This window comes from Scaptodrosophila lebanonensis, unplaced genomic scaffold (assembly GCF_003285725.1).
Source record: "Scaptodrosophila lebanonensis strain 11010-0011.00,11010-0021.00 unplaced genomic scaffold, SlebRS2 tig00000053-arrow-pilon, whole genome shotgun sequence".
Taxonomy (NCBI): Eukaryota; Metazoa; Arthropoda; class Insecta; order Diptera; family Drosophilidae; genus Scaptodrosophila; species Scaptodrosophila lebanonensis.
Window position 1 is genome coordinate 2,322,630 of NW_022060548.1, and position 238,601 is coordinate 2,561,230.

Here is a 238,601-nt window from a genome sequence, read left to right on the forward strand (position 1 = left end):
TTATTAAATCTAAAATGAATTGGACGAATCACGCTTACTTGGTTACTCTTTTATCACTATGCTATCGATTCGGCTTTTCGTGGTGGTCGTACAAGAACTTTATTCCTATTTTTTTTTTTTTTTTTAATTTCAGTTTCAATTTTCATTCAACTATAATTTTTTAAAGAAGATAGAACACAAACACAATTCTTCATATACCTGCAAGGAGTTTAGAAAGACAAGTGTTCTCTTTCAAAATGGATGCTGCGGACAAGAAGGACAACTGTAACTTTGCAGTTTGTTTGCAGAACCCAAATGCCATCTAAATAAAGTGAATTTTCTTCCAGTACTTCAAATGCAACATCGTCACAGAAGCGTTTCATTGCAACGAAGATTTATGTTAAGCTCATGATGACAGCAAACTTCCTGGACTGTTAACTAGCTGTAAAGCATTATGATTGAAATGCAATTAAAAGATAATGAAAAAACATTACAAACGGTATTTTTAACTGAAAAAATAAAGTAGGAAAGGCCTTAGATATGGAGCATTAACTTCATTTGCTGACGATTTAATTACTTTCACAGAAACTCAAGTGTATGCGCAGATCCTTTACAAATTTAGATATGTTTATATACAAGTTTTAACATGACTCTTTCAAGTGGTGATATCATTATGTCATTTTGAACGCTCACGATGAGTTGTGTGTCGTTATTTGACGGATGCACAGATAGACGATAAAATAATACTTATATGAGTATTAGAATAATATCTGAGATTGTACAACACAACTTGTTCTAAAAAGATAATTATACAAGTATAGTATTATAAAAAAATATCCATTGGCCTTCATCCGGTAACCGAATTTTGGTACATTTCTTCAATGTGAATTAAATTTAGTTGCAATCCAATGCTACATTTTGCGATTTAAACCTAATTCTAAGTGCAGCGATACGCAATTTAAATTGATTGTTTTCAATTGAAAAAGTACATCTGTGGAAGCAGACGATTTATATAAAAGTAAACAACAATTTTGCAAACACAATAAGCGTCCACCTGTATCGCAATAAAGTGGCATAAATATTTATTTAGTAATACGTATTCACTTTAAAAATCTCACAAACTCTTTCCATTCGAATGGCGTTCATGGACTTTGTTATTCTTTCAGTTGAGGAAAGACAAAGCTCAACGCAACAAACCGCATTTCAAATCTAAAATCAAAACTAAAAGCAACATCTTGTGACAGTTGTAACTACACGCACACAAACAAACACGCAAACACACACACACACACACACACAAATGGGCTTGCATATTGTTTCCCCATTCCTTTGCCTTTGCCTTTGCGTTGTGGCCACAATTTACATTTGTTGTTGGACGCACATAAATTTGTGTAGCATAGTTATGGGCGCACTTACTCGACTGTTTATCTTAAATTCTTTTATTTATTTAACTACACGTACACACGCATTGTAGTTACATGCTGATGTACATATTGTTGTTGCTGCTGTTGCATAACTTCGTTTTTTATGGCATTACTCATGCTACATACATAGAGCTGTGCATGTCAGAGTCTACAAGGAAACAGGACTCCATTTATATGTCTCTCTACTCTAGTCTGGACGTCCTTTGGAATGTTAGTGCGAACTGAGTGTGTGTTTGTGTGTCTTTCTGTGTCTTTGTTGGTGACTCGTGCGCCTTCTGGAATGCACACAATTTGACAGCAACAATATATTTTTCTGATTTTCCACTTGCATTATCACGTCTAAAAACTGTCTAGAGCGCTAAAACATGTGTATTGTCTGGTCAGGCACGCGAATGTTGCCAAGTCATGTCTTCGGCATCACAATGCGCATAATGCATAAAAAACTGTTGGGGTGATTGAAAGCAAACCTCTGGGACTATTATGTTATTATTTAATTTTTAATTAGTTAATAATGTTTTTATATTGTCAATATAAAATTTAAAGATATTAATACACTTGCAAGTAGTTACAATAAAGTATATATTTCTGTGGAAATTTGATATTTTCTTTAAAATGTTTATCATTTAACAAAACAAGAATATTCGAACTTAGTATTAGTGGAATTTGATTCAGTACATTGTGTTAGTAACTCTGCACAGATACAAGTTTTTCCTTATTGTTTCTGGGTATTAAATATAAGCTTGGAGAGCGACTTCATAATCCGTCAGCATATAGCTTTGCTTCAAAACCGACATCTGTTAACTTTGTCAACTTCTTCAGTAAGAAAGAAGACAGTTAAAAAGAATATTATGTGAAAATGATGCCCACATTTCCTGCATCTGTCGTTTACCTTGATGCCCTTCTTCTTGGCATGTGCGGGTATCACGCAATGACATGGAAATATGTGTCTTAATATTAAATGTTTCAACTTATCAATATTTTCTTTTGTCAATACATTACAATATCTTCTCCGTATTTATAATAATTGCTATAGACTTGTTAATGTTTCAAAAACCGTTCTAAGTTTATTTTTTGAGCCAAATGGAATTCATGGAGCTACGTTTATAGTTTTTGCATATAACAAATAGCTGGCTTCCACAATATGATAAAAGAAAAACAAATAAAAATCAAGTAATAGTAATCAAAGATTAGTAATAATAAAATATTTAAATACAAAGCAAACGTTATTTTTAAACAAGGATATAATCTGATATTTGGTTATAAACGGCTTTAAATGGTTGTAAAGAAAATGTATATAAATACTTTTTTGTATTTGAATCGAATAGCAGCCAAGTCAGATGTGCTTTGTGTATAATTTAAGAATTTAAGAATTTAATCCGTTTATATGAATTGAATCCATTGCCTAAGTTGCTTCAAAGCGCTCTAATTTTTTTCACAAAATGTTAACCTCGGGCAAACGAATTAAAACTAATAAAACATAATTAACACAATTACAATTAAGCTTCTAAATCAAACAAATTAGTAATCGACTTCAAGTATAATAGAAGTTACATTATTTACTAAATGGCCAACATTTACAATAGTTGTTACACAATAAATAAAATTTTCCAAGCAGAAACTGCATCTCTTCATTAAATAAATAAATCAGGAACACACAAGATTTAGCTTACTTGTATAAGTAGAAATTAAGTAACGCATTTATATTGCTCCACTTGTGAGTTCTTTTAAAGATTTTAATTAATTTAATGCACTTAAAACGTCTGGCTAGCCCAGCTGGCTGTCAGGCTTGTACACACTTATCAATAAATCATGGCTCGACCTACTCATTAAAAATTTGCATGCCACCACGCGCAATGCACCATCAAAAAGTTAAGCGAGCGAGCGGGCAAAATTGCAACAAAATGGCGCCAAATGGTGCACACATATATACTACACAGACACACTCACATACTCGTCTATGCGTTAAAACGATGCGCACATAAAATGTATATTTATGCACTATAAACATTAATTTACTTGCCATTTAGTTAGACGCACAGTTAATTGAAAACAACAACGTTAACGACTGCGCAGATGTCGACGTCGACGTCAACGCAACGTCAACGTCAACGCCAACGCACAGAGCCAGGAAGTGGTGGCCAGGCTGTGACGGCATCGTCGACAGCACACAAAAAACAAACAGCTTTAATTATGCAGTGAGCCAAGCAAGAAGGTAGGGGAGGAGGGCGGAGAGCGGAAAAATAGAGGCAAGCCATGTTAAAATTTTTGCACAGAGCGAGAGAGAGGCAAGTGCTTGCACAAAACGGTAATAATATCAAATTTAATTGCAATTAATGTGCAACAAAGCGGAAGTGCCATAGAACCGGCAACGACAACAAACAACTACAACAACAACTGCAGCGACAACTGCTCGGCACTTCCGCTCATTTGGCTCACGACAACGCGCCAGTTCATAGAAATATATTTTGACAACACTTTTTGCCTAATTTGGCTGCAATTGCGTGCTACATGGCCTCGAAATTTAAGTTACCACGAAAGCGCGTGTCACGTGATACTGCAAATACGAGCACAGCTACCTCCGATACGTGCGTGCAATTCAATTACTCGTGCAACATAAACCGATTAACTTATATAAATATTTATATCGTTGAAATGCAGTGGAGTCGCACCAGCCATTGGCTTTATGTGCAGCCATACATGTATGCTATATATCCATGCATATATATTGACATGTGTACATATGCAAAGTTATGTGGATCAATGGTGATGGGCGCGTGATTGAAAGTCAAACTTTTAACAGGCACGTCATTTCAATGTCCATTTGCAATAAGAAACAAGTTCTTTAAAGTATAATATGTTTGTAATTGCAATTAGCTTCTATTGAAAAACTTAAAAATTTAAACTAAATAATACCATACTTGTAAATCTTTTATTGACTAAGACTTTATGCGAGACTATTAAATATCTTTAGCTGATTTTTAAAACAAAATACTTAGAACTAAGAAGCCAGACATGACACATATCGATTTTCAGTTAACTCAGATCTTGAAAGTATTAGAAAACAACAAAAATTTCAAAAATAAAAAAATTGCAGATCGTTATGAAGCAATATTTTCAAGGCCTTGTTTTCCAAATCGATAAAACAAGGAAAACATAAATGATTGAAACATATAATAATAATAATAATAAAAAAATTAGGGAGCACGCTTTTAGTGCACATATTTATTACTCTTTCGTCCTTAGAAATTCCCCAATTTCGCGTTAATAAATAAATCAAATTTATGTTTAGGTATGAACGTTTAAATTAATGAATGTCTGTCTCTGTACCTTCTTATTCGTTATCATCCTAGTCTCAGACTTAAATTTGAATTCAATCCAAACTGCTTCAAAGCATTCTCGTTTCTTTCCGCAAAAGGTAAGCTTCGGACAGGAACAAAAAAAAAGACAGACAAGAACATAAATGCAATATATCGTGACATTATCTTACATTTACCATCTCCAAAGGTGGCTGAACATCTGAGCCCCTTCCGAGCTATAAGTTGGAAAATGTTCTTTACTGGAAGCAGTTATCTGTGCATAACCAGTAGAACACCAATGCACACACCTGTCTGGCTATTTTATAAGTTTATGTATTTTACGGTTTTGTGCGGGTGCGTCCATCTCTAGCCGCAAGTACTGGACTTGCAATTGGGTTTCGTGGTGTTGACGTCTGCTTTATGCGAACGTGTGCGTTTGCATATGCAAACACTTTTGCCAATGGCCGATGGCGACGCATGTGCTGAACTGTATCTGTAAATGTAGCAGAGACTGAGCCTGTAACTCGTTTAAGCAATACCCGAAGAGTGGAGTGAAGCAGTGGTAGCGACAAGGATCCAAGTATCCCAGCCATTCAGCCATCCAGCCACCCGCAGCTGATGTCCCTTTCGCTGCACTGACAATAATTTCATTTGCATTTGTTGCCGTTTATGGTCCACTTATGTATTCCAGCGACAGGATGGGCAGGGTTAGGACCCTCTTTGTGTCTGTAGCCTTTTGTAGGGACTTAATGATTACACGCTACGTGTCATTTACAGGCTGTGCAAGTGTGCTTGAGGCAATGAGCGCCTTTCGAGCCACTTTCGAAGATAAAGATATAGACGCAGACATGGACACATATACATAATCACCACATGCGTCCCGTTCCCTCCCTCACCGACAAGCATGTAAGTGGCAAGCAACTTAAGCTGACTGTAAATTGTTGCGAAACAGAAATGTTAATGCGCCCATTAGGGCATAATCGTAGGAGTGGTCGATTTGCATGGATTGCGTTGTTAGTTAGAAGCGTAGCCTAAATTCTAATGGCCAGTGGCTGAATTACTTGTAGTTTATATGAGTATGTGTGAGCAATCAAGCATAAGAGCATGAAATTATCAGGCGATGTTACCAAATATTACGATATTTTACCTAACAAATACTTGTCTTTCTTCTGAATATTTGGGACTCCCCTTGAAAGATCCCCGTTAGAACTTGCTTCAAAAATGGAGCTGCATTATCAGGATACTTGCCAAAGCACAACTAGAGATGGAATTAAGTTGTGGAATAAAACACTAAAAGCGACAAATACATATCATAAATTCAATTTGAAAAACAAAAATGGAATTAAAACCAGGTTTCTTTCTTTTGTTCTATTGCTATGTATGATGAAAAAATACTTCCAGTTTCATTATACTTCATGTAAAGTCTTGTGGCTGCTGAACACAATCCACAATTGTTTTTGCTGTTTATACTTGTATTCTCACAATAGAAAAGAAAGCACAAGCATTTGTCCAGAAAAGAGTTACAATTGTTTTCTGCTCAACAAATAAAAATACAAAAAGGTTCAGTTTTCATACAGTAGACATTTTTATACCCTATACCCAAAGGTTAAATGTGTATACTAGTTTATTTGTGATCAGTTGATAACCAAAAAAATTGAATAGAAATTGGTTATCAAGAAATTGAAAAATACTTATAATTTTTATAAACCACTTGAAATATGTTCGGTTTAAATGATGGCGAGGAGTTAAGACATGAAATAATACTGTTTACTATCTATAGTATGTATATCCATTACTATTTATTTTCAATTTATTATTTTCTTTTATTAATTAGTTATACTATGCTAATAGAGACCGATGTTATTTTAATAATTATTTTGTTGTAAATCAGCTTGCGGTTTTGACTATTTTAGTTTTACATCAAGCCACACTTAACGAAGTTTACAATTACACCCATTGAACAACAATGGGAATACATTTAGACATAGACTTAACGCCGGTTGGCCGCTCTTAAAACGGATGATGGGACTTTCGTCTGGAAGGGTTCTGGCCAGTCTGCTGCAGTGATTTCTCAATCATCCGTTTGTACCGATGGGTGTGAATGCTGATCTGGAATTCTATGGTCTTTAGATTTAGGTCATGATGCAAGATGCATTGTGTGGCCGCGGACAAACCAGCTGTATTCCGTAACCGTATCATGGAGCGGCTGGATCCAATTGAGGTTATGTAAATAAATACTTTTACTTCTTCTATTATTTTGCAATTAAATATCAAATCGAATGAATTTAAAATCGATTGCTTTATAATTTATTTTTTTAATCAACCCAAAGCCTTTTTAAGTTGCTAACTCATTAAAATTCATTTCGAATTGATTCGAGCGCCATTCCATTCCTCACTTGTGCCATATTTGCAGCCACTTTCTGCCATATTTCAACTGCAGTAATTGCAGGCGCTGCTCCATTTCGGCTTTACCCTCATAGATACGCCTTTGATAATCCAATTGGGCCATCAGCGCGTCGTGACGTTTTCGCATCAGACGCGTTAGCTGCTCACGGATTCGTACATGGTTCATTTGCAAGTGCTGGAGCTTCAGCTGCACATCCAGTCCCACATCTGTTGAATGCGCATTCATCTGCTCTGAAAATAGGTCAGAAAGTGGAGAGAACAGCAACCAAAAAACAAAAAAGAAATAAAAGTTTTAAATGCCTGCGGAATTTGCAAGGCTAAGCTGACGAAACTTTCACTTAATGCGCGAGCAGAATCGCTTAATTTTCGCGGAAAACTTTTAAAATCACGTACGCCAGTGGGCCAGCCGGCCAGCCGGCCACCGAGCCAGGCAGCAGGCGGTGCTGCAGCAATTTTTTTCTAACTGATTGACTTAAAAATTGAAAATTTGCCAGCGCTTGCACAAGTGTGTGTGTGTTTTCCATCGTTTTTTCTTTTTTTTTAGTTTTTTGTTTAATGTCTGTTTTTTGTGTTGGTTGACTGGATATGCCTCACTGGTCGGCTCACTGGTCCCCCCTTCTGCATGGGCATGGAGCAAAATTCAGTGACGCGTTGGCTAAAAAAAATTTGCAAATCGTTTTGGCCTAGTCCCCGACCCATGCAACTTGAGGTAGCAGACAAAATTGCTTTTCGCTTTAACCCAACGAAGCATAAAAATGTCTGCTCATGCAATGGCTATGGAGATGGAGATGGCGAATGTGGCCACGCCACAGCCATGCTGCTTTACTACCAACTATCGATTGATTTTGCATTCATTTCGTTAGCTCCTAGCCACAATTTACATGCGTCGCTTCTACTTACACACTGCACTCGGAGAAAAGCTGCTTAAAAGTAAGTTAAAAGGCGCTTCAAAATTTTGCATTTCTTGCTTATTACCTTTTGTTTGCACATTTTCCAGCTTTAACAGTCCAGCGAAGGACTTCAAATGAATGCGATCAGCAAATAGGCAGATTAAATGGGTAATGGGTAATGGAATTAAGGTCAAGAGCTTTGACTGATTTGAAAATTGTTTGAAAAGAATGTCTACTTAAATAATTGGTTTAGCATGAAATTGTAAGCTGATGATGCTCTTAAATTATGTAAATTAAATGCCAATAATTTGATGAGAACTGCCTTAAATTAGAAGTGGCTCGTATTTGCAGTGTTAGGGAAATTATTTCTTAAAGAATGTAAAAAGAGTCGATCTGAAAACTGCGAATTTTTTAGATTCTTGTAGCTGGGATGGTCTTGTTTGCTCTTCCATTGAACTTGTGTTAAAAGGCAAGCTACCAAGCTCGCCTAAGCTTCAACTTAAACTTAAACTAAATAAATTATTGAACGTATATTAAACATTATGCATATACCATACTACTGTAGAACTCACCTTTAATTACTGACCGAAAGATATAAGATAGGCGAAAGTATAAAATGTTATCAATTTAAAAGCAAAGGTTTTTTTTTTCAATATAGATTTTTCACCAAATTCAATGACTTTTAAAGCTAAACAATTTTTCATTTAACTACAATTTGTAATGTTCTGTTCAAAATTCTATATTAAATAATGCAATAATTATAATGGATAACGAAGTAAGAATTTAGAATCGCAAGAAAAAGCGCTATTTCCTCTCTAAGTTTCAATCAAAAAGGATGTTTAATATTATTATTAAATGTACAATTGTATTGCATGTAGATTTAAATTTCATTGCTTTATAAAGATAAGGCTTTCTGTTCCACAACGTGCAAGACAAGATACGTATAGACAATTCAATTTCAAAGTAATGAGGAATTGTGAAAAATATAAATTAAACAAAAAAAAGGAACTATAAACAGTTTGGGGAGTAAAATAAACAAATATAGAAAGAATATTTTCGAAAATTTCTCCCTTTGGTATTAATGCGTTTTTATTTTGTTTTCTTATTGTGAGAGTATGTTTCAAATAATAATTGCATTGAACTTTATTTCGAAATGATCTATTTTAAATTGTATAAAACAAACGATAAATTTAACGAGAGCTTTTCTGAAAGTGTACTTAGAAGATATAAGCTATGCTCATCCCTTTCCCTTCTTAGTTTGTCTGTCTGTCCGATTGCCGTACTGCTGATGTGCAACTTTCATATGTCATTGCAACTTTTGGTCTTTCTTGTCTAAACTGCTCGTAATGGTAGTCAAACAGACATTTTTGCTGCTTCCCATTGTGTGTTTTGTGTGGTGCTCTTCAATTTGAAAGTCAAATTGCAAACACATATTGAGTTTTGGCCTTTTGGCAAATTCTCTCCAAGTGCCTTAAAAATGTTCGGTTTTTTTCTTTTGGGGCATTTGCGAAATGAGAACGCTCATAAAAGCTCATCACACGCATTGCACGCACTTGGTTGGAAAACTTTCTCATTTTAATAAAGACACTTCTGTGAGTGCTGTCGTCACCTATCCACTCATGCCAATCACTTTAACATAATCAAAAGACATGTCACTACGCACTGTCAACTCAAAGCGAGAGTCAAAGCCAAGTCTAATGCCAAAGCCTTATGCTGTGTCACTCGCAAAATGGCAGATAAAATTGAGTTCCTTAGCAATATGCATGGCAGACGGCAAGCCAAGGAATTTTAGTCGCATAGCTTTGCAACACGCGCACAAAACCCTACCCCTACCCCTACCCCAACCCCTTCCCTATCGCTGGAAAAAGTTGCACAAATAGCAGCAGTTTTCCCAAAAAACTTTCAATTCCAAAGGCTTGCCGTGGTCTTACACATTTCCCATGCGTATGCGTAATATTTTAAAATGTTCCATATGCTTTTGTGTGTGTGTGTGGGCTTTGCAACATGTGCAACATGCTGAATTGTTCGACATGTTGTGCACAAGTTTACTATATTTCCTCCACGAATCCCCTCCTCGCTTTACAAACTCCAGCCACAGCCATACGGTGCGTATGTGTAATGCACTAAGCAATTGTTTTTCTCACAGCATTTGCCAGTGACTTGTTGGGCTTATAACAATTTCAGCTACAGTTGATGAACAGAATTTAAAGCATAATGTGGGACGCATATTATGATTTTTAAAAAGAAATATAAGAGCAGAGAATTTTGCTGGAAAATGTTGCCTGTCAAAAATTAAATGAATAAACTGGCTTGGAATTTATTTTGTCGGCAGATTGCTTGAAATTGAAACACTTGGCAATGCATTTTCAGATTAATTTAAATGAATTTTGCGCTTTTTGTGGGAAATGAATTGAAATTGCACAAATGAATGTGTTCAAACCAGTGAAGATACATACATAGTAAGCGAAAAGTACAAGTAGTTACACTTCTGACAAATTTAAATGTATACAGCCGAAGGCATTTTATCAACTTTTTTATTGCATTTTGGAAGCAGGCGAGCCACAACTAGAAACTCTTGTGCATGGAGTAGTGATAGCAAAATTCAAGCTAAATTGAAGCTCAAAATTAAATTACTCATGATAGAGGCTCCCCATGGATAGGTTTAATGGCTCTTACAAGCTTCAGCTTATAACCTGAAGAAAAGATACACATCGAGTGATATTCTGAAGCAAAGAACAGCTTGGACTTGTTAGCTTACATAAAATTAGTTTACTTATTTTTTAGACGCTTTTCTTTTTCTCATCCATGATTAATTAGCCCTTCTATTACTTTAGAGTCATATCTTTTGTAGTACGGTTTTTTATCCAAAATATTTAAATGAAAAGAAAACTCAAGGAATAAGCTTCAGTTATCTTTATTTAAGTACGAGTATAAAGCAATTCTAGTATTGGTATTATAGAAATGTTTTTGTTCAAAGAATTAAATAAAACAAATAAAGTTTGCTCATTCGTGTGTTGTCCGCATCGCCACATCCCTGTTCGAACATGGATTATCAACTTGTAAGCCTTTTTGTTACAAAAAATAAGCTTTAATGTAATCAAAAAGTAAGGCGTTAACCCACTGAGCACCACATCTGAATTACAAGTTGAAACCTACTCTGGTAACTAAACTGCACAAACAAACACACACAAATATTTCGATCACTGGCCAAGGATGCTTGACCACTTGCTGGCCAATAATGCTCAGAAATTCAACAGCAGCTACAACAATAGCAACAAGAACGAGAGCAAAATGCAAGTGTTGTGGCACGTAGCTGCAATTGGTAAAACAAAAGTCAGGCACAAGTTTTTAAGTTGCCACAAAATCTGTCACGTCGGCCATTGGAAGGCAACCCTCTTTCAAATCATTTGCACACAATAAAAACAACAAAAAGCTGCTGCAGCAACAGCAACAGAAAACTAACGAGGCAATCAAAATTTCCTTGATGAATGCACAAGCTAAATGATTATTGCACATGAGGATAATGATTTGAACGTTTAACAAGCATCGATCATCCAGGCAGGCAATGGCAAAGGCATAACATATAAATGCAGAAATATCTCTTTATGTTATGTGTGTGTGGGTGTGTGTATGTGTGTGTGTATGCATGCACACATTAGCAAAATTAAATTATGCTTTGGAATGCTGCATTCGAGCACTTTTCCTCAACACACAAATTTCGTTGCTCCCGGCCCAGTGAGAGGCAAAATTCAAATATTGAGTTTACCGTTTTATTCAGCTTCAATATATTTACGAAATTTGTGTGAGAAAGTCTCTTAGTTAATTGGAGTTTAAATGCAAGGCCAGCTTCAACACTCTGAGCATTTTGTCAATATAAAAACAAATTGCCAACTTCTATGAATTTTCAAAATGCCACTTGATCATGTGGCATTAGAGAAAGTTACAGATGAAAGCATTAAATGGGGATTTTTCTCACTGTTTTTTTTATTACTTAAACGTGGGCATTTATCTACATTTTATTTATTTAATACAGGCATTTGTGATTATGTTGTGATTGAATAAAATGGTTGTTAAATATTTTAGCAGTCATAGTAATTCGTTATATGTATATGTAGACATTAGTTTAAAGATGCCTTTAACAGCTGCATTCCATGTATTTATAAATCTTTGTAACCTTTTAGTTGTATTTCCCAAAACCTAAAAAACTATATGTATAAAGAATAATTCTTAAATCAAAAGCTGGTATATGTTCCTTCTTAAATTTCCATTTTTGGCCCTAAGCGAAGCTTAGTTTTTGGTTACAACCAAACGGCCTTTAGTGAAACCAAGGCAGCAAGTAGGGCTGTAGATGAATGCAAAGGCACCAGCTTACACTAAGATAATTATATTGTGTGCCTATCAATAATTTTGTCTAATCTCTTTATCGATGGCGAAGTCACGACAATATTTTCAGCCTAAAAGTCGTAAATAAGTGAAATAAAGCAGACAAGACCTGCTTATCATCTGTTTAGATTAAGGAGTACAAGACGAAAGAAAACTGATAAAAATAGAGAATATGGCAACTTGTAAGCAAATGGAAACTGGGCAGCAACTCCAATTAAACAAGTAAAATTCAAATAAACAAGAAGAAAAATTAATAACAACCTCCGTACGAAAGAAAACCCATACATAGAAGAAGTTTAAAAATAGGTCAGAAACTATTTCTTTAGTCTGAAAACAAGCATGAAATTATAACAAGTATATGAGAGTAATACATTTTATGAACTCTATTTTGGTTAGTCGGCAGAACTAGTTTTTAGAAACAAACAGAAGAACGGCCAAAAGAAATACCAAACAGACACACTCGTCAGACCTTTTATGCTTTGTTTAAGCCTATGAGAAAAATAGGTTGTGGCTCCAATCAAACATTTCCCAAATTGTTTCAGATTTTAGAAGCAACTCTAACAACTTTGCCTGAAATAACATTAATTAATATATGTTAGGTATCCTGTATTTCCATCTATTCTACGTGCTTATTAGCTTTTAAATAGTATTTGTAGTATACAAACTATATGAATTATAGTTGAATATTTAAATATGATTTAAAAAAGCTGATTTCAATTCACAACATACATGTATACTATAATATCAATATCACAAACATCCTAAACATATTTTATTTCAATAATATGTATGCAAAATAAGCTTTAATTTTTAAAAGCTCTCCAATTTCCGATATTTCCCATAATCTACAAGTATTTACATGCATTTTTCTTTAACTTCTGTAGTGAAATTGTCTATGCTTTAAAAGCAGCTTAGTCCATGTTGCCTATTGCCATTTTTTGTGCCATTTCTAGCGATATGTTGCAACCCATGGTGCGGCGTTGTTAAGCCACCGCCTGCTGCTTCAGTTGGAGGCTGACGTTGTTGCCTTCTTGTTTTGTGCAAAGCCGCCAACTTGAAGCTGCCGCTGCCAACTCAACTGCCCCAGAACATTGGCAACTTAATTATTTCAGCGGCACGTCGTCTTGCTTAAGCCAAAACTCACGACAGCTGCTGGCAGGAAAAATAGAAAAAAAGTAGGCAACAATATAAAGAGAAGGAAAAAATAAGTAAATGAAAGAGTATGGCAAGCGAAATAAACAACGTTAGCTTCTGCACAAGTAGCAGTAGCAGTATCAGTTGTTGTTGTTGTTGTAGTAGTTGTTGCCACTATTGAAAATCTGCGCTGAAAGATAAAGTTGCAAAAGAAAGGATTTAACTGCAAAAAACTGCAGTTGAGGCAAAGCGGAAGAAACTGAACGCACAGACAGTTTAACTGAAAGTTGGTCAGAACAGCAAACAGAAGGGAGGCAAGAAGGGGTACATAGATAGACCAGCCATTGGCGACCGACTCCCTGCATGCACTTTAGAGTGAACCCTGATTGGCCTATTTTTGTTCAGTATTGTCGATATCAGAAAAGGTATAATTTCTTGTTGATATTTTAGAAAATATTTAAATAAATTTTGTGGTTTTTCTTTGTCTAAAATGATGTCAAATTATTTGTTTGTTGTGCGAAATATTGCTTCCGATTTCTGGCCAAATTAGAAAAATAATTCTAATTAAGAATTAATATCGAATAGTCCTTTATATTATATTCAAAATTTGGCCGCCCCTACACAAATTACCGGGTGTATTTGTAAATAAGCCTCAGCTCAGCATTTATTAATTGTACAAAATACTTTATGCATTGTTGTTTTACAAATCCCAAAGATAACTGCGAAGCCAAACATAAACAAAATAATTTGATTATTATTTCATTAAAAGCAAGCTAAGAAGCAAGTGCTGTTGGCACAATTGACGGCACTTTTACCTTTAAACTCTCTTTAAGGATGTTTTTAAGTGCCAACCTAATATACATTGTATAAATAAATATATATAGATAGTTATGTCTGTTTGAGAAAACGCTGGCTTCTGGCCATATGCTTGCCATACTGTATGCATAGGCATGATTCATGAGCGTGGCTGTCATTCTCAAGTAGCGTCATTTTTTCTTCTTACCACTCACTATGCTCAAACTACTGAGGCAAACTTTCGGTGGCCAAAAGTAATTAATTTTTGACACAGTATTCAAGTAGAGAATGCGTTGAAAAAATGAAAATAAATAAATAATTAAAAAGAAATGGCAAACGTTTTGGGGGCGGCACAATTAACGCGTGCAACTTTAATTGCATTTTAATTTGGACCGGTTAGGGGTGTACATAAAACAAACGCCAGTTGCCAGTCGAAAATTGCCGGAGCTGTCGAGTTGCCGAGTTACCGAGTTACTGAATTGGCGCCAGACAAGAGTTCCAGAGCTCTGGCCGCAAATTTTATGTCAAGCGCAGGCGAACGCAGCAAGGCAGCTCAAAAGCGTAAAAACCATTTTGCCGCGGTTGAGTAACATGACACACATGCATTTACAATCACACACACACACACTCTCATATTCACACTCACACTTGCCCCTACACAAACTTTCACTTTGATTCACACACACACATGCACACTTGTTTTTGTGGGACAACTCACAAATGTGCTTGTATTGGTTCGCAGATAGCGGGGATAAAACGCCTGCTGGCGTCAAAGCCGCTTAGCACACAAACACACACATATTCATCCAACCAATGATATATGTATACACACACACATGCATACTCGTACATACATGTACTATATAGCCGAAACACAGAGGCAAACAGACACAACGCTTCGAGGCATTTCCCAGGCTCATTTGCGCATTGTTGCTTCGAAAGCTTCGAGGATGCAACCACCAGCGTTAACCACAGTGGCTTGCACCGCTACAGTTTGGAAAATATGACAGTATTTAATACCTACATGCCAGCATGTTTTACTAACTGTGTGACACTTGGGTATGAAGTTAAATAATGTTAAATATTCCATTAAACGAATTTCCGATCAATTCAATAAAGAAGAAGGTATTCGGTATAATTATTACGAGTTTTTTTTAAATAATATTCACATCACATCTATATTAATTGTAAACTTTGGTGATAATGGTTCAAATTTTAATAAACTTTAGAGTAATTCCTCAATACGAAGTAATTAAAAAATATTATAATTAAAGTGTTAAAAGATAATGAAAGAATTAACTTTATCTTTCTTTAAGCACATGTTGAAGAAAGGGTTACAAATTGTTATAAATTAGTTTGATATTATCCCATTTATTATTTTATATTATATTATTATCTTCCCAATGCCACTACAATAAATAAACCATTATTATTATTATTAGTAGGGTGTTTTTTCCCTATAATTAAATTAATGTTTGGAATGGAAAGTGTATAATTGCTCTTTTCTTTGGTAAGGCGTTTTATTAAAAGGAAAAAATCTTCTAAAGTTTCTTCTAATCAATAAAGCTTATCGATGAATTACTGTCAAGCTTGTATCGCCAAATGCTCTCTCAAGTTGAGGCTGAGGCTCTCCTGTTCAATACACTGCAACAGACAAATATTTATAAACGAGTCATAGAATTTATTGTTGAATTAAAAGTTAACTGACGAATAAACGATTTAACAGAAAACACGATTTTAAAACTTTTCATACGGCACTTGGCGTTGTAAAATGGATCTCATTTAATAAATAAAAGCTCGGCACAATCTAAAACAATGTTGAATTCCATTTATTAGCCCACTGTGCACCAGTGTCACCAATGTCACCACAAAGGCCTACCAACTATTTAGTTGGTTGGCCATGAGCCCATTATGACTTTGGCTCGCTGCTGTCGTTGGTTGTCTTTTGTGCCGCACAGCCGTTTAAATGAGGTGATTTAAATTTTCGTGCCCCAAACTGTGACTATGACAAGTTGGTCCCTTTGAATTTGTTGCAATGACATGGCCGCTTATCGGGCAGGACGTGCAGGAAGCGCAGGACCGCGCACTTCCGCTGCTGGTGGCTTTGACTGGCGGGCGACTGCAAATCACGTAATGGCTTTGTGGGTCAAGTGGCAAGTAAGTAGCTTACACAAAAATAACACAGGAGACAAGAAGTGTCACTAAATAGAAATAAAAATAACGGAGAGACACAGAAAACACAAATGTGGCAGAATGACGTCAGTTAACTTTCGGTCAAAAGGTTCGGCATCAAAGCGAAGTGAGAGTCATAAACAGCAAATTGTTTGCTCTAGTTCTATCTCAAAAGCACTTTAAAAAGAAAATAAAAAATAAAAAACACAATGAACGAAAGCAACTAAAAGCAAACATCATTTCAAGTTTGCTTATTGACCAGCGGGTGCTGCTGTCAAGCTCTTAAAGAAAAATGGTTAAGCAAAGAAAAACGAGACAACAAAGGTGCACAGTGACAGATGAGCGGACAAAAAATTTGAGCTGCTGGAAAGTGCGCGTAATTTATGCGCCCCCCACTTAAGTGAAAGGTCCACGTCTCATATTCAAGGACATTTCATTATTGCTTTTCTCCTTGCCACATCTTCCGCGTTTTCTCCTCTCCATTTTGCTATAACTTGTCCCTTGCCAATGATAATGATGTTTTAAAAAAACACGGATGATGATGATGACGGCTGATGGGTGATGAGTTGCTCGAACTTCAAGTAATTAAAAATTGTTTTCCATTATGGCTGTAAAGAAGAGCATTAAATTGCGTGCAGCAATTTCAGTGCAGCTGAACAAAACTGACAGCGCAGCATTAACAGCTTCTATTGATTTCCTCTTCCATATCTGTATATGTGTGTGTGTGTGGGTGTGCTAACGAACGTAGCACACGTTGCGTATGAGTAATGTGGAGAGCATTTAAGAAATAAAATGTGTTAATAGCCAAAGCTGGTGAAACTTTATAAATTAGAAGATTACGTGAAGTGAAACTTTACAATTCGAGTAGCGAACGTGTGCATGTACTTTTTACCGTCAGTATGGTGCGAACAAATGATGCCCGAAAGTAGGCAACACAATTTGTATTCCATATAAAATTATACGTTTTCGCAACTTTCTAATAAAATGAGGGATGTTGTGTAAAAGTAGCTATTAAAAAAGTACATTACATTATTTTAAATTCACCAAAGAAAGCTTATTTGTAATGACTTATAATATAACAGAAAATAATTTAATAATTTATTTAATGGAAAATTGCTTACAATATTTAATAAACTTTCTGAATTATTATATTTACAATTTGAGGTACATTTGTAAAATGTGACAGCAAAATTCCAAAGACTGCAAATTCAGCATTAATATTCCGAAAAACGAAAGCTACATTCTGGAAGCTACGCGCTCAAGGCCAGGGAAAAATAACCTACTAGCCAAGTATCTGGTAGAAAGGCCGTCTAAACATGACATGACATGACATTGTAAAGTAATACGTCCAAGGAAGAATAACCTACTAGACAAGTATCTGATATAAAGGCCTAGATTGCATGACATGACATATATTGTAATGTAATGTAATTACATAGTGTACCAGTATGAAAACTTATTGTGGGTCATGGCACAACCAGGTACAAAAAAATATTTCTATACCAAAAAATATATTTTTCGGAACTTGAGAATTCAAATTAAAATTCAAAATTAATTAAGTGTTTATAAAAAATCTGCACAATAATTCTAAAATTGAATGAATGATCAAATAAATGTGATCAAATGCATGACTTGTTTTTGGATGCATCTTTTTGACCACCTTTTGTGTAAATTATGTTTAAAAAAACATATATTTTAGGAAATTTGTTTACAGAATGATCATCTTTCTTCATTATTCCGAACTTGAATTCATATTTTATTCACATTATCAAGTGTTATATATTTGTGTATAATTATGTCAAGACATCATTTACAGTATAACAGTTTCGTCTGCCTTCCTTATTCCCCACTTGAATTCATATTGATTTTATTTTTTAATGACAATCAATCCTTACACATTCCGTATACAAACACTGTTTAATCCCAGGCCGGAACAGTCTCAGCTGCGACGAACAAGCAGTTTACTACAAGTATCCATTTAATTACTACTTGATTTAATTGTTTCATTCTTTCTTTTCATCTTCACGAGTACATTGCCAATGAACGATGTTCGGAAGGCCTGCGGCAACAATTCAATTGTTGACCCGAAAATATGAAATAAAATAAAATCGAATTGTGTGCCATTCGGGTGAGCTGATAACGCACAATAATGGCAATGTCCTTCTTAAAGCCATAAATAAATGAATAAATAAGCTGCAGCGTTTAACCCTATCGCGGCAAGTGACCGTAATTAAACCTCTGGCGCCTTTTTAATTTTTGTCCGCCAAGCAATTATACTAACTGCTAATTGGGTAAGTGTATGGCTATGGGTATGCGAAATGAAAGCGAACGCAGAACAAGACTCGCATTTTCAATGCTGATGAAAACGATGATTGGCGAATTGCAAAAAGTCCATTTTGAGGCACAAGCATTTAAAATAAACTGTACAAACAACCAGACAAAAGCGGAACACGCATGAATAATAACGAAAAATAAACACTCACATTCTCTCATGCACCTGAAAGAGTGTGAATATATTGTGAAGGCACTTTTCATGTTCCACTTTGCAGCTTGGCGCACTTTTCTCTGTTTGATTTTAATTGCAATTTATTAAGTTTTTTCCCGTCTGGCGATTTTTTCTGTTGTTTTTAAGTGGAACCATAAAAACGGTGAGCACTCTGCACTTTAATTTGACAAAGCAAAACGATTGCTGAATATAGTTATTTTCACTTTAAATGTGCAGTTTAAATTATTCATAGCAATTAAAATGAGAATTTGATTTAATTTCGTGTCACATTTGCTGACACCTTTGTGCCTATCAACGCATTGCCAAACATGCGAAAATTTAAATTGTCAGTGGCGCTGTCAATGGAAATATGCACGAAATCGATGGTGGCCACATAGAAATACATGTAGATACTTTAATAATTTTTTATTCACATTATTTGTTTAAGCAATTATATATAAATATGTACAATACGCACACGCATATCATGGCCAAAAGCGACAACGACAAATTTGCCAACAAACTGTGCAGTATGCTCCCCAAAGGGTGTGACAAAAAGTAGGTAAACATATTTAACATATAGTACTATATGCAAATAAACACCAAAACATGCACATACACTCAGAGAAAATATCAGTTTCTAAAGTTATAATTTATTTATAAATAAAGCGTATATCTTGAAGCATTACAGAAATTGATGATTTGTTAATAAAAGCCATGTTAATGCAGCAAAAAAAAAATAAAACCAGTACGTGCCACAAAAACTATATTAGTTCGTTTATCTATGTCTAATGTATAAAATACTATACTCTTTTATTTTATTTTATAACTATATTAGTTCGTTTATCTATGTCTAATGTATAAACTACTATACCCTTTTATCCTTTTGGATACATATTTTTGAACACCATTTTTTTTAAACAATTATTTAGAAAGCATGCATAGGTTCCTCTTCATTCTTTAAGTCTCTATCAGTAAGTTAGTTCATAAAAACAGGAATACTTTTATTAAGTTTGATAATTAAAAAATAATAATTGTTGATGAAATGCAACAAATGTTACTTATAGATCCTTTATTAGTCTGCTTAGGCAACTGGGCAGACTATTTATTGGAGTGCATGGATGAGTGTTTGTGTGCTTTTATCTGAAATGCATTGCCGTGCCATATTCCTGGCCAATATTGTTCAACGTGGCCCATTTCGGTTCATGTGCCTGGGTAATTTATAATGCACAATTTTTAGCTGTTGTTGTTGAGTCTGCTTACAATTTATTTATGCAAATTTTTGCGGCCTGACAGCCACTGCATGAGTGTGTGTTTGTGTTTGGAAAAATGCTGGCTCACTAGGTAAACAAACATGGTCAAAATCAAAACTAGCACAATTCACATATAATTAATTGCAATTGACCCGATTTGTAATTTATTTTTATTCCCTACTATATGTAGATGTTTTTATTGTGCGCACTGGGGACAAACAATTAATTTCAATTAATTTACATGTTATACTTTAATTGCGGCTGCCATTTATGTCATTATGTTGCACGTGTATTGCGAATCGACGGTTAATTGGCGCTTAGCGTTCAGTCGGCGTTTAATGCCCGCATATTAAATCATTCACTTTTTTTCAATTTTTTAGTCATTCGAGTATTAACATGATTAAAATAACCACTCTGTCACTTGTTGGTTAATCCATTTAACTATTTAATCTTAACTGATTAGTTACTCCATTCTTATTTGGAAATTGCTTAATTAATTTTTTTGAAAATAATTGCAGTACAGATTTTTCACACCACAAATCACACAAATATAAAACATAATTCTTAAATTTTTTTAAAGTCTTTGAGATTTACCTTTACATCTTTGAGAAGCACAGCAGGATGTGAAGAATTGATATACACGAATGTAGAGTAAACTCTCTTTTGAACTTAGAGGGACACCAGAAAGTGCTGTTCTCGCCGCTCTTCAACATTAAATAATATAATCAACGTTTTGTATTATTTAAGTTATTTCTGCGCATTAATTGTTGGTATTACTCATTTGCAAAAACCACGCGGGCATTGCTCATGAAATTACGAATATTATTTAAATATAGCCTCCGTTATTTAAATTTAAATTTTATGAGGGTGCTTGTTTTGTATTTTCAGAATAGCTTTCTTAATAAAAAAAATGAAGCAGCTTAGCTGTCTTTGAAGTAAATACTTTTAAATGTCCTCATAACATACCGGTTCAGAAAAGCTGAAAAAGATCAGACCACGTATTCCATTTGAATTTATTTATTTATTTATCCCAAATAATAAAATGTACATTTAATCAGAATATTTTATGGAGTAAATATATAACATCTTGATTTTTAAAAATTCAAAGAGGCGCAAAAACTAGATATTTCTGAAGAGCAACGAACATAAAATATATATTCATCGGATCCGCCGAAAGGCGATATTTTGAATTAAATAGAAATGAGTATAATACAATATTTATTATGCAATATGAATTTAAAGTAGTGGCAAGCATTAAATATTCTGCAGATATTTAACATGCATATGGCGCTAGAGACGGAGATTGTTTAACTCCCATTGCATAAATCTTTGAGGCAAACATCGCAGTCAATTACTTTCACATCAACATTAGTATAATTGCTATTGCGTAGAGTGGTATTTTTTAAATTATCCATTAGCTAAATAAACTATCTATGTACACGTATGCTGCGCTAAACAATATTACAGCACACAAGATGTTCTTAGAATGCGGTAACATTTTAACTAAAACTTATATTCCTAACGCTTTGACGAAAACTGTGATCAATTGAAAATGTGCAGAGAGCTTTTTTATATTAAACATACCACCACATCAGTGCATTAGATTATAGAGATTAACAACAGTGGGCCCACAACATTGCCGTTCATCCAATCCTTTCTGAATCATCCTTGCATATGTCCAAATACATAAATATGTAGTAGTATATGAGTCGAGCTTGTGGTTGGCTTTGTTTATATTTAGTTTTGTTTATGCGATTTGAAAAGTCAAACGAATTCTATTTTGGTGCATTTATTTTCAAAACAACATTAATTGAAGACTTGTGATTTAGTTCATAATTATAATTTAAATTTACGATTGCTAGACTTTCAGTTCTTTAAGCCATTACGCCATTAAGCGTGTGAGGCCAATGAAAAACAAAATCGTGCCCAGAATCAGCCCCACAGACTCGCAGCCATTACATGCAGTAGTCGAGCATACCACGCAGGATTTAACCACCATTCCATTTTCTTTTTTCTTGCATAAAGGATCATTTTCGATGTCGGTAACATTTCCATAGTAACAGCCACGTTGGAACTCGGCGTATTTTCTATCTATAATTGACAGAGTATTTTATAAGCATTTATCTCGTATTGTCGTATCGAAGCTTACCTTTGCCTTCCATAACTCTCTCGATTTTATAGCAGCCGGTAGCCTGCACCTCACATACCTCCAGTTGGTTATGTCTTTTGGCAGCAATAAATTTGTTAGGGCAATTATTGCCATAGATACACTTAAAGCAGTTAATGGCTTCCAATTCTTTGCATAATGTAAATACAAATGTAAGCAGAATAAAACGTATATCTATTTGTCTTCTTACCCTGGAAAGCCACGGTGCAGATTATTCCGAGAATCAGATAGTGCCGAAGACGAATTGATAGCATTGTAAGATTCAGTCTTTAATTTGACGTTCGAATGCTACAACTGATTAAATTAAACTGAACCGATACGAGTATGGAGAGCTTCACATTTCTGCTTCGTAATATCAGGGTGTAGGCAGAAATATAAACACACTCACTCTCACTATTTTAAGAAAAACACAATAGCACTTGCTAAGGCATGACTTTGCTGGTGGGTTGATTACAAATTACAATATCTGGAATTGTTATGATGTGAGCAAAAAACCTGTGGTAATTCAACAACAAGCTGCTATCAAATGCAGCACTAAAAGCTCCTTTAAATTTCACATTCAACAGCCGCATCCTTAATCAATTTTCAAATGTATATCAAAACAGCTGCCGGTCTGCCAAAAGTAGTGCCAAGCACTTCAAATCACCCACAATAGACAATTTGCTCTGGGAATGCTGAGCTACTTGGTATATCTTCAAGAGTCAGCCCACACAAACACACTCGTTCACACACACACACACACACACACACACACACACACACAGACACACACGCCAATTCGAGACACACAGCCAAATGCTGAAGTGTGTCATAAAATGCCAAAACAAATATAAATTTTCACACAATTCAATTTATATTCCAGAAAGCTTGGCATCAACTGTTGGCCAAGGCATAGCAGAAACAACTATAAATAAAACAACAACAACAACAACAACAATAGCACGTGGAATTTGTAGGACCAGAAAGGATACAAAATCGAGCGGTAGAGATGTGCATAAAAAACCTTCACAACTTTGATCAAGTTTAACAAAAGAATACTTTTATTATTTTTTTAAATAAATAACTAAGAAATGATTGCACTAATTATAAATTGCAAAACTTTAAAAAACCAATATTAATATTATTATAATACAATTTTTGCATTTATACTTCATTTATACTAAAAGTTGATATTGCTAATTTACTGATTAGTTTTATTTTGAAGCTAGGAAAAGAGTAAACATTTTATATTTAATATGTTTCCGCTACTTCTTATTATTTCAATTTATTTACTCTGCAACTAATTAATAATTTGCTGATTTAGAATTCTAGTTGTACGCCTAGGGTCTTCGAACTAAAAGACTCTACAATAAATGTGGGTAGGCCTATTAACTCATTAGTTATTAAGCACTAGGGACTTTTTTCAGAATTTTCAAAAGCTGCTTCGTGTCATTTTAGATTTCCTTTGTAAGACTTACTTGTTGCGAGGTAATACGGTTATAATTAATAAAAATATTTATACTTACATATATTTACTACAACATTCTATTTAATAGTTATACTTTGACAATCTTTGTTGACATATATTATTATTCTTGAATTGTTTTTCGTTTTTCCACTTTTTCTTGATAAAATTTAAAATGATTTGATAAACCTCGTTAACCTTTTTTTAAAATTTAGAGTTTGATTTGTTGGTTTTTGTGTGTTTAATAAATATAAATATAGAATGCTCCAAAGGCGAGCTGTAAAGATTGTTTAAACACTGAAATATGAAACCCCTTTTCAACAACAATACCACTTGATAAAACAATAGAAGATTTGCATTTTTATTCGTTTATTGATATCTGGGATATACTACTTAGTTGCATTGAAAGGTTCATAAACTCCTTGGCCAGTCGTAAATGATGTGTGCGATTTATTTGTGGATTTGTCCTGTTGGCTGTTTACGAGTATAGTATGTTGTTATCACGTTCCCATCGCTATCAAGCAGAGGGTGTGGATGCTCGTTGCTTGGTTGAAGCCGCTTGTTCGCTGATGTGCGTTGCCATTGTCTTCTCATTTTACCACTTTATTGTGTTTACACAATATTTCAACGGCATCTAACGCATTTTATATGCGATGCTGCGATGCTACAGACAGACGATGCACGCTGCATTTTAAGTTGTTCGGCTCTGGAGCAGATTTCGACATGCAAAGCATCTAGAATAGAGCAGACATCCTCCACAAGCAAACAACTTTCGCCTATAAGGGGAGACCACATCAAAATGCAAGTGTAAAACAAAGTTGAATCAAAGCTGTTTGCTGTGGGCGAGCTGTGCGAGCTCTTCATGCCGATACTAGCCTTTGGCAGCAAATCGAATAAATAAACATGAAAAAGTGCACAACGGCAATACAAATAGCAAACTTTTTTTTATCAACTCGCAAACTGGAAAACTTTGATGGTGTCCTGACACTTGAACGTCAGTCAGTTGGCAGCTGGCAAATAAACTTGCAAATTTTAAATGTTGCAATACTTCATACATACACGAACACACACACACACAGACATAGATAGCTTGTATTTTTTCCCTATTTTCCAATTATTGTGAGTCGGCACAGTTTTTTTGTTTTTACAGTAGATATGAGCATTGGTTGTAAATTGTTGCGTCCATACGTAAAATGTGATTTATTTACATTTATATGTTTCTTTTCCCAGTAAATATGGATATATGTAGTATTACAAGGTAACACGACAAATACAGATACTCCATTAAATGTGATGAAGTGGGAGAGTGAGAGGGAAATGAGTTGGGAACACATTGGACTTTTTAGTTTTTATGCAAATTTGGTCTTCAGTTCTTTTTTGCTGCAATTGGTACTGCTACAGGGATACTTGCTTATTCTCTATTGTCCCCCTTAATTAGCAAATTCCTTATAGAATTGAGTTCCCAAACATGTTGATATAGTCCTGAGCGAGACAACTTTACAAAGGCCTATTACATTGACGGCCTATGTCGATGCCCACAATACACAATAAAATGAAATAAAATAAACAATTAAATAATAAATAGAGCAATTTTCTAAATTTACAAAACCAGCTAAAATCTAAGCCGACTAAGCTTCAGAGGCGAACCGCCTGTTGGACTGAAGCGTGAAATTAAAAAAAAATTTGTTAGTTGCGCCCTAAAACCAAGAAGCCAAGATTATATACAAGGTGCATTCTAAGCAAACCATACTTTTTGAATAGTATAGAGTAATAGTATATATATTGAATAGAATAACCGGCACTGGTAGCACATCAGCCAAAATCTGTATTGAAATTAATAGATAGATAAAACATTAATTTTTGCATTTTGACCGAACAATTAGACTTGGTCCGTGGGCTGCGAGTCACGTTGACTGATGACCGAAAATTCTTTTTATCGATAGGCACTTATGTCAGATTTTTTGATAAAAAATCGCATTTTTATTTGGCTGATTTGGCACCGTGCGCCATTTACGTTTCTGATAAAATGCATTTTCCAATGAAAGGGAAGCGTTATGTGGACATAGAAACCGTCCAAAAGGATTCTACCGACATCTTAAAAGCCATTCCGGCCAACGAACTAAGATACTCGTGATACACTGATGAAGTCCGAGAGGGACAATTATAAAACACTGTCTGTTTATTTTGGACTACTGGACTTGATCAATTTAAAGAGAATCTAATTAATTTTATAAAATTTAAAATTTAAAAAAAAACAATAATTTGACAATTTCCAATGCAAGGTTTTCTTTAAAAAGTATACACAAAAAAACGAAACATTCTCAGCAGTAGTGGTAATTAGCTTTTTTTGTAATTTAAACATTAGTGCGTTTTCACCCCCTCTCAATGTAGAATTATTCTGTTATAGGGCTGAAAATGCTTCATGCATGCTACTTTCCACAAGTCAGAAATTCCACTTTATAAGGAATTAAATCTATTTTTTACATACATTACAAATTTCAAGTTATATTAAGACAAGCTATAGCTAAAACACTGCTGTAAAATATTTAGAAATTATTCATTATTATTTATTATTACCATTTATCATGAGCGCATAACTATATATATATATGAATAATTATGAACATTATAATATTTTAAATCTATTATAAGTGTTACTAATATGCAACAAAATTATTTATAAACCTACAGACAAAATAATTTGGTAAGCTTTAAAAGGACAGTGTCTAATTTTGTTTGCCTATTGATTTCAGACTTTCTGACATTTTTAGGACTTTATTCATTTACTTCACTTCATTTCGTCAAATATGTCAAATATATAGCATTATTGAAAAACATAATTAACTGAGGAGTTTGCAAGTACTTATATTATTATTTATTTAAATTTATCTACTAGCAATTGCTTTTGTGAATTCAAGTACATCGATTGTATGCAATGAAACCCTTCGTTTGGGAATTTACATATGCCCGATATTTACTGTATTTATTTCTTTTATTGTATATTTTTCTTTCAGACAGTGCCAGAATTTATGCCCTTGCGTCGTTTGTGGTTGCAGGCATTGACCCAAATAACATCAGGCAACGGTACGTATGAGCTATGTATATTGCTTTTCCTTACAAATACGGACAGACAGTCAAACAGACAGGCAGGCAGGCAGGCAGACAGGCATGCTCGTACATATTTACATATGTATGTATATCAATAATAAAACGGAAAAGGGATGCAGCAATACAATCTTATGTAAATTGCTGTAAATTGTGTAAAAAGGAATGTGTTCGGCAGCGAGTGAATGAAAATTTAAAACAGCTGTCTGTTTCTTTTTGTGTTAATTTAATTTCATTTGCATAACATTTTCAAGCACTATCAAAAGTTATGGTGGCAATGCACCAAAGCGAAACAAAATGCAATTGGCAGTAGTAGCTGCTCAGTAGTTACCTGCCCTTTAATTTTCAACCGAGGACAGACAGGCAGGCGCCATAAAATGCAATGGCACTACGTATACGCAGCGTATTACGCGCATCGTGCGCTATTTAAACAGTTTTTTAATGATGTTGAGAGAGCAGTCAGTTGCTTTTCCCCATATGCTGCTACTGCTGCTGCTTCTTTATCTCGTTATACAATTCTGGCATTGTTGTTATTATTGTTGTTGCTGCTGCTGCTGCTGCTACTACCTTTGCGTTTTCTTTCTTCAATTTGCAACAGCTTTATATATTTTAACAGCGTGTGCTTCATTTTTAAGCGGCATCATTGTAGCTACCTTGTTGCTTTCTGAGCAATTTGATTGTTGCGTTTGTGTGTGTTTGTTTGTTTGTGTGTGTGTGTATGTGTGTGCGGCTTCATGTTCTTTATGCCATTGTTTTTGGCACGTGGCTGTCAATAAAACATGCACTTCTTCAACAATGGGGAGAACACAACTACACACTCAATTACTTGGTCGTTACTTTTTCTTATTAAACGCAATTTGAGCTTCGCTCTTGCAGGCATCACGAATGTGTAAGCTTGTCTTCTGCCACTTTCTGCAATACAATAGAGCCTTTGAATAAAATGGCACAAATAAATGCGAATTTAATATGCAACTGATGCTTCGGAACATGGGCGTAGACGGAGTTGGGGATAATAATTCGTATCCTAACTACCTTATATTTGTATTAGCGCAGATATCAAAAAACAGTTGTTGCACAAATATTAATTATTGAATTAATTGAAAATATAATATGGTGTAGAAAATGTTTTCTTATGTTCACAATAAATGTGTTAGTCTAAGGATTAACTAACCTCAAAATTAAAATAAATTAAAAAAAAAAGTGTAAAATAGACAGCTATTTTATTTCACTTTTCTTTCTTTTGTTTCACTAGAACTTTGTTAATGTTTTAAAGCGTACTAGATATATTTTCTTCAATTATGGTAAATCAAAAAAAAAAAAAAATATTAATCGTTAATTCATATAAGCTCAACAAATTTAATATTCAAATAAAAAAATCATTTTTATATTTGCTTCCGAAAGCTTAAATTCAATCATTTAATTTAATTTTGCAATCCCATTAATAAAAACAAAATAAACAAAAATGTTTAGAGCAATACATTAAGGAAATATAATTGATAAATGTTGCCTAAAAAATTGAAAAACTAAGGCAAGCATATATTTTGAAACTCTTTTGAAGTCAATTAACCGAAAAATGTCAACAAACTTTTAAACTTGAACTAATTTTTTCTCAAGACTATTCTGTTTAGTCATACAAGTTTGGCCGAGATAATAAAAACTTCCAAGTCTCCTAATCCATTAATCGACATATAAATAAATATAGACAAGTAAGAAAATAATATTTCATTGCAAATAAAAATAAAGTTTTTAGGGTGAAAAATGCTACCGAATTGCTTCAAACTCTAGTTCAAGAATGTTAAAATTAACATGAATGTAAACACACAAAATACAGTTTTATTTGGCCTTAACATGAACCGGTTAACATTAACAGTGCCATGGGAACAGACATGCGCTGCAAACGAAGCAGCTGCATGCAAACTACCCCACCAATAACATAAGAATGTTAATATTAAATGAAATTGGAGTGAAGGAATGGAATGCAACGTGAAACAGAGGACTAACTACCCCTGCTAAAATAGCGTAACGGAATGAACCATAACAGAAAGGATAGAAACAGAAGATTAAAAGAAGGTACACAAGCCTTAAAAACAATTGTCAATTAAAAAGCAAACTGTTTTTGGACGCTTTAAATAAAACGATTTAAAATAATTCAGAAAATGAGTGCAAATTTTAAAATTAAATACGAATACTTGTATATATAATAATTATAATAAAAACATTTTATATTCAAAATAAAAGCATACAAATAATGGAAATTTTTAATTGTCGAATAAAATAAGTGTCATTGCTTTGATAATCGGTCTGTTCCATCTCATGTGTCCGCTCTGACAGCGCGCGTGAAATTGAAATAATTAAAAAACAAAAAGCTTTGACATGGTGGGGAAATAAAATTTGTACCAAGCCCATGCCGCAAGAGACGGGTGGAAAAGGAACACGATACGAGGACGAAGACGATAACGTCGACGACGACGACACTAGTGACGAGGATGCTGGCGAGGACGAAACATCAGAAATCAAATGAAACTTTAAATTGGCAAAAGCTTTGGCACACTGCGAACGCTTTGTATATTTAGTTTGGCGCAATTTAGTTGAAAATTTGCATGGCTGTGGTGCGGACGCGTTGAACGCAAGAAATGCGAATGCCACCTAGCTGGTGAACAGAACTTTGAATATCGAATGTCGAAGGCGATGAAAAATGTACGAAACTTAATTCAAGTTGCAAGTGCCACACAGTGCTGAATGCAACACTGAAGGCGTTGCTGATTCAAAGTCTTTTTGTTCAAACCGATGCCGATGCCGACGATGCAAAAGTGTGCCAAATGTTCGGCGCTGAAAGCAGGAAGTGAAGTGAACAAGTGAAGTAGTACTATGTGAGTGGAGAGAGAGGTACATAAATGCGAGTGTGATTGAGTGTGTGTAGCATCGTGAATGTGTTTATGTGTGTGCGTGTAAGCCTCAACAGCTGCAACATTATTCAAAGTCTGTCATCAGTGCTAAGAAATGGCAGACAGACAGAAAGACAGACAGCACCAGATGAATTCGAAGCCGAGCGCCTTTGACTGCAGTGTGTGTGGCAAATGTGCGTTGTTTCTTTTATAAATCAACACAAATCACATTTTAAATTGGTGCGCATTTAAACGGATATTGCGAAGGAGCAAACAAAAAGCGTCAAAAGATCGAACGCAAAAGTCAAGTCGAGTGAAGTCGACTCAAAAACGCTGATTGCCTGTATCGAAAAGAAAAGTGAAAGACAAAATATTACGGCGGATTTATTTGTGCCCCCTGACGAGGCCTCGCCTACACATCTACGCATCAGCACGTGTCGTCGACGTCTTTGGCTCCCATTGTTTAGATTACAAGCATTTCAATTTTGGCTTGTACCAGGACCTATTGATGGATATACATAACTATACTATATGTGTGCGGCGTAATATATGAAAATATAATCTGATTAGAGCACAAAACATTGTCATCACCTGGCGCTTAGTAGAGCTCAGCGCAGCTCTCAAGTGTGTAATTGTGTCTAAGTTCTCTTCTTCTTTTCACTACCTTTCACCTAATTATTTTGGCTTATTCGCGTGCGTGTGTGTGTTTGTGTGTGTGTGTGTGCTCGCGCTCTTGCAACTTGAGATTGGTTATAAACTCATTAAGTGGGCTGCCGTCATTAAACAAAGGCGAAAGCTGAGCGACAAAGACATTTGGCTGCTAGCCAGCAATGAACGGGAAAGCAAGAACTTGACACATAGAAAGTATGTTCGAGCTACTTAACTGAAATTCCTGCTCAACTGAACATGTGAGATTTTTCAGGGCAATTAAAGAACATATCGAATCGATATCTTCAACAAAATTACGCCGTCGCTCTACTCAAGCAGTTAAAATGACGAAATTGTTAGGAATTTCTTAATATTTATAAGAAGAAAGGCACTTTTAGTTGCTCCCAACATCAATATGTTTTAAAATGATTATTTTTTTTATGGAAAAGGAGTTTTCGAAAGGAGTGTATTTTTTCCTATAAAAAAACTGGAATAATAGTCTCCTACTTAGCATACAGTTAGCTTGCAATTATTTCTTAATTCTGCATTTAAAAGAAGTTTTTCAGACTATTTTATCGACTATTATAAAAAGTTATCTTCGTAGAGTGTATCTGGATATGTTTCCCAATTAAATGTCGCATTATTTAGAAATCGGTAAATAAAGGGTTTGTCAGCTTTGTTGGTTTTGAACTTTAATAAAAGAATAATTGTAGTTTGATAGTAAATGCCATTTAAAAAATTAATTCTTTTGGCCATTCGCTCTTCGTTTGCCTTTTTTTTAGTACTGTGAGTAAAAATAAAAACAAAAGTAAAAAGGATAAGTACACGACCTAACAACCAATATACAGAAAATTGAGGAAAATGTATCTTTATTTATCTACAGTTGCCAGCATATTCAATACCCATTTCAATATCCTCTAAACAAGATATTAATCGCAGACCACACCTCTTCATTGCTGGAAAATCTTTTGCAAGTTGGCTAATTCTGATGAATAGCGTGCCCGATGAAACAATTCGAGCTTCAACTCATTGATTTATCACGCTACGCTAACGTATTGACAAACCAACACCTTTCTTTTCTATTTTTCTTGACTTAATCACACAAATGTTTATTGGCTTTCGTTTTGGACGATAATCAACAAAAATTGATCCAAGTGCTTCCCAAAAAAAATGACACCATGTCCTTACAGGCAGCTTTTTTGCCTTTTGTTTTGATAGTTCCAGCCTTCTACACTTGATTGAAACATACTCAGTTCGAGAAAATTATTCAGCAAGCTGCAAGTATTTTCATATACGTGTATTTGCATTTTAATATTTTAATTTCTTGTCAAATGAACTGATTAAGGAACACATTTTACAATTTAATTATGGCATATGGTGCAAAAATAAAATATATTAAACACATTTGTAAATTTCATACAATTTTTTGTTTTTTTTTTTTTTTGCTTGTAATATATTTATCTGTAAAGAGCACTTTGAATTTTAAATGCCAAGAGGAGAATAGTTTCAATAATAAAATCTGTAATGCACTTACAACCACATAGAAGACGTAAAAGTTGTTGTTATTAAATATTTAACGTACCTTAATATGCTACTCGTACTATATGTACAGACAGCTTTTTTGGAAGTAGTTTGAATAATCCAGCAACTAAGCAAAAACATCCGATACTAATGTTGTTACTTATATTTAAGTAGGGTAGTAGTTGTGTGAATCGGAGCTTAACTATTAACATTTTGCAAATTCTATAATTCTCTTCGAGAGCAAATAATAAAATGGTTTGTTGAGTTTTGTGATTGTTTCCTGAGCACTCAAACACAGCTTTTGCAAATAATATAACACAACTACAAGCATACATAAATTAGCTGACATATACTATATGTATTTATATTGCTCGAAATTAACTGAAATTTGATATTCCCAATTATTTGTGAAGCAAATTTATGTGAGTTCGACATTAATTGCCACCTTAAAATATTTTTCATTTGTTATTGAACTTAAATGGAAATCGCTAGGAATTATTTTAAAGCCATAATTAAAACAAATAATCCATAACAGTAGCCCAAATTGTTTATATTTCTATAATTTGTTATAAATCAAATAGAAATGAACGCATTTTCATGCATGTGGAATAATCCTATTTATAATTATAATTTGATTATTTTACATAGAAATACATTTGAATTCTCCTTAAATGAAAACTATAGAGCAAATAATATTATTATTTCATCAGCAAAACACGTTTCACTTTTAAATTGACTCTATTATTATAAGTTAAGCTGCAAATTGAAATTTTTGTCTTAACAAAAACACAATGCTAGCTAGGCAATTACGAGTATGGTTATTATTGTTATTATTGTTGACTTTGAAGTTCTCACCATAAAGTGCAGGAATTTTCTGGGAATTCATTCACTCTACACTAAATATGTACATAATTTGGGGCGGAATTTGAGAAGCCAGCACACGTGCTTGGCACCCACACGTACTCGTACTAATGTGTATGCCTTCTCGAGGATTTCGTCAACAACTGCTTGCAGATGAGTAAAAATTATGCAGCTACGAGTATATGGTTGAAGGATGGCAGGACAGGCTGTGAATAGCAGCCGCCCTCGCATCTGTTGGCACTTCACCAACAACCGACTGCAATTCATTAATTTATTGACTTATAATCAAGCAGCCAAACTTATGCCCACAGCCAAAGCACCGGCAGGGTATTGCCGGCTAGATACGAGTAAACATCCATATCTATTTATCACACAGTGGGGCAGGAAGCAAAGGCGGAGTCAGCCACACTCTACAATGTCTATTGACGGACGAGAACGTTGCCTGGCAATAACCGCTAGAGATGGGTGTGTGAACAATCTTGCCGAATAACTAAAAAAGCGAAATTAATGCACTGAAGAGAGGAAAATCATTCATTCATATTGCTGTCCACTTTACTTTTCACTATTATGAGCAGTAGATACTTCATACTGATCTTTAATGTTAAATCTGTTTTTACTGAAAGTCTAGGTTACTCAAAAATATTAATTGATTTTTGATGGTCTGAACTCAGGTAGTTAGAAGACTTTAGTCAGCTATTTTGCCTTTTGGAATTGCACTTCAAAGCTGCCTTCAAGCTGCATTTACATATACATCTGTTAACTGAGCTGAGACTTTAAAACATAAAAAGAAAAGTAATTCATAGAATTTTCTCATTAGGCATTAAGGCAGCCAGGCCAAGATATGTTGTCGTTGTCTGCAGACACATGCATTTACAGTAATTGCAAGTTATTTTTTAGTTGGTTAGTTAGTATACAAATGATTCGAATAGTTTTTACGATTTTAACGCTTGCTAAACAAATATTGGTAAAGTTGGTGAAGATATTTATTCCCTAAAACTAGTACCGGGGACTTGCTTAAAAGGAAAATTAACTGCCTGATCTCTCATGTGATAATGGTTTAAAATAAGAATAATATAAACCTACGATTCTGTGCCAGCTAAATTTATTTATTTATTTATTTCCATCGAAAAACAATGCAGTCGATGTACATACTATAAGAAATCAATACAATAAAAAAGAGAACTCAACTAAGTAAAACTAAAGAAATAAAAAAGCCTATAAAAATGACAAAAATATATAATAACGAATCCGACACGGTGGGGGAATTTTATTTGCCAAACGGCCAGCTATGCCCCGATTCATAGCAGAAAGTAATCAGATACGTTATTAGACCTATCAAAAAAGAAGTGGAGATGAAAAAAATAGCAATAAAAGATAGAAGAAAACAAATTATAATTAAAATACTTAAATAATAAAATATAATTAAAAATTAAAGGTGAAGAATCACTGACCCGTGGGGGGAACATTTATTAGCCAGTCCGGCTAGCTATGCCCCTACTCACAGCAGTGGTGATCAGTGATTCTGTCGGAGGTAACTGAAAATAGAAGATTTTAATTCTATATTCGAAATAATTTCTCACATTTAAACCTATCGAAGACTTTAATATTTGCCATGATAGTCTGATGGAGTGCAAAGCAACCATAAACTGAGATTTGTTTGTGTTTCAAATGAACAGTTTTAAGATGATATTTAACCGATTCTCTTGGCAATCACGCACCCATCTCTACTGCCCACTATCGCCGGAATGCTCTGTTTGTTTTGGCAGTTGTCTAACTCAGTTTTGCCTGCTGTCCTTTTTACCTTTTTTTCTTTCTCTTCATTTCGTTGAAATTTTTCGTTTTTGTGCTCGCCATTCTTTGCTCAGTTACCGAATAAAGCACACGCTTGTGGCTAAAACCCCCAGCTCAGCACCTCGTCCCAAGTGCCACGAGACCGAAACCCCAAAGAGCAACTTTACATAAAGCGCCAATGCCAGACGAAGAGTCACGTACGTGTGTCTGATTCCTGGCCACCAAACGCAGCGGAGCAGAGCAAAGACATCATAAACCAAAGCAAATAATTAAATAACAAAGTGCAAGTGCAATAAAACTAAAAAGTGGTGTATAGTACAACAAAAACCAGATACAAAAAATATGTACTATGTACGGGTATAGCTAAAAATATGTCAATGGTGTGTGGAAATTTTGCAGTTTATAGAAAACTTCGCGGGAGCAACGACGATAAAAAACACCAGACGAAACTTTAAGCAATAAAATGCGCTGCGGAGCAGTTAGAAAAGGTCCTGCAGTGGCAGCAGGACGAGCGGGAGATGCGGGGGGAGCAAGCAGAAGCAGTGGCCTCCTGCTGGCATTGCTGGCAGCTGTCAGCTATACTGTCATGCGTGCATGTAAGTGTAAACTGTTTTCTCTCCCTATATATATATACTATACGCAGACTATATAGTATGCATGTGCGTACTTACATACATACATACATACATACGAGTGTGTATCGTATTTGTGTTTGCAGTTGGGTCCCCACCCTACATTCGCCATCTTTGCTTGTTTCAGAAGATCTGCGTTGTGTTCAGTTTTGTTTTTGTTTTTCTGGCATGCATATTTAATTCAATTTCGCACATTTTGGTCTGCACACATGCGTGTACACTGAGGAAAACAAGGGTTTATCCCATACATTAAAGTAGGATTATAAATTTTTACTCAACAATTTTTAGGGATTTTTATTAAGTCAGATTGGAATCTATTATTATTGCCTCTACATTCCAATCAATAGGTTCTTAAATAAAAATAGCAAATTAATTGTTTAATATGAGTTTCAATTAGCGCCTGGCCAACACATGTTCAATATGCTAAAAAAGTTTAAATAAGTTTTTTAAATGTACACTTTGTCAACAATATAATTAAACATTAAACAAAATTCGTCCATTTTTTAAATTGAAAATCTGAACCTGACTCCACATTTCTCTATCTATACAATAAGGACATTCAAGTTTCATAACATTATGTATTGCATTATGTTTATATATTAGAATATAAAATTATGTGACGCAATCATTTTTGGAAATTCAAAAGTTGCATTTCATTAAATTTAGTTTTTAATAATATGTTCAACAATAATAGTCAAAGCTTGAGCTTGATTTTAATAAAAATTACAACATTTATTAACAATAATAAGAAAGGTTTTAACATAATTCACAAACAAAGGTCGTTTGGTAATAAAATGTTATTTATTATATCTCCTTCTTCTAAGACCATAAATAATGCTCTTTTGAAACAAACAAAATTTAAATGGAAATAAAATCTATTCTTATGAAAAGTTCAAAGCTGGTTGTCACACAAATGATTAAAATAAAACCCTTCTTGCTTTTTTTGACTGTTGGTTAATGTAGTTAACGAGCTTCATGTTTGTCAAACCTTTCTGTAATGTAAAAATAAAAATAATTATTTTATGATCAAAAAGCGAGTTATTTAGTATTGTATTCATTGTAACAAACTGTTTAATATAGTTTTGAACTTTCTATGAAGAATGAAACTACAGTGTCCAGTAAACTATCTAACAATTATCTATTAATATTTTGTTTTTTCCTGCTTTTCAATAAAAAGTTTTGAATGTCAAACTATATGTTAAATATCACTTTATTTTTAAGTGTACTTACCTATTTATAATCAAGAATGTGTTGGCATGTAGTTATCTTTGTAAGTGTGCATCTGGGTGTATCTGTGTGTGTGTGGGTGTGCACGTATGTAGGTGTCGGAAGCGTTTGCCAAATTTAATTTACATGATGAGATTTTCTGTTGTTGCCACGCACTCAACTCTCGAGGACAAACTGAAGTTAAGCCGACTCTTGTTTGCACGATTTTTATAAGCTTGTAAGAGTTAATTTAATCGGGCAGTACGAATTCTCATTTAAGAGCATAAACACGCACATGAGAACACACACAAACACAAGCAAATATAATAGCCAAGACACCTGTCACGTCACAACACGAAACATTTTCGTTTTCGACAAAAATTCATTACGCATACGCATTGTGTGCGTGCATGTACTTCCTCTTTTCATTCTTATACACCAGTATGTTCTGCACTTTTGCTTTTACCTTTTGATTTTGAGTAGTTTATGAAAATTGCTGGCATATTTTCTTTATCCATGCCTTGCTCAAATGTATACATGGCAACTGACTCTGCAGTTGATTAAATTTGTGTATTGTGTGCGATTGTGTATGTGCTTGTGTGTGTGTGTGTATGTCTTCAACAGGTCGTATACATGTTATACGTGCAAATTAGAATTCATTTTACTCTGTGTTTCTATACATAATGCTTTAATAAAGTCGCCAATTAAAATGAGAAATTTTACACAAACTGACAAAGAATTTCTATGTACTCTTTACAAATAATAAATTACACAACGTAACTTTACATTATTTGCTGCATACTTTTTATATTGCATTCGAAGTTTATTGACATGTTTTCAGCATAATTGTTTATTAGAATTTGTATACACTTTTTGACGAGCTATTGCAGATATGCTACCAGCTTTTGCCAATATTTGGAATAATTTTTGTTTCCATTTTTTCTAAGCTTGAATGTAATTTTTTGTGTCAACTAAAGGCTTAGTTTTTTGCACACTTCAATAAAGAAGTCAATTATTGGTCATTTAAACGAAGGCGTGAGGTGCACCACAAATTGAAATTGTTTTAATCAGAGAACCGAGAAGTATAATAATTTATTTACAAGCAAAATGAGGGAAAATTAGAAAAAGTAGAAAATCAAACTGTATATGTGACTATCTATGAATTTATTTTATTTGATGCGCGCACCAGTAAGTAAGTCGTCACTAAATTAAAATTGAACATTTTTTTATTCATTTTTTTTCTCTAAACGTTCACATAACCAAATGGGTAAGCAAGATTTGAGAAACAACAATAAACAGCTATATGAGTGAGAAGCATTTGTTGAATTTGTTTTTATTTACTATAATGACGCCATAATTTAGTGTCCACAAATGTATTATCTGCAGCTTACGCCAACTTACACTGTCAAACTAAGCTTAATACGATGCTTTTATTTAAGCCGTAACAAACCAATGCCATAAAATATTCAACCTCAATGCCAATCAATCTCAACTAAGCCTCGGCAAAGTCAAGGCGATATCATTAACAACACATGTGTCTGCTGCGCCTTATGATATAATTAAATACATATATATAGTATAGTGAAGAGGCCAAAAAAATATGAGTCGCCACAGACAACAAGAAGAACAATAGGCGTACGAGAAGAAAAACTCATTCAAATAACACTTAAGCCATCAATCAACGCAACTACTATGTATTTATGAAGGTCACAGGCAAAAGGGAAGCGACACATACTCCTATATTACTTATACACTGAAATGTGCAGTTAAAGTATGAGTCTGCATGTTGGTTAATTATGCGAACGGCGAATACAGAAAACATACAAACATTTATATAAATACCAGCATCCCTACATAGTACATACGCATATATTCTGGATGTACTCGTATATAAGCATTATTTAAATAAAAGCGTGCAAGACAAATGGCGGTCAAATGTCACGTTTAATTTATTTATGGTGCGAGTCCTGTTGGCTTAAATTAAATAACAGCTTGTTGCTGTGAGTTAAGTGAGTTAAGGCCAAAGAGTTGAGGCTGCCTACATCCTTCTTCTTCTTCTTGCTCTTTCCTTTGACCACGACCATCTTAAAATTGTTAATGTTCCTGAGGTCGGTTGTAAGCCAGAGCCAAAGCATTGTTAATATAGCCATTAGCGCATGCCTTTCAATTGTCAAGTCTTCATGCCGACCCCAGAGGAACGTTGTAAAATTGTGGATAGCAAGAAGACATATGGCACATGGACCCAACGTACATGACATTGTGCCGTCGTTTTGCAAAATAATCCGCGCTTAATGCCACACAGCATTGGAAAGCAAGCGAGTGCTTAATATTGCTATTGTTGTTGTTGTTGTTGGTGTTGTTGTGTTTCTGTTACTGCTGCTGATGACATGCACAACAGCAGCAGCAACACAAACAGCAACCAAAGTAAGTAACAGCAACAGCAACCTCAACCAGCAACAGAATCAACATACGCATTCCCATTGCCACATGTTTATCTCGTGTATATATACAGGCATGTATGACTATGTGTGTGTGTGTAGATATGTATGCTTGTCTGCTCAGTCATACAATCATATTTGTTTACGGTTGCGTGTGCAAATTATAAACGAAATAACATATTGAGGTAGCGTACAGAGGCAGCCCATATAAGTAGGCAATGGTTTTTAAATTTTCCGCATTTAACCCATTAAGGTTCCCTTCTGTGCTCAATGAGAAAACAACAAAAAACGCCATCGACAGAACTACAATTTTAGTTGAATCTGTAGGTATATGTAGGCTTGTTGTTGGAATATATAGGGTATGCCCCTTATTTATGCAACCAGTTTCGACTACTCACTACTTTTATTGACAATTTAAATGAATTGGATGCCTTGTTCGCATTTAAGTAATTCATCTGCTAAATTTAATTGCCAATTAGTGTTCTTCGATTGTCAATTTAAACTTCGTTAAGCAGGTAGCGACCAACCGAGGAAAAAATAATCTAACAAATAGTAATATGGCCAACAGCGATTTCTGATTGCTCGCTTTGCTTTGCTCTTTGTGCGCATTTGCAGGACAACATTTCGTGCGTTGTGTGCAGAGTTAAGTCATAAAGCTCTAAAATGTTGTCAGAAATAAAATAAGTAGTTCAAGTACATGCGAAAATTGTTTCGAAATGAAGGAGCACTGAAGCAATTTAACATGTATTTTATGATATTTTATATTATATAAAAAAATAGTTTATATAACACAAAGACGTCTCAAAGGACTCTACCTGCTTTACCATCCGTTCCGGATCTTCTAGAGTCTGCCGGACAACTTTTAATTTTAATCTTTTATTCAACCACACCAACAACTTTAATTAGAAAAAGTCTTATAACTTTGTCCTTTGGAAGATGCCAATAACTGATTAAATATTTGTCGTTTTAGATCTTAAACAAAGCAGCAATTAAAAAAAAATACATATACAAGTATTTATATTTTGTTTAAATATAAGTATTCTGAGCAAATATGTTTTTGTGAAAGGCTTTATATCATGACGAGGAATTTTTCCTTAGATATACTCGTATATTGACGAAAACCCTTGGAGCTATGATCTATCATAGAGTATTTGGGGAGCTCTGTTAGAAATGAGGCATCAATATCGATATCTCTATTTAAAATCACAATCACAATCTTTAAAAGTGCGTATAACAATGGGTTAGAGAAATCGATGCCAACTCCTCAAACTCAAATGGAGCGCACGCCTTCACTTAAGTCATGTAATTGCTGTGTGAACAGCAAAATGTCGCACAACTCGATGCCATCGATGCTGATGTTAGAAAAAAGAATACAAACAAAAGCACAAACACATCCTTACAACAAAACGTGGCAAAGAGGCTGAAACAATAAAACGTCAACATAAAAACGCCAGAAAAAGCGATGTTCGGTCGTTGATAAAATGTGTGGCATGTAGACTTTGTGGCTCAGGAGTGGAAGGAATGTGGAAGATGGAAGAAGTGAGGGTGCGGCTGAAGCTGAGGGCGATGATGTTGATGCTGATGTTGATGTAGGTCGAAGGTAGGCGCAAAGAATTTATGATTTCAGTTTTTGTAAAAGAAAACAGCTTACAGTGGTTTGTTATCAAAGAAGTTTCGGAACGTGCTTAAGAAAAACAAATTAAAGCTTTAGTGCTTTTTTAATTGCTATGTCAACTGAAAGCTATCTGCAATACTACTATTGTTTTGTAAAAAAACGAGCGTGAAATGGAGCTTATAATTACTGAACGTAACACTTTTCTGAACTTATATAAATGAAGACGCTAAATAATTTAAAAGAGAATACGAGTATTAGTAATATAAACAGTTCGCAAATTAATGCAACCACTTAAGAAATTATTTATAAGATTTTATGGAAAGTAATGCTTTTAGAATTGTTATTATAATTTATAAAGCAGTTAATAATATATTTAAATATTTAAGCGTAAATGTACGAGAAAAAACTACACTTCTTGTTGCCACAATTCCGATTAATTGATGTGCGAACTAATTATAGAACGACTTACTTACTATACAAAGAGACTTTGGAAAGTGAGTTTCTTAATTCCATTTGTATTTCCAATGCGAGCAACTTTGTATAAATAGTTTATTAAATGCTTTTATCAAATAATCAATGAACGTTCTTCCTTCAACATGCATATATATGTACATATATGTATAGTATTTAAAATATATCTCACTCCTCATTCCGACACGACTGGCAGCAACGAAGTAACTTTTGCAAACATGCAGTGCTATTTAAAGTGAAAAAGTTAGCAGATAGTTTTGTCTTGTTGTACAGGTGAGCATAATGGCAATCACGAATTAAATGAAACCACTGTGCAGCCACAGGTCTGAATGGGGAAAAGTTTGTACGCGTGTGCGTGTATGAGTGTGTGTGTGTGCGTGTGTAAGTTGTGGCAACAATGAGAAATGTTTGCTTAACAGCATCGTTGGCTTCATTGGGCATGCAATGCGTGCGTGTGACAGACATTGGAAAGAGGACTACAGTGTTCGATTATGCATGTCTGTAAGTATGTACCTAAACGTGTACTTTACATATACACTACATACATATATGTATGACTGGCAATACTTTCGTATGCATGTGTATTTGCGGCTGCGTGTTCCAGCCAATATTTGCTGTACGTTATGAACCAATAACTGATAAGTTATGCTTTGCAATTAATGTGGTTAAGCATGCACATTTCATTTGAGAGTCGGCTTAATGATCCTGTGGGCTAAGAAAACCACAAACTGTGGTCGATTGGTCGGCCACACCCAACACACATTCATATATAGGCCAACCGTTAATGGGAGTCCACACATTTTTCCCATTTATATGGTTATGGACCACATGATGTGGCGAGCATTTCATTTGTCAAGTGTCAGACCTCAAAGTGTGTGTCACCGACATTTCTGACTTTAAGTTTCACACACCACATAACAAACATAACACACACAATATACATACATACATACTATACATCCTCGTACATAAAAGGTGGCAAGGGACCCCACTATCAGGCCACAACAGTTCATATTTTTTAGCACGGCCTGCGGGTGTGCAAATAAAAAAAAAAAAAGAAAACATAAATGCTTTTTTAAATTAAAATGGCATTAGCCACATGAGCGTGAATGGCCCTGGGGCGTTTATGTTTTGGCCGTCATGGCTACAAAGTCTATTTCCCTTTATTTTTTATCGTGCCATCGGAGCAGGGGCTTGAAAAATGATTGGGCGTGCAAACAACACAAACACAAACAATACTAACTGAGAAAGGCATGAGCAAGTCAACTAATGTTGCTCGTATCTGATGTCAAAAAGGTCAAAGTGCCATGACAAGACAGCAGCAGCAGTTGTGTAATTTTTAACAATTACTGCAAAAAAAGATTGCGTATTTAAGTATTTAATGTGATAAATTGACTCTTTTGACAGTTAGCTTCAAGGTCCTATTATATCTAACTGATGCAGTTAACTGAGTTGGGTCATGGTCGAACTAGTTACTTAAATGGGCTGAAAAATTACTCAACTCTGTAGTCAGATTCAAATACAGCGAATACTATTTCACTTCTATTGAATTAGGAGGAAATTTCTTAGCTCCATGCTGCTATAAATCGGAGCAACTGCTCTAAGGTTATTCAAAAAGCGACCACTGATTTAATTCAAAACCTGTAGTTACATGGTTTTTTTGTCTTATACTTGTATAGGTATATAAAAAAAAGTACCTTATATAAATCACAAACAAATCGCTATATAAATCGGTTCATTTTTTAAGTCATTTAAAACTCTCCTCCAACCGTTACTCCATTACTATACAAAATTGAAAAAATCAATTCAAATCAGCAAACATACACATTCATATATCAACCGCTAATTATCTAGACCGGGCTCAGTTTGGCAACTCAAACAAAATTTAAGTGTTGGCTAATTATGCTTATTAGGCTGGAAACTCACTCGCATTTGCAGTGGCAGTCGCTGGTTGGTGTTAACGCCGTCATGGAAAATTTTTTAAATATATTTAAAATGAAAAACACGCGCCTAATTAAACATACGCGAAAAAAGCTGTGCACGCATTAGGCCGCCACAGATGTGGGCCAAGTTTAAACAAATATTTGTTGCTTTACTTTTAGCTGGTTTTTATTTTATTTTAGGTTTTTTGTTGTTGTCGTTGCAATTATTAATTGCGCATGATATAAACATAAATTAGCCGTTGTTTTGACAAATTTATGCGTCCTTTGATAAAAGGCCAAGGCAAATTTGCAATTCGCATTACTTTTAAATCCCAAAAAGCAGCTGCTTAAATGCGAGCCAAGGCCATAGGGACTAAGTAGGTGTGTGCTCTGTGTACATATTTATAAATACATACTATATAGTATATACATGTATTAAATGTTCACATCGCTGACTTCTGGGAATTGCAACATGCCAAGTAATTTGTTATTGAATTTAAGGCTTAAAAGCTAAAGGAACAAAAATAAAACATAATGCTAAACTTATTCAATTTCTCACATAAGTAAAGACATAAAATATGCAACAAATATGTATGTCGCTGCTTCAGCGAGTAGGAGATTATCAAAGAAAACTAAGTCAATACTTGGCACTTTGAATATTTTAATAAATAAATTATTGCTTTGATTCATAATTGACTTTGCTGCGCAAATTTTATAATAATGCCTTTCATTCGCAAGCACTCTATAAATAAATAATACACTGACTGGCATAAATGTTAATTCTGCAGTAAAATCCAGAAAATGTGGACAATGTGCTTAGATTGGCTAAATAATCCGAAATACTATATTTACAAAAAATACGAAATTTCGAGGAACAAAACAAAAATACAAAGCATTACAAATTATATATTCAACTTATTTTGCTTGATTTAGTCATTAACTAATTTGTAAAACTATTATGACAGAAACTTTTAATTTTTGTTGCTGCAGAATTATTGTTTTCCTGTTTGCAGTAAAATATTTATTTTTTCTCTAAAATATCCACGGTACTTAGATATATATTCAGATTGAATACATTTTTTATTTAACGAAAAAAATGCGGTTAGTTCTCGATATAAATTTAATGAAAATCAACAAATTTCTAAGGTTAAAAAAAAAGTTATGGATTATTTGGATTACAGAGTCTACAATGACAATGAAATGGATTTTTATTCATCGATAGGTATTGCTGTTAATTAACTAATTTTAAGGCACCCTATAGATACACACCTAATTCTGTTTTTACACGGTAGATTGGTTCCAGAAACAAACGTGTAAAAAAAGACGGTGATCATATGCAAAAATAGTTGATTGGTTCCTCATCTCTAAAGATATATATATGCAATTTTTCATTTTCAAAAACAGAATTAGGTGTACTTATACTATAAAAAAAAACTCTGCTAGCGGTTCTCAATGCTTAATTAGTGTGACCAAAGACGAGAAACTTCTTCAGTTCTTATACACTTCTCGGCCTCACAGGATTTTCTGTTGTTAATTTTATGTAGCATGCTCTAAATAAAAACAACAATTTGTTAATATTAAAGCAAAAATGTGTTAAAAGTCGCCACACCAAGAGCAAAAAAGTGTTGATCATTGATCGATTAAAATTCTTGAAAACGCTATCGGGCATACATACATATATTGTATAAAAAATCTTACAAGGCAGCTAAATTGTCAACATCATATTAGCATTATGAATATTTAAATTTTACCCACTCCTATCACTTACTTGTAAGGTGCTGAATAAAATGGCTCGTCATCCCCAAATCACCATTACACTATTCAGTAAAATGGTTGTTAGCTATGGATCTATTTTTTCTCTCATAATTATTATTAATTACTGTCTATTTAAAGCTTTTATAAATTATATTGGTTCTAATTTATACGTTTATGCTATAATATATTGCCGATAATCGATAATCGATAACCGCCCCGACTAGAGATACTTGCAGCGCACTTTTAATTCCTGTGCGCCATCTCTGATTAGCCGCTGAGCAGCTGTTGTCCGTTTGGCAAATTGCCACTACCCGGAAGGGTTAGAGTAGGATTATGATTAACGAGCTTGCCAAGCTCCATGGTCAGTGTGCCAGTCGGCAGATGAACACAGTCTTGATCGTGTCCCAGCTCCTGTACGTTTAGAAAGTCCGTATTCTGTTCACGATAGTCCGGGGACCATTTCAGGAGCTCTGATCGCAGTTCAATGCAGTTGAAGAAGCGGAGACTTAGACTAGAAACCACAGGCTGGTGGCTGCGCAGGCGCATTATTTGGCACAGCACCCTGCCACCGCCTTGAAGATTACAGTTCATAAAGTAGAGGGCCTGCAACAACACACAGTTCCCCAGATACCGATAGAGGGTGCTCACATGTGAAAATCTGCAGCCAGAGAAGCTCAGCTTCTGGACAGAGTTGGGCAAAACCGGAATACCGTAAGGGGAGGGCAACAGCTTACACTTGCTGAGAGCCAGCTCGGTGAGTGCCACGCATTGGGCGAGACCCAACGTTGAGAGATCGAATGGGAGATATATCCAGGAACCATCCAAATAAAATGTGCGCAACTCGAACCGCTTGGCCTCAATCAAAACACTCATCGACTGCATCCAATCCAGGCCGGGCCAGAGCTGCTCATAATGTAGAGAGACAAAATGCAAATGCTGAAGATTGGCGAGACTGTTGAAGGGTTCCACATGCAGCGGCAAAATCAGTTCCCGCAGACGTCCACATTTGTAAATGTTAGAGATATTCAGGTGCTGTTCCGTTATATTCGAAACATCCAGCTCACAGCCAATTCCCAACTCGCGCAACTCCGGACAGCCGTCGAAGATGCCATCCAACGCTACCTGGGAGACGCCGTGGCGTAGATGGAGAACGCGCAGTTTATTGAATGTCACATTGCCCATATAAATCAGACGAACACTCATGTTCAGCAGATCCAGCTGCGGCATCAGCTCGCTCAGCACCGACATGCTCATCAGTCCCGGACCACTGCCGGGCAGAACGAAGCAGTTTCGCACCTTCATCAGTGCGCTGATATTTAAACGCTGACAGAAGTGAAGCAAATACTCAATGGCCCAGGCTGAGAGGCAAATCATTCTGAAGCGACGACGCACCACATCCATGAATACCTCCAAATCCTTTTCCGGCAGGTGGAACAGCAGTGGCATGAAATTCCGCTTCTCGAAGGTGTTCACAAACTGAGCAAAAAGCGGCGAGTCCTGCTTCACATGCCGCATATAGATGCCCAAGACTCGCACTAATTGATCTACAGTTTGTGCTGGATCCAGAGAATTGTCCGGCACAAGCAGTGCCTGTACGCTTTCTTGCCAAAGTCTGTCTGTCGAAGAGTTCGATGAACCGAAACGAAGCGGATGTTGGACCGAATGTTTTCGACACTTACTCGGTGCACTGCTTGACATTATTGCAAATACTTTTCATAAGACCTTTCGCTCACACAAATGATATCACAATTTTTGGATAAGCTTTCGCAACCGTTTATATGCACTAACGAACTGCCAACGTATTAAAAAAAATAAAAGCAAGCGCTGCCAACTTTCTTAAATGCAAATGCACGAAAATTGTTCATTTATGCCTTTTTTAATTGCTTTTCTATTTAGGCAATTGAAATAAGTTTATTTTATGCAATACAAAGATTATGCATTTACACACATATAACAATAAAAAAAATAAAATTAAATATGAAAAAGATGCAAATTCCTCAAATAGCTATACTTAACATATATACATATACATACATACACTACATAAACATACAACTATGTTTCGAACCTTGTTGTAAGTTGTTCCCTTAAAAACCAATTTTTAAGTAAATGCATTGAAGAAGTGCAATGCTTGGACTATGCATAGCAGAATAAAACTGATATTCACTAACTATTGCAAATTATTATAAAATTATAGTTTTTTTTGTTTTAAATTGGTTTTATTTAAAATTGGATGGTTCCTTGCATGTCAGCTTCCGTTTTCAAGAGGTTCGCGTCCAGCCAAGAGAGAGGAAGAGGACATTAAGGGAGTTTTCACTGTATATAAATTGCAGAAGGAAGCATCCTGGACCACAGTACAAATTTAAATCAGCATGACGAGACAAAACGATTTACTTATGTTCATACGACAGGCTGAATGAACGCCTACACTGATTAACCTTGATATGTAGGCTCTCCCACTTCTTAGACAATACAATTTCATAAATCCTTAACTGCAGATATTGTTTCGTTCTTCTTCTTTTCTTTCTTGTTTTTGAACATAAAACAGTGGTGGCAGAACGACTACAAAAAAAGAAAGTTAAAAAACCTAAAACATAAAGTTTCATAAAGAAAACTCCATTATAGTTAATACTTGGTTAAAATATTTGAGCAGAAGATGTATTTATGTAAGCACTTCTTTTTATCTCATTCCGTCTCTTCATTAACAAGAAACGCGAGGTATTTTTTCAGCATTCACTTAATATTGAATTTGCTTGCAGCAGTTTTTCTGGCCACGCTCAATAAAGTCAACTTAAGACAGTAGCTTTTCAACTGTCCGCAATTTTAGTAATTTTGTATGTACGAGTATTTGCCTCAGCAATTTAGTCCAACAATTTGCAGTTGCTTTAGAACAACTTTCTTATCATCTTGCTCACTTATTCTCCATCTTTCTTACATTTTTCCGCATGCCAAGCAATCAACAGAATCAGACCTAGACACAACATGGGGCGTCTCTCCTTGTTTTGGCTCAGAAAAAACCACCCACGAATTTCCAAATTGCAATGGCCGTCGCCTGGTCAGGATTGAAACGCCTTCCTCATTGTATAGCAGCCTGAGGCATTTCGTATTACACTCACACACACGCACACACAGTCACCCACTTATACACACACAGCTGGACTACATAAACATTACCATTACACTTTGTCTGGGCCCGTTTTAGCCAAGCTGTCGTACAATTTCAACAGCTTTTGGCTCACAATGCGCCTCAAGTTACAAATTTACGCGCAACATAACAAATAACAACTAAGTATTTATTATCTAAATAATGCTTTGGCAAATGCCCACACGAACACACACATACACATATTTACGCAGACACACTCGCACAAATTCAACTCCCACACGAGTTTTCAATTCAAGATTCAATTTGTTAAGCTTGCGCCTTTCCGTCGAAAGAGAAGTTCGAATGAGTTCGTCAAACACGTCGTTTGAAATAAAAAGCTTAAAATGAGGAATTAGTTTTTGAAATATATTAAAACAATAGTAAGTTTTTAGGAGCCATATAATGCGTCAGGATTAACCAAACTTTAAACTCGAATATTAGTAGTATCTTTTAAAATTCCGTAAGAAACTGCTTTTTCCAATTATTTGATAATTTATTGTTTAAATTTGATAAATTTGTGGAACTAATAATTTAGTGTTTTTGGAGAAGAACAGAGCCAGAAAAAGGGCGACATCACACCTTCTATTTAGAGGGGAGAAAACCAGCTATTTGGTTACAGGGTATATTAAAAGCAACGCATTAACGATAATAGATTAAATTTTCTTCATATGAATGTATGTTCCTAAAACTTATATAAAAAATTAAGAGTACTGCACCAAAAAAAAAAAAAAACGAAAATTGAATATGAAATATATGAGGAAAAATAAACGTAAATTAACAAAACCATCTAAAACGACCCCACATCAAATATTTATGCTTCATCTTTGAGCTCAAAAAGTTGACCGGTGTGCGGAATCGAAAATAATGTGAACAAGATTTATTAATAATTCTATATTCATTTGAAATCAGTAAAATTATGTTTCTTCCTTCATTATCATTCATCTCATGTTTATTGAACAATATTTTGTTATTAATTCTATAAACCATTTAAAATCAGTAAATTTAAGTTTCTTCCTTCATTCAATATAAAAGCATACTTGAAAAGTAAAGAAAGTAATTATATTCTTTTATTTTTGTTATTTACACAAACTATTATTATCGGTACGAATATTTTCCCAATTAGCAAACGAGTATTGTAATTTAAGCTCATTTCATTCCAAATTGAAATAAACTTATAACGTGTCTTTACTCGATATACATACCAGTACATACATATCTTCAAATTATCGCAATTTGTTCGAGCGTGGACTTTCTGTCCCTTTGGCTGATTTGAAGTGAAACCAATTTTGCTGGAAGGCTGCCTGAAGTTGCACAACTGCTAAGTGCAAGCTGCTGTCATTATTATTATTGTTAATCCTACAACATTTTGCTGCACATAGTGGTATAAAGTTTCAAATTTAGTTTGGGAGTCGTGTTTACAATGGCAGTACGAGTACAGTTGTTGCAAAATAAAACTCATGCATGGCCATTTGGAATTTAATCATTAAAGTGGTAGACCCTAGAGGCATTATAAAACAACAATTGTAACATTTCTGGCCACGCGTGTGGTTTTTGCGACTTTACATAGTTGTTGTTGCATGCTATTAAAAGCTGTTGGTACAACAGTTTTACAGGAAATATTCATCAAAATGAGCAAAACCAAAATATTTGAAAAATTAAAAACCACAAAACTGCTGGCGCTGCTCTTATAAGTGTAACTGTTATTTAAAGCTAGATGAAGTAATTTAATTTTTTTGTTGCCTTCCATTCAGCTGTACTAGCATTAATAATAATAATAACGTTGACTATATTTCATGATAGCCAAAAAATAAAAAACGGCGTAATTAAGTCATGAAAAAGTATATAATATGAGAGTAATCCACGTTTCTACTTGTATCGCTCTGATTTCAATGATAATCTAAAATAATCTAAAATTTTGTGAGGCATTTTTAAATTATTTAAAAATATCAAAGGCCAAAAAGGACATCTTACTGAATTTCATTTTGTAAATTATGCAAATTATTTTAAATTTGATTGTGACATCAAAATATCAACATTTCAATGCAACTAAAAAATCTTGAACTTTTTATGTTCTGATACAAATTTAAAATAAATAAGGGGAACCCGAATTAAAAAGAGTAAAACATATCATTCTTACTATTGTTTCTTATTTATCCCAATAAAATCAAGTTTTCGAAAAAGTAAAGCCAAATCTTGATTATGGGAACAATGCTCAACTCTAATGAATCAGACACAGCTCAACTTTTTAAACTTGTGGAATCTAAATATTAAACTTATTTATTTTAGTATTATGTTCATTGTCTATCCTATTCCTATTCCTTCTATCCTATTATATAAATTTCGACTAATCTCTCACCCTTCGAGTATAGAGTACAATAAGCTTTAAATACATTGACACACACTTTCCCTTCGTGTGTAGATGTTAGACATTTTTCAAAAACAACTTAAAATTGATGTTCTTGATGTTGTTGTTGTTGTTATTGTTCCTGATACAACTACTATTGCGCTATAAATTAAAAATTCTTTCACAATCACTGAGCAATGATTAGTGAAAACTTTGGCTGCCGCACATTTTCAACATTAGGCGCGTTAAATTTTCAATGTGGAACAACAACATAAATACAACAACTACAACAACGACAACATCAAAACAATAATTCAGTTTAGCTGCTGGCCGGATTGCACGATAGAGAGGGCAGAAGGCAGCCAGATAGTGGGACCCATAACTCGGGGTGTCAGACTGAAAAGGCAATGCGCGTGAATTTGAAATTCATTGGAGTGCAAAGTTGAAAAAGGCCAAAAGCATTCGCAGAACTGTGGGAGAGCTATGAATAAAGTTTATTAATGGTATGGGCATGGGACTTTATGAATTAGAGGAACCGTGGAGATACATACTATATTTTCCAAAAATGGGGAAATGCCAACCGCCCCATGAGAACTGCGAATAGTTGGATGGGAAATACTTTATGTAAGATACACCACCAACCACGCATTAAATTTAACAGCTAAATCCTTTAAACTCCCTAAACCTATTAATAGAAGGAAAGACAGTTGGACTTAATGGGAGCGAGTGGGAATCAATTAAACCGCTACACACCGCTACTAAAATGGGCTTTTAGAATATTTTGTGTTTCATAATTTTCCCTTAAAGCGGAATCGGGCGAAAATAATATTGGGGCTTTATGGTGACAATGATAATCTGGATGAAAACATTTAACTTTAAGCCTTATTTATATTTAATTTCAAGTAATTTTTAGATTTAGCTGAATATGTGGTTTTCTTTTCGCATGTTTTTGTTTACAAAGGAACTATATAGTTGAAAAACCTAATTGTTTTCAAATATAAACAAAAAGAGTCTATCAAACTCCATATGATAATTTGAATATTCAGAAAATTACGTTTTTTAGAAAACATTCCCTCTGTGAATACAATTATGCAAATCAATAGAACCATATACTTCCTTACTTACATCTTATAAAGTTTAAAGAGCAAAACAAAGAATATAGTATATTGGTGTGCTTTGAGAATTTTTTTCTTACTAAACAATCATAACGTGGGTGAAAACTAACTAAACTTTCTATGCTATATACATATACAGGGGCGATACAGAAATCCCATTCAATCCATCACTTAATTTAATTTTTTCAATGATTCAAAAACCAACTATTTCGTTAAAAGCAATTTGTAAGTGAAAACCATTAAGAATAAGAAATGTTACTTGTTGCCTGAATAGTTTAGATTATTGAACAAATCGAAGATTTTCTTTATCGAAGTATGAAATTAAATATGTATTTAACAAAATATTCAGTAAAATAATGGAACAAACTTATTATCAATTAAGACATACTAACATTTTCAAACACACATTGTACAATTTTGGAATTGCAACTTTTTGGAAAGTTCCAGATTAAATTAATCTGATTGTTGCGGAAGTAGTCCACCAATGAAACCTTCCGGAATTAACCGACGGGTTTTTATGGTGATGTGAGATCCAACGAAAGCAACCCCAGGCTATAAATTTCAAAAACGTGCATGTAAAATGAATATTTTTGTACAAAATTTTGAAGTCTTACCATACTTGATTAACTCAGCAGATGTATCGTTACCAAGATAGATTCTTCAATTTCAATATTTTGAGATATTCAATAAAAACATCAAGAAATAGTCAAATGTAAGCAAGACTTTTATTATTTCCATATACAGTTTTAAAGAAAGTGAGAGACGAGAGGGCTTACCACTGCTTTTTATATTGCTCAACGGAAACACGGCCAGGTCCGAGAACGACGACCAACAACAGACCACCGATGACAGAGAGGGTGTGAAAGCAATTGTATTTGAGAATATCTCGCTTTGGGTCCTCCACAAACCACCAGGCATTCATATAAACATTCCACAGACTTAGTACCAGGGCCAAGGACAAGGCAGCTAGTCGCGTCCGGTAGCCAAACACAATGAGCATCATGAGCATGGCACCCAAGGCATTGTGCGTCAAGGCCAATAGGCCCATTTCAAAGTGCAGGAGTGTGAAGTACATGACAGCCAGCAGTATGCGACCAGTCAGCTGCATATATTCCTGCGAGCCCGTATTAATAAGCAACGGAACTCCGGCGCCTGTACAGTAAACATCGGTCGCCACATTCCTCGACTCAACGTGCAGCAACAAAAGACCGCCGAGAAGAGCGAAATTTCTGAGCAGCACTTGCAAATTCCAGGATACGGCATATATGTGAACCTGCAGCAGCACAATGGCAGCCAAAAGCGTGACCGCCACATTGACGTAGATCCGGAGAAGGACCAATGCACAGCCAAGCAACTGAACTACCAGATTTGTGGCCACAACGAGCCAAGCGAGTGTGGGCGAGCAGTCCAGTTGGAGCTGCAAATAGGCTCGTTGGTCGTACCACTGAAACCACATACGCAGGCCGTCCTCAAAGAAGGTGGCGGTCAGACAGAAGCGAGCGACCGTCGGCAACAAACGGCGTGAGCGGCGCGTGACCAACTCAGTCCAATCCTCCGCCCGTGACAGCAGACGCAGCCACAAGGCATCCACTTCCATAACTCAATTGTCTGCGACGCCTGACGCCGTTTGTGTTGTGGGCTTAAATGCTTAAATTTTGACAAAGGAGCTAGCTGCTTTAACTTTTCAAGAAAAATGCAGAGCCTCAGATAAATGTTAGATATCCTTTTGTTTTGACTGCCTGTCACCCGACTGTCAGTTTTGGTGCTAGTTGTGTCAGCCGAGAGGGCAAAGTCTTGGCACACTTTGCGGTTTTCGTTTTCATTTGGTTTTATTTACTCTTTCCATCACACAGTGCCCCGGAGAGCAACTTGAACAATTTCACTACACTGGTACTTAGTTACTTTTCAAAACTTACGACAACTTTCAAGTGCTTTTTTGTGGAAAGACTTGTCGCAACAGCAGCTTACTACACTCGTATCTGCCTCTTTGAGCCATAATATCAATTCTGAAATCTAAGCAAACTCTTAAGGCCACTGGGCAATTAGCTTAGGCTATGTGCAACAAAATAAAGTTCGAGCACTACTTAAATTACTTAAAGAAAGCAAACAGAGCAATTGCTTGAAAAGCCTTGAATGGAATGGCTTCCCATTGAGAAGCAAGCAAATATTTTACAAATAAATCGTCCTTCGGTTGCTTAATAAGATCGAAGCAGGGAGGTTCGAAATTGGCAATTAAGAGATATCAAAAGGGCAATTTTCCAGATTTGGAAAAGAAACGTAAAATAGTTCTGAATAATACTTCTACACAGTAATATTAGTTTCAATATTAAAAAACAAAAACAACACAAAATTGAGAAAAATTTTTACAACTCAAAATACTGCTGAATACTGCTACTGAATTCACGTAGTAATTGGAACGATATTTCCATTAATTTGTTTGGTTCGTCATTTACTCCTAATTTTCATTTTCCAAAAAATAATTATTCTTGCATTAAAGCAGCTGCTTGATATTAAATGATTATTTCTATATATTTAAATTAGTTCATGAGGATATATATTTATTGATACATACATACTATATAGTTTACAAATATTTATTGACTTCCAATTATAGAGTCCATTAATAAATGAACATTTTTCAAATGTCCTAATTGCGTACATTTTTTATATTCTATTGTCGTAATTTTATATTCAACAAAACTATTTAATTTAAAAAAGAGGCCTCTTCAAGGTGGACTCGATTCGAGTAATAATTAATATGAACTGCCACACTATACTTACTAACATTTATTTATTTATTTTTAGTTGCACCACATCTTGGCCAATTGTGTTCGCTTGCTAAACATTAAAAAAATTCGAAATAATCTTAAAAAAGCAAGCAAATAGAATATATTTTTATGAAATATGTAACATTTACATTAAATTTTCAAAGTATTTTTAGTAAACAGCATTATTTTGGAAATTCCAAAGTTTATTAGCATAGCTGTCTTTAAATTTTAACAGCGCCATTGAACAATTCATTGGCTTATACTATATTTATTTTGTGAGCAAAAGAAATGAAATTAAAAAAAAGAAACCCACTCCTATAAGCCTTTCTAATGCCACTCAAAATGGGGGCTCGAATTCAAAACCCACAATTCATTGCTTCTCAACAGAAATGTTGTCCAATTTTCAACAAAATTGTTTAGCACTTCAACGAATACAAACACACTCTCTCCCACACACAGACACACACACATTGAATATATACGCTTCAGCGCCCAACTATTTTACAGCTCTTGACCCAAATATACAAATGTCCGATGGCCATTGAATATGTTAAGGCTCGAAACAAAAATATTGTATTTGTTCTAATTTGCATGATGAGTTTTGACAAACAAAAACAAAAATAGCAGCAACAACAACAATTTAAAATAAATAAAACCAACAGCCATGCGAATTTTCTAATATATTTTTCTAATTTATCAATTAATCTCTATGTGCGTAAAAATGTATCAAACATACATGTACATGTATAAATAGATATCTGTTTGTGTATCTGAAAGCACGTCTGACGTCATTAAATTAAACTAAATTATGGCAAATGCATGACAGGCGTCCAATTTGTGGGATTACAATAAACACATTTGCATAATGCTTTGTCGGAAAAACCCAAATGGTTTTTCAATAGACCCGAAATAGGAATACAATCGATACGAATCGACACATTGCGCAATGAATTGTTCAGCAAACATTTAGATTTGTTCTTCATTTGCAGCCTGCGCCAATGGAGAGCTAATTACGCGATCTATCCCCACATCCACACCCACAACAGGAACAACAATAATCCTAGAAATGCACAGCAATCAAGAATCCATAGAACAAACATCAATGCTGCAACAAGAAACGGACAATGCTGCGATACCTAATGATGATGATGAGGATGACGACGATGATGTTTGGAGCGAGCGACCCGATACAGCAACACTAACAAAAGGCTTTTCAATTCCCACGTATTTGCCTCCGTTTCCGGACTTTATAGCCGCAGATTTACCGCCGCCACAACTGACAGCGCCCGGCCAAACTATGGCCGCAGCCTCATCCCAATCATCATCATCATCATCGTCATCGGCATCGGCGGCGTCCGTCTCATCGACATGGCATCCGCAATCTAATGAGGAGCAGCAACAATCGCCGGCGACACAGAAACCACACATGCGATTGCACGCCTACGATAGCGAACAAAAGGAAATGCAACTGAGGCGTGAGAAGCAGCTGCAAAGAGAAAGAGAACAACTGCCAAAGCGGCAGCTTAGCCTTCCTGCTCTCAATGTGACTGTGCAGGCCGGCCAGCACGCCTATTTGCCATGCCAGGTGAGTAGTGAGTAGTGTGGGCTGACGGGTGAGGGGGATGGGGGAGGCAAGTGCCAGCCAGAGTTGCATTGTCGTTGATAGCCGTAATTGAAAGCCTCCGTTTGGGGCGCACACCTCCTTCGCTCACTTGGAGAAAACTTTTTTGTCTACGCTACTGTTTTTTTCATATTGACATTTCCATGATGCATAATATTTAATTTACATATACCTGAAAAGTAAAGTAGAAGCGAGTTTTCCTTTTTGCAACAAAATATATTTACCTGTTGTAAAAAAATTTATTTATTTATATTCGGCTCGAAAGACCTTTCGTTCTAGCGAGTTTCAAAGTTCAGCTCCACTTCCAAAACAGAACGTCTTTAAAAACAAAATACCAACAAAAAACAATGTTGATAAAATAATTAAATATTTAACAAGTAAAAAAGCTAAAGTCGGGTGTCCCGACTTTGAAATACTCTGTACATACATATGTTTAAAATAATAAAAAAAAAAAATTAGGAAAATAAAAAAAAAATTTGATAAATTTTACCTCTTTTGGTATTCGAACTCACGTAGAGAGTGTATAATTGCATATTTACATAGCAATTGCGTCTGTGTGAGTGTATGTATGCCTATGCGCATCAATTCGTGTCTGTGTAAACATATGTGCAGTCAACCAAAGCACCGGCATCAACAACAGCCGCGGGCAGCGCTTGGGCAGCGCTCGAGCAGCGCTGTAGCAGCAAATATATTTATGGCTATAACTTCTTGTGAAATCGGTCTATCATAGTGAAACTGTGGCATACGGAAACATAACAACTAACTGGGGGTATTTCCAAAATTTTAGTTCGAAATTCCAAGAATTACGGGAGTTAGAAAAAATTGCGATTTGCGGGGGTGAGGGGGGAGGGAGGGAAACTCCAAAATATACATTTTCTGCGTATTCACACAAGGCATATTGGACTAAAATTTGGTGTTCCTAGGTCTTATAGTCTTCGAGATATAGGTGATTATACGAATGGAAAATCGGGAAAATCCCCATAGGAGGGAAGTGGGGGGGAAAATCAAAAAATAAAACAAACTCGTATAGCGTACACACATAAGGCATCTTTGTGCAAAATTTGGTGTCTCTAGCTCTTATAGTCTCTGAGATCTAGGTGATCATACGGACGGACGGACAGACAGACAGACAGGGCTAGATCGACTCGTCTCGTCATGCTGATCAAGAATATATATATACTTTGTGGGGTCTGCCACGCCTCCTGTTCTGCCTGTTACATTTTTCAGCTATTAGAGAAATTATGCATTATAATTCCTAACTTCATGGCGTTACTCAAAGACTGTCAACTTAATATCTTAACAATAAAAAACGAGCAATTTAATTTATAACAAAATACTAAAGAATTCGTTTTCATAACAATTTTTCTGCACAGTCAGTCCAAAGCCTTATATTTGTACAGCTCTTTTCCAATGTATTTAAACTGTTAAATGGAAAATCAACAAGCCAAGTCCAATTCTTGCAAAGAGTTGTATAAAAGGGAGAAAGCCAAACTGATTTAAATGAATTTTAAAATAATAAAATTAAGCAGTAGCCATGGGTTTTTAATATAGCCTACTGGACGTGATTCAGAATGTTTCATTTCTGCAAGTGCAACTCAAAGGATATTGAAACGTTTGTGTCCCTTTGCTTTTATTGCAGTTGCATCAGCACTCGAACAAGCCACTCTCCTGGGTGCGTTTGCGAGACGAACATATCATAGCTGTGGATTATACGACATTTATCAATGATGCACGTTTTGCTACCCTACTGCAGACCCCTCCCGCAAATTCAAGCAGCAATACCAGCAATACCAGAAATACCAGCATTGCCACTGGCACCAACAACAACAACAACAGCAGCAGCAACAGCAACAGCAACACAAGCTGGACGTTGCAAATCAAATATGTCACTCTCGAGGATGGCGGATGGTACGAATGCCAGCTGGCAACCGAGCCAAAAATGAGCGCAAAGGTGCAACTGTGTGTGATAAGTGAGTAGATGTCGCCTTCGAGCGCTATTTCGTGCTTTTCAAACCAGCAACTAGCAAATTGTGTAGCTTTGGTTTCGTAATCTACAATTTGGATGTAATTGGGATTCCACGAACCAAGAAGTTGCCTATCTCTTCCTATCTTCATAGAACCCACAAAGAATATTTTTAATATTTTCCATAATTTAATTGAACACAAATCAAAACACTTCAATGAACATCACACTTGGCTTCAATAATCCTCATAATTTGCATAGTTTAATAATCATATTTTATTCAAATTTTCATAAAACCCACAAAAACCTCTTTATTTTTGAGCTTTAATAATCCTCATAATTTTTATAGTTTAATCATCATATTCTATTCAAATTTGCATGTCTTATCATTTACAAGTATTGTATTGTATTTATTTATTTATTTCTGACCAAGAACTGTCAATTTAAAAACATGAAAACATATAAAAATAAATATTCACTTAATTGAAATAAAGCAAGACAAACAAATTTATTAAAAATGAGTAGATGTTTTAAAGTGCTACAATTAAAATATTTTAAATAGCATAGCTCTCTAGGCCAAAGAGATGACTAAATTGATTGTAATGGTTACAAACAACCCAAAACAAATTGTGCAAAGCATAATTGGTGGTAAAGCGATTTAATCTTTCTACAATATCTTCATAGAATCCACAAAGAATTTGTTTAATATTCTCCATCTTTTAACTGAAGAAAAATCATTACCTCTCCTCTGCCACAGCACCAAAAACCGAGCTTATTGGCGATCAACAGCGTTTTGTCAAGGCAGGCAGCAAAGTAGAGCTGCATTGCATTGTACGGGGAACTTTGGAAGCGCCCAAATATATATTCTGGTATCGTGGTGAGAAACAAGTCACTGCCGATAACGAAGCCTCACAACAGAATGGTTGGTACACTCAGATCGATCGCAATATATTTGGCAGCACCGAGCACAGTCGCAATACCGTAAGTTGAAACTATTTACGAGGTACAGTTTAAACAAAATATGCTTGCAGATTGGCACACTGATTATTCCGTTGGTACGTAAAACCCACTCCGGCAATTATACATGCGAGCCGGAGAATAGCGCAGCTGTTTCCATGCAATTGCACGTACTAAGTGGTAAGTGGGATCATTACCAAAAAAAAATTCTTATAAGTGTGGAACCCAAAATTTATGGAACTGATCTTTCAGGTGAATATTCCGCTTCGGCAATTATGTCCACTGCCGCTCATAGACAAGGTCATGGCTATAGCAGCCTACATCAGTGGCTAATCTTTTTGTTGGTGGCTTTGAATAAGACATGATTTTAATTGGAACCATTTGTTGTAACTCTTAAGTCCCGTCTAAGACATTAGTTAAGCTAATTGACTTAAATTTTAACATTTAAAGCACACAAACGAGAAAATGTCAAAACGCCCTACATGCATAAGAGTAAGTCAGAAGTCTCCACTAACTATTAAGCACATGTTTTTATACCAAATCTAAATAATAAATACATATGATGTTCTACTTGCTAGGCTAACTTGTAACAGTACGATTATTATAGACTTTAAGTAATCTAATTTGCAGTTAGTAACACGAAATAAAGCCAGAGGCGTATTAAGCAAAATCTATTTTCAATTTAACTTAAATTTCCAAACAAAATGTAGCATGCTCTGAGGATTGATAAGAGTCGGCTGAAATGTTCCCAGACGTTCAAAAAATTGAAGAAATAATAGGAATTACTGTGACCCATCCATAAGACTACTTAACGATAAGTAGCGTTTCAATAATTATTGAATTGCTTACTTCTTCTTGTATATAGTTTCATTTAATTAGTTTGAATTCAATTCGTGTTAAAACTTCGCGCATCAATAGAGGTCACCTGGACTTCCCAGGCGTATCGCCTTAGCTTATATTAAACAAAAGTTTTAACAATATCTACCGATGAGTTGCTGTACTACCCATTCTCACAATGTAGATGAAAGGGAATTTTAAATTTCAATGTAACATGTTTTTAAATCGATCCAAATTCATATCTCGTTGAACCCCCTTTTGAGTAATATTTTCCTTAAAAGACTTTACAATACCTCAACCGATAGGCGGTATCCCAATACATCGATTAAATGATTAGAAATCGTATTTAAAATTATTAAGGAAATAACAATAGTAGTTATATTTTTTACTTTTCATTTTTGAATTTTTATACAAGTGTTTGGTCTGTTGTTGGAATTGTGTTTTGCAATATAAAACCGCTTTTAATTATTTAATAACCTTTACGCTTTATAGCAGAGATACAAAATGCAAAATCCGCCTCTAATTGTTTACCTTAGCTCATTAGCTGCAGCACGGACACTAAAGGAGCAACTGCTGCTTGTTCTTCGGCTCAAGTTTTTCCATCAAATTAAGCCATTTTACCAGACCACAAGCATAATTCAAAAGAAAAACCCCAACCGTGAGCGTTGAAAAACCGCAAGAAAAACTTTTTTCATTGTGGCAACATTTAAACCGTCTTTTGTCGTCGTGTGCGCTTTGTTTTGTCTCGTTTGTCATGTTTGCCTTTCGGTTTTCCTTTCTCTTCATATATTTTTTTTGTTGTTTTATGACACGCCAACTATAATTTTCCACGATTTTCTTGATTGCCCGCGCGCTTTACGGCGCTCAACGTTCGCTCATTTATCATCACGCTGACCAAACCGAGTCATGGCCGTAAGTTTATAGGCAACTTTGAATTTCTTTCAACTTCATGCCTGGCCACAGGAGTCACTTCTAGAGATGTGCTTAAAGGTAACATAAAATTGATAGTGAAGGAATCGAACACGTGTAAATTGCAACAAAAAGGGTACAGCGGAAATAATAATTAATAATTAATATTCATATTATAATTTTCTAGATTGTGAATAGCACGAAAATTTTAGGAATTTTGTCCTGCACGTACTATACATATAAATATGTTCAATATTTCTTCTTCATAATTCTAGTATTTTGATTTTCTAGATTTTTCAAATTAAAACTAATTCAGGTGCAATCTAGCGTGCTTGATGACATGCAACATTTCTGTACCACAAAATGGCTGCCTGATCCTTACAGCGCATTCGCAAATGTAAACAAAACACATTTCAAATGTAAGCAAAAACTAGCTGGGTACATAGTCCTAACGGCACGTTCTAAATTGTAAACTAGCTGTACTTCTCAATTACACATGTAAATAAATAAATACAATACAAGTACAAGCACAGAAAAGTGTGAAAAACCCAGGAGTCTGCTCGGACTTCTATTAAATATATTAATTTAGAGAGAAGGAGTCTCTATCTGTACTATCTGAACTTTACAAATGGGTACAAATGGCTAGATGTATATTATTCTTTAAAATGAAAGATGTACATAAAAGTATATCACCTCCTTGCATCGAATAAGTTGTACAGATCCTATCCTTCCTTTCTATAGTACTTATAGCTTTCAACTGCACTTACACATTTTGAAAAATATACAAATAGTTCAGATAAATAGATAGATAGATAGCTAAAAAAAACTTGTTACCAATTTATGGAGTATTGCTCCATGCATACAAAAGAAACAATTTTGTACATATGCATACTAATACATGCATTCTAATACTAATAACACCACAATTATTTTATTACTATATGTCTTTAATATTCATTTGTGATCACGCACACATCTCTAGTTGCTTCATTTTCTACACACACACACCTTGGCAATACGCTTTTCATTTCTCCGCCAGCCACTCAACAGACAATTTACAGTTGCATCGTAGGCTGCTGGTTGCTGGCTGCTGCCAGTCCTGAAAGTCGTCCTGCATGTCGTCCTGCAAGTTTTCCTCGCGCCGCCTAATCACTTTTTGATTTATTTGCGCTTCCACCATGTCGTCGAAAGTTTTTGCGAGCTGCCTTTTGTTGCTTGCTGTGCTGCCCAGCTTTATATTGACTGGCAAGGCGGGCAACCTTGGAGAGTTGAAGAGCGAGTTGAGAACATGGCTTTGGGCAGATTAGTTATGAGACTTTGTTGCCCTTTTTGAGCTCTGAGTTGGGCTGAAAAGATTGAAAAAAGAAATGCATAAACGCCTATTCGATGCTTAAAGAATTTTCTACTCGTATCGCTCACTTTTCATTCACATGGTTCTGAGTTCTGAGTGGCAAACAAAAGAAACTTTTCAAATAGACGACCCCTATCCACTATCTGTCTATCTATCTTACTATATTCGTGCAGTTTTTTGACAATTTTTGGCGTTTTCCAGGTACGATGGTGGTCAGCCACAGGCATTTTCTTGTTTCAAAAATAAACAATGTTGCCGCTTTCTTGCCATTTGGCCAACAATTTTTAATGGGTGGCCAACAATGCCAAGCATTCCCATTCACTTTAAAAGCGATCCCAACCAACTTTTGCCATAGTTGTTGTTGTTGTTACTGCTGCTGTTGTAATCAACAGGCAATTTGCGTTGTTGGCACTAAACAAGCGGCGACTGGCAACCGGGAAAGTGGACGCTGTACTACCCAACGTTTAAAGTTTTCCGCTTCACTTTTTAAATTGCATTGTGGGTGAGATGGTGTGTGGATGTGCGGGTGTGTGTGTGTGTGGAAAAAAAGCAACTTGGTCTGTAACTTTTTCCCCGTTCAAATGAAAGGAACTGCGCATGAAGTGTGCCCTTCTATAGGGCGCATAAATTAACAACAACAACTTTTAAGTGCATGTAAAGTTGTTGACTTATTAAATCTGTTTATAATACTAATAATAATAGGCATACGCGTTTTTTACAGGAAACGAAAGCATTTATTCTGTATTTATATGAAGTTCGCATTTTCACTGCTATCATTAAGTTATTAACTCTATCGGCGCTCTCCCATCTTGGCCGCCTTTAGCATGCAGCTTTGTGGATTACACAATGTTGCCTTTCGCATGACTGCCTCTTACCTGCCTCATAAAATATTCATTTAGGTAGGTCGCTTTATGCACCTGTTGCTCCATGGGAACAGTTCACAAAGCGTCCACCCGACACCCCTTCGAAATGCACATGGCAACTGCGCATGACTGTTCCTAGGAATTTCAAATTTTGTTGGCGCCAATCTGCACAACTGTTCTCAGCAAACAGCTGAGCTACTCGTCGTTAACTATCTGGCGAGTACAGGCAACTAAAACATACGCAAACAGTTTGAGAGATTCTGAAAACGGAATTTTTTAAACAATTTGGTTTTGTTTATTCATTTCTACATATTTATATTAAAAGTAGAGTTATATGAAAACTTTTGGAAAATAAAAATATAGTAATTTTTTTTTTTTAATTTAATTTGTGTTAATATTTTTGATTTCTTCATCTATAATACGTTTTTATTAAATCTTATGACGTCTCTGATTAAGCATTTAAATGTATTTTTATCTTAAATTGTTTTATTATTTTATATTAATTTAATTTCTGTTAATATTTTTGATTTCTTCATCTATATTTCGTTTTTTATTAGGTTTTATAACGTCTCTGATTACTCTATGATATGAATCAGGGCACACCTTACCGAATCAGATTCGTTATTAAATATTATTCTAATTTTTATAGTCATTTTATACCCTGTTTACTCTTTAAATTAATTTAATTTTTTAATAGATTCAAATATTTTGATTACATTTGATTTTTGTTAAAATAAGTATCAAATTGAAATTCACCAAAGAAACCAAAAATATAAAAAAAAAAAATTAAAATAAATATAATAATGTCGTAATATGTGTATACACTTAGGATGAGTAAGAAATATTAGCAACAAATATTTTTAAAGTCTGTTTTATTACTCAAAGACAATATGTGACCAATTGTTTGAAGTATCTTTATTCAGTCTTATAAGTACAGACCCCGTCATTAATGTTGCTAATATGTTATTAATAAAAAATAATATAATATAATATAAAACTAATTTTGAGTCTTTAAATATTTGAACAAGCAATTCAATTCTTGTTGAATAGTCATTCAAATTTAAACTCAGCCAGCAGTCCTAAAATGTGATTTTCAATAAGTTCTAAATAAAGTATAATTTTAGAAAATTTCCTGCCGTAAATATTTTCTACCATTTCGATTGCAATTCGCACTTAAAAAATATTATGATTGCTTTAATTAAAAAAACTTACCACAGGCTTTCACCCGCCCACTTCATTAAAATTCAATTCTTTACATAATTAACTTTTTATTTTGCATAAATATGCACAATTTGTTGTTGTATTTTTGCTTGATATATTAATTGTAATAAATTTAAAACTAAACGCACGTTAACTTTAACTAAAAAGCATATCTTATTATTGAATTTTAAACAGTTAATCATAATGTTTGCTTTCTTCTGCTTCTTTCGAACGCGTGCTCATAATTTCAATTTTTATACACAATTTCCATATTTTTTATAGTTTTAATTGTTAGTAAATTATTAAAAATAGGTATTTGTTTATTATGCACTGATTGTTTAGAAAATATATGTGATTTATATAACTATCATATGTGTTATTCGTTTTTGCAATTATTATAAAAAATTGCAATATTTGAAATACTTGGAATGCACAAAAAATAATTTGCTGAATTAATTTAATTTTCTTTTGTTTCGTCTTCCGTTTAATTGCATTGCAAAAACCGTTTTAGAAAATAGCGACAATAATAACGGACATAAAGAAGTCGTCATATATAATTATATACATATAGGCGTATATAGTATATACTTAGTTTTGTTTAAAGCCATTAGGTTCGTGTGTAGTGAAATCCTATTTGATTTAAATTGGTACGCGTTTCGTTTCGTTTTTGCTCATTAAGGCAATAATTTGCTTGTTCATATTCTTGCTTTTAAAAGGTGTAATAAAACGTTTCAATTAAAAATATATATATATGTATATTTATATAATATATGCGTTTGTGGGGTAACTTCGTTCTCTTTCTTGTTTCCACTTTTATGTGTAAATATAAATGTTACTTTTTAATAATTGAATAATTGGACCATTTGTTTTGTGGCGTGGCTTAAGAGCTACGCGTATGTAAATATGTATAGACTATATATAAACCATATGTTATGTATTTGCTCCACACAATTCCCAGGTATTTAATATATATGTATGTTTCAGTGCGATAACCGAAAAACTACTACAAAACGTACAGATCTAAACTAATGCACATCATTTTTACATGTTTACCAATACTACAATGCAATTGTTGCAACACTTTTCAGTTAATTATTCGATACGTCTTCAACTATACATTTATATATATGCATATAGTTTGTATATGTAAATATTTATTTCATTTATTTCATTTATTTTGAAAAGTCATGCGGACTTTCGTTGCCACGTTGCGAAGCATTTTTTGTTTATGTTTTTTAATCATATGCGTAAAATAATGTATATTTTTGTTTGCTTTTTGAACTTCTAATTACTAATACACTACATTCTTGCTCATCAATAATTGATTTTAGTTAACGTTTTGTGGTTGGTTCCATTTTTTGTTGTTTTTGTTGTTGCTATTGTTGTTAAACATTCATCAACTACTATAGAGGGCGACATACAAGTACATAACTATGGATTGGTTATTGCCTTGCTTAGCAAATTCGTTCAGTTTTTGTGTTTTTGTTTTTTGTATATATAACTCTTTCTATATCTTATATAGCGCTATTTAACAAACAAACTTGGCCCCAAATATACTGAGTACATAAGTGTGTGTATGTGTGTATGTACATCTCATATAATGTCTATTGCTATCTGTTTCTCAGTGCACCGCATCAATGTCACGTTGCGCTCGCGATATTTTGAGTTTGTCCTTGGGCGTATGATCGTCACCCGATTCGAGGGCAAACATCTTCATTTTCTCCTTAAACGACAGCTTTTCGGGTACCGCATCGCTGGCGCGTTGTTGTTGTTGTTGCTGCTGCTTCTCGGCCAAGCGACGTTGGCGTGGATCTCTGTGCAAAATTAATGAGAAGAGTTCTTATTAATACTATAATTATAATTAGTCAATAATATTGTGACTCACCGGTAAACCTCTTGGGCGCCGATAACACCAGGCGTCGACTGTACACTGGTGGTATTCCAGAGCGCGGCATCGGGCGTGGCGGGCATGGAGGGCAGCATTGAGGCATCAATGTTGTGGGGCAAGTACTGCAAGAAAAATATACATTTAGTTTTCCAGTTTTCCAAAAGATATAGTATTTTCGTTAATTAGTTATATCTTGCTTATTAACTTACTCCTAAATCCTCGCGTATGGTATCTAAATCTTGATGCTCCAATGCTCCATAATTGTCGAGCAGGGAGGGTGAGTATTGTTGGAGTTGATGTTGTTGTTGTGGGCTGCCCATGCCAACAAAATTGTTGTCCTCATCGTGGAAAGAGACGCGTTTGTTGTCACGCAGCAGAAGGGGCGTGCCGCCGCCTCCACCACTTGCCGTCACATAGGCGGCATTCAATTCCATTGCGCTCAATGGAGAGGCTTGCATGCTGTTGTTATTGTTGAGACTACCACTTATAGTGTTGTTATTGTTGTTGTTGTGTTGGCTGTGCAGCGTTGACTTCTTAATCTCCACAGCCGCTGCCTGATTGCTGGTCGCCGTCTTAAGCAGACCCATGGCGGAGCTTACGGAGCTTAGACCGGAGCCGCTGCCGCGCAATTTTTGTTGTGACATTATCAGATAAGAGCTATTGCGTTCTGGTGGCGGCGGTGGTGGCACTGTATCGAGTGGTTCACTCTGATTGTTGTTGTTGTTGTTGCTAATCTGGGTTTTCTCTAGCGTTAGCTGTGTCAGATCCTTAGCAAGACTGGATATGGGATGTTCGGTTTGCAAGTGTCGCTCATCAGCAAAGCTCGCAGATTTTTGTGACTTGGATGGTGAGGAGGGGGCCACGCCTCCGGAACCGCCCTCCGAATAACGATTGTTCTTGAGTATGCTCTTGGGTTGTTGGGTGTTGCTGCTGTTGCTGACCACCACAGGCGGCGCCGTTGCCGAGCTGGGCGGTTGAGTAGCCGCAGTTATTGTCAAATCGCTGGTGGCATTATCTGTAACGCTGCTGCCCACGGTGGTTGGCCCAACGCCACCAACATTGTCCAGCACGGAGGCAATTTTGATTTCGGTTTGTCGGAAATTCGTAATGGGCGTTTGTATGGCACTCGCTTGACTGGCCAACCGAAACACTTCCTGCACATTATCCTTGTCGTATGGGGTCTCGCTCTCGTCCTCCTGCTCCTCCAGTTCTTGGGCCCGACGCTCAAAGTCACGCTCGAGTATGAGCGTCTTCAGCTGCTCCTCCTGCTGTGTGCTGCGCGCCATTATGGACGAGAGCTCTCCAATTTGTTGCTCCCGCCATTGCCTGATGTGCTCGCGGCGCATCTCCAGGTCTTTTTCGCGCTCTTCACGCTCCCACGGATTGCTGCCATGCTGATAGCTTTTGTGCTGTTGCTGTTGTTGTTGCTGCTGTGACGGCACATAGCTGCCCTTGGGTGGATCCAGAGTGCTGGCGACATAATTCATGCCCGGCACCAATTGCTGAGTGGCTTTATACAAAGGATGTGTGGCTGTGGGCGGTAGTGGTGGCTTGTCTTCGCCCATTTGTGCGCCACTGGCATGCAAATAGTTCGTCTGTTGCTGCAGCAATTGTTGCTGTTGTTGTTGTTGATGCAACAGTTGTTGTTGCAGTCGCTGCTGCTGCTGTTGTTGTTGCTGTTGCTGCTGCTGCTGCTGAGGCTTGGGTGCTGTGCTGGGTGGTCCCAAATTTTGCTTACTGGGTGATTGCAAGCTGCCTAGAGGTTTCGGTGGCAAGGCTATGAAATTTGTTTGACCCGGCGAATGCTGTTGTTGCAAGTCTGCTGCATACATGGCACGCAGCGCTGGCGAATGTTGCGGATAGTCTAGAGTACCATTTTGATACGAATAATCTGCAGCTGCCACATTCTGCATACTCTGGCTAACGTTCAGTTGCATTGAATGTTGCTGCTGTTGTTGTTGTTGCTGCTGCTGCTGCTGTTGTTGTTGTTGTTGCTGCTGCTGATACATGTTGCTGATGTTGGGCATTGAAGGCGCCATCATTTGTTGCATGCGCAATGAATGTTGATTCTGCATGTCGCGTTGGAAATTCTGTTGACTTTTGGCGCGATTACCGAGCGATAGAGTTGCCGCATGTTGTGCTGCAAGTTGTTGTTGTTGCTGCTGTTGCTGTTGCAAGCCATTTAGATTACTGCTGCTGGCACTGATGCTTGGCGCAAATTGCTGCAATGGATGTGTCTGTTGCAAGTGCTGCTGTTGTTGCTGCTGAGTGCTTTGTTGGCTGTGATAATAGGCAGAAACAGGTCGACTGGGTGTTAGATTAGAGCTCAGTGCTTGCGCCTGCTGTTGCAGATGCTGCTGGTAAGGTGGTTGTTGTTGCTGTTGTTGCTGCTGGTTTAAGCCATTTGCTGCTACAAAACTGGCGTTTGGTGCGCCGTGCGGGGAATTGCCATTGTACGCGCTCATTCCGGTATGTGACGACATGGGGGGCCTGCAAAGGAGAGATGAAAGCAATTAGTCCAACATTTCTGAGAATAGTGTTGTAGTCAAATGGAATTACTATTCTGGTTGTAAAACCATTTATAACTTTTTTTTAAACAGTTCGGTAATAAATATTAGGGCTTTACACGTTCACAGAAATGACGAAATCGATCAGTGATGGAGATGTGTTTTGCGTAACACTTTGCAGTTTTCGGTGAAAAAATATTAATGAATAGCGGAAACGAAATTTCCAAACGGCTAAGAATTAAAAAACGTTTAGAAACTTTTTGAAATCCATATGAAACAAGCTATAAAAGCTTTCACATCCCGTATTTTTAAAGGGGAATTATAAAATAAAACCCAATATATTGACCGTTGCTTTACTTTTTAGATGATTTATGCCCACATTTGGAATCAGTATTAATAAACTCATAGGTTGAAATCAGTGTTCAGTAACTCATAAGGTTCTGTTGGTCTGGATAGTAAAATGAATTCATGGGATTATATTTTCAATCATCGATTACCTAAAATTAAGGCCTTTGGAATTATTCAAGGCACAAATTTCATTATGTTGAATTGAACAGCGAAGAGATATCTGATATCCTGATGAATAGTTGATTCCTTAAGAAAACTTATGGATTTATTATTTAGAAGCGAAATATTTATCTTTCTATAATTGTTTAGCCACATTAGGGTTCTTAGAGAAAAGCTGTATAGTTTTAATAAAAGATAAATCAATGTTCAGTGGAACATTATTAACGAAAAATGATAGGAATTAGCCCTATTTTCATACCTGGTTCGAAAAGGTAAATTCTAGATATATAAATCGGTTAAGATCAAAATGTTCACATTTCATAAACAAGCGTTCCCCTATTCCATTTTAAAACCTAACACAATGAAATTATTAAATTTATTAAAAGTCTCTTAATTGCATTAAATTTATAATTGCGAGCGCATCTCTAACGAAAACTGAGATTCACAATACGTACAAAATGTATAAAAATTGAATGAGGTGCCTAAATTAGCTCCAAAGAGTGAAGTGATTTCCGGCACATCTCTGTTATGATTTGGTCGAGGTACTGTTGTTGATTTTGTGACGACCAGCAGCAAACATTTGTTATTGCCACAAATTACAGAGAGGCCAGTGGCAAGTGCCATGTGAGTGACTTTGTGTGTGTGTGTGCCTTTATGAAATGAAGCAAAACTGCAGGTGCGTGTGAAGCAACAACAACATTAACAGGAACTACAACACACTAATTACTCACGTACATTTGCCATTTCTAACAGTTGATATTCGCTTTTAATGGGTATGAAACCATAAAGCAATTTCTTTAAACGTAATGTTATCCTAGAAGTACACACACAGGAATCGTTAATTTAAAACACCAAATCTTTGCACACCCCATACACATACACACACACACACACAAACACACATACAACCACACATGACATATATTGAGGTGTTGGTCACGGCAACTTGTTATGAATTGACGTGAATTATTAATTGGTTTGCGGTTTCGGTTGAGCGTCACAGTTGCGTATTGTGTGTGGTTTCTGCGCTCGCGCCAAATGGGTGGACATTGGGAGGCTTATACATATACAAGTATGCAGGCGCACATATACGTGTACATATTTACATCTGTATATTAAATAGGCGTAGCATTGGGACACTTAAGTGGATAGCGGTAGGTGACATTTATTGCTTGATTGCTTCTGTTAACTAGTTATATTAACTGTGAATTCATTTTGTTAAACGATCGATAAACTCATGCAGCAGATTGCCAAATTCGAATTGAAGCTTGAGCTATTAACGAATGTAATTAACTGAGTCATAATATAAATAGTCCTGAATCAAATACCAGGGTACATTTCTGAACAATTTGTACATTTATCGTTTATGAAAAACATTATCGCTATTTTGTGAAATGTGAACAATTTAATTGCTGCACAAATAATTAAGTAAACAGGATTTGTTTTAAATATATATATGACAGGCAGATGGATAGAGCCGAGGTGTCGCAATCAATAGGTTTGTGCTAGCGTTAATATATATAAAATTTAGTAAAATAGTTCAAAATTCAATAATTGTTAGCGCTAAAGCGACGGCTGAATGGTTTCAGAAAGTTTGTACAACCATTTTGAAGGACATGCTTTTCGACAGTCTGAAACACTCGTTCAAAATGCTTCCTTAACATGCAAAACGTGGCATTTAGACTGAAGGATATTAGTTTGAAAAAAATAAAAGCATTTTCTTTGTTGTAAATAATCAAAATTTAAAAAATGAGACTTATTAAAAATTCTATACAATTCTATACTCTTAATCAAATTTATACAAATAAATTCCAAATTTATTCCATTTATCAAAAAACTCTTATAAAAAATAAAATTATTCTAATTTAATTTCTCCAACAAATCTTTGCCACATAGTTATTTTTCAACAATTTTGAATCAAGCTTTATCAGAGGTAGCTAACTACAGAAAAAATTGATTTAATGAGCACTTAGATTTTACAAAAATTGAAATCCATTTCGTACATAATATTGAAAGAATATCCGAATTTTTGTCTATAAAAAACTTTCATAATAATAATAAAACAAAGAAATTAGCTGAGTTTTTTGTGAAGTTGAAAAAATATAAATAAATAAACAAACAAACGGCATTTTAAATATAATGTCAACAAACTTACAAAATTAAAATCTTTTAGCCAGCTTCAGAAGCATGTCTAATTGAAAATAAATAATAATAGTGAGTAGAGAGCAAGTGAGAATATATATTTGAAAGAAAATAAATGGAGTCCATTGGAAACTTTCGTGAAATCATGTTCAAGCTATTAAGCTTTAAAATTGGAATTTTATAAATGCTTTTCACTTTTAAAAAACTCACAAAAAAAACTTTGGTTGAGAAGATTTTTTGCATTCAATAATTGTTGCCCAACCAGTTGGCGAGGAATTCCATTTCGCTCCTATCTCTTTAAATTTGTCGAAGCCAGCGCAACTGTGCTTTTACAGTTGCTTATAAGTACATATGTATATGTACTATGTATATATTTTATATGAGTGTGCGTATGCCTTGTCCTCAATTGTCGTATTGACAGAAGCCACAACACAAAACTTGTGCAATATGTTCGCGGTTTTATTTCGAATTTCATACTGAATGGCATATTGGATGGACAACCCCCGTTCCCATTCCTCCGCCAAACGAATGAATGCGGAAAAAAGCATTGAAACAATCTAGCCCGAAACGAAAACAAAACCAATCGAATACAAAACCATCTAACCCACGTCGAATTTGGTTCAAAATGTTACATACCTTTCGCTTAAAATTGGTTGACTTTGATTTTGTGCCCGATACACGCTCAGATTCTGATAGAAGCCCTGTTCGTTGCCATTGTTGCTGCTGCTGTTGTTGTTATTGTTGTTGTTGGCCAGATGACCAACACCGCCATTGGGTTGACCAGGGATGGTGGTATTGTTATGCAAACTGTGCGTGCTGCGTGATTTGGAATTGGTCAGAGCTGCAGAATATCGAGAGAGGGAAACGAATTGTAGAATCGATTAAAAATATGGGATTTCCTTTTTGTTTCTTATTTTTTGTTTTAGGTTTTGGATCGATTAAGGATTGTGCTGTGGCTGTGGCTAAAGGACTTACATATAGTACCAGATCCGGTGTGATGATGCAAGGCCGGCACCGACTTACTGTTCTGTAAATGTGCAGCTAATGGATTGCTACTGTTGTTGTTGCTGTTGATGTTGTTATTGCTGAGATTTAGGTGCTGATTGAGGCTGTGACTGTGACTGTTATGGCTTTGGGCAATGAGTGGACCACTCTGGGCCCCACTCAGGGATTTGTTTCCGACATCAGGGTTGCCAACACCCATGCGCGTTAAATCGCGTTCGGACATGCGGCGATTACCTGAACATTTCGACCAATATTCCATTCCATTAATGCATTGTGGGAGTGTGCAGTTTGGGGATTATTGTGATTGTTGGGGAGTTGATAGGCGCGGGAAAGAGAAGAGAGGTATTTGCTTCAGTAAAATGAACGTTAAATGACAATGTTTATATAACTACTTGCTACTTATAAAGTATGGGTGTATAATCCATTTTAATTCATTATGCATATATTAATTAATAAGTGCTATAAATACATAAATATGTACATGAAAAATCAAAAGAAAAAAATAATCGCCAACGCATTACTGCCTTTATACAAATTATTATAACAGGCAAATGCGAACCAAGCAAAGCACGCTTTACTACATTTATTAAAAATACATTAAATCAGAAAATACGATAATGTTACTGTTGAAACAACAACAATAATAATAATAATAATAGGGTCAATAAAAACCATTTGCATTTGCATTTTGTGCACTTGTGTGTGACAGCATTAATAAAAATAGAAAGCAAATAGAATGTTAGGGCCGACTCGTTTATACCCTGCAACTGATTGCTCTTTAAGGCATCAATCGGTTCTATGGCAGCTATATGATATATCGACTTAAATTTAATGAAACTTCAGAATATGGGAAGGCACTTATAAGCAGCAAATTTTGTAACAATGTCGTACCAAGAAATCAAGTCGCTTCACTAAAATTGATTTTTTTCACCGGATATATAAAATAATGGGGTTGTTTATGGTTTGCCATAAACTTGCTATGCGTATGAATTTAACAAGTCTACACGCAAAGTTTGGTGTACACAGCTGTACTGACTCCAAAGTTTCCGATGTTCATACAGTCGAACATAGGATCAACTGAATGGACATAAGGTCAAACAAAGGATCATATACATACATAAGTATATACCTATAACATCGGTGTCCTGATAGATAGAGTAATGGCTCTCGCCCTTGAATTACAGAGTATAAAAACAACAACAAAAAAGAGGTCAAGGTTTGTAGGCGTTAAAATAAAATTAAAAATGTATAGACATATCGATAAATTTTTTCATTAAACGATAATTGCATAAAACGACAAAAACGGTAACAACGTAAATTTGCGAAAATGGAAAAAATAATATGAACTGCAAACAATTTCGACAGCTTTAATCAGGTTGAACATTTTAAAGTGAAAAGGTCAATTGTTTCCTCGAACTGACAATAAATGGCGGATATTGAGAAATTGACTTAATCATGGACACATTTCTCAATCATTGAATTAAATAGTGTCATTGAGCATCTCGAATTCAATTATTAACAAGAGAGAACGATACAGTCGAGCAAACCCGACATTGTAATACCCTGTACCCAGGTAAACTTCCGTCACTGAGTTATATGCGTCCATAGCAGCAGCAAAAAGAGGAAGAAGAGCGAACTTGTTTGCTGAAGTTTGGGGTTGTTGTACTGGCGAGAATTTGTTTTGCTAATAACTTTTCTTAGAATTGACCGAATTGAATTTTGAACAACAGTAGACAATTATATATAAATTATGTGTGCAAAGTTTGGTTTAGGTAGCATTTGAAATGTGGACGCTATTGACGAAATTCTGTAGGGAAAATTAAAAGAAATAAAATAAACTCGTCCTTTCTCGGACCTAGGAGAATCTGGATGCCAACTTTGATTATTCTAGCATTTATAGTTTCTGAGATCCTTGCGTTCACCCAGACGGACGGACGGACAGACATGTCTAGATCGATTTCTCTCGTCATGCTGATTCAGAATATATATACTTTATGGGGTCGGAGATGCTTCCTTCTGCATGTTACATACTTTGCACAAACCTAATATACCCTTTTTACCCTACGGGTACAGGGTATAAAAATGGTTTACGTAAGTCTTCCGGCTCACTTAAAGCCTTTGTCTTCCTACTACTAAATCTAAGCCAAAATAATCGCTGAAGCTACAGGTTTTAGAGAAAATTTTTAATTCAGATGCTTGCGAAGATTTATAATTATAACATTTGAAATTGTTAAGATCTAAATAATATTAACAATAACAAGAATCGAAGAAAAACGGGTGTGAATTTAAATTTGGGTATTCTGCTTAAATAAAGAGAGAAATAATTAAAAAAAAAAAAACACAAAGGTTGGGGGGTAACCATGGCACAGTTTTCGATGTTATTAAACTATAGTACTTCGTACAAAAATTAAAGTAGGTATAGTATGTATAGTATAGTATGATCAAAGAATTGAAGTTATAAATAAACCAACTCGGGAATTTGTTTAATGACAATTACAAGAATGCCACTAGAGTATTACGCCTTCTATACCGACCATGTAGACACTAAACAATGTTCATTTCAGACAACTTCAGAACAGTGTAATGAATATCTACGCCATTGTTTATTTTGAAAAACTGTTTTCGAAGGGGAATCAAATCGTGCTGTTGCTTATAAAGACTTTCAAAGGAATTATCATTGTAATAAGCAGTTTTTGAAAACTAATTAAAACGCACTACAGAAATGGGCAAAGAGCTATTGTAAGTAGTTTGGTGAAATAAAGGCTTTAGTTAACTCAATAAAAATGAAACAAAATCTAAGCAATTGAAAAGGCTACAAAATGAAGATGGAGTAGAAGCAGCAACTCTAAAACAGAAGCAATTAAGACGTAAATGACAACAACAAGAACCTCGGTGCCGCGTAATTAGGTTGTCATCTGCACAAAGTGAATTTTGGGCCTGCAGCAGCAACGTCATCTCCATTCTCATCCTCAATCGCATCCTCGTTGTCGTTGTTCACAACATCGTCGTCATCGACATCGACAGGCAACTCAACTGGATGTCCATCAGCAACATCAACACAATGCTCGCACTCTGAACAGTCAGAGGCTGTGGAGGAGCAGGCCTCGGCATCGCTGGAGCTGCAGGAGGCAGTTGCAGCAACAACAGCAACATTATCGTTGCAATGGGGACAATTGTCGCACTTGTTGTTGCTGCTGCCGCCTGTGGCCAGGGTTAGTAAAAGTTTGGCACCGGAGGGTGGCGAAGAAGGCAAATGATGTGAATGATGATGCTGTTGGTGTTGCTTTTGATGGGTCTGTTGACGTGTCTGACGTCTGTGTTGATGCTGTTGACGCTGCTGTTGTGGTACTTCCGTTGCCTGTTGTTGTTGTTGTTGTTGCTGTTGCTTGTGCTGTTTGTTGCGTTTCAGTTGACGCACAGAGTGAGTTTTGCGATTTGTGCACATCACACTGCGACGGCAGGTCAAATGACGCTTCAGTTGTTGTTGTTGTTGATGTTGCTGCTGCTTTGGCAACATTGCTTGACAGCTGTCATAACATTTAAAAGTGGGCAACACATTGTTGTTATTGGTGCTTGTCGCCGTCACGGTGCTCGACAGTTTGCGACAGTGTCCACAGCAAGGACAATCGCAACTTAATTGTTGTTGCACTTGTTGTTTCTCTTCTTGTTTCTGTTGTTGTTGTTGTTGTTGCTGCAAGCTCACATCATAGTCCTTGCCATCGCTACCAAAGAGACTCCACTCCTTGAGCTGCTTTAAAATGTCGCTTTGTTCGCTTTGTGTTAGTTTGGTTGCCTCTTTGGAGGCTTCCTTATAGAGCGAGGAAGTGGATTGTGATTTTGATTTTGTCTGCTGTTTGTTGTTGCAGCCGCCCGTCAGATGGGCAAAGGACTTGTTGGCATTGAAAAAGGCGGCCATTTCACGCACCTTCCCCGAACCCAAGTTGGTGGCAAAATGTTCCGGCGATGGGATCATATGGGATCGGTGTTCTTCAACCAGCAGATCGTCATAGCTGCTGGCGCGTCGTTTCTGTCTGTTGCTTTTAGCTGTTGTGTTGTTGTTGTTGCTGTTGTTTGTTTTTGTTGTTGTTAATGCTTTGGTCTTGGTCGTGGTGGTGGTGGTTGTGGTGCTGTTCTTGGTGGTGCTGGCACAATATTTATTGCTAGTATGTACAGTTAGTGAGGAGGAACTTTCGATTTCATAGAGATTAGGAACTTTGATAGTAACAACAGTATTGGCGGTTGTGGGCGCGGGCGGTAATGGCGGCGGCGTAACGGTAAAAGCAACGGAACTTGGCGTATTTACATGTATCGCTGACCTTTTGGGTGTGCGCGACGAGCTCCCAACCACACTGCCCGATGTCGAACGCTGTGTGTTGAGCTCACGACGCTGCTGCTGTTGCGGTTGTTGCTGCTGTCGCAGTAACGGCATGCGCTCTATGGACTCGCTCGAGGAGCGCTGACTATTCGAGCCGGAGCCGCCGGAATTATAGCCGCTTGCGGAGCAGTTTGTAGCCCGTTTGGAATTCAGTTCACGGCGTATTTTTTGTATTAGTGGCATGCGTTCGCGCTCCTGGCGCGAGTCTAGCAAAGATTCCGTTGAGGAACCACCGCCGGCACTGCAGAATTTACTGATCGCATCATGGGTATGATATTTTCGATCAATGCTGGGCGCACGTGTCTCCTGCTCCTCCGACGATTTCGATTGTTCCAAGTCAAAGCTGACGGTCTTGCGATAGCCAGCTACTGGAGTGCGTTTGCTACTGCAGCCGGAGCTAGTTGTTGGGGTGGTGGTGGTGTAGGAGCTAGCCATGATGCCAGCTCTTAGCTTGGGCAACGGCTCCTCGCATTTGGCCATGCTGGGCGGTACGTAGACACGTTGTTGTTGCTCCTCCTCCTCCGTGGGTGAACCGTCATCAATGAAGGGTATTTCATCGGAATCTGCCACCGATGCTATGCCATCCTCATTCAGCGGCTGATGGGCATCACTGTACGCGCTGAAGGCGGTAAAGGATTCTTGGGAGGCACGCTTCAGGGATTCCTCATCGCCAGGCGTTGCAGCGGTCGGAGCCGGTGGATCCATGTACTCTTCAATGTATATGGAAGGGGGCGGTGTGCTGCGCAGTGTCGTGCTATTGGCCCTGCGACGCAAAGGATTAAAAGGCAGAGGAGGCGGCTGTTGCTGTTGATAATAGTTGCTACCACCGGACAAATGCAGATTTTGCTCATTGGATAGGTACAAGCTGCTGGCCGATCTCGCAATGGGTCGCGTGTCACGATACCGCGGATCGATGTGCAATTGATGGCCCATCGCACACAGTTCCTCTTGCAGACAAGAGGCGCTGAGACGACGTACGGGCGGAGAAGCGGCACGCATGCAGGCAAATGATTCGCGACGACTGCGATTTAAGGAATCATCGGAGACGGAGTTATAGTAGCGTTGTTGTTGCAGCTGATACGAGGAGTGACGACGCTGTTGTTGGTAATTGATGGGCAGCTGAGAGACGCTGGGCGGCGCATCTTCGATGGATTCAATTAGCAATATACAAGTGGGCAGCATGTGTTAGATCAAAGAACAGGGAGTAGCAATATGGAGCATGGTAGTAGTTACAATTTTGTTTAGCTGGCACATACTTGGAGCATTTTCTAAAACTGTATGTACGTGTGTGCGGTGTGAGTGTTTGTTTATCTATGTTTGTGTGTGAGATCTTAGAGTACCCAACACCAGCAATGATTTCAAGATCGACTGCTTTGTTGTCTAATTGTGATGAGTGTTTGTATGTATGTGTGTGTGTGTGTCGTGAATTGCCGACCTTTCCACACTACTCACCACGTTGTATGACCGGACTCGGCTGCTGCAGCAACGTGGCTAATCCATGATAGATTGCACCCTGTTTGGCCACTTCTAAACTGACAATGGGGCCAGTACGCACCAAATAATCGGCAGCACTGTAACGAGATCACATTAAATAATCAGTTAATGGAAGAATACTGATAAATTAATTACTTAGCATAAGCTGTATCTTCGATAAATAATACCACTAATTAATGGTAACAGTTTAGAATACATCTATTGAGCTGTCTACTATCTGCTTGTACGCTTGTCAATTTTTCTTACTACCCTAACTTTACTAATTAATAATTAAAGTGTTAGTGGACACATGACCGCTACTCACCGCTCCTGTGTAATGCCAATGAGGCTCTGTCCATCAACGCGCAACAGCTGATCGCCCGCCTGCAAACGCCCATCAGCATCCGCTGCTCCACCAGGCACCACGCTCTTAATATAGATGCCAAGACGCTCCTGTCCCGCACCCTTTGCGGCCACAATGGACAATCCCATGCCATTAGAGTTCTTATGTAATTTGATTAATTGTACCTCGGGCTGCGGTAACTTGTTCGACATGGCGCTCGAGGAGCGTGCCTGAAAGTGCCAATAATAATGGGCTAATTAATAAGGAATCTGAAATAAATGAGTTCGCAAACTACTCACATTAAACTGATGCATATAGACGGTCCAGAGTCCAATGGAAGTGGGCTGTGCGGCCAGTCGGCACATGCCCTGCTGTTGCAACGGATTAAGGAAGTCCACAAGCCCTGTGGGTATGCCACGCACCACATCGCAGCTGAAACCGTCGTCGGGCAGCAGCAGCGCCAAATGCAATTCTGGTGATTCCTCCAGGCGCACTTCACGGCCATCGGCACGTGTCAATTCATCGGCTACCGATTCAGCCATGCGTATCGCCGTGTCCACCAGATTCCGCGGAATTTTCTCTTGCTGCAGCAAGGCACCCATTTGCAGGGAGTTGAGGCGGAAACAGGAGCAGGCCAATTGTTGAATTTCCTCCACCGAGGATTTGGGCGCTTGCAGAAACTGCGCACACTGATTTATCTTGGCCAGGTGGCAGTCGGCTGCCAACTCCAGACCCTGACGCTCAGCCCAAAGTTCCAGCAGCTGCAGACGCTCGGTCATCACCTTGCCCCAATCTGCAGTACACATATGTGAGTTTGCCACGATCTGTTAAGAGAGATAAAGATAGAGAGAGTTGATTATTTTCAAAGCTCTTGAGACTTAGCCTTGTCGTATTGTGTTCTCAGACGGAGCAAAGTGCAACCTTCGTGTAGAGGGGCTCACCGTATTAAAACAGATAACATTGATATAGTGGAACAGCTGGGAGAACAGCTGGATGGTTAGCGCTGCATTGACGCGACAGCGACGCAATAGAGCCATTGCCGAGCCCAATACGGTCAACACTAGTCCCGCCGCTGAATCGTGATCGATGGTCTCGGAGAGGAATTGATTCAAGGTCTGCGACAACTCAAGTCGAAAGCAGTTGACCAGATTGCGAAAGGCGGTCTGTACACTCTCCGCCAACACCTCCTGCGCCTGTACACTGAACGCGCTGATGTGACGATCCGATTTGAGGAAATGCAAAAATTCCGAACTATTCGCCATCCAAAAGGCCAATATGCGCGGATCTGTGTATTGCTCTTGGACCACTGTATAAACGAGATTAGCAACATGATGCAGAAATATGGTTAGCTTGTGAGCGCGCTCCGTGGGCTGCAATTCTGGACGGTAATGAGTGGACGCGCGATATCTGTAAAGTAAGTATTGAAAATCATTGAAGTGAAGTGCTTCTTAATTGTAGTGCAACTAATTGCGCGTCTGTCTGTTGTGGCACCCTCCTGTACGCACGCAAATCAAGCGTGTAATACGAACAGTCCTTACCCTCTCCATTCCTACTCCTTTCCCTTCGCATCTGCTCTATTGATTTTTCCCCATTAAATGTCAAATAGCTTTCGGCCAGCGTGTGCGTGCAAGCGTGTGTCTTCATTTCACTATCATTTCCCGTTTTCACTTTTCCACCGAACCCCAATGAATCGAAACCCTCGCTAAATGTCCCGCTACATTAATATTAATAGCTCACAAATTGGGTCAATCTGGCAGCCAAGATAAATCATCATAATTGATAATGAATTGTTGATATGGATGAGCAGACAAGGGCCGGGGGCCACTGAGCTTCGATTCGTTCTGCTGGTAATGGCGAAATTGCTGCTGGGACTTGGCCATAACCAGGTCTTGGCAACACCAACATCTCTGTTACCGCACTGCACATTGTTTTGTCATGTGCATGTGCGTCAATCCGCTTTATGGTCGCATATATCTTTGCCTGATTTCAGCTGTAGCTTACAGCGTGCCCACTGAGTACTTAATATTGTAAATGAAGTTCTGATTCACTGAGCTTGATGCATTGATTGGAGCACTTGGAGCTGACTGTGATTGCTTCATGTTAAAAATTTTTTACTATTTCTTTTTTATTTCTCATGATGAATGGTGGAAATTGAGGGGCGAAAAAATACTCTTGTTTAAAGTTCAGTGCACATGTAATGGCGGCATTGGAAAATAATTTAATCGACTTTAAGAAAGTACTTAGGACGATTTATTTTTACAACATTTTTCTACAACTCTTAGGTTTTTGTATTAGAATTGCAGATGAAACAGTGGAGAGCTTTAAAGGTCTATTTGTTTCAATGAAATTGGCCGGATTATAGAAATAAGCTGTACGTATCAGTTGTCTGCACTTCTGAAGTCTACACTTTTCGTTGCAACTGAGTGCTCCTGCAACGCTCGATTATGAATTCCTCTTTTGACTTATCTACTGAATATGCCCAATTTATTTAAAACATTTATTACTACAGCATATAGACCACATACACTTTTTACTATTTCTGCAACTTCAGAAGCTTCATCAAATAGAAAAATTTCCTGACACTTATTGACATTAAATATACCTTTTAATCTTGCTTACAAATATAAAATATTAGGCAACATTTCTAAATCGCAAAATGCCTACAAACTTTGTAGTTCCATGAGCCAGACATAACTTTTCTTAGCTCATCGTTTAATGCGTTTAATGCTGCACGGCTTCTCTTTCTAACTTTATTTTGCCCAAGGAAGCACTACAACTTTAAGTTATACAGGGATATAATATCTGTATCGCAAAAGTTTTTTTTGTTAAGTTTAATTGCAAGCAGCGAGCAAGGCAGGTATAGAGATTATAATAAACATTTATGCCATTTAAAGCCAAGCAACAGAGCAGCAGTAAAACACTTAGAAACATCAAAGGCGCAGCCATTAATTAAAACTTAATGCACTCATTCCTCTTACGCATTCCCCCCGCAGTTAGTTCTAAACACTTTTTATACACCTCCCGTACAAACCTGGCACACAAGTAAAGGGAATAGACGGGAGCCAGCTTAAAGTGGGGCACATTGACGTCCAACTCGCTGATGATGTGACGCAAGAACAGCTCTTGATGTGTCTCCGGGAATTCCAGGACTGCTGGCAGAATGGGCTCCTGTCCTTGGCCATCTGCCACTCCTCCTCCGCTGCTGCCGGCCAGTAAACCGGGGCCGGGCATTTTTGCGGATCTGTGCAAAATGTAAATTGAAAATTGCAGGGCACGGGGAGGGGAAAAAAAGTGGAAGTGTTAAGTGAAAAATGTATTTATTAGTTGTGCATAAAATTTCCATAAAACAAATGCAAGGCAAAAGGAACATTGCTATGCAAACATAAAAGTGAATTTTAGCTCAAGTGGAAATATATATGTATTTTGTAAATATTGAAATGGATTTTTAAAAAATGAAAGCCATTGCAAACAAATATGAATAAAATGCAATTTAAAGCGCACACAAAAAATTTCAGAAATGTCGTCAGAAAAAACGCACAAAAAACGGTAAAAATAAATAAAATATGTGTGTGTGTGTGTGGGTGTGTTTGTGAAAATATGTTGGTAAGCACATATTGAAATATACATATGTGAATCGAGTGTAAAGATTGTGTGTATTTGTGTATACATGTTCGTGGTTATAGTGTGTTGTCGCGTTGCCTGTTGAGAGTTTAAATTTTTAAGGTTCTTAAAGCCGCACTCGGCGCTTCGCATCACTTAAAGTTGTTGCAATAAATTAGTCAGGTTTTGAATCAGACACTCACCTGTCTTGACTGTTCGAGCCACTGGATTTCATGCTCGAAATGGATTTGGTTTCATTCTCCAGATTACCTTCAATGCTCTGTCCATCGTAGTTGGAATTCGCCGTTGTCGCCGCTGTCGATGCCGCCGTCTCCTGACCACCATGTTTGCTGTCCACCACATCGCGCAGAGAGTGCAGCGTGTGCTCCGTGGAGTTGTGAAAACCAGCGCTATGACTCGACTGCTGATGCTGCTCGTATTCGCTTTTATGTGTCTGTATGGGTGAGTGATTGAGTGAGTGACCGAGTGAGTGAGTGTGAGGTGAATGCATAATGAGTGCTTTAAAAATTTAAGCCAACCCAAATGCGAATACTTACCGAGCTGAGCGCGCCATCCTCATCGTTCCACGAGCCCGGTGAAGTGGGTGAACGACTGTTGTTGTTGTTGTTGTTGTTATTATTATTATTATTATTGTTGCGTTGCCATCATCATTGTTGTTGTTGTTGTGTATTAATGGGCGTAGTGTGTTCGTGTTTGTGTGTGTGTGTGTATAAGTGAGTGTGTTTATGCGAGTGCAAATTATTTTGCATTTCATTTGGCGGTTTTTGGTGGTTTGTTCGTTTATTCGTTGAATGTTGGTGGGTGGGGTGCATGATTAATGTTTTACATAAAACATAAAAACAAACAACACATAACGAACACAAAAGCGAAATAGGCGTGAAAATAAATAACAAACATATATTTAAATATAAATGAATACATAACTCAAAAAACAAAAGCATGGAAAGAGCATTTAAATACGTGCATACATACATTTATAGCTAGATATATCTATATATGTACATATGTATGCATGTACTTGTATATAGCGTAGATATGAGCTTCTTAGAATGCGTCTCATTTTTAAGAAATGCTGATTTGCATAATGCAAAAAGTAAACACAAGAGCTTCTGGGCAAAATTGTAATGCAGAACAGAGCAGTTCCTCTACTTATTTCAATTTCCCTCCAAATTTCCAAAATTAACAACAACCTTTACTTGGAAACTTTGAACTCGACTATTAGGCTATTTAAAGCGTTTAATAATTTGAAGTTTGGCTCGGCTAGGATTATTTAAAGCATGCAAAGATACCAACTTAATTACTGCAAGATTAATAGGCAATCCCTATTAAGGCCAAACAGAAGACTTTTGAACCAATTCTTTATTTAAGTGAAATTAACTATTGTCATGGACATAAGCAAAGCTCGAGTAGTGAGGCACATAGTAGCTTTAGCTTCTTTTGTGCAGTCATAGAGAGCATTTCTGTCAACTAGACAGTGTCAGCTGAAAACTACGAGTTTCGAAACTCCCAGATGGACTAAATGAACTAAAATTACATTTCTGAAGAGTTCTCAAATGCAATTAAAAAAGGGGCTTTAACAAATGCTATGTCTTCCAATTGAAATTGTTTATAATTTAACATAATTACTGTATTTGATTGATTAATAAATTATTTGAGAGTTGCTTTGGAGTTAAATTGAAGCCCTTTTTATAATGCGTTTCTATTTTATTTTTACCTAATTTATTTATATTTTTACTGCCCAACTTTTTGTTAGCTCTTACATTTTTTCTGGCTACATACTTTATGGCTTTAGGTTGTAAATTAAAGGGACCTCATTTTATGAACTGCTTAAAGCCCTTGGTCTGATTAATGCTCTTGTGTACGTATACGTATGCTCGTATTTTGCATCAAAATGAAAACAACTTTGAAAAAGCCATAAATACATAGGCACGCACGTTTAGCACATTAACATAATAAATACGCATTTTAATTAAACTCTTGAACTTTACATCGATTGCACTCTTGAGCACTCACCTCTCATATAGGCATGCCGAATCCAGTTGCGATTGAGACAAAGCCAAATTGTAACGTCCATCTGTGGGCGAATCCAGAAACCGATACGAGGCTACACGTCCGAACATGACAACCGAACCGTTCTGTCAATCACAAACGAAGGAGAGAAAGAGATAGAGAGATCATTAAATCATTTTCAATTATTAAACATATCAAGTGTTGCCGTGTTAACGAGTTTGCCAATTCAATTTAACGCCTGCGAGAACGATTTTCATCCAGCCTCTGGCGTAAATTAATTCATTTCATAATTGTAATCAAATTAAATATTTACATGCGGCCTGTGCGAGTGCATGACTCGATGCTGCTGACACAATTTTAGTTGCGGCCGAGCGGCCTGAATGTTTTCAAATCACTGCAGCATTCGAACAGCAATGATTGGAAAAAATTTGGGGCGTTTCGAAATCAATGACGTTGTATGCACAACGACGCCCCTCAATGGGGCCAAGCATGTTTTTCGTTTTCATTACACTGAACAGAAAATGTAGAACATATCGAGCACATTATGCTTATCATTGTAAAATACATTTAATTACATCGATTTGTCCCGTAATCATATTTATATTATAACTTTATGGGATCACCATCGATGGTTAAGTGTTAACTCTCTTTAGGGGCCCTTTCACGAAATACTGGAGGCTGACATAATGGACTTCGCTTATACTATGTACACATATCATTATTTGTACATTTGTAAATCTGTATATAAAGATACAAACATAATTAAACTAGTTACCTTCCATGTCATCTAAACATTTAAAATGGTGTGAAAAGCTCATTTTCCTACTAAGTAGTTGACTTCCCACTACTTGACAAATTTTCGAAGACAATTAAAAAATTGTACTGAAGAAAAGCAATTGCTGATTAAAATGATGAAAACTTATTGAAGCTATAAGTTGATGTTTTATATATTTTAGATATTTAAATACAAGTATAACTTCACAAGATGACAATATTTTTTTGCAGTGCACCACATATCAGTTCCCTGTAGTTGTTTTTGTTTATTTAATTAAACATTTCGTAGCTGACTAGACAAGCTTTTGGATTTGAAATCTGTTTTTAATTAAGTCCATTTTTCGGGCGCCTTTTAAAGCTCAGCTCTGTGCGAATGATTGCGATTCGAAGTTTTGTCATTTGCATTTTTGTTTGGGTTCGTTGAACCGCAACCAGCCAAGACCTTGTCGGCAATTCTAACCCCCATTTGGCCAATTGAAATGGTAAATAAAATAAAATAAAATTTGTTCAGTGAATTACGCAAAAATTTATCTTCCCAATCGTGTGTGAGTGTGTGTGTGTGTGCGTATATGTGTCTCTAGAGACAGTTTGACGTTATAGCCGCTGTCTCGATTTAGCTATATGTATGTGCGAGTGCGTTTGTGCCTTTCTGTGGCTGTGTGTTTGTTTTGGGGAAGCACCGCCATCATCGTCGTTGTCGTTGTTAATGCCAGCAACGAACCACTGGCGCCTCCAACATCAGGTCATAAGTTTTCTCTGTTTATTTGGTTTCGAATTCATCAAGCGGAAAGTCAGAAAAGTTTATGCAGCAGCAAGCAAACTTTGTGTTTTTTTTGTTGTTGTTATTGTTGTTGCTGTGCTTTTTGTTCAGATCGTTGTATTTTGCGTTTATTTTTGCTAATGCGTGAGAACGAAACGTACGAGCGAGGGAACTTGATTCGTTTACCAGTTGTTTTAGTTGTCGCTGTCGTCGTCGTCGAAAAGTTGTCAAAACAAAAGATAAATCAACTGTGGCTTGTCGTTTGTGCGCCTGTGGATAATATATAACGGTTTGTGTTACACACATACACAGGCACGCATATGCACACACACACTGGCATCCATAGAGCCGGATGGGTTTATGGCCCAAAAACCTCGAGCATTTCAAAGGCAAACCCACAAAGCAACTTTAGTTGATGAACTTGAAATGTATGAGGAACAGGCACTCAGTCAGCCAGTCAGACAGACAGAAAGACAGCTGAATGATGAAGTGATTGTAAATTGGGGAGCGGAGGAATGTGATCCACCTCCTGGGTTTAAGGGAGCAACAAGTTGCTTACCGAATTTCGTTTCTCGATGGTTGGGCTAATTTTTTGGGGCACTGCTGCTGTGGACGTGAAATTCAGCCTCTGCTGGTTTGTTTGTCTTGTTGACTGAGCCATGAGCTGGTTAGTGAGAGGAAGTTGGCAGCAGCTGACTTACGAGGACTAGGATTTATTTTCCTAAATAGCTTAGATTAATGCGTTCTGACTTTTAAACGTATTTGGAAGGCTTTTGTTGTTGATTAAGAAAGTTACAATTTTCTAGGGCCAAAGTTGCAGTAAAGTTTACAGTCAATATTATGTAAATTGTCTTCTTTTTAGAAACCTCTAACAGGTTTATATTTGCAATAAAATCTTGTTTATATTCTATAAGTTTAAGTTTTTGTTTAAGTGTAAGGATAAGGAAGCTCATATTTTCCAGAGCCAGGTAAAAAGTGTTGTTCACCGCTCATTATAATCAATTTATTTTTATATTACATATAAATATTTTAATATTTTGTATGTACATACGTGTATATTATATTTGGTGTTTAAAAAACTTAAAATATCTTGCTTTAATTCCATTTTAGCTTTAAATTGTTGAAATCAAGGGATATGTCAAGGCTAAAAATGTTTTCTAGCATGTGTGAAATATGTATTGAAGGTAGCTTTTTAACAATAAAATCCACCAGCTTAGACATTTCTAATTAGAAACTTCTTCCATTGTTACACTATTCCGTTTAAGCGTTTTGCCCTAATCGGGAAGTTCAAAGCTTTCCTCTTCTTGCACAACACAAATCTAATAGAGTGGCAACCGCTATAATTTGCTAAAATGCACTTTACTGTCGTGCTTAAGCCTCCATGTTTATCTCCTGACAGCGACCACAACAGTAGGCTCTAAAGCAAACACGTAACTGCACTACAAATAGCCTTACCCTAAGCTAACCACAAACACTCACACACCAATGCAAGCAAAAACCACAGACGCGCGAATGCAACCATTTTAAGCCCCACAAAAACACACACACACACAGACATACAGGCACAGGGTCAAGGTCAATGGAGACAACGAGGCGTCATAAGCTACACGAGATTTATGGAATCATTCGCGTTCCATGGCTGCCTAAAATTTTAACAGCAAATGTTGCATGTTGCACGGCACATGAAGTACGCATTAAGTTGCTCATACGCCATGTATGACTTCTGAGAAATTTGTCATATGGAGGGCGCTGACAAGAAGGCAACCGCACAAGAGTTAGTTAGTTACTCGATAGTGCGGGACTGACGTCAGGTCTAATTAAGTCAAATTGCTGTAATTAGCCGAGACAATAGATAAATGACCACAAGCAAGCAAAATGTGAAAAGCCTTTTTCGAGCACACATGTGAAGGTCAAATGAAAAGCTGTCAAAAGGCACACGCTTAACCCATCGCTCTACTTTACAGTTACAAACACGGAATTTTCAATTTCATTTAACTGTATTTGAAAAAAACACTTGTTATACTGCGAGAAAAAATGAAATAAACGTTTAATTCCTTTAAGCTGCACGGTAGCAAACCTCAACTTGTTGGCATTTAGATTTAATCATCAGGCATTCAATTAGATTAGAAAAAGGTAATCCATCTTACAATGAAATATATTTCCCTATTACTTAACAATACAAATAAAGAATAAATGATAATGTCTAGAGCCCCACTATAGCGTTTCTTAGCCAGATTGTTTAAATGAACCTAGAGTTAGAAACAACAGGAACAAAGTGTTATAGAAAAGGGGTGCTTTTATGTTCAAATATGTTCCATATGATAAAGTTTGTTTTTAATGATCAATTGATTCAATTGATAAACATAATAGATCTGAATATTTCAATGTTCAATCCAAAACGCAACTCTTTTTAATCTGATGAAAGCTTTTAAGCTTCTTAGCTTCAATACGATTTCGTTTGAGCTAGTTTATAATTTTCTCCAAGTGTATTTAACTTTAACTCACATGCAAAATGGTCGGCTGCGTGATGTGATGTCCATTAACAAAGGTCAAGGCATCCGTGTGCAACGGCGTCACAGTGCACACACCCTCGTGCAGCGAGATGAGACAATGTCGGGGCTGTATGGAGGGTCCGAAGAGCTGCAAGCAATTCGTATTGGCCGAGCCCACCTCCACGGGATCACTGCCGAGCTTAATGCGTCTCCCGCCATCGCCGCTGTGCGTTACCTCGACAAGGACTGGTCCCTCGCGATCGCTGGACATGTGATTGGCTCCATTGGAAGCACCCAGTGGCTTTTTCTTGCGTCGACGTGGTTGTGAATCCGCCGGCCGACGACGCACGTGGAACATAATGGAGCCTGAAACGAGATGGAAAATCAAAAACCATTAGCTGGGTCTAGTTGTGCAATCATTTAAAACGCTTTTACTTGCTAGATTCATTGTGCAATGGAGTGTTTTGAAACTTTTCTGAAAATTATATATCTTAGTTGCTTGCAACGGCAGCTTCGCAATTTGCGGCCTTTGGCTTGGAAATCTCGCTGGGAAGTGCAGTTTAGGCGCTGGTGCCGAATAGAAAAATCTGATATGCAAATATTGAATGACTGTATGATGATGGGAGACAGTGATGGCAATATATATTGGGAGTAGAGGTTGAAATTTTAACAAACATGTTTGATATGAAAACAAAATTGATGCAAAATAAATGCATATAAGTTGTTTTTTTTTTTATTAAAAGTACTCGTATTTACTAACAAATAAATAAAATTGTTAGATTACAGATGTTTTTTGCTAGCCGTTATATTTTTTTATGAATTAACTTTTTCGGCTCAAGGTCAATCCAGATATTTTTACGTTGCATTCTGTTTCATATATCAAAAGCTTGTTGGCAATTAATTTCGGAGTAGTAGCGAATGTGAAGTTTATAAATTCTATCAGATTTAGATTAAAAATTGACATACTCTCTTGTGTAGAGGTTATTCTATACACTGTTGTAAACAATTTTTTACGAAAACAAAAACAAAAGACATTTTTACATCGAATATAAGTTAATTAAATGGCATGCTCAGTATTTACCAAAACTAGTTTCGAAAAACATGGGTAAACTTTGAAAGAAATATTAAAACTGTGAAATCATGGTAGTTTGTTGTCTAAACATTTTTTTTGAGGACTGGGAAGTATTTGTTGTTTTCAACTTTTACAAGCCCAATTAAAACATTTCATAAAAGAGAATGAAGTCACTAAATCAATCATCAATTGAAGCAAACTTTTTTTAAGAAATTTAAAAAAGCCAAACTCTAATAAAAGTATTCCTCTATTGCTGTTCCATCCAATTTATTTGTGCAAAGCTTTGCTGCATTTTACAGCCACGATTGTAATTCGGCTCCGGGGCACGTCACAAACCTATCAAACAATGCAATTTGTACGCTCCCATGAGACAGCAGAGAAATAGAAAAAAAAAGAAGAAGAACAATTTCGAAAAACGAAATCAAATTCTAGCAGCATCATCAATTTCAGTTTCGATATTAGCTTGTTATTGCATTGTTCATTTTTGGCGTGCGTCGAAAAGCGTAAGCGAGCAAAACAATAAAGCCGGAAAGCAGTTGCCTTCGACCTATTCAGTCAGTCACTCAGTCACTCACACTGCCAGTTAGTCAGTCAGTGAGTTAGTCAAATAGACAGTTGAACGGACAGCATCACGCCGTCCGTTTCCATGATATCAAAAATATTTCTATATTTTTTATTTTTTCCTTTTTAGTATTGAAGAGTCAACAGCTATGTAGAATAGAACAACCAACGCCCCCACAGGCGGCCGTGGAGCAAAAAGTTGTGGAAGGAAAATACGAGTAGTGTATGCATAGCTAGCTGATGTTGATTATGTTAACTTTGGCTCTACTTTTGTTTTTATTTTTATTTTTGTTTTGTTTTGCTTTTTGCATTGCACAGAATATTAAACGAAGCATGCAAAATATGATGGCAGATAGACAGACATGGCAGTACAGCAGCCCGGCCGGCCCCTTTTTGATAAATTTGTCTACTTTTGGTATCGTTGGTTGGTTAAGAAGAAGTGGTTTGTTTCTGGGGCTTGTCTGGGGAAAATGCAACAATCAACCAAATATGTAATGCAGTGCATTGCCCCAAAACTTATTAAGCATGATGTGATGCCCAACTTGGTTGTGGCAAAATATGCAACAATGTGGAACATTGTGCCATTGTGCAACGGGGCGTATGGGAAATGTGGAAATTGGCACACAAATCTATAGGGTATACGGATTGCTGTAAAAGCTTACTACAACAACAAGAACTAACATATCACATTATATTTTTGTACCTTTTCGTCGAAACCAAAAGAACCACATTTGTTATTATGTCTTATTGTTGTGGTTGCTGTTTCTGTTGTTTGGGGAATTTTGATGATACGTTATGACGTTTCGTATTTCTTTCTCTGCCGTTGCCGTTGTTGTTACTGCTGTTCATAGCCGGCAACTTAAGCTGAATTATAGCATGATGTTATAGCTACAATATCATTGTTGCTCTTACTGTGCAGATTGTCATTGTTGTTGTTATTGTTGTTGTTGTAAAACAAAAGTTGCAAAGAGCTTGCACCAGCTTGCACCAGCAACACAAAAATGAACTCAAGTGGGAATACTGAAGATGTCAAGTACTAGGTAAACCAAACAAAAAGCTGCGCACAAATACCATAAAAGAAGGCAAGGATTTACAATTACTGTGGTATCACAATGAGGGTTGGGGTAGCAGGAGGTGAAGGATTGACGTACAATGTGGCTTTCATGTGTTAGTTTTGATGTGTGTTTACATTAATGTTGGTTGTGGGAGCAAGTCTCAAAGCATGGAATTCTTAATTGAATGCCTGATTGGTTGCTATGAAGGTTTTCACCTTCTTCTCAATGCTTAAGTACTCTTGGCGGCTTCTCGGCATATACATAATTCTCAAGTAAAAGTGGTTAAGCTAAAAGTGAACATTTATTTTAAAATATAACCAACTACTTTTTTTTTTGTTTAACACTTTAGTGATTTGATTTAATTTTCAAACGCCATTTTGCCAGATAGGTTATCATTTCTATGTTGTCTATGTAGTTATGAGAATTTTAAAGTCTTTTCTTCTTTTAAATTGTATCTAATATTTGCGTGAAATGGATGAACTCCTGCGAATTTTAAATGTTTCGGTCGTGATATTCAAAAGAAATAATTTTTCAAATATAAACTTCTGTATATAATATAATCTTTTATTTCCATTGATTCTAAAATAGTTACTGGGCTGCTTCTATTTCGTTGATTCATGTAAACTACTATATAATGAGCATTCATGTTATCTACATATCTGCACGAAAACGTACGAATTTAAAAACAAATATGTTTTCCAAAACTCACATATTTCCTAAAATTAATTTAAAAAATACAACACACATGTCATTAAGCGTATTTTTCAAATTTTTATTGTTTCCTAATATTTCAATTGGAAACCCCAAAAAATAATATTTAAACCAATAATCAACTTCAAGCATAGTTCAACTCTTTAATCCAAACATAAAGTAATTTTTACAAGCTCCACAATTTCCTCAATCGTGTTTAAAAATCAAACAGAAATGGCTAAACCACTAAATCCTTTCGATAAATATTAAGAGCATTGAAACATACAAATTTTTGAACATATTATATTCATTAGCCCCATTTTGAAAATAAAGCTAAAATACATTTAAACATTTAGTTTATTAATTATCTAATGGTTCTAGAATATTTGCTAATTCCAGCATCAAATTTTAATCCAAGCTTCCTTTTTCATTGATTGAGGGAGATTGTTAATTCTTTAATTTATAACATTTCATTAGCTGTGCTGACAGCTCTTTCTAGTCCAAGGATATTTGTTTGGCGTGGCAGCATGCCTGACCATCATTAAGCTTATGTCTAATATTGATTCAAACTTTCAAAAAAGTAGACAGCATACTTAATTAAATGAACGATACTGTAATTTATGACTAACGTGCAATTGTAAATCAATCAGCAGTGCAAGTCTGATGAGGCGAACTCATTTTGCATGCATGAACCGTTAAACCAAACAACTACACTACAACATATAGTCGTACGTATGTACATATATACGAGTAGGTATGTGGGATGGAACACCTTCTCCAACACATGGGCAATGAGTGCTTTCAAGCATAACGTGCCAGTGGCAGGTACAGGATATTCAATAGCAAACGGATAGTTAAAATTTCCGCTGTCAATGTGCCACACAAGCAATACATATACGAGTGTACAAACATATCTACATGTGCACGGTCTTTGTGTCCATGCCGGTGTGCTGTAAGTGTATTAAATTCAAATAAAGCAATGGCCAACACAAGAGCGAAAGTACACATTTTTCCACCTTTTTCTTTTGTGGACACATCCTTGGCAGTTGACATTTAGACACGGACAGGCAAAGGGCGAAAAAATGTGTTGGCGGATGAGTGGATGGTGGAACGTCGTTGATAAGATAAAGCGAGCAAAGTAGGAAGAAGCATTTTAATTGTGCGGTACCCCCTCGGCTCTTCCCTCTTGGTCAATAGGAATGCATGGGTAAAGGTAACAAAAACGGTAGAAGAAGAAAAAACAAAACCAGGAGCCACGAAATTGGTTTATATACCGAACCGTAGCCATGAACGCCATACACAATGTTGACAGAAGAACGAACGAATGGCAGAGAGCAAAGGCAGCGAAAGCAAACGCGGTAGCCATGAAATTGATTTTGCTAACGTGTAAGGATCAAGCCAGGCCATATATGCACTGTGGACAAAAATTTTAACCGAAACAGAATTTTAAATAGAAAAATAAATATATAAATAAAAGATAAAAATAAAACTTAGCGAAGCAATAATTTAATTAAACTCTTTTAAAATATCCAATGCAGTTTGTGAATCCAATATTTAAGTAAAGCCTAGTATGGCTATAGAATTGCCATCAATAAAGCAGTTTTTTCAGTGTAGCTTTGCATATGTACATATATCTGTAACCGTGACTGTGCCTGCATGTCTGTGTGTGCTGTGTATTCCCATTGTATTGGCACGTGCATAAGTGCGCATAAATTGGCAACAGCGTGGAAAAAATAAAACCAAAATCGTTGCATGTAAGTGAGAAAATTGCATAACGAGTTGACTGAGAGCGCCTGAAGGTATGCTACAGTTATGTGGCCTATCCACATAAGCATGTGGTTGTGTGCGTTTGTCATGCTAATGGCGACCACAGTGGCCGGCCAAGCGTTTTAGCCAGTTTAATGGCATCGCCAATGTCCATTTGTCCTTGTGGAATGCCATGTGTGCGGGCATTAATTTTTATTAGCAAGGCTTTCGTCTAATCGCCGGACCAATTTAGCACACACGATGTGGGAGTTTTAAGCACGTTTCAGCAATGTTTGCAGAGGCTACGGGCACGAAATCAATAAATTGAATCAAATGAAAAATATCTGAATCATTACCATCAGTTCCATAAAAGCATAAATATGCACAGATTTCATGTCGAGAACAAATTAAAGATTCTCTGATGAATCACGAAATACAACCTGAAGTAGAAATCAGTCAAAGGTGAAAATGATAAAATATTTGAACATTTGATATTTGGGAGATTCATAACGAAGAATATATAATTGCCCCGAAATAGGCAGAAACACTGAAAATAGGTTAAGGAAAGAATTTGGAAGTATCCATTTCTAAATAAAACTTTTTACAAATATTAAGTGAAGCTTACGTAGCCGAAATAGAAAGTATTTGTTATTTATTTATTTGTATAGTATTATATTCTCGGTAATAAAATATATGTAGATCTTCAGAAGAAGTTTAAAGCACATGCAAATATTTTTATTGAATAACGAAACAAATTGTTCTCAAGTAATATCCACAAACTGCTTATATACTTTATAAAATTATTGCGAGTCCTCTTACCAAATTGGCGAAGGATTACTGTATGCTATGACGATGACCCTACCCTCTTTTAAGAATAACAGTTCCTCCCCTGCTTCATACATTAAAGCTTTGGCTGTCCAGACATACATCTCTTGTTTTGAGCTACTTTGGAAAAACAAGTAATGACACTGATATAGAGGACTGCACTTTTGTATATACATACATTAACAGTCAGTTTTTAAAAGTATTTATGGCTGATTTTAAGAACTTGTGCCGAAAAATGTACAAACTATTCGCACATCAATTTATTACTTTATTTCTTGTAGCCTAACAAAGCTTCCTTCATGAAACTTGGCAATTCCATCTCATGTTTTATTGAGACATTGTTTGAAACATGAAATGTTGGTCCACATATTCAAAAATTAGATATCAATGTGCAAAGCTGTACTTTTTTTATCCAATTTATCCAGTTGAAGGTCTTTAAGAATCCATATACGCTTTTCACTTGATAATAATTTCCCAATGGAAATTAGTGCCTGTTTTTACAGATTCTTCCTCTTTCTGCTGCTTACGATCATAATAATTTTGCCAAAAACCATTTCATTTGCTATTCAGTATATTGTCTAGGACCCAACAATTAAAAACAATAACAAAGAAAACAGCAGCAGACATTTTATACAAACGGGCGGTGTTTTAAAATTAAAAACTTCTACAACACAAATCACGTGCCGGATCCAAGAATTTAATTAAAAGCAATTTTGAAAAGTTTTCTTTTTTACTTCAGCCTCATTCATTTCAATAGCCTGGCAACGCTTTTGTTTCGTCTAATTGACTGAGATTGATTTTATTTGAAAGAGCCGAGCCGTGCCAGCAACAGAACAGCCGACCAGCCGACTAACCGTCCAGCGTACCGTTCGACCATAATGGGCGTGGCAGCATGTGTTGGAGAAATTAGCCAAATTAGTCGTAAAACGTGGCAGTTGCGAATTTAAGGTCTCCGGAAGCAGCCAACCAAATCCAAAGATGAGATGAAGGTCTTTGTTGGCCATTTTCATTTGGGATGCCAAGCACAAAGCCCAGACATTTTCAGATGCCCTGACATTTCGACTGTTCTGAGCTCTCTGTCTGTGCATCTGTATCTGTATTTGTGTGCTGAGCATAGTAAAACAATGAAAATTTAATGAGGCAACATCTTTTGTGACACAAACAGAAATTCAAACACAAGTCTTAGGCTGCAGCCACATAAGCCGAAAACAAACTTAAAGCCCATTTAAGTGCGGCACAACAAGTCAAAGCAAAGCCTTTTCGATTGGCAGCTGATATGATTTGAAGCAAGCAAGAGAAAGCAATTATGGCTTATGTCTCTGCCGAGCTAAACCTTAAGGCTTCAATTATTTGGAAAGGCAACGCCTAGGATGCTACGTACAATTAGACAAGTTGGTTTAAGAACCTGTTGACGGGCTGTTGATTTAACAACAAAATGGCTTTAAATTTTTTTGTGAAAATATGAAAAGTCTGACATTATCTTCATGATAGCATAAAACACATAACTAAGGAAGAATGGTTTTATTTAAAAAACTTTGTTACAATTTATACATACTTGTATTATGTATATTTAAATCAAATTAAATTGCAAGAATTTCGCAATACTCAATTGCTCTGAGCATTGAATAATTGATAATTCTATATATGTAGTGATTTTTTTATTTGTTTAAATTCTGACTTAAATTCTCAAATGACTCAAATGAATTCAAAACCTTTAACATATTTTTGTTCAACAACTTCTCGAAAAACACTTTTCTATTCAAACTCTTTAGCTGTTCCATGTATGTGTAGCCCAAATATTGACTCTATGTGCTCCGCATATCAGCAGCCAAAAATAGACATAGACGATAAAAACTCAGCCACTTTAAGCTCGATTGCTTTATTTAATGTTAAAGCAAACATATGTATACTTGAAGAACTCCCACTCCATACGGCCACTTTATCTGGCTACAAATACAGTCAGCAGACGTTATCGATGTACAAAATCTAATTATCTACATGCCCCTCCATGCGACCCTCACGTCTAACAATTTACCGCACTCCGGGGGTGCCTTGATGACGACGGCAGCAGCCAGTCAAGTGCTGCCGGCAGCTATCATCATTTTTGCTAGACAATTTGGTAACAGAAACAATAAAAGTATAATTGCCGCACTGAAACAAAAGAAAATATAACGCACCGACCGAAGACGAAGAAAAAAAGCCAAGAAAAGAAAATGCCAAAATACCAGAGAGACAGTCCCATCTTGTTGTTGTCAATGCCTTTGGTGAAATATGGATGATTGCGTTATGGTATGATTTGGGTTTGGCATGCACCGCGCGAAAAAATTGCAATAAATTGGGAAAGTAAGAAGACAATTTGGAATTATGGAAAGTTAAGTTACAATAGCTAAGAAATTGAACCTTTGTTTTTTTTTTAATTGTTTTCGTACACACTGATTAATGCTGGGATTTAATGGAAATATGAGATTCTCCTCTAAAAAAAAAAGGATTCTTGATAGGTAGATTGATTTGATACGGAAGAATATTAATAAGGAAGGAAACAGTATGTGTATGACCACAAGTCACATTTTTAGTAATTTTGAATATTTCCATTTTCTTTGAAGAAATAACTTTGTTTATGTTATCAGTAATTCATTTTATATTATAAATATATTTAGTTTAAAATTTATTTCTTGTTTTATGGCCAACATTTTTTAATACAATAATTTAATCAAATGAAAATATTTTGCATTTCTCTTTAGTACAATGTTTGAAAGAATTCAGAACATAAATATGAATTTATTTTCTTATTTCATTTTCAATAGCTTTGCTTTAGAAAATAACAATATTATGTTTTAAAAGTGCATGATGTACATTTTAAATCCAAAACTAATAGACAAAGCTTTTGCATTAGGTTTCCAAACAAAACACTCTGTCTGATAGTGTGGAGAACAAAAATGAAGATTGGATTTTGCGGTTTCTATTTTTTTTTTTTGCCGTTTTCTTTTCCCTCCACTTTTTGAGTTATGCATTTCGATTTGTAGTGTGTCACGTTCAGAGCGGAGAGACACACAGGACAAGTGTGGTGCCATTGTTGTGGCTGTTGTTTAGCTGTGGTACTTTTTTTGTATTGTTAATAACATACACAAAATTTATTGATTTTTGATGCTTGTGCTCTTGCCGCTGTTGTTTGTTTTTTGGCTTGGCTGGCTAATGCATACAGACGCACAAGCAGGACGAAAGGACAACATGACAGCCGGGTAAAACACACACATTCTCATTTGTAGATAACGACTTTCGAATTTTTACACTTGTACAAGAAAAATTTCATTTTTTATGACTTAATAAATTAATGGTGTGCGCACTCTCAGCAGAAATGGTAGCCTTCCTTGACTTCCTTGTCGACTGCTTGGTTGTGAACACACACACCATACACACACATACATAAAGTGAGACACACACATGAGCTTTATGTGTCCTGACAGCTATGAAAGCCAAAGCATGTGAAAATTTAATTTACGTGCAAAGGATGCAACCGAAAAAGGGAAGCCAAGAAGGGAGGAAGCCATAAATTGACGTGAAAAAACAAAATATATAATACAAATAGATGAAAAAAAAAACGAAATGGAATAAACGGCAATTGCAAAATTGAAATGAAAAATGTTTGGACACTTTTTCGGTAACCGCAAAATGCGACAAAGTTTCAAACGGCGCAATTACAACTTTGTTTTTTTACTTTTTTTCTTTATTTATTTAAATTAATTTGACCGCAAAACACAACTAACCGTAATGTTTGACACTAGCACTCACTGGCTGGCTCGCTCGCTAGCCACTTGTGTTTTGGCCGCTGTGACGTGACGTGCTGCCAGGACACGGCACGGCAAGGCACAGCACGGGCAACAACAATGCGTTGACACAGCGCAAGGATAACTGAGCGTATGAGCAATGCGGCCAAAGTAAAGGCGTCGTGGCTCGCATTCTGCTGCGTTGTATGACGGACTGAATGGGTGACTGAATGAATGAATGAAAAACCAACCAACACAGACTCACGCTCCCACACACACACACACACACACACACACACACACACACACACAGATACCAAAAAATATACAGCGTATAAAGCAAACAGAGTAAATTATGGTCTTTATATATACATATAGTATATGTGTATGGGTGCGAGTGTATAAAACAACATTTAGTTTACAATGTTTCCGCAGAGTGTGTGTTCGTGCCTTCATCACTGTATTAGTGAGTGCCTGTGTGTGTGTGTCAGTGTGCTAGTGTGTACAGAAGTGCGTTTGCGTTTTTCCCCTGCTACCGAGCTACCAAGTTTGCATGACATACACCGACCAACAGTGGTGCCTGTCAGTGAATGCGCTAGTGTGTGTGTCACACACATACACGCAGCAATAAAAATTCGAAAAAACGTGGTCATAACAGCTGATTGAATGCCCTAGGGCAAGGTTAGAGTGTAGCTGAAAGGGAGAGTCTTAAGCCAAGGAGAGAAAAGACCAGAAATGGTATTCCTTAACATTTAATTTAAAACTGCATAAACGAAATTAAAATGAAATTAATTTACTTTCAAAGTAACAGAAAATTTCCATATAACCGATTAAGTTTATAAGATTAACAAATATAAAATAGTTAGTTAGTTCCTCTGACATTAAAGAAAAACGCACCTGATTGACTTTTGCGAATTAGTTTTGAAATGGAAAATGAATTTTGGGATAATTCATATTTATGTTGAAACAAATAATATGATAAAAAAGTACAAATCCTTAAAAAAGTTTTTAGTTACTAGTTTTTTTTTCTATGTTTAATATAAGCACAAAACAGAATTAGTTTTTACACGATTTTGATATAACACGGTTTGAAAATTAAAAATTTCATTTATATTTTTTGTAGAGATAAGGAACCAATCACCTATTTTTGCATATGATCAATGTCTTTTTTTGCACGGTTGTTTCTGGAACCAATCCATATCTGTAAAAACAGAATTAGGCGTACATGTTTACAAATATATTTATACTTATTTTAAAAAACCGAAAACACCGTATTTGAATAACTTCCTATACCTTCCCGTATATTCTTCAGTATTCACATTGTCTTACATAAAATTGCAAGTGAACGTTATTCAATAACATAGTTTTCTGATAGCATAATCCCAGCAGTCGATTATATAATACATATGTATATACCATATAGCGGCATTGTTAGCTAATCGCACAGCATCCAAAACTTATCGGATAGTAAATATACCCAACAGCAGACACTCAAATAACAAAAAACGAACCCCCACCAGCCAGCTAGCGAGAAGAACCCCATGAAGACAATGGATATATATACAATAAGAATATGTATGCAGAAATGTGTGTGTTAGCTTCTGCGTGTGTGTGTGGGGGTGTTGTGTGCTCATAAAAGCATGAGCTACACTCAAGCTACTTTTCGGCTAACGAGCATCGCACAGTCAACGTCTTTATTGTTCACCAACTTGCACTTTTGCCTTTCGCTTTTGCGTTGTTTGCCTTCACTTCTTCGCTCAAATATTTGCTTGCACGCGCATTAAAAAGTCCACATTACTATAAAAAGGATGCCAACAGACACATATAGCCACTGAATGCTTAATGCCAACTACAAATGGCAAGGAAATACTCATGTATTTCCGTTTCCAGGAATCAAGCAGAGCCCATATCAGCAAACTTAATTAAATTTCTGTACTATAATGTATTTATAAGACGGCCCCCTATGAAGTAAGGGAGCCTTTTCCAAAAATTCCGAACACCGATGCAACATCAGTGAACGGGGGTTTTAAATCATTGGTGTCAGCAGCAATATCCTCACTATACGTTCATTGGACATTTCTGCTCCCCAAGACAAGGAAGGATGAGTGTTGGAATTTTATGGAAGCTCTATCAGCGCTTGCTCAAACCGATTGTGAATTATAAGCGCAAAGATGCGAAAAAATGCTGGTATGCAAAATTTGTTTCCTATGATCTTGTGGGTATAGTTTAAGTTTCCGGTTTTTTATTGCTCATAAGGGTGCGCTATTTTGATGCAAAAAATGTGCAAACTGCAACCCGTTTTCTGTGGGGTGAGAGATCGGGTTTGGGTGCTTCAGCAACCCAGCAACCCCTAAATATGATCATACATCACGTAGATCGCACACAAATTATAGTCATTTATAATTTGTATTTTAGCTAAACTTGTGCTATGTTTTAAAGTGATTGATGTAAATGACATTACTTTGAAGCTAATCTGTCTAGACTGGATAAGCACCTTAGAGCTGTAATATTATGTTAAAGTAAATACTTTATCACACACGCACAACAGCTTCTGCCCTATGGGTCTATCAAAATTAATAGCATAATTTCCGCACTGGCATCGTTTTCGGGCATTATAATCCGCTTCAACTCATAAACAAATAGCCAATTTCCTCGATGATGCCGAGCTGGACGACAACTAAACCTCCTCGGCTCACAGGACGACGCCAACAAATCAAAACAAGCCGTCAACTTAAAGCAAAAGGAAACATAAGCGATGTTTCATTTCAAGCGCATCGAAGACCTAATACACTTGAGTTCTATGATATAGTAGAGAGTAGATTTGATTTAAAATTCATTATTTCTTTACACATATTTATTTTAATTCCTTTTCAATGCAAGACAAGAAAATAATGACAATTTTACAATCCATTGTTAATAGTTTTTATCGAAATTGCAAAATTGTTATTTTCTAAGTTTGTATTGAATGTTATTGATATAGTCTTTTTGAAAACTCCTTAATAGTTATAGTGCATTTTTAAACTGATTTGTTCTCTTCTATATTTAATTTCTTTCTAACATTATATTTAAAATTTAAGAGTACTCGGTAAACAGATATTCTGAAATCTAAAATTGTTTCTATGACAGCTTCTCAAATTTGGTATGATTTCAGTTCGATATTTTGGTTTTGTAGTGAATATTTAAATACGACTATACATATAATAATATTAATTCTTTTTTATTTGGTTTTTGAAGGGGAGACAACAAGTCGGATTATAGTTTGTTATAGCTTGTTCATAAATATCTTAGCATTATTTTCCCAAAAAGTTTTCAAATTCAATTAAATCTCAGATATCCGTAAAAGAATTCAAGACTATCATTTGCAATGCAACTTAATAGACGTTCTTTATTCTCCCACACCAACATAGTATTTGTTTGCAACTAATAGTAGCACCCCTTTAGAATTTCATTCATAAATCTATAGATTTTAAGAGCTTGTCTCCTACTCTATATTGAATATCAATTGATTTAAATTGCAGACATGCATTACTTGTACAATCATCTCCCTTGGCCAGGGTATAGTATAAAAGTAAAAGAAAAATCACAAAACTAAATAATTCAATTTGGTGCCGAGTACGTCAAGAATATTTATCAAATTGTGCCAACAGTACTCGTAGAACGTGTTTCTGGTTGCTGGGCACATTGCCAAAGCCTCAGACAGCATTTGCATGCGAAGGCAACTTGAACACATCAATGAACGTGCATTTATGTGTATGGGTATGGGTATGGGTGTGTGAGTGTCATAAGTAATGTAAGAGCATGTCACATCTCCGACCACATTGCTTTGTTCTTGCCGCTCGGCTATGATGACAAATTGACATTGAAATTGAGTTTGATATCCTCTTAGTCGTCCTGTCTGTCTCTGCCATGGCACGCCGACAATTCTCTGTATGGACGTCTCTTTTGAGTGCCGAGTATCAGACAAAAAATAAAAATAAGTAAATAAATAAAAATTGAGAAGCAATTGATGCGTTTAAAATATTTTTTCTTTTGTTTCATTTGAGGGTAATACAAGTAGTACGTAGGGTCGTAAATTAAATAACAATTAAGCCTACACTCAGACAATACTAATCGGATAATAGCCCAGCTCTATCTGCTTACCAAATGACCCAGGTATAATGCATAACTAAATTTATCTATTATTAAAGAAGCCGCGTGGTCCGCTGACATTTGTATTTAGTGTTATATTTATTCCACTAATGTTCTGATGTTATCAGCGGGCGCAACAGCAATACAACGACAACAACAATGAAAAAAGAAATATACTAATATAATAAACCCTCCACTCAAATATTGACATTGAGTGCTTGGTGCTCGAGACGTAATAGAAAAAAGGTCATGCCTAATGAAGCTCAAAAGGCTTCGAAGCAAGCAACCAAACGTGGCTGCTCATAAATATTTTTTACTACACACCCAGCCCCAACGCCTTCCCCTCCCTCAATCTACATCTAGCTGTCACTTTGCCGGTCGCATAAACTTTACAAAATGCACGCGCATAATTTTGCCGCTGCTCCGACTGCTCCGGCTGCTACGCTCACTCGCTATATGTGCTCCTTCCCGGGGCGCCATGCCGGCTAAAAAGTGAAGCTCGAGCAGTGCACCAGCAGCCTCAGTAGCGTCGTTTATTTAAAGGCAGACGCCTGGACTCCCCCCCCCCCCCCCAGCGCGCTTGAAGGTCGTCTCAGTTGTCCCAGTTGTGCTTTTGTAGTACACTGACAACATTTTCTCGTTAAGCAGCTAAGAATTGAAAGTTATGGGCAGAAATGGCATTGAATTTTTAGAAAGCAATACCGAAGCAAATATTTTTTAAATGGTATAAACAGTTATTTATTTAAATTAATCTGTTTCTAATTATGTGATTTTTTTAGCTCGTTTTTTAATTTAATTAATTAATTTAATTTTAATTAAAACACCTGCAATGCACCTAAATATTTATAAAAGGTCTCTTATATAAAATATGTATTAATTTCTCGCGTTAACACCAAAGCTGCAAGTCGATTCGCAGCACAATACTTAATAATAAAAACATTTTTTAATATACTTTTAAATAATTTTGTATTAATGAATTAATCAATTAATTAAAATTTGTATTACTATTCCTATTTTGATTTAATATTTTTTTTATTAAATTATTATTGTTATATTATTTATTTATTTAAATCTGTTTCAAATGTTAAGGTACATTATTGACTAATTAAATGAAACTTCTCTGATTTATTTAGTTTTTTCGCAAAATTAGTTAAAATTGAATTATTTGTATTTACAGGAATTTTCACATATGTATATCAATTCAAATATTCTGTATTTACTTAATTTGTATTTCAGTGTAGTTGCCAAAGAGCCAAGCAAGTGAAATATGCTTATGCACCATGAATTTAAGTTGGCTTATATTGATTTCTTGATTGATTGATAGCAGGGGGAGTCATTTAAAAATTGCCAGGCGACATACAAGTCGAAAACTTCTAACACGGATGCTGGCTGGGCTAGCTTGTCTGTCACCTCACATTGTGGGGGAATTAGTTTACAATCGAAAAGTTTCAGAGCGTGAGAAACTAAGAGCAAGAAATTTAAGATGCCAGCTGGAAAGAAAGATGGTAAGTGGGTTGCGAAAAATGATGTGGGAAGGAAATAGCGACATAACATTTGATTGCCTTCTAATAGGATATTCAAAGACTGAAATTGCAAATATTTCGTAGAAATGCATATTGCAAAAAGGAAGGAAATTTGAATTTGAAGTCGCTTTTTATTAATTTGTTCGTTAAGAAACTTTCACATAACATTAACATTTAAAATAAATATGAAATGTCGCTTTACATTTAAGATTGACGTGAAGTCTGTTGGTAAATGTCGGGAAACTAGCTTTTAAAAACCTTATAGCCCAAGGGACAATAAATTGAAAAAACTTTCAGCCAACTTCCAAACATTGCCAATTTTCTTTCAAATTCCATTTCGCAATCCACAAACATTGACGAGTTAATAATGCAGAAAGGGCACGATGAGGAAAATAAAACTTTGGGCATAGATACGCCATGCTTCACGCTTCTTTGCTCTTCAACTCTCCAAGCCAGAAAAAACGTAGAAATAGATGAAAAAAGCAAAAACAAAAAATAACATGCTGCAAATGGCCAGCAAATTTCATAGCATACTTTTAAGCGCTCTGTATACAAGCAATTTAGCAATGAACGTTTCGTTCAGGGCTCATTAACGGCAGCAGCAACAGCAACAAAACACAAAAGTGGAGCAAAAAATTAACAATAAACTGACAGCTTAGCAAATAGCACGGTAAAAGTGAGGGAAAGGGAAAGTGTTGGTCGGTTAAATGGTTAAATGGCAGCACTTACGTCTTATGCCCCAATCCATCATTTTGCAGCAGTTGCCTTTGCCTGCGTAGAAGTTGTTGACGTTGTGGCGCGTGGACGTGGCAATAGAAAAGCCGCCAAGTGGCCAACATTAATGACAAAGTGACGAGAATTACGATGAGCGGCACAAACACAAAACGAAGGAAATGACAAAACGCTGGCCAAAATGCTAATGAGCCGCAATCACAATAAGAAAGGAGAGCTTAACACTTTGATTTAATTTCATTTACTTATTTATCTAATGCGTTTACTTCTTTCTACTTCGTTCCTTCTTTGATTTTTCTATCGTTATGGCACACGACGAATTGATTTCAATTAAATTGAATTCTTTGGCTTCTAATTTTGATATTTTTGTGTATGCATCGACATCGACAACTGGCAACAGAAGCGGGAAAAGGAGCTGAAGGAGCTGCAGCCGTCAAGTCAGTAACCGATTTCGTTTAACCAAAAAAGTAAAGTAAAACTGTTGGCGCCGCAACCGCCACCGCCGACGAGAACGAAGTCAACGATGTCGTCGCAACGCTGGCTCCCAACGCCAAAAAGTTCGGACGCGATGCGCGCTCTGTACGTTGCTATCCCGAGCAACATTACTTCATGACTAAAATTGTAACAGCAACTGAATTGCCGTCGCACCACAGACTGAGTTCACGGAATTTTGTGTGTGTAGCTGCCGACGACGTCCACGGCGAAGTGTGACTGTGACCGCGCCATCGACGACGAAGTATACTTGTGTAGTGTAGATAACAGAGCTATGAGCTATAAGCTATGTCGATGCCGATGCTATCCCGCCACTGTTCGCTATACTGTTCGGCACTTGAGTCGTGCCGCCGACATTGCTGAGGACGTTGACAACGTGCCCCAACAAAAACATACAAGTAGAACATCCTTAAAACGAAATTAAATATTAAATATAGAGAGAACATCTACACGCCCCGAAATGAAAATAATTGCATGGTATGAATAATTTACTTCCGGCAAATATATTCAACCTGGATTCTGAACACTGTTTCGATATCAGTTTTAGAATGATTTCAAATTCAATTCAGCTCATAGCTAATTTAATTGTCACATATTCCATAAAATAGGCATAGTCTAAAGTAATACATAGACGTAAGTGCCAACAATTGCTAAGTTGTGCAGAAATAAATCGTTGATAAAAGTCGATGATAACTTTTGTAAAAATATTGCGGAAAATGTATCCTGGAATTTAAAACCTATTTTCAGCCAATAGGCTATAAAAAAGATTCTCAAATACATAATTAAGTTTTCTCTAATACTAATACTACTAATAAGTAAATGAAACATTATGTTAGTTACCAAAAAATCTCTTGTATCGAGGTTGTGCTGTAAAACAAGAAGAGCGATTACAGCAACGCACAATTTTCATATTGAGGCTAACGTTTATGTGACCAATGCATTGTTGTTGTTTTTGTTGTTGCTGTTATTGTTGGCGGTCTATGCAGGTGGCGTCGCTGGTCTAGTGTTTCGCATTTGAAAATGTAGCCATAAAAAATGTCATTATCCTTCACAAGACACGCACAAACAAAGCGATGAGAGAGCAAGCGTGCAAATGAAAGGTACAAGTGTATGACCGGCACTTCTGACTAACTACAATCGGCCAGATGGTGAACTAATGACGCTACAAATTTGATGGAGTGAGACATTGGGACCATGTTGTGGGAATAGAGAATACGAACTAATAGAAAACGTTAACTATCCTTCGTTTTAAGAGTGGGCACTCACCACTAAGCATAAAAGTAGACTACAGTTTCAGGTAAATATAAATTCAAATTAGATGATGACTCCATATTGGGTCGACATAGGTAAAAGCATACAAACGAAAAGGCATGTCTAAAATAAAATGTTTAAGCCTGTTTTTTTATCAACTGTTTTTTCTAAAGGATCTTTTATTTATAAGTTGCTTGCTTCAATTGAAAAAACTTGCAATGGATATATTTGCATTGAATGAACATTTTAGTTCAATGATATAAAAGTTTGATAATAAATAAATATAAAGCATTGTTCAATTCAAATTGCGCTACTTAATGTAATATACAGTTTGTGCTTTTGAAATAATATTTGCAAAGACTTCACATAAATGATTAAATTAAGACGCCAGCAATCCCAACATAGAAGTGGACTTAAAAGCTCAAGTATTTATACTTTCATCATACTTTTTTTACTCTTCAAGTAAAGTATAATACAAATTTCAGTTTAGCTCTTTTTGTCTTCTCCAAAAGCCTTGTGCACCCTACACAAACAATTTGCCACATCACCTATGGGACGAACATACTTTGAACCCTAATCCAAGAGTCTGAGAAACGCCACTGTTCACAAAAGACAACAATAACAGACACTGACAAAGCAGCACACGAAGCGAAAACCCAAAATACATACGTCCATAGCCCGAAGAGTCCGCAACGAAAGAGAGAGAGAGAGAGATTGAGTAAGAGAGTATTCTAATACCTACAGCTCTCTTGCGGCTATAAATATTGAAAGTACATTAAGAGCAGCCTTAATGGCTAAGAGCGCAACAGTAGGGCCGATAGTAACAGCAACAAAAACAACGAACAGGCGATTGTGGGTTGGTACATCAAAATGCTGTTAAAAATACAACGCACACACACAAACGCATCCGTGCATGCGAGCCAACTTTTATAACTTTTATTTCCTTTGGTATGCAGACAGACGAATTGGCAGACATACTATAAGAGTGGAAGGTGAGGATTGCGGGTTGAAGGCCTCCCGCAATATAAGTGTAGTAAACTGGAATTCATTTGGTCGAGTCAAGTGTGTATATGTGTGTGTGTATATGTATCCGTGTTCATGAGAATTTGTATGTTGTTATTTCTGTAATCAGACGCAGGTGTTGTCGTCGTAGCGCGTAAGTATGCCAAGCGTTCATTTATCAGACGAAGCGGCGAGCAGATAAGTGAATATGTACCAACTGATAGCGGGCTTCAATTTACAGTCAAACCTCGCTCTAAAGATTCAAAAGTGTGTTAACTTAAATTGTCAAGAGATGTTCAGTTCAAAAAGAGTAAGGACTGAATGGTTGACGTTACGGAAAAAAACATTGCGATGAAGATTCCACAACTGCGGATGAATTTATAGAATTTTTATATGTGTAGACAACATATAAGGGCTATTTAAGTAAACAATTCAAATCTGGGTAATCAATAATATACTCTTAAGCAGCTGGAGAATATACATACTCGTATATCCACATTATTTCAATATATGAATTAAGTTGAATAAGATTATATGAAAAAAACTTATTTGAAAAGGACTGTAGCCTTACTTTAAATATTTATTGAAAGTACAGTTTGCAAATATATACTTGATTTTATATTTTTTTATAATTTAATGAATATTAATTGAAGTCTGGGACGGAATTACACGCCGTTTTTCCAGCTTTCCAACTATATTTTCCAATTATTTCCTATCAAAATGTGAACGAAAAAAATTCAATTTAAAGCATTTCACCTGTACTTTGGCACGTATATGTATGAATGTATGTATAACGTAATTTTGTTTACGTGCGAGTATGTACAAGACATTCTGGAGTAGTGTAGTTTAAAAAAGTTATGTTAAGCTTTCACGCGAGACAATTGCATTGGAATGTTGTCATCCACAAATACAAATATAACTGAATAAATGTTGTGCAAGCAACAACATGAAAATCAACAATAACAACAACAACAACCGTAAAGTGTTGACCCAAATTGAAGATAAGGTGAGAACACAAGCTCAAAATTAAATGAAAACAGCATAAGCCAAAAGCCAAGTGTTACATACAGTTAATATTAGTATTAGTTAATAAAACATGAAGAACCAAATATGTATGTATATGAGATTAACTGTTGCCATTCCATTGCGTGCCAAACAGACACTTACACACACATACACACAAGTACGCACACATCAAAGCACGCGCAAATTGTGAGTTATTACCGTGCGCTCAAAAGTAGGCAACACTAAAAGCGAACAAATAGACTGGCGGCGCCAAAAGATGTTTAAGAAAATTGCGTACCTGCATTAGCATAAATAATAAATTGAAGTGCGGCCGCATTTACTTTACACCTTTTAAATTACAAATTCGCACAGAAGGCAAGCACGCACACAAAGCCAAACAGTCAACATGTGGCTGCTAAAGAAGCAGACCGCCTCTGTCAGCAATGGCATTATTATGGGGAAGTAACCACGGTGTAGGCGGCTTCCTCACACACACACACAACAAGAACACGACAGAGCCGACAGGAGACCACCAATGGCAACGCCAACAGCTTTCAAAATTCTTTGTTAGGCTTCCTGCCGTTTTTTCTTTCTTCCTTTTTCGTTGCTACTCTTGTTGATTGCTACAACATTTCCGGCAAAAGTTTTGTATATATCTGAATATATACTTATACCTATGTATACTCATACATATACGCTTATATGTGTGGGTGCGTGCCTTATTTAAATGTCATTCATGCCTGTCGTTTTACTTTATTGTTGTTAAATGCTACCCGCCTGCCTGACTGTGTGCTAGTCAGCCAGCTTGGCTAACATTTTTGGGCCAAGTTCCTTTTTTCGGTCTGATTGTTGCGCCATTTGTCGTCATCGTCGTCCTCATCATCATGATCATCATCGTCTTTGGCGTCGTAAAATTCCCAGCGGCCTTTTTGTTAACAAATTCATTTGCATGTGTCATTGCGCTGTGTGTGAGTGTGTGTGTGCCTGGAAGGCCACAAGCCTTTTGTCTGTTATTTGCTTTGTGCTGCCCCTTTTAGCTTTTTAATAAATTTTGTATTTTTGTTGCGCCTGCGCTCTTATGTATGTACATACTATGTGCTAATATTAAGTAATATTTGAAAACCTTTACAAAAAAATTGAAGCTAAGCTTATAGAAATAATTCGCAATTAACAGTAAGATTTAACATTTTTATGTATTTATATGAGAAATAGATTTACATTAAATTTGTTAAATTGCTTTCCAATACAAATAGGTCAATTAATTTAATTTCGTGACTGTTTTCTTAGTATTTGAACGTTGAATGTTTCATATTTCAAATTCAACCACCAGAAAAGCTTCTCACATTGAGCTTTTTTCACCACTATACTTGTAGGTCGTTATCCTTGCTACAAAAAAATGGTTTGAGTTCCCACTAAAGCGTTTCCTTTGAGGGATGTTTTCAAATTTAGAAGCTATTAAGAGAATTGGTTGAAAAACAAAGCAAAGGAGTTGTTTAGTCTACAATATTATATATTTTAAAACATCCGCAAGAGACATATAAAGTTATCTTTAGATACACGATGCTTAAAACCACACATAAACTGCTTATTAAACGGGCAAAGTCTCCAACAATGTGTGGATGACTGCTTAGAACAGTTCCTGATAAACGACTCATATCTGTTGCAAAGTTGTGTTTCGAGAAATTTCAGTAATTTCCTTCAAACCTACGGAAAGGTACCTTTTCTCTGATGACCACAGATTCACCGCGAACGTTAACTCACGTCGAAGTATTATGATACAATAATCGGTAATATCCTTAAGTTTTCAAAATAATCTTAGTTTAATTAAAAGCAAAAACAATTCAATACTTAAATGTATTTTTTTTTTTGTTCATTAGCAAACATTTTTATGAATTAGTTTTCAAGGATTACTGGCAAAATAAAGTAAATTTGTATGCAGTTCATTTGTGTGTCTGACCATGACATATCCATAACTAGTTCAGTTTTGCCAATTGCATGCTTCAAGGATAGTTTTTTTAAGGTGTTACTTAGAAAAACATTAGCATTCTAAAAGAGTTATATCTCATTTTTGTCTTAATTTAACATCAACTTACGCAGTCTCTTGCATAAATCCTTGCGTATTTTATAAGGCATGACTGATCGCAGATATTATGTTATAGTTTTAACATATATTTGTAATAATTATATTAATACGAAGCCAGGTAATCAGAACCAAACACTTAACCGCACAGAAAAAATGCCAACAAACAACTGAAAGCCAGCAACGCAATGCTCAAGAATTTTGGGTAAAATCGTAGAAAAAGAAAAGGGAAAGAAATCGAGTCAAATATGAAATATGAGAGCTTGTAAAAGCAAATAGCAACACTACAGCAATAACTTGTTATTGTTGATATGTATTGTTGTTATTTATTGTTGTTGTAGTTGCTACTAGTGGCCGTGTCATGGCGCAGACAACGAGCATAATTATTGATAAAACAAAGTTAATTGCATGTAAATGAAATGCCGGCATTTTCCACATACAAGTATATTGTTAGTTCGGCCGAAATGCCGGTCGACTAATATTGTTAGAAAGTATTTATGAATGGCTCAAGGCACTCGCAAACTACCTGTCTGCCTACCTGTCTGTCTACCTGGCTGTCTGTTCTTCACTTGCTGCTAAATTGATTTTAAATTGCACGCAAACAGGCAATGCACTAAAACGAAGGCAGAGATATGGAAAAACTTACCGCGCGACGTGGGATGATTCATGAGTATCGATAGCGGGCACTCGTCATCGTCGAGTATATATTCCGTGCCATCGCTGTTAACCTGCAAATTGATATTCATTAAGCAATTAGGGATGAAATCATTCAATAAAAATCAGAATGGGATATCGCTATGAGAAAAAGTAGGACCATGTTTTTGGAAAGCATTCAATTCAGGAACTAAACGTTGCATTTCGCAAATATCTTCAATACACAAACATTATTATCAGGTCCCTAAGACGATTTAAGCTTTTGTAAGTCCTGCATTGTGGCAAAATTATAGTTTAATGCCAAATTTTATGGCTATAAAAGAAGATTCCTAAAAGTGTAGCTCAAACATCTTATCAAAAGTAATTTGGCCAATTTATGGCATTATTGTTCATAGATTTAATGGATAATACTAATTAGACCAATACGCGTTTCTGAATTCATTATTATTTGATTATTTTGTATGTAAATTGAAAGCTGTTTTCAGCTTCAAAGATATACTTCATATAGATATTTAACTTTAAAATTCTAAATTCTTTCAATCTGCTTCCAAAAAAGCCTGAATTTTTCACATTTTGCATTTTAAGAATATTTAAAATGGAATATATGTCTGATGAGTCAAAATATGCAAATAATTCATGGCTTCTAGTTTTCAATTATAAACATTCTATCAATTTAAAAAATTATTTGCACACTGTTTCTCTTTAGCGATTTCTTCATACAATACATATAAGTATAAATTAAATTCTCGGTTTATCTGCCCACCTGCACTAAGCAATAATGCAAGGGATCCGCCTTCTCCAATCCATATTTGGTCAACATCTCACGTACAACTGCCTGTGCACAGTCACGTATGGAGAGCAATAGCGTCTTGTAAGGCACATCTTGGCACAAGCTCTCGCCATATATTTTCAGCGTACCACCCGTATCTGGTCCACCATCTCGCGAACGAAACTGTTGCAGTTTCTTCTCCAGTTTCTGTACCCGACGCCTTCGCATTACCGCCTCCGGATTTGAGATCGAGCGTGTGAATGATGTTTCGGGCAATTCTGTATATAGTTTTCCAGCGACAGCGTCGCCAGCATCGCCACCACCAGCGGTACCGTTCATATGTGTGGCACCACTGGAGCTGAGGCCATTGGCTCCCAGACCCAAATTGCTGCCACTGCCAGCACCAGCAGCGCCATGCATTGTTAAATTGGGATCTGAAGTAAGTTTGGCGAGCTTTTCCTTTTTCTTCTGCTCCTTCTTTTCGCGCTTGGAGAGCTTGCGCTTAAAGTTCAAGTCTGATTGCTCAATGGGCTGTAAATATTAGGAAATTAATATCAATTGAAAAGTTTTTTTTTTAAAAAGTGCTTACCGTTGTCTTCTGATCGATATTTTTGAGCAGAAAGCGACCCTCGCGATCATCAATGTGCCAATTAAGTTGCACCAGCAAGGGTTTCTCATCGGCATTCAAACGACGCTCCTCGCCATTCGCATGCACCTCATAGAGCGCATAATTTGGGACCGAAAGCATGCGCATATCGGGCCGAAACTTTTCAATAAGCGTGTCTACAGGAGAATAGAGTTGAGAGTTAAAATTTAATACAACACTTCTTGTCATATTTCTTGCAACTTACCTATGACATCTGTAACTGTGGCATCGGAGGCGACGCGTATGCATTTAGTGGCTACCTTTTGGCCTGCATCTTGAAAATAAAAGCGCATAACGCCATGGAAGAGCAGGTTCTGCAAAAATATTGAAATAAATTAGCAAATTCGATAGATATATTCAATATAATAGAACACACTTACCTCATCTGGTTCGGAGAGCGCAAATAGATCCAAACGATTGGCGTTCCATTGTTGTATCACTGAACGTACCGCTTCGCGATCCAACATTTTTCTATCATGTGACATACTGTACAGAGGGGGAAAGCAGGGAGTTATTGGGGCTCCTTTCGTTTGTTGGAATGTTTATGGTACAATTTGTGACTCCAGTGTGACGTCGTTTATGTTGCGTATGTGTGTGTAATATATATGTGTGTATATATCTAGGTATATGGGCTTTACGTATGATGTACGTGCGATTCTGTAAACAATAAAGCATAAATGTTGTAAAATTAGAATTGGGTTTACAGCTTCCCTGTAGAGGAGGGCATCGTAAAAGCAGTGCATGCAGCTGTGCAACGAGACGCGTTTCCGTTGGAAACTATAAACAAATATGTTCAGTTTTGGGCGCAAATTTCAGGCTAATTTTGGTTTAACATTTTATGCGCACTTTTTATACCCTGTACCCAAAAGGGTACAAGGGTATATTAGTTTTGTGCGAGTGCACATGGAACACACAGAAGGAGGCTTGGTAGACCCCACAAAGTATATATATTCTTGATCAGCATGACAAGCCGAGTCGATATAGCCATGTCCGTCTGTCCGTCTGTCCGTCTGTCCGTCTGTCCGTCTGTCTGTCCGTCTGTCTGTCCGTCTGTCTGTCTGTATGAACGCAAGGATCTCCGAAAGTATAAGAGCTAGAATAACCAAACTTGGTATACAGATTCTCCTGAGACCGAGAAAGGACGAGTTTGTTCATTTTTTCTGATCCACCCCCCCACTCCCCCCCTATTAACGATTTTCTATAACTTCCGTAATTCTTGGAATTTTGAACTAACTATTTGGTAGTCACATTAGGTTAGTTATTATATAACCGTATACCAAGTCTCATTATGATAGAATGATCGGAATGAAAGTTATAGCCATATAACCAGGCCCAATGCACACATACATACATATGTACAAGTACACAAACACGCATAAGGCACGATTCTGATGTAAATGTAAATGTATGTATGCATGCATGGAATATTTTATATTTAATTTAGTTAATTAATTAAATTAATTTAGTTAATTAATTAAATTTAATTAATTAATTAATTTAATTACTTTTTTGTGGGGTGGTACAGGGTATTTAAGAGTTGAGCCTGCTCGACTTTAGCATTCCTTTCTTGTTTGTTATGATTTATGACTGGGGCAAGATTTATGAAGCATTTGCTATTTACGAACACATGATGGAAGAAATGGTAAGCAAGAAAATTTGAGCGATATGGCTATACAAACGAGTATATGGTCATTAATTATGATGCATAACCATGTTCTATACAAAAACTGAATAAAAGTTGTTCCAATTAATGAAGTATTCAATCCATTTAAGTTTATCTAAATACTAACACGTTAGCCACTTAACTGATTAGGCATTCTACACACCGCATTCCAATGCTGCAACCTAAGTAGACATATTTTTATCACTATCTACTTATAATGGAATGTGCATATTCTTTATCGCACATTATATTATGTTTAACTATTTTGGCGCAAACATATTTAATTTCCTGCACCCAATATATACACCATAGATCGGATCGAACCGTATCGCATTGCAACACATGACACAAGCAATTAGAGGTTCCATTACAAAATGTGTGATGATCTCCCTTCCCTTCGCAATTTGAATTCAACGACCCTAAATACTATGTCTTCATCAGGGCAGAAAATTTCAAGCTAAGTATTTTACAAATAAGCACAACATAAACAAAGAATAGGCCAACCTTATGGCTAATGTATATACTTTTGAAGGTGTGTGTGTATGTCGGTATGTAAAGTTGTGTTCGATGTCAAAAGCGGAACTATGCCTGAAACAATTTCACCGTCTGTTCAGTTTGAAGTTTAGTTCAGGGGTTTGTCTTGCCAACGTCGCGACGCAATGGTTCTGATCACAGTTGTATAACCTTTTTAGATGAGTATAATACTACCATACTACTTATTTGCGTCTTGTGCTTTGTATTTTGTTTTCTTACACAGTTTAATAACCGTCAGCGGTTACGCTTGGCAGAACACGTCGTCGACTTTGAGGCACGAAGCTGCCACCAATTTCGATAGCTAGACATGAAATGCCTGAAAGGGTTGGGTAGAGGAGTGGAGGGTGCGAGTGCTTTAGTCAATGGCAAAACTATTTGTACAGTTGGTCAAAATTGAGGGCGTTTGTTGGCAATTCAAATCGCATACACAATTTTGTTGGCAACCAGTCAACAACTTAGTGGGTTATGTTTTTTAAAACCATTTCAAAGCCTAAGTAAAGGATTTTTAGCGTCTGTTGGCATTTTGTTTATTTGGGTTTTAATGTATTTTAATGGCATTGACTATAACAATTTTATCGGTTGTTAGGCATATTAAGGGTTTTTTTCTATTTATGGCAAGTGAAATTTAAAAGAAAATTGGGCTTTGGGGAAAGAAGAAGAAAATTACATTAAAGGGCACATTTGGCAAATAAAACTATTATGAATTTTTGCAATTCATACTCAATACTCAACTAGTGTTTTAAAGCAGAAACCCCGATCTTTTGAGTTATGAAAGAAATGTACACAAGCCCAATATTATATGCAAATGAGTGCTAAATATGTTAATTAGCTTTGAATAAACTTGAAAAAAGAATTCCACATAAATATTTATTGGGAATTTTACGTTGATTGGGAGGCTAGTTCTAATAATAGCAAAAATGCTGTTTAATTTTAAAGCAAATGTTTTTAACAGTTTTATTTGTTACTAAGATATAAGCTTCATTTTTTAATTCTTCAAATTTGTGCACGCTTAGACCACAAATACAGTACAGTAACTATTCATATTTTCTTTAGTAGTTCTGTAAGATTTTGTAGGAAAATTGGTTTCAATGTGTTAGCAGGCGCCTAATAATAATTATTCTCACATTTTCTAACAAAAACATTGTTTACGAAATTGTCAAAAGAAGTGGTCAACAAAATTATCTTCAAGGTTAAATCTGTACATTATGTTGAAGCCCTGATGTGGGGGCTCAAACACCCACATATTTGAGGTCTTCTCTCACTGTGGACCCTCATCATCATTAGCTTAAAAAGTCCCAAACAAAAATGTGACAAATTGTGGAAAATTGTACAAAACACAAGCTTTGTCTATAGAGCCCCTACTACAAGCGGTTCACCATGCGGAAGAAACACAACACTTTAAATGGCACCCTGCAATGTACATACATACAGGAATATGTATGAAAGGTTTATATACACGTATATATGTGTGTGTGTGACAACTGACTAAAAGCACCCACAGCAGCTAAGAGCAGGCTTTCCAGCAATTATTTCACCATTTTTACAATATTATTAAAAAGACATAAAAGTGACATTTACACTGCAGCGCAAGTCAACAAAGTGCGGGCGTGAGGGTTGATGTTCATGCCGCTGCTTCAGTTGTTGTTGTTGTCATTGTCTTTGTCTTCTTCCTCTTCTCCCCATTTTAACTCGACGCAAGCTTAAAAGATCGTGCAGATAACAACAAATCAAGGCGGAAAACCGCAAAAGCCAACAAAAACAAGAAAAATACAGCGCTTAAAGAAAAATGTCGCTTGGTAGTAAACAAATACCGTAAAGTTGGGAGAAGATAGCGGAAAAGAGAGAGAGAGAGGTAGAGAGGAAAGCAAGACAATGCGAAAGTTGAATGTACCGTCAAATGTGTTTAATGGGACGCGCCCAAAAAGACGTTTAATTAGCTGCCAAGCTGCTGGCACTTGACCAACTAGGTCTTGGACATGTAAAAATGTTTGTGCTGGCCTATGCAGAAATGCAATAAATAATTGTTTATCTTATGTAGTTTGTTTTTTTTTCGCTATTTCTTAAATTTTTCTTTTACTTTTTCACAACGCAGCTGCAGCGACAAGTGGCAGGCAGTCGTGGTTGGTTTGTTGGCTGGTTGTTGGGTTGGTTCTTGTCTGTCTTTGTTGTCTGTTTGGCACCTGCAGCGCGACAAACCAAATGGCAGACATAGGTAGGCCGTATTAGAGATGGGCGCGTGACTGAATTGTGCTAACAAAACAAACTTATTAATCAGATTTGTGTTCGTTCCAAAATATAAGTTCAATAAGGCTTCATTTTTTCATTAACCTAACTATATGTTTGTATATAAGTAATGTTTATCTAATCGTAGTCATTTATAAACCAAATTCGTTTTCTCTAAGGATTTCGTTGCTGGCATAAAGTAATAAGTTGTATAGAAGAAATGATATTCATCTTGGTAATAGTGTAAATATCATATATGTACAAGTATATATGTACTATGAATAATTTTAAGTGAACAAATTATTATAATTTTAGTAATTCTTTATATCGAATACAAGCTTTAATAGTGTACTATTAATGTTCGAATAATGCTTCATTTAGAGTGACATATAGTATTATAAGACAAGTAGTTTTTGAAAATGGTTACATTAAATAAAAGAAAAATTATTATTTTTAAGTTTCTTGATGTCTGTAAATCAGTTTCTTATTCTTCTACTACTTTTTCTTCCATTTTTACGATCTAATCAGAGCTAAGCAAATATTAGAGAAAGTCTGATTCACACAGCGTTTTCTTCACATAATTGGTATTCATACTTTGTATTTTAATTTATATTTATTTAAATATATTTTTTATTTTAAATTTTGTATACAAACAACTGGGGTGTGTAAGTAAACATGAAGACTTTCACTCTTTTCGTACGCATATTGCTCATAATTATAGTAAAGAATATTAAGATTTAAAATTTCACATCGTTAGTCAATCTTCACGATGTTAACACTCACGATCGGCTTCAGGGCCATCTGTGGTGCCACACCACACATCATGAGACGCGAAGCTGACAGTCTGACACATTGGCCGGGCCTCTTTGTGTGTCTTAAATGTATTTGTTGGTTTTTTTTCTGTTACAAACTTGTTGCCGGCTGCACTTGCAATTTTTTACTATGCCTCAGTTTTTTTATTTACAGCAGCAATTTTTTGTAACGCTTCGTTTCGGGGTCAGTGGGTTTCGCAGATAAAAAACAAACGGAAATTTCACACACACGCACACAGACACACTAAAAATTGTTGGCATGCTGAGCATGCTAATGTGCAGTTCCTTTGCTTTGAAATTTGTCGGTTTTTGCAAATAGGAAACAGCACAGTGCCAATCAAAACTCATTTAGAGAGCTGCACAATTAAGCTGTAGATGGGGCCCACAAATGGAAAAACCGCATCTATATACATGGGGCGCTTAATTGAAAGCCAATAAACAATGACAGTAAGTCAAGTACAATACAAGACCACAACAGCAAAAACCACCATTACAACAATTGCAGCTGTAATAATGAGCCATGAGCGTAAATTATACAATTCGGACAATTTTCAGCCATGACACGAACCTTTTTTTTTTGTGGAATCAGTGAGTAGAAGACGACCTCAAGTTTCTTTTTAAATACAACAATTGAATACTCTACAAAGTGAGCAAAAGCAATTGATATATATAAATATATATATATATATATATAGGTATATAAACGGGCATAAGGCGTATTAAGATCTCTGGTCTTTACACAAAGGTAGCGGAAATATAGTTTACAGAAAACGCTCAAAGAATAGCTTGCCTGGCTAAAAACAGCTAGAAACCTATTAACTGTGGGTTCTTGATTTCCGTTAGGATTCCTTATGATATTCATATGAGTTTCTTATAAAAATAAAACCTTGAATCATTCCTGTCTAACCGTTCGTTTCTGTAAAAGCTGGGATCTCAGTTTTAAAGACTTAATTTCAAGATCACATGAAAACTATGTAAATGAGATCGGGATAAAACGCAGCACAGTATTTGAACCAAAATGGTGGGCAATATCTTATAACTTTAAACCTTTACTAAAAAAGGGATTACAATAGAAATTACATATTTAGCAAATTTGAAAGAATTCGTTTCCTCCACCATTTCTTATTCTAGCAGAGTCGAAGCAGCTCCAGATCTTTATTCCATTAGCTACAAATTATTCTGAGTTCACTTTATTATAATTAGGAATTCTATTCTTTCATTTTCGAACCAAAGTTTCAATCAAAATGTTGACAAGAGTATATAATCTTCAGCGTTATTTCTAGCTATTCTTGTTTATTATCGTCGTATTGTTGCTCCGCTTTGGTCTGTTTGATGTGCCTTTCTTTGGCTTCCTATCATCACGGTGGCTACTTTGTGTGGCCAAATGAGGGTTCAGAGCGTTTAAGCCGCTGTGACACTTTGGTAGTCAGCAGAAATGCCAGCAAAATGAAAGAGAAGAGAAAATCAAATACGTTTCTTCTCCATAATCCAATTTTACAAACGTCGGATGGTGTCTATTGTAATACTTGAGTACTTATTTCTGAGTAGTGTATTTCTTCCTTCCCTTTTTTTAATGAAAAGTACTTTGATTTTTTATGTTTGTCATAACTGTGCATTTTGCGCTTTTGTTATGTGATAAATCAAAACATTTTTCTTGCCTTCTTGTGTGAAGAAAACGCAAAACCGCAAAGCGGCGTCTAAGAAATACCAAAGTGGTTGTTGACTCTTTTTTTCTTTTTTGTATGTTTAACACAGTTTTTGCTTTTCTTCTTATTTATTGTATCTTTTTTTTTAATTTTGCGAGCTTGTTAGTCGTGAACTGAAGTTGAGTGTCAGACAATGAGCAAAAGAGACAGAGAGAGGCCAATAGCCGGCTAAAAACAAACTATATGAGTCAAGTTTGAGTTGTAACTGTTTGGTTATTGTTGTTGTTATTGTTGCTGTTGTTTCGCATGCTTAATTGGATGTGGAATCGGGTTGGACAGAGAGCGAGCAGCGCACACGATTTTTAATGAGCCCCGTCTTTTTGAATATAACTTTGTAATTGTAGCGGCTGCCGGCTTTATTACGGTCAAAATGACTGGAAGTAATGAGTCAGCGTAGACATAATAGTTACTCCATGAATGGTATGAATATGTAGAACAGAAAGAGTGTAGACTTGACAGAAACTCAGTAGCAAAAAATATTTACATATATTATTTGAAATACATACATACATATATTTGAAAAGGCCAGTGTTGTGGCAATGCGGATTCGACATTAATTAGACTTCAAAGTATGTTAGAGAACTTACATATATGCAATACTCTTATGTATAGAAATGAAGAACTGTCTTCACTGAAAAGTGTCGGGCACCGATAATATGTCGAGATATCTATATTATACATCTGTCGTACAAGCCACAACATATATCAACAATTTCTGTTTCAAAAACTTATTTATTTCTGTAGATATCGGAATATTTGACCCATAAGTGGGAAAAACGAAGATACAAATTCATATGCTTGTAAAATAAAGACCTATTGATCCAAATTAGTCCTTAGTATTGTCTGCGATACATTTTAAAATTAACCAAAATGTTAACATTGGTTTATAATATTAAACATTTTTGAGTAATTTAAACGCTATTGAAAATTCTGTTTGTTAAATATTTTAAACTAAATTTGTATTCATTTGGACAACAAATAAATATCATTGAAGTTTGTTAAATACACACATGACCTTTGTTATAATTTTAATAAATTGATTAAAAGAAAGTCATCGCTTATAAGCAAAATATTTTTGTTTACAGTAAGTGCTTATGCTGCGATCTCTGCAACATTCCGTCGTTGAATACCTAAATAGACTATATGTGTGGAATTCTATCTTCTAAATATAATATTCCTTATTAATTAGCAATCTAATCATGCCACTTCGTGCCGCTTTTATCATAATTGGCTTATAGCTACATGTGGTCTTCAAATTTCCAATTAGCCACATAATTCCGTTAATGAATTCTTAACGTGCATAACTGAAAATAAGTTTTATCAATATAGGAAATATGTAGCTAAGAGATAGCGCCAAAAAGAATTCTCAGTTATGTATAAACAACGCAGCACATTCATTAAAAAACAAACACACCGAAAGAAAAAACACCACTAATTTCAAAGCCAATTCACACAATAACTTCATTGTCATTGGATAGACAGATCAGACGATTTAAATGCCGAAGCCAAAGCCACCTCGGCTTAAATGATTTGATAAACTCCAAACGACGTTGATAGACCCAAAAATCATACGAATGCATTAATGATGCTCATAATATAAAGAAAAAATGTGAAACCCCAACGGTTTCAGAATTTTAATGACAAATTATCTGCAGAGCGATAAAATCTAAAATATTTTATCATAACCAAACTCCATTATCTATTTGCACTTGTAATCAGCATTAACAAACAAATGTGAGATTAAAAAAGGCAGAGACCAGAAAATATGTATCGAGATAGCACTGAAGATAAAGATAGTCATAAACATAATCAGTCAACAACCTGTTCGCGTTGTTGATAAACAAAACCCGCGTAAAAAAAAATACACCAACAGAAACGGAAATATTGGCTAAAGCTCAGCCATAAATGGGCAGATTCATTAATTAATACGAGACTTAGAGACTAAACTGAAACGGCTTGGACTGACAAGTTAGATATAGTATATATTTTTAAATGTTTCATAGTGTGTGGGCAAAGTAAAACGTTAAACAAGTGAAAGTTGATTAATAGTTTCCGTTTATGGCACCGCGTTTTCTTTTCCCCCATTTTTTCTCACATTGTTTTCTCATTTTTTTTCCTTCTTTAGGCAAATGCTATTTTTTAACAAATATTTAATTTGGCATTGCGGCGACGCTCAACACTTAATTAACACAACAAACACGCAAATTTAACTACTGTGCACCGTGGGTTAATGTCGCTTCCTTTTCTTCGATGGGATCTGCAATATGAGGAATATTTGAAGCCCAGAAACCAAGTCTCCCATTTTCATTAAAAGCTGAAGGCTTTCATGAAATCCGGTATATGCAGAAACTCAAACAAGTGAGAATACTTCCATACAAGATTCAGGAGTTGGCTGAAAGATGTTTCAAAAGCTTGCTCAATGAAAGAAACTGATATCAGATTGGAACTATATTGCATCTACTCGTTGGTGAAGATACGAAAAGAATCTAAAAAATTCCTCAATCTTTTCAATCTACATATGTTGCTTCTTAAATTTAGGAAACATCAATAAATATCATATCTTTATGTTTAATATTGGCGAAAATGTATACCGATGTATACATGTATATATAAATGTATTTTTATTCAAATTATATATAATATTTGGCCTAGAGTTAAAAGTTTTAACTTAAAACTCAGAAAATATAGCATGACTACTAGGGCCTAGAGGTATATACGTTTTGTAGAAACAAATTTAAACATCGTTTTATCTTGCTTAGTTGAACTCTCAAAAGGTTTCGACATATTAGCGTGTCTTGCGCTATAAATTCTGTTTAAGGCGTTATAACAAAGCTTTAACTAGTACCTGAACCCACTGTGCCTTTATCGGACAACGTGGCGTATGAGTAATTTAAAACTAATTTGCATTCCAGACGAGTGCGTTGTATTCGATGCGATTTCTGTGAACATATTTCTGTATTTGTACATTTTTGCATGTGCGCATAATTAATTTCTTATTGTTTATTATGAATGATTTTTGTTAAATTACCATTTATTTTTCTATACATATTCTCACAACTCGCAACTGAGGGCGCACCCCTCATAGTCATAGTTCTGTTTTATTTTTATGTACGAGTACTTCTATCTGACTTGCGAGCTTATGAGAAATTAACCAATTAAATATGCATGGTGCAGCACGTGGGGAGTGGCACACACACACACACACACGCACATATGTATCTACATGTATGTATGCTATGGCATGCATAATTATGTTCGCCTGCATTTTGAGTGCAACGACAACGATGATGATGATAATTATGACGACTGCTGTAATATTCGTTTGGCTAGTGACAATTTTTGTCGTGCTTGTTAGTCTCTCTGTAAAGGTCAGCCAGTTGTGTCAATTAAGTGAGTGACAATCACGATTTGACATGGGGACTGTTTAATTTATTATTTATTGCAATTTATTGCACGACAAAGTCTGCACAAATTCAGGAACGCTTGTTTTAAATTAAACTGAATTTTTGAAGATTGTTAAATATTTATTTATTTTTGTATATGTCCACATTGATTTGTTTAGACAAAAATATCACTTCATCTTCAACCATTTCGTTTGTAAAGTATCCTTTTTATATGGCATTTTATTGCTCATTCTCGAATATTCAGTTACTCCTCTTGTTTTGTCAAGCTGATTTAGAATATATATGCACGCGTATTTAGAATATATATTACGCGTATTTCATTCAAAGCTGCAATATTGGAAGGTCATCATAATTAGTGTTCCCATCAAACTTAGAGAATAACATTGAATTTATGCCAGTTTTCTCGTCTATTAAATGTTATATGTTTTTCCCCCTTTTTTTGGGCGCTCTTTAAACAATCATCTGGGCATAGACGATATTATTTTGAAATATTGTACCAAGTCACATTTGAAGAGCGGAAATAAATATAAGTCTTTCTTTCACGCATTTATGCAGTTTCCTATTTAATCAAACATCATAAAATATACGAGTATAATTGCTTTCCAAATAGTTCACATGATGGTAAAAAAAAATCACAAAACAATAAACTGTACTTTCTCTCGGGCAACAAAAGAGTAATGGAAAGATAAAGTTTACGCAACTATTCGTCCAAAAGCAACAACAATTAAGCGTAATAGATTTTATGATTATGAAAAATCATGTCTCTGGTGTTTAATTAACGATGCGATTTTAAAATTCATAATAAAAAGGAAATTTAAGAAAAAAACACATTATTTAGCGTTCGTTGGACGCTCATGTAATGGTCATAAGAAGTGCTTGCATTAAAAGAGACTCATAATTACAACAACAACAACAAAGCTACACCACAAACAGTTAAAATGACGAGCTAAAGTTGTTAAGTTGGCTTAAGTGTTGTTTGTTGTTTATTTAGCTGTTACTGTAAGTGGCACGACTATTTTGCATGCTGGTTGCATGGCTTGGCCGATGTTGCTGGTGTTGTTGTTGTTGTTGCTTCTTAATTAGGCCAGGAAGCAATTAACCGGTTAATAGACGTGCGCTGTGCCTTTAATGCAACGCGTTTGGCGTTTCAAATATATTGCTGTTTCTCAATTTTTTCTATAAGCTCATAATTTTATGCATATTTAATGTGGGAATTTATGATTAGTGCGGCACTTTGAAGTACTATATATAGAGTTTTTCAAATTAAATTTAATAGTTCAGTTGCAATTTTCTAGAGTGCTTTAAAACTTTCTAAATATTGGTGCAGTTTCCAGTTTACTTAATAGTCATGATTTTTGTCGCATCTGTAGAGATGAGAAACATGTGAAGAACATGAAGCACATAATACATGTTCGAAAATATTTATTTATTTAAATCTGATAACTTACAATCATATCATATCTGTCACAACATCCGGCCCTGATTCGCGGCCAGAAGTGGTCAAAGACCTCAGACAAATACTAAAATCAATTACTTATTAAAAGTATAAGATATAAAAAGATAATATCTAACTAAAAGAAAGAAAAGCTTGAACCCATTGAAGGTAGATGTATGTATCGGTCTGACAAGCTATTGTCATAATACTACTTAAATATTCATTCAATCATATTTATGACATTAAGATATTAAAGCCTTTAGTTGCGTTTAAATGTCTGATAAGAAGATAAATGACAGCTGAGCACAAAAATATACGAATATGCCCTTTAAATACAATTCAATGAAGTCCACAAGTTCTAGTTGCCTTTTATAGCAGAGAATACCATTTAACATTATTTCTTATGTACTCTATTATATTACTTTTTATTTATGCATTGCTATATAATTTGTCGTAAAAATGCGGATGTTAAGCACACACATACGTATGTAGTACTTGGGAGTACATTCCCACATATCTGCATAGTCACCTTTGCAAGATGTATGCAAACTCTAGATACATTTGTACGTATATACAAGTACGATGCTCGTATATTTATTGCTCTCACCCATTTTCACATGAGCACTTCTTAGAAATGTGCATGTGCATAAATAACTGTGGCTAAAACTTTCACTACACTCTACACACAAACAACGCCCATAAAAGACTGGCAGAAATGTACAACACCAACAAGAAAGACCAACAAACCAACAACAACAACAATCGACAGCTATAAAAACTATGTACAAAGCGGCTATGAAAACGGGGCACAACACACAAAGGCTGGCAAACGATCGACCGGCATCCAAAGGGGACGGAGCTGGCAATAACCGACAGTGCTGATAAAGATGATGATGACGACAACGACGACGATGGCGAAGTCGCCACATTTGCCAATTGGCAATAAAATTTCAATTAACGCCAAAATAAAATGTCAAACGTTAGCAAAAGGAAATTAAATGCGTAGCTGCAAGGCAAAATGACCAACTGGCGTCTTTGAGATTGCAGGTAATTAAAAATTTTGGATATTGCCAGAGTACAGCCGATCGTGCGAAACAAACAAGACTCAGAACGAATAATTATATTCACCAATATGAATCCACAATCCAAAAGCTGTGTTAATTGAGAATGTTAAAAAAATGTTGAGGTGCACTTTGAATGCCTTGTTTGATGCAAATAGTTATTCATTGATTGACCATAAAAAGGCATTTATAAGGACAGAAGATCGTTGAAGAAACCAAAGGTATGACAATGCAGCAGCAGCAAAATCCAGGGAAGTGTAAACGACTTCAAATCACTCTCAAAACACTTTTAAATGTGTATGTTTTCTTTTTAGAAAACAAAAATATTCAAATAAAAATCATCTAATTAAGAGGTCCACCTATTATTATTGAGTAAAAATGAGTATTAAGAAGCGGATATTTGGGTGCTCAATTAGTAAAGCACATCGCATGATTATTTTCGTCATTATATTTAAACAGTTTTAAGTGGTTTGCACAAACCTTTGTAAGAGTAGCTTTCAACAAACAACAAATATTTGCAATTTATATTATCAACGCATTTTTGGGTTTTTTCTTTTTAGATTCAATGATAAAAAATGTGTATACATTTTTTTTAGTTGCCTATAAATTACTCTTGTAGCAATATAATGTGCTAATTAATTTTTACGGCAGGCTGACGAATTTATAAACCTTTATTACCACTCGAGCATTAAATATACAAATTTTCTGTACAATTTGTGGCGTATAATCCGAGTTACATGAGTATGGCTAGCTTTTAATGAAATGCTTGAAGCAATTTGTTTGCCTGCCTGTTGCTGTTGTTGGCAAATCGCAATCACAGACCAACGTCATGTCACTCAGTCAGTCAGACATGATGCAGCTCATATGAGATGCCAAAACACAAAACCGGTTAAACGACCACATGTGTGTAAAGTTTGTTTGTTTTTTTTTTCTTCGTTTCTTTATTTTCTACGGCGGGCGGTACTTGGGGCTCCAACACTCAAGACAGGCAATTGGTTATGTGTATTTGATGCTTTGGAATGTTGTGGCGTTTCTCAATGCTGTTGTTGTTGTCAGTGCGATATGCGCAATTCCTTTGGCATTTTATTTATTATGCGTGTGCTTTATTGCGCATGCGCAACTGTCAAACATTCCCAGCAGCCCCATTGAACAGTCTTATCGCTTGACATTAGCTGCAATCAGTATACGCCCCATGTTACACGCCCCATATTGTGTGCATTTCTCCCTCTTTCTACCGATTTTCCGTTTCTTGTCCATCCGCTTCAAGTAGCCATCCAGCCATGCTCATAAAAACGCACCCACTGCATTAGGTTTTTGTTTCTATCTGTTTTAATGGTCGCTAAGAGATTTCTTTTATTGAACATTTAACATTTGATTGCGTCTCCGATTTCTCTTAATTTTATTATGTTGTGCGGCAATTAACATTTAATTTCTTGTGTTGTTTCCTTAAGCAGTTGCTTGCAGCTGCTGGAACTTATGCATTGGCCCTTAGGTCAAGGTTTCTTCGGGGCATTACAAAATTATGCATTTGTTTTGCTTTTATAATCACAGACATTTGCAGCCTGTCTGTGTGTCTGCTTGTCTGACTGTCTGTCCGTTCACCCTTCACTTTCAATTGACCTTTTGATTGATATAAAATTTCGCGTGACTTTGATTTAGTTTTAATTGGTTTACACACAATTATAGTTATGAGCGATTGCTAAATAGGAAACTGTTTTTCATTAGGAATGCTTTTAAAAACTGAACCAAGCCCAACTCTGACCCATGATTTATTACATTTCAAACGATTAGGATTTCGTAATCGGGCCGTCTAATGCACAGATATGTTGAAAATCATAGAAATATTTAAAAAGCGGAATAAGACTGAACACACAGATAATCTGGATACTCTCTGCCTTACGTCTGAACTTTAAAATGCTCAGTAAGTTACAACAATATAAAATTCGCATAATACGATCGATAAAAAATCGTTACAATCCTGCATATATATATTTCCTAACAAATCGATTCAAAGTTGTTATCTTAACCGCAAATCTTTAACCCAAACTAGTAACCCTTTTCCCCATTGGTTATATAGTACAAAAACAAAACACAAATTGCTTGCATATAATTTTATTCAAATTGTAGAGAGAAAATATATAAACACGCTTGATATTCACCCAACTTTCATCTGTGATGAATTTGTATTTCTTGGGCCAGCTGCTGGCACCGAAATTCAGTTTAGGATAACATCTTTGTAATTGCTTGTAAAACAGTTTTTCGAAACAGCAGATAACAACCAAAAAAAATGTAGAAACTACAAGATGTTGCCAGGCAGCAAGCGTGAAATTTGCAGCTGTAAGAGTCTGGAAACAGGGGCAGTGATGAAAATTGCCGCTAAGTGCAAAACTAAATATAATTTGGCTGAGGTTTAGGATCAGACGATGAGACAGCAGCAGACCTAGGAAGCAAGCAGCTAAAGGTAATGAGCTGGCGAGACGAAACAACAGACAGTCAGAAATACAGACATTCCGAAATAATTAGTTTCAATGAGCAGCACTTGAAAATAAAGAGAGGGACATATTCAGACAAACATTCACAAGTCAGACACACCGACGTACATACATAAAGAAGGGACAACATTAAGTACACATTATGCATTCATTTGGGTGCCGCACAGACAACCAGACGTCTGCGCAAAATATATATACATATATGTATAGTACAGAAAAACCAAAAATCATCTCAGGAATTTGGCAAGAATGCAGCCAGAGACAAAACACAAAAGAGCCAAAAAGTAACTGTTCATTAGGCCTGCGCAACAAGCAAAAAAAAAAAAAAAAAAAAAAAAAACGAGGAGAGGCAAAAATACAGATACAAATGCAGCTTAAAATGCTCGCAGACAAGAACTTGTTGTAGTTGTTGTTGTTGCTTTTGTGCTGTTGTCAGGCAGCGTGCTCTGGAATTTGTTGTGTTTATATGTTAGGGGTGGAAACTCGCCTGGCAACAGGAAAAAAGCAGCAACAAATGCTTTTCCAAACATTCCCAGCAAACCAAAAACAAAAGACGAACGGACGAGAAAAAAAAAGTGAAATAAAAAGGTACGAGCAATGTACCTACAACAAAATCAAGATCATGCAAAGCAGGTAGGTAGAGGCAGCACACACCTAGGCAGCAGCAGCAGCACGAGTATCTGTTAGATACGAGCGGCATGCAACAAGCTAAATGAAAACAAAATTATAATGCCAGACGACAAACGACAACAACTAGAGATGGCCGACGAATTAGAATGTGATCGTGAGCCTTGAATAAGAAATTATGATAAAATATGATCAAGGTGAGAAATTAATTGCAAGGATATATGCCTTCTTGAGATAGATAATCAGCTGGATTGTAACTTGATTTTACAATATACGCCTTTTTATTAGCGAGACCAAGGCCTTGTATCCAGGCTAGTAACGAACTCAAATAAACTGCCAGTTCAAAATTTTAAGAATAATATTGTGATTGGGTTTAAAGAAAGAGAAAATTGTTTATACAGCAGTTATAAGACATGATCAAATGATTTTGATCAAGAATATTTTTAACAAACCTAATTCAGTTAGAATATGTTCTGATATAATAGAGTCTTTTCTACCTAAATTAATATTAAGATCAACTTACAAACTTAAAACAATTAAAGGTCTATAAAAGCTGAACAAAGGTTTTATAAAAATATAATCAACATTTTTAAGAATTCTTATTTTCCTTAATTTTTATCAATATATTTGTGTTGATGTTGATCAAATCTGTGAACACACAGTCGAGAAAGGTAAATTAATATTTCAAAAATTGTCCTTCTTCAAACATTTATTTTTATTTGTTAGGCAATTAATGAGTTACTTTTAATTTAATTTTGCATTAGTTTTTAAATTGCAATGTAAAATCTCCTTAATGTCAATGTCATTATTATGTATAATAGTAGTTTTTATTTAAATATATCAATTTATTTAATATTTTCACGCACCCATCTCTAACGGTCTCTACTGAAAAGGATGCTAACCCCAATAAAGGGCCCACAGGCATGTGAGTTAGGCTTACTCTCATAGGTTTCTGTGCACTGGTGCAGAACGTGGTTACGAGTGCGTGCGGTGTTAGGAGCGGTGCTAGCGGTGGTGGTTGTGTGGTTGTGCAACTCACAGGAAAAACTATTTTTCGTTTTTATGAATTATACCAATTGACAATTTTAGGGCAACTTCATTCAACATCAAAAAGTACAGTCATTAAAGACGCTCAAGCAGAACGTTACCAGCACCAGAGGAAACGAACCACGCCGAGCCAAATCGAACTGTTTCGAGACAAGGGACGACGAGCCTGATCCGTTGGCCCAGCCCGTGGTTGCCATCGTACTTTTGTCTTCATTTATTTTTTTTTGTCAATATCATCATCAATGCGAATGCGAGGAGCGTGTCAATCAGTCAACAGACAACAACAGCAATAACAGCAACAACTAGACATGAGTAAGCCGCGTTACTTGAACGAGAGGGTAGCGCACAAAGACCAAAAGTCGACGCACTTTGGTGAATGCCCCGATGAATAAGTGAATGACTGACTGGCTGGCTGCTGCCTGCTTTGGCGCGCCAGTTGTAACCAAAATGTTTTCTGGAATTTCTGATTATATTCCATTATTATTTTGATGAGATACTTGACTTGCTTTTATTCATATTGTAGCCCCCCTCTACCTGAAAAAGAAGAGGCCAATGTTCAGTTTATTTTCGTTTTTTTGGCATACATACATGCATACACTTATATGGGTGGGAAATGTCAATGCTTAGCGGAAGTTTGAATAGTTTGCCATTAGGAGAGGTGCGAACGGATGGGCCAGAATAGACTGTGAACCAACTCTTTGGCATTTACAGCTAAAAATACTTCCAACTCTTTGATGATTCAGTCAAATTATTGCCTAAAGATGTCGTGATAAAGTCCTCATTGTGAGTTTTTGAATCGTGATTGCTTCAAATAAGTTAAAAATTCTGCTACTCTATAAATGGATTGAAGATGGAACCAATTGAGGTTTTAAAATGGATAAATTCAATAAACAAAAGCTATAAAATGTTATACCCATAACCATAAGAGATATAATGAAAGGCCAATACAACTTTTAAAGCGAAACAAACAATGTTTTAATTAAGTACCCCTCTGTACATACTACATTGCACATTAAACCCTGTACTCGATTCAACAGCTAGCTCTTCAGTTATTGTTGTTGTTTCTCCAACTTAGCTGTAATGTGAGCTGTGGAATGTGCGGGATGATTGAGGCGCTGGGAACATTTTGCAGAGAGCTCCGGTTTTATGAATTGCATGAGGGCGTCCAGCAATTGCGAAACCCGTGACGCCCGTGACCGCCCGTGTTTGCCAGTCAGTCAGCCAACAACTTTCTCACACACTTTAAGATGCATGAAACCGCACTTGGAGGATATACATACCTACATACATACATACATATACTATAAATATATAGTGAACATACAAATGCGCACTCAAATGCAAATAAAGTAGAACACAATGCACAAACAGTCAAGTTTGTTGATCAGGCATCGGCATCGGCATCGAGCAAACTAAAAACTCACGGGCAATGAAATCACGGTCAGCAAAACAAGTTTGGCGCATTCGATTTGCATGGTCAAACGGGTTTACTTCAGCTCTCTGATACATCTATGCATGCATGTATTCGTATAGAAATGTCGATGTGTGTGTGTGTGTGTGCTGTGCTGAGTTAGAGGCGGGCGTTGGGCGTGGCACTGACCACAATACATCAGCGCAAATCTTTGAAAGGCAAAGCCAACAAAAGCCTTGCAACCCTCTTGCTATCTTCAATTTTTCACTCGCTCGTTTATCGGTCTTACTTGTCTATTAAATCGAAAGAAAACAACTTTAAAGTTTGTTATTTTTAAGACAAATTATCAACAAACAAAGTCTTTGTGTTACAAACTCATGGTCGTGCATTTGATTTTAAGTTTTCAAATGTTAATCAACTGTATCTACAGGGTAGACGAGTATACGAAAGTGTTAAAATAGTATAGGTGTGTCGGGCTACTGCTAGCAATTATAAATGCTATTGTTTAGCACGAGGCGTAAAGTTGATATAGCCATGGCTGTCTGTTCGTCAGTTCATCTGCTTAAACATATATCCGACTGTATGAACATCGATATCTTTTGAGTCTGGAGAGCCAATCATTCGAAACTAGTCACATAGAATCACTTGGGGAGTTCATAGTTCCCATATTTCTTTTTAATTGAATAAACATTTTATAATTTATTTTTTCATGACTTGAATCATTTGATAACATGGAGCTGGCAATACATATACAACCAAATGCTTACAAGTATATGCACAATACAGTATCTGAGTCTGTCTTGGCTGGGCACTCCCAGCTGAACTTAATTTACTATAGTTTTTTTTACATTTTTCTGCGGAATTTTTCTGTAGTAATAATCTGCTTTGTTGACAAACTTTTTGCATATATAGTACGCTTTTGTAAAATGTGTGAACATTTGTTTATTTTATGACTTTATTTTAGTGGCTTTTTGTTAATTTATGCTTCATTTTTTATGATTTCATATATAATATATATGTGTATATATATATGCATTGTATGAATAGATTGGCAGTCGAGCTGCTGCCAGCAAACAACAACAAAAAGTGCTCAGATTTCCGAAAGCATAATAAACTATAATTTGTGCTAAACAAAAAGTCGAATATGCGACTGAAAGCAAAAGTAAACAAAAGGCCAGCCAAGCAGCATGCCTCCAAAATAAACAATTTGCATGATGGCTGCGCTTCAAGCGCTCCGCGAACTACAACAGCAACAACAATAAAAGGAAAAGACTCCGATTACCGAGGCAAAGAATTGCAAAATGAGCACAAATGTGGCAAGATTTGCGTTGGGGGCTTTTAAGTGGGCCAGAGAAGGGAGGCGGTAGGATGCAAGTGCGGGCTGTTTATCGCTCCACACACATGGCATTATGTTGCAGCTGGGCAGAAATCGTATTCGGCGTTTGTTAATTTGCTTTGAAAGTTAAGAGAATAACAACAAGTCACAAAAAACTAAATAAATGATAAGAAGAAAAAAGTTATTCATTGTTAATTATTAATTTATAATTTGCATTATTTTTGTTGCAAAGGAAAGTCAACAATGAATTTTTATGTTTTTAAAAGGAACTTAACAAATCAACAAGATTCCACATTAAACCACGTTCATAGTTCTTCTATTTTATTAAGTGATTAGAACCTCTTCTTTATGAATATTCTTAAAATCTTGCATTGTAGAATTACAATTAAATTCGCATTGTTGTAATGATCTAATTATTGAGCTGCTTTAGGCCCTTGTATTCATCAGCTTTTCATAAAGTCACTTATTTATTACAAATTCTTTTGGCACCTTTGCTCTTATCAATTTATTCTTGATTGAGACTACACAATCAATCTTAAGCATAGGTTCTACTTATTCAACAAAACTGTCGCCAGTTAAGTAATTTCTATATAAAAAACCAGTTATCAATTGAACCATAAATATTGCTACACAACATTCATAATATTGTTTTAGAACCAATGACGCCGCCTATCACTAAAACCTATAAAAGGCACATTCATGGCTTATCTATCTTTGTTTAACAATTTTATTGCATTGTTGTATTATTGTATTCCTCTCTACTTTTTACCCAAGCAAGTTAAAGACAGAAAAAACTGAAAGGAAAAGCTGATACTAGGGTATAGGCGTCAGTCTAGATATGGGGACGATTAGTCGAAAATATGCTTCGTTAACTTTGCAGCAAATATAAGGTATCTATATTTGTGTAACAATAACCCAAATATTTCTATTGATACACAGAAAATCGGTTCAATTTTGTTTTTAGGGTATATATTTAAGTCAACTAATTCTATTCGAGAATTGTTGGTATATTTTAATATTTTAATTATATGTGCTGTAACGATAGATTTTGCTTTAAATATAAGTTTGATTTGCAATTATTTAACGATCGATCGACGCTTCGTCCGTTACATTATGCCTAAACGCCTCTTAACTTGTATCCAGCAATGATAAAAAAATTGCTTTGTGTACATCATCATCTAAATCATTACAATTTTTAAATGATTTTATAAACGACCAAGAATGTAATGATAATGTTATGAGTAACATAATAAACTTTGGAGGATCTGTGATCACCGAGTGCTTAGATTTCTTAGTTATTAAGCTTTTAACATTAATAAAAATAATGACAAAACCTAGAATCAATTGTACTCGATTTTTGGAATAGCAAGGAATTGTACAAGTATTGAGAATCATCAATTTTTATGCTAAACTTTGAGCAATATAACTCTTCTTTTTTATTGCTAAATACTTGACACATTTCTTATTCAACAATCATTCATAAATATCGGTATTAACTGACATGCCTCCGCTATCATGGGATCGTTCCGTTTACAAAAACAATTCCCATTAGTTGATTTAAAATGTCGCCCAGAGATTTCAACAGAACTTGTAAACAAGGGCATACAATCTTCGTGGCAACGAAGATAACATTCCATTGCTTTTTTTCTTTTAATGTTGTGTACTTTTATCAATGAGCAAATATTTGGGTGGTAGGCAACTGTTTGATTTCACTCTATGGCTATGGCATAATTAGATTAGCTTACACCTGCAGCTCTTTCCAAGGGTGTGTGTGTGTGTGCCAGTTTCACCCTCTGTCCTACATAAATCGAACCGCTATATGTGACTGCCCTGCATTTTTGTCGCACTTGTCGCCATAGTCGTCTGTTTGTTTTGGTTTTCGGGTTGGTCTTATTTACTTTTTTTTTGACATATGCATATATTTATTTATAGAGTTTACTTATGCCGTCCACGTAACATTTTACTTCCAGCATTTATTTGTCTAGACAATTAGTGTAAGAGTGTTTCCTTATCGGGCGGCACTTTTTGCGCAGACCCTCTCCCTGATTGAATGCAATCGCATTGTCGAATGTTTTTCTTTTCGGAACTCACAATTGGGGAAATAAACACAAGTTCCCCTCCTCGCCCCAGCCACAAATATGACTTTATCTTTTGGGTTCTGTGTAGATAGCCAACATTGAAGTGACAAAAGAAAAGTTTTGTATTACCAACTGTGGAAAGAGATGGTTTGACAGGTTAGGTGTATATCTTGTCTTGCAAGGGTGGGCTCATATTATCTTAAAGTTATGAGAAAACCAATTATGCTATGCATTTAAGCAAAATATCTGGGTTTCTTATTACATTTCTTAGGTATTTTTGCAGGTTTAACAAAATAACAAATAGGAGCTTTACTGCACTTCATTTATACTTTGATATTGTAAATATATTTACGTCGCTTATGCAGTCCTTTGTGTAAATAAAAGAATACGATCCATGTTTTTTGCTGTTTATGTCTCTTTTAAAATGTTAATTCAACTTTCCATTCCACACTATTTCAGAAAATGTTACCTCATCTTTCGCACTAAGCCGCCTTTCGCCTGAAATTAACCTGGCTATAAAAAAAGCCAACTAAGCACATTTCGCCAGCCCAGACCCAAATTCAAAAAATAGCAACACCAAAGCTAAAGCAAAGAGTATTGAAATATAAAGCCAACTGCAATAAAAACAAAGCCACAAATGACTCATTCAGTCTAAAGCTATCAAAATCCACCAACAGTACAAAGTTCAGTTGCAGGCTTGAAAAATTAACCAATTACATGCAAAGCCAACAACAGCAACAACAACAAATGTGCAGTAAGCAAAATCGCATAAAAAGGTGTGCAAAAACAAAAACAAAAAGTAAAAAAAAAATACAAGGCACATGCAATGGAGAAAAAGCGCCAAAAAGCGGCAGCATAAAAATAAACGGGCAATTGGCATAAAAAATAAATAAATAAATGAAGGTTCAACAAACATAAAGTCTATATGTATGTACTCATATATTTATATATTTCTGCATAGAAACCGCAAAAACAACAAACACTAAAGTATCAAGCTGTTGTTATTGTTGCTTTGGTGGTAGCAAAGACAGGCAGTACAATGACCGAAACTTGCCAACAAGCCACAACTAATACATGTATGTATGTATGTACATACATACATATGTATGTACAAATAAAGCGGCATGCAAAAAAAGTAACTGACACCCGCCTCAGAGCAAAAGGTAGCAAGACGAAAAAGTAGTAGAAAATGGCACAACTACAGTAAAGTAGTGAGAACACAAGCTAGAGCTGCTACTACATTTTATTTATAAGCTGCTACTAAAACCTGTTGTAAGAGAGCAGTAGCGGCAACAACTACAAAAACAGCAACGTCGCGCACACTAAAAATTCCGATCTTCCAGTCGTGCATACGAAAACAGCGCACAGTGGGTTCCAAAATAGGCAAAAGGATTTTTCGCAGCATAGCTTGGTGAAATTTTGCGATTTCAAAAAGACAAACTCAATTTGAACATTTATAGATAGCTAAGGTGCATGATTAATAGTTTTAGAATGAAATGTTGTTTATTAAAGAAAGCTATTTAAGTTGTCAAAAGTTGTAAGTTTGTCGTTTTCTCTATTTACTCATAATACGTAAGTTGTTTGCAAATAAACGGATAATGTCAAAGCGCCTACTATTTCAAAGAAATCTGCTGTTCATTTCCACTTTTTCCGTTCTATATACACTTATAAAAAGACGCAAAAGAATTTTAAAGCATTTAATAGCTACATATTTACAGAAGATTATTGCGACGGTTAGTAATACAGATATTTTATCTTCTATAAATAATTCCTAAAGATAATGGATTCAAGAATAAATATGTATGTAAGAATGTTCATTAATACGCAGTATTTAGAGCAACAATGGGCTGGAATTGGGTGCTTTTCACGCTAGACTTCTATAGGATACTTAACAATATATTAATCATGCATATGAACGAAAAAATTCTTTGCTGATTGGCATTACTAGATTGGGAGGGTCCCAAGCAGTCTCGTCGGACCCGATATTATATTGAAATCAAGTTCCAGAATTCGAAAAAACAACATTTTAAAGGGCGCGCAGCTATCACCAAATATTTGCGGTTTAAATATGATAAGTTATCATTTTAAAATTTCCATAAATAAAAACAAAGCTATTCAAGCTAGGTTTTGTGTTCAGACGGAAGGAGAGGCGAGAAACCTTCCACAATAAACGTTACACACCCTTACACTTTTCAGTGAAGAGTATGCGTCACTGTGCCTCGCATGACGGCTCAGTTGACGCCGGCGTGCTGTTGCTGTTGCCGCTACTGATGCTGCTTTGGCGCTTTGCCTTTTGAGAGTGTATGTGAATGTATGTGTGTGTGTGTGTGAATAGTGGAGCTATTTGGAGTTACAGGTTTTTTGACTCAACTCTCGCGCTCACACACACACAAACGCTCAAGCCCATAACTGTTTGTGCGCATGTGTGCGTGCATTTGGCTCTCAACTGGGGCTTGTACGCAGGCATACATACGAACAAATATATGTACATACATACTACCTTTGAGAAGACGAAAGAACAGACAAAATGTACGATGTGATAACACATGAAGGTGAGCAACAAAATAAAAAGTACAAAACAGAAAAGAAGACGACACAAGCAACAGCAACAACAACAACAAACAATGAAATGGTCGACGCACCCTTCTTTTATTTTGGTTTTTCTTATTGTTGTAGAAGATTTTGAAGCGCAAAACCACATCCCGCTTCAAACGAATTAACGTAACGTATTTGTTGTTTTTGTTTCTTACGTTGGGGACGCGTAAGCGAGCGAGCGAGCGTGAAATGAAAAAAGAAGTAAAGCGGAGCGGGTGGCGTCGCAGTCTTTGTGGACGCGACAGCGACATTCTAGAAAAGCAACAACAACAGGAAAGAAATAAGAATGCCATTGCCAGTGGAATGTTTCTCCTTGTTGTTTTTGCTATTTAAGCCGGACATACCAATTGTTGCTTGTTGTTGTTATCGTTGTCGTAGTTGCCCTATTGGCAGGCATGCAGGAGGGGTGCCTTAAATTAATGTTAAATTTTTTCTGAACATCGCTGCATTAATTTGAAACAATTAAAAAGAAACGGTAAACGGTCGTCGGCGAGCGTGGGAGAGCAAACAGTGACGCAAGCAGAGAATTTAATTAAACCGTTAACATTACAATAAGCGACTCGAATGCTAGTGCCATGCACGACAGACTTTGTACCAGATTCAGTAATTCATTTAATTTAATTTAATATTTAACTTTTTCAAATTAATTTTTGCACACGGATAGACAGTTCTGTAATATTATTTTTATTCAGCAACTGATGCTTTTTGGCATAAGCAATTTACCTTTTCTGCACGTTTTAGGTGCGCCACTCGATTTTTATATCCAAAAACAAAAACAATAATCCACAGAGAAGAAATAATCGTTCCACTTGACACTTGTTTTCTGCACACTACACCTTGAAAAAAGCAGTAGATGAGGTAGCTACTACCTTTTGAAAAGCCTTTTACGCTCTCAGCGCAATGTGTAACGCGTTAATTTAATTAAAGTGGTAATTAAATAATTATTGACGTTGTAGTTGCTGGTTGTTATTGTAAAACATTTCGCGCACGGTTTTGGCTGCTGACGCTGCGTCGGCGCAGTCAACGTTGGCAGCGCAACGCCGTCGTCGTCGCCGTCGACGTTTGTGAGCAACGGAATGCAAAAAAAAAACGAACGAAGAAATGAAGTAAACTGTATTGCAAACTGGTATTTTTGTCGTTGTTTTACGAGCCGTTACGTTTGCACAAGCACTGTTATTTGCGTATAATTAATGCACACGCATATGCACAACACTGCACTTGTTGCGATGTTGCAATTTTCTTGGAAAACAAACAATTTTCACTGCCAAACAGGCCTTACGACTCGAGCGACGCGCGCACACGACGTTTCCCTCTGGAAAAATAAACGCAAACTGACCAACGGTATCGCTCATCTCTAGCCAGTATCGCTGCTTGTCGTACTTGTTTGCAGAGTGGTGAATATTGTTCAGCAACGGTGCGTAAGGTGAATATACCATTTGGTGTGACCATATAACCACACAGCTGTTTTAACTGCATTACAATTCAAGTGTCTGGCCACCTTCCAGTTGAGTTTCTCGCTGATTGTATTGCAGACATGGTTGGCAAAATAAATAAATAAATGATTGAAATAAAAGCAAAACTAGTGCGCGCCGATTCCGCAATTTACGCCACAGGAGAACGCGTTGAGTGCCTAATTGAATTCACACACAAAGTGTTTGGGGAGGAAGAGAAAAACACGCAACGCAATGCCAACACTGCAAGGTAAACAAATAGTACGGGCACCGCACAGTGGTAAAGAACAACAGGTTTTGCAGTGAATTTGAAAAAAGCAGTTTTCACATTGTTGGACTTAAATTTATTGAATATTGACAAGTAATTATACATTAAAAAAGAAATGCATTTTTAATTTTGAACAGTTAAGGTATTTAAAATATATTTTTTGCAATTTTGTGTCGAAATTTTTAATATAACTATGATTTAGTTCAAATAAAAATCAAAATAAAATAAAAGAACCGCTAAAGTAACTTCTCTGAATACTCTTCACACCTCTGGGGTTACAAATAGAATATATCATCAATATAAAATACTATATGATAGATTCCAAACAAATTACCTCTCCATCTCCTTCTAAGCTCTCAAAAGAAGTTTCGTGATGGGAAATGACGAACTTGTTGTGAATGCTAAGCGACTCTGCTGCCATATTAGATTGAATTTCCTAATAGAAAACACCTCCCTTTTATCCCTTGCAGCCTGGAGAATCTGGCCTGGGCGTCGGCTCAACTGCATTGCTATCGAAAGACGAGCTACAGCACGCCGGGCGCGGATAAAAGCGCCGAGCTAGCGGAGCTCATTGGACGCACAGCCCTGGATGCGGTTACCCAAGCCCCGGGCGAAGTAATTGTGGCCACCAAGCCGAAGATTCTGTTCTGCGACCTCAAGCTGCAGCCGGGCGAGACAAAGATGTGTGAGTTGTTTGTAAATTTGCGAAAACAAACCTTAATGGCCGTTGCCTTTCAGATTTCTTCAACGAGTTTGTGCCACGCGATGGACCGCCCACATACCGGGGTCACGACATACGCTACTTCTATAAAATCACAATTGCGACGCAGCGCGTCAAGTCGAAGGTGCAGACACTGACGGTGCCGATTAGAGTGCTGCCCATATCGATAATAGCGCGTCCCGACGAGCTCCCGTGCACGGCGGAAACCAACGAGGAGTTGGCGCCCACCAATCCCTTTCTGGAGAAACGGGAATTGAGCGAATTGGAGATATCATGGCATCATCTGAAGGTGAGTCTTTTGGCAAACTACAACTGCTACAAATACTAACTTTTCTACTTGGCATAGAATGTGACGGCGCGCAGGGCGCCCAAGTTTTATCGCATCTCGAATAAGCATGGCTTTGTCGGCCGCTTCTGCCTCTTCAAGCCCGCCTACAAGCTCGGCGAGGATATTGTGGGCAGTCTGGACTTCTCCAACTGCCAAGTGCGTTGCGTGCAGTTCTCTGTGAAGCTGCAACAACAGGAGCTGCCCATACGTCCACAGAGCACAGTACCCCAGTCGCAGTCCTCTTCGGTGAGCGACGAGGCCAGCTCCTTGAACTCCTTCGATCTGGCCAGTGTGGCGAGCGGCATTGCCGTCGACAATATGCATAAATCGGCCACGTCGGGCAGTGTGCGAGATCGAGAGGTGCCGGAACCGACGGGCAAGCTAACGACGATAGCCACAGCTCATCAAGTCTGTTACGCCACTCTGCAGACGCAGGTTGTGGTGCCCATTCCGTTGCATGTGACGCCCACATTCCGCACCGACTTGGTGGATGTTAAATGGCGTCTACACTTCGAGTTTGTCACCAGCACGATGATGGGCTTTGGTGTCCCCAATCCGGTGGAGGGTGAATTGAAAGCACCTGCCGAGCTTCCTGTCGAGACAATGGTCTGGAATCTGCCACTCACCATTTATGCGGCCAATCCCTTGCAAATCTATACGCCAAATCAAGCCTTTAATTTGTTAATTAAATAATGCTCCAAGTATTATAAATAAAACAAACGCCGCCCTTAACTCTTACACATTTATTTTCCTGCATAATCGTCGGTGTTTTAATATTTTTGACTTTAATGTCCATTTATTATTATAATTTTTTTTGTAAAAGTGCAGCAACTTTCTATAAATTTTAACTAATGGCGACATTTTTTTAAAACTCATTCTTATCACTCATATTTTTGTACAAATGGCTTAAAATCCGCCTTTGCGCCTCATAAGAATCAGAATCATAAGTAATACTTTCATCTTCTCTTTTATTCTCCCATATACTTGTTCACAAACAAACAGATAAGAACTTCGCAATACTTTATACTCCAACTTCTTATCTGCTGTTCAAGCTAAAGCAGATCTCTCGAATTCGACATACTCTTTGGTAATTGGATAAACTCTCTCTCTCTCTCTCTTTCACTCTCGCATAAATTCTCGAATCCAATGACATCAATTTTTAAATACCCTCGGATCCTTCATTTCATTGCCTAGAACTATCATTGTTCCGAACATACGAAACTTAACCATAAACAACTCTTCAGTTCATCTTCTCTTCTCAAGCGTCGTCCTTATTTCTGAAACCCCATGAAGTATGGGGCTTTTTTAAACTAAAAATTGTAATTTCAAGTTCTAAGGTCTGACACATTTCCAAGGAACATAAGACGAATGGAAATTAAGTTAGGAATCTTTTCAAATCTATTCTTTTTTAAGATTTAGAACTTAAAAGGTATATTTCGAATTTAAAACTTGAATATCAGGACCTGTACTGTATAAATAGATGGAATATAAATCCATGGAGAGAACATCTTTATTCTTCAGTATTTAATTACCTTTTTTTCTGGCTCAAAGTACTTTGTTATATTTAATTTCAAATTCCTTCATAAGTCATTCGTTTGTTAGATTCTAAGAACAAGCCTACATAGATTTTGCGCATTGATCTATAAATAATACCTCGCGCTTTCCATTATTTATTTACAATTCCCTTTCTAGTTAACTTTTAAAAGGCATTTAATTTCGGCTTTCAAATTCAAATTTCAAATTTCCCATATTCTGTATTTATTTCTTTTATAGCGAAAATTATGAACTAATTCTTGGAAGAGGACCAGATTCTTTGTAGATTTCTCATATCAGCAAGCATCAATGTCATTAAACTTTAAAGCGTTCGTTGTTTTGCAAATTTGTCAAATTTTCTGCAAGAACGGCACATAAAAAGGTTTTTATTGAATTACCCATATCTGATCAAGGTTTTTACGTTTCACCCACATACGATATTTATAACCATTACCCTAATCAAATGTCATTGAATTAATGCGTAAAATTCCAGACATTATCAATTATTAAGAATATGGTTGAAAACATTTCTCTCTTACTTTCCTGACTCACCCATTAGCAGTCTCACCAACTTGTTATGATCGGCGCGATCCACTCGAAAGACATTATGATCTTCAAAAAACATTCCACCTCTATAAACATAAAAACTTATACGATAGAGCGCACTGATAACAACAACTGAAACCAAAACAAACAGCGCAACGATAGCAACAATTTGGGCCAAATGCGAATAAAATCCAAGATCTCCCATAAAAATATACAGTCCGATAAGGCCATCAATGTGCCGATACTATATAAGGCAACCCCCATGGGTAATGCAAGTCAGAATAAAAGTGAAAGTGAAGAGACTAAGAAGTGAATGCAAAATCAAGAAATATGAAGTGCTGGTTCGGTATTACTTTGCTGATTGTATGGATGTATTGTCTCGGAGAGATCGATGCCCATGGCATACTCCTGTATCCAGTCGGTCGCTCGAGCCGTTGGCGATACGATGGCTCTGCACCCGCCAACTACGATGACAATGGACTGTATTGCGGTGGTTTTTGGGTAAATGTTTTTTCCAGAACTTGAACTTAATTCCAAACTAATTTTGGGAACTGTTCTAAAATTTTTTCGTGAAGATCAGAAATGAAATAATTTCGATCTTTATTTAAAGCGTAAATTCTATTGGCAATTGTTTTCGTTCATCTATTTTATTTTAAAGAACTTAAACTTATCAGAAATGAAGAATAAGCGTGGTTCTAAATCGTTTTCTTGAAGATCAAGAACTAATTATTGACATTTTTATGACAAAATCAAAATCATCTTTTCTTGTTTTTTTATTTTATTTTAAATTTAAAAAATTTTTTAGGAATCTATGCTTCAAGAAATGAAGTTTATGTTCGGTTCTATATCGGTTCTATATTTCTCGAAGATCAAGAATGCATTCATTTCTTTAAAGAATCACTATTTACACTTGAGAAGTATTCAAATGAAGCCTAAGATCAGATTGAAATAGTTTTCTTCAAGATCAACAGCTTCAATTCTCTTTTTCAACATCAAATCAGAATTATTATAATCTATATTACAAGACCCGAAGCTTCCAATGTATCAAAACTATTTTAAACATTCAAAAATAAAGTTAATTATCTCCTTTTTTTTACTAAGAATGAGCGGCTTATGCTTATATTTCGTATTTGTTTGTAACTCTGACAATTCGAAATAATCAAAAATTAAGTTTAAAATTGCTGAAGAGATTACGATTAATAAAGACCTTTTTTTAAAGATCTTATCTTCATTGAACGAAACACTATTTTGAAAGCTAAAATATCGAACATTTTAACAGAATTGAAATTGATCGGAAATTTATTTTTATTTATCTTTCTATTACGGATTAAAAATCATATAATCAAGAATCTACGTGTAATTGTAGTCCTAATCCTTCTAGTAGAACTTTAAGCGGCCAGAAATAAAGTTTGAAATCAGTTTTAAATCAATCTTATTACTGAAAATAACACTTTAGATTCATTTTAAGAAATGTATCTGAAGATCAAGAAATTATAAATCCCTGACATTTCAACTCCCAAACAGAAACAAACTGAGAATGGCGGCCGTTGCGGTCTTTGTGGAGACGACTTTAGTTTGGCACAGCCCCGACCCAACGAGCTGGGCGGAAAATACGGCCAGGGTGTTATAGTCAAGAGCTACATAAGCTCCAGTTCTGCGGACGTCATTGTGCGCATCACAGCCAACCATTTGGGCTTCTTCAGCTTCCATTTGTGCAACTTGGATGTCTATGGGCGCGAATCGGAGCAATGCTTCGACCAGAATCGTCTCAAATTTTCCGATGGCAGCGATCAATATTATTTGGGCACCACACTAGGAGAGATCAATTTGCAGCTACGACTGCCCGCCGGCTTGGTCTGCCAACATTGCGTCTTACGCTGGACCTACACAACTGGTAAGTGCGAAGGATTCCCGAGTTGTAACTACTCTGCTAAATCGAAATTTAATTTTCCCTGCAGGCAACAATTGGGGCGTGTGTGCGGATGGAACTGGCGCTCTGGGCTGTGGCGATCAGGAGAACTTTAAAAACTGCGCCGATATTAGCATTTTGAGTTCGGTTCGTGGTCTCTTGGAGGTTGAGGTGCCAGCGGAGGTGAAGGGAGAAGCTGCCTAAATAGGATCATTTGGAAATAGTTCCTACTAATCAGTATTAGTCCTATGAATTCCTATGCATGCATTCCTATGAATGCATTTATTTACAACCGTTTTAAGCAAAAATCTCAAAAATATAATAAAATGAACATTGTGTGCCGCAAACAAGCAGTTTTTTTGAGGATTTTTTAAAAAAACTGCAGCCAAAAATTTTATATTTGAAACTTGTTTGGAAAGTTGTGTTACAAAAACAGAGTCCAACATAAGTTTCGGAAAGCATATTGTTTTCCAATCAAATGGAACTACTGGGCTGAGATAAAATTGTTTTGCTAAGCTATATTTTGTAAATCAAATTATATTTCAAAATATTCGTTTAACAAGAAAAGATTATGAAAGAACTTTGTAGTCATCGGCCTTCAAGGGTATTTTTTCCATTAATTTGTAAGGCTAAGGTAGATTTTTCTTGCAATAATTTGCAGTTTTAAAGCGGATTTCGATTTAGAATACAATTTTGCACCAAGAAGTTAGATTACTGAGTCTACATTGGGAATAAAATGGGTATTCGTATCTCTGTATGTCTGTATTATTGCCTTTCTCTATCGAGAGAGTTTCTATCGCAGCCAAGTCGATAGTAACTGGTTCCACTGTGCCTTTAAAAAAGGCCAGCTATTGCTGAGAATTTTCACAATATCATTGCACCTCAAAAGGCTAAAAATTAAGTTAATGGTAATTATTATTTAATGTATTTAATATCCTTTGCTGCAAAAGAAATCATTCAACATTTGGTTACTGATCACATTTCCCGTTAAATCTGAAATCAAATTAAAAATGCATTGAGCTTTTTTGCCGCTTTTTGCAATCTTGCTAACAAAAGTGGAAATGTGACAGCTTTATCATTGTTATTTTTTCACCTTATTTTACATTCATGCCGGAAGAATATACGGAAAAATTTCGAGATGTTCGGCTCATTTACAAAAAAAGTAAAACAGTTTTTTTTCCTTCTAAAAAGTTGGCAACACTACTGCTCGCTGCACGCGCTGTGAGCACATTTTCCCCACTCCAAAAAAATAGAGAAGAGAATAGAGTTATTATGTATGAATATTTTTCACTTTATTCAGTAAATTTATCGTTATATATTGTGTGTGTTTTTGTATATATATAAACCTGGTTTTATGTATGTATACATATACATATATATATCTAGATATATATGGTTGCTTGTATGTGTGTATGTGTGTGTGTGTGTGTGTGTGCACCGTTAGTTCTTTGAAACGACGAGGCTACCCTGTGCAGTGTTGTCAAATGACTGTTTGTTGCCAGCAAATCTTCTATAAGTAGTTTGCCTTAAACTTTAACAAATTGTTACTCATTGCGAAAAAATGGAACGGCCAGCACACATATGCATCAGATATTAAATGCTTTAATGCTAATATATTTATATATAAGTATGTACGTAATATTTGTAATTTGTTTGTTTGTTGTTGTTGTTGTTGTTGCTTAAAAATACGCTCACAATAACTGCTTAATAGTTAATTTCACAAAAAGGGTTTCCGATATCTCCCCGCATTGATTTTCATCTAATTTTTATAGACTTTATTTTACTTTTTACAAAGCGTTCAGGTCAATTGCAAAATAAAAAGGTCGTAAGGAATACCTAAAATTTTCACTACTTGCACAGAACCTTTTTGGTTGCTTTGACTTTAGAATCGTGCTTAATAATACATACATGTAATATAAATCGTATAATGCATACGTACTATATATTTGTTTTCAACAATTAACTAAACAAACCGCAAACAACGCTGGGTAACTTTAAACTCTATTCATAAAAGATTGCCGCTACAATTTATTTTTCAATCAAAGAGCCCAAAATGTTGGACCAAATGCTGCGGAAAGTTCAAATATATACAAAAAGAGTCTTGAAAATGACAAATGTTCGATTGAATTGAAAGAAGAATAGAATCATAGTCCATAGTCCAATAGACATTCCTGACTTGGCTTCCTAAAAAGATTTCAAATAAACTATAAAGGAAATTAGTGGGATTGCGTTCTTAAGTCTCGGATATAAAACTATTTTCCGAAATGAGAACATATTTGCCGAATTAAAAACAAAAGAAAAAAAAAAAAAATTTGCAGAATTGAACAAAGACATCACCCCCTAATAGTGATGATAATTTTGGAAATATAAAGCATTACCTTAATAAGTTTTCTTAGGTTTCAGAAAAGCAAGTGAAAATGAGCAGATATTTTGGTTCGAAGATAATTGCAAAATTAAAGAACAACCAGCTAATAGTGATGATAATTTTTAAAATATAAAGGACTACATTTTTAAGATGGAAACATCTTTCATATAAGTACGAGTAAATGCCATATTAGACGGAATGATAATGCTTGGAGTAAAATATATTTTGAATATTCCGAATATTTTAAGATCCCGAACCAATAATATTAACAATAATTTTAGAATTCATTTCCAAAAATGTGTAATTCGTTGCTTGGAAAAAAAGATCTTCTAAAAGGCACCCTTTATATATTTGAAAAAAACAGTCCAAAAATTTTTAACTGCTATAGAAAAAAACGAGTAAAAACCACTAAATACTCTCTGATAACCCTCCTCCTATATAGCTATATAGTAATTCGATTTAAATGAAACTTCAGCCGATTTAAATCATGAGGTACTATAAAAAATATATATTTACAAACAAAAAAGTGATCGCACTAAAGCTGATATTATTTATGAGATCGTCCCTATGGCAGCTATATAAAATAATGGTACTTTACATATGTGTGTATGTTTGTTATAAACTTAGTCTGCATATTGATGAGACAAGTCTACATACCAAGATAGGTCTCTCTAGCTTTTATACCTTAAAAGTTCTTGGTGTTCATACGGACGGACTGACGCGTGAAAGAACAGGTGGGCGTGCGTGTTCTACCTTTTGGCTTTTAAACTTTCAAGTACACCCCTTCAACAATAATAATTATTTAACAATATTAATTTAAATTTTAACAAAAAATACTTATATAGCCCTAACACCTTCCATACCATCTACAAATAAGTATTATCAAAATATAATTCTCACAATCTTACAAATGTGTTTTCTAATTTTCTATGAATCCGTTCGAACATTTGTCATTGTCAAATATTTTCGACACCTGAACAGTCCCTCTCTGCATACATATGTATATGAATATTGTATTTTTTATTACATTTCTCTTGTTTTATTCACTAAAAATGTTTCTCACTTGCATTTTGTAAAAAACAAACTACTTGTGCGAATAAAAAACCATAAAAACTGACACTTTCATTTTTTGTGTTTGTTTCTTTTTTAAGACGATTTTTCCATTCTCTACATCTTTTTAAAAGCCTTTTAAAATACAGTATATGTAGTATGTATTTTGGTTTGTTTTTTTTTTTTTGCTTGGTTGGAAAAATATATATGGCTTACATATATTTATTCGATATTCTGTTTTTTGTTTTATGTTTTTGTATAAATAGCTAAATATTGTTTTTTCTTATTAAGAGTATTCCGAAAAATTGTTTTGTTTTCAACATTTTACAACTCTATCTGTTTGTTTAGTACCTGAATTTTAGAATTTTGTATCCGAAACGCCGTTTTTTGTTTGTTTGTTTGTTTGTTTTTGTTGCTGACTGAGTTTGTTGCTTTGCTCGCGTTCATATGTAATTGCCAAAGTTTTCTTGTTTTTCCATTTTTCATTTTTTTGTTGTTGTTTATTTTCTCACAATTTTGTTGAATCGAAAGAGTTTTGTTGCCAAAGTTTTGTATACGATTTACTGTATAGATGTATTTGGTTGTGCCTGTGTCTTGTTGTTGCCTTGCACTTTGTTTAATTGACAAATTTTTTGTATATGTCGACAGAGTTGAAGGTTTGACGATCAATTTTACTTCAAGGTTTCAAGGGTTGGGTCTATAAATTCACTACTTTTTTGTTGCTTTATTTTTACGTATTTTTATTATTATTTTTCTTGTCATGCAATATTCACTTTGTGTTTTGTTTTTATTGGCACAAGATCGCTTTTGTTTGTTAAGAGAAAAAGAAAGGGTAATCAAAGAAAAATTTGTAAATAATGGCGACAGAACTTGAAACCAAATGAAAGGTTTTTAACACTCTTCAATTAAAAGTACAGTTTCTTTTTTTAGTTGGCAGCTCTGCAGTAAGCAGAATTATAGATGGCAACACTACTTAAAAGTAACGCATTACTTACATTATCTAGCGGCAGTCAGACAGACAAAAAGTCTGCACACAAATTTATAAAAGTTCTGATACAAAAATCTTCTGGAACTGACTTTTAAGGTCTACCAGAGAAAGAACACAAGCTTGTGGGCAAATTGTTTGCCTGTCTGACCGTAACGTTCACTTATTCAAAGTAGAAGAACGTAACGTTCACTTATTCAAAGTATCTTTAAATACTGTGTATTGAATAATCGATGCCATTATCGATATCATCCAATTAAATTCGGAAAATCTAGTGAAGCTTCTTTTTCACTGCTCCAGTGATCGCTATTTTTTTAGCAATCCAGCATGCCAAGTTCAAATTTTGCCTTGATTTGTTATTTAAGGGAATAAGGAGTTATGCGAAATATATAGCTGGCACAAACATTAAAGTGTTTTAAGCCAACGTTATTCGATTTATTTTTTCCTAAAGATTTCCATTGGAACAAACGCCATTTGAAATCGATAACATTTCTGAATAATTTGGAAAGTATTTCGACTCTTATTTGCGAAAAGTGCGTAACCTTTGAGAGAAGAGAGTCATTTTTTGAATATATTATAAGAACTAAAGATGTTTAAGCTACCTATATTATTTGTAATTCAAAGGGTTCCCTGATTATCATTTGAATTTTACGAACCAAATAATATAACCACGGTCATCTGATCATTGAACCGCACAAAACATGTACTTTGTAATTCGGACCGAGAGCTACAAGTATTAATGCCTTGATTCTTAAATACTATATGCACCGAAGACATCACCAGATAATCCCCAGAAACTATCGGGTTAACAATGGGTGTAAATTGAATATAAATTTGGTTATACTTGTACATATTAATTTATTCAATATACGTGCAAGTCTCGGATCGGCTCAAAATGAATAATAATAATTTCAGCAGAGTATATTGAAAGCTATATTCTCGCACATCAACAAAAATTTGATTGCAAGGATAATTCCAAGTAAATGACACTACTTTTGAAACCCATATGTAAAGCTGGGCCCAAGATTCCTTGCGATGTATAAGTTAATTTCGAACTCCAAATGGGGGAAACGGGCCCAACATTTATATGAAAACTGTGTATTTTCCATTCCATTAATTGCAACGAAACAAAAGAAACTGGAGCTGATTTATTGGGGTTTTCTTGTAACTGTAAATCAATAAATAAATAGTGCCCATGTACCAGCTGTTTATTTCGCATGCCTGGGTATTAGACGCCATTTGCTTGTTTGAAAAACTTGGTTTTTTTATTTAATATTTTTGTAACATTCTAAAAAATTTGACGTTGTTTTATTTTATAAAATTTCGTTTTCGTTTTGTTCACTAAATCATAAACATAATTGAATTAAGAAACTACAAATTATATTTAAGCAACATAAGAGCTAATTACAAATTAAAATTAATTAAACATAAAGACTAAGTGCTGCTATAAATGTGTGTTAAATTTCACGATTAATAACTAAAAAAATTATGCAAATGATGGGCGTTTGAGTTGGTTGCTTGCCATAACTAAACATACATAGTACATACGTAATTAAGTTGGAGCGACTAATTTGTTTATGCGTATATATGCATACTACATATGTGTGTATAAATATATATCCCATTATTTGTATTTAATGATTATCATTTAAATGGAAGCTGTTTCAATTTATTTTCCTATAAATTACTGTGCGGGCTCTGACAAACCATCTTGAAACATGCTAATTGCTAATTGTTGTTGTCCTTCAAATTATTGTTACTTTAAACATTTAATTTAATTGTTTATGGTTGCATATTGTATTGCTTAATTCGCGTTTGTTGTTGTGTGTTGTTTGTTTGCGTGTGTTGTGAGTGAAGATTGAAAATATTCTTAACAATTATTTGCGAACGCAACAGAATTTATGGGATCGACAGCATTTTGTGACTCAAAGAGGAAGCAGCAGAAGAATTTTAAAAAGCTGTTGATTTTATGATTATTTTATTTTTTTAATTATGCCAAATAAAACTTCAAGAAAGCCTGTTTCAGCCCTAGGTGGCTGTTTACAATTTACAAAGCCCGTTAATTGTTAAACAAAACTCACTTAAAAAATGCAGCCTAAGAGACATGTATTTAACGTCTTGATAGATATTTTGTTTAAAGCTTCTTCTTAAATTATGTTACACGGTAAGGTTTTAAAAATAACAAGCTAAGACACAATTAAAAATTCAGTGCAGTCACACACGCTAAATAAAATTAAATTAAATTAACGAACTAAAGTAATGCAATTAACAGTTTTTAGTTTGAAAAATTATCAATATTTCAAATATTGCAGCAACAGTGGAAGACAGAACTGTATTCAAAACGTGGTTCATAATCGTTACTTGTTATGTTTTTCTTTTCAAATCAATCAATGAATTAATTGCCAATTGAATAAAAATTTCGTTTTATTTTGTGTAAACAATTTAAAAAACAGGCTAGTAAGCTTAAATCGAATATATATTTATATATAATTTATACTTAATTAGACAACATTTGTTTAAAAGCAAGGCAAAATTTACAATTTAAAATAAGAAACATTTTAAAAAGCATTTCAACATGCAGGAGTGTGTGTATCTCACTGTGTGTGTATGTATGTATGTATGTGTGTTTGTGTGTATTGATTACTTAATTTACAATACAAGCTACTAGAATTTCTCATTTCAGCTTAAGTTTTAATGAATCCATGTTGTTATGTTTGTTGTTCCTGTTTTTGTTTACTTTTTTTTTACAATTCTTGTGCTACACTTCAGAAATAAATGTGCAATTTATGTTTTAAGCTTAAGCGCTATTGTTATTATTATTAATTTTATGTTTCAACTTTAGTGTTGCTTGCCTGTAAATTAATAACTAAGCGTTTATGATTATACAATTTTTCCATCTTCTGTTAGGTTTGTAGGTTTTTTCTTTCCATTTTACAACGTAGCGTACTTCATAATGTGCTTCAAGTTCTGTGTGTGTTTGTTTAGTTTTAAGTTTAATTTAATTGTATTTTTCAATGTTCATATTTTAAGCTGCTTAATAAATTCAATGCCTACGCCTTTTGTTATTATTGTTGCTGTATGCCTATTGTAATTAAATGTTTATTTATTATTTAAATTTAAACTATTTTGTTTTAGCATGCATTTCATGCATGCCTCTTTGTTTGCATCTGTGTGTGTGTGTGTTTGTATGTATGTGTGTGTCTGTGTGTGTGCGCACTGCTGCAAAATTTTTGTTTAAAAATTTAATTTAATTTTTTTTGAACAATTTCCTTTAAGTAATTTGTCAGTTGCAGCGTTTAGACGACTGCTTTTTCTTGTTTCTTGTTTCTGGTTCTGATTCGGTTACTCCTTCTTTTTGTTGTTGTTGTTTTAGTCGTTGTTGTTGTTGCTGAAACTCACTTATATTTGGCCTCGACATCGCCAGTTCTCTGGGCCTGCAGCATGCATTGTTCCGCCGCCAATGCCTGGGAGTGCATACCTGCTGTGTAGTAATATTGAAAAGCATCTATTGAGAATGTTTTTCCCCAATGAAGAAAATACGGGAATGGAAATGAAAATAAATCAAAATACAAATAACACAATAAAGGAGTCGCACCTGCAGTATGGGGCACAGCATTTGTGTTCAGGCTGGCACTGCCAACGCTCAGCGTGGTCGAGGAGGAGTTCGAATCGGAGGGCGTATTGGGACCGGCCGAATGGGGCGTAAAGCCCGGCTGACCCAAAGCCTTCTGACGCACCTCACGTATCTTCAGCTGCAGATCCTGTTTGCGTGGAAAGACATCTATGTGCTTGGTCTGTGGAGAATGTGGGAATGGCAGAAGGAATTCCATTAATATTTTATGATCAGCTATATCTCTAGAATATACACCTAAAAGCTATTTTGGCAAAAAAAAGCTAGGAAGCTGATGCTACATGCTTAAAATCAACTTTCAAAAGAAAAGAATACAATAGGTGTGCTCTTTTCAATACAAGATTAAAAAAAAATTATTTCTGTAAAAATTAACCATCAAAATTCTTAAATATTTTCCATCATTTTAGGGACCAAGTGCATAAATGCATAAGAAAATGTTTAATATTTGGACTAAGTATTACAAAAATATAGAAATTACTATTTATAAATCGAGAATTTATTGAAACCTTAAATAACTCAAATATTTTCCCCTATTTTAGGGACCAAGTGCATAAATGCGTAAGAAATTAATATGTGGACTAACTATTTTAAAAATACACAAATTTCTACTTATAAATCAAAATTGCTTGAAACTCCAAATCACTTAAATATTTTCCCTCATTTTATGTGGAGTAAGTATTATAAAAATATAGAAATTTCTATTGATTGAAATCTCGAATTACTCCAATATTTTCCCTCATTTTAGGGACCAAGTGCATAAATTCGCACTCAAATTGTTGGATTTTCTAAACTATTTCTTAACTTATAAGAAGTTCTCTGATACAATTAACTAAATTAGTATTCACTTTTCAAAAACTTCTTGGTAGATTATACGAATCTGAGTTCAGAAATCAGAATTTATGTCTTCCCTTCCCATTACCTGAAAGGCAATGGTCGCCTGTGCGGATGGAAACATGCCATGCTCATTGAACAATTGCATAACCAAATTTCGTCGCGCCTCCAGTACTTTGCGATGTCCCTTCTCACTGGCATCGGAGCGTGCGCTCTGCAGCGGCGTTTTGGGTGTACGTGGTGAACGACCTGTCTGGTCCGTACTTTCCAGTTCTATGTAATCGGACACTAAATGCTTTAATAGTTGTATAAATTATTTTAAAATAAATGTTGCTTACCTCGCAGCTCATTATTGAAATCCGGCCCAAAGAAACGTTGTGTTGTTGTGGGCGGTGCCGAGGCGGGCTCATCAATGGAGTCATCTTCGCTCACTGCTTTTTAATGGAATAAAGCGACATTACCAACAGGTCTATATGTTATGTGTAATGCTTATAACTTACTGATCTTTGGCACCGTCGTCTGTGGCACCGTATTCTTCTTGCGATAATTGGTTCCATAGACACGAGGCGATGATGGCACGGCAATGGCGCTGGGCGATTGACAGTCCTCAGGTTTAAATTGCGGCAGCGCCTTGTATTTCTTCTCAAAGTCCACCTGTTTCAGCACGCTGTACAAATAAATATATAAAGATTCAATTAAATATTTTCAAAATATGGTAATGTTGGAAAGTAAGTTTTAAAAAACTGTGAATATTTCGGTTATACTATACTCGGAAAAAGGGAGTTCTCAAGTTCACAATAACTTATTTCTGGGAATGATCTGTTGCTGGAAAAGGAACAGCTCTTTACAGGATTTCCCTATTCACTCACTTATTCATTTCATCGTTCTTCTTTTTGTGCGCGGCTGCCGTCGCTGCCGCTGCGCTTTTCAGCGGGGACTTGGGCTGACTTGGATTGGAGTTGCTGTTGCTGCCATTGCTTCCGGCGTTTGGCGTTAGCGGCAGTTGTTCGTCGCTGTTGGGCGTGGTGGTCGAGGAAGTGGGCGTGGGCAGAGCCGAACTCAGATTGGTATTGACATGGCCGATTATGGGCGATGAGGCGTCAGCCATGATTAAATTTCCATTGGTGGAGCTCGTTGACATATTGTTGGCACCCCCAGCGCCATGATTGTGACCGTTGTTGTTGAAGGCATTGCCCATATTGTTGTCTGACTTGCTTTGAGCTGTAAATAGTAGATGGAAATGATTGAATTTCCCCTCTGAAATAGATCCATGGTATTACTTACACAAATTCTTGCGCCTTTGCAGGGGTGCTCGACCCAATTGGGCTGGTGTCGGGGCCAACACAAATTGTTGGCCCTCTGCATCGACATCATCATCGGCGCCATAGTTGGAGGAGGAATTGCCACCGTCAGAGCTACGCTTGCCAGCCGAATCGGGCGGATTGTGATGATATGTGGCCGATTTGGGTGTGGATGGCATTGACTTGTATGATGGCGAATTCGGTTCGTTATGCGACGTCGTATAGTTGTGCAGCATTATGGTCGGTTGCGATGCCGGTGGTGGTGGTCCCTGCACACCCAAGGCCTGCATGGGTTGGCCATTGTGCTTTTGGAATATGTAAGCACCAGTCTTGAACGGATCCAGCTGCAGGTGGTCAATGGGTGTGCTGGGCTGATGGGGGCGTGAGAGCAAAGCGAACTGTAAACAAATCAATTATTAGATATAAATAATTATTCTAAATGCAAGTCAAACTTTTATCTATACATGTATGTATACATATATCTACCTAACTGTCTACCCATCATGTTCTATTCAATATATATTGTAAAAGCCGGTTCGAAAATAGCTTAAAAAAAGTTCCGAATCATATATAAATAGAACGAATACAATTGAGTAGTGTATCTTATAATGGTGGTGTGCAATTAAATATTTTTCTAGTTCCCAACTGATCTCGAAGTGGTTCAAACCCGGTTCGGTATCATATCGCCAAAAGTATTTAAGTTGTTATGGAGTTAAATTTTTGCCGATTCTACAAGAATTATAAGTTTTAAAATGGGGAACTCAAAACCAAGGTTACAGACTGATTCGAAATATACATATCTCCCAAAGAAGGTTGTTTTCCTAAATTTTAAGACTGTTGGAGTTGATTCGGGACCGCTTCAAAATTAGAGAGCCAAAGATACAAACAAGCTTTCAAGTTTTGATTGTGTAGGACATTTATATTTATATATCAAACAAGGTACTAAATAGCTGAACAATGGTATAAAGCAAAGGAAAAGTAAGGTTATATTATCTGACGAGCACTTGTGGAAAAAAGGTCTAGTACTTCAACCATTTCCAGAAATTATTAATAGAAAATAAGTAGTTCCCTTTTTTTTCAAATAGAATAAAAACTACAAGCCTTTTATAATTGCAAGACTTAAAAAAAGAGTATGAGTATAAGTATGATCATTTTTTGTAAGTGGTGGTAAATGGTTTCTTAAAAATAATCTCTATCTATAAGAAATATCCCCTTTTACGAATTTATTGATCAAAGAATTAGGGGGGTTTTTTTTTTGTATAGTGGAAAGTCTGCTTCTTTTGTAGGATCCGCACCGATCATCTACATCTACCAACAGACTTCATTACATTTGAATACGTATTATTGATTAATATTTAATAAAATATTCAATGTAAGATATATGATTTACTACTTGTATAATAAAAATGTAAGAATAAATCACTTGGTTCAGCGTTTAGGGACTTACCGGATTACCCATGACCCAGGCGGAACCCACACCTGTGGCGCCCAGAATTTGCGCTGGTGCCGATGCCGGTGGCGTGGCTATGTTGGCGGCATGGCCCAAGCTAACGGCAGCTGGTGATGAGGGGACCGATGGCACCGGATGAGCTACAGGGTTGGAGGAGGAGGAGCAAGAAGAGGAGGCATTGACAACAGTGGCTACATTTGAATTAATCATGAGTATGGTGGAACTTTGGCCACCATTGTTGTTGTTGTTGTTGTTGCTGATGCTGACAGGAACATCTTTGCCGCCGACAACTTTCGCTGCTTTAGCTGTTGCTGCTGCTGCTGTTGTTGTTGTGGCTGTTATGGTTAACTCACTAAGATTGGCATTATTTAGAGTCTGATTTGTTGTTGTTGTTGCTGCTGCTGCACCTTTGCTAAGCAACGTGGCCGGCGTTGCATTGAGCACAGTTAGAGTGGATGCTGCACTTGTTGTTGTTGCTGCCACCGTGCCGGCTGCTGTTGTTGTTGTTAATATGCGTGCATTGGCAGGCAGGGTTATTTTATTGCATGCATTAATGCTTATGAAGGATAGGGGACGCAATGTGGGCGTCAGCGTTTGCTGATGATTGCCACCAGTTGCTGTTGCTGCAACAAGCTGTTGCTCATTGCTGTTGCTGCTGTTGCTGCTGCTGCTCAGCTTGCACAGCTTGTGCTGCAAAAGTTGCTGTGTCAGACTCTGTTGTTGCTGCTGATTATAGCTGTTGACATCAGTGATGAGCAACATGGTGGCAGGTTGCTGTTGTTGCTGCTGCTGCTGCTGCTGCATAGATTTCTGTTGCTGTGAAGTGGCAACCATTGTTACTTCGTCATCGTTAGTCTCTTCATCGTCATCCTCGTCATCGTCGCCATGCAATGTGTCCAGAACTAGAGCATCGTAGAGTATGGCTGCACGACCTGTGGCCTTGCTGTTGTTGTTGTTGTTGCCACCGGTATCTGCAACATGCGCGCCATTGGGCAAGGTCAGCAATTTGCGTATGATAGGCGTTGTTGTTGTTGTTGTTGATGATGTGGTTGTGATTTTCGGGGCAGCATTGTTGAAATTATGTGAAAATTGTTGTTGATTAGCTTGCTCATTAGTAGTTGTGTTGGATGTTGTTGTTATTGTGGTGCTTGTTGTTGTTGATATTGCAGATGTTGCTGATGTAACAATGGACAATGTTGCTGATGTGGCGGCCGCTGTTGCTGCTGCAATTGTCGTGACTTTTTGTATTTTCTTGAAAAACAATGGCGGTGGTGTCGTGTGTTGAGTGGTGCGTATGATTGTGAAATGATTTCTGGGCACTGCAGTCGCTGTGGCTATTATTGTGGTGGTTGTTGGCGTCGATGTGCGTGTCGGTGTCGGGGTCAAGGTGCGTGACTGCTCCTCGTGAGCATAAGGTGTGGGCACGCGTGTTATCACTGTCGGCGGCGTCTCCACTCGCCTCTGATGCATATGCTTCAATTGCTGATGCGGTGAGTTCGTGTGTTGCAGCGGCGTTAGAGACCGCACGATGGTGAACTGTTTACGCTTAACCAGCGGAGCTGTGGGAGGAGGGGTGGCCGCAGTTAGCGGGGTCGGCGTCTTTACTAAAATTGCCGTCGGCTTGGCTATGGTATACTGAGCTATATCATCGAAATCGGTCACCGCTGCAAGCTCTTGCATGAATTGTTCGTCCTCGTCCTCATCATCGGAGGAATTGGAGGAGGGGGTGGCGGAGGACACAGCATCCTCTCGATTTACCTGAGCATTAGTATTGTCCGGATTTGTTTCGTTGTCGTTATCGTTACTATTCGTTTCAATTTCTGTGTCCTTGTCTGAGATTTTCGTTTCACAAAAATGATATGAGTTTGATGAATGGTTTCATGAGAAATGTTCATTCACAGTGTCGTTCAGAGTGTTAGAAAGGAGGTACACATATTTTTTTTCACAGATAAACACGTTAAGTTATGTATGTGTGTGTGTGTGTGCGTGTGGGTGTTCATTTAAAGAAATAGAGAGAAAGATGTTATGCCATAAAGCGCTTGTTAGATGAAATAATGCCGTCTTATGGTTATGTTGAATGGTTTTGAGGGGAGTGAGAATTTGATTGCGTAACAAACATCAATAAAAGTACTATACATATATATATATATATATATATAAAATAATTTATAAACAAATCATAGCATACAACAACAAATCAGGTTTCAAAATAATGCCAATTCTTGAGGTTTCTATTGTAAAACAATAAAGTACCAAAAACTTACGAACAAATATAAATAAAGAGAAAATAATATTTAAACAGTTGCGATTCCAGCTGAACTTTACTTTCAAACGGAGATTCAAGTTTTATATTTATTTATACAAATTGCATTCAGCTTTAATCACAACAGCAACATAATTCAAATTGAGATTTTTCGAATTTTCAAACTCAGAACTCACCTCTGACATCCGTGGGACTACGCAGTGGGTGATAATGGTATTGCTTTTGGCTTAGAGCCGTGGCAGTTGGCACATTGAATGTGAAAATGGCGCCCACAGTGTTTCCTGGTGGTGGTGCGCTGATCGCGGCACCACCATTTAGCTTGTATGGCGATGGTGGCTCTTGTTTGATGTCCTCCTGTTTGATGTGCTGTTGCAGTTGTTGTTGCTGCTGCTCATCAAGTTTTCCCATCGTACCCTTCGGACTGATAGGCATGGACTTGAAAGCGCCACCTGTGGAGGCATAGTGGAGAAGAAAAATTTCGATTATTCGATTGTTCGTTTTGTGACATTTGAAATTTATTGCTTGCTCGCCTGTGGGTTGGAATGGTGTTACACCGATTGGATTCTTGGGACTAGTGTAGTGGTGAAATATTTGTGGATATGGCCGCATAGCGCTCTCAATTCCCGGATGCACTTTAATCGGTTTCGGCTTCACTGTAACCTCACGCTCCGAGTTGCTAGCATTATTGTTGGCCCCAACCATTGACTGGCCATTTGAGCCACTGGAACAGCTTGTAGGCGGTTCCTCAGCTTGGTGCTGCAAGAAAAGGAGAGCGTTACAATAATAAATATATCGGAGAAGGGGTAATACATTTAAAATAACATTAACTGGACAATATCATCATTATTGTGTTTGTACCGAAAATCTATGTCTAAAAGATGACTATGTTTGGGTTTCAATAAAAAAAATATATCATCAGTTGTCTACAAATTGATGTAGGTATGATTTTCAACGAAAGCTCCTCTGAACATAGCCAGAGATGCACAGAAATAAATTTCATCAATGAATATAACATAAAATAAATAAAATTTTTAATAAACTGGATTTGTATATATGTACATAGATAAGAGAGATATACATGCCAAGTTTGTTGCTGCTAGCTGTTATGATTTCAAAGTTCTTGACGTTCATACAGACAGACATTTTACACTTTGCGTAAAGAATTTGCAATAATTGATATTAAAAAGTGTGATTATATTACATTACCTGTTCCTGTTCGTGGGTCTGTTTGCGATAGTCGTAAGGTGCATCATCCATGTCCGAATCATTGACTCGCTCGCGACATTCCAAGTCCAATTTCCCTTTATTGTTGCTGCCAGTGGTCTTGGGATCCTCCACAATAACCATTTGCTCGTCCTCATCGGAGTGCAACATTTCAGCCTTGACATTAGTATGCCGTTGACTGATGGTCGTGGGCGTGTCATCACAGGCCGTGTTATAATTGTCAATGGTTAGTGGTATAATATCGCCCTGCAGTTCTGCAGCGTGGGCACCACCACCACCACTACCGCTGCCGGGAGTCGAGGGGCACATATCATGTTCCAACGAATCGGAACCATCTACAGAAACCAGACGCTGCGTGCCATCTGAGGCGGCATTCGTAGCATTGCCGGCGGCTGTTCTGCCACCCGAAGTGGAGGATTTGCGACGATCTTTGGAACACCATTTCCATTCGGGATGCATTTTAAAGTGCGCGTCCTTCACAGAACTGGCCAGTTCATGATATTGCGCCTTCTCTTCTGGTTTTAGGGCATACCACCATTCGCCGAGTATTTTGCTGACTGTGCGATTATCCTGATTCGGATGCTTCTTGTGCACCATTTTGCGATGCTTTTTGGAAAAGATCATGAAGGCATTCATGGGTCGTCGTATCTTTTTTGCTGGAGCTGCCCCTCCTCCTGCTTGTTGCTGTTGCTGCTGCTGTTGTTGTTGTTGCTGCTGCTGTTGCTGTTGCAATGCGCTCAGAGATTGCGAGCGCCGCTTAGCCGCTGAGGTTGTGGGCGCATTTGAAGGTCCATCGCCAGAGTCATGACAATCCTCTAACTTCCGTATATTGCCATTACTGTTGTTGGTGTTGCGAGAACTGTTGTTGTTGCTGCAATCGGGACCGCTGTATGTGGATAGCCGCTTGGCTGCTGCCTTCTTCTGGGCACTGCTCGAGGATGTGGATGTTGCCTCAAAGACATCATCATCCAGCTGCTCATCGACCTCATCGGTCGCTTGATTCTGTGAATGCATTGCTGCACTCTTTGCTGCTGCTGCCGCCGCTGCGGCAGCTTTGGCTGCATCATTCATGGAGCAGTTCAGCGGCATGCTTGGCGATGACGATGGCGCGTGCACAATCAAGTGATTGTTGTTATTATTGTGATTGATCTGCTGCTGTTGCTGCTGCTGATGAAGATGATGTTGGTGTTGATATTGTGACTGTGTCGGCGGCTGCTGCTGTTGTTGTTGTTGTTGCATCATGCTGGCCACACTGTAGTTGCTTAAATTTGCAGCCCCTGCCACCGGTGTGGTTGTTGTGGTCGGGAGAAGGGCTGTCTTGGTTATGGGCGGCATTTGGATTTGCGGCAGCACTTTATGCCAAACATAGCTGCCCGCATTGTAGCCTGCAAGTGAGTAGTTGAAAATTAATTATTTGATATGATTGACGACATAGTTTATATTAAAAGCAATTCATTGCAGAGCCTAACGCTTAAGAGTCTATTTTCCGAATAATTTCAAGAGCGCAGTGATTTGTTTTCGAATAAAATCAATCAACTTTGTTTTTGACGATTTAATTCCGACACGAGGTAAAACTTTTTATATTTTTTTTTTCAATTTTCTCATTAAGATTAAAACGGTATCTAAATAAAATATTAGTGGATACTTAAAAATTTCGGTGTTATTTCTTAACTGATTTCGGAATTGAGAATGTTTTGATGGGTGATTTTCGTCCCTTACTTTGTTTTTACTTCCACAAGTTTCAAATGAAAACTTTTAAAACAAAAATTGAAATCTTGTTTCTGAATTGAGAATAGTTTGGTAACATCTAATAATTTGATTGCATTGGATAAGGAAATAAGCTTGTAACTCAATCATATTCATTTGTCTGTTGTTTATTATTATTTTTTTCAAAATTCCATTCGAAATTTGCCATTTTATAAAAAAAAATGGTATTATTTTTATTTTGATAAATTTTGTTACGAATTTAAATAATTCCTTTACCGTTTTTTGGCAGCGTCTTGTCCGGCAGAGAATGCGTTGTCGATGTGGTGGTTGTTGTGGGCGTGCTGGGTGGTGGCGGTGGTAAAGCGGCCAGCGGCAATGAAACCAATGTGGGTGGCACAGGCGCCAGTTGTGTGGCATCTACAATTACAGGATGAAATGTTTGGTGGCCGGGTGTCGCAGAAACAACCACTTGTTGATGGTGATGTTGTTGTTGCTGCTGCTGCTGCTGTTGTTGTGGTGGTGGGGCATGCTGCAGCGGTGGTGCCGCTGCGCTCGATATGCGTATAACGCTAGTCGCATGACCCACACTGGTGCTGGTGGCGCTGGCGGTGCTATGAGGTGGCGTTGGCGCGGGCAGCACATGATGATGTGCATTTATATGTGCGGCAGGTGGTTGTGGTAGTTGCTGTTGTTGTTGTTGTATGCTGGGCGGTGGCGCATGCATAACCAACGAAACGGGCGTGGTTTGAGGTGGTGGTGGAGGCGGTGGTGCAGCACCACCATCTACAGTCAGCACATGTGGCGCATATGCAACACCGTTATTATTATTATTGTTGTTAGTATTGTACAATATCGGACTGGGCGCTGTTTTCCATTTGCTATCCAAAGCCACTGCAGCCACCACATGTGGTTGGTGTTGCTGCTGTTGTTGTTGTTGTTGCTGCTGCGTTGCATTGTTGGCAATGGGCGTAAAGAAATTTTGTCTATGATTGGACACATTGACCGGCGAGTGGACGAGCGGATTTAAAGGTGAGGCGCCGGCATGATTAACAGGTGATGTATACGATGGCGTGGCCGAGCGTGAACTGCTCAGCGACACTGCACACACACATAGAGAGAAAAAGAGAGAGGGAGTATAAAGTTTAGATTAATTTTGTTTAAACTAAACTCTGATATGTTTAAGCGCAGCCTGAATCTTGCATTGAAATTTTAAAACTGCATACGTTGCAACATTATATAGCAATTATAGTAAAGGAACATCAATAATTATTATTAAAGCATACGTTTCAAGCTACGCATATTGTGTATTATTATTATTATTATTTTCATTACATAAGCACTGTAAGTATAATTTTGCGCCCAGCTCAAAATCCTGAAAGGCATTCATGGCGCTGATGCACTTTTCTCGGACACCAAAAACACTGGATTAACATTACTTTGGGCACACACTTCACTTTTTATTTAGAGAGCGTTTATATATTAACTTATATTTTAATTTAAATTAATTATTAATTATGTATGTTGAACAAAAATTTTTGTCGTCGTCACATTCGTTTTTGTTTGCTTGATTTTCTTCTTATGTCGTTCTTTTCGTCGTCGTCGACGTCGTCTGTCTTTGACAGTTTTCAACATAAAGTGCGACGTCCAAAAGAATGTCCAAAAGAACAGCAACTTTAACTGAGCGATGGGCAGCAGAGAGAGCAGAGCAGCATAAAATATCTCGCTCTCTCAATGTGATACTCTTGCCGTTCACATACTTGTGTGTTTACCTGCGCTTTTGCTCGTGTGGGTGCACCGTAAGGTGCAAGCAGACAGTGCTGTAAATTCTTCATCAGCATTAAAAATAGCTAGATTGAATGAGCAATTGAAACAAGCTAGAAAAAGCTAACGAAATATAATGCCATTGAGAAACTGAGTTTTTGGTTTAATATCTTTTAGATTTTAAAACACCACAGTAATTTGCACAAATTTATTATGTGACCCCAAATTTGTTTACATATTTATGTTCTACCACATGAAATAGTGCTCTGAACTGGTTTTGGCGTGTCATGATTCCATTAATCGATTAAAAACTTGAACAAAAATTAAAGAATTAGAAATGACGTGAAAGTCAGTTAGTTCAGATTTATACCAAAAACATAACCAAGAAGTTTTATCTAGATTGATTTGTTAAAAAGCTAACATTCAAAAAATCCTGCTAGTCCACCATTTTAACGCAATCGGTATTTCTAAAACTACAATGCTAGCGGGGAAAAAAGCTAAATTGGCAACACTAGTAGAATGTATGTGTGCGTACGTGTACGTGTGTGTGCTCGCGCTCTCTCAAGTGCATTTTTGTTTAGGTACAAAAAAAGAAAGAATTAAAAGCAGGGTGAAAAATAACAAGAAAAAGATTCTGTTGCGCTTCGCACGCATAGCGCGGCTTTTGTTTCGTTGTCAGCCGTTCTTGTTGTTGTTGTTTTTATTGCTGCTGCTGCATTGTTCATTTCAAGTGGCTGGCGGCGACGTTGACGCCGACTCTGACGCCGCACCGCTGCTGTTGCTGCTTATGATCACTTGCAGGTGCATTGGAATGCGTGTGCGTCGGCGTCGACTTCGACGTCGCTGCGTCTGTGTAAATCACGCTGCGGTCACACTTTCAAGTGGCAAGGCACTATTGTTGTTGTTGTTGCTGCTGCCGTGCCCATAACAATAGCCCGAAAGTTGAGTGCACGCACACGTCAAACAATAGAACACCCCGGGCCCTCCTCCACTACCTTAGAAAATGCGACGACGACCTTTGTCGCGAGGTGTCTGTGTATGCATCTGTGTGTGTGTGAGATGGACAGCAGCATCGTTGCGCTGTCCAGAACGCTCTAAACAGGGCGGCGGCGGCGACGGCGCTGTTACAATAAAATTTTATGATATGCATTTTTATAGTGAATTGGAATAGCATTGAATCGTCGAACTGTGAGAAAGTACCGGCAACACAGGTCGCTGAGGTGCGCTACAAATGCAGCAAATATGTTGTGATATCAAAAAAGAGACCTAAAACAAACATTGAGGAGTAATCAAAACTCTACTTAGTAAAAAAACGCAATCGAAAGAAATGCTATTTCTATACAAAACTTGCTGTTTCCTAAACATTTTAGCTCCAAAAATCCATTTAACTAAGGCGTATTCTAAAATACGGATCAGTATCGATTTGTATAGCTCTAGGATTTGGTTCATTTATGTTAGGAAATTTTGAAATTGTTGAAAACTCAGCATAAAATTTAACGTTCCAAAAGAGGAAAAGTATTATATCTATAAATTAATTATTTTATTAGTTTATGCATTTCCACCTATCGATCTAAATTTACTTACAAGTTACAGAATGGTTAGAAAGTTTATAATTTAAGACTAAACCAAAATTGTATAGAGTATGTTTGTCAATCTATCTGAATGGGAACACTAATATACCAATAATAGTTCGCTTATGAAATTTCGAACACACAAAATAAAATAAAAGCTATAATCGGAATTAAAATCGTTAAAAAATATGCAAACGTTAAGTATTTTATCATTCTAAAAACGAAACCTCGTTTGTGTAAGACTTTGTACTTGTAATCTATAATATTTAAAATATCCGAAATGGTATGTTTTCGAAAACATCTTTAAGTTACAAACTATTTGTAAGTTTTGCTCTAAACTTATAACCCTACAAGTGTTCTTTCATAATGTGATTTTCCAGATGGCAACAGTTTTGAAGAACTTATTCCATTAGTCGAGAATTCTGATGCATTGTAGGGTATAACGTTGCAGCTAAACTTATCTTTACCTAAACCACAACATTCTAGAAGAGCGTGAAAATACCGGCTTCATGCAGAGAGCCCTTCTGTATCTGTATGTGCATCTGTACCGTGTATTGGTAATTGCGTGAACTGAGATTAGCAGCTAAGCTGGCGCTCATTTAAGGGCTAAGGCGACGTTTCTCTGACGAGATCCTCTCACGTATAGCGCAGTACATACTATGGGCTGGAAAAGCCAGCCTTGAAATGAATCACACAAAACTATGAATAAGTTTTAAGCGGAATTTGATGGCGGGTCATAAAAAGTCAATAGAGGTGTGAGTGCGAGTGTGAGCTGGGCGCGAATGCATTGGATATTGGACAGTGCTAAGAACCTACCTAACATGGCAGCTACATCGGTCTCTTCCTGATCATAACGACCCGTAACGCGAGGTTTGGGCGAAGTCTCTGAGTCGCGAGAGGTATCTTCATCGTTTTGTGTCTTACTGCTCGAGCGGCTATCGCTGCAGGGAAAATATTGAGAGAGATAGAGAGAGAGAATAAAGGGAGACAATTATGGAATGAGGCATTCGATCTGGGAAAACCAGGTTATGTCGGCATGTTACTTACCTCAAAAAGCGACCCGGTGCAGTCGATGAGGGCAACGCATTGTTGCCCTTCTGATTCAAATGCCTCGAGCAATAGCCACGGCGTTGAGATTCTTTCATGCACAGCATACAGAGGCGACGCCATTGCTTCCCATTGTATTTCTTTCGCACGCCGGTTTCCGATTCCACAATATCACCCTTCTTGAAACGATGCGGTGTGGTTGCTTGAGATCTGGAAATGGAATCAATGAATTATTTAATGATAGGTTATGGTTTGTGCCTCTTTGATCATAAACCATTGAGTAAACTCTCAGAAAAATCTGCACAGACATAAGTCTAGAAATCGAAATGTTCTTTATGATGATCAAAATAAATTTCCAAATTATCCAATTATTTAATGTAATCTATCCAAGATCTTTTGATTACTTTATTTAAATATATCTGACAAAACGGATTGCAAAAAAAGTGATGAAGAATAAAGAAACCGTAAAGGACTAATTCCGAAGAGGAATGCGAAATGGTTTAATTGAACGAGAAATAAAAGAAAAGGACATAAAAGGGAAAGCAGGGAAAGAGGTTTTCAGAAAGAAAGAAGCAATCCTGGAGAAGATTACAAAATGGTTAATATTGAACCACGCAAAAAAGAAAAGCAGAGTCTGGAATAAAATAGACCTTTTGAGTGGATTCTACAAGTAATATTTATTCTCGTATAAAGAAATCTTAAATCTCAACTCTGAAGTGCGTAGATCCATATTCAATATCGAATAATGAATAAAGTTATTATAAGTAGTTCAAGAAATCACAAAATCACACACCAAACATGAATTTTTTAATTCTACTCATTCAAAAAAATGGAACTCACCTTGGAGTTGCTGGATGAGATCGGGGTGTAAGCCTCTGTTCGATAAGACTTGAGGTGCTGCCACGACTTTGCATGCTGCTGCGCTTGCTGCAGGCGCTCATCTTTTCGGCATCCACATCGGCGGCAGCCTGTGAGTAGCCAATGCTCACACGCTTCAGTTCGTCATCAGAGTCGTAATCATCGTAGGATCGTTGACGCCGCTGCAGTTCGTCCGCCGCCGGCGATGGCACATGCATTTTCAGGTGCTGCGACTGTGGCTGATGCTGGGGATGGCGATTTGTGCCCGGCGAGATCACAATGTCTGGCAACGCTGGTGCCAGGCCAGCCTGACCATTCGATGCCAAACCATGTTCCACATGCGCCAGCGGTGGAGGTGGCGGACCAGCGACAGACAGACCCCCATTATTACTGTGGTTATTGGCGTTGCCACTCTGAAACGGTGAGGTGGCTGTTGTGCGATAATACTCTTCCTGTTTCTGCTGCTGAGCCACTGTTGCGGGCACCTTGCCATCGTAACGCGTTGCCACAAATGTGAGAGGTAGGCCGGATGCCTTCTGATAGACAATATTGCCGCTGCCCTGTTCCAGTTTCCGTTTGCCGGCACTAATCGGGGGCGTGAGTTCGTTGAGCTCATCCCACCAGGGTGGCAACAATAGACGAAGATCAGCACGACGCACAACTTTGATGGCGGACTGTAAAAGGAAATTTAGAAATATTATCTTCAGAAGTATTACATATTTTTAAAACAGCAAATCAATGAATCATTCGTCTTATCATTGTATTATTCTTATAATCGGAATAAATTGTCATTGTAAAATGATCGTATCTTGAAACTTTCAAAAATTATGTTCATCAAAATAATTTAAATGATGGTTACAAAATCAATTTCTAATGTCGATCACGTATTTATGGCAATTCCATGTGCAAAAACTATCTATGAAATAGATATAATTAGATAGATATACTTGTATGTACAAGAACTTATGAGAAAACAATATATATTCATACTAGCTATGATAGAATACAGAATAACTGTGTATTTGAATTCGTTATCGAAAAACACTGGTCCAACGAATTTCTCAGTGTTTTCTTAACTTTTGCGAACTACTTGTACTTATTTACATTTCAGAATTCATTCAAATTGTGTGGAATTAATAAAAAATGTGTGGAATCGTACATAAAGTTCTCAATTCCGAAACCTGATTTAGAGTTGTAAATTCAAAGGTGAAAAGGGCTCAATGTTTTTCCGAATTATACATTTAAAATAAAAGTTATAAATTAATTATGATTGTTCAGAGCAATTTAAATTTTAAATTAATTTTTACTGATATTTAATTAATCTTCATGGTTATGTTCATATTTCATTTCAGAAAGATTTGCGTTTAGAATAATGTTTAGATTTGTGAAAATGTTTACCGCCATGTTAAAGTGTCAGTCAAGTTCTACTTAAATATTATTTACAATTTATATATTTATTTTAATATTATTTATACTAACGTGTTCGTCGCACAATTGCACGCTAAACTGTTTGGTGGCCTGATTGATACCCGTAATAATGCCCTCCACATAGACGCAACCGTTACTGCCCTCCAGTCGTTGACGCACACAAACGCGCGCCTCCAGTGTAATCTGTAAGCCACCAAAGAAGTTTTCAATTTGAGGTTATACCAATAATTGTATGCAAATAAAACTTACATCAGCCATGGGCGGACTTGCATCCAATATCACATTGTAGCGTCCATGTTGCAGCACATCTGTATACAGTTGTTGGCCAAACTCGGTGGCATCGAACTCGACGAGTATTGTGGAGGACGCTGTGGTTGTTGTGGTCGCACTGTTGTTGCTGCTGCTGCTATTGCTGTTGTTGTTGTTTTGGGCGGTTGTTGTTGCTTCGCAAGAAGTTTGCTTTATGATGCCTGGCGCATAGCATTTGCCAGTATTGGCCAAAATACGCGTATTAGTCCATTCAGTGAGATCTATTGAAGCCGTCTCCTGTGGCTGCTGCTGCTGTGGTTGTTGTTGTTGTGGTGTTGGTGGTTGTTGTTCCTGTACATGTTGCTGCTGATTGTGTGAATTAAAGCTTAAACGTGAATGCTGTTGCTGCTGATGCTGCTGCTGTTGTTGTTGTTGTTGCTGTTGCGTGGGATAGTAAACAGCCGTTGTGGGTGTGTGTGTGCGTTGCTGTTGCTGATGATTCAATGTTGCCTGACTATTGTTGCTGGCAGCATGTTGCTTGTAAGTACTAGTCGCATGCTGCTGCTGCAGTGGAGATGTGATTATAATACGTTGTTGTTGCTGCTGCTGCTGCTGCTGCTTCATATCATTGTTGCTGGCGCCTGCACCGCAATTTAATGTGGCAATGTTTGTTGTTGTTGTTGTGGTTGATGGACTCACAATCATGCTGCGCACAGTTAAAGTTTGATGTTGTTGCTGCAGCATGTTGCTGGCAGCATTACCATTTTGCAGCATATCGCTGCCATTTGCATCGGCGGGTTTTTGTTGCTTTTGTTGTGTGTGTGGCTGCTGCTGCGACTGTTGTTGTTGTTGTTGCTGCTGATCAGCCGTGTCCAGCTCAGCTGGATCGAATTTACGCTTTTTCGGATGTTGGCGCGGTTGAGGTGGCTGTTGTTGTTGCTGAGGTGTTGCTGGTGCCGCTGCCGCCGTCGCTGCTTGTAATTGTGGCTGAAATAGCACATGTTGCTGCTGCTCCGAATGTTGCTGCTGTCGCTCTGACGTAATAGTTGCAATTGTTGCTGCTGCTGTTGTTGGTATACCGGCTGTTACGGTTGTTGCTGTTATAACCATTTTGTTGGCGGCAACAACAACAATATGTTGCTGCTGCTTTGGCGGCGTACCTTTCGCTTGTTCTGAATGCTGCTGACTACTGTTGTTGCTGTTGTTGTTTGTTATGACATCTGTTTCAGCTGCTGCTGTTGCTGTTGATGCTGCTGCTGCTTCTGTTGCATGTATCGCTGTAGCATCGGCAGCATTGAGCATTTTCCGCGATGTTGCAGCAACATGTGTATGGCTTATAGTTTTTATAGCTGGCTAGTTGTTGTTGTTGTTGTTTATGTGGGCGCGTCATTTGTCTTCGCTTAGCCATGGAAAACCTGCACGCAGCCGCCTCAAAAATAACGCTCCGTTGACAATAACAACAACAATGCCGTCAATATCGCCGACAACATCTGCAATGATAAACAAAATCAAATTGGCTATTTTTTAATTAAGTTGACAGTGACAACAAAAAACCATTAAAATCAATGAACAACAACGACTTGCTCTTGTTGTTGTTGGTGATGCTTTCCCATTATTCTCATCTTCGTCCTGCTCGTCGTTCTCGTTACTGTCTCTGTCGGTTAGTCTTCGCTGTATGTCATTTCATAATTAGTGTAATCCGCATCCTGACAACTCTGACATCCTGCCAGGCAGCAGGAGCAGCAACCCAGCGACCCAGGCATAGTCAGCCTGTCGGCAGGCAATAAAATTCAATCTCGCCCGTTGAAAATGCGCGCGCAATAAAAAAAATGATACAGAAATGAACGCACTAGTACACTGAGAGAAAACCATGGCAGAATGTTAAAAAAATATTAAAACGAAATCAATAAAATGAAATACAAAAAGAAGAAATGATCGGCGAACAATGGCAATGAAACGTAAAAGTATAATCATTTCGGTGTTCAAGAAGAGGAATCCACGCGAACACAATAGAATTTATATAGAAAATATTCGAGAGAAAGGATAATAGGACGATTTCGATGGATTTTGAATACTGTTAACCTATAGTAGGTGTACATGTGATGGCTTGAAAAAGTCTACGAATTTCTTGAAAATGCTTTGGTTGTCTGATATGAACATTTCGTTTTACACTCAACCTAAAGTATTTAGATTTTTAGACATATTACTATCAATTCCAGGGCAAAAATCACTTGTTTTTCTTAAACGTAGGCCTAGTTGTCTTGTGTAGTATTTTTCGAAAAATGTTGTAGCTTAAGGGCATTCTTTTTTTCTGAGTGTAGCAAAAGAAATGAGTACGCAATTTTATGAACTTAAGTTGTTCTAGGCATATATATTTGAAAATTCGATTGTAATAAATGTGGAAATTGCAGATAACTTGAATTTATTTTTCCTAAGTGTACACACAAGTTGACTGACTGTGTATGTGTTATTGAGTGTATTAGTGTGTGTTTGCATGCGACGACGACGACGACAACGGAAACATTTTAATTTGAACAGACGTCCAATGGTCGTAGCGTCTGTTTGTTTGTCTGTGGGGGCGTTTGCGTGGGCGTGGCTGTTGCCGCACGGGTTTTAAAAGAGTAAAAATGAATTATAAATGACACTTGAAACATTTTTATGCCAAAGCTGTATTCATATACATCCCCCCACCGCACTCGTACACTTCTATAAAAAGTCAAAACCATCTGGCAACCACAGGCAGATAGACACACACACACACATAGTATATATATATATATATATATATATATATATATATATATATATATATATATATATATATATATATATATATATATATATACAATCATATAACAGCCATGGCAGACAGACAGACAGACAGGCAGGCAGTCACATGGTATGTGTTGCTGCATTTACTGCAGCCTCGACTTTGACGAACTTGTGAGTCTGTCATGAATGCCGGCGGCCGTTTCGGTTGCACCCAATCGGGTGAGTGGGCGGACGAGCGGAGCTTTACGGCCTAGGGAACGAACCTTTATAGACTGGACTGACTCATGCGGGTGGTTGCATGTAGATAGAAAAAGTTATACTGGCCGAGTCTGCACTTTTATAAGGCCACATACAATTCGTAATATCCTTGAATCCTACGATATATAATTTGAAACATGCTTTTGGCACGGTTTTTGAATGGGGAATACCATCTTGACTGCTTTATGCGATAAAAATTAAGTATTGGCAAACATTTTAATGCAAGTTTAGCCATTTTATATAGGATATATAATACAGGCAAATCTTTAAATATAAAAATTATACTATTTCAAAATTTGATTCTATTTATAGATATCTTATATTAAACAATCTCGATTGAACCACTTAAGCAGCACTTTTCCCATTTTTTTGTGGAATAGCTGACATTGGATATTTTGTTTATCGAATAAAAAATACAAACAACTATTATGTTCTGTCTGACAAACAGTTTATTTCTTAGAGAAATTATTTGATGAATGTTTTATAAAGTCAAGCCAGCTAGTAAGTGGCAATAAAATCGATCATTAATTAATGATAGAAAAACTGCATTACTTGCACGCTAAAATAATCCTTTCATGGGAACAGCTGTTTGTACAGATTTCCGTGACAAATTCTTCTGACTACCTAAGGGCGTAAGGCATCAAAACATACATATCGTGTAGAAATGTTATTATAAAATTCATTTTGACGTATATATGTTTTGAGCAAAAGTTGACGTTCTAGAACTTGTTGTTTATTTTTGAGCTAACAGCATATTAGAGAATTAGTGTCAGTTTCTTTCAATTTGCACAAAAAATAATAAAAACTCTCTATAATAAAATCAACGTTTTTTTTTAGGGTATATTAAGATCGGTGCGTTCTAGTTCATGTTGTTTTTCTTGCTATCACATTTTTGAAATTGACATGGCACAATTGGAGCTTTTTGTAGCATACTTCTAGGCATGCGGCGCAACTTTGCATGTGTTAGTGTGCGGTTGAGTGAGTTAAGCCTGTGTGTGTGTGTATGAAGCGTTGCCATACCTGCACAACTGCTGGTTGGTTGGTTGGACTGCTTCGTTAGTTGTCGCTGCTGCTGTTGTTGTTGCTGTGCTGTTGCGATTGTAGCAGATACGGCTTATCATTGCACACAAACACAATAACGACGTTGACAACTCTGCCCGCTGTTGTGTGTAGGCGTAATTGCGGGAAATGACTGCCACGCCCATTGTGGGGCAAGGCATAACGAACAGGAAAAATAAAATTGAAAATAAAAATGAAGTGCAAAAAAAGCAATTTTTGTATAGAGAGCATGAAAATAAAAATGCCAAGCAGAAAACAAAAACAAAAATTGAACATGGCAACAGGAATCAAAAACCTAGGCCAGGAGGCAAGTCTGGTTAGGTCGTCTATATGTATATATGCCTAGGTATGTGTACGAGTATGCATGGGGTGCGACAAGTGCAATGATTGCTTTGTATACGAGTATGGATATATGTATGTAGGTATATAAATATATGTATGTATATATATTTTTTATTTACAGCTTTGCTTTCCATTACTGTAGCTTGAGTTAAGTTGCACAAATTTTTGTTGCTAGGCTAAGCGACTTAGAATTGTTGCCACGTGTGTATATGTATTAGTGTTCGTGGGAGTATCTTCAATGTTTGTGTGTATGTATCATAGAGACTGCGTGTCTGCGCATTGCATTTTATAACGGAGTACAGTTAGTGCTCAGGCAATACAGTGGAGTCGCCGCCTTACCGCAAACAGCAGCCGAGCATTAGCAGAGTTTCTGATTAGTAAGACATACATATAGTACCATACATAGAAACATAAATATGTACATAAAGTACATCTGTATGTGTGCATTTTCAATTTTTATGTAAATAGCTTTCTGTTTGTTTGCTTTGTCATTAAAACTTAAGACATTATAAACCTTTTGGCACTACTGTTTTGGGCTTAAGTAAACCTAACCGTACTCATCAAGTGGCCGTGTGTGTGTTGGTCCCCACATACATAAATATGCATGTATGTACATAGATTTGTATGTATGTATGTAGTGCATGTGCATTCACAGCTCCAGTGACTACACTGGTGACCATTTATGTGCTGACAGTTGAGTAAATTAAATCAGTTATGATAAAAGTAAGAAATAAAAGAAAATTTTATCTCGAAGGAACTGACATATTTATACATTTTTTAAAATGAAACTATATTTATGAATACATATTTTATATAAATGAATAAAATGGTATTAATTATATATTTTGATTTATATATTTTGTTTTATATATTTTGAAAAATAAAAGTAAATGAGATTCTATATTTAATTTAATTTTTTAATGCAATATAAATTGTTTTTAAATAGATTTTTGATTTATGCAATTAGACTGGACATTTGTGTAGTTAATTTAATTTAATTTTTTATTATTATTGTTTCAACTTTAAATTGTGGACATTTGTGAAATATTCGGGTGACGTTTCTTTTTCTCACTGCTATTTTTTTAAGAACAATTACATTTGCAGTTGATAAATTAATGTCTCTAATATTCAAGCCGCCACTGTTACTGGGTGGGTGTGAGGCAACTGTGGCTCATTTATTTTCTAAATTTCGACTGGCAGCGCCAAGAAAAGTGGTATTATTTGTGTCTGCGCATTATTATAACAGTTATCTGTTTATTGTAAGCATAAAGCCAACTAAGTGTGCATGTCATTTGTTTAAATCAATGTTGTTGTTACAATGTTTAGATAGTTCCACACTGTTTTTGGCATACCCTATGTTGGTGGTTGTTGTTGTTCTTGCTGCTGCTGTTTATTAGCATATTCACTTTTATGATGTTTACATACACACTCATACACACACATACATACGGACCTATATGAGAGACATAGAGAGCACCACACCGTTACAGTTTAGTGTGTAAATTTGCGATCGATCTCAATGCAGTCGTGATAAATTTGATGCAGACATGCGTGCGAATGAGATGGAGAGAACAACAGACATAGTATGCATCTAATATTAATCTGTTATGATATTTGCTGATGTACTCCGGCACTTACATGTGTGTGTTGACTGCAGTCGTCGAGACTGCGTCATAATTAGATGCAAAAGTTCTTTGAACCTAACGGTAATTGCAAGACTGTTTTACTCAGCGCTATTGTTGAACTTTTTATGCATGGCTGAGATAGCAGAGAGGACGTGCCAGGGGAAAAGAGAGCGTGAGAAGTTGTGCAAAAATATTTTTCAAGTGAAATACTTTTGCGCGCCAAATTAAACGGAAAGCGAGGCGATTAGGCAATGGTGAAATAAATGCATTGATACTGAGTTGAATGTATGTATGTACAATATACATATGTACATACGCACATGTGTATGTATGGTACATACATACATATGTAAAAAACACAGCAGAAATTTAGAATTTTGACAGTGTGCACTGCGAATTTTTTGGTTAAGTCTATTTAAAAACTGCTGGGTTCAGTTAAAGTTTTAAATAATTTCTGTCCCACAGTTTTCAAAATTATATTCATGCATTTCAGAATATTGTTGTTGAATATGATTTTCCCCCACTATTTTCATCTAGTATTCATGAAAAAAAGGAAAGCAATAAAAGCCAAAAAGGCATGAGAATAAAATGAAAAAACAGTAAACAGAGCAAATGCCGCTGCGCACGCATTGCACGTAGCAACGAACAGGAAGAACGTGCACGGCACGGTAAGCTCAACTCTGTTGGGCTGCTGCAATGTCAGTAACCCCACTCGTTGACAACAACAACAGCACTTGGTAATGCAAGTACAAGAGAGCGCGTGTGGGCAGAGAGCGGAGAGCAACTCGACTGTGTGTAAAAAAAGTGTAGTATGAGAGAATTTTGTTTGTTGTGATTTTTATGCTGCCTTTTCACACTCGTGCTTACAACAAACCTCTATCTGGTACTCCCTCCTAAAAATCTCCATGTACGAGTAGGTATGTATGTATGTACATATATACTTGCAAAAATAAAAAAAAAACTTAGTCATTCAAAGCCAAGTGTTGCAAGCATTCGGCATCAGCATCAGCATGAAGCATCATCATCTACATCGGTATCATAAAGTGCTGTAGAGGTGAGCATTATTTATGTACCTGTTCGTGTTTGTTTGCCACGGTGACAAGAAGGTATTCATGCCACAGGTAGAGATAATGTTTGTATATACATATCTTTAAATTCATTCATATTTGTTAAAATGGTTGGCAAAACAAGAGAATTCTGGACCTTATTTGATAAGGTGGATGCTGTGTGAAAAGCTTGTAAGGCAAAATTTCCGGACCCAGCTTCAAATAGTAATTTAAATAAGCAATTCAGACGCAGGCATGTTAATATTGCGTTGTCAATGGGGTGCTTTTAAAAAGAAAATCTAAATGTAATGTCGCTGATATTTAAATATATATTGCTGTCGTGACAAAAATATTGCGCCATTGTCCATCTCTAGATCACAACATTAAGTGAGAGTGAGTTGTGCGCAAACGTTTGGGGGGCTGCTGTGGGTGATACTCATTCCCCACTCTCCCAATCCATGCAATAGCACATACAGCAAGGAAGAAGAAGAAAAAACGGCAATGACTGCGACGCTCATTTGCGTAGAGTAAATGCAAACAACTCGCATGACACACACTGACACATACACACGCACACGCACGCATGAATGCAATGCGAGCCAGAGAGACGATGCTCGTGTAACAGCAGCGTACAGTGGCGGCCATTAAAGACATATTTTCTTAGAACTGACTGATAGATAATACGCAATGTTGGACTAATTTTGATAGCTATTAAGAGCAGTGGGGACTAATAATGTATTGCATTCTAGGCATATTCGTGGCTGAGTTTAGTGTGTCTAACCCAGAATATTATGTATTTGAGAATTAATTTCTGCTGTGTTTTCATATTTGATCCAATATTCTTCTAACGTCCTCAAGCTTATATTGTGAAGGAAAATTTTTGATTCGTTTTTTTATTAACACTTCAAGACACCTGATTTTCAAATTGCGTACATGTTTATTTTTATGGTTGACACTGTACCGGTTCATGTTGGTGTGTATGCATTTTGCACATTGGTGTTGTTGTCGTTTCCTTTACTCATTTTTAGCTTTTTGCCTTTGCCATGGCGTAAATTATTTGTATGCGCTGTGCTTTAGCTTGCTATTGTTGTTGCTGTTGTTGCTGCTGCTGTTACTGGGGCGCACTATTAAAAAACGCGATGGAGAATGAAAAAGGCTGTTGCTGCTGACGATGATGAAGAAGGCGGTGGCGGCAGGCAGTCAGCGGCACTTTGGGGTCGTCGTTGAGTTGTATAGACGAGTGCACAATAGAGATGGGCAAGAGCGGCCTCAAATGCACGCTCCAGTGTAACATTTGTTATACAAGTATATGTACGAGTATACGAATAATTGTTTTGATCAAATCATGAACACATTGTTTAAATTTATATATTTGTATATTCGTGAACATTTTGCAATTGCAAAAAATTAAAGTACCTAAACAATATTTTCTTGGAAAAATTAAAATTTTGTAACGTCTATCAAAGGCTTGTAAAACAGTAGTACGATAAATCGGATCGATTGGACACGTTTATTAATACGATACAAAATTACTAAAATGAGATGCTTAAACTTAAATAACTGCAAAATATTTAGTTTTTCTTCATTTGTGGAATCGAATCGAATAGGAAACACGAACATGCAAAAGCACGATAAATGCCACCTCTAGAGCACAGCTAAGTAAGTGAGTGAGTGAGCAATGAGAGTGTGAGTCTGTGTGTGCGTGTGAATTGGTGTTTGTTGCCGGGCGGCTGCTGGGGCCAGTTTCTGGGCCTTCTGCATGGCAACGCGAAACGCGCGAAAACGCTGAACGAAAAAAATGCAGCAAGCACGAAATTTTTTTTGTACGTATTGAAATGTGGAACAGGGAGGAGGGATCCAGCGGTCTGATGATTGCAATGCGCGCTGAAGAAGATGGCAAAACGGCTAAAGACGAGATGACGAAGCAAAAACAGAAAAAAAGTAAAGGCAAAGAAATAAAAACGAAAACAACATTTTTGCTAGCCTTGTGTGTAACAAGGGACCGAGAATTGGTGCGGAGGGGTTCGTGGGTGCTGCTCTTCTGTGTTAGGCTGCATGTTTTTGGTGGGTAGGGGAGTTAAATAGAAGTTGCAGCAATTGCAGTTGTTGTAGTTGCTGTGGCAAACAATGAAACTTTAACGGCGCCGGCGACAACAGCAGCAACAACATGAACACATTAACGCTGCTTAATTACAAGTAAGTTGCCGAACAACAACAAGGATAACAGCAACGTCTTTGACTTTAAACTAAAATGCGCGCATTTGTTGTTGTTGCTGTAGCGATTCTTCTAATTGGCTTTAATGCATTTCGATTAATTTTCGTTGTGCGACGCTGATGTCGCTAAAAGTTTCAGGCGCACTAATTAAATTTTTTTACTGTCGTTGTTGTCCAGACAGCAAGACATTGTTCGCAATAGCTTCTGTTCCTTCTTGGCCTCTAACTGCCTTTTCAGTTAATTGCAGCACAATTTAGCACTTAAAATCAACTGAACTGAAATTATTGCACTTGAATGGGTTTTATCCCAGCAAGCAGTTGTTGTTCTTCTTGTTATTTCTGTGTACGTGTGTGTGAAAGTGTTAAAATCGAAGGAAGTTGTGTTTGAGGGGAGAAGAGATCAGTGAACTTTTAATAGTCTGTCGCAGTTCTGTTGCGTATAAATGTATGTGTGCTTGTGTGAGTGCAATAGAGCGTGAGTAGATGAAATACATACATATAAAGATACATACATAAACATATGTAGGTATGTGTGTATAAAAAAGGCTTATAAATCAATTTATTTCACTTGATCCAACAGCACAAATCGTTTCTCACTTAACCATATACTCGTACTCACAAACGCATAGACATAAATACATATGTGCAGAAACATATAAATAAATGTGTGTGTTTCATGTCAAATCAATTTCAACAGCAACTGTTTCGCAAAAACAATGGCAACAATGTTGCCCGCAACATTTGTCGTTTAGCTGCATTTGTTTACGTTTTGATGCAAACGATTTATTTAACTTTTGCCTGACGCTGCTTTCTGCCTTTCTCACTCTCTCTCTCGCTCTTCCACTCTCTCGTTCTATGCAGTGCTTGAGCCGCAGTTCCTTTGTGGGTTGGCAGAGCTATTGATGTTGACGACGCCCGCTGGCAACAGGGCAGCAGTGCCTTGAATAGTGGAGTGGTGTCGAGTGAGAAAGAGATGCAGAGCGGCGAGAGCGGCAGCAGCATCCACGGCGGCTTACTGTTTATTCTGTTGAGCATATTTTTGTTTATTTTCATACAATTTTTTCTTCACTGCTTAACTCTTTAGGTTTTTGGTTTATTTGTTTTTATTTCTTGTTTTTTTTTCTGCTGCTCTCGCATCTTCTCTTTTTGAACTCAGCGCCAACGTCGTCATCATCAAGCTTTTGAGAACGTCAGCAACGCGGGCTGTCGTCGGCATATTGCATTGAAATTTGCAACACATTCCACTTTGTCGGTTCTTTGGCTACCGTTTGACATTTTAAGTTAAAAAAGAGGTAAAATGAAGGAATAAGGATGATTTAATGCAAATTTTATGCGCTATACTTTGGCATACGGAGGTTGTTGTCCCGCTCACTCACTACGGCCTAGCTATAGTATTATCATCGTCATCATCATCTCCAGGGAGGTAGGCAGACCGGCATTATTGTGTTTAAGCGCCTGTCATTGTTGCCATAGTTTGTGCTGTTGTTGTTATTTCTTGCTACTGCGTAACTTGGCAACATTTTAATTCATTTTGCAAAGGCTTCAAAACTGAGTTTATTTATCCTCAGCCTTTAACTGGGCTATGGGATTCATGCAATAAAAATAAACGCAGCCGTGGAAAATGTAAAACGGAAAATCCGCAAAGCTAACGCTTGTTGTTGGTATTTAGTGACAATCTTAAGCTAAAAGGTTTACTATTCAAATTAATTTGATGGCAGTTTTAAGATAATTTGTTTAACGAATTCAATTAAATGTGGCTTAAGGCATTTAAAATTTTTTTATAAAGCTAGATATTTTGCTTTCGTAGAAAGTATTTTAAACTGGAATTAGATCGAAATCGCTGATCTATTCTTCTAGGAATATATAAGGCGGATATGGGATGAAGTTGCTTTATTCTTTAAAATAAGAATCATAAGGTATGGTCACTCATGCAAGTCATTTATATACGAATTTAAAGAAAATATTGGAAAACATAGAATTGTTTTAAATTAATTAAAACGGAATTATATTTTTAAAATGAGTAGAAAGGTCGACAAAGTATGAACATACTTTAGTTTTTCTTTATTGGATTAAATATATAAAAAGATTACTATAATTCAGAAAATAATTTGGCTTTTATCTTTATTTTTGGATAATTAATTGCTTGTGTTTATCATTATCAAAGTAATTAAGAGTTTTTAGTGGCAGGTGACTTAATCTGTTAATCTGTTCAAAGGATACAAAAAAGGAATGTAAATGTGAAATAAAACTGTTATTTGAAGGACCTTGTCATAGTTTAAGTCAAATTAAGCAATTTGCTCAAACGCAAACTATATGCTTGGAAACCACTCTGCTTGTAAGACTAATCACAGCAAACAAGTTTAACACTTAAACGAAACACACAACACACACATAAAGCTTGAGAACTTTCCCAAGCTATTTTCCATCCACATTGTGGTGCTATGCAACGATTTGGAAAACTTTACGGTGATAATTGAATTAATTAGAAACCGATGCCAATCTAAACTTTGCATTTGAAAAATTTACAAAGCGTTGGCAACGCTCCCACGCGTCGCAAACTTTGACAGATGCGCGAAAAAAAATAACCAGCAACAATTTCAATGGCAATTAAAATTGATTATGAACAAAGACACACACCGAGAGAGAGGTGAACAAATAAACCACAGCAACAGCCAATGCATATTTCAATTGTTGAATTACAAACAAAAAAAAAACATGTGGAAATGTTTGGCGTTGCCAGAGCAACAGAAATGGGCGAAGGAGCGTTAAATGCAGTGTTGCATTTTATTGCTTATGCAACAGCAACAACAACAACAAAGCATCAAAAGCAGCACTCATCAAATATTTATGAAATCTCGTATATGCTAAACTAAATAAAAAATACGAATGCGTATTTGTTTAGTGCGAAGTTTCTCGTTTTTTGTGTTTTTTTTTCTTTCCTTCAATTTTTTTTTATATGCATGTATATTTTTGCTATGCGCAATGCATTTGATTGAGCTCTAAATGCAAATTTCGTTCCCGGCGCGTTTTGATTTCATTGTTATAAATGCGTGCGGTTAAATGAATGTGTGTGTATGGGTGTGAGTGCATGTGCACATGTGTGTGTGTGTGTGTGTTTTCCTTTTCATTTTATTTTTAAGTGGTTCTGCGTTCTGGTTTGATGATTGCCGACAGTTTCAAGTTCTAAAATAGGGCAGGCAGGCGGTCAGTGGGCGGTGAATTTGCATAGTTTATTTATTTATTTGCTTAAATATATATATAAAGTGCACGAATTGATTGAAATGTGCAGTGTTCGGATAATATTGAATGCAGCTGCACATAACTACCTATTTTGTTAATTATATGTTGCATTTAGTAATTTGAAATAACAAATGAGAGTGATTATAAAAGGCTTAAGCTAGGGAAGAACGTTGCAGTCGAGCAAAACCGACACTGAAATACCCTATACCCAAAAGATGTCCTGCTATGCGCTAACAGCAGGATCAAGAAGAGTCATATAGATTATCGTATACCCGAAATAGCCCTTTAAAAGGATTACACAGAGAGAATTGCAATGGAATGGTGTTCCATACGCAAGAGACAACCCAGTTAAAGTACATATTTACAGATAGCTCAAAAATTGAAGGAAGAGCCAGGGAAGGTACCTGCTCCTCTTCTTTCTGTCTTCCGGATCTGAGTTACCAAACTTTTTCTGACCAATACAAAAAGTTGAGACTGAGAACGCTAAAAGATATAATAATATTGTCACACGAATCATTAGTTTCATTCATTACCTCCATTATCTTAGAATTCTCATTTACTGGTAATATGCCCTCAGTACTCTGAAAAGGGCATTCTAAGCTTGCTGAAGGATATTTTCGTAAGCAAGAACTAAATAGAATATTTCGCAGCTAAAGGAACAATGATTTTTTACGGCTTGTTTGGTGCTTTATAGGATTATTCCAATTGCAACATTATTAAATGTTGCTGTATTTTATGTCTTTTAAATTTTTTAAAGCTTTTAGCCCCTTCTTTTATGTTTAGCTTATTTTTATCGCTAGTTTATATTGCTTTTAAGTATTGCATACATCGTCTCAGCACAGTATTCATTTTAATCTAAAGCTTCTTGAAATTTAGGAAGCATTCAAGAACTTATGGGTACATGCAAACCAAATGGGACGACAAGGTAAGACTTCCTCTCGAAATTTATTTCTGTCATTGCAATTTTAAAAACAATTTTCATTGGAGCCGCCATTGGCATTTCCATAAAATTTGTTATTTAACACAAATTGTACTCACAAATTGTGGCACAGTCTGTGCGCCTTGGGGCCTGTCAATGGTTTATTGAACCACCCGAGAGGCATAAAAATTGACCGACTGGCAGGCAGGCAGCTAAGAGCATAAAACTTTTGCTGCTATTGTTGTTGTTGTTCTTGTTGCTTTGTGGTTGCTGTTTTGAATTTCAGTCTTAATTAAAATGTTTTATAATTGAACAAAAACCTCAGCATAAAAGGTGATTGTTTTCTTGTACATATTCCACATCTCAGAAATATCAATTTACGCTCAATAAAAAATCAATAAAGTTTACAACAAATGCTTTTGAAAAAAGCAAGAGAAAAAGTTGCCGCCAAAACGCCCACCCACACACACTGTTACATTTCCATATCCATTCATTCACGGTACAAAGTTTATTATCAACTTTGACTAACAACGCTAATGAGGCGCATATAGAAGTTGGTTGTAAACTTGTACATTGTGGGAATGACTGACTGACTAACTCGCTATATAACTGGTGTGTGTGTGTTTGTGTGTGTGTGTATGTGTGGGTAGTAAAGTGATAAAAGTTTGGGTGAAAATGGCTTGAAAAACAAAAACAATGTAATCGATAGGTATGCTTGATTTGGAAAACATTTACATGGAATATGTTGGAAAAGTTATTTAATTCTATCAAGGATTTCTGCGAATGTTATTAACAACAAGCTTTTAAAACTTGTTAAAGTGCTTAAAAAAACAATATATGTAGTGCCTTCTTTTAAGTGGGATAGGTGGGAAAAATCACATAATGCTTATTTGCATAAGTTTCAGAGAGTATTGGAGAATGGTTTTGAACTGGCCATATTTCTGTAGGCACAGACGACTTCAAAATTGATTTAAAATAATTATATAATTTTATAATTTGGATACAGAGTATAATAATTAAGATAAATTAATTATAATAATTTTACTAGTTTAAAAAACTGCAAATAATTCACTAAATATATAAATTAATATTATACTTTTGAAGCAAAGTGTTGTGAGAGCGCACTTTTAAAATGTTATGTTTCTACAATCAAGTTGATATTAAATGAGCGTTCAAGATATATAAACCCCGAATTCCCATTCCTGTCAAGCTTTAAAAGGTAATAAAAACTAAGTGTTTTCAATTTATTTTGGAAAGTAGAGTAACTGCTTAATAGGGGAAATTGGAAAATTGTTTAAATGTGTAATTTTAAGATCCCCAATAATATAATAGCCTGAAATTGTTACAAATCTAAATCGGTTCAGAGATACAGCAATATGATTTGATGGTCCTTTAAGTGCCCGCCAACTAACTGCCACTAAATCAAATCGATCTGTCATCCCTCTTTGAAGAAATATCTCTAAATGTACTCACACACTTGCACTTAATGCTACAGGGTCTTCTTTTTCCGTTTAAAAAAAATATTAATGCGCAATAGCCCACAAAATAAATCAACCTCTGGCACACACACACACACACACACACACACACACACACACACAAGAGCAACCCACGGAAACAAAATGTTCTATATATATATATATAGTACCTACACTCTCAGACACACACCGGGGCATATCGATATGCAATGCTTTGTGTGTGTGTGAAGGCTATATTCGTACCTAATATCAAATGCTTATGTACATAACAAAATTGTTGTTGGGGTAGCTTTGAAATGCAAAAGCGTTTCCTTCTGTTCTCAAACAACCAACAAACAACAAGAACAACAACAACAAGCAACAAATCATACGAAATGGCAACAAAGCCACACACTCACCAACTAAAAATGGGGGAGAAAAATATCTTTAGAATTTTTTTCTTAAGTAATCGCAACACACAAACACACACTTGCAGAGACATGGAGAGAAAGCGCTCACACAGCAGGCACCATTCGAAATATACGTAGGGGGCGAAAGGAACCCCAATGAACGGCAAACCCTTACCCGCAAGATTGGTTGCGGGACCGCCGTTATGGTTTAGGGTCGCTCATTCAGTCTTTTAGTTGGCCTGGCTTAGGAGGCGTTGAGTAAACTATTATGACCACAAGTGTCATAGGCAGGCAGGCAGGCGGCAGCGGCGGCTGGCTCTTTCATTTCATTCTTTACTCATTTTTCTTCCCTCGCCTGGTTTTTGGCATGGAAGGAATGAACTGTGAACTACTTTGCAGTTTGTTAACATTACGGGCAATTGATTTGCCCAAACCAACACCACCAGCCCCCCCGAAATGCTGAAATGCTCAAATGCCGTGCTTGGACAGCACACAAAGAAGCGCCAAATAAGTATGATATGCAAGAGGACTGCTGCCCAGCAAGGAAATACTCGTACCATTTCAATGGGCGCACTTAAACACACAGATACAAAGGGATTCTAGATGGGGCTCGGTGCCCGCTGCGCATTTCAGCTCGAGCTGGATGACTGGACTGACTGCCCCGTAGCCATCATGTTTGTTCTTCTGTTGCGTACGTGCACGTGCATGCTGATGATGAGGCAAGCTGGGGGGTGGGACTGCGTCGCTGTCAAACCCAGCTGGTGCCCTAACCAGCCGCCGCACGTGGGCACGTGGGTGGTACGCTAGTAGCAGATTTTAGGGGTCGTACAAACCACACAAGCCAAATTAATTTCAGGAGAACTTTTTTGCCATATTTTCTGAAACTGTTGGGTAAAAGATTTGTCTATTTTTAATGTCTTATGTTAATGATATCTGATTTCTAATGATGAAATGAATTGTGTTCTTTGATGTACTATATGTTCGAGTCTTAAGCTAAGAACAGCTTTGGCGCAAATGTGTGATCGAATATTGAAAAAAATTGCAAAAAATATATCGAGAATATTTCGATTTTTCGATAAAAATATAAGAAATCAATATTTGATCATTTGATATTTGAGGGGATTATCTCAAAACATTTCAAATATTGGAAAAGTTTAACTGAGAACCCATTAGATTTTGTTGTTGTTCGTTCATACAGCTACCAATAGTTTATCAAAAATATTTTGAGATAAATTATATATATTTGGTACATTAATTACTTATCTGTCGTCCATTTCTATTTTAATAATATTAGATTAATTAATTTTAGTAAACTTAAGATTTTTGTTTTGTAAACCTAATTCATAATTAGCAAGCATTAGTCTTTTGTTAAAGTGGAATTATTTGTTTTATTTCAAATTAAATACAAGAAATTTTTGTAAGTACATTCAAGTATGAAAAATACTTTAGAATTGTAAGTGTAAAACGGTGTAAGTTCAAGTCCAGCCACTATTTCTTCGTTTTTATTTTTCCTTGAGTGTAGTAAACACTTGAGGTTAATCTTTACTTGAAGATTATTGCTGCGATTGAGACAAGTATGGACTTAAACTATTTGTTTTAAAGTTGGTGTAAACACAATTTTAGTGAAAATTTGAAAATAAATTGTAGTTTGTAATGCATAAAACCGTCCGCTCTGGTACATTTGTTCATCCAATAATATTTGTTTTGTTTTTTTTGCCGAGTCTTTTTTTTTATTATATGCCAATATAAAAATATTATCTAGGAAATGGGTTGCTTGAAAAAAGTTGCGTGGCTTAAAGATAGTGTGAAAAGAGCTTCCAACATGCTGGCTTGACTCCAGTTTTTGATTCTAATTCCATTTTTCATTTTTTTTACTCCATTTTATATCTTTGTTTCAGGAATCTTGAAACATCATTCGTATTATCGGATCTGTTTTTTCTGCAAATATAACAGTTCTAGCTTCAAATGGGCTTCTGGAACTTCAAGGCAACACCCAAAAATGTTATAATAATCTTAATAATTGATAGTTAAAGTTTCAGTTTTCTAATCTAAAATTTATTTCAACGTCTGAGTGGTCCCTGAAATACATCAGCGGCTGTCGGATTGCCTGCGCCTAAGTGGCTGCTGCCCTTGCATTAGCTCCAGGGCCAGCATTCGCTTATTGTATTTGCGTTGGCATTTGTTTGCCTTTTGGCCCGGATATCTAGGCCCGTCCCGTCCAACCTGGTACGGCCGGTCAGTTGCGCAAAAGGTTAGGCAAGTGTGGCAACGGAGTTAGTGTAATAATTGCCATGGTCCGTACACAAGGCACGTCTCGTCCCTCGCCCCCTTGCGTCAATTAACTAAAAATACCTCAAGCACTCACAATCCCCTTAGTGGGTCCCTGAGAGTGGTGTGTGAGTCTGTGTGTTCGGAGAGAACTTGGGCGCTGCTGGACAATAATAATCAATGCTCCTTACTTAAATGGCACTACGCGTATTAATTATAATTATACTAAGCGCCTTTTATAAGGTATTATAGTAGTCTTAATGCGCGTGTGGGTCCAATGAAGAGGCATCATCTTTATCAAAAGCGCCTCATTGTGGCTCATTGTGTGGAGAGTGGGAAGGAGTGTATTTATTGCTTTGAGGTCCTGCGCTAATCAAATTTAAATGATGGCCTTGAATATGTGAGGCATCGTTTGGCCATAAATGCGTTTCTCAAATCAAATGATTTGACAGCTTATAAATATACCAAGGCCGTGCAGAGAAAGACGCTGTGATATTAGATCGACTAACAGCATTCAGATTCTTAGAAAAAGGAAAAGCAATAAAGAAATGATTTCAGGGAACATGTCATTTAAGCAATTTTGGAAATTTAGTTAAAGTTTATTTAATGATGATTTGTTGAACGAACAATGTTTGCTTAAATGCTAAAAATGTAGACATGTTAAATATTTTCTTATGTTCTTGGTAACTTGCGACAATTTTGTTTTTCTTTTTAAATGATTCTATATAAGCATTTTGTATTTTAAATAAAATATAGTGATAAAGAAAGTGGATTCTAAAAATAATACTCATAAGCGCACAAATGCATTGTGTATTTATCAACATGAAGATATAGCCAAAGGAACATTTTCCAGGAAACCACGTGGAACATTCGAGTAATTTCCTATAACTATCAATATAAACAGGGTATGCATAAATGTAGTTCTCTGAACTGCTTATCAATATTTCCTACAAAACTAAACTAAAAAAACTTAGACGATCTGTGACAAAAATAAAATATCTATGCAAAACGGCCACAAACACATTAAAAAAAATACAAAATTTGAGGAAAAAAACTGAACTAAGCTTGTAAAGGTAAATAGAAAATCGAAATATAATATCATGTAAATATTTGACACCACTTAGCGTGCACCTTTTTTTTTGTGACCCAGAGAGTGGTAAAAATCTTTACTGGGGAGGCGGAGGCGTTATCTATGAGAGGTAATGCCATGCCAAACGACGAGGAAAACATATAAATAAATGAAGTCGTGTGTATATGTGAGTGTGTCTGTTGACCCAAGCTGGAAGAGCAACAAGAGGAGTGGGGGTGGTGCAGGGGGGGGGGGGGGGGTGGGGGGTAGGGTAGGGGGAAAGGAGAGCAGCATGCTCGTCAGTCCATTTATTTGACCACAATGGAGTGGCAAAGCCTCGTGCCTTGTCCGCCGATGTTGTCGATGTTGTTGCTGTTTATATAGCCACTAATTGTTCGTGGCTTATCTCAAATTTCAGATCAGAGCACGAGGCACTGAAAAAATTGCCTCTTGTCGTTTCAGGCAATGTGGTTGTTACTGTTGTTGTTATTGTGAAGAAGAAAAAAAAGGTGAAAAAGCTTAGTGTGTAGTAATAGAAAATAATGAATAACTCGCAATGGTAGATAAAAGGGGTAGTCGGCGCGGGGCATAAAAGATTGGACATCGAAAATTGTTTGCAAGCAACAGTTTGGAACGGTCAAGAGTGCACAGCCACAGCCACAGCCACAACAACAACAACAGCAACTACAATAATAACAATGACAACAGAAAAACTAGAAAAACAACCAAACAAAATTCAATATTCAACAATTTCAACAACAGGGGTATGGTCAGACATGCAAATAATTTGCACACTGGAATGTCATGAACTTGTTGTTAATTTCATGAAAACCAATTACTTAAAATTCTTCACTTAAATATTTTTTCCCATACAAAAGTATTTGTTGTGATTTACTTTTTAAAGCCTATTTTTAAAGCAAAATGTTCTCAAAGTTTTTGCATGTCTGACCGCAGCTTTTTGCAAAAATATACATATGTAAGTATAATGAAACATTCAATAGTCTATATTTTTAATTATTGCTTTTAATTCATTCTTTAAAAAGTAACCAAATCTAATTTAACTCTCAGTTAACATTTTCCGACAACACCTTCATATATACCACTAAACAACTGTACAGTTCTATAGTGTCTTTTGGCTATTGGAGGTCCAAGCCGGTAACGTAGTCTTTGACATCTGTATTAACAATTCGTATTAAACTATCCGTAGGACAGTTCTTAGTGTTCTTTCGAAAATTGTCTGTACATCCATGGTTTGATAACTTCGAGACCAATAATGAACTTTTTGCGTCTTCCAAATCGAATTTTTGAGCCATAAATGTAGAAGATAAAAAACAAGGTTCTAATGTCTTAAGTTTTTGCCATCTATTAAGAGCTTTACTTGTATATAATCTTTTAGATTCTATTGCAACCACAACTATTAAGAAGATCTAAACTGAGATTAAAAAATGCTAAATACTTTTTCAATACTTAATGCAAATAGTATAATTTGTTCAAACAACCTGAAAAAACTACTTCTAGTAATCCCAAAAATGTAATCTTGAAAAAGGCCAAATATATTTTGCGTTCACGAATGTAGATCGTAGGGTTTAAAGAGTTTTTTTCCTTCAAATCAAAGCAAATCGAAGGAATTTGGTATACACATTGCCATTTGAGTTTTGAATCAAACGACCTTTATTTAAAATTAAATAAAAATGAGATAAAAATTGTCTCTCTTTTTGTTTGCTGAGAAAAGGTCATAAAAGTCAGCCAGTTGTGTATTAAAAGCGAAGTTCGAGCAGAATATTTTTTGATCACAACTCTTTAGAGGGCCCTCGGGCTGGCAAGTCCGCAGAGATTAGGACACTAGCTGTTGCTATTTGGCAGGAGACTAAAAATAAATTTTGAAAATTATTTATTTAAACATGGCGAGTTCATTTCTTTGTTGTTGTTGCTGGTGTTAGGCCCTTTTGTTTGGTTAAGCGGCCTAAGCAAATAGGCCAATAGCTAGCAGCCGACACCAAAGCTGTAACATTTTTGTGTGGTCTGTGGCCTTTTTTGGTCAGTCAAAACACAAATAATCATAAAAAGAAAAGGAAGTGCGAGCAAACAGGATAATGTCAGAGGCACACACGCACAACAAGGCATGGAAATGGCACAACAGAAAGGTCGCAAGTTCATTTGATATGTGCGTGTATATATGTGTGTATGTATATAGGTATGGCAATGACAGCTCCCTGGCAGTGAAAATCGTTCCTCATGCATATTTATATGGCTTTTGCGTGGGTTTTTGAGTGACGTTGTGTGGTTACTTGTTAACTGTTTTCTTTCTATATATACACACACACACACACACACACATACATGTACATATAAGCCATGGCACGCCCCGTCCCGCACCCGCCTCAGCGACGTTTATGATTGCCCATCGTTTTGGTTTCGCACTTGGGATTGAGTCACGCTATAGTTTGAAGTTTCGTTAACTTTTCACATATGATTGGATATGCATACATATGCATATATGTGTGTGTGTGGTGTAAACTTGTCGAACAGGTGGGTGAGTGAGTCAGTGAGGCAGTTTAACTACTTAGTAGCAGTAGTAGTTGGTATACACGCCTTCTGATCGTTTCGATTTCGCAATCACTGGAAATTGACCAGCCACTAAAAAATGCAACAGTTTTCATTATGCACTCGCTCTGCCACGATTAGATAGATGAGATAATAGCTACCCGTATTTCGGTAAAAGTTTTCCATTGAGATAGGCCATGAATGGGTTTATAGATAAATTGTAATCAATTTACGTTTCAACTGGCCCACTATAAAGATACTTGGCTTTTAAAGTTCAGGGTCAAAAGATTAATTAATTTATATTAACATTTAATCGCCTTTGTCATAAATTAAACGTTTTAGTTAGACTTCTAAGCTAATATAATCGAATTATTAAGCAGATTGGAAAATTTATAGAAATTTTCTTTCATTTTTAACTCGTAAATTGATTCAGATAGCCATTTCGATGTCAGGCTATTACGCATATGAAGATTTTATTTCAAATATAGAAACCAACTCGATTATACATTAACGTTCAATACAATAATTAATGGAACTTGACTGAAATATGTACATTTAAGTTTAATCAAAAACACTGATCCCATATTCCCATAAGAAGCTCTTGTTCGATCGACATTTTTGTATTGATAGCTCACTGACGGAACCCCAGAAAGGGATATTTTTATAAAGGTCTTTGGATCTTGTCCATGATAATATAGAAAGATAAATTGGGACCAATACTCAATAAAACAATTGATCATATTTTATATAACCTTCATCGATAATCTCTAACTTGATGTAGAAGATGAAGCGAATCAAAATATTTGAGTATATTTTTTAAATTCAAAAATTCATTAAATTGTTCTTTCTATTGGTTTTAGGTCTTTGTATTTATTTTAGGCAGTTGCGATCTGCCATTAATAATTTTACAAAATAACGCCAAGTACATGTTATTTTAAAAATGTTCCTAAAATCTAAAATTTTGAAAAATAAAAATTAAAATTTTATTAAGATGTTAAGCTCCTTTTTCTTCATTTAGGGACTGCCTTTAATTTTTAGAATGAAACTATTTTATATTAATTATATTACAGTAAACACATAGAAGAACTAAGTATGTATATCAGAAATTGACTTCAAGCGAGTTTTATAAAAAGATTTAAGTAGATTTAGGAAGAGGAAGATCAACAGTGAGGCAATAGGCAGGAGTCGTTCTAAATACTCAGTTGTGAGAAGTCGTTATTAGCAGTCTGATGAAGCAACAGTTTTAAGCAGTCGCAACTAGTAGTATAGCCTCCCAAAAAGCTAACTTGTTTTTTATATTTAAATTCGTTAATAATAAACAATATGACGTTGAAATATTCAAAATATATCACGCGCAACGTTAGTGTATGCGTTTAATTCGATTGTTTAATACAAGTAGATTATAGGAACGGATAGATCCAAATATTTAAGAGTATGTATATATTTATACCACTGTATACTTATATGTATGTTTTCTGACTGGATTCGAAGGCCCTAATTTCATATTGTTTAAATCGTTATCTATTATAATTGACGAAGAAGTTAACCCTTGGCTCTTGGTATCTTCGACATCGGTGTCAAAACCTTCAATAATAAATCGACACCTACACATGTGAACCCACCAGTTTTGTTGATGCTAATAGAGGCGCCAAATGTCTAAGGCCTACGCATTCATTTTATTGAATTCAATTTCCTCTTCACTCGGTTGTTGTAACGTTACATAGGAGTACGGCTGCGACCATTAGTGGCATTGTTAATAGCATATGTATGTGTATGTGCCCCATCCTCCCTGTAACGTAATCCCCTTGCGACGCTATGCATAATAGGCAAAATCGTGTCATAGTTAAAACTTTGTGTGTAGGCCGGCCGACCAATCCCGACCAATCGCCTCGAATGCAAAGCCACAACTTGGGTTTGTGGCTGGCTGCTTGTGCGACACGACTTGGGGACTGGTGTGCCGCTCCACTGTACCGGTTCATGTTTCTGGGTTGGTTGGTTGCATGCGTGGGCCGGCAGCAGCAACAGCAACAGCAGCAGCAGCGGCCGGTTTTTATTATTGTTTTTGTTCCTATTTATATATTTACTTTTTTTCTACACACAAGAGTTGTAGATTAAAAGTGCAATCACGAAACCCGAAGCTTGACAACTACAATGGCTATTGCAACTGATTGGGTGCGGGACTAGCAACAAAAACAAAAAATAACAACAACAAAAATGAAAGAAGAAAATACTCATGCAAAATATTGTTGATGCATGTGAAAAATTGATAAATTATACCAGGAAAGCAAAATGAAGAAATGAATTTAAACATTTAACAGAAACAAAAACTACTACCTACATTAAATAATTTGGAATTGCATTGGAAAATCAAGGTTGCGCTTTTTGGAATACAAGTATATGTACATACATAAGTTTATAAGAAACGTGCCCACCAATATACATATGCTTGTATAGTACAAGTACATACATATATTAGGTGTCTGGCTTGTTGTTGTGCTCGATAAGTAGTTCATGTAAATTCAATAAATTTTTATCAGTCTCTTATACATATACCTGAACTTGGGTCTAAGTTCTAGACAGATAATTGATTAGTAAGCGCTTTGTTTTATTTCTGATTGTTGCAAAAAAAAGAATGAAAAACAAGTAAAAAAGCTAAAGTCGGGTGTCCCGACTTTGAAATACTCTGTACATATGTTTACAATAATTATAGAAAAAAACAAATAAGAAAATTTAAAAAAAATGTGATCGATTTTACCTTTCTCGGTATTCGAACTCACGTAAAGGGTATATAATTGCACATTTACATAGCAATTGCGTCTGTGTGAGTGTATGTATGTTTATGCGCGTCTATTTGTGTCTGTGTAAGCATTTTCGCAGTCAACTAAACAGCAACATCAACAACAGCCGCGGGCAGCGCTTGGGCAGCGCTGCAGCAGCAAATATATATAACTTCTTGTTAAATCGGTCTATCATAGTGAAAGCATACGGACACTTAATAACCAACTGGGGGTATTTACAAATTTTTTTTGTTCTTGAGTTACAGAAAATCGCAATTGCGGGGGAGAGGGGGGAGGGAGGGAAATTCCAAAATATACATTTTCTGCGTATTTACACAAGGCATCTTGGACTAAAATTTGGTGTTCCTAGGTCTTATAGTCTTCGAGATATAGGCGATTATACGAATGGAAAATCTGGAAAACCCCCATGGGGGGGAAGTGGGGGGGAAAATCCAAAAAATAAAACAAACTCGTATAGCGTACACACATAAGGCATCTTTGTGCAAAATTTGGTGTCTCTAGCTCTTATAGTCTCTGAGATCTAGGAGATCATACGGACGGACGGATGGACAGACGGGCAGACAGGGCTAGATCGACTCGTCTCGTCATGCTGATCAAGAATACATATACTTTGTGGGATCTGCCACGCCTCCTTCTGCCTGTTACATTTTTCAGCTCGCGCAAACCTAATATACTCTTGTACATTTCAGGTACAGAGTATAAATATAGTATTAATAAAAAAGAAGCAAAAACATTGCTGCGAACGAGCATCTAAAAATAATATGCATGGCTTTTTAAAAATCGATTGAGCTTAGCAGCAAAAAAACCTTTTCCTTTTTTTTTTTGTGTTTCGTATATAAATTTGTATTTAAGTGTGTGTGTGTGTTTGGGGAGCAACATTTAGGGTTATCTCTTGCAGCTTGCTTCGTTATTTGTAGGTCGGAATATTTTGCTTTTATTCCTTTTTTTCGCTTTTAAGAGCGACCGAGTTTCATTTGAAATGCCACAATAAAATATTTAACGATTTATTAAAGTTTTTTATTTTCTATTACTAATTAAATAGGGAGTTCTTTTATGGCTGTTGTTGTCATCATTAAGTAATTAATTTGTTTTAGAGTGTTGACTATAACAATTTGTTATTAATAAGCAAATAAATAAAGATTCTAAATATGCATAAAAGACGTCAATACTGCAGTCTGGGAATGCGACTTTGGTTATTATCTAAGAATTGAGGAAGATAAGAGTGTGGGCAGATTCTGCACTGATTACGAGTAGACTTAGTAGAAAAGTCTACTCTAACTTTTCTCTAGCAGTTTAACATTTTTTTTAATCTGTCTTGGCTTCCACGACTAGGAGTTCTTTGAAATCGACTCCGGATAGGTGATCCCATATCTGCGCCGGCTATATTGGCTGAAGCTGTTATGGACCTATGGGATCCAACTGTGGAAGAGAGCCCGTCACTCTATTCTAGCGCTTCCAATCAAAAATATTTTTGCCGATTAAGGCTGTAATTGTTTGGGAACCCATTTCAAATCGCAACGCAAGAGACGTTAAAAGACTGCTCCTAAATTTACGTATAAACTACCCAGCATTAAATATTTGTAATTTAAAGGGTAACAGAAAATTCAATACAAGTTCCATTAAGGACCGATTTTAAGTAAATTCCCCTTTTTTGTTATCCAACTACCACTAGTCGAAAAATGTAAAAAAATATATTCGGGATATACTTATTAACTGTGGTTTATCTAATTACCACCAGATATAAATTTTTAGATTTTAAATAAAAAATAAAATAAATTTAAATGCAACAAATATATAGTACAGTTCTCTTACTGTCCGACGCGACGTTGAAAGTCCGCACTAGACTAATTATTGCTGTAGAACGTACCTGAAAATAAAGAAGAAAAAGGCTGGTTAGTAAAAAATTTTGCATTTGTTGCTTTAAAAAAATGTATCTCAGAGCATAATTTTACCAATTAAGGTCGCTCGTGCGCATTAATGCTAAATAATGCAACTCTTGCGAATTAAACGCCTTGATTTAAGTCGTTCGGAGTAACCTTATTTTCATTGGCGACACGTCGGGCGCCAACAATTCGTTTTGGCCATTGCCAGGCCAGACAAGAAGGAAGGCGAAAAGCCACAAAATGCCTTTAAAGGTACTACATACGAGTATAGAGGTTTAATGAATTTCTTGGAAATCGAACAAAATAACTTTTTGCAGCTTATAATTACAGACTATGTCGGTTCTTTTTTTTATTTTTATTATTCTTTTTCTTATAAGCTTGTCACTGTTATTGTTGTTGTTGTTGTCGTTGTTGTTGTTGCTGCGGGTTTTGCATATAAAGCATGTTGGCATATCGCGTATGTATACAAAAATGTGTGAAACTTAACACAACTCAATTTGGCTAAAAAGCATTGGGACTGGTCCAACAACAACAGCAACAACATAAGTAGCAGCAGCAGCAGCAGCGAGATTGCGGCATTTGTTGTATAATTTATGCACAAACACACACACACTCACACTTACACATATTTATTTATACACATAAAGATAAACATGTAAATCAAACAAGAACTTTGACTGATGAATTCTTGTTGTTGTTGTTGTTGTTGCTATAGCTTGATTATTGAATGGCGCCAAGCGTCTAAATGATTACGCGTCGAGTGTTGTTATGCGGCGCGCTTGAGTGGAAATACCTTTTCGCCAAAAACTACATCCAAATCAAAAACAAAAAACATACGCAAATGAAAACCAAACAAAACATTAAAATTTTCCAATACAAATACAAATGTACATAACATTTGCTCTAGCAATTTTCCGGAATGTGAAAATATATTGCGTATTTGCGTACCTATTTAATAAAAATATAGTAGAGTGGAAAATGGAATTCACCCTGGTACAGTATTTAAGTAGCCATATAGCCAGCCAATCATATATAGGCTTTCAATAATGATAGTTCCTTGAGCGATATAGTACTTAAATAATCTCTATGAATAGGTCCACTCTTTTAAAGATCCTTTCTTTGTAAGAATATGCCTAGTCGGTTTCAGACACTGCTTTGGACTCTTTCAATAAAATAGGTTTGGTATGTCTAGGGAACTAAAACCATTTTAAATGTTTGCTTAATGAAATGTTCCGATAGACAAATTATTTTGCACATATGTACGCTTTTCAAATTTCGCAAAATTTATAATATTTTGTTACGTTTTTTGATGGTTTCGGTCGGATTGGCAGATAATTTGGATATGCTTGTAAAATTTTACACAATTTATATTATTTTTAAATTTCAATAATCCATATCAGTCACAATTTTATACTGAACTACATTAGTTTTGGTACAAACAGATAATTGGATGTACATACTATAGCTTCTTGATTCTCTTGTATATCTTTGCTTAGAATTAACCTGTCTAATTAATTCTACCTCTAAAGATTCTTTCTTTTTATTTATAGAGTATATTTTCACTGTAAATGAGTGCTTTTCAACCGATGTTAATTTTTCGAAAAAATACTTATTTGAAATAACATTTTTGGATTGTCAATATAAAATTTGGTATGCATTTGTTCAGAAACATTAACTATAGGTTTCAATTGAAAGATGCAGGAATAACAAAACAGTATAACTGGACAACAGAGATACGAAAAGGACGTGAATAAATTGCATTCGGATGTGACACAAAATAGGTAGCATCTGGACGAAGAATAAATTACCATTCCAATTAAGCAATAAATGAAAAATTGAAGCTACAAAATGCTTCACTAGTAAAGCCTATCTAATAGGTGACAAATAGGAAATAAAAACTATTTTAATTAAAAACAGCATTAACGTCTACGTTAATAGCTTCTATAACTCCGACAATCCATTGCTTACTAGAACCCTTTGATTAACGTTCTTTACACAACTAAAGTATAATAATAATAATAATAATAATAATAAGTAAGACTCTCCTATTGAATGTTATAAGTAAAAGTGTCTTTAAGCATTGCTTAAAATATCTAAATATAAATGAATAAGCTAAAATGATCTTCGATGTAAGAAAATGATTGCCACATAATATAATGGACACTATAAAAATTCGAGAAGCAGTAACTTTAAAGCCCTTTAGGGACCACCTCATACCGTTCATCAAGTTAATATCATAATGGGATCGATAATGCGTTGCTTTGTGAACTAATTTGTACACCTATCGGGTGCAGTGTATGGGAATATAGCACTGAAAAGAACAAATTATGAAAATATTTTTATAAAAATAGCCAGCCGAAAATGTATGGGTAGGTGTGCATGTGTGTGTGTGTTTATTTACGCAGCATTAAAGCGTATTTAAAATGTTTAAAAATATGTGGCAGGCATGCAGGCCGGCAGGTGCAGGTGGGCGGGGCAACGGAATGTTGACGCTTGCGAGCGTGAACGACTAAAAGGCGTCAAACTATAGGCAAGACAATCTATATATACACAAAATGTTATATATATACAATGATATACTATAGCACATACATACATACGTGTACATACTTGTATAAATATATACAGAGACAGCGCTGCATGATTGGGCGCATGAATGAAAAATCGCACAACCATTGCTGACGGCTGGCTTTGATCGCAGGGAAATAATATAAATTTTCCACACTCAGCTATCATTTCTCGGAATTATCTTATATATCGTGCATACTATGCACGATACACACATTACTACCTGATTATTTGATTTGGCATACGAACGAAATAAAATTTAGGGTGTGTAGGTTGAACAAATTAAATAAAATTCAAAATTGTTTTTCTTTGTTTTGGCAAATAATTTATAGATAGACATAGATATAGTCATTGAATTTGTAGCAAAATATATATTTGTATATCTACGAATATATACATATATACTCGTATGAAGAGCCGAGGGGCGCCGTAGACGTAAAACGTCAAGTCAGACACGCTGAATCTAGACAACCAGCGCAAATAATAATTATTTAAGCACATTTTGTTGCTTTTTGTCTTTATTTTGTCTGCGAGCTGTGTAGCTGAAAATAATTTTCATTAATTAAAAATGAACAAAACGTGTTGTACGTTGGCGTTATATATAGAATGTATTGTATATGTGCAGATATATACAAGTAAATATATATAGAAGTGTCTGTTTGTGTGTAGAGACATATTTTACTTATTAATACAGACAGTTGCGGTCGTCGTATGATATAATTTATTAAGTCAATCGATCGGGTGGATTTAATGCATTTTTTCGGAAACTGCATCGATAATTCTGCTATCGATATTATTTAAGCGATAATGTGCTTAAGAAATATTTTTGTATATTTGGTTTAAGTGTATTGTTTGTATTTTGACAAATCTAATGATTGATATACATACGCATAATCGATTTCCTGTTTCGATTATTATGATTAATCTATGTATAATTAATGAATTTAAGCATATGCCCATTTTTAATGAATTTTATAATTAATATCGATAACTCTGCTATTGAAATGGTTATAGCGATGTACAGTTAGTGCAGGCAAGTTTTAGGATTTTAACATTATATTATTATTGTTGATAATTCAACTGACTATGTTTTAAACATATTTTTAATAGTTGAATAAGGTAGTTAATCGCTTTCTTTTTGATCCCCACTAAGCGATTTCTTATCGATCATTCAATAATCGATATGCTTTTCCGTTAAAAATGATTTCAAGCTCGTGTTAAACTTAAACTTCGAGATATGAAGATATCAGTAGGTTGTTTGAGCTGCATTTTCTAGAGACTTACAGATATCTACGTTTTCGATATACATATGTCATATTTGTTTACAAAAATGTAACAAAGAAGAACAAGCATGGTGTAATTATATTATCTCCTCCACTTTCTTTCATTGGAAGGCAATTGAAATCAATGTAGACCCAAATTTTTAGTTTTTAGAGGTAAGGTACTATTCAATGATATAAATTCGAGCGATAAGAAGCGGCTGTTATTGATATAAACAGCCAGATTTATCAGCCCATTTCCAAATTAATTCTGGAAAGCGCAAAAAGCGATCAATCATAAGTGATAACAACGTACAAGTTTCGTCTGAAATATGAATGATTTCGAATGAACTTTATGACGACCGGCCTTGACGATAATACAACAAATCTATGCAAACTAAACTTGAATAAATACAATCAATACATAAATCCATAACTACAAAGATATATGTATCTGTACACGCAACCGGTTCCACACGCACACCTAAATCAATTAACCGCGAGCGTAAAGAGAAGTATTTCATAAAATAAATAAATAAAAAAGCAGCATGCAGACAAATCTAAACATTAAAAAAAATAATAATAAAAAGCACACTCGTACAAATCCGCAAGAAACCCCATCATCAACAACAGCAACAACAACAAAGAACGACAACGACGACGGAGACAACGACAAAGTTCTTTTCTCGAGGCTTTGACGTGCACATGAACACCATTGGGGCCCTCTATCCTGCCCCCTCCCTCGAAGACACTGATCCCTTACCAATCTTTTGCTTTCTGTGTCTGCGTCTGTCCAACGCCGGCGTATTTTTCTTCGTAAAGACATGCCAAAGCAACCTACACACGGCGGCATTGCGCGCACAATTGTTGGCAAGAACAACAATTTTTATATAAGTATTAAGGAGAAATAAAATGAAAAAAAGTGTGATGTGTTTTTTCACATTCCCCATACATACAAACACAACGAACATACGAAACTCTTCCCTATCTATCTGCTTTTTTTTACAAAGTGTTTTCTGGTTTTGTTTTTACGTTTTTACGCGCGCGCGCATCTAAAAGAATTTTTACGCATACGTCGACGTCGACACACGTCCATCCTCTTCATTCTCCATATGGCTGCCACCACGCCTCCAAAAGGGGCGGGCCGGTGTGCAGAGACAACCTGAGTGTAGCGAGACAAGAGATGCGGACGCAGACCTTCATGTATCTAGATAAGCGACCAGCAATGTGCCACTACAGTCGAAGATGGTCCGCCAGAGCTGTGCTTTCTCTTCATTACATTTGGCGAACTAGTTCGTTTGAAAATGCCATTCCATACAATTTTATTGTATAATACGCAATGTTTTTTTTTTAAAGAACAGCTATTTGTCCAAATATAAGTAGAGACTAACACGAATAATGAATGAAAGCAATTTAAATTTAAAGTAACAACTACAGTTCAAGAATATGTAGTTCTTGATCATATTGCAATTTATTGGGAGGTGGTAGCTAAAACTGCAATTAAACTTAATAAAACTAAAATGTGCTAATCTTATTTACAGCGAGTGATTCGTTATGAATTTAGATTCGATACCCTGAAATATAATCGGTAACAATGTAAATTTGCATCATCTTTTTTCATCTCTAACGAAATTTACATCATCTCTCTTCATCTCAGACAATCCGTGTGTTTGTTATAAAGAACCAAATTCAACTAAACAGTTTTCAAATTAACACCAAACACAAATTCTTTCTAGTATATTTCATCATTATTATTCAACACCAAGAGAATTAGGTTAATGTTACGATTGTTAATGGAAAATTCAGTTCTCGTCTAAACTTGTTTACTTCCAAGCTCTATTTTTCATAAATTTTCCTTTGGTTGCCTTAAATGTAAGCCCTTTTCAAATTTAGTTCATCTTTATTTAGTTCCATTGTTATTAGCTAGTTCAATAACTAGTTCCAGGCAACACAGCTCTTTTGGCCACTTAGTCGTTGTTTGGTCGGTCGGTCGCTGGCTCGGCTGCCACTAACGATGTCTTTCTTGTTATACCCTGTACCCGTAGGGTAAAAAGGGTATATTAGGTTTGTGCAAAGTATGTAACATACAGAAGGAAGCATCTCCGACCCCATAAAGTATATATATTCTTGATCAGCATGACGAGAGAAATCGATCTAGACATGTCCGTCCGTCTGTCCGTCTGTCCGTCTGTCCGTCCGTCTGGATGAACGCAAGGATCTCGGAAACTATAAAAGCTAGAATAACCAAAGTTGGCATCCAGATTCTCCTAGGTCCGAGTAAGGACGAGTTTATTTTTTTTTTTTTAATTTTCCCCCCCTTCCCCCGCTACAGAATTTCGTCAATAGCGTCCACATTTCAAAAGCTACCTAAACCAAACTTTGCACACATAATTTCTATACAATTATCTACTGTTGTTTAAAATTTTATCAAATTCGGTCAATTCTAAGAAAAGTTATTAGCGAATCAAATTCTCTACAGTACAACCCCCACAAACTGCAGCAACAAGTTCGCTCTTCTTCTTCCTCTTTTTGCTGCTGCTATGGGCGCATATAACTCAGTGACGGAAGTTTACCTGGGTACAGGGTATTACACTGTCGGGCTTGCTCGACTGTAGCGTTCTCTCTTGTTTTTGTTTTCATATTATTATTATTATTTTTTGTCGGTTTTTCCTACAACCAGCCAATTTTTGCTGCCTTCAGAGTGTGTTGTGCACTGGTTGTGTGTTTTTTATATATTTTTTACGCGCATTTGTTTACTATATAGATACATATATACACAGCGAGCCCAGAAGATAAAACACACAAGCCCATATACTACGATATATCGTAGTATCTGTTTATATGTATATAGAGAATCGTATGTAAGTATGTACACATAGCTGAAGTTTGTATACTACGTGCTACTGTATCTTATATCCATTAAGCTTAAATAATACAAGTACAAAAATAAATAATGCAGGAGAAACAAAACAACAATAACATAACAGTATACGAATCTTTACACTTGCTGCTATTTATTGTTAGTATTTACAGCCGCCAGTTGGGCTTTTAAATGAATTTTGTGGGCATTACATAAAGCCGAAAGTTGAAAGGCCACTAACTCCATGGCTACCGTTTCAAAAGTACATATAGTTGCATTCGAATTGGAGTGCCAACCACTTAGGTTTATTTGTTCTTGTAGTGGGGGGAAGTGTGTGTTGTGTACAATCGTGGAAGGAGGAGGGGGTGTGGGAGGGTCTGATGTGTAATTTTGTGGTTAAAAGTCTTAAAAGTCCGCACGTGCGCTATTGACTTTACGATTTATCAGGTAAAAAAAGAAAGAAGAAAGACGCTGAAGGTGCACACAAATACTACACACATTATTTTTAGCACTATTTAATGGTGCTTCTATCTGAAAAAACTGTTCCAATCGATAGGTGGGCATAAAGAAGAAAGGGATTATATTTATGGGCTTCTTATAAATAAACATTGAAGGCATCTGTACGTGCTTCATTTAATTGATTAAATTGAATGGTACAGACATGTGGTTAGACAGCCAAATAATTTGCGCACAAATTGATTAAATTTCAAAAGTATAATTAGAATACTATGTTACTTCCATTAAATTTATTTAAAATTCTTTACTCATTTCCTTTCCAATTAAGCTTTGTGTGCAAATTTTTTGCAGGTCTGACTACAATTTTCAGCTTCAGACAACTAATATAAATAAGTGTTGATGGAATAACACTATCATTAATCATCAATTACTTACTAACTGTAGTAAGTTTCCCCCCGTTGATATTTAATTTGATTTTATTCCAAACATTGCACTCCAATCTAGAAAAGGTTAACCTGTCCATTTATGTGCTATCATGAGGATATGAAGTTCCATACACACAAGAGTTAATTTGATATTTATCTTAACGTGCATGTACCTTAATATTAATAACAATAAAAAAGGCTACAAACACCTATTTGTATAACATGTTACTATATCGCCAGATCAATGTGTTATGCCTTTCGCACTCTTTCTCTCTTTCTGTCGGTCTGTCTATCTATCTACATATCTTTCCGTTTCTTCTAAATTGAAAGCCACCCAATTTCTGTTATTATGGGTGTTCGTGTTTTTGGTTAGAGTTGACAGTACTTTGTCTTGATATAAAGTAATTTATTGTTTGATTTATTGGCTACTTGATTAATGAAGCCTTTTCGAGTTGATTGCGCGATAATTTTATTGTTTGTTTCATACGCTGACTTCGATTCGTTGAATGAGCTTGTAGCCGCCTCATATGTGCGACCCGTTTACCTGTCCAGACTATACAAGACATTTTCCAGATTTATTTTTTTTATTTTTTTAAACAAAATAGATTTAACAAAGCCTACAATTTTGGCTAGATTACATTTCTAGGTATTGCAAGATTCTGAAATATTTCGTAAGCTTTTATGAATCTGTTGGGCTTCCAAAAGGAGTATAACTTTTCAACTGATATTTTCTAAAAATAAAATTCATTCATTTTGGTAGATTGCGTTTATTCAATATGCGATCCATCGCATACAACATCAATGATGTTTTCAAAAATTAACTTTTCATAGAAGAAGACGCCCATATTGGGGAGAAAATCAACAGAGATGTTTTAAATTAAAAATGTGTATTAATCAAGATAAGCTATCATACTATTTTACCTAATGTTTTTTACTAATAAAGTAATCGTTATCCTGACTTTTAATGAACTTGTTAAAAATAAATTAATAATATTAATACGCATATTTTTAAAATACGGCAATTTCGAGAAAAAATCACTTTGGCATCATAAACAAATCAAAATAAGAATCAAATTTTTAACAATCTTTTATATAAAATACACATTTCAATAGAAACACAAAAAAAGTAAAATACAAAAATACCTGCTCCGGTAGACCAGACAAAGAAATGTGCCCGTCCAACAAAACATGAAAAATTTTCGATTTTGGGATAAACATCGATGGATGGACGATGCATTGCAAGAAGGATCGTGTCAAAAACATCGTTGATGCTCGATACATCGATGTTTTTTTACATCCCTAATCCAATTTAGTGGAAAAAGAACAGCCATAGATCTTTTGATATTCGGCACTGATCGAAATAACGAAAATTTCGCCACTCAATTTTCAATTGTAAAGAGGTGTTTAAATTTGTATATGGTTTTTCAGTTGCATGTATAAAATGTTATAAGTATTTGTAATTGCTAAATTGAGAAATTCACGTTTCCTGTTCGATTTAAATTCTTCATTCCTAAGGGTTCGCAATAGGTGAGAACATATTTGAAAGAATACAATTATAATGGTTTGAAACATGACTTATTATTTTATCAATTAAATAATTTAGTCATTACTATATGCATAATTTAAATAAGTTCGGTATTGCAACTACTTAGTAATTGAGCTGGCAACTACTTTTTGCACTAATAACAATAGTAACAGTAATAATGCTATATAATTTGCATAACTAAATGCATAATAATTTAGTGACTGAGTGAGAAAATTGCAAGTAAAAAAAAAAAAAAAATTGCCACACTGATACAATTGGCAGGCATACTTACGATACAAGTGTGCATATGTTTGTATCTACTGAGTATACATATATATATGTGTGTGTATGTGTATGTAAGTGAGTAGAGGTGTGTATGTATGAGAAATTGTTCATTTTACAATGCATGACAACTGACAGCTAAACAACTTATTAATGAATAGCAAACGCTAAAGCGACACAGCTATACTTTAAAACCTTATTACCGAGAAAAATTATACTTACACGAACATACATACAGACAGACCGATATACATACATACAGCTACTACCGGCATTATAAAGGCGTATGTGTATATGTGTATAGTATGTTCATGAGTATAAAGCACTTGAAATCGTAAATGAATGACGCTCTGTACCAGCAAACAAGCGAATATAGAGCCTTAATCGTTTAACTGACGCTGACTGAATTGAAGCCGGAATGACTGACTTACTGGCTGACTGACTGGCTGACTAACTGACTGAGTTAGTTAAGCAAAAGCGCGACAAAACGTTTGAGTAAACGACAGAACGAACGACTGAACGAATGAACGATCGACCAACCAACCGACGAGTTAAGACTAATCAGGCCCCCATGCCATATATTTATAATGGTATGATATATACACACACACATATATATATATATATTTATATTATGTATATATATATGTATATATACAGGGTGCGCCATCTTTTATGTCGGTATGTAAATATTGAATAACTTTGTCATTAGTGAACCGATTGACTTGAGTAGACCAGTGTGGAAAAGTAGTCTGAAAAAATTGTACAGAACCAAATTAAATAAAAATATCTCATATTTGAAAATCGGTTGTTTATTTTCAAAGATATTCAATGTTTACATACCGGCATAAAAGATGGCGCACCCTGTACTACCACAGTATATGGGCAAAGCGGTAAAGGCAACGGGGTAAGCGTCACAATAATGGTTTTAAATGCCATATCAGCAAAGAGTAATGCTGAATACAAATTATACACACATGCGACGATGTGGCGAACGCTTCTCTATATATACGCACACACTCATACATCTACATACTTGTATAACCCCATACAATTTATATAGATAAAATAACAGCCGATTCTCGTACGTACGCACACACAGACAGACACACAAAGTTGTTGTCAACAAGTTTACGAGCTCTACGCGAGCCCCCAAACCACCGCACACTCTCCCACTCATCATCATCACCATCATCCTGCTCTTTGCAATGTCGACCGCTCGCTCGCTTACTCTCACTCACTCTCTCTCTCTCCGTCTCTCTCGGCTACTGTCTGTGCTCCAACATCAACACCCCAGACCTCAGACCTCCTCCCCCATCCGAATCCGCTCTCCTGTCTGCCCCCCACAGTTCGTCTGACTGTCGGTCTGCCTGTCCGTTTGTCTGTTTGTCAGCCAGAGTAACCCATAGCATGTGCAAGTTTCTTTTGCTTTTTTAGCATATCTTTATTTCGAGTTATCGTCAAGTTGTCGCTGTCGCTCGTAGTTTGCGTTTCGCTTAGCGATACATACACACACGAAAACATACATATATATAATTTTTTTTAAATATGCATTTTATTTATATTTGTTGTGACGTGCCGTGAGTAATAACTAAAGATATAATTTTGGGCTTGCTATATATTGTATCTGTATATAAAACGTGTAGAAAACGATATACAATTTTTGACGCAATGGCGCTTTAAAGCACGCACAACTCGGCCAAGAAGCCAAAATAGTCAAGGAAAGGTGCCAGCTTATTGAAGTTCAAAATTTAATTTGTATGCAAAAAATATAAACCTACACACACACACACGCACAAACACGCACACTTTTTGAGTAACCCCAAAAGCAACTGAGGTTATGGCCCCCCCAACATACATGTGAAATAAAATGGGAAATAATCATAAAAGCGTAGCTGGCCGTTAAAACTTTTAATATGCATGTTTATTACTAGATATTTATGGTTAAAGCCATTCTAGAGTGTATAGCAGGCGTTATTAATTTGTAAGTTATTGATATCGCAATCAAGTGAAAATGTCGTGATTTTAGGCCATAGGCAACAGATTGAAAGATAAACAAGATATGGCTTAGCGAATCGAAGTATTAACTATTTAACGACACAATATTATTCAAATTGTGTCCAAGTTAAAATAAAAGTTTTCACTGTAAATAAACAACTTAATAACGATAAGCTTAGACAAATGAACTGGCTGTTGGGTAGAAAATCTAACCTAAGAAACAAGATTATCCTCTAGCCAGTCTAGACATATGATATCCACCTCTGGGGCTCGCCCCAGAAAAATCTCTGTAAAGATTACGACAATCTCCAAAGCTCATACATCTTAGACGAAATAGCAAGCAAGAACAAATAACTAAATAACGTCGAAAGCTTTAACCATAAAATAAACAAAATATATAAGAAATTGTTTAAAATAAAATCAATTTAAATAAGAACAATTTGTTTTTTATGTTGCGCCCATTAACAATAGGCCTATGTATGGGAAATTCATTCATAAATTATTTGGTGTTTGTGTTTAAGCTTTTTTTCTTTTTAAACCTCTGCTATATTGTACATACATATGTATAGTATGTTTGCATGTATGTATGTACATTCTAACAAATTAATTATAAACAACACCCTGTGAAGCTCAATTTGTTGTTGTTGGCCGATCACTTCCAATTAATGCAATGCGTGTTGTTGCTTGGCGGGCAAAAATACTAAAAAGCAATAAATTTTATGACCAAAAGCCTTTCATTCATTCGCCACAAAAGCAGATAACATTTTATAACAATAAATGGCACACACACACACAGACACACGCACACTCACACACCTATCTGTCTATGTATTTATATTGTGCTTTTCATTAAGAATGAAATGCATGTATATACAGTGCTATATACTCGTAAATATACATATATAATGTGTTTAGCGTACTGTATGTAGAATTTGTGTTTGCTTCCTCTCTTCAATTTTATTTATCGCACTAATAACAGATATACATACATACATACATTTATGAGTGTGTACTACCCCCAACCAGCCCCGCTCCACAAAATACTACTCCATCAAAATAATAAAAAAATAGATATGTATATAAAAATATCGCTCAAACAAACATTTGTAGAAAGACAAAGCAAATAAACAAACAAGTACGGGATGAAAAGATATGAGTTACTTATTTCAAAAGCTTGCACATCTGTATATACACATACATATATATTTGAATATATACATACGTATATATGCACATATGTATGTAAGTTTATATTTCTATGTGTGCGAAAAATGCAAATAGAATCTGTATTTGTTAGCCTACAGGCTACTACCAACTTATACATATGGTCAAAAGCTATACGAATATGTCGTTCGTGCACCTACACACATACATGGACAAGTTTATTGGTATGCTTGTCTGTCTCTCCATCTGTCTTTCTGTCTGAAGTATAAACAAGCTGGGGTACGCTTTTTCAACAATCGAAAATATATATGTATATGTACGTATGTACATACATACATCAATATAAAAGTATTAATGTCGTTCGTATGTCTGACAAACTGATAGCGCGCGTCTCGCTTCAAAGTGATTCGATTGACTGACTGACTGACTGACTTACTGAGTAACTGACTGACTGTGTGACAGCAACTCTCTGTCAAACTGTGTGTGCTTGTCTGCCTGGCTAGCATCGAAATCAATAAAGTTCGTTTCTATATACCACACACTCTTCAGTTTCGCTGTGTGTATATGTGTATGCCTCACTTTGCCGGCTTATCATTATTAAATACAAATTTAAATTACACATGACTTATCAGCATGTATTTTGTTGTTGCTTTTTCGCTCGTCTGCTCGTTTGCTTTGTTCACCTCTTCTTTTATTTTATTTTTTTTTTGCTTTTTGTATTTACCTCGCCGACAAATTTAATTTTTTTTTTGCCTGTTCTTTACACAAATACACATTCAACGCTTATAATTTAATTTTTTGTGTTTTTCTTTTTAGTTGTCGCGGCATTTAGTATTGTTAATCTAACTAGTCGATCTTGAAAATGGCAGCAGTGGAAATATTGGAGCACGTTTTATATAAAACAAATAGTAAGCACCATTGGGAAAGTTTCCAACTACCAAATGCTCTATACATCGTACAATGTAAATTATACGCGTATGTATATTTGTACAATTGAACAGACAACTTTCAAATAAAACAAATAAAAAATCAAATGCTTCCATTTTGTTGTTCTTTATATGCTTAAATGCATGTCTACATCACTTCCTTGTCAAACTGGTGATAAATATATTTTTTATGAATGTAATATACAAATTTTGAAGCCCATTTTCACCCATTTACAGGCCGAATTTTCCAAAACCAAAACCACTTTCTAGTGCTCTGCTACAAGGAAATTCAACTTAAATTGTTGGACCCTCTTTGGTGTTCAGATTTTCAAAAAGTTCATTACCTCGGTCCAAATTTTAGCTTTCTAGTTCTTACTATATGGGTTGTTCAACCATTTGTTAGTTAGGACGAACGGTTTTATATAATATACTTGTATATAGATATTATTTGTTATTGCTATATACATATGTAGTTTCTTTAGGGATTATGTAACTTTCAACAGATGACGACGGTTATTAAGAATTATTAAAAGCTTTTGTGATAACGAATGGTCTGGCCAAAATTTCTATAATCGTAAATAGAATGGTGGCTTCTAATTCGCTTCTAATAATTATTAACAATTGGAATACTTTTTTCTGCATTCTTCTTTTACGTTAAAAGAAATTAACGCCTTCATATACGAAGCTAAGACCAAAACATCAAATTCTACACTTACAAAAAGGAAATAGATAAGAATGCGATTCATCAAAACTATATGTAAATTAGTATTTAAAGAGAAATGTATATGTATATTTTTCATTTCTAACGAAATTTGTTTCTTTATTGCAGTAATTTACTTATCTTTCCCTTTGAAGTATTCTAGTATAAGCAATGTCCCCTTCTTTGGCAGGCAATAGCAATTTTTTATCACTAAAATATTTGTTTAGCACTTATGCCGATTTAAAGGCCCCCCATCCAGTAGTGCGCACAAATAAAAAACGGTATTGAAAAAAAGTAAAAGCAAAAAAAAACAAAAAACCGGGCAATAAATAAATAAACATTCGCAACAAATACGAGTAGCAACAAGAACATCTGGTTTGGTTTTGATTTGTGGCTTGGGGCGGCAGCTACTATGCCGGTTCTTAATAATGCTGGCAGTCCGGCTCGGGGGTCTGTCATTTGGTTATGGGACAGAAATATTTTTCTGATAGGTACACAGAATTGGTTTTTGCTGACTGACCCATGTTTGTCTGAATATTTATTGAATTTCTTCTATACCTATGACGATTATGTGTTTTCTTTTGAAGAAAAATGTTTGTTTATTACAGCATTATGTGGCTTTTAGGATTATGTCTTGGTATGTCTTTTTGATTCTTCAAAACTTTACGACCGGTTTTTTATTTGTTATAAATTATGGCTCGATAGCAAACAATGAATACCTTGGGGAGAAGCGAATGGATGCTGCTTGGGGAGCTAGAGTCGATTAAGTTATAATATCAAAGAATGTAGGTACGAAAAGCTTTAGAACTATAATAACATCTGTTTTAAAATTCACAAGAAAAGTTCTAAATAACTAAAGTTTAAGAATTTCCATTATATGATTAGAACTATAATAATATGTGTTTTAAAATTCACAAGAAAGGTTCTTAATAATCTGGAATAGATCAAGCAGTTTTTAAAAAACACTTAAGTTTAAGAATTCAATTTTTATGGTTAGTTATTTTATTGCTTTAGAACTATAATAACATACATAGATATTTTGCAATGCACAAGAAAGCTTCTAAATAGTCTGGAGAGATCTAGCAGTTTTTAAAAAACACTAAAGTTTAAGAATTCCATTTTTATGGTTAGTTATTTTATTGGGGGAACTGGAATTGAATAAGTTATAATATCAGAGAATCGACAATAGTATCATAATACATAGTAATATATAATAGTAATATCAAGGATAGTAGGTATGAGAAATTCAATTTGATTGGCATAAAATCTATATGTGAAAATGTTTTTTAGAACTATAATATCATAGGTATTTCCGTTTTGCAATGCACAAGAAAAGTTATAAATAGTATGGAATGTATATAGCAGTTTTTTAATATATCTAGAGTTTTAGAATTTCTTTTATATGGTTATATATAATTGATAAAAGTTAACGAACTTGAAATGAATAATATCAGCTGTTTCATCAATTAATTTCCTTGCCCATAAATATTGCAATGAATTATGAAAGTCGAATATTTAAATATTTGAAACGAAATATATAGTTGTTTTAATCATCGCCAACAAGTAACCGCAATCTCATTAAAATTGCGCATAATTTTGCACTTTTCGCACTTACTGGCTTGACTAAATGACTAACTGAATAACTGACTGACTGACTTCCATTCGCTGCCTGCTTATCAAAGCGCTGTGAGGCTGAATGTTGCCCAGAAGTTGATGATGTCGATGTGGTGGGTGAGTAATGAAGGCGCCCCAAACTGAACTTAGTTTTAAAAACACACGCTTGCCTAATGAGGGCGAGCAGTTAGTCATCCAGCAAACGATGGTCGAGAAACTGTAGAGAAGAAGCTCAGCATTTGTACACTTAGAGAAAAAATTGGGATACATTTGAGAAAGATGGAGATCTTAAAAAATGTGTCAAAACTTTATAACTATATATTTCTCTTCAATTAGGAAGCAGATACTTATTTTGTTTGCGATACTAGGAATAAATGGATAATTTTGCGCCGTTTAAAAAATAAATTGATTTGATGTCATGTGGGTGTTAGATGTTTTTGGTTATATATCAGTCCGTGAAATTATAAAGTATTTCGCTGAGTGTAATTTATGTATGCAGTAGCTTCTTTGAAATTTGAAAATATGTATGCCGCAGAGCAGTTGTTAAAGAACTAAAAGTGAAATATTAAAGTAGATAAAAGCCATCCATATACACATATGTATACATAGGCATACATACTATATACTCGTACTTATCTGCATATGCATTTATATGCATCGGAACAAACATGCTTATATGTATATGTAGAATGTTTTTTGGAGCCAAAGGCGACACACAATGAGCAGCCTTTGTGCAAACACAACACAAACCGATTAGACGATGAAGTTGCGATCGTATTAGAAGACGAAGTTTGAAATCAACGATGCCGCCGCACAGTTGGGGCGTATATTTTTCTTTTACTTTTTTTTTTTATATAAAAATAAAAACCACAAAATACAAATACAACTACAAGAAGCGATCGAGCCGACACAATAGCTAAAGCGCTCGGGCAAGGCATTTGGCGTACAACTTCTTGTTTCCTTCTTGAACATTCCGGTTCTGTGGCTCACACACACACACACATACACACACACTTGCAGATAGATAGAGGCACAAGACACAGGCACGGATACAGACACAGACACAGCAGACGTAATTAATGATCTCGAAAACGTTGACGACGGCAATAACAGCAACAACCACGATGCCCCGAGCTGGGTCTCTGTTAGACGTCGACGCATGTTTGGGCCATGTTGAGTGGAGTTGCTACTCGTTGCTGCTTTTTTGTTGGTATTATTGTCGTTACTGCCGCTGCTGCTTTGGCTGCTGAACGAACTCTGTATGAACCGAAATACAGGTGCGGATTAGGGTCAGCACGCAACGAATTGCAGCAGAAGGGCCCATAAAAAATTTCACTGTAGGGAAGCTGAGAAATGTAATGAAAATGGTAAGAGACTAATCGGCCAAGAACTTGTCTTAGATATAAGACAATGATGAGCTGGTCTTTCACATACTTTAACAATTCTGGAATGGCTAGAGTTTTCTGTTTAGCATATTTTTAATAAATGTTGCATTTTTTGTTCCAATTGAAAAATTTTGATTTACAAAAAATTTGTTTCAAGTTGGTCTTCCGGAAAACATTTTTTATATATTTACAAAGTATTTAGATGCTGACGTTAATTTGAAAAGTATTATTCAATTAATGAATTATTTAAAAGTGATATCCAAATTCCACAATCCATAATTTTTGACAGCTATTTGATTTTACTATAAATATATTATAATATCATTTCAAATTGAAACAATTAATAAACACGCAGCAGCATGTGCTACGTTTAGAGTAGTTACAAGATTTTCTTTATTATTGTTAAATATTTCGTTTGTAATAATTTATTCAAAAGTTGATTTGTTGACGCTGTCGATGAAATTACTATAAACAAAATAAGTAATCTTTTATATTCAGAAGCTGATTGAAAAAAAATTGCGATCTCCCGACATTTCTGAAAATGGTGAAATCATTTTGTTTCTCTATAATTATTTCAACACAATGTTATTTGTTAAAGCCGCAACATATGAACATATGGGAAATTTGAAAGCATGAATCAATAAACAATGCTTCTTAATGGAGGTAGGCTTTTGCGAATATCTATTCAATAACAAAAGAAATGTAAATAAGGGAAGAAACATACATACGAGTGTATGTACATATATACAAGTATATGTATATAAGAAAATAAACTTGAATTCATGATAAATTCGTTTAAGAACATTTGATAACGATTCGCATGCATGATTTATATTCACAAATCATTCAAAATTAAATGCTAATCTAACAAAGAATGGTGTTAGGCGGATATATAGTATGAATGTAAGTATGTTTTCAGTTTTGCGTATAAGGCGGTATGACGTTGAATCATATATGTATGTATGTACATATTATGTTTTCAATCCAAGAATGAGGGTTCTAAAATTAGTGACATATTCTCAGATATTGTTGAACCAACTAGTTTTTAAAGGGCGAACAAAGCAAAGCTTAATGAAAAACTTAGAATGGCCAGACAGTTAAGTAATTGAAGAACCAACTAGTTTTTGAATGACGAATAAAAAGCGGCTTAATACAAACCATCGAATTAATTGAACTTAGAACTTATTGTTAGTACATAACTGGGGCAACGATTGTTAATATTTATGTACGTTATTTGAAGAAAATTAAATAAATTTAAATATTGGATTAAGTCATCGTAAGACAAGTAGGTAATTGAAAGAATTATGTAAAAACAGAGTATTCAGAACAGTATCCTACTTGTAAAAATGCTGTTTGACTAACCGATGCCTTAGGTTTTGGCTTATTTGTGGTTATATCAACAGTAATATTAACTGTTAAGATTATTGTTTGCATTTAACTTATCACAGACATTTTCAAACATTTTTGAGCATGGTGTGCATATTTTAACAAACAAATTTAAGGAATTCCGAAAAATATCATTTTCTAGAACAAATTAGTTTTTAAGCTAATCATTGCTTTATAAAATAAGAATATATAAGGCAAAGGATAGTTTACATGCCAAGTTTCGTATCACTAGCTTTTGTGTGGCTTAAAATATCCGAAGGATAAAGAACCTTTTGACAGAGAGCATGGCATATGCATTCAAATTCAACTCATCACATTCCACCTTTTGTAATAAACTAGTATAAGGAGTTAGAAGGATTTATAATGAATTTAAAATACGTACAAGCTACGTATGTATGTATAGTACATATATCTGTGTGTATAAATCACAGCTTTACGCACACGAGCTCCATAACTGCAAGAATTTGTACAACAGCTTATAGTGTGTAGTAATTTTAGAATGCTGTGGCAAGTTTGCGTGTAGCAGCAAGTAGCCAGCAGCCAGCAGCCACCAAAACAACATCAACAACAACAACAAGTAAAGCAAAGTGAAACCGGTTCAAACAGCAATGGAAGAAATTACATACAAAATATTGTGTGTATAAATATGTACGTGCACATCTACTATATGTATGTATGTATGGTTGTACGTACATACACTGTGTAGTGTCTGCAACAGAGAGGAGAAAAGGAGAATTTTGTTCCAGAAGAAGAAGACGGAACATAGCTAACAAAAAAAGGAACACCAAGACGAAAGAAGTGCGCATGCTGCGCGTTTGCCAACAACCAAGTCTTGGCTGCTTTGGCTTCACCAAACATACACACATGCACACCTTTACATTATGCCATAGCCATCATATAGATATGTATATATGTATGTATGTATATACATACATATACGAGTATATGCCTTTGCTACCTCTTTCGTTTTACGCGTTTGCTTTTGATATTCTTGAACTTCAAAAAAGAACAAAAAATCGAACAACACGAAAAAAAGTAAAAAGCCAGCATAAAATAAATACGAACAAAAAATAACACAAAAAACGCGGCACAGCAACAACAAACACGACGGCGGCGGCGATGAGTAGACGGCAGCCAAGCTGTCAGACAGCTACTGGTGTTGAGCGTAGTAGTAGTAAAGCAACAACAACAACTACTACTGCTGCACAGTAACAGCAACAATGAAAACGCTGTATTGCCAACACATTCACACACCTATTCATACACACATACATACATAAGCAGTAGCAGTCGCCATTGCGCGTACTACTCTGCGTATACGTTACGTCTGCTTATCATTTGTTGTTGTTGTCGTTGTTGGCTGCCTGCTATTGTTGTTGTTGGTTATTTTCAAGTTGCCAACGCGCACATTGCACCTCATAGTTTTATATCTGTAAATATGTATGTGTGCGTGTGTGTGTATTCGTGTTCACCATCAGCCCCCAATTGATCTGCAGACTTGGCCCTGCACAGTGGACCAAAAACTTCTCAATATCTTTTTAAGTTAAAACAATACACGAGGCTCATAACTCTAATACGTCATAGAAACAAAAATGTACCCTTTTTCAAATTAGATTTAATAATGATTGCGTTTTTCGACTTAGTTGAGAGAGACCCTGATGTTTAATGATCTTGTTTCTATTATAAGAATAGCATCCTAATATCTATTTCAAAAAAACTATGGCCCTCGATCAACCGATTTTCGCAGCCTTCCATTTTTTGCAATAAGTTCTCGTGTTTGTATATATTTGGAACGTTTGATATGTCGGAAAAGCTGGAATATACTACTGATATTCTACGCTTTTTTTTGTCACATAAGAACGGTAATAAAATTATCGGTTTATTTTACAAATTAATATAATTTTTGAATAAATTGAACAATACTTTTTATATTAGTTTCTTCATTATAAATATTAACGTATTATGAGCCAACTAACTTAAAAATCTTTATAATTTTCTTGGCAAATGACTTTTTACTTTGTAGCTTTAAAGCACTGCACCATCTGCACACTGTGCTGTTTTCTGTGAGCTGTGCAGTCAACCAAGTCGGCCAGACAATGAAATGATATACTACTTCTATATAATACGAAAAATGCTTCATTTAGTTGATTCGCCGACTGTCTGCTAGCCTGAAGTTATTTTCTTCAGCTCTCTTCTGGTTTCTTCTTCGCTGCTGTTGTTGCTTGGCAAGACTTTAATGTTGTTTTATGTATGTAAAACATATAGTGCCATATGCCTTCCACTGCACACACTCACACATATTCACACTCCTAAGTTGAAAGCCATTACAAATGATTTTCTTTTCATTTTCTGTTTATATTTCAACTTTTTGTTGTTTTGGTTCGAGCTGCCTATGTATGTCTGATATGTCTGCCTAGGCCTAGGCCAGATTATCTTTTTTTCATTGTTTTTTTTTTTTTTTGTGATCTTGTTGCCATGGATTTGGGCAATTTGTGTTTTGGATGTTGCCACGCGATTTGATGGATTATTATCGCATGCTTTTAGAAACTGTTGCTGGCCATTCGAGTTTAATGATATGTGTTTGAAAATAAGTTATTTGGTCATAAGACAGCAGCATAATATTGTATTTGAAAGATCATCATGCCTAATGGGTTCGCATTTTAGTGGGATTTGAAACGCTTTGAACTGAGTGTAGTTGGTTATAGCTTAAGGGCTTTGCAGATAACAATGTTTCTTATATTGCCCGTAGAGACAGCTCAAGGCAATTGGTAATTGTTCTAGAAAACGGTGATGAAAAGTTTTTGTGCATGGCACGTAAATTTTTAAAATTTTGATGAATTGTTAAATTACCTTTTGTGTTCTGTCAAAAAACTAATATGAAATGTAGACTGAATAGAGACTAGTAGATTATTAACTGTTATTCAACAATTTTAAATTAATTTTGATATTTTTTTTAGAGTGTTCGGAAACTAACGTTTCGATATCATAACTATATCATATTTTGAGCATGCCTTCACAAGTTTATAAATAATTTTTGTTGTTGAAATTTTTACAGAATATCGTGTTAAAACATTTGATTAGTTTGAAAAATAACTGCCTATTTATATATATAAATAAACAACAACAACAATAACAATGCTGGAGTGAGATACGTAAAGATGGATTCTCGGGAATATTGCAATATGAGCTCATAACTGACAATATTTCGCACTGGATGTTTGCCAAAGTGCTAAAATGTATAGATTGCCTTCAATACATTTAAAAACAAGTAAAAAAGCTAAAGTCGGGTGTCCCGACTTTGAAATACTCTGTACATATGTATTTACAATAATTATAGAAAATAAAAAAAATTAAGAAAATAAAAAAAAAAATTGATCGATTTTACCGAACTCACGTAAAGGGTTTATAATTGCACATTTACATAGCAATTGCGTCTGTGTGAGTGTATGTATGCCTATGCGCATCTATTCGTGTCTGTGTAAGCATTTTCGCAGTCAACCAAACAGCAACATCAACAACAGCCGCGGGCAGCGCTTGAGCAGCGCTGCAGCAGCAAATATATTTATGGCTATAACTTCTCGTTAAATCGGTCTATCATAGTGAAACTTGGCATACGGACACATAATAACCAACTGGGGGTAAATTTTAGTTCGAAATTCCAAGAATTACGGGAGTTACAGAAAATCGCAATTGCGGGGGAGAGGGGGGAGGGAGGGAAATTCCAAAATATACATTTTCTGCGTATTCACATAAGGCATCTGGGACTAAAATTTGGTGTTCCTAGGTCTTATAGTCTCCGAGATATAGGCGATTATACGAATGGAAAATCGGGAAAACCCCCATAGGGGGGAAGTGGGGGGAAAATCAAAAAAATAAAACAAACTCGTATAGAATACACACATAACGCATCTTCGTGCAAAATTTTGTGTCTCTATCTCTTATAGTCTCTGAGATCCAGGTGTTCATACGGACGGACAGACGGACAGACAGACAGACAGGGCTAGATCGACTCGTCTCGTCATGCTGATCAAGAATTTATATACTTTGTGGGGTCTGCCACGCCTCCTTCTGTGTGTTCCATGTGCACTCGCACAAAACTAATATACCCTTGTACCCTTTGGGTACAGGGTAAAAATATGATATGATACATTAAATGATATGATATGGTATTCTACTTGTATGATATGAGATCATTTTGTATGAGATGATATTAGATGATCAATAATATAATTGATAACGAACGAGACTACCATCTAATAGCGCTGCGAACTAATTATAAACCTTTTCATGACATTTCATAGATTAAAATAAAATATTGAAAAATAAAAATCTAAAAAAATACGATTTTGTGTGAAAAAATGGGACCGAAAGTCTCGAGAGCTATACACGTAAATAGATCTAGTATAACATAATATTAAAGTAAATTTGACAGAGTGTAAGTCGAATTCCTATATAATAAAATTTCAAAAACAGATTTGGTTCAGAGCTTATATTCGACATATTCAATTTTGTTGTTACTCAAATTTAATCATCAGGATAGTATATCCGATTTAAGAACGAGAATAGGTATATAAATCTTGTTAAGAAACTTCTCAAATATCATTGGATCCATCTTTGTTCCATTTTAAATCGATTATATTTGCCTTCTGTTTGAAAAATCAATAAACTTGTAAAGCTATTATGGCAAAATCTAAATACCTTACTTAACGGAATATAAAAGCTAAATGTGATGGACAGCAAGTGTGGGTGTTTATGCATGTTTATGTGAGTGTGTATGTGTGGCAGAAAAACCCAACGCGTGCTCAATTGACATTTATTATTTGACTTCTTCTTTCTGCTCTCGCTCCCCGACCCCCACCTACCGCGGGCCAACACATTCAGCAATTGTATTTTCGTAATTATTTTATTGCCTCGGTTTCGTCCATTATTTGTTGTTGTTGTTGTTATTGTCTTCTCTATGTGTGTGGGTGCAGCACAAAACAATCGAGCAACTTGCACAAGTAATATGCCATAAAAAATAAATATAAAACAAATACAATAGCGACAGCAACAACAATTTAGCAACCATTGCCAGCCAATGTGCACTGTGCATTGAAATTGTTGGTAATTAGAGAATGTTCGTTCACTGGCTGGGCTCAAGCTTCTAGGAATTTTAATGAACACCGCAAAACTATTTGTTTCACATAAACACAATTACTTCACACAACGGCGACAAAAATAAGAAAGACAATCAACAATAAAAAGTTACTATTAGTAGCGGCAATCGGCGCAGTCACCGATGTCGCCTGGAATATATATTCACCAGGCTACTTATACTCGTATGTACATTCATTTTCAGATATGCACGTTGATTGTTTTTTAATTTATATCGTTTGTACAAATTTGGTTTATGTTTATACAGATTTCTTCACTGTTCTTTTTATATTAGTTTTATTATGCACATGGTGCGTGCTTTGTTTTACCAAAGACATTAGCTTTAATTCCACACCGAGATGTTTTGCCTTAAATGGTATACGTTGGCGGGGCACCTATGGCGAGGCGCGAGTTCTTTTTTAATGATTGTAAATACACTGACAGAAATGGGGTTCAGATGTTGCAAGGCGTGAAACCACTCCATAACGGCACAAGGCATTTCTTCTTCCACAGCTTGTAAAGCAGGCACATATTAATACGTTAAAAAAAAAACTTTTTAGTTATTGAGTACAATTCTTCCGCTGTTTATTCAAATAATCTACATAATAGTTTCTAGTATATTTATTTTATATATGATATTTTATATATAAAAACGTTGGTGAATAAACACGTATTTAAAGACATAACGTCCTCACAATTTTTATAATGTATACATTTGCTTGTATGTATGCGTGAGACTTTCATAGTATTTCCATCAGTAGCTTGAATTGTTAGGCAGAGCCTCTGCTGGTTTCTATAGTAAAGTGCATTTTGTAATTTGCTCGCTGCACGCACATTCAAATGTAAATTCGGTGAGAGAGCAAACAACTGAGAGAGATGGAGAGAGAGAGAGAGCAATAGTGTAATGCAATGTGTTGCAGCGAGAGTTGTTGCTAATTACAATGCTAACGACACCAGCGGCAGCAGCAGCAGCAGAAGCAGTAACAACAACAGCCCTATGAAATGCGTGCATACACATATGCACACACAAGCAGACACTCGCATTAAGTGAGCACGGACGGGGTCGGGGTCGTTGCACAGTGGTGCGTGGGCGCGGCAAGGCAGGACAGTGGGACAGAGCTTTAGTGGCTGTTGCTGATTGCAGGAAATGCATTTGCCATGGCCTTTTTATATTTATACATTTGAATACATAGTATATGTATTTGTATGTGTATTGTTGCTGTTTTTGTGTAGTAGCATCTTTTGTGTCGGCCGTTTGCTGCTTTGTTTTGTGTGCCTACATTTGTTGTGCTAATTAATTACGAATTTATTCTAATTTATGTGCTCAATGATATGTAGATTTCCAGCGACATGAGATAGAAGCAAGTACAGTGAAACTTCTTAAAAAATCTATTTAATTAGGACAAAGTACATTTTATTAAAAATCATAAAATAAATTGCCGATTTGCAATTAAAATGTTTCATAAAATTTACGTTTCAGTTGCCACTCTCCGAAGGATGTCAGACGTTTATAATAAACATAAACAATATAAATACAAAGTACAATATGTACGCTTTCATTGTTTTAGTTGTTTTTGTTTGCGCTCTTTTCATTCTTAGGTTTTGGGTTTTAATGTAGAATTATTGTCACTATTATGTGTAAATTGAACAAAACGAGAATACTTGTAGTGTTGTCAGTGAACTATTGTTTTGTCGTCTAATTTGTATGTAAATGAAGGAGAAAATGCAATTGTAAAATGAAATAATGGTGAAACAAGTAAAACGTTACAGTCTTACATACTCTTTATGATATAGTGCACTGATTTCTATGAAACTTTAGATAATGGTGAGACAATTATAAAAAAAACTTACATATAAACACCAACAATAGATCTTAATAAACAAAAATGTTTTAATGTGCTGATACTTTAGTTTTTACTTTTGAGTGTATCCCTTCACCCTTCTAATACATATGCACACTAGAGTTGGTCTTCTGGCAAAAATCAACAAACGAAAAACAAGAAATTGCCTGACCAATAGCAACAAAATGAAGTGCTATGGTCACCCCAATTGAATGCACGACCATTGCCAGCGCAAGAGAGCGAGAGCGCGAGAGAACAACGAGACAGTTTGAGGGAGCGCTGAACGAATACGTTTTGTTGTTGCCGTGCTGGGAAATGAATGAAGATGTGTAGTAATGCGAAAAGAGCAAGTGTAAGTTCTTGTTTGTATGCATGTAGGAATATTTTTGCACAGCCGAAAAAAGAAGGAAAACAGTAGAAAACGCACATACAAGATTTTTCCAATTGGCAAAACAAGCGAGGAAATAATTGTATATCTGTATGTATGTATGTGTGAGTGGCTATATGAGTGAGCTTACCGTTTTGCTTATTGACGTAGGCGTCTTCGGCTGCTGCTTGCGTTTCAAGTTTTGTTGTGTGTATGTATATGTGTGTGTGTTTATGTCACTGCCGTTGTTATTTTTGCCCGGGGACTGCGGCTGCTTGTGTTTTTCTTCCTTTATTTTGTTTTTGTTATGCAAAAGGCATAGAATTTTCTTCACTCACTTTTGTTTTTTTTTGTTTTCTCTTTTTTGCAACAAACAGAAACACTTGAAAAATTTATGTATTTACACAAATACACACAAACACATGTACACGTACTTAAAGAGAATGTGTGGGTGTGCAATTATATTTTATTTTGTATTTTACTTTTTACTTGGCAAACGACGTGCGACTGCGATGTGAGTGTGTGTTTATCTACACGCCACTTTACCGTGAAAAATTTTCATTGAGGAAAATTGAAATGAGCGAGCTCACAGTGTCTGTGTGTATGTGTATCTGTTTGTGTTGGTGTGCGCTCCCCAACAGTGTTGCCAACTCAGCAGCGTTGCAGATTGTGACTGTCACGGGCAGAACGCATTGTTTAATGGCCCACTAAATATGCCCAATACAATAATTCGTAATAATAATAAATAAATATTACTAAGCGCTGTCGATGTGCAAGAATACTGTTGTTATTTTGCTTTCACGACAGCCAATGTTGGCAACACTGCGCGCGCGCCCCAACAACTCACAAAAAATAACCAAACCAAACCACGCCAGACCAGGCGGCGTTGACGCTGACGTCAACGTCGGCAGCGCGGCGCGTGTGTCGTTCCTGATGTTTTTTTTTTATATTTTTGGCTCTCACACGCGCAATTCGATTTTCTTTTGTTATTGTTTCTTGTGTGTTACCTTTTATTAATTCAATACTTTAAACAATTTAAACTAATGTGGAATGCTTTGAATTTATCTGGCGAAATTGCTTGCTTATAGCTCCATTATATACACATTGACATTTTTTCATAGCCACATTTTTTCACTACGGTTTTTTTTATACTACACTCCGCACTTATATATATCTGTATGAGTACGCTTGTATTTGTTAAGTTTAAAAAGTGCACGTGTAGTTTTGTATTTTTACTTCCTAGAGTGTGCAGTTATTCTTGTTGTTAGCACTTGTGCGTTTGTCATTTTTTTTTGCGTGAGAGAGATTGAGGCACCTACACGCTAGCACGACGATCCGCGACACAACCTTCCACTGCGACAGAACAAACTCGTTTCAATCTTAATTTTGTATCGGTGCGTTATCGTACCGACAACATGATATATCGGTATGCAAGCAATCGATATTTTCAATTCAGTCAGCTGTTTTGGTGAATACTAGAGATGGACGCAAACTATATCACACTGTTCAAGTGAGTTGAATTTTTCAAAATAGTAAGGTTTCTTTGTATTTCGTTATTAAATCTGTATATTACATAGATTTTTAAGAATTCTATATTTTGTTCACATTTATATATATATATATATATATATATATATATATATATAAAGCAATTGCAATCACATAATATGTTGTGTTAAGTGGGTTATAGCTTTGTATGGTAACTTGGTTAATTTTAGCCTTGCTTAGTTTGTTGCATAATTAGTTCAATATGTTTCACATTTTTAGCTTGTTTAGCTCTATTCCTAGCATTTAATTAAATTGTATGTGACCGATATTGCATGATTTATTTGAAACTATGACGTCTGCCCATCCGCAATTTATACTCACCCTGTCCACCAATTAGAGTTGCCAACCGCTGAAATCTCAGAGTTGGCAGCACTGTAATTACTATTGCCATGCCGGTTGTGGTGAATTTCGAACCTTAGCGCGAAAATGAATTTAAAGGCATTTAAAGATTCATACAAGAGAGAACGCTACAGTCGAGCAAGCCCGACAGTGTAATACCCTGTACCCAGGTAAACTTCCGTCACTGAGTTATATGCGCCCATAGCAGCAACAAAAAGAGGAAGAAGAAGAGCGAACTTTTTGCTGCAGTTTGTGGGGGTTGTACTGGCGAGAATTTGTTTTGCTAATAACTTTTCTTAGAATTGACCGAATTGAATTTTGAACAACAGTAGACAATTATATATAAATTATGTGTGCAAAGTTTGGTTTAGGTAGCATTTGAAATGTGGACGCTATTGACGAAATTCTGTAGCGGGGGAAGGGGGGGAAAATTAAAAAAAAAAAAATAAACTCGTCCTTACTCGGACCTAGGAGAATCTGGATGCCAACTTTGGTTATTGTAGCTTTTATAGTTTCTGAGATCCTCGCGTTCATCCAGACGGACGGACAGACGGACAGACGGACGGACATGTCTAGATCGATTTCTCTCGTCATGCTGATCAAGAATATATATACTTTATGGGGTCGGAGATGCTTCCTTCTGTATGTTACATACTTTGCACAAACCTAATATACCCTGTTTACCCTACGGGTACAGGGTATAATAACCGTGAACATGAGTGGACTTTTGTTAATGCTTTATTGCTATTTCGTAAAAACAAAACTGTGAGATGTCAATAACAAGTTTGTAATACATAATAGGCAGATAATTAATAAAGAAAAAAAATTTATTTACATTTAAAAGTTATTTGGGATCTATGTATATGAATGTATTTATATATGCATGCATAAACAAGTTTATAACAGTGATTTTGTATAGCTTGTATAGGTTAAGATTAGATATTCCTTGAAAAATATTGTCACATTGTGTTTATTATTTGTTTCTTCCTTTTAAAGCCTGTACCCAAAGGGTAAAAGCCTACAAGTATATTAGCTTTGGGCGCATGTATGTAACACACAGAAGGGTAAATAGTATATCTATATCTAAGTATATCTATAATATAAAAATGGAACGCAGAATGTGTTGCTAAGCGTAAGCCTCGAGAGCAGCTAAACCGATTTCACTAATTCTTTTTTATAATATTCCTTGAAGTACAAGAATGGTTCTGACAGAGAGAATAATTTAAAAAATTGCCTGAAAGAGTCAATGCCAAGCCAATAATGTTACCAAAGGTGTAAAAAAATGACGTTAAAAATTCCTGAAAGCAAAAAATATGTATGTATACAAAATTATAAAAAAAATGCTGTGTGTTTGTGGCTTCCTAAATATGCCTCCTAAAAACCGGCGGAGAAATTTAGGCAGAAGAACCAGAAATGCAATGAATCAAATTAACCCCCCTATAAAAAATTTTTCCATATAAAGTCGACCACACGTTCATTATTATGACGCACTATTTCGCCCTGAAATGGAACTGAGCTGGATTTGTTGAAGTTTTTCTATGGATCATATGCATAAATTAATTTTTAAATGCATCGTGCATTACTTAATCAAACTTTTAATTTTCTGTACGTTTTGAAATATAGTAAATACTAAATAAACACTGAATAAAAGAAGCGGATTATGGATCCTGAGTAGCTAGAGTTATTCTTAAAATTTCTACAATTTCTGGATTCTAAATAATTAAAAATTTAGCACTTTACTTTAATTTTTCTTCTTAAAACATTTGTGTTTAAATACTCTTGACATCTTCCATTTCTTAAATATGTTTTTCTTGACATCATATTTGTTTTAAATGTTTTTCTATGTCCATTTAAAAAGTTGTAAGCAAAACTGCATGAATTGTTTCAATATTCTACGCCCTAAGTTTAATATTTCTTTAGTTGTGTAATCAACTATTTAAAAACAAAATTGGGACCTGAAAAGTTAAATTTATTCCCCAAGTGCCGCCTTTTAATCGCTATGCTGGCCATTTGTTCGTTATCAGTGTATTTGATTCCGATACTAAAAATGTAGTTTTGGGAGGTTTATACTCTATACTTGAAGCATAAACACGAGCTGCTGTGCATAGGTATTATGTTTGTAACACTAACAAGAGAGAATGCTACAGGCGAGCAAGCCCGACAGTGAAATACCCTGAACTCAAACAAAGCCAGAGAGAATAACGTAATTTAAGAGTTTATATTTATTCTACAAGGGGCAGGGAACGTTTGTCAGCAGTATCTTAAGATATTATTAAGATATTTATTTTATTTATGTCAACAAACATTGACTGTGGACACAGGAGGAAAATATACAAGTATTTACAAAATATAAAAAGCCTAAGAAGGAGAAAACTAATCTAATCTAATCTAATCTAATCCTAATCTTTGACGCTTTTTCTGTTACGTATTTGATTTGTTCCCAGAATGTCAGTCTCGGGTCGAACCGGATACCTGTTTAAAGCATTACTTGATGGAGAAAGGTCTCTTTCCCCCTAATTACTATAACTACCATAACTATAATGAAATTTTATAAAAGAGTATTACTTCATCGAGCAGTAGAACTATAGTGTGGTAAAGCCTATATATATACTCGTAATGTACTTACTTTACTTACATTGCGTAAGAGAATACCAACACATGCATATATATTTGAGTGGACCGAGAGAAATCTATTGCTCCCTAGGGATACGATCGCTAGCTTGTTCCAACCACCAACTGGACTCCACTTGGCGCACAAGTCTTTAGTTTAATTTTAGCTGGCATGGCCACAAGATGCAAAAAATATTATTTCTAATTTATACCTTCTTGGCAAGCACAACATTTGCAACTACGGAAACGATAATCAGACACAATTACTGCGATGACTACTTAAAAATGTTTAAAAACAGTTCGTGCAAGCTGGATTTTAATGATGGGAGAGAAAAATTAGAAACGGAGAGTTTTGAAATAAAAATTTATGATGAAACCATGCACTTGAATTGTTTGAATCAAAGCACAGAAAAAATTAATTTGTTAATGCTCTCGAACAATGTGATCAATGAAGAAATAGACTCTTTGAAAATAAAGTGTGAATCCATACATTGGCCGGTCGCTCGATATTTGGAATATCTTGGTTTAACCGCCAATATCGCTGATTTTGCATTGACCTTTAAATTAAGAAGCATGGATTTTGTCATAAAAAAAATGAATAAAGAACGAAAAAAACTATATGTTCAGATTTCTGGGATAAATAAAGAAATTGATGTGGAAAGTCTTTCCAAAAAGGTGCTCACAAACTACACTGATATTCAAAATATTGTTTTATACACAAAAGATATTCGGATGTTTCCCAACACATTTTTTACGCGTCATTTTCGAAACGTTCGCAGTATTGATTGGAATTCTGAAGGCTGTTTTTTAACAATTGATGATCTGGTTGGTTTAAAACAATTGCGTTCTCTTAACTACCTTCTGGTAACTACCGAGATTAGCGAAGAATGTAAAAAACTGATGTTTAATAAAAATATGCCTCAACTGCGAAGCTTAGTAATCAGATTTTATGCTAGACTTATACAATATAAAGTTTGCGATGTGGACCGAGACTTCTTGATTGGGGTACCAGGCTTGGAAATGTTTGAGTTTGATGGCATGCAAAATGCATCGTTTTCCAGCACTATTTTCAGAGTCCATCACAATCTGACTTACTTGATTTTGTTTAACATAGACAATCTTACTCATGAACATTTTAGATATTTGAAAAATTTGAAATATCTGGAATTAAAGGATGTTAGTTCTTTGGATTTAATATTAAGGTATTTATGAATTTAACACAGTTTCGAAAATAATATATGTATGAGTATGTTTCAGGAGTCGAACTCTACAAAATAATTTGGGAGAAATCATTTTGACAACAAACAGTGAGCAGATTCGGAACGTTCCGCAATTTGAAAAATATTACAGTTACATTCCATAAACCCTGTTCATTTTGCCGCGACAGATTTGGGTGTAAGCTAACATTGAAAACTGATCCTGCAATTTGTAAAGAGTCCTGCAAGTGCTGGGTTAAAGGGAACGATTTGAAAATGTTGATCGATTGTAGCTACAGAAATCTGTCATATCTGAGAATGGAAGATTTACCAAATAATACTGTTTATCTGGATATAAGCCACAATCAGTTAAGGAAATTGGACATCGAACACCTACCCCCCTACTTGTTTCATTTGGATATCTCCAACAACTACTTAAGAGCACTCGACATTAATAAATTACCATTACGACTGGAGCATCTGAACTTAAGAAACAATTACTTGGAAAGTATCAACATCGTTCAAGAAAGCCGATTGGAGCAATTGAAATACTTCGATCTCGCTGACAATAAGCTTCAAACATTAAGTGAAGGAACGCAAGATTTTTTATTAACACATTCCACAACACAAATAAACTTATCAAACAACGCGTGGGACTGTGATTGTAATGCGAAAAAATTCTTGAACTTCATGCAAGCTCTTTCGCATACATTAGACTTAAGTCAAGTATATTGTGGTAACCGAGATCTGGGGCCCTTAATCGATGTCAATGTGGACGATATTTGCTTGACCGGTTCGAAAATTACGAATATAGTCCTCGGACCTCTTTTCTTTGTAGCCACCCTAGCAGCTTTCGCAACTTACTACAAGCAGAGTATCTTTTTCTGGATGTACCAACACAATTTATTCCATGGCCTTCTACGTCAGCACAAGAAATTCGACTCAGAGAAGAAGTTCGATGCATTTCTGGCCTACTCCAGCGCCGACTCAAAACTCATCCCCGAATTCGTGGAAAGGCTGGAGAAGGGATCCCCAAAGCTGCGTCTCTGCTTCTACGAGCGCAACTGGCCTGTGGGTGAAGTGATTTCTGACCTCATTCTGCATTCAGTGGAGAGCTCCAAACGAACTATCATCCTGATGACTAGCAATTTTTTAAAATCGGACTGGGCCCGCTTTGAACTAATAACGGCGATTAAAGCAACCTCCAAAGATAAAACTCTGCGCCTCATTATAATTATGTATCCGGATGTAAAAAGCACCAAGCAGCTCGGTAGAAAGATCAACGATTACCTCATATTTACGACCTATTTGAAACGCAACGATCCCAATTTTTGGAATAAGCTGATTTATGCGATGCCCCACGACACAACCGAGCCCGAAGAAGGCGCAGATGAATTCGAGTTAATGCGCCTGCCAACATAAAACATACAGTTTTACAGCCTCGGATAAAACTTACGATATTTGAAGATTCTTTGAAATATATATTTTAGTAATATTTGATATTTTGGGATTCTTTTGAATATATCTTTAAGTAATATTTGTTTCATCAATTATAAACAAATTAAATAAGTTAAGAATGTATTTCGTTTGTTAATCAATATTTGTTCTAATTCACTGTGCACTTCTTCCATAAAAAATATATGTAATTGAATTTGTTCTTAATTTGTGTTCACTTAGAAAAATTGCATTTCTTTATTTATTTGCTGTAGTTGTCAGAAAAGAAGAACCTTTTCCACTATATGTATATGTCTATGTTCGACACATGCCCACTTCCTTCAGACGGTACTTATACAATGCATATAAGTATTTTGTTCCTGCGTTCTGGTTTCCCTCTTGAATGTCTGGGTTTTGGGTGAAATAATGCCGAAAAGGGCACACAATTCCCATACTTGTATAATAAAACAAAAAGTGCGAGCATGCATCAAATTTACGCGAAACTTTAGAAATATGAAACCGCTTATGGGTAGAGCTGCGCAGCTGATGCGACGGCCAGTGTTGGGCAACGTGTCTGGTTATTGTGTACAGCATCTAGGACATAAATTACGCATACGTCATGTAAGCCGTGGGAAAATACATGTTCAGCTTTAACACCATTTGTTGCCGCTGCTGCTGTTGTTGTTGCATGGGTTGTTGTTGTGCCGTAACTTTTGACTTTTATGCGAGTCGAAAGTCAAAGTGAAAAATCGCACGCACAACCCATGCGAACCCATCAAGATTTACACTTAATGTTTAATGAGCCGCAAAGCAAAAACGAGAATTACCCCGAAAAAAATGTACTGAATAGGGGTTGCAGTTAAAATGTCATAAAAGCACTCCAGAAGTTGTGCGTGGGTTGCTGAAGTGTATGTGTGTGTGTGTGGGTAACAGGTATTTAAAATAATAATCATAATTTGCCACACCTGTCGTCAAGGCTTCTTTTTTTCTTTTCTTAATGTGCAACACGTTAAAATGTTTGTTGTTAGCATTCATTTTGCATAATTTTCATAAAAAGTAATTTGTAAAATGTTCAGCAATAAAACATTAAAAAAATGCCAACCGGTACACTCGAGCAAACACATATTTCGCATTTAGTTTTGTCATTAAAGCAGCGTTAAAAACTAATATGCATTTGGATAAGCCCAGCAGCATACATGAGAGTCCCTTAACTGCCACCCTGCTCTGCAAGCTACCCCGATTAAATGGATTAAGGGGGTTTTATGAGACAGTGTACTGCGCCTGACTGTCAAACACTCTCTACGGACACACTGATCAAGATTATTACATTAAAATGAATTTATTTATCCGAACAATTTGGTGAAAAATAACTAAAAGGAACTCAATATGGTTGCAAGTCTATACAGTTTTATACTATATAGACAGATTAATTGCTAGATAACCTACCTAAAAATGATCAGTATTTCTGTGCTTATTTCTGTGTGATTAATGATTTGCTGCGAGTTCTACGCAAGACAAGCGAAACATGAGCATGAACACTTGAGACGAGAAAGCTCGACAGTGAAATAACCTCTACTTGTATCCAAAAAAGACAGAGGCAAAAATAAGAGGAAGAAGAGCGAGCCCCCTTCACCTGTAGTACTGCAATGAAATTGTCTCGCTAAGTACTTTTCTTACAATCAACCGATTTGGATGAAATTTAAAACGAAAGTAGAGTTGGTCAATGTATGCTCAGTCGTATCCGAACTCTAAGGGTTCATCCATACGGACGGACAGATCGATTTCGATTTACTTCATCTGGTCGTAGAAGCTTCCTTCTGCCATGTCCACTTTTTTTCTACGGATGCAGGGTATAAAATTGAACGCTTTAAATATTTACGGAGAGATCGACATTACATACAAATATTTGAAAATTTGAGATAATTTTCATTCTTCTGATAATTATGAGTTTTATGAGCTTCTCACGAATCGCTAATTTCATAGCACATAAGACTGTTCATAATCATTATACACGAGTATGTATTTGCAATTTTAATGACTGGAGTTTTTACGACAGCATCGCTGATCTGAGTCTTAAGAAGCGGCGGTTATTAAATGAAAATTTTATGCGCCCAATAAAATAAATACTTTTGTGCAGACACGATGAAGCAACAAAGTGAAAAGTTGCTGGAGTTCAAGTCAAGCTCTCGATTCAAGGTTGTGGGCCTTAATTTTATTACATATTCAGTTTGGCATCACTTTGGCATTTTTTCGTATGCATTTTTTTAGAACTTGCTGGTGTTTCTGTTTGTGCCTTTATGGAGGTTTAGGGGCATGCTAGGTTGATTGTTTAGCAAAAACTATTCCAATTAACTTGCCCGAAAAGAAATTATAAAACGAAAAAAAAAAAAAATGAAATAGCAGCCAAAAAGAAGCGGAGCAATGCCCGCTGGCCATTTTGTTGCTGTTTACCCATCAGTTCTGGGAACTGGGGCGGAATTACAGATTTTCTACATTCTCCATATTGATTGTAGAAATTTTAAACTGAAATGAATCGCTGATCTAACTAATGGGGCACTAGAGCCTTTATCGCCAATTATGAGCTTGTATTAGTGTATTAGCTGGGAGATTCTAAAGCAAAAGCCCGCTAAAGTACGTTGACAAGCGATGGTTGGAATCCGAGCTTAGTCTTTTCGAGGACTCCAAACGCATAAGCAACGCTAAGGTACTAGAAAATGGAATATTAACTTAGCTATAAAAGGATAATTAAATTGCTTGAAACAACGCTTAATGAATCCAAGTAGAGCCTTGCTTACAATTGTGGAGATGCGAAGCTTATGTTTGATTTGGAATCAAAAATTTCCTCAATTCTCTCTCTCTCTCTCGCTTTAACTATCAATATGTGGAAATGATTCGAATCAATTGTAGTATAAGCATAAACGACCATCACACTTCACTTATAATTTAACACTACATTTATGGTTTGAATACACAAATTTCTAGTTTCCCGTTTCCCGATCGCTTCGAACAAATTTCCCAGAATGGTTGAGGACCTTTTGAAAAGAAACCATTTCTCTCCTACTGCATGGCATTTAAATAGTAACTAGTTTCAAAGAGCTAGTGAGGTTAACGGTTCAAGGGCCACAGTTTAGAACTGCTGGCTAACCATCCTGCCTGTCCGACACTGCTCTCTGTTTGCTTTACGGGAAAGAGATGGAACTCGTTTTACTGTAACTTGTTTGTAATTTTTCGTTGGCTTTTATTTTTATTTTGTTTTCTTTGCCAAAGCGAAAGTTTTTGCGCAAATTTCATTATTTTAAATATGTGTGCGTGTCTGTACATATGTATGTGTGAGTGTGAGTGTTTGGCTTTGGCACACACATGCACACAATGTTGTGTCGCTTGCAGGCATAATTAATTTAAAATTAAACACATTTGAAAAATGCTCAGCAATTTAATGTGAAGTGACGTGAGGAGCTTTGTTGCACAAAATTGTTGTTGTTGTTTTCTTGTTGCTGCTGTTTTAATTGTAACAAGTTTTGTTATCGTTAAGGATTTTAAATAATAATACTACGTTTAATTTTCTTCTTTATATACTATATACTCGAATCTTTAAAATTTTTTAACATTTTAAATGAAACGGATTTATAAAATTATAGTACATGCTTTTGTTGTAGAATTTGTAAGAAGGATTTTAGAAAACGCAAACCAGTCTTGAGTTTGTTGTTGTTTTATTTATTTTTTTCGTAAAAGCTAAAAATTGTTGTTAACATTTTTTTAAATTGACGATAAGATTCTCTTTCCACCTACCGGATTATTTTCAGTATATACAGCGATACAGAAGGCCTTGAAATACCTTTCCTAGATAGCAGGTTGATGCTAAGCGGCGCTTAAGGCATTACATTCCAATACTGACAATTCTGGAATTATCACCACCAGTGATTTTTGAACGGCTTCCACGTTCTGCCTTTAACATCTTGCTTTTATGTGCGGCTGACAACTGACTTTAAACGAAGTGAGTACCGAGTCCTGCCGCCGATGCTGGTTTTGGGTGCTCCGCCCATCTCGCCCATATCTTCCCATCTTACATGTATTTTTAAAAACAGGGGGTAGTCTGGTATCCAGCGTTAGAGACAAATGAAAACCTCAAGCACCATTACCTCTGCTCTGAAAAGTTAGTAACTAAACTTCTTAGTTCATTTCAAATACATTCGATGTTTCCAACCTGAAATGGAAGTAATGTAGTAAAAAAAAAATACATTTTTATGCAATTAATAATTTAATTTTTTATTGTAGTTAGTTTGTTTCTTCCTTTTATTTTTTATAATTATAACTTAATCTTATTATTTTGTATTTAAACTAGATGATTATAAACGTTCTCCTAAATACTTCTTTTCATGTGTGTTTTCTTTTTGTGCCTTTATGATTTATATGCTTTAACAAATGGAAAACAATATTAAAAATACAAAATCATTCTCAAAAGTGTGGATTCATTAGGAGTTAGGTTGTTGGCAATCTTTACTAACGCTACTATTTGATTTTCTTTTCCTTTCAATGTGTGTAGTTGCGGCAGTTAAGTAGCTTGTAACAAAGTTTATAAAACATATGAAAACCATACGAGACGAATATTTGTGCAACAATCAAATAAATAGAAAATTTGAGAGTTTTGATTTCAGAAACATATTGTTTTTCGAGTTATATATTGCAGCTATTTGTAGACGTTGAGTCCAAAGAGAGTGCGGGATATGTTTAAAACTGCGAAATGAAAAGCTTTAGGGTTTTCTCTTTCTTTTATATTTGAATTCAAGGGCGTAGGCAGGGGGGCCGTTCCCACCCCTAGAAAAAATTTTGCCATATAAAGTCGACCACACCTTCATTATTATGACGTACTATTTCGCCTTAAAATGGATCTGAGTTGGATTTGTTGAAGTTTTTTCATTGATCATATGCATAAGATATTTTTTAAATGAATCGCGCATTTTTTGATAAAAATATTAATTTTTTTCCCCCCTTTGGTAAAAGCTGCCTACGCCCTTATTTGAATTCATCAAAATTGGAAACTAGAAGTTGCTGACAACATGAAGCATTGAAATAGGGAGCTGCATGAGTTAAAATTATGAAACACTGTTTGATTTTTAATGAATGGCTTACCAAGGGTATTTTCGGACTGACATAATTGCCTAATTGTCCAATTTGATTTAAGCAATATAATAGCTGCGCTCTTTTCCTACGAGGGAACACTTATGTGTGGGAACGGGTAAGAGAATGCTTGCTGTCTCCCTCATCACTTGACTCTTAGACTTATTTAATCATTCATTTGGTCATGATTTAACACATTTTTACCATTCGCAATATGGGCAACTAAACGCGAATGAAAAATAAACCCCCCATTCACTTATCCAATGAACTGGTAAACACCATTCGACTATTTAATTGCTGTTATAGAAAATAAATAGATTGTGCACTCTACTCTGCAGACTTCTACTACATATAAATCTTTAGAAGGTGAAGTTGAGAAAATTAGAAATATATCTACTCGTAGCTTGCCCCACAATATTGTCTCAATGCTTCTGTCATAGAAATGAAAAACTCTCGAAATTTAATTTTTCAAAATGAATAACAAAGTAAACTATTTGTTTTGCGTTTGAACTCCATTTTTTAAACAATTTAACAATCAAATGCTTCCATTGCTGAGCATTTTTGTTTTTAAATAACTAACCATGCCGTTTCAATTTTGGGAATTCGTTTTGAGCCTTCTGTTTAAGTAGATTCCTAATTATTTTACTTGAAGTAAATAATACCACATTTCATTTATATATATTTTCCTTCGTTTTATGATAGGGTTTTTGTTTAAATTTAACTAAAATTACATTGTTAATGTTCTCATTTATGTACAGTGGGCTATTTGCATTTAATTAATAATAAATTGTAGTTTTTAATTTCTCTTTTAAATGCAGCTACTTGCCTTGATGTTGTTTAGAAAAAATTGTGTGCTACACTTAAATATCAAATGCCATTATTATATATACTTGTATATATGTATCTTGCATATACCATATAGTTCACAACAGATCTATTTAGTAACTAAACGCTTCATTTATTTTTATTTGCTTTAACTAACTCTCCCGTTGCTCGATCTGTCTCTGTTCATCAACTATTTACAGGACTTATATTGAATTTGAGCTACCATTTATTTATGCTACTACATAGTTTTATGATTCGCTTAACATCGCTTTGGGCTCTTGAGTATGGGTTTTGTTTTTGGGGTTTGTTATGTTTTTTTCGTTTTTTGATGTTTAAATTTAACTACTTATGCTTATGAAAAAGTTGCTTAGGTCTAAAACAGAGATTAGGTGCAGTCTAGTAGTTTACTTTTTTTCTGTTCAATCCGAGAAATTCTTTTCGTCGGAGAAACGCACGTGATGCTGTTGTTTGAGGCGTGGTCGCAGCGCTGTCGACGTCGATGCGCCTGCGCGTTGTTTCAATGCCGCCATTTTGACAATACCGTTTCCTGCCATCGCACTTCCGCCGTCAAAAGTCTTTGAGAGCTGTCGCCTGCTACCGCCGTTGTTTAGTGGCATTGGCGATGGCGTCGGCGACATTGTGGCCGATGTCGCTGTCGATGTGGGCGAGGTATTGTGCGATGATGGTGACGATGTTGTCCACTGCTCATCGCAGGAGCAATACCCACGCGCCACATCGCCGCCCTCTAGGGCGAGGGCGTGCGTTTCGCGCTTGAATTTCAATTTTTCCAGTTTTTCCAATTGGAATTGTTGTTGCTGTTGCTGCTGCTGTTGTTGTTGATGTTTTGCCGCCTCACTGTTGTCATTCATTATTGTTGTTGCTGCCTTTTGTGCATTCCCATTGAGTTGGCCGTCGTCCACTTCGAGCTGCTGTTGCTGTTGTTGTTGTTGTTGCAGCGCATAGAACTCTTCAGGCGTTTCCGCGCGCAATGTTTCTATGGAGCTGCAAGAGAAAAGAACAAGTAAAAATTTGTATTTTATTTTACAGCAACGGCTTGATTTAGTTTTCCAAAGTAATTCTGCAGCTCCTGCGTCCCACCCTTCTCATTCGACGCTCAACTCGAGTGACCCTTGCGAGTGAAACTCACACAAAATTTCCCCGGACTCGGCACTTCAAAGGTTAATTAGCGCACGCAGCTCATAAATAAATTGCTTATAAAAGGATTTACAAATTCCTACACACAAGTAGCAGCTACGTTCGCTTTTTTCAAACGAGACTATGCAGGATTATTTGATGAAATTAAATTAATACCAAAGCTGAAGCCACTTTCCAGGCATAAGTTTGTTCAGCGAATTGAGCAGAATGTGCTCCCATAAATGGAATATGTTTGAGTTAACCAGAACATTCATTCCCCCCAAAAAAGAAGCGTACAGATTTTTATAGATGTATAGATGTAATTTTGTAATTATAGAAAAATCATTTCAGTAAAAATCTCTCTCAGACCGATCAACCCACTAATCATGCCAATAGGGTCAACATATCCCTCTTACATGGAGAAGAATTAATGTTGTACTTGTTCTCAAACAGTAGAATAGAAAATACTGGAAATCATTTATATAGATCAGATATTTGCAAAACTACTTAGCAAGTAGGTATTTAATTTATAAAATACACAGCCTTACATATTTGTAGCCAATCGCTTCTGATTTAGTAACACATTTAGATCATACAGATACAGCTTTGAATATCAAATTCGTTCAAAGTAGCAGTTAGATGTTAAATTGTTAATAGAACGGACACCCGGAGATCTGAGACTGTATCATTATGAGGAAGCATGGTCATGACACTACGGATATGAGCCGCCTGATGACAGACAGGATCGTTGCTTTTTGGAAGGTGAAAGGACTAGATAAAGAATTAGAGCTTAATAAATTACGTTTAAATTCTCACCTACAAATATGAGATTTACTTTAGCAATATTTTTTATTCCATTTTTCTGATTTTCAACAGCTGGAGGCGGCATTGTTCATAAGAGTTTTCTCTAGAAACAAAACAAAAATTGTATTTTAGAACAAATGTTAAGAGCCGACTTTCAAATGCTATTAATTTTGAGGGCTTTGAGGTGTTTATATAGACATCACATTTCAGAACAAATCCAATAGGAATATTATAAACTACAAATATGATATTTGGAACGTGGATAGTCCTGTACCTAATAATTCTGTACTGCGATTATGAACTGCCGATTATGACTGCCGTTGAATCAGAAAATAAAGTACTGAAGAACTATTATTTTCTTAAATTCTATTTCTGTTAAATTTTTTGTCGATTTTTTTGTAAATTAATTAATTTAGTGAACATTTTTTAAAACACAAAATATCTGTGGAAAATTTAAAAGCATTAAAGTCAGTTGTGTTTGATAATAAATTAAATCGAGTTTTTGAGATAGTTTCTATTGTACATACATTCCAAAGATGTTAATAAAGTTATGTCATGAAAACCACGAAATCGGTTTCACTGTCAACAGTTTTGGCGAAAATATACAAATGGTATTGAAATTAACAGATGTTGCTATTAAATGGAAATATGCTGGCTTACAAATAAATATAAAATAAATTACTTTGGCGTTTTGATAAAAGCCTTACATGAAGTTACTTAATAAATTACCCATTTATTAAGCTTACCTTTGCAGTGACTCATAAAAAATGATAACTTTCTGCTTGAAATATTTCAGCTGCAATAGTTATTCTGCAGCCTCTGTTTACATTGATGCCTTGCCACATAATCGGTATTTACGATCAGCATCTGACTGCTTGACTGCCTGCCACAACTCTCCTTTCATTAGAGATGGGCGCGTGACAAAAAATGCTATCCATTTTCTCGAATATTATTTGCTACATTCTCAAAGTACAAGGATTTTTACGTAACTTTGTGTTTAATTTTTTGTACGATCTGTATGTAAATATAACGCTTATTTGTGTATCGCAAGAATTATGAATATCGTTTATTATAAAGAAGAGGCATTATAAATAATTTGTCTTATTTATTATTGTAAAAAGTACAAATGTATTTTCTAGGCGAATGCGCTTGCAAGGTAATTTCGTTTTGCAAAATAATATTTAAAATGATTATATATTTTTTTGGTTATACCTATTTTCTTGTCACAAATTTCACGTTCTAAACCTAACATTGCTCGTAAAAAATACATCAATATTTTCTACTTCAGACTTAGACGAAGACTCATATCAACTCTTTTGACCCTAGCTCTATGCGTTCGGAGATTACTGGGTTCATACAGACAAACGGTTGAACACAACATACAACATACACTGTGGAGGTAACGAAACTTTAACATTTCGAATAGGGGGTATACACAATATTTAAGGGATTGAATGAAGCAAAAAATAAAGAGTGGTATGTGGGTTTATGATGAATAATAAATTTAATAAATAATACACTATAATTTGAATAATTCGCATGAAATTTCGCATTAAATTTCAGGATTTGAAGAACTTTTTTCCCAAAGCGCACAAACCTTTATTAAATAATTTATTTTAATTCAATTTTTTCAAAATTGTATGACGATTTTTTGAAATTGTTGTTTATTTCTGATTTTTTTTGTGAGATCGTGAATTCCTGTAAATTCTGGATTTTTGCTTGTTTGTAATTTTGTGAAACCGTGAAGCACGATTCATTTAATGATTTCGCTGTAATTTTGGCATTTGATTATTGCTCACAATATTCAGGTTTTTTTTTTAATACTTCTCTCAATCACACGCACAGCTCTAATACTTGTACGCATCTACAACTAGCCCCTTTAGTGGGGTGCTCTTTTGCACTGCTTGGCATACTTCATTGCGCTCTGTTGGCATTTTCCATTATGCTTTTGTGTTTAGTTTAAAATTCAACGGAAATCTTGTATACTGCCTTGCCAGTTGAGTTTTCCTCTTTTCTAGCTAGCTGGATGCCCCTTCGTATCTTGTATGCATTTTTTGTTCGCTGTAAACTCGGTTTGTGCCTCGTCGTGAAAATTTATGCAAAGAAAGCGAAAAAGTGCAAAGTAAAGTGCAACGCGAAATGCGCGGCTGCTTTTTGTTTTGTTGGCTTGCTGGCGCACAGTTGAGCGCACAATTTTGCGCAGATTTAGGCGAGGGCGGATGGGGGCAATGGGCGTGGCATAGTTACATTGTAGGCGCTTACCAGTGTGCTTAGACATGACAGGAGATAGCGCCGTGCAAGGAAGCGAGCAACTGAGCAAGAAGCGCGCAATGCAAATCGCGGCTACAATGTGTGCATGCCCTCCCATATATACTCGTAAATGCAGTGTGTGCGTGTGTGTGAGTGTGCACACCATCATTAACGTATTACGCGCATGTTTGTGCAGCCACTTTGCATATCTTGTGCAAAAAATAAGAGGAGCGGCGAACGTCAAAGATTTAAGCTGTAGCTCAAGAAATAATAAACATTGCTCAAGAATTTGCGCAACGTTCTTGCAAAAATAAACCATAATTTGAAATTCTGGACCTAGAGCACGTCATGGCTATAGTTGAGTCGGTATGGTTCAAATTATAGTATTTCCCATTACCATTAGTTTTCAAAAGGAACAATTGCGAAAAAATGTGTAATGAGGAGGGTTTGGTGAGAAAGGAGCGTCTTATAATTAGCCGCCAATGGGCAAAATGCTGGCCAAATAGCTTCTTTAGGGAGACTTTTTTTATTTCAAAAAACTTAACAACATAATTTTGTAAAACAAAAGCTTGATGCATCGCTTCTTTGACCGATAAATTTACCAAAATGTGGGCAATCTTGCAAGACACGTTTTTCCTGTAATCTATAAAAGCTTTAATTGAATTGCCGTGGTTTTCATTCACATTTAAATTAAAAATTTGATATATTAAATAAATATGAATAATATCGTATGCTGCTGTAAGCCTGTTTTCTTTTTAATTCTTCGGTCATGAAAAACAAGGCTCTTAAAACTTTAAATATTTCTTATATTTTGATGAAAAATTGTCGATGAATGGAGTTCTGAAAAACACTCCTTAAAATCGAAAACATCTTATCCAACAAATTTTCAAGAGCAGCTTTGCAACACCTATTTATTCACATTCCTAGAACAGTTGAAATGTTTGCGCTAATTACGCAGCACATTCTGACATTCATACAAAGAGGTGGATATATTTGTCTGAGTGTGGTTGTGTGCGAGTGTGTATGTTCTCTTGTTTGTTGTGTGTATGTTCGCTTGTTTGTTGTGTGTCTGTAATTTTAACTTAATTACATAAAGTTTGTACCACATATTATCTGCAAGTAATTGTCAACTTTTACGCACAGCTCGCATTTCCACTCCAATGACAAAGACAGACACAACATTTTTGCCTGCTATATATTATATACGAGTATACACAATATAAAATCATTTCTGTATAAATTTCTCTCCTACGCACAGCCTTAAATCTGAAGCTAATAGTATGCGCAGAAGAGCTAAGTATTGCATTTATAAATATTACAAATTATAGATTTGCAAGCCCTATGGCATTATCATTAATGTATTTGGAAAATGTATTAACAAATCCACACACATTTGATCTGGCTATAAATAAATGAACGCAAGGATTTTTCACTGAAAAGTGAATGAAAACTTGCTCTTAACACAATTCAACTAATTTGTTAAATTTGTTTATAAGTAAGCAATTCATTTATCTCTTTATTATTATACTATACACATAATAGTTCGCTTCTATCCAGCAATAGTAATTGAAACAAAATAAATTATTCCGCTTAGCCTGTACAAAAAACCGCTGTTTCCTTAAAGTATCAAAATGTTGGTGAATTGTGTTTAATTAATTGTGATAAAGAAAGCATTGAAATGGGGGAAATGGGGCTCCGTTTGATACTGTACTGTCGGTTTAAAAATGTCGTATTCTTATCGGCTTATAATAGTGCACTCATAAAAAAGCCTCAGTAACTGTGATTTTGACTAAAATTGAACATTTTTTGAAGTTTAGATTATTTGCTTTGTCATCAACAGTATCATCTTTCTTCATATTAATAATTATAAAGCGTTAAAATTTAATTTAATATTTATATTCCTTGATGATATCGCTATGGGGTTGACAGCCCTACATAGATACATAGGATGGACCTTAGTGTTGCCGGGGGGAACGACTTCTGGCGACTTAAGCACTCGGCTATGTTTTCAAAAAGGGCAGGAAGCTGGGAGTCCTGTAGGTGTGCACTGTTTTTGCAGCACTTAGCTCATCAGTCGCCTCCCAGCTTGCCAGGACTTTTTTCGAGCATAAGATGGACGCCAGCAGGGATTCAATATTCTGTAGTTTTAGAGCCTGCACATATAGTTTGAATATTATTTTATAAATATATTTTCATGTGATTAGTTCCTGTCTATTCGTATTTATTGTTCTTATACTTAAATGTTGCTTTGCTCAATATGGTGTCCGTAGCAGCAAGTTTGAGATTGTAATTGAAGCAACTGCCAAAATATGGGCAACAACATAAGGAGGGGAAAGCTAAAAAAAAGGTACGAGTGCGTAAAAGGAATGCGAAATTAATGTTTATTGCGCTTTTAACACATATACACTTCGGCACACCCACTACATAAGCAAAGGCACACACATACACGCATACATATGTATGTAAGTGTGCAAATTTACATAAATGTTGCCACTTTCTGCTCGTTGTTGTTTTTTCATTTTTTTGTGTTGCTGTAGCTTTTCACTTTAGTAGGAAAATTGCATTTCCCATACCAACGTTAAGGATGGGGCAAGGCTAGCTGAACTCAGATGAAGGATGGGATGGGTGGGGGGAGGGGGGGGGAGAACCGAAAGGGGGCGCGCAAATGTTAATCAGCTAAGAGTCATGAAGGTGAGATGCTGTGTTCGCCATGACTGCGTGCAAGCGTGCAAAGTAAAAGGGAAAGAAATGCAAATTTAATTGTATGCCAGGTGAAATAATGGCTTGCCCGCCACAGTTATACACATACACACTGACACACACACACACACACACACACAGACATATACATTCGCGACCCTCATGCTCAAGCAAAGTGGCTGTAAGTGGACAACAGAGGCGGTCCTTCTTGGTCGCAGCGGCCATTGCAGCACTCTTCTCCAAATGGAGCATAGTCTATCTTTTATGAAATATGTTTCATTATTTATTGTGTTTAATTTATTATTT

General features: G+C 36.0%; 7 protein-coding genes and 1 non-coding gene across 21 annotated transcripts; 4 read left to right on the plus strand and 4 right to left on the minus strand.

Moving 5' to 3' along the window:
- Positions 1 to 6,983: 6,983 nt before the first annotated feature.
- Positions 6,984 to 8,651, minus strand: LOC115624270. 2 transcript variants are annotated; one of them, XM_030518897.1, is made up of 2 exons: positions 8,568 to 8,651; positions 6,984 to 7,336 (listed from the first exon to the last, which is right to left on the minus strand). In XM_030518897.1, the coding sequence occupies exon 2, from the start codon at positions 7,329 to 7,331 to the stop codon at positions 7,092 to 7,094; it is 240 nt and encodes a 79-aa protein (XP_030374757.1). In that variant the 5' UTR covers positions 7,332 to 7,336; positions 8,568 to 8,651; the 3' UTR covers positions 6,984 to 7,091. The 2 variants fall into 2 exon arrangements, with proteins under 2 accessions (XP_030374757.1, XP_030374756.1); XM_030518896.1 differs by having other exon boundaries at positions 6,984 to 7,331; positions 8,568 to 8,634.
- A 26,467-nt stretch (positions 8,652 to 35,118) lies between these two features.
- LOC115624108 (myotubularin-related protein DDB_G0290005) lies at positions 35,119 to 59,089 on the plus strand. Its single transcript, XM_030518701.1, has 6 exons — positions 35,119 to 35,235; positions 55,040 to 55,635; positions 57,311 to 57,641; positions 58,392 to 58,615; positions 58,666 to 58,771; positions 58,844 to 59,089. The coding sequence occupies exons 1-6, from the start codon at positions 35,226 to 35,228 to the stop codon at positions 58,954 to 58,956; spliced, it is 1,380 nt and encodes a 459-aa protein (XP_030374561.1). The 5' UTR covers positions 35,119 to 35,225; the 3' UTR covers positions 58,957 to 59,089.
- A 5,016-nt stretch (positions 59,090 to 64,105) lies between these two features.
- On the minus strand, positions 64,106 to 137,357 carry LOC115624368 (afadin). Of its 4 annotated transcripts, XM_030519028.1 has the most exons (20): positions 136,791 to 137,356; positions 112,024 to 112,300; positions 111,849 to 111,957; positions 111,587 to 111,780; positions 110,992 to 111,528; positions 110,221 to 110,302; positions 87,662 to 88,014; positions 83,626 to 83,747; positions 82,149 to 82,203; positions 81,795 to 82,045; positions 81,023 to 81,232; positions 78,933 to 79,398; positions 78,291 to 78,815; positions 77,974 to 78,221; positions 77,628 to 77,746; positions 71,771 to 72,034; positions 71,432 to 71,636; positions 65,849 to 68,129; positions 65,637 to 65,761; positions 64,108 to 65,565 (listed from the first exon to the last, which is right to left on the minus strand). In XM_030519028.1, exons 2-20 carry the CDS (start codon positions 112,126 to 112,128, stop codon positions 65,373 to 65,375), a joined length of 6,444 nt encoding a protein of 2,147 aa, XP_030374888.1. In that variant the 5' UTR covers positions 112,129 to 112,300; positions 136,791 to 137,356; the 3' UTR covers positions 64,108 to 65,372. The 4 variants fall into 4 exon arrangements, with proteins under 4 accessions (XP_030374889.1, XP_030374888.1, XP_030374890.1 ...); XM_030519029.1 differs by lacking the exon at positions 71,771 to 72,034 and having other exon boundaries at positions 64,106 to 65,565; positions 136,791 to 137,357; XM_030519030.1 differs by lacking the exons at positions 81,795 to 82,045; positions 82,149 to 82,203.
- On the minus strand, positions 99,341 to 99,463 carry LOC115624429. Its single transcript, XR_003995465.1, has one exon. It is a non-coding gene; the product is annotated as a U4atac minor spliceosomal RNA (small nuclear RNA).
- A 228-nt stretch (positions 137,358 to 137,585) lies between the features above and the next one.
- On the plus strand, positions 137,586 to 139,567 carry LOC115624047 (RAB6A-GEF complex partner protein 2). The gene is made up of 4 exons (XM_030518627.1): positions 137,586 to 137,768; positions 138,257 to 138,471; positions 138,525 to 138,796; positions 138,854 to 139,567. Exons 1-4 carry the CDS (start codon positions 137,626 to 137,628, stop codon positions 139,526 to 139,528), a joined length of 1,305 nt encoding a protein of 434 aa, XP_030374487.1. The 5' UTR covers positions 137,586 to 137,625; the 3' UTR covers positions 139,529 to 139,567.
- Positions 139,568 to 141,244: 1,677 nt separating this feature from the next.
- On the plus strand, positions 141,245 to 143,159 carry LOC115623782. The gene is made up of 3 exons (XM_030518323.1): positions 141,245 to 141,415; positions 142,439 to 142,808; positions 142,873 to 143,159. The coding sequence occupies exons 1-3, from the start codon at positions 141,245 to 141,247 to the stop codon at positions 143,025 to 143,027; spliced, it is 696 nt and encodes a 231-aa protein (XP_030374183.1). The 3' UTR covers positions 143,028 to 143,159.
- Positions 143,160 to 149,681: 6,522 nt separating this feature from the next.
- On the minus strand, positions 149,682 to 219,700 carry LOC115624331 (putative transcription factor capicua). 10 transcript variants are annotated; one of them, XM_030518960.1, is made up of 19 exons: positions 219,657 to 219,700; positions 218,489 to 218,696; positions 166,545 to 168,034; positions 166,347 to 166,478; positions 164,850 to 165,541; positions 164,010 to 164,219; positions 163,779 to 163,903; positions 159,907 to 160,728; positions 157,906 to 159,308; positions 157,230 to 157,455; positions 156,876 to 157,148; positions 154,434 to 154,576; positions 152,970 to 153,384; positions 152,555 to 152,906; positions 152,186 to 152,352; positions 152,024 to 152,119; positions 151,774 to 151,973; positions 150,819 to 151,017; positions 149,682 to 150,728 (listed from the first exon to the last, which is right to left on the minus strand). In XM_030518960.1, the coding sequence occupies exons 3-19, from the start codon at positions 167,844 to 167,846 to the stop codon at positions 150,619 to 150,621; spliced, it is 6,867 nt and encodes a 2,288-aa protein (XP_030374820.1). In that variant the 5' UTR covers positions 167,847 to 168,034; positions 218,489 to 218,696; positions 219,657 to 219,700; the 3' UTR covers positions 149,682 to 150,618. The 10 variants fall into 10 exon arrangements, with proteins under 10 accessions (XP_030374820.1, XP_030374823.1, XP_030374821.1 ...); XM_030518963.1 differs by having other exon boundaries at positions 151,774 to 151,958; positions 152,024 to 152,116; positions 219,345 to 219,677; XM_030518961.1 differs by having other exon boundaries at positions 152,024 to 152,116; positions 219,345 to 219,677.
- Positions 219,701 to 224,918: 5,218 nt separating this feature from the next.
- Positions 224,919 to 225,452, plus strand: LOC115623783 (protein toll-like). The gene has a single exon (XM_030518324.1). The coding sequence runs from the start codon at positions 224,919 to 224,921 to the stop codon at positions 225,450 to 225,452; it is 534 nt and encodes a 177-aa protein (XP_030374184.1).
- The last annotated feature ends 13,149 nt before the right edge of the window (positions 225,453 to 238,601 follow it).

What these genes read in the sequence shown, in the direction of transcription:
- LOC115624270 (XM_030518897.1), bottom strand. Translation starts at nt 7,331, where the DNA reads ATGAATGCGCATTCAACAGATGTGGGACTGGATGTGCAGCTGAAGCTC.
- LOC115624108 (XM_030518701.1), top strand. An exon ending in ACGCCTATTTGCCATGCCAG is followed by an intron (nt 55,636 to 57,310) that starts GTGAGTAGTGAG and finishes CTTTTATTGCAG; the next exon opens with TTGCATCAGCACTCGAACAA. An exon ending in CCGAGCACAGTCGCAATACC is followed by an intron (nt 58,616 to 58,665) that starts GTAAGTTGAAAC and finishes ATATGCTTGCAG; the next exon opens with ATTGGCACACTGATTATTCC.
- LOC115624368 (XM_030519028.1), bottom strand. Translation starts at nt 112,128, where the DNA reads ATGTCACATGATAGAAAAATGTTGGATCGCGAAGCGGTACGTTCAGTG. An exon ending in TCGGCATGCCTATATGAGAG is followed by an intron (nt 82,204 to 83,625) that starts GTGAGTGCTCAA and finishes CAACAACAACAG; the next exon opens with TCGTTCACCCACTTCACCGG. An exon ending in ATGTTATCTGTTTTAATACG is followed by an intron (nt 78,816 to 78,932) that starts GTGAGCCCCTCT and finishes CTCTCTTAACAG; the next exon opens with ATCGTGGCAAACTCACATAT.
- LOC115624047 (XM_030518627.1), top strand. Translation starts at nt 137,626, where the DNA reads ATGATTGAAATAAAAGCAAAACTAGTGCGCGCCGATTCCGCAATTTAC. An exon ending in CGCAATGCCAACACTGCAAG is followed by an intron (nt 137,769 to 138,256) that starts GTAAACAAATAG and finishes TATCCCTTGCAG; the next exon opens with CCTGGAGAATCTGGCCTGGG. An exon ending in GCCGGGCGAGACAAAGATGT is followed by an intron (nt 138,472 to 138,524) that starts GTGAGTTGTTTG and finishes GTTGCCTTTCAG; the next exon opens with ATTTCTTCAACGAGTTTGTG.
- LOC115623782 (XM_030518323.1), top strand. Translation starts at nt 141,245, where the DNA reads ATGAAGTGCTGGTTCGGTATTACTTTGCTGATTGTATGGATGTATTGT. An exon ending in TGTATTGCGGTGGTTTTTGG is followed by an intron (nt 141,416 to 142,438) that starts GTAAATGTTTTT and finishes ACTCCCAAACAG; the next exon opens with AAACAAACTGAGAATGGCGG. An exon ending in ACGCTGGACCTACACAACTG is followed by an intron (nt 142,809 to 142,872) that starts GTAAGTGCGAAG and finishes TTTTCCCTGCAG; the next exon opens with GCAACAATTGGGGCGTGTGT.
- LOC115624331 (XM_030518960.1), bottom strand. Translation starts at nt 167,846, where the DNA reads ATGCTCAATGCTGCCGATGCTACAGCGATACATGCAACAGAAGCAGCA. An exon ending in GCACCGGGTCGCTTTTTGAG is followed by an intron (nt 163,904 to 164,009) that starts GTAAGTAACATG and finishes TTTTCCCTGCAG; the next exon opens with CGATAGCCGCTCGAGCAGTA. An exon ending in GCAAAGGCGCAAGAATTTGT is followed by an intron (nt 152,907 to 152,969) that starts GTAAGTAATACC and finishes TACTATTTACAG; the next exon opens with CTCAAAGCAAGTCAGACAAC.
- LOC115623783 (XM_030518324.1), top strand. Translation starts at nt 224,919, where the DNA reads ATGTACCAACACAATTTATTCCATGGCCTTCTACGTCAGCACAAGAAA.